Genomic DNA, 227,755 nt, shown 5'->3' with positions numbered 1-227,755 from the left:
GGATTGGATCCCTTCCCAGCTGGGAAGGGGACAAAAGGGGCCCCCAAGGGGTGGGAAGGAACACCCGTCACCCAAAAGGGAAGGGAAACCTGCCCAGGAAGAGGGTAGGAAATCCCCTGATGTGACTAATCAAGATTGGCCCCAGATTCCAATGTGCTACAGCTGTGGTCGGGCTGGGCACTTAAGGTCGGCCTGCCCAGAGCTGCAGCTGAAACCCCCAAACCCACAACAAAAGCACCAGTCACTCCAAAGGTGAAGGAGGAGTATGTGGCCGTGGTAAGCCATGAATGTCTTTTCACCAGAATGGAGCCTGCAGAGGCCTGGAGTGATTTTGTTGAACCAGTAAGGCTTAAGGACCGGTTGGTTTTGGGATATGCTGACACTGCCTCTTCAGTCACTCTTGTGAGGGTAGATCTGGTGTCAGAAGCTGACATTGTCCCTGATATGGCATTCAGAATCAAGGGGGTTTTGGGACCACCCACCAATATTCCTGTGGCCCGGATGCCAGTGGAATGGTGAGGATCAGCAGGTCTTATGGAGGTTGGGGTAATGAAAGAACAGACAGTTCCAGTGTTATTGGGCCGGGATTTGTTGGTTGGCCAGTACTCCAGCAATGCTGTAACCCGCAGCCAAACCCTCAGAGGAAAGTGGGAGGAGGGAGGCAACTTTAGGGAAGCCACCTGACCACCAAACAGAGAGGGGAAAGTAGCCCAGGTTACTGAGGATGAAGAGAGGTCAGCCACCCAGGAGGGGGAGGACCAGCCTGTCCCAAGCCCTAAAGGAGGGTGTGCCCAATGGGAAGAGGGATGCCAATTCACCCAAGGGCAGCAGGATGCTGTGGAGCCTTCCAGGCACTAAGGAGTTCAGTTGGTTGACACTGAAAAACCAACTGAGGGGGCGGAGAACCCAAACCAAACTTTGGCTGAGTGTCCCGGGAATAGTGGGACTATGGGTGGCTTGGAGGAGCTGAGGGCATTGAGTCTGGGGGAACCAGAAACTTTCCTGTCAGAGATACAAAGTGCCCCTAGTCTGGAACCGCTGCGTAAGGTAGCAAGGGACCAGGAAGTGGAGTTCTCAGAAGCTCTGACTGAACAAGTGGTATGGAAGCAGAGTCGCTTATATAGGCTTTGGTGGCCACCTGGTAGACGAGTGACTTGGGAAGCAGTTCAACAGCTTGCGGTTCCCAGGAAATACAGGCTGAAGCTCTTGGAGCTGGCACATGACATACCGTGTGCTGGACAGTTAGGGATTAACAAGACCAGACAGAGGCTTTTGTTAAATTTTTACTGACCGAAGCTGGCTCAGGATGTGAGGGACTACTGCAAGTCATGTCCAACCTGCCAAAAGGTGGGCAAAAGTGGGTGCAAAGCACGAGCTCCTTTGCAGTCCCTTCCTATCATGGGGAGAGGCATTCAAAAGGGTAGAAATCAACATTGTGGGCCCATTCCCAAAACCCACTCAGAGAGGCAAACGGTTTATATTAACTATTGTGGACCACGCAACCAGGTACCCAGAAGCAGTGCCTCTAGTCTTCACGGAGGCTCCAGTGGTAGCAGAAGCCCTGATCAAGGTGTTCTGTCAACTGGGGTTTCCTGCTGAAATTCTGACAGATAGGGGGTGTAACTTTCTGTCAGAACTAATGCAGTGGTTGTGGAAATGCTGTGAAGTGAAACATCTGAAAACCACAGCCTACCATCCTCAGTCAAATGGGTTAACTGAGAGGTTTAATGGGACTTTGAAAGGAATGCTAGGAGCCTATGTTGATACTCATCCCCAAGACTGGGATGAAAAACTGCCACAATTATTATTTGCTTCTAGGGAGGTACCCCAGGAATCCACTGGGTTCTCTCCTTTTGAACTTATGTTTGGCAGAAGGGTCAGGGGACCTCTAGACCTGGTCAAGGAGAGATGGGAGGAGAAAATCCCAAAAGCTAAGATGTCGGTAGTGGACTATGTGTTGTCTTTCAGGGAACGACTGAAAGAGATGATGGATCTGGGGAGGGAGAACCTACTCAAAGCTCCGGACTTTGATAAACGGTTCTTTGTTGCCACCGAGGCCTCAGACCATGGGATTGGGGCTGTTTTGATGCAGGACTGGGATGAGACCAAACATCCTGTAGCTTACCTGAGCAGGAAGCTCATTCCTTGAGAAAAGAACCTGTCCTCAGTACAAAAAGAGTGTCTAGCAGTTGTATGGGCTCTAGACAAATTTTGCCCTTATTTGTGGGGACATGAGTTCACCCTCCTGACTGACCACTCCTCTCTGCAATGGTTACAGACTATGAAGAACACCAACTCTAAATTGCAGAGATGGTCCTGGAGGATTCAGAAGTACAATATGAAGATCGAGCACATTGCTGGACGCCACAATGCGATCGCAGACTTTCTGTCCAGAAAGGATGGTGATGCCTAAGGTGTCAGCCTTCATGTATTGGAGAAATACCTGATTGTTTGTGTAATATTTTGGTTAATGGGTTTCCCCTTGTTTGTTTGGATTCTGCTACGGGGTCACCTCTGTAGGAGGCAACCCCTCCGGCTCAGAATTTAAGGAGGGGGACGTGTGGAGAAACGCCATCTTGGTTAATGTTGGTGCTTGGTGGGAGGGGAACATGAAACTACTAGGCAGGCTGTGTGGCCTAGCCTTCCCTTCACTCCCCCCTCCCTTCCGGAGTTAAACCATCAACTCTAGGGGGAAAGCCTCCTAGAGGGCCAGGAAGTTCTTTTGTTTTTTTAATTTGAGTTAGGCGGGAAAAGGGCAATTTTCGGCTGGCACTCAAGGAGAGAGGTTGCCAGTCCGTGGGCTCCTGCCTGTGGGAGAGGCGGAGTGGCCCCCAGGCAGTAATTCACAAGGTAGGGCTAGTTTACACCAGGGACGAGAGGATGCGTTTAAATCCACCTTTTATTTGTCCTTCTTGTTGCTGTTCAGGTGCTGTGCTAAACTTTTACATATAACTGTTTTTGTTTTTATTTTTTTCTTTCTCTTCTTATTAAACATTTTTACTGTTTTGAATGCTGGCAGTCAAACTCTGTACCACATAGATCCCCAACCGCTTAGACCACGCTGCTTTATGAAGAGGGCCCTGGGGAAGGGGGAAGGCATGCAGTTGGATAAGGTGCCAATCCTCCAGGGGTTCCCCGAAGAAGTGCTGTGGTCTCTGTGATACCCAAGTACATTACAGGAAGTGGCTGGGTGGCTCAGACTGAGCAGGCTGAGGCTAAATCCAGTGAAGACAGAGGTCCTTTGCTTGGGTTGTCGGGGCCCAGGGAGGGAAATCCCCCTACCAGCTTTTGAGGGTGCGCCGCTGATAGCGGCGGACAAGGTCAAAAGCCTGGGGGTACTATTGGAGCCCTCCTTAACGATGGAGGCTCAGATAGCAGCCACTGCCAAGTCCGCATTTTTTCACCTTAGGCGGGCAAGGCAGTTGGCCCCCTTCCTGGAACGTGATGATCTAGCAACAGTGATCCATGCCACAGTCACCTCGAGGTTGGACTACTGCAATGCTCTCTACATGGGGCTGCCTTTGTGCCGAACCCGAAAGCTGCAGCTAGTGCAGAATGCCGCGGCCTGGCTGTTGTTAGGGCTCCCAAGAAGGGAGCACATCCGGCCGGGGCTCCGGGACCTGCACTGGCTGCCGATAGCTTACCGAGTCCGGTACAAGGTGCTGGTTATTACCTTTAAAGCCCTATATGGCCTAGGACCTGCCTACCTGAAGGACCGTCTCTCCCCGCATGTTCTCCAGAGAGTACTGAGATCGGGAACTCAAAATCTCCTAGATATCCCCGGGCCAAAGGAAGCCCGCTTAAAATCGACAAGGGACCGGGCCTTTTCTATTATGGCCCCCTCCTGGTGGAACCAGCTGCCGGAAGAGCTGAGGGCCCTGCAGGACCTCGCCCAGTTCCGCAGGGCCTGTAAGACAACCCTTTTCCGGCTGGCCTATGACTAGCTGGTACAAGAAACTGAGCGTAGTTATACTGGATATCTGCTGCCCCCAATGTTTTAAATGTTTTAAATGGTTCAATGTTTTAAATGGTTTAATGTTTAAATTTAATGCTCTATGTTTAATGCCTATTCATGTCAGATTCCTGTGTTGTAAGCCGCCCTGAGCCACTTGTTGGGAAGGGCGGGATAGAAGTCATAAAATAAATAAATAAATAAATAAATAAATAAATAAATACAGGGTGGCAGAGGACCTCGAGGCCTGGCCTCATAGCTGGAGAGGGGGATTGCGAGTCCTGTTCCTCTCAATCTGAACCCCTAGACTGAGCAGGTGCTGGCAGCGAGCCCAAGTGGCCGGAGGAGAAATAGCTCCCTCCAGAAGTTGGCGACTCAATAGGGAGTCGACGGGACCGGGTCTGAAGGCAGAATCGGGCCGGTTCCGTCACAGGATTATATATGGAAAAATTTCCAAAAGAAGATAGAACTATAATTTGGTACTTGCTCTCAGCTGCTAGGACATTGTATGTGCAGTTGTGGAAGTAAGAAAGAATACCAGAGAAATGGGACTGGATTATAAAAGTTATAACATGGAGTGAAGTGGACAAATTGACAAGAATTTTAAAAGACTATGATCTGGAAACTTTTAAGTTGGAGTGGAAGAAGTTTAGAAGTTATATAGAAAAAGAGTGGAAAACAAAAGGACATTGGACAATTTTTGATAATGATTAAGTCTTAAAAAAAAGAAAAGTAGAAATTTTTGTTTTATTAGTTAAGGGTACCTTTAAATATTAGTATTTTAAGTATACAACACCGGCGGGGGTCAAGTAACGGGGGGAGGAGGGGTTAGAAAAGTAATATATGGGATAGATAAAAAGAAGTAATTAATAATGCAAGAATTGATTGTTACCATGTTACTGGAATAAAATTGTTTTAAACAAGAATGGAAGTTCACCTTGTGAGATAGATCCAGGTGGGCAGCCACGTTGGTCTGAAGTAGTAGAACAAACAGTCCAGAGGCACCTTTAAGACCAACAAAGTTTTATTTAAGGTATGAGCTTTCGTTTGCATACACACTATGTATCTGAGGAAGAGTGTGTGCACACAAAAGCTCAAACCTTGGATAAAACTTCATTGGTCTTAAAAGTGCCACTGGACTCTAACTTTGTTCTACCCTGTGAGACAGTGCTTAAAGAGAGTGATTGGACCAAGGTCACACAATGGGCATCATGACCTGGACTCCCTCGGTCCAAATTCAATATAAATCCATTCCATTCCTTTGTTGTTCAAAATTTTTGCTCTTTAGCCCTCCTAAATTCTGATTTAATTTAGAAAATGTCTAAAATTAAGTACAGACTTGGAGTTTGCACAGTAGTTTTTGGTTTACTTCATTCATTTGTATTTCCCCCTGTACAGTACCAATGTCTATAGTACCTAAAAATGTAGATGCTGTCACACATATAAGGGCATCAACTTGTAGTTCTAATGATGCATGTTTAAGTTCCTCTGCATTCTCAAAATATCTATATCCAAGTTGCTATTTTGCAGTATATTACCAGTGTGCATGCATACAGGAAGAAAATGTCAATGAGTTGACAAATGTGGCAAAAACCATGCATGCTGAATGTTCTGCACTGTCATGACCTCCTCTGACCAGCTCAGAAAATCCAACTCAGAGTCCTTAGAGCCAAGATTTGTGATTGAAGAGGACCTGAAGGACCACGAATGGACAGCACTGCAGAGGTGTCTCCCAAGGGTATACCAGCAACATCAGAAGCCACATTGCCAAAACTTGCAAGGGAAACTTCACCACTGGCTCCTGAGTAAGCCACTAGGCCTCTGCAGGGTGGGACTCAGACCCAGTCCTGTATTCCCTCAAGATCCTCTGCCACTCTGTAAGAAAGACAGCAGTGGTAAACCCAGGTCAAGGTGGCTCAAAGGAGGCAAAGTGCCAGACTGACTGCATACAACTTCCCTGTAGGTCTAGAGAAGAGTGCTGAGGATAGTACTTCTTCAAAGGACCCTGGCCAAAGCACAGCAAAGCCACAGGAACTCAACATCCGCCAGCAGTACAGTGGATCCTGATACTCCCAAAACTATTTAGGCTGAGGGCTGCCTTTCTGTACCACCTGGTCCACATGCTGCAAGCTTATGTTCCAGTACCTTGCTACCAACTCCAATTGATGCTCCAAGCTTTGCTATCCAGGCTGAAGGGTACTGCTCCAGAGGAGACCTGATGGGGTTGCCTGCAGAGTGAAGGTCATGGGCAATATTTGGAGCTAAAAATGAAGGGCTTTTTAAATACTGCAAAACACAGAGGCAAAGTAATAGAGAGGGCTGTGGCGTTGCAGTTGCAGAGTTTTTTGGATGACGCTTCCACCTTAGATCCTTTTCAGTCCGGCTTCCGCCCGGGCCGCAGGACAGAGACGGTGTTGGTCGCCCTCATGGATAATCTCCGGCGACATCTGGATCGAGGCAGTGTTGCGGTATTGTTGTTGCTAGACCTATCGGCGGCGTTCAATATGGTCGATCACCGGCTGCTCACCCGCCGCCTCGCCGATGCAGGGATTCAGGGGTTAGCCTTACAGTGGCTTTCCTCTTTCCTTGAAGGTTGGGGACAAAGGGTGGTGATTGGAGGAGAGCTGTCTCAGAGGCACCCACTTAATTGTGGGGTGCCTCAGGGGGCGGTTCTCTCTCCAATGTTATTTAACATCTATATGTGCCCCCTTGCCCAGATCGCCCGGGGACATGGGCTGGGTTGTCACCAGTATGCTGATGACACCCAGCTCTATCTATTGATGGGTGGCCGGGGCCAGGCCAGGCGAAGTCCAGGGGCAGTCCAAGGTCTGTAGCTGGGTAGCAAGGAGGGTCCAAAGCACCAAAACCGAATCACAGTCCAGGTATCGTAGGTCAGAGGTTCAGAAGCCGAAGTCAGGGGGTCCAGAAGTCAATGCCAGAGTCAGGGGGTCCAGAAGCCGAAGTCAGAAGTCGAAGTGGATGCTAGAACGTCAGGTAAGTGACTAGTTGCTTCCACAAAGCCTTCTCTCAAAGCCCACAGCTATATAGCCCTCTGCTGTCTGTTGCCCATTTGGGCTAATTGCTGACTCAGAAGGCAGCCAGGATCCTGCTGAGACTCAAGCACCCTCACTCCTAGAAGGGCCAGAATCCTTTCAAAACTCAGGGCTCAGGGAGCGTCTTGCTCGTGAGCATGCCGCCCTCCTCCGATCCCTGAGGTCCTAACAAAGGCGGTCACGCACACGAGCCACCCGAGAGGGTGAGGCAGGGGGGCTTGGATCTTCTCCAGCAGGAGGCAGGGGCACTGGTGCAGGTGGCAGCGGCACAGTTTCTTCTGCAGGCTCGGCTTCTTCTGCAGGGCCCCCAGCACCCATGACACTATCCCCCCCCCCCAGGGCCCCCCTCCATCAAAGGGCCTGGGAGGTCGGGGTGGTCGGTGTGGAATTGCTGCACCAAGTCCGGGGCATGAAGGTTGTCCACGGGCTCCCAAGACCGGTCTTCCGGGCCGTATCCCTCCCAGTCCACAAGGTACTGGAGGCCTCCACGATGGTACCGGGAGTCCAGGATTTGGCGCACCTCATATTCTTCTTCATCATCCACCAGCACCGGTGGTGGTGGCGGTGGGGAAGGAGGCCGAGTTGGGTCAGGGGGTGCAGCCGAGACAAGGAGGGAGCGATGGAACACAGGTAGAGCTGGGCCGTCTCCTGAGCTGTGGGAAGTTTCGGGCACGGAATGAAGTGGGCCATCTTTGTAAACAGGTCGAAGACCACTAAGATACAAGTCTGACCCTTGGATCTCGGAAGTTCTGGGATGAAGTCCATCGAGATGATATCCCAGGGTCCTGAGGGTGTGGGCAAGGGCTGTAACAATCCTGGGGGTTTGGCTGGGATGTCTTTGGCCCGTCGGCAGACGTCACAGGAATTGACATAACGGGCAACATCGGAGCGAACTCGTGGCCACCAGAATTCTCGTGTCAGCAAGTGGGTGGTCTTATGCTGTCCAAAATGCCCAGCGGGTAACGCGTCATGGGTCAGGCGTAGCACTTCTGCCCGCAAGGGCCCGGGTGGCACATAGAGGCGTTCGTGGTGTAGCAAGAGGCCGCCTCGAGTCGTGAACTCGCCTGTTGAGCCATCTTGGAGTGCCTGGAGGTGTTGCTGGACCCAGGGATCATTGGCCTGGCTAGCACGAATGTCCTCCACGAGTGCTGGTGAAGTGGAGGTGGCTGCAAACGCTGAGGGTGGCAGGATGGGAGCAGCAGGCGCGGTCTCAGTTGAAGCAGGGGCGTATTCCGGTTTCCGCGAGAGCGCATTGGCTTTCCGGTTCTGGGTATGGGGGATGTAGGTGATCCTGAAGTCGAAGCGGGAGAAGAATAGGGACCACCGGATCTGGCGCTGGTTGAGACGGGTAAGTGACTAGTTGCTTCCATAAAGCCTTCTCTCAAAGCCCACAGCTATATAGCCCTCTGCTGTCTGTTGCCCATTTGGGCTAATTGCTGACTCAGAGGGCAGCCAGGATCCTGCTGAGACTCAAGCACCCTCACTCCTAGAAGGGCCAGAATCCTTTCAAAACTCAGGGCTCAGGGAGCGTCTTGCTCGTGAGCGTGCCGCCCTCCTCCGATCCCTGAGGTCCTGACGAAGGCGGTCACGCACATGAGCCACACGAGAGGGCGAGGCAGGGGGGCTTGGATCTTCTCCAGCAGGAGGCAGGGGCACTGGTGCAGGTGGCAGGGGCACAGTTTCTTCTGCAGGCTCGGCTTCTTCTGCAGGGCCCCCAGCACCCATGACACGGGCATTGCAAACCGTGGTTGATTGGATCAAGCTGAGCGGGTTGAAATTGAATCCAGCGAAGACAGAGGTCCTTTGCCTAGGCCGCAGTGGACCGGAAGGAGGGATCCCCCTTCCAGCTTTTGACGGGGCGCCACTGGTACCAGTGCGTGAAGTCAGGAGCTTGGGAGTACTACTGGAGTCTTCCTTGACAATTGAGGCCCAGATAGCGGCCACTGCCAAATTCGCCTTTTTTCATCTTAGACGGGCGAGGCAGCTGGCCCCCTTCTTGGAATGAGGCAATCTGGCAACAATGATCCATGCGACGGTCACCTCGAGATTGGACTACTATAATGCCCTCTACATGAGGCTGCCCCTGTATCGAACGTGGAAAATGCAGCTAGTGCAGAAAGCAGCCAGGCTACTAGTGGGACTACCTCGGTGGGAACACGTGCAGCCTAGGCTGCGGGAACTGCACTGGCTGCCAATTGTATACCGGGTTCGTTACAAGGTGCTGGTTATCACCTTTAAAGCCCTATATGGCTGAGGACCTGCCTACCTCAGGGACCGCCTCTCTCCATATGTTCCCCAGAGAGCACTGCGTTCCAGCTCACAAAATCTTTTGGAAATCCCTGGGCCTAAGGAGGCCAAACTTAAAACAACTAGGGAGCAGGCCTTCTCTATAAAAGCGCCCCAATGGTGGAATCAGCTGCCAGAAGAGGTGCGGGCCCTTCGGGATCTTAACCAGTTCCGTAGGGCCTGCAAAACTGCCCTCTTCCAAGAAGCCTTTAAGATGTAACCAGAACGAATATTACGCTGCCTGGGTAAGCAGAGACTGTAGCACCACTGTATTGTTTTACCTTATTCTTAAAATTAATTTATATTTTGTATTTATATTGTTGATTGATTTTATCTATTATTGTCGTACCATGATATTGTATCATGCTCTGTAAGCCGCCCTGAGCCTGCCTCAGCGGGGAGGGCAGGGTATAAATAAAAACTTATTATTATTATTATTATTATTATTATTATTACATGGATAAATTTGGCTGATGAGAATTTCAGGAAAATTTCAGGAAAATTCCAGTCAAATGAACACTGGTAAGATTTGTTCTCAAACCACACGGGATATGATGATATCACAATAAGTCAGCCTTATAAAAACATAATAAAGAAGTTCCTCTTAGTGACACTTTTGCAGTGTATTGAAAACCATTGTACTGAACAGCAGGGGTTTTTTTTTGCATGATTTATGACATACTGTTCTTTGGAATATGCCATTTATTAATTCAGGAGGACAGAGATGGAAGTGCTTCAGCAGATGCATGGTGTTCTTAACATAATTTGAATGGCTCTAATGAGGATCTGTAGATGCCTTGGATCACCTTGCTGGATATGTCTCATGAGTGCAAAAGGATGCAACACTGGGTGAAAAGAGCCCCATCTGGAAGACATCTGTATGTGCAACACCTAACATAAGGATCTACAACCTGTGGCTCTACAGCCATATGTGGATTAGTACAGAACTAAATATGGGTCTTTTAAAAATGAAATCTGTATGTAAAGGTCCATTAGTGGGACAGGAAGGATGCTAGAATAACCAGCATGGGAAAGGCAGACAAAGATTTTTCTGAGACTCAAAGACTTCTTAAAGATGCTTTAGAGACAGAGAAATTATAAAGGTGAATACTTGACAGTTATCCAAGTGTGAATCATGCAAAAATTTATGCCAGTGCACTACAATACTGTATTTTTCGGTCCATTAGACGCTCCAGACCATTAGACGCAGGTGCCTGGCTGGGAGACAAGCGGCGAGATTGCTCCCTTCGCCCCCATCACAAACCCAGCACTTCGCAGGGAGCGATCTCGCCGCTTGTCTCCCAGCCAGGCACGCAGGCGCGGGGGAAGCACGCCGGCACCTGCGTGCCTGGCTGGGAGACAAGCAGCGAGATTGCTCCCTGCTAAGTGCTGGATTTGCGATGGGGGCGGAGGGAGCGATCTCGCTGCTTGTCTCCCAGCCAGGCACGCAGGCGCGGGGAAAGCACACCCCCCCTCCACAGCCGGCGCTTGCGAAGTGCTGGGTTTGCGGAGGGGGCGGTGCTTCCTCCGTGCCTGTCTGCCTGGCTTCAGCTGATGCTTACAGCAAGCGCCAGGATCGCTCCCTCCGCCCTCTGATCCCAGCGCTTGCTTTAAGCATCAGCTGAAGCCAGGCAGACAGGCACGGAGGAAGCACCCACCCCCTCTGCAAACCCAGCACTTCGCGAGTGCCGGCTGTGGAGGGGGCGGCGTGCTTTCTCCGTGCCTGTCTGCCTGGCTTCAGCTCTGATGCTTAAAGCAAGCGCTGGGATTGGAGGCCGGAGGGAGCGATCCAGGCACGGGGGAAGCGCCGGGATCAGAGGCGGAGGCAGCGGATCCCCCCCCCCCGGAGGAAGGTATGTACCCTCGCTCCATAAGACGCACACTCTTTCCCCCCACTTTTTGTGGGGGGAAAGTGCGTCTTATGGTGCGAAAAATACGGTAAGCATGCAGGGGGCTCCTGTTGTATATTTATTACTTATTATGAAACATTACTAATAAAAGTTCTCACAGCAGCTAGTATTTGTGCTGCAGAAATGCTGTGGATTATTGAGCAACATGTCAATTATCACTACTGTTAAACCCTATATTTTCAGTTATGCAAATAGGCTTTCTTAGAATGGCTCTTTGTTGATCTCTTGCTCTGAATGTTGACATACTTTAGCTAATTATAAAAGGTCGCTGACCCCTGAGCTAGCACACAGTCAGTGCTCTCAGCTCTTTTAGTCCTGATCTCCAGATAGAAAAGCTGAATTCAAGCCATCCTTCTGCCCTTCCATCCCCAGTAGGTGATCTGTGGATCCGGGCCAGGATATTTAATGTCAGCCAGGTTGTGATCAGATACTTCTGATTTTCCAGTGAAGCAGCCAGCTTTTTTTCCTGGCAGGGCTCCTGTGCATTTAACAGCTTCATGAAGAACAAATATTAACAGAGGAGAGCTATCCCCAGAATGAAGGGAACATAAATGCTTCACTTGATGAGCTGCACAGGAGCTTAGTCAGGAAAAAGGTGAGCAGGCTTAGCTGATGGCAGAAAGTTTAGATAACATGTATGTTTAAAGGTACTTAATTTATTTATTTTTTAATCAACATGACTTAATGGGTTTATGTGGCCAGCAACATTTAAGTTTACGCCACTGTATTTTATGCCAGCCTTGCATTTCATTCTTTTTATAGTTCTGGGTTAAACAGTGTAAAATGAGGTCACTCTGTAGCTTCAGAGATAGAGTTATTGCTTGATTATACCTGGCTGCTGTGTTATATGTATATGAACAGCATGTATGAAAGTCAGATCTCTGTAAGAATTGCTATGACTATAGAAACAGCAATGCACTTAGTTCCTTTGATTCTCTGCTTCTCCCATAAATGCACTGCTCGAGAGGAGACCTGATTGAGTGCCATTCGATACCAAGGGAAAAATAAACCAATAAGAGTTGCTTTCATGTGATCACATTATAATAGAGAGGTAAAATAAGGTAGGAAGCCCTAAAGTGGATGTACTAATTCAGCCCAAGAAGAGTGTAAAGCTTTGGGAAGTCATATGATGCCAAAATATTTGCTGAAGTCTGATGGCTGGACTTTGAACTTCTACACTTGTACCATCTTTACTTCTTGGTCTTTTTTGTGTGAGGGAAGTAGATTTTTGGGTTCATGTTTTTTTTTAATTCATGTAAGGCAGAATCCACTAAGCCTATTAATAGCAATGGGACATGTTTAAGAACAGCTCTTAATGTATTAATCTAACGATCCTATTAGTCTGGTCCAAGGTTTACATTCTCACAAGCTCAGAACATGACAGAATGAGCTACTAATTTGCCTATAGAGTTGGTAAGGTTTACAAATGCAACAGTGAGCAGGAATGAGACATACACTTGAGCACTGTGTGTTATACAACAAAACATCATGGTAGTCACTGTTTCAACACTGTTCCAGATCAAAGACTGTGGTCTAAAGAAACAGGCAGGAACACAGGAAAAGGTCAACCCTGGTTTAAACTTGGGGGACCAGGGGATGGGTTATAAGAGGAGCAGAAGTTGTGAGTAACAGGTATAAAATAAGGGAAGTGGCTAGGTGATCAACAGAAGGTACAAGAGATGGGATCAGTGGCTGAATTATCCTTTCCAGGGCTCAGTCAGATTCAGAGAGGGTTTGGAGTAAAGGTGTGTAAAATATGCATTAAGAAACATCAACATAGACATTTGTTTAACTTATAATAACAAAGCTAAGTGAATGGATTATATTTGAGCAGTTTGGGACAGCCTATTAACTGGGACTCAGTGAAGAGTGAGAGAACCCATACTTCAAGTGCAACGGTTCTGAAAGCAGGCCTTCTAACTTTCAAGTATTATCTTGGCAGATAAAGAAGCATCATTTGCAGTGTTCTAGAAGCTTGAGATTTCTTTGCAAGAGAATGAATAGAGAACGTTTTAGCTCTCCAAGCCAGGTGAGCTTAATCTTAAGCAGTAAAAGCTTCAGTTTTCACTTGCAGGGAGCAATGATCTCTTAAAAAGAAATTGCTGGGCAATGCGCAGAAGTAAACACATGTATTTATTTCATTGTATTTACATCTGCTTTTTCTTCCATCATGGAACTCAAGGCAGCAGGCACTAGGTTCCCAGGAGTTTTCTCTTCAAGCCACTGGCCTGATCCAGGCCAGTTCAGTTTCAAAAAGTTTCAATATTAGTATTTATTAATTTATTAGAAAATGTTTATGCCAACTAGGCAGTTGCCTGGAGCGCTGAGAGGCAGGGAGCGGCAAATTGGGCTCTCACCCCTCCATCCAGTGCCCCAGGCAAGTGTTTAGCTTGCCTCCCTCCCCCCTCCCCACCGCTACCCCTTCTGAGCTGCTGGCGCGGTGTCCCCCCCCCCCGCAGCGTCCCACCCCCACCCCCCAGGCGCTCCGCTCGCTCCCTCCCTCACTTCCCCCTGCTCGCCGGCTAAAAGTAAGCTTAGCCGGCGAGCAGCTCGCGCCTGCACATTTTGTTAAGAGACAAAATGCGCATGCACGAGCTGCTCGCCGGCTAAGCTTATTTTTAGCCGGTGAGCAGGGGGATGGGAGTGAGTGAGTGGAAAGCAGCAGCAGGCAGGCAAGCAGAGCGCGGGGGGGGGGGCAGGGGGGGCCGGGCGAGACACCATGTGGGGGCACAGAGCCACAGGGTGGAAGCCTTGGGGGTGCTTGGGGGGGCGCCAGGCAGCAAGTTTGCCTAGGGCGCCCCAGGGTATCGGGCCGGCCCTGTAACTAGCATAACCTTTGAAAGTATTCTTGACTTGAAACAAGAGCTGGCATGGTGTAGTGGAGGGAGTGTGGGGCTAGGATCCTGGGAGACCTGAGTTTGAATCCCCACTTCTACCATATAAATATGCTGGGTGACCTTTGGCCTATCACCAACTTCAGACTGGCCTACCCCACATTGTTATTGTTGTGAGAAAGTGGAGAAGGGAAAACAATGAAGATACTTTCCCTTTCCTGAATTGATTAATGGTCAGCCTATAGTGGCTATGCCCTTTATAACTGAAATTTAAATATTGCTGTCATTGCATGCCATTGGCCCAGCAATTTGTTGGGACCCAATTCAGTAAGACTATTTCCTGTTTAAGGCTCATTTCTATGAATGGCAGTTTCATAGAACATTGCATAATAAACCATCTGCTGAGGTAAAACATCAGAGTAATTTAAAGGATTAAAAATATCAGAATTTGGAATTAGTACTTTGCCATACAGAATATTTCTGCTTAGGCAAGATGTTGTTATAAATGCACTAAAGAATGCAAATAACATTTATAATATTAGAAACTCCCGAGTATAAACAGATTGTTGTTTTGGTTTTCTTGGGGGAGGCATATTGCTCTTGAAACATACTTTTCTACCTAGACATTAAATAAACATGGACATATGAAGCTGCCTTATACTGAATCAGACCCTTGGTCCATCACAGTCAGTATTGTCTACTCAGACTGGCAGTGGCTCTCCAGGGTCTCAAGCTGAGGTTTTTCACACCTATTTGCCTGGACCCTTTTTTGGAGATGCCAGGGATTGAACCTGGGACCTTCTGCTTACCAAGCAGATGCTTTACCACTGAGCCACCATCCCTCCCCTAACAGGCATCCAAAAGCTAAACAATAAACAGAAATCACATATTTTGAGTTATACTAGTTAGCATTGGATCTTTTACATGAATTTTATCCACATAGAAGAAATATTGCACACATGGGAAATTCTAGTATGGGTATATGCTATGTCCTTTCCCCCACGTTTCCTGTTTACTTATCAAATCATATGGGACATGCAGGTAGTAATGGGAGGAATCAACCCTCATCTGTTCAGTTGCCTGGCCCCACCTCCATCCTAAGGCAGAGCAAGCTGCCCATCTCATTTCTGTGTGTGATGTAGACTGCAAATGACAATGTGTGAGAATGAGAAAGAAAGTGCATTACAGAAAGAAACTTAGAAATATGCGCTCTTGGTTAACGATTCAGGCAAGGGAGCCAATCGCATGTTACCTCTAAAGGCAAACCAAGGGACAAAACCAACCAAGCAGTCACACATCAGCAAATCTGCTTGGGGGGTGAGGTGGGGGTCACGTCCCTAACTAGGCAATGAAGATACGAGTGCCTTTGAGCATATGCAGGTTATTCACCACTGAAGGGTCACAACAACCAGCCACTGAGAATGGGGGGATGGGCTTTCAGGGTTGCCGCCTCCCCCGGCAGAGATCTAACCGTCCGACAGGTCTAGGACTCGAAGGCACAGGAAGCCCTGCAAGAAAAGACAAACGCGTAAGGTGCAGGCTGGCGCCGAGCTCACCTTTGCAGCGGCAGCAATAGGCAAAGCGCTGTGCAGGGAGCCGAGCAGCAAGAGCACGAAGCCCCACCAAGGCATTTCAGCAGCCGCGGCCGGGGCGCGCGGCTCACCTCCTCCAGCGCCTGACCGCCCCTGCTGCCGCGCGCGCTGAAGGGCCCTCGTTCCTCCCGAAACTGTCAGTCACCCTTTCCTTTCGTCGGCTCCTTGTGCTGCTTCTCCTCCCTCGCCAAGTGCCAGAGGCTCTGCCTCCTTTCCCCCCTGTCCTGGGTAAGGAACAGCCGCTCACCCCTCGGAATAGCCCGGGGCGGGGCCAAACGCTGTGGATGTGAGGAAGAGCGGCGGCGAAGGGGGGGGGCGGGGGCGGCAAGCTGAGGGGCGAGGCCTTCAGCCCTGTCGGGAAGCGCCGCCGCAGCGAGGGATCCTAAGGGAGCGCGCGAGACGGGGCGGCTGGCGCCAGGTGCTGCCCGCTTCCCAGTCAGGTGCAGCCGGCTGTGGGGGAAAAGAAGTGCGGCTGCAGTCACGCTGGGGGTGGCGGAGAGGGAGGAGACCCCGGGAGTTCCTCACGCTTTTCTGCCGCGGCGGAGTTGTGGTCCTCAGGCTCTTTCCGGGCTGCCCCTTCGGTGACCTGAGCGGGCTCCGCGGGAGCCGCAGTGGTGAGTGAGTGAGGGAGTGACCCAGCAACGTGCCTGGTGGTGGTGCCTGGAGGGGGGGAGACTAGAAGTACTCCGAGGCGACTCGACTGCCCGAGGACACCTGGCGCTGCTTCCCCCGCCTTCGTGTGTGGCACTGGCATCGCCTTTGGGTACTTGCCTAAAGGGCATGCAAGTGCGGGTGCCCGCTGCGATGTGACTGGCTTCCTCCTAGGGTCATTGCTACGTGGTCTCGCTTGGCAGGGTCTCCGAAGCAGTGACCCCTCGGAGTTAGTGTGAGCTGGCTCACAGTTTTTTAGCCTGTGGCTCACATATTTGTGTCTTCGCTCAGGAGAAATGGCTCCAGAGCGCACTAATCTATGCAGTAGCTCACAACTTTAATGCCAGTAGCTCACAAAGTAGAATTTTTGCTCACCGGACTCCACAGTTTAAAGGGAGTATGCTCTGAAGTCCTTCCACCTTGGCCTTTGTGCCTGCTGGATCTTCTATTTTGGTTAGCAGTATGGGCATGCCAGCCAGTTTTCTGGGTCTGTCATCATGCATGCTGGGCAAATCCCTACAGTAGCCCGGCATAGGGGTCTCAGCCCACCATGTGCTGTCAGCTGACGACATGACTATTAGAGTAACAACAGATGTGATGATGATATGCATGCTAACCATCTTCTGCTATTTGCATGCGTGAAAGAAAGAAGTGCTTACTGTGGGATGGAAGATTTAGTTCTACATTAGCTGCATGGTACTTTCTATGTGAATCCTTGCTGGACATGATTTCCATGTGGAAACTCTGGAGGTCAATTCCTGTTATATCCATTTTGTATTGCATTTATACCCTACTGTTTTTCTAACAGAAAACTCAAACAGGCGTACATGAAATTTACAAGAGATACTGGTCTGTTCTGTACTTAGAGATTGCTGTATTATCTGCCTTCCAATGGTACCCTGAGGTTTCATGGAAAGACATTTGTCTGAAATCATGGCCAGTTATTTCCAGTCAAAGTAGACTGGACTTGGTTAAATCAGCCAGTGGTCTGATGGTAGGTGACAAGCTTTACATTCATAAAACTGGACTAATGTAAAGCATCCTATAGCCTATAGCTTGCCTCTTTCTTGAGCACTGAAACGACAGTTTCTGCACTTCCAGATGTGTGCTACAATTTATTTATATTTATGTAATTAACTATTTGGGTCCCACTGGGAATCCAAAGCAGCTTACAACAATTATCCCATCCTCTATACAGCAACAACTTTTTAAAGTAGGTTAGGTTGAGACAGAATAACTGACCCAAGGTCACTCAGCACATTTCCATGGCAGTCTGGGGAGCTGAACATGTATTTCCCAGACCTAGTCCCTACCCTTAGCTAGGGGAAGACAGTAGTTCTAACAAAGGCACTGTTACTTTTAGCATCTTACATTCTTTAAATACAGAATCACCAAGCCCCACAGAACATAACACTTGCCTTTTTGTGTGTAATAAACAGTGGAAGGTCTACCAATTATGAAAGATCTGAAAATAAATGTCATGCATTTGACAATTATAACAAGTCCTGTATTATACCCTATTTGCTGAATCATGCCCTGTTTGCTAACTATGGAAATCCATGGGGTTTGATTTGAAGCATGCTGAGTCAGTGGTCTTCAATGCATAAGTTAGGACTCTGAAGTGGACTGCAGGCTCAGTTGTAAGCTCCCATAGCCCTGGATGGTTAGACTAGCCCGATCTAGTCAGATCTCCAAACTTAAGCAAGGTCAACTTTGACTACTACTTGGATGGGAGACCACCAAGGAAGCCCAACATTGCTATGCAAAGGTAGACAATGGCAGACCACCTCTGTTTGTCTCTTCCTGTCACACAAGTAGGGTAGCTAACGTCAGTTTAGGAAATTCCTGAAGAACTGTGGGCAGGATCCAGGAAGGGCAGTTTGGGGAGGGGAGGAAGTCAGACAATCACAAGATTGTGAATGATACCAAACAATTTCTTGTCATGTGCTTGGAGCTCATTGTCTCCTGTGCTGCCATCTGGGGGGTTAAAGTTGAGCCTATCACTGGAAATACCTCAGTTCTAAGAGAATATGGTTTTCACAGCCATTCTTATTCAATGCTCAATGGAAATACAGTTTTCCTGGACCATTTGAACACTGATCAAGATGCTATTTAAAGCTGAAACTTACAAGTGCATCATGAATGCACATACCAACTTCTTTTATAATATTTCAGTCCTCCAGAATGATGTCACATTAGAAAAACTGAAGCACATGTAAGGTAATTTTAGTAGATAGTTTTATTATATTTAAATTCACTTTTCAGCCAGAAATTGGTTTCCAAAATGCATCATAGGAATGACAGTACAAATGACAACTAAAATGCAAGTAAAATGTTATTCACAACTGGTTGCACCCTGTCTTTCCTCTTATAGTTCAAGCTAGAGTTCAGCTGGGCCCAGGCATGATGGACACATGCTGGGTGGATTCTTGCTCTCTCTGAAGGAATTCATGAGTTAAAGTTTATACATGGGCCTGATTATAGACAGGAATCTAAAGCCAGGCACAGGAAAAGTCATATGGCTGACCATTATGACAATTCATACAGAACAATGTCATGGTGTCATGCATACTGGTAGTATAGATGTTTTTAGCATGAACTTGTTCTTTAGCGTGAAAACAGTGTAAATTTATGCAAGCATGTATGCCTTTGCATGGTGTGTTAAAATAATATGTCAGATCAGTGATTTTGTAAAAGCATTTTGCCTATGCAGATCAGGGTTACCACCTTTGGATTGGGGAATTCCTGGAGCTTTGTGGGTGGAGTCCTAAAGAGGGAAGGGTTTGGGGGAGGGGAGAGACGTCAGCAGGATATAATACTGTGGAGTCCACCATCCAAAGTAGCCATTTTCTTTGGGAGGACTGATCTCTGTAGGCTGCAGATCAGTTGTAATTCCAGGAGATCTCCAGGCCCTACCAGGAGGCTGGCAGCCCTAATACTGAGCTTTACAGTAGGATGTCACGTGTCTGATTTAACTTGCACAGATTCATGTACAGAATTTTCCCCCAATTAAGGGAGCCTGTTATCCTTTTAGTTCCTTTCTACATCACAGCAAAGTTTCTGAAACAAATTTGAATTTGCTAATAACTTAAGAACATAAAAGAACAAATAGCTTAAGAACACAAAAGATGGGCCAGTGGCCCATCCAGTCCAACACTCTGTTACACAGTGGCAAAAAACCCCACACCAGGTGCTGTCAGGAGGTCCACCAGTGGGGCCAGGGCACTAGAAGTCCTCCCACTGTTGCCCCCCCTCAAGCACCAAGAATACAGAGCATCACTTGCCCCAGACAGAGAGTTAAAGTTTATACTAATAGTGGTGGCTGTTACTTGGTAGCTAGTGTGTATGTTGATTTTTGCCACTGACAGAAGGATTTGGCCTTGAGCTACCCAGCACACAGAGTAATTTTTCCCCTCTCACAACAGACTGAGCTATGACAGCAGGTGCAGTAACTTAATGAAATGTCATGGCGTTTTTGAAAGCTGATCCTGCTGTCTTGTCGGTGGGCATTTTATATTAACTGATCCAGGGAAAGAGGGTGTTACTTCCTGAAAACCAGCCTTGGAGACAAATTTGGAACAGTGCTGCAATTTAGGAATGGGTACTTTAGAAAGCTACCAATATTTTTACCCATTTCATTATTGAAGAAACAAGATTATCTAAACTGAAGAAAGGTTTTCAAAGAAAAAAGGATTACTTTTGAAATTAGTGCCACCCATTAAAATCCAATATATTTAAAATAGATTTCAAAAGTAACACTGAAAACTAATATACTTCATAGAAGTAAAAACAAGGCAGCAAAAGGAAGATACAGTACAACAGAGTGCAATCATGCTTCCTTAATAATATGCTTCCTCTTGAACTATTACATTATATTGCAGCTTTGTTGTATAGTGGTACACTTGAGGGTATTTTAACTGATAATTTGTTTTCACCTTTAATATAGAGAGCCAGTGAATATTTCCAGTCTTTCATGCCCAATGCAATTTTTAAGGTATGCATGTAAATTTAAGTTGCTTGTATACTTTCCTCATCAGCAGGTTCAAGTAGAAGAATGTGGAACATCACTGACAAGTCAGAATGTGCAGCCCAGCCAAGCCCTGTTGATAAAAAATTAAACAGCGAAGGCTTGAAATCAAATGAATTACTACGAACAGTGTCTATCAAATGGATTAAACTTACAAATGGTATTGCATGGTAGGTTTTGAATTACAGCTATATTTCTATTGAGCTCAGAAAAATACGTAAAGAAGCTACTTGCAATAGTCTCCATGTGGTATATGGTCTATGTTGTTGGATAAATGGTTGTAGGCATTAACACATATATTTTTAAAAATCCATAGCTTACTTCTGGGGCCTCTTCTTGAACTTTGGAGCTGGAGCCCTGGAACTCCTCCTCCTGATCTGGTCCTGATGGCACTAGGGTTGCTAACTTTGAATTAGAAAATCCATGGAAACGTGGTGGCAGGGCTTGGGGGGAAAGGAGGGACCTAAGCAAGGCATGATGACACAAAGCCCACCCTACAAATTTCTATTTTCTCCAGGAGAGCTGACTTCTGTATGAAAATCAGTTGTAATTTTAGAAGATCTCTAAACTACACCTGGAGGTTGGCAACCCAAACTGGCAACACTGAACAAGGGAAATTCTGTTTACATATAAACATGACTGGTCTTACAATCTGTGCCACTGGAAGAAGTTTCATACTATGCTTTCTTTTATTGGTGATCCTCTTTTAGCCTGGGAATGCACAAGAAGTTGAAAACAGACTTTTTAATTTACTTTTTAGATTTCTTTATTTTCTGATAATAATCAATTAATCTGCATTTTCCTATCTACCAGGTGGCTAGTAATAATACTTACTTCACTGAAACCAGTTTATGGGGTAAGTGATTTGAATGCAGAGGTTCCCCGCTGCAGTTATCTCACAGTTTCTGTCTCTTGCAGCTATGTGTGTCAATTTTTACAAATAAATATTTTAAAAGAATATTGAGAATGCTGACATTTGTGTTTAGATTTACATCAGCAAACTAACCAAATAACAAAACTGTGTTAATTATTTTATGTCTCTTTTCAGGATATTAACCTTGCAAAAATACTCTGAAATTCCATTAAACTGCACTTGGCCAAAAGGCTGAGAAGAGATGAAACACAGGGCTGTTGGCCTTGGTAAATCTACTAGAATAATTAGTCAATTAAAGCTATAATTACAAGTTAACAATACATACTGATTAATCAGCTGAATGATTAGCCTTGTGGAGCAGACTTTTGTTTATAGTCTGTTCTAAACACTGAATCCCAGCCTATGAAATGGTGTGCCATCTTCTGGTATTAACATGCTTTGCATAATTCTAAAGTTTAGAAAATACCAGCTGATAGGGATAACATGGCACTGTTGGTTTCAAGTGTCTTAACGTCCCTCAGTAAAAATTGAAAAGAATGCCAGTACATTGCCTGCTTCACCAAGTGGATAAAAGTAACATGATACTTCATATTTCTTTCATCCACTAATTGCCAAAACTTCTACTTTCAGGAAATACTTTCACATTGATTGAGTTGTATATTGCTGAGGATTTTGGGTCCCTTTATGGGTCCTGTATATAAAACATACCACTCTTCATACTAGAGAATTAGGCGTACTCAAGCACAAGTACATGAAAGCCTGTGGATGCCTTCTGTTCCTTTCTTGTTGCCTTCCCTGTTGCTCATATATTCCCTCTGTCCTTTCATTTCCAGAGATAATCATAATCATACAAGCTGTGCTATTTTCACTAATCATGTTTAGCTCCAGACTACAATATGCACCCAAGATTAGAAGTAGGCGATATTTACTATCTACACATGGCAACTAGAACCCTAGTAGCACAGCAGTGGAATATAAAGGTGCTTCTGTTGAAGTTAAAAAGCTTGTCATATGTAAAATGAACATACAGCATAGGATTTTATGAAAACAAGATAATAGAGACTAATCCTATTTGATTATTTTTTTTACAAAACTAGGTTAGAAATTATTTATGGTATTAAATAAGGATAACTACAGCAACAAGTAGATATTTAAAATATATATTATTAATCTGTGTTTTGACTGTTTTAACATTTTAATCTTTAAGTCAAGGTTAGACTCTGTGAAATAAATATTTTTCCTGGAAAGAAACATAGTTTTGTTAGAAAAATAAATGAATTGTTTTGGCATTGCCGCAGATGCATGCTTTCAATAACAAGCAAAATACAGATACAAAGTACAGTACAAATATATTTGCATGGGAAACCTGCTGCAAGATATGAAGAAAGCCAGAGGATTCAATTTTTTTGTGCTGAAGGTCAAGGATAAAAAATATTTTAAAATATTTCAGATAACACAAAAATGGTGTATTAGTTCATTTTATCAAAGTACTCTGAGCAGATTCCCCATGAAAAACTAAAATATAAATCTTGTACTAGAGAAACATCAATATAAGGATGAAAAATTCAAATTAAAACAACAGAACGTATTTCTTCAATAATCATGCATTGCAGTGGTTTATATAGGTTGTTGCTTTGTTAGATGTATTACTTCTTTGCAAAGTAGCCTTGTACATAAATAACATAATCTGCCTATAGAACAGGGAGATAGTGGTATCAAACTGTATAGAAAGTTATTTATGAGGACTGATATTGAAACATCAGTGAAAGATGACTCCATCTTTACAGTGTCACTTATGTTGCACAGCAATGATTGCATATGATGTTTGAAACTGTCACTATCCTGGCTTCCTTGCTTGTTAATTCATCATCAGTGTCATACATAAGTTAAACCAAAGATTCATGTAGCTAGGATCCTGTGTCACACAGTGATTGGAGATAATGGCAGCTGCCCTTCCTAGTATTGTGTGTGTGTATTAAGTGCAGTTAAGTTGTTTCTGACTTTCTGTGACCCCCTAAATTAATGACTTCTAAATGACCTTGTTCTGCTTGTTCTGCCATGGCTTCCTTGACTGAGTCAATCCATCTCATGTTGGGTCTTCCTCTTTTTCTGCTGCCTTCAAGTTTTCCTAGCTTTATTGTCTTTTCCAGTGAGTCTTTTCTTATCATAATGTGACCAAATATCATAGTCTCTTTGTGTGGGGTGTTGGCATACAGAGATTCCACAATCATGGTGGCCAAAATATTATTTTCTGGAAGGCTATTCAAAGATTGTATTTTCCTCCAGAAATCTGTGGTATTGCGCACATAACTTAGGGGCATTAATGGCACAGGGTCTTAGAATACAGTTCATGTATCAAGATACCCCCAACATGAGAGTGCCTATGCCTGAGATAATGAGGCATGCTGGGTTGCCAGGTTTGTGTAATTTTGGTAGAAGGTAAAAGGTACCTGGATGAGGTTCCTGTAGTGTGTCTGAAATTATTTTTCCTGTATGTGTAGGGATAATTCTTTCATGCTCTTGTTTAGTTCTTTTTTGTATTCCTGTGTGGGATCTGAGGATATGCTTAAGTAACCAATGCAAATTTACAATATGATCTCTAGTGCTTCTTCTTTTTCTGAATCCAGCTTGAACATCTGACATTTCTCATTCCATATATGGTAACAGTCTTTGTTGTAACATTTTGAACATCATTTTATTCACATGAGAAAATAATTCAGTGGTCTGATAGTTGCTGGAGTCTTTGACATCTCCTTTTTTCAGAAATGGAATATAAATTGAGCATTTCCAGTCTATGGGCCATTGGTTTGTTTTCCATATTTGTTGGCATATTCTTGTTAAGATTTCTGTGGCTTAGAATAGCAATATTGATATTCCATCTACTCCTGGTAATTTGTTTCATCGTAGGGCTTTCAAAGTAATAGAATAATAGGGCTTTTGAAATGATTTACAATTGCCTTCTACTGCCCAGTACTAACTAGAGCTAGCTTAAGTGGCACTGCCATTGTCATCTTCTACTACTGCTGCTGCCATAAAAAAATACCCTTTTATATAATGAAACTAGCTTTTTGATGTTATTTCTTTCCAGGATATCGTGGGTTTTTTTTTTTTTTTTTTACAAATGAAGTTATTCATAGCTTTAATCTATTCATAGCTTTAATCATAGCTTCGACCAATGAAACAAGAGTCAACTGGACTGGGATCAACAGATTTTGGGAAAGTAACAGTTTAAATGAAGAAACTAATTTCTGGCTCTTTTCAGGGTGGATATGCAAATATGGGACCTTGTGGTGGACAAGATTGCTTGGTTTGTCGATGCTTTCCTGAAAAAGGTTCTAGAGTAAGTATTTCATTTCCCCGTGGAAGGGGGAGGGGAAAATGTGCTTGGTGAGCAGGGAACATTACTTCCATGAAAACTGTAGTTGAGATCAAATCCTATTTTTAAAGATGTATTCTAAAACACACTAGTGTATTGAAAAGTTTATCTGGTTTCAGTAGGATTCACAGGTAAGCATTGAAAAGATTGTAATTTGGAACACCTTTCTCATGTGTTAGAGTCCAGGTAGCCTTTTGGTTTACTGAGAGGTTGCAGGTGACACAAATCCAAGGGAGATGGCTAGAATGAGAATAGAGGAAGATTCAGGGTGAATGTGGTAAGAGAGGCTAAAAGTTCATTTTAAAGAGTATTTGGTGGTTATGGCAGCAAAGAAACAGTACTTTTCTACAACCATTGCATCTTCACAGTGTAGGGCAGCAGAGCTGTTCTGGGTGGTCAGAACCTGTTGGAATCTGGCCTGCAGGAAGGATTGGACTGCTTGGTGGCCTCCTTTGACTGTTTTGCTCAACTCTTCTCAGATAAAATCTCTTGAAATAGGCTGTTGCATGCCCATTATAAAAGAAGTCTGCCCTGGAACCACAAGATACCAGTGACTATCAACTATAAGATGTTGTATTTGTGAGCAAGGTGATTGAATGGGTGGTGACTGGACAGCTTCAAGTATTTCTGGACAAAGCAAAAAAAAATCCTTTCCAATCAGGTTTCACGCCTAGTTATGGGACTGAAACAGCCTTGGTTGCTCTAGTGGATGGCATGCAATGGAATATGGACAGAGAGAGTGAGACTGTGTCTTAGTGGCTTTCATTACCATAGTATCCTTCTGGATTGCTTTTTTAGGCTGAGACTGTGATTCTGGTCCTACCTGGAGGACCAGGAGGTGGTGCTGGGGACTACTGCTCAGCACCTTGACCTACAGTCCTTCAAGACTCCATCTTTCATATAAATGTTGAAAAGCATATAGAAAACTGTTGGGTGAGGTCATCTAGAGATTTGGGCTGTGTTGTCACCTATATGCAGGCGACACTCTATGTTGCATACCTGGTTGATCCTAGATAGGGTGTAAAAACCTTGAACCAGTGCCTGGAAGGCAATTTCAAATTGGATGCTGTCTAATAAATTGAAATTTAACCCATTCTGAGTGGGTTTGCATTGCCCTTGAAGGAACATGTGTAGGTTGGGGGTGCTCTTGGACGCAGGCCTTCTGCTGAATAAGCAATGGCAGCTGTGACCAGGAGTGCCTTTTACCACCTTTGGCAGTTTGGTCAGCTGCAATCTTTCCTAGGTAAGCAAAGATCTGGCCACTGTGGTATATGCCCTGGTTACATCAAGATTAGATGACTGCAATACACTGTTCTGAGTCTGTCTTTGAAAAGTGTTTGGCAACCAGGACCCTGACTGGAATGGATCATAGGGACCATTTCACTCCAGTATTGGCCCATCTACATTGGGGCCCATTCTGTTTCTGGGTGCAAATGAAGGTGCTGGTGTTGACCTTTAATCCCACAAGTTTTGGGACCAGCAGACCTGAAGGACTGCCTACCTATCCAACCACTATGGTGCTCCTGCCTTCTGAGAATTAGGTAGATGGCAATCCTGGAGGGGGCCTTCTCAGTCATGGCATTGAACGTCTGGATGCCTCTCCACCAAAGAGTCTCTCCTTTCCCCTTCTGTTACCATCTTCCGAAAACAGGGGAAGAGTTTTTAAAAATTTCATATGGCATTTCCTCAGGTACCCCTCTTTCTGCCCTGTTTTATATTATTTTTATGTATGTGTATTTTGTTATATGTATATTTTAGCTTGATTTTAATTATGTGTTGTGTTAGATTTAATGACTTTTAAGATGTGTTTTATTACTCAAGACATCTATGATTGCAAGCATATGCCTAGTATTATGTCTGACATGATGATGGATATTCTTTTTTGTCCAGTGTTAAGTGACTGATGTTACTAAAAAAACACAACCCAATAGTTTAAGTTGTTCTAAAGAGTAGCTGCTTGAAACTCCAAAGAGCTGTATGTGTTTTTTTAAACTTCAGATTCATTTTCAAAACTTAGTGAACTTTTATAAATTGGTAAAATAAATATGCTGCAATGCACCAGAAATACATGGCTAATAGAATCATAGAGTTTGAAGGTACTTCCAAGATCGTCTAGTCCAACCCCCTGCACAATGCAGGAATTTCACAAATACCTCCCCCCCACACACACATACATCCCCAGTGACCCCTGCTTCATGCCTAGAAGATGGCAAAAACCTCCAGGATCCCTTGCCAAACTGGCCTGGAGAAAAATCGCAGACTGACCTCAAAGTGTCAATCAGCATTTCCCTAAGCATATAAGAAAGAGCTGAGGAAAAGGGCCACAAGAACTAAGCACTGATGCAACCCTTCCTACTTTTTAAAAGTCTTGAGTTCAGTGACACCTTTAAGAGCAACAAAGTTTAATTCTGGGTATAAACTTTGTTGATATTAAAAGTGCCGCTGGACTCCAACTTTGTTCTATTGTTTCAGACCCACATTGCTACCCACCTGAATCTCTTTTAAAAACAGAGTTACTCTGTCTTGTCATTTCAGGCTGGCTTGTGAAAGACAATTTGTTTTGGTATTGTCCCCTGGCAGAGTCCTTATTTTGAGATCTCTGATGCAGCATGGTTTCAAACGGCATAGGAAGCATGTATGTGAAAGTTATATGTCAGTGCAATGTACATCAAAATAGAACAGGTGATGTCAATAGGGTCTGCTTGCATAGGGCTGTAAGTGCTGGCTTGGGACATTTCTTGAAACTGGCTGGTGGTGCCTGGAGAGGGCAGAGGTTGGGGAGGAGAAGGAGCTCAGCAAGGATAAAATGTCAAAAAACAGCTCTCCCAGCTCCTCCCTTTCTTGTAATGTCAAATGCCAGTTCCCCAGCTCTTCCCCTTCCTGTGATGTCACTTCTTTCCACCAAAATTCAAGATTTAAATCCTCCCCCCACTTATAACCTCTCCCACCCTATACCATTCATAGGCTTCTGAACACATGTATACAATATAGCATACTAACCCTGTGATTATAAATATTTGTGCTGGTATAACTGGCTGCTGTCCAGTTATGCTCCATTAAAAAAACAAAAACACCGTAAGATCTCAAATTCATTGCAGGTTTTTCTTGGTGGTGTTGACAGAGTAATTAACACAGTAATAGTACACAACCTGACAAAGTAATGGTGCACAATAAATAAAGGTTTGTTGAGTAACTACCATACTTGAAAGGAAAAACAGAGAGAGGTTCCTAACTACATCTCTAGCTGTGTATGAGAGGATAAGACTAAAGTGTGGAACTTCTAAGAAGGAGAAAATTGCCCTAAGAGTAGAAATCTGGAGAAGGAATGACACGTTACAAAAGAGAAGTGCTGTCTTCACTATCCTATTTAATTGTCTTCTTGCTGCTCCCTTCAGGGTGGTCTTCTCTTCTTATTTTACATCAGCCATTGCCTTTTCCAACAGTGATAAAGACTCATTGAAAGTTATCAGCCATCAGTGACCCTATTCTTCCCTCAGTGCCAGCCAACCTCTGGGCTTTAATGTCTTTACAAATTACAATCAGTGTATCTGTCTGCTGTACTATAGGGAGAAAAGGAAGTCTTATACCCAGAGCATCCATTCTCTGCAGCTACTTTAGGACTTCTGTTTATCCTAGATTTTATGGTATATAGTAATCCTTCCTCCAAAACTGCCATTTTCTTCAGGGGAGATCAGTCTAGAGATCATATGTACATAATTTGCCTTGAGGTTGGTTAGCTCCAAGTAATTTTGACAGTATTACATCCTTAAGCATTTTTCTGAATTGTAGTGTTTGACAGAATTTATATAAAGTCATTTTTCTGCATGTGTAGAGTTCAACACATTACCGCCGCCTTACCATCCCTGGTGGAGGCCGCGGCGGGCTGGGCGTTGGAGTACCCAAGGCTATTGGTCTTGGGTGACTTCAATGTCCACGCCGACGACGCGGCCTCCGACCGGGCGATGGATCTGGTGTCATCCATGGCGACACTAGGACTCTCCCAGGTTGTTACAACGCCCACTCATCAGGCGGGACACATGTTAGACCTGGTCTTCGCGGCGGGAGTACAAGTGAACGATATTGCAATAGAAGCAGTGCCATGGTCGGATCACTTTGCCCTCAAGGCTCGTGTGGATATGTCACCCCAAACCCGTTTGGGCGGAGAGCATATTTTGGCTCGCCCGCGGAGCCTGATGGACCCGGAACGGTTCCTGACGGCTCTACGGGATATCTGGCCCACTGGCGATTCCCTGGAGGCTCTGGTCGAGTCCTGGAACGATGGACTCTCCAGGGCTATCGAGGAGATCGCGCCTAGGCGTCCTCTGCGCCCCCGCCTCAAACCGTCTCCCTGGTTCAACCAGGAATTGCGGCAATTGAAGCGGGACCTCAGACGACTAGAGAGGCAATGGCGGCGTACTCGAGACGAAGCGACCCGAACATCTTATAGAGAGAGTTTGAAGACCTATGAGATGGCAATCAAATCCGCAAAGAAGACATACTTTGCGGCTAAGATTGCGTCCGCAACTTCGCGCCCGGCACAATTGTTCGAAATAATTCGAGACCTGACGACTCTGCCCCAGGGCAGACCAAATTCCGTTGAATTAGAGATAGGCTGTGAGGCTTTTGCGAACTATTTTGCGGACAAGATCGCGTCACTCCGCCACGACCTCCCTGTCAACTTTGAGACAGTTAACGCAACCGAGGCCCCGAGCATGTCTTCGAATTATATCCTGGACGGTTTCAGCCCCCTCAGCCTGGAGGAAGTCGACAGGATTCTCTCATCTGCCCGCCCAACAACTTGCAAATTGGACCCATGCCCTTCCTGGCTTATTAAATCTTGCCAGGGGGATCTCAGATATCCTATACGGGATATCATAAACAGATCCCTAACAGAAGGGCTTTTTCCGGCGCCCCTTAAAGAGGCCGTGGTCCGGCCCCTCTTAAAAAAACCATCTTTAGACCCGGCCCAATTGGCACACTATAGGCCAGTCTCAAACCTGCCCTTTCTGGGCAAACTTATTGAGAGGGCAGTGGCGAGGCAGCTATAGACTTTCCTGGAGGACGCTTCCATCCTTGACCCACTTCAGTCCAGCTTCCGCCCAGGTCACGGGACGGAGACGGTGTTGGTTGCCCTGGTGGATGACCTTCAACGGCATCTGGATCGGGGTGGCTCGGCAGTACTGATGTTGTTGGACCTATCGGCGGCGTTCGATACGGTCGACCATCGGCTGCTGACTTGCCGCCTTGCCGACGCGGGGATTCAGGGGTTGGCCTTGCAGTGGCTTTCCTCCTTCCTTGAAGGTCGGGGACAAAGGGTCGCGATTGGGGGGGGACTGTCCCAGAGGCGCTCACTTAACTGTGGGGTGCCCCAGGGAGCGGTTCTCTCCCCGATGTTGTTTAACATCTATATGCGACCTCTTGCCCAGATTGCCCGAAGGTATGGGCTGGGGTGTCACCAGTATGCTGATGACACCCAGCTCTATCTACTTATGGACGGCCGGCCGACCGGTCTGCACCCCAGAAAACCTGGATCGGGCACTACAGGCCGTGCCTGAGTGGCTCAGACTGAGTGGACTGACACTGAATCCTGCGAAGACAGAGGTCCTTTGTTTGGGCCGTCGGGGACCGGGAGGGGAAATCCCTCTGCCAGCTTTTGACGGTGTACCGCTGAGGCCAGCGGACAGGGTCAGGAGCCTGGGGGTGCTATTGGAGCCGTCCCTAAAGATGGAGGCTCAGATAGCGGCCACTGCCACGTCCGCGTTTTTTCATCTTAGACGGGCAAGGCAGTTGGCCCCCTTCCTGGCCCCCGACGACCTAGCAACAGTGATCCATGCCACGGTCACCTTGAGGTTGGATTACTGCAATGCCCTCTACATGGGGCTGCCCCTGTGCCGGACCCGGAAATTGCAGCTAGTGCAGAATGCCGCGGCCCGGCTGTTACTGGGCCTCCCAAGGTGGGGGCACATCCGGCCGGGCCTTCGGGCTCTGCACTGGCTTCCAATAATATACCGAGTCCGGTACAAGGTGCTGGTCATCACCTTTAAAGCCCTATATGGCCTGGGACCTGCCTACCTGAAGGACCGTCTCTCCCCACACGTTCCCCAGAGAGTACTGAGGTCTGGCACTCAAAATCTGCTCACCATCCCCGGGCCCAAGGAAGTGCGTCTCAAGGCAACTAGAGACAGGGCCTTTTCCACAATGGCCCCTATGTGGTGGAACCAGCTACCGGAAGAGGTGAGGGCCCTGCGGGACCTTGCTCAGTTCGCAGGGCCTGTAAGACAACCCTCTTCCGGTTAGCCTATGCCTGATTAGATAATGTAGCTACCAGATTTTTGTGTTTATACTGTATAGTTTAATGTTTAATTTTAAGGTTTTTAGGTTTTAATTGTCTGATTTTAGAGGTAATAACTTGCTCTGATTTTACTGTTTTATTGTTTTATTGTTGTTGTAAGCCGCCCTGAGCCACTTGTGGGAAGGGCGGGATAGAAGTCACCAAATAAATAAATAAAATAAAAAATTAGCTACTTAAATATCAACACAACTCTTTACATTGTATCTTTGAGGAAAAGAAATCATATAATACCAATAAAAATGGGAAGTATCATATGAGCATACTTAAATGAGTTGGAATTTAAATTTCTAAATATGCTGCCACTAAAATTATAAATTAAAATAAAATAAAATGGAAGCACATGAGTAAACAGTACTTTGAAGCTGGGTTGCCACTTGATATTAGCAGAGGGCATAAAATTGCTAACATGCCTAATTGAAGTGTTTTTGAACAAAAGGAAATTAAAAGTATCTTGTGTAGTAGGGCAAAAAAACTGGAAACAGCACAATTTTATACACTTAGGTACCATTTTTATACACTTATATTGTGTATTTTCAAAGGCAATTCAGACGCACTTCAGGTGATTGGAATATGCCATTCTCAACAGAAGAACATCCTTCTAAACCCTTTGACTTCAAGGGACTTGGAAGGTATGCCACTGTTTATGATGGCACAGTAAGAGTACACGGTAAGATGCATGGTAAGTGCAACTCTGTACTTACCCATACACATTTCCAGTCTAGTTCCTGTTTTTGAAGAGAAGCAAGTGCTACAATTTTGGTTTCATAGAACATTTGTAGTATGATATTGGGATATAGTGTTTCTTTAAGATTTTCATTGAAATTCACATGTTGCCAGGCCTACAGTGTTGTAGAGGGTGACTGAAATGGCCAATAGAGAAATGATCCAAGGAAAAATAATTGTTATATTTGATCCAGGATATTTTTTTTTGTGGGGGCACTTTACCATGATTGCTCATTTTCAGTTAGAATATTACCTGTTTGAGATTCATAATAGTGCGAGTTTTGGGGGCTTCCACCATTTCAGGACCATTATTTAAGGGTATGGGGCAGCTGTTGTTCAATATAATGGCACCAGATTCACACGGAATGTATTCTTCCCCCTAATCCCAAGCACCACTAAGTTTCAAGTGAATTGGACAACAGGAGTCAATGCTACAAGCCCCTGAGAAAGGTTCCCCCTGCCATCTTACTGGGCTGTGAAAAGAGAAATAAAAACAGCCCTACCCTCACAAAAGAGGGAGGAAAGGAGAATGAGGCAGCCAATCCTGTAACTCTGCTGTTATTCCCTAGGGGGAACCTTTTCAGGAGGTTGTAGTGGCTGTTTTTCAACCATATGAAGCCAAAATTACAGGATAGTGCTGCCTGTTCCATAAAGAATCCCCAAGTTTCAAATGAATCAGAACAAGCGGTCCATCTTCTTGCCCCCTGAACAAGGTGTCTCCAGCCATCCTACTTGCAGAGCTGTGCCCCACAAAGGAGGGAGGGAAGGGCAAGAAGCCAACCAGAATAAGAGCTCTGCCAAGCTCTTGCACTGGCTGGGAACTCTCCTTCCTCAGGTCACTGCCTGGGAAATTAGGAGAACCAAGAATAACAAGATGCCAGCTGCTCCTGCTGGAAAGCATCCAAACACACACACACAACCTACACAGATTTTTTTTTAAAGGTGGGGTGTAATGCATTAGAATGCCAGGTTTGTGTTATTATTCCAGAAAATTATGATAACAACCTGAGAAATTATTTTTGTGTGTATTTCCATCTTAGCAATTCCAGAATACACACCGCTAATGGCCAACATTTGTTCCATAAATCAGCTATAGCTCCCTTATGAATGGTCATACAGCAACCATTTATATAATCATAGAATTGGAAGAGACCTCCAGGTCTAGTCCAATCTCCTGCACAATGCAGGAAACTCACAAATACCTCCCCCCAAAGTTCTACCTAAGTTCACAGAATCAGCATTGCTGTCAGATGGCCATCTAGCCCCTGTTTAAAAACCTCCAGAGCTCACCACCTCCTGAGGAAGCCTTTCCACTGAGAAACTGCTCTGTCAGGAGGTTATTCCTAATGCTGAGCTAGAAACTCTTCTGATTTAATTTCAACTTGTTAGTTCTGGTCCAACCTCCTGGGACCATAGAAAACAACTCCACACCATCTTCTATATGACAGCCATTCAAATACTTGGAGATGGTAATCATATCACCTCTCAGTTGTCTCCACTCCAGGCTAAACATACCCAGCTCCTTCAGCCTTTCCTCATAGGACTTGGAATCCAGCCTTCCTCTGGACGAGTTCCAGGTTGTCTATATCCTTCTTAAATTGTGGTGTCCAACCAAATGGTATTTTTATGCTTTTAAATATTTCTGTAATGGTTCTATAAGGTGTGAATTTATTAAAAATCAGTTAAAACAATATAAGCAGAAAATCCCATTAAAACGTGTGACGGACTGCAGGCATATGCATGCTGATAGGCAGTGCATGTGAGTGACAGCTAGTGGAACTGCAAGTGAGTGACAGCTAATGGAACTCACTCTGAATGGAGAAATGTTTCTAACTGTCAAAAGAGGGAGGCAGTTAGACAGCTGGAGAAAGCAGTTACAGAATGGAAACAGTTGAAGAGTGACTGCAAAAGAGAGTGATGGTCTTTGTGATGCTCTCTAGTGTGTGACAAAAGACACAAAGCAGAGTCTGATTTACAACCCATGTGGAGTGGTTTTGAATAGTGGAAACTCTGGTGGGAGGCTGTTCCCAGGAGTTAAGAACAGTATCTGTATTTGTAAAATGAAGTATCACATCTTGAGAAGGAAGACAGTTTCCTGTATTAAGCTTAGTGTCCAAAGGGGGGGGGGGGAAGACTGGAAGTCTGGAAGATCAGGCTTTGGCAAAGTGTGGCAGTGAAAGGCCCTCAAAAAGTACCAAAGGTGCAGGTTATTTATCTTCAAAGGAAGATAGTTACGATCTCATCAGAGAAAGATGTCTAGTGGAGAGACGTTAGTCTTACAACCAAAGGGACCAAAGCAGAGAACAATTAAGACTGTGTGATTAGAATGTGAGAAAGTTAATTGAAAATCTAGAACAGTTATAAAAAGATAAACCTTTAAGATAGAGGATACCTTTAGTGAAAGCTAAATTAACTGAAGGGTAACATTGTACCTCAGACATAGTTCTGTGTTCAGTTTTAACTTTCTACCTACATCTTCTAAGTCCCCAAAACCTATGTAAATATCCCTTCCTTTCCATGCCAGTCTGTTTAAATAAACCAACATTTGTTTAAATCCTTCCCTATGCCTATCATGCCATTTCCTGAATGGTAAATTTTGATAATTGAAGCAACAGTAGGGTGATTGTTTTAGTAGAGTGCTTATTAAAGTAGCCACCACTGTCGCATGAAAATTGCATATATTAACAAGAGTGCTGAGGTGCATAGATCAGTCATTTCATGCCAAATCAACAAAATTCAGCTCATAAGGGTTGTGTCACAATTATGGATTTTGTTGAAATCCTACAGAATTACTATGCATGTTGAAATGGCAATAATACTGATATTAATACTAATAATAATTTCATCATCATCATTGGAGGCAGGTCTCTTATCTTCAGGTTGGCATCCTGCTGAAATTATTTTAAGTTCACATTTCCTATAAAATGTACTCATTCTGGTTTTCAGACTCTACTTGGACTTTTCTTACAGCATTTTGAAGATAAAAGTCTCTTTGAGCAATATATAATGTGGTATAGAAGAACTGTAGTAGTGGTTGATGGTCAAATATTTAGGACATATCTAAATTTCATGGAATTTCCACAAACTATCTCCTGTGTGCAAGTAGGTCTGGTAATAGATTTTGTTGAAGATTCACCTACTAGTGATCAGTTTACTAAGAAATTTCATGACAACATTTTCATGCACAGATGATGTTTCTGGCTGCTATATTTCTGAAAAATGACAAAATCCCTCATGGCCAAAAAGCACTTGTCTGGTAGTTTAGAGTGTTTAGCAACTTCAAAAAGAATGTTTTTATATTCTAATATGTTTTAAAATGATTTTAGTATATATCAACGTAGGTATAGTTTTATACATGTTGAATGGTATCTACAGCATATACATAATATTCTGTACACATTTATGTAATTTTGGGTCCCCACCACCTCCCAGCATTAGCAGGCCAGAGAGAACAATCTTTTTTTTTTTTTTTAATGTAAATCAATTTTATTATTTTTTACAATATACTGAGAAATATACCTCTATCAAACACCAAAAATAATCAGCCAATACATTACAAAATTTCCTCCCCCCACACCTCTAACAATCTTAAAGGGAAAACAATGATCCCAATATTGTACCACAGATTTCCCATGAGAAACCATTTGCTCTTCCACTGCTTATTGTGACATATGAACTAACATAACACACTGTAATCCTGTCTTTGGTCTCTTATTTCCAGAACTGCAATTAATGATTGCCATAATTATTCTGGCTCAGATGTCATGGTATGCAAATAGTAAAAGTTAAACCAGGAAGGAGAAGGACACATTAGCCAAAGGTGGAAGGAGAAGGAGGAGAGAAGATGGAACCCATAAACCATGGCAGGATCTAATAATAAAAAAATAATTTGATAATCATGCCCTGGTGAGGCTTCAGCTGGCAATGGGCTCTTTTTCTAGCAGGAGCTTCTCTGCATATTAGGCCATGCCCACTGATGTAGCCAATCCTTCAAGAGCTTAGAGGGCTCTTAGTACAGGGCCTACTTTAAGCTCCAGAAGGATTGGCTACATCATGGGGGCATGGCCTAATATGCAGAGGAGCTCCTGCTAGAAAAAGAGCCCATTTATATATGGTAAGATATATTCTTGGGTATGTTATTTAGCCTTCTGTACAGAATAATCTCATTTTTCACTTTCTTAAAACAGCAGTCACCAAATTACAGCAGTACTTAGAACTTGCAGTTGCTTCTTCAACTGATTTTATCACCATTGTATTGCTGTCTAGCCAGTGGGATTTTAACACTTTCGTAGGATTTAGAAACATTTACATGGTTGAACATTAGTTTCACTTAATAATTAATTAAAACCCTATAATATATCCTGCTGTGACCTCTGGAGTTTGATCCGATTCACTACTTCAGGCTTTGTGGATAAAGTTAAGTAGAATGTAAAAGCAAGCTCCCATTCATGATTTGACCCAATTTGGCTTCTGCTGAGAGATTATGTCACATGCTAAGAGCAAAGCCAGTAAGTATAACTGCTTGAATCCCAAAATGAATGGTCATCTTTTAATCTCCACGAATTAATGATTTGTTTGTTCCCAGTTTTTAAAATTGTGAGGTGTGTGTTTGGGGGGGGGGGGGAGAATCCAGCACAACAGAAGGTTTCATTTCAAATATATGATGATGATGTGTTGAACATTATCTGATATGCAATGTGAAACTGAACGTTAGATAGTATGTGGTTAATACTGCATCTCTAGATGACTGGATTAAGCAGCAACATTTTCATAATAAGTTATGTTGCTTTATATGTGGCCTCACCTCAAACATCCTCATTCTGCTATGTCTCTTTTTTTCTGTCTGAATATATATTGCTTGGTATTAAAAAACTGTAGAGGTAGTGCCTCATACATGTCCTGTAGGATTTGAAATAGCAGCTCATTGTGTTGAAATATTCATTCTTGTCTGAACACAACAAAGCAGCAAACCTCCTTTTTGCCATTCAGACATATTTCATCTGCTAAATTATGTTTCATTTGGTTTAGCATGCAGAAATAGTGACACCCTGTGGTGACTGGGAAAACTCCTACCTCTACCCACATGTGCACATAGCCCAAATAGCTACTGCACTGTAAAGTAGGGGAAGATTGAAATGGGACTGTGAATCAACCTTCAACCATCAGTTGATTTAGAAAGTTTTTGCAGTTGCATATGAAACTGCCTTTATGCATTTCATATGTGTGCACCAACAGTGTAAGAAGGGCTAAAAATAGTTTAAATAACACATGAATTTGTAAAGGAGTAGCTGCGTTACTCTATTGTAGCAAAATAAAATAAAAGTTCACTTCCACTTTCATTATTAATCAACAAATCAACTAAAACACTGATACCCCACTTTTCCCTTGTGGCTCAAAACGGCTTACAATTCCAAATCTAAAAATGTATGAAGTACTATACAATAAAACCCCAATTAACCCCCTCAGAGAAAATGCTTTCAGATTATTGTCAAAAAACAGCTATGTTTTTCAGTGTGTCAGTAACTGGCCTCTCAAATCTTTCTTTGGTTTTTAATTCATGTCCTGGACAATAGAACGAACCATTGTACCCATCCACCCCATTCGTAACATTCCCAATATTTTATTATTAATAGCATTTAATATATAATAGTATTTTAAATATATAATATTTAAACGTTTATGTTTTAATAATAATTTAATATTACCCCCCTTTTATATATTCTTGAGAATACTGAATTTTGTGAGTTACAGGGCTTTATTCAGACCAATTCCTAAACCTTTGGAACAAAAGACTAGAACAATCCCTGTGCTTCTCTGGACAGTAAAGTTTCATTTATATACTCTTTATATACTCTTTGAGAGTTTGCTTCCTAGCTGCTGTGAATGGAAAGAGTCTATTCTACACCTGCCACCAGCCATATGCTCTGTTGGATCTGGGAGCATCTCCAGGCAAGCATAGGGAATGTACAATCCCCTTACTCCCAGGATTTGGGAGTTTCTGGAGACTTAAAGATCAACTTTTTGGGGTGTGATTAGTGTAGTCCAGACTTCTCAAAAACAGAGAAACCTGTTTAATTACTGCGATACATGTAGTGTGTGATAAAATGTTCTTCTACATACAAATTTGGTCATGAAACTTATGAAAATTCTGCTCAGCTGTATTTATATTGTCTGACAAGTTTTCACAGGATCTTCCAATGTCCTTGCTTCAGCAGCTGATTGCAGAACTAGCTGTTCTGGAAGCAGAATAATATGCATTTCTAGCTGCTGCAAGGCAGATGCACAGCTTCCAGACATGCTTTTGTTAAGTCTTATATGATCATCAAGATGCTGTTGCCAAAAATAGCTAAAGAATAGCTAAATTTCAAAAATTTCAAAATGTGGGCACATTGTTGGCTTATATGTGATCCTCTTGAGCAAGTGTAGTCACAGACACAGCTACATGCAATTGTTTCATATCCAGGTCAAGAAGCCTAAGCTCCAGAATAGCACTGTCCCAAATACATCCTTACCAGTGCTCGCAAGACCAGCAAATAGGATTATTTAAGAACAATATATGGACTCACAATAATGGGTTTTGCTGGGTTAGAGACATTTATTTACTCAGATTGATGATAGTTTGTCAAGAAACTGCAATTCCATTTGAAGACTATTGTTTCATTAAAAATATTTCCAGTACAAATTTATTACAAAGCTCCAGTTTGAATTAAAACAACTAACAAAAAACTGCATTATGGAGAAGCAACATCATTTACATTTATCATTATATATTACTAGAATAGTCACAACACAAATTCCTTCGTTGAACCATGTTAGGGTTTTTTTTAAAAAATAAGAAATCATGTTTGAGTCAATAAGAACCACTGCTCTCATTTTCAAAGTAAGCTGTTTTGTTTGATACAGAGTCAACCTACAGCTGGTCCAATTCAGGATGTGCTAAAACAACCCTGGCTGGTCTAGTGAAAGTGATTGGGAGTTTGTGACCTAGACAATTAGTCAAGCCAGTGGAACTGATGAGCATCAGCTAACAGATGCCAGGCTTAACATTTTGTTTGTTTTAACTGAACAAATTTGTCATTTCCATGTTGAGAATGACTTTCTACACTGATTTTGTTTTAACAGCCGTCCTAATACTACAGCAGTTATATTAGATGGTCAAAGATAATGAATGTCATGGATGGTATCAACCTGATTTTAACAAACCTTCTACTCAGGGCCAGCCCTAGACTATCTGGCACCCTAGCTAAGACTAATTTCTGGCACACACACCCCCCCTGCACTGTTAACCAATTTTCAAAAACAGATGAATTGCAGGGAAAATGAAAAGCACAAAACTTGACATTGCTCCCTGACCAGGATAGCCCAGGCAAGCCTGATCTTGTCAGATCTCAGAAGCTGAGCAGCTTTGGTTACTGCTGATATTGTAAATTAAAAATTAGTCATTATACAGCTCATAAAGTCAGTTGTTGGTCTTAAAGGTGCCAGTGGACTCAAACTATGTTCCTTCATTAATAGTGATATTGTAAATTGAAATTTAGCTTTTATACAGCTCATTTTAAATCTTTCACTTACATTTTCACAGTGACCCCTACAGCAGCTCTGTAAGGAAGGTCAGTATTATTTTAGTTTCACATTGTGGACTGCCTGATCGACTGTCAAAAAATATTTTCAGAGAGTAGCCATGTTGGTCTGCAGTAGGATTCAAGTCCATTAACACCTGGACAAGATTTCCTTGGTATAAGTGTACAAGAGTCTCAAAAGCTCATACCATAAAAATCTTGTTGGTCAGCTGCTCTGAGAGAATTGATGAACAAGCATCTGCTTGGCAACCTTCTCTCATCTATTAGAAGCACACACATATTTGTAATGGCATTAAAACAGTCACCAGCATAGTCCTAAAGAGAAGAAAACTTTGAGTGAAATAAATGCTCCCTCTAAGCTATGGAGTCTTGTGAGCAAAAAATCTTTGTGAGCTACTGCATAAATTAATTTGCTCTGGGGCTATTTTTTCTAAGCTAAGACAAAAATATGTGAGTTGGAAGCTAAAAAACTGTGAGCTAGCTCACACTAACTCAAATTAGAGCAGGGGTGTCAAACTCATTTGTTATGAGGGCCAGATCTGACATAAATAAGACCTTGTCAGGCTGGCCATATTGGGCCAGGCCATATGTGTACCTATTTAAGATTAGATAGCAGAGATACAAACTTTATAAAGACACAAACACAATTAAATATCTTTAAAGAAATTAAAACATGCATAAAACATTAGCACTCATTGGTCTTAAAGGTGCTTTCTTTGTATTTCTCCAATGGGATCCAGGGAACTGGGCAAAAGAAGCTCTGGCTCTTTTCTGCCTTCCCAGGAAAGAGAAGGAAAAGAGGCTTGACTTGGTAGCCCTGTTGTGTGATTGTGGTAGCCTGGCAAAGCAAACTCTTTCTCCCTCCCTTCTTCCCCAAGGGAGGAGCCTCAGTCAATGGAGAAAATGGAGGTTTTGCTCTATAGCGCTTGTTCAATGGAGCAAGCCTTACAAAGCAAGCTGTGATGCAGAAGGAAGCAAGAGAGAGAGAGAAGGAAGCAGACGGCAGCCAGTTGATTGGGGGCCTGATAGGAGCCCTCCAGAGGCCTGATTTGGCCCCCAGGCCAGATGTTTGACACCTCTGAATTAGAGGGAACACTGAATGAAAGTATCCTAAACAAATACTTCTCCAAGTCTCTTTCTCACTGGAAAGGAAGAAGACTCCTGCAAACTCCCTCACTGCACTGTTGCAATTGTTTCAGTTTGGAAAATTATGTTCAACCTAAATCTGAGATGTGATTCTGCACAACTCCCCCCACCCATCCCACATAGAGGCACAGTAAAAAGCACACATCAAGAGACACAGTCTTTAGCATGTTCACTTACTCACTTCAACAGAATTCACTTGCTTGCTCGTACTGTTTATGACTGCAAGCTTAATCTAGAATGACTGGGTACAAATCTATTCCTTTTAAAAACATAAGAACATAAGAGAAGCCATGTTAGATCAGGCCAATGGCCCATCCAGTCCAACACTCTGTGTCACACAGTGGCAAAATTTTTATATATATACATATATATATACACACACACACACTCTGTGGCTAATAGCCACTGATGGACCTCTGCTCCATATTTTTATCTAAACCCCTCTTGAAGGTGGCTATGCTTGTGGCCACCACCACCTCCTGTGGCAGTGAATTCCACATGTTAATCACCCTTTGGGTGAAGAAGTTCTTCCTTTTATCCGTTTTAACCTGTCTGCTCAGCAATTTCATCGAATGCCCATGAGTTCTTGTATTGTGAGAAAGGGAAAAAAGTACTTCTTTCTCTACTTTCTCCATCCCATGCATTATCTTGTAAACCTCTATCATGTCACCCTGCAGTCGACGTTTCTCCAAGCTAAAGAGTTCCAACTTTTCTTCATAGAGAAAGTGTTCCAGCCCTTTAATCATTCTAGTTGCCCTTTTCTGGACTTTCTCTAATGCTATAATATCCTTTTTGAGGTGCGGCGACCAGAACTGCACACAGTACTCCAAATGAGACTGCACCATCGATTTATACAGGGGCATTATGATACTGGCTGATTTGTTTTCAATTCCCTTCCTAATAATTCCCAGCATGGTGTTGGCCTTTTTTATTGCAAACGCACACTGTCTTGACATTTTCAGTGAGTTATCTACCACGACCCCAAGATCTCTCTCTTGTCAGTCTCTGCCAGTTCACATCCCATCAACTTGTATTTGTAGCTGGGATTCTTGGCCCCAATGTGCATTACTTTGCACTTGGCCACATTGAACCGCATCTGCCACGTTGACGCCCACTCACCCAGCCTCAACAGATCCCTTTGGAGTTCCTCACAATCCTCTCTGGTTCTCACCACCCTGAACAATTTAGTGTCATCCGCAAACCTGGCCACTTCACTGCTCACTCCCAACTCTAAATCATTTATGAACAAGTTAAAGAGCATGGGACCCAGTACCGAGCCCTGCGGCACCCCACTGCTTACCATCCTCCACTGTGAAGACTGCCCATTTATACTCACGCTCTGCTTCCTATTACTCAGCCAGTTTTTGATCCACAAGAGGACCTGTCCTTTTACTCCATAACTCTCAAGCTTTCTAAGGAGCCTTTGATGAGGAACTTTATCAAAAGCTTTCTGGAAGTCAAGGTAAACTTTTCTTTGGCCTTGAGCAAGTCACCTGGGTTCTCAGTCTTAGTTCTCTACCTGTACAGTGGGAATGTTAGTGGACTACTTCACAGGGCCTTTAGGAGGACTAACAGAGGTTTGCAGGTTCTAATTCACATCTTTTCAACTAGCTTAGTTTTGGGGGGTCATGGTTCTGTGGGATTACATTTTGTCCTGTTTTAACCCCACAACATCTGCATCAAGCTTTTTGGTGGGTTAAATGCTTAGACTATATGGATTTGTGGCTGTTTCTTGCTGTGAATGCGAATGCTTGTTTAGGAGGGAAATGGAAGTTTTAGATCATAATTTATTCCACAACTACCATCAAGGTACAAACTTATTAAAGGAATCACACTTATGTAGAAGTGCTTATAAATCACCCCATATGGCAGACACTCTTAACACAATTTCCTCCCCCATCTTCTATGTAGGGATAATGAAGGGGTTAAGAGTGGGAGGAAGCAGTTCTGAACAGAGGCTGTTCCCTTTCACAGGGCTTTGTGCCTATACATTTAAACAAATTCACACAGCACATAGCTGTGTATGTTCTAAAGAGGGTAGAATTTCGCCCCCTTCCCCCCCCACACACACACTGAGTTGCTCTCAACTGCATTTTGTTTGACACGGAAGACATAAAGAGCCACATTTGCACTAGGAAAAAAAGAATAACTTTACAGTGGTTTTCTTTGGGGAAAAGATATACACAACTCCCAGGACAAAGCCAGCCGCTTCAGATTGGCTTTTTGGCTCTACCAGATTTCAGAAACATCCTTCTAAAAATACTTGTGGAGGGGGAGGGGGGAACGCAATGGAGATTTCCCACTAGGGCAGTGGCAGACAATCACTTTTTTCATCAACTGGGTCTTTTAGGTTAAAAATGACTTTATACCCAGCTTGCTGGGGGTAAAGTGTAGATGGCTGGGGAAGGCAATGGCAAACCACCCCATAAAAAGTCTGCCGTGAAAACGTTGTGAAAGACATCACCCCAGAGTTGGAAACGACTGGTGCTTGCATAGAGGACTACCTATTTACTATTGTATTGGCGCAAAGAGGGAGTGGGAAAGGTAGCTAAGGACAGTCAAACAGCGGCTGACTCAATTACCTGTTCTTTGAAAATGCAAAGATGAATTTCGGTAACTCCTGCTTTTTCTCTGAACCAGTTATTTTACCTCCATAACTTTCTATCCAAGACACGCCCCGCTCCCCTTCCCTTGCTCTTGTCCTCTTCCCCTACATTCCTTTGCTAGCTTCCCCCCTTTTCTTTTCCTAGGAATGTATGAGAGAGAGAGATGTGGGCAAATATTTAGAAGAACCTCCCGGAGGGATCCTGCTCTGTGCAAACTGGTCATTGCCTCCTGCCCTCTGGTGCTGCTCTTTGCAAACCTGAGGCCGGGGGCAGAGGCAACACAGCTGTGCGAGGTCAGGAGGCTTGAGGCAAACAGGCCATCATTGGCGATAGTGGTGGGGATGGCGGGCCAGGAAAGGAGGCGAGGAGACCAGCGGCAATTGGGGCGGGGAGGGCAGGAAAGGCAGCGAAGAGATGCACGGCGATCCAGGCAGGGAAGGCCGGGAAGGAGGTGGGGAGATGCTGCGACGATCGGGGAGGGGAATGATTTTTTTTTAAACCAAAAGGTGGGGGCAGCCAATTTGGCACCTCTCCAGGGCCGGCGCCCTAGGCAAGCGCCTAGTTTGCCTAGTGGAAGAGCCGGCCCTGCTTCTACTCATAATTGGTCATTAAGCTGAAAGCAGTTGCTTTGAATGGAACACTGACTGTCAAACCTACCTTGAATGATACATTTTATTACTCTGTCTGTAACTTCTCCCACATTTGGTGAAAACCTAAATCAGATGACCAACACGTAGTCTGGAAACTGAACCTGGCTTCTCCTGCAGCTATTATATCTTGTCCATAGTTACTTTAATATATTTTATTGATAATGTAGCAAAAACTTTACTAGTTTTTCCCATCAGACAGCAGAGGAAATTATCAAATGTAAGCTGTATTTGTCCTTTAACATGAAATATTGCAGATGTCTTTGGAATTATATTGAGAGTGCCTTATAGCTAAACCATTTTAAGTATTCTACAATTAACATTAAAAAACTTAAATTTAACTTTAAATGAGTAAAAATGTTTACTCTTTGGTAAACATGCCCTCTATTTAAACTAATAAAGCCAGAATGTTACCTAAATTTATGGCACCTCTATGACAGCAGTCTGCTTTTTATCACCTAGTGTTTTTTCAGCTCTGTTTTGGCCTACAATAACAAACACAGATCCTATTTGTGATTCTTTTAATCTGCTAAAAACATTCCCATGATTCCACACTGCACACTTATATTAAGAATTGCTGCGTCCATTCTCATTTGTCTAATGAAGTCTGCTTAAGAGCATATGAAAGCTTACATTCTGAATAAAACTTAATTGATCTTAAAGGTACACTTGTCTACTGCTTTGTTTTTAAAAAACTGGGGTTTCCTCCCCAATCTGAGTGTTTTAGTCCATTCATCTGAGTTTTGACAAATAGAGCGGTTTTACTCATGGCAACTATTTTGTGGGTTTTTCTTATTTCCACTGTAGCTGTTGATTAAGGACCTTAGCAATGGACTTTCCACCAATGTTCCTTCTAATTTCCTCTCTGCTGATCAGAGCAGAATATAGCTGTGTAATCTTAAAATGAGCAATGGGCAATGAAGGACTTGGGGCAGTAACCAGGGAAAGGCAATATGATGTCACTGTTGATGTATCTTTGGGTCAAAGGTCAAGACATCCAACCCCTTCCTGTGATATCACTTCCAGGCCAGAGGTCAAAAAACCCCTCCTCTTCCTGTGACTTCATAATCAGGATACAGTTCAAAACACACCTATAAAAGACCTCGGTCACTTCCCAACTCACTGGCAGGTTTTCTTGCCAAAACCTTTTCATTCCCCTCGGTGACTGAGCTGTTTTCCAGGGAACATTATTCTTGTGTTATTGCTGAAGTATACTAAGAAAAGTACCTATCACTGAAAAGAATTAGAGACCTCTGAAAAGAAGCTACAGCAACATTCTCTTGTATCTTTTAAGATTTGAGTTCTGTACATGGGAAGAAGTTTTACCTCAGAGTTTCTAATCCTTGACTTCTCCAATATATGTATTTATATTTCCCTTCTAGTTAAATAAAATCTTTATTCTGTATTGAAAGTTACTCTGCCTCAAGTGTAATTTAAAAAGGTTTTAAAAACAAGACAGCTCCCCTAGGTTTCTCTGCTGGGTCATAAGCCTAAACAAATATCTATATAATTGTTAAAATGCTTTTCCTCTTCCATATAAATAAACCAGATAGTCAATGGACTGAACAATACCTAATTCAAAGCTGTTGTATTAATTCTTTTTGCACTGTATCAGTTCCTTAAAGTAATATCAAATTCTACATATAATGAGAAATCCTGGATAGATGAAGCACCAAAAATTCTCTCCATAGAGGAAATAGAAATCTATAATCTATTTGTAGACATCAATGTATACAATACACAGAGAATTCAGCACCCTGTAGTGAAAGATCAACATCAAGCAGTCATAAGAACATAAGAACATAAGAGAAGCCATGTTGGATCAGGCCAATGACCCATCCAGTCCAACACTCTGTGTCACACAGTGGCCAAAATTTTTTTATATATATACACACACACTGTGGCTAATAGCCACTGATGGACCTCTGCTCCATATTTTTATCTAACCCCCTCTTGAAGCTGGCAATGCTTGTAGCCGCCACCACCGTGCATACCAGGACAGTTTTTTAAAAAGGAAAAGGAGATGAGACCAGAATTGCAGTCTAACTAATTTATTTGCAATGAATCCTGGCTGAAAAGCAATTGATTCAACCATTGTTGAATAGCCTGGCTTAACTCAGAGTGCTAAGTATATAACTTGGCAGCATGGAGAAGCTTCAAAGTAGTATTGGTGTGGAGAATTAATAGGATTTGCGGGATCATTAAAATAACCACTTTAGTGAACACATTAGTACACTTTTTAGAACTTTCTATTCCTCTGACAAGCTACGCCCCTCCCCAACTTGATAGGTTTTGCGTAATACTTCTCTAAGGAAAACCTACTGGAAGATATCTAATTTCTGAACAAAGCCTTCACTACAGATGAGGTGGTGGTGGATACAATAGCAAGTTTTAAGAATGGTTGAACCCCATGGCTGGATAGACGCTCTTCAGAGTTGGTATCTTGAAGACAAACTTATGAAGGAATATTAGGGATACAGCTGACGAACAACCCATCAACCACTTTAACAGCTCCATACTTGATAACAGCATTTTTTTTTTCAGAAGAAAAGAAGAAATAAAAAGCAACTACTGCAGGAGACCTTGGAGATGGTGCAACACAGGAAAAGACTTGTCACAAAAGACCACCAGAATGGACTTTCTACATCAAATATGTGGATGTTGAAAAAACATTAGATGGGTGGAAAGCAAATGCACATGCAGAACCCACACATATTATTGTTAGATATGAAAGCTACTTACAGAGAAGAAGCAACTTGGACACTGGATTTCTCCATTGAAAGGAGATTAGTGTAAACCATCAACCTATTCCTTTTACAGGGAAACAGTCTCCCGATTTCCCATCAGTTGTGTAGCTCCTTCTGTGATATTGATAAGGTTTTCATGATTCACCATGGACAAATCAAACAGAACTGTCCCTCTGTGAAATGCAGAGCCATAAATGAACAAACTGTTTTATTTTGTTATGTGTGCAAAATGGCACTTGGAACTTACAAAAAATGTGCTTCTGAAGAACAATGGAAGCAATATAAGGACAAGTATATCTTCAGTAGGCAAGACTAATACCAATTATTCAATTTTTGATGGCAGTCCTTTGCTAAAGCCCACAGGGAGTATGCTTTGTCAAGATCTATCTGTAGCCCTAAATTCTGGTAGGACTTGATCCTTATTAACATCTCTAAGTGGAACACTTCTAGCTGGTTGTGAGTCTTTGTTTTGATATTGTTTATGAGATTGAAACCACATTCACAATCTGAACAGGGTGCAAGAAATGCAGCACAGATACCCAGAAGAATTGTAAATTCACAGAAGTATTCCTCATGGAAAGCAAAATGGTGGTTAGAGTGTTGGATCTGAGAGATCCAAGTTTGAATCCCCACCTTGCCTTAGGAACTTGCTAGGTGACTTTGGGCCAGTCACACACTTTCAGCTTAACCGCATCACACAACCTTAATTGGCTTAACAGCACAAATCCAAATGGATTGCAGTAGAATCTATGGACAAAAGGAACATCTCTTCCTAGAAGCATAGTAAATGAATTTTGCTACAGTTTCAGTAATTTCACATTTATTTGAGGCTAAAAGTAAGAAGGTCTTACAATCTTCAGACTGACCATCTGAAGATTGCAGAAAGGCTTAACAAAATAACACAAAGATCATAATAAAATTTACTATGCAAGAGAACATGATCATTGTCTTCGGTCTCCCTCATCCCACATGGACACAACCTGTCTGAATATGGAATTTTCTTAAATCTCCCATATAACACCATAGATGGGAGAACATTAAAATGGCCCTGCAAAGTTAAGGATCATACAAACAAGATAAATATTCAGGCAGGGTAAAACCAGAAGAAAGCACCCAACATACTGGGGAACATTGGCCAGAGGCAAGGCTTTTCAATTCTTGTAACTCAATATCGATAAGTCTTTACTTGGTCAAAGTAAAAAACTGGCTCTCTGAAAGCAAGACCAAATCATTGATGTTAAATCCAATTACTGAGATTTTTAAGTCAATATAGGCCAAACAATCAGATAGATGAAATTCAGAAAGCATATGTGTAATAAGACTACTGGGATCACATCTAAAATGAAGGCATAGCCAAAATTTAACGGTTATAACCCAAGCCTCTGTAACTAAGCATTTCTGGTTCAACTCCAGACATATGACCACATAAGATACGCATGCTGGGAGCCCTAAATTTTCCTCAAAAACTTAGCTTGGACATGTTCCATCAATTCATTAAAGGCAAGAATCCAGACCTGGAGCACCATATAACAGTTTGGCACAAATTTTATAGTTAAATACTTTAAGGACCACAGGTATGTATTGATTATCTATAGTGAAGAAAAAGCAGGAAATTGCAAGAGTTGTACTATTTAAAGATTTCACCGTTTCCATAGTATGTGTGACCCAGCTAGTATTGTATTAAAAATGAACACCCAGGTATTTGAAGCTTTTGACCTGTCCAGCTTACCGGGTGGTTGTAACAATATATTGGAGAAGAGGGGAATGATGTACTTCCTGTGTTTTAGGTCCCCATTGGGGAGAACAGTGGAGTATAAATGAACTAAATAGAATATATTCTATAATAATATATAATATACTCATAAATGTAGCCACCATACATTTTCTGCCATTGCTTTTGTGAAAGAATTTGCTTTGCTTATACAGTGGGCTAAATCTGTATCCTTTCTTTTGCAGGGTCAGCCTGGACAGCTGGGGGTGCAGGGTCCAATTGGTGCTTTGGGTTCTGTAGGACCCATTGGCTTGCCAGGAGAAAAAGGCCAGAGAGGTGAGATGGGTTTTCCTGGGCCAGCTGGAGAAAGAGGCGACAAGGTTGGTAGTTATAATAGAGAGTGTCTTGAAGTAGACTAGCGCAAGGCAAAACCTGGAGCACTTTTTTCTTGTTATACCGCATTCATTGAAACTGCATTGCTTTGTTATTTATACAGCACTGTAAAATTTGGCTGTATTGTATCAAATATCACACCAAAAGTAAATAAACACATCTTTTCAGTTCCTAAAAAGAAACTCATGATACAAACATCTCAATACATAAATGGCATACATTACCATTTAGGGAGCTGGGTGCACAAGTGAATAATGGGGCCACAATAGGAGTAGGAACTGTAGTTTGGTCTAGAGCAGGGTTTCCCAAACTTCCCTTCCCCGTGGTCCGGGCGGAGGATGCTCAGGGAGCGATACAGAGACTGTGAGCTGGCCAGGAGCTTTCCCCACCCTCTCTGATGTTTCTGAACATCAGAGAGGGATGGGGGAAGGTTTCTGGCCAGTGCACAGTCTCAGTATCACTTGCTGATCATCCTCCAGGCGGAGGACGATCAGGGAGTGATAAAGACACTGCGCACTGGCCAGGAATTTTCCCCATCCTTCCCTGATGTTTCCGAACATCAGAGAGGGACGAGGGAGGGCTTCTGGCCAGCATGAAGTGTCTGTAGTGCTCTCTGAGTGCTACAGGCGGCAGTATGGGGGGCAGGGGCTGGAGCGCGGTGCGGCATGCAGCGCCAGAGATAAATAGAGAGGGAAGGAGGGAGGGGCTGTTGGGCTGCCCCTGGTGACCTGGTATTGAAGCTTGTGTGGACTGGTACCGGGTCATGACCCTGAAAATGGGTCTAGAGAGTTGTGGCTGTATCATTTCAGAGTAAAGAGTCAGAAGATAAAGTTTTTCATAGGGCCAACATCTCTTGAGATAAGAATAAGTTTTATCTTTAGGTTGGATATTCCAATTTTGCTTTTTTTAGTGAAGAATACTGTAGCACTCAAAACATTATAGGCTGGATTCTATGACTTTGTTCTGCTAAATGATTAAGCTTTTCTCTGAAGGTTCCAAATTTCATCAGTTTTCTCACCAAAGCTTATTCTTGACTTATTATGAATGAGCTGTAGGATCCAGCCTATTTATTTGTTTATGTAGGGTACTTCTCTCCACAGTTGTAGACTCAAAGCAGCTTACAAAAGCACAGCCTCTCCCTTACCCCCGACACAATAGAAAACCAAATACATTTAAACCAATGTTAACAAGAAATCTACCACCAATGTACAGGGGGAGAAGGCAGAGTAGGTGCTAGCAGTTCTGCCCTTGATGGCAATAGTCTGTTTCCACATATGACAGTTCTCTTAACCCAACAAAATGTCATCTAATAGACAATATTAGGGTTCCTTTTTTGTGGTCTTTTGCTCAGCCACTAAACTAAGCCTAAGAACATCTCTCCTGCCTTCTTTTCTTGTCAATTTTTAAAATCTAAGCTACTCAGCATTTTTTTCCTGTACTCGGTAAAGCACCATGCATATTGATGATGCTATAGAAATAAATAACATTCTAACAGCTTTTTCATACATATGTGGGCCAATATAAAATGACCGTTGCTTTATACATCTGGTTAAGTAGGTGTAAAACCTATGCTAGCACATGCCTTCTGTGTGCCCCTAGGATTCTTTGTCACAACCATTGTTTAAGAGAAATTTTAGATCACTGTTATCTTTTAATAGTTTTGTGTTTAAAAAATACATCATTTTAAGTGCATAATTTCTTAAATATTTAATTTCTTCAGGGTCCTACTGGAGTTCCGGGATTTTCGGGTTCAGATGGCATGCCTGTAAGTATACTATCAATATCCATGCATTTTATGATTGCAGAGTGGTGCTACTGTCCTAGAAAATTTGACTTTTTAACTCCTGTAGGTTATTTTACTTAAACTCATTTTACATTTCACAGTAAGATCAAAATTACATACCCCATAAGGAAAGTCTTATTTAAATATCAGTTACAATGGCACAAGCAGTAGAAGAGACTGTATTTTAGTCCTGTAGCCAGAATTTTTGTTGTTGATGGTGCATGAGGGGGAAGGGTTGCCAAGTCTTCAGGATCCCAACCTCATTGATATCCATGAGAAGTGGTTTTAACTTAGCAAATGTTTTTAAACCCACATAAGCAGTATACGTTCAAACTCTGGAGGCATATTTTGGACAGTAAACAGTTCATTTCAATTTCTTTTCAAATTCTGTTTTTGAAACTTCATAGGGATTACCAGGACCTGAAGGACCCAGGGGCAAACTTGGCTTTGATGGATGTAATGGTTCACAGGGGAAACCAGGATTTCCTGGAGAGGCTGGTTGTATTGGATCAATAGGTTCATTTGTGAGTTGACCTTTATTACTGTGTCAAAACCATTGTGAAGGCAATATGTGCATGACAATCATATTCCTATATTGAAATATATGAAAAAGATATTCTAAGTATGGAAAGGATGGTTTAGAAGTCCAATTTTTACAGGGCAAACTCCTAATTGCATTTGGACACCATGGACAATAGAGTTTGTTGTCAATTTAAGTTTGTTTTTGTACTCTACACAGTAAGGGAGAGAAGGAAGGAGTGATGCAGGAGACCATGTGGACATGATGAACAAGGCTTTTTGTGCCCATTGTGGCAAACTGGAGTTTTCTTACAGCTTAGAATGATATCTGAATTTAGCCCTTTCTCATTTAATATGCACCATGCAGTAAAGCTCAACTTTGAAGCACTAGAATTTCTTTGTATGCCTTAAATCAGCGGTCTCCAACCTTTTTGGCACCAGGGACTGGTCTTGTGAAAGACATTTTTTCCACAAACCGGGGTGGGGGGTATGATACAGTTGTACACTTTATTTCTATTAGTTTGGTGCAGTGGTTAAGTGTGCAGACTCTTATCTGGGAGAACCGGGTTTGATTCCCCACTCCTTCACTTGCAGCTGCTGGAACGACCTTGGGTCAGCCATAGCTCTTGCAGAGCTGTCCTTGAAAGGGCAGCTGCTGTGAGAACTCTCTCCAGGCCCACCCACCTCACAAGGTGTCTGTTGTGGGGGAGGAAGGTAAAGGAGATTGTGAGCCACTCTGAGGCTCTGAGGCTTGGAGTGGAAGGCAAGATATAAATCCAATGTCATTGTCGTCTTATTATTATTACTACATTGTAATATATAATGAAATAATTATACAACTCCAGGCCCAGTTTCTAACAGACCATGGACCGGTACCAGTCCATGGCCCAGGGGTTGGGGACCCCTGCCTTAAATGATGCTGGAGAAACAAGTGCTGCAGGGAAGGGCTGCTATTGCCCTTTTTTAGTTTCTAAGTTTGTCTCACATTTGAGCATACATTCCAGAAGTCAAAGCTTGCTATTATAAATTAAATTTAAACTCAAAGTGAAAGAGTGTTGGGTTGGATGAAATAGTTTATTTTCAATGAAGAATCTTGCATTTGAGGAAGATGGCTTTCTCCAAAGTGAGGAGTCTTCCTCTAGTGGAAGATACCAGACGTGTTGTAAGGAAACTATTGTACCTAACTCATTACATGAATTAAAAGTCAAAGTTTATTTATTGTATGTGTATCAGTACTTCAGATTGCATAAAGAAAACATAAAATTATTCTAACAAGTATTCACTGGTTAGTCCTAAAATGTCTTTTCAGGGTCTTCCTGGGCAAAAAGGAGAAAAAGGATATCCTATAAATGTTTCCAAGTTCATTAAAGGGGCTTCTGTAAGTCTAATGAATGTGTTCTTATTAAAATAATTTGTTACTGTTTTAATGATTTGGAAAAGTGATTTAAAATTATGTGGCAGTTTAGGGTTGCCAGCTTCCACGGGGAAGTGGGAAATCTCCTGGGATTGCAGCTGATCTCCAGGCAACATAAATTAGTTCATCTGGAGAAAATGGCCATGTTAGAAGGGTTACCCCCCCCCCCCAACATGTTTTAATTGATTAGAGGTGTTTTTACACTGACAGTTTGTGACTATCACATTGGAAACTCAACTTTTACATTACCTAACATACTCACAACTGTTTTGCATCATTGCTACCCGAAGCATCTACATTTGTTTTGGTGAGATGAGTTTTGGAGCTGCTGCTGCAACGTTTTTCTCCACACTAGTTTTGATCTGGTCTTTTCTCTACAGGCGTTTCAAACTTGTATTGTAGAAGTTTTCATGCATTTTAAAAAACTCCTCCAAAAGCCACCGCAAGGTGCAGTAGTTTGCATGAGAACTGACAGCACTTGAAATTTTTACATATCATTGCTTGCCTCATCTAGTAATTTAAATTTGTATTGTTTTTGCAGAGTTGACACGATTTCCAAGCAATCATATACATTTAACTAAGCACTGGTATTTCGGCTGCCCTCTGATCAGAGACACCCCCCCCCCAATTAAAACTTTTAAATGGAAAAGGAAAATAATTAAAGCGGAACAGTAGCAGACGATTTGAAGACTCTAAAACTCTGGATCAAACTGAATGTAAAAACAGCTTTACTCAGTTGAGGGGTAAATCCCACAAAATTCATTAGAGAATACCCTGAGTGAACATGCATAGGACTGAGTAGTTAAACTGTATTTTAAATCACATTTGTTTTGTAAAAGCTGTTGATTACACTAAGTAATTGAAAACTGATGAATAAAAATAGTATGGAATAAAGTTACTAAAGTGTGTTAGTACAGTGATAGGCACTCAGTGGAATGGGAGAGCCGCATTTGGCTCTTTGACATGCTACCTGTGGTGCTCCTGCTTAGCATTCCCCATCCTGGCACCCACACTATGCTTCAACAAAGTGGGCAAGGTCCTTGCCTGGTGGGACCTGTGCTTGGCAGTTGGTTCTAGTTTAAAACAGCTGCTGCCAGAGGAGCAGGACAGTTGTGGATCTCCCTGAGGCCTCATGGTAAGTTTGGCTCTTTTGGTTGATGGTGATTGCAAATGTGGCACTCAGTGACCCACAGAGTGAGTACTACCATTTCAGTACGGATATATGTATGGTTTACTTCTATTATATCCCCTGGATGAATCATGATTGTAAAGTTCAGCATTTCCTATTAAGTAATTGAGATAGTAAGTTATTATAAGAATTTCTGTGCTCTTTTTTATCTAACCATGACTGGTTATGGTTACAGGGAGAAAGAGGGGCTCCAGGGACACATGGAATACCTGTAAGTTCTTTATTTTTTTGGTCTTTTTTTTGGGGGGGGGGAGGGTTAATTAGTTTTTGAAAATACATTCTGAATCATCACAATTATACTGGCATGGATTGTTAGTATCCCATTATTCTTTCCTTCTGATTTTAAGGTCAGTAGCAATACTTAGTGACATTCACATTTAGAAGTTCACCACCATGTCCTTACCCATTGTGTATATTCTAAAACCATCAGCTATGTCCAGTGCTGTTATGGAGACTCATGATGGAACAATTCATTTGATCAGACATGTATGTGGTTACTGCATGAAGATTATTTTAAACAAATTCCACATTGTGATATGTAAATCATCCATGAATCAGTGGATCTGAAGGTAAAAATCCTCAATAGTAAGAAACAAACTTCATGTAAGGAAGGAGATCTGGAATCAGAATATAGTACTTTTTAAATGTTTCAAAACAGCCATGGAGAAGGGGGGAGTTGATTGTAACCATGATACTTGGGAGGAGGATTAAATTTACCACCTGCTCTGTTTCTTCCATTGAAATGGCACACTTGAAGCTGCTATTAGCCATGGTGGGAAAAAAACCAGGGTTCAGTCCAGTTGCAGCTATTAGCATCTTGGTGTGTGTGATTTAACAGCATCTTGGGGTGTGTGGAAACAGCATGAGAAGAAAGGATTAAACTCTACCTTAGTCCCATGACCCCAGTCTGATTCGCTGTACCTCAACAACTAGCATGACTTGGTCCATGGGGTCGCAAAGAGTTGGACTCAACTGTGTGACTGAACAACAAACTGCTTTTTAAATATATATATATTTTTTAAAGTCAGATCAGATCACAGATCTTTTAGAAAGTCTGTATTTTGACTCTGATATTCAGCAGATATTTAGGTCTAGCTTTGAAGTATATTGAGAGAAATCTCTCTGATCTGGTTCAGCTACCCAGTAGCTCCTACATGATCGTCTGTGAGATCTGCAGAGCTTCTCTGGGTTTGTAGCCCAGTGGGAATCACATGGAGGCACTAATTGTATGAAACAATACTTCCACAGTAGTTCTGTACATTTGTTTATTTGTTTGCATACTGTTTGCCAAGACTACTTCCACAGTAGTACTGTACATTTGTTTACTTGTTTGTATACCATGGCCACATAACGTGGAAAATCTACAACAACCAATGGACTCCAGCCGTGAAAGCCTTTGACAACATATGGTTTGCAAACTATGATTAAAGCTTACCATTCTCACTGAGACTCAAAGCAGATTACACGGTGGATATAAAGGCTACACCAATGATGATACACCTAATAAGCAATATTCTAGGATTACAAAAAACTGAATAGCGTATTAGACATCATACAGAGTGCAGAATGTTGCTGGTATAAAGAAGCAATCTGTTTTCAGGGTCCTAGAGGAGAAAGGGGACCAAGAGGTTCACCTGGATATCCAGGCCAACCCGGATCACAGGTATAAATGCTAAATTTTTTTATTTCATCCACTTGTTCTCAGTAACATTCACCTTTCTAGCCATATCAGAGAATTCTTTATGTTCATAGTGTTGTAAGGGAGAATCAGTTGTCTTCCCAACCACATTCAAAGAGAAAGAAAGAGGGAGAGAGAGAGAAACAGAATTCTAATTTAACGTTTTCTTGTAGTTTTGCCTTATTCCAGCTTAAAGCTTTTTTCTCACCAAGTGCTGACCCAACTTACTTATGGGATGCATGTCATTTTAAATAACAACAACAATTACAGAGAATTAGAGAAAGTACAATCTAAATTTCTCAGAGCACTATTTAATGCAGCAAAATGTACATCCAATGTAGTTTTAAAACAAGAGGCTGGGATACCAAGAGTGGAACTGAAAATCTGGATAGTTTCAATTTACTATTGGCTAAGAATCCATCTGAAGCCTACAGGATCAATCCCTTTGTTTTTAGCATCTACCCCTTATCCTGATTGGTCTGTTAGAATAATGGACAAACTGAGATCAATTGGATTATGCTGGGCTAATCTCTTGGGAATAAGTTTATGTAAAGCCAAATCTTTGGTACATCAATGCCTGACTGACATTGAGGTTCAAACGGATGAAGCACTCTTACCTAGCATGTAGAGCAAGTTAAAATCTTGTTGCAGCTTCATATTTATCTAACATCATGTATGAAAAGTATAGATTGGCCTTCTCCAGGGCAGGTTTTGATAATCAGGATAAGGGGTAGATGCTAAAAACAAAGGGATCGATCCTGTAGGCTTCAGATGGATTCTTAGCCAATAGTAAATTGAAACTATCCAGATTTTCAGTTCCACTTTTGGAACTTTGCCCACGCATTTTTAAACTTCTCTAAATCTTGTTCTTTTAAGATTCTTGTAAGCTTGTCCATTTCTCTTCAATGCATAACTTTCAAAATCCACTCCCACATTTCTGGTATTTTGTCTTGTTTCCACCCCCCATCAGCCATTTACTAACCAAAGGAGTTTCAGGGCTGCTTACAATTTCCTTTCCCTTCTCCTCCCCACAACAGACATCCTGTGAGGTAGATGGAGCTGAGAGAGCTCTAACAGAAACTTCTGTAGAGTAGAGCAGCTCTGTGAGAACTTGTGACTGATTCAAGGTCATATCATCAGGTGCATGTAGAGGAGTAGGGAATCAAACCCAGTTCTCCTGGATAAGAGACTGTGCACTTAACCACTACACCAAACTGGCTGTCTTCCGAATCCATTTTTTAAAAACTAAGTGTGATTTTCCTGCTGCTAACAGAGGGCCACATTTCCTTTCCAATGTTTTCTCTAACAAACTAAGTAAAATTAGCATTGGATTTCACACCTTCTTGTACAGCTCGTCATTTAGATCCCTTGTAGCGTATCTATAATTCATTGAATAGGTTTGTCACTTGGGGTATAGCCTAAATAGACACATATGGTAAGAATCAACCCCATCCCCCCAAAACTTAGCATTCCTTACTGGCTGTGGATGATTCTCCTATGGGTATTAATGGTTATGAGATGTTCTAAAAATTCTGCTCAAGTACCCAGGAGAGCTTGGAGAAGGTGAACTTTTCCAGCTGATTGGAGGATGAGTATATGTGTGAAGAAACACAGTTTGTGTTTGGAGCAGACAGAGAAGAAGTTTGGTGTTGGCTGAAGTATGAGGAAATACAGGCTATCCCTTTCTGGGGGGTCTGATATGGAGTGCTGATTAGCTGCCTTATGGGGACTGCCTCTTTTCTTCCATCAGTGCTTTACTTGCAAGTTTGCAAATGAAACAACTATTAGAAAGACACCATAAGTCTTCAGCTCTCTCATTCCAAGGATATCAAATCCGATAGCACTGCCCAATGAAGGAAGTAGAGAGTGCATGACATTTCTCTAATCCCTTTGACTGAGAAATACTGGCTGATTTTGCACTCACCTTACTCCGCCCTCATGTCCGGAGTAAGCGTCCTCCTGTCCTCCCGATTTCCTCATGCAGCGTCCTCCCGATTTCCCACTATTTGTGTTGGGGCTGCAGCAAACATTTTAGTTTTTGCACAGCAAATGGAAACTGGTTTTTAGCGGTTTCTGTTTGCTGCGTGAAAACCACAATGTTTGCTGCAGCCCCGTCGGAAATCGGGAGGACGCCGCGTGGAGAAGATGGACATGAGGGTGGAGTAAGGTGAGTGCAAAATCAGTCACAGTGTAGTTTCAAACAAAGCAACAATGGCAACCATTAAATAGAAATGTAGAAAGCTGTTGTATAAATAAGATGTGATATACAATGTGTTGGTTTCACTTCCCAAGAATATATGTACAAACTGATTTTCTTATAGCTGGTTTAGTAATTTTCTGTGATGTTCCACAGTCCCAGATTGTGGCTCCTAGGGTAAGCCATAGTTTCTGGTGGTTCCTAAAGAGGTCTGACATGAATTCTGGGTTTTACCCAGAAGTGATGTCACTCCATTGATCCAAAGGCCATTTTTTTAGTATTCTTTTCTCCTGCTGTCACTTGGAGCCACAGCAGGAAAGATCTGAAGAAAGGGATTCCCTGCCCCTAGTGGGGGCTTTGCCACCCTAACTGTGACAGCTTCATTGCTTGCTGCCCACAATGCTCATAAGAAGTTAGGAGGGATTGCCACCACCCGATTTCTCCTCGTCTCTGTGACTGCTGCTGTTATGCATGCAGAGCAGCGTCAGCTCCTGTGTTTCCTTGGCCTGCATCATTTAAATAGGACTTGGGAGGCAAAACCCCTGCAGTGACCATTTCTGGCCTTCCATAAGACCTGGAAGAACACATGAGTCCCTGGCAGACTCTGTTGTGCTGCCTTAGCTTCCTCCTCCTGGACTGTTGCCAAACTGGCAACACTCCAGAGTGTCATCTGCTGGGTCACCAGCAAACTGTTAGCGAGCACAGATGCTGAGGTTCAGCCATGCCTCCTCCTCCCTACCCCCCTCTGTATCATTATCTGTACTGGTAGCATTTGGCCAGCCTCAACTGAGATGAGCCATGTGCCAACCTCTTGCTGGGACAGCAGGATTGCTCCTGGGCCCCTGTGCCAGCCACATAAGTCCATGTGAAACCCTGCTACCAGCCACTTGCAAGTTTGAAATTAATCATAATTAGCTCTGCATTTCTAGGACTCCTGGCAGGGGAACTGTTAAGTTTTTAAAAAGTGATAATACCTTGATGCTATTGATTGCAAGTCATATAAATGTATGTTAAAGCAAGACTCTTTTCCCCCTTTCTTCCTATCCTCTTTTGCACTGTTGGTAATTCTTTTTTTCAAATTGTGATAATATGAACATCTGCCAGCTCACCAGTCGTGGACACCTTATTTTCAGTGTGTACCTCGATTTGCACAAACTCCCACTTCTTAGCAATTCGACAGGCATGTCACAAGGCCCTGACCTTGGCTGAAGGAAAAAGAAAGTAAAGATCTGTCACAATCTCACACAACAAAAGGAAAATACAATATGTACAGTAATTACATAAACTACAATTTAGGGGGGAAAGGCAACAAAAATGGTAGGGTATACAATTTAAGAACAGACTGCAATGCTGTATCTTTCTCAGGTTGAGTTGTAGTATTTGATCTCTCCTTCCTTATTTTTCTTAAAGGGTGCTCCTGGTCAACTTGGTTTAGCAGGCAAACAGGTGAGCAATTGGTACTGTATAAACACTTATAAAAACAACCGAACTGTGTTTTAGAATACTACCTTCCATTGCTGTTATCTACTGGGTTTACAGAAACTTGTTTCTAGAAGCTACCTGTTTTAACAACAGATCCGGACATTCAAGCCTTTTAGGATATCTAACCTTATGTTATTTATTTATTACTTTAGTTTTCTATCCTGCCCTCTCTACAAACGAACTCAGGACAGCTAACGGTCAATTCAAAAACAATTTATGAATATAATTTAAAACAATAAAATAGCAATTAAAATACATTTCATGGTGCTGCTCAAAACTTAGATATATATATATATTTTATAGGGAAATCCAGGTGTTGGAGTGGAAGGACAAAAAGGAGAGCCGGTAAGCAAAGACGTTATAACTAGAAATAACAGTGTGAATATGTTAAAAAAACAAACAAATCAATAGCTGAAGAAAGTTTATATATATTTCCTTTACTGAATTTATTGAGGTTGTTAATGAAGAAATAGTAACTTTAAAATATCATTTCTGTTACATATAGGACTTTTATAGATAATTTTTTTAGCCAGGGAATGCATAGTTGTTTCTTAGTGGTTATGGGATTCTTGACATCTTCCCTATAAGCACATCTTCAGTTACAATAGTCCTGCTTAGAAGAGACACAGACAAGAATATTGACAGTTAGGGACACCCTTCCATAGTCCCCTGAAGACAACAGTCTTTAAAAGGTTAACAGTCTGCTTAGAGTGGTACTACACAGGGTTTTTTTGTAGCAGGAACTTATTTGCATATTAGGCCACACACCCTGAGGTAACCAATCCTCCTGGAACTTACAGTAGGCCTATACTAAGAGCCGTGTTAGGTCTTGGAGGATTGGCTACCTCAGGGGTGTGAGGCCTAATATGCAAAGGAGTTCCTGCTACAAAAAAAGCCCTGTGTAGTACCACTCTAAGCAGACTGTTAACCTTTTAAAGACTGTTGACTTCAGGGGACTATGGAAGGGTATAACTCGGTTTAGGGTTTCATTGTAAATCTAGCACTTTCAGTGAAACACTTAATAGTGTTATGCCATTTTAGGAAGAAATCACTGAATGTTTGAAAATAACTTACACTTCTTTCGTGAGCAACCAGCCCTTGTTCTAAGTTTGGAAAATCACCTACAGAAATGCAAGATTGCATTTGGAGAATCACCTACAAAAATGCAAGATTATTGCATTTGGAGAATCACCACGGAAATGCAAGATTATTGCATTTGGAGAATGCTTGGGATTCATATACTGCTATTTGTCTTCAAAGAAAAGTAAAAACTTAAGTTAGTTTAGGTATTTATCCTCCACATTTCTACTCAGTGAAGACCCAAAGTGGTTTATAACGTTCCTCATAGCAGTTGTCCTGTGAGAGATGGATAGATCAGTACTATTTGGCACATGCTCACATGTGTGAAGAAGAATTGAGGAGATGGTAGCATAAGAAAGAATGAGAAGATATCAGCTGAAGGCTCTTCAAGTATAGAATTATAACCCTGCAACTAAATCCGTGGGTCTATTCACTCAGTTTCATGTTTATTTGGATTTTATAGGGTGATGTGGGGCCTCCTGGATCTCCTGGACAGCCATTATTGGTTGGACCTCCAAGTTCTCATCTACTAAAGGGAGAGAAGGTATACAAATAATAGCATCTGTTTGTAATGGTAACATTTGTTGTATGGCAACTAATATCCAATTTACTTGGTAGTCTCCAGGGGTTTATTTGGCAGTTTAAATTATTTTCATCTAAGTAACTGAGATATACTTTAAGACAAATATACACATTATCCTAGTACATATTTGTTCAAAGCAACAGTAGAATGTTCATCTTGCTAAGCTGTGTAGCACTTCCACACCATGGAACCTCGGTATTCTAAGGAGATGTGATGCTACATTACTTAGTACATCTGCAGACATATAATAGTAACAATGTAATTTTACAGGAAAATGGCAAGGGTCCCTATAACAGCGCGCCTCGCGGTCTCACTGGATCGCTACTAGAAGCGGCTTACGGCTACCCCAGCCCCTCTTCAGCCTCAGTTTTTCTTTTAAAGTTTTACCTCATGGCTATTGCACTCAAGGGGTGGGTATGATATGGATTTCTCAACACTAGTCTCTTCGGGGGTTTTGTTTTGCTTTCAGATGGATATAGACCTCAATAGGTAGGGGACCACAGCAGCTTTGATGCTTTCCCCAAAATACAGGCACCAGAGAACTTTAAAGTAAACCACCGAAATTTATTTAACCACACACCGTCTTCAACTGGGGAATGGGAAATATTTACATGGGCTATATTGTATCTCAAGCAGTTAACAGTTTCTTCGTAGTTCAGGCTTTATAATATCAGTTTTTCTTTTAGGTCTCTCAGGTTTCACAGATCATATAGATTTCACTCTCCAACACTATTATAGGCTGGCCTCTTGGGTATAATGTGCCAAGTCTCTCAAGTCGACTGGTGCCTCTACTCCCAGCCCTTCAGACTTCTAGACCCACATATATTCCCTCAACCACCTCTTTAGCTCTTAAGAGACGTGTATATGTGTCTGTGACCTCTCAGGTCTTCACTGTGACTCTCCTTTTGTCACACACAGCCCCTTGGCTGTTTTTATAGAGCGAACAGTGAGCTTTGCTTCTCTCGAAGACTCTCCTCAGCTCCTGTCTCAGCTCCTTCTAAGACCAACTGCTAACTTCAGCAGTCTCCCTCAGACTCTGTTTGTCACTGACTGCCCTCAGCCGTTAGCTGTCAATCACCTCTGAGAGTTCCGAGCACTCTGGCCCCCACCCTCAGGTCATCTGACGCAGGCTCTATGTGTCCTTAGTTTTCTCCTTAACCCATTCATTACCGTCACAGTCCCTTTGATTATTATCCTCTCCAAAATGAAATTACCTGTAAGAAGCTGTGTATTAACTATGGAGAAACAAGACTGTTTAATGAAATATTTTAATTTTTAGGGTGTAAAAGGAATGCCTGGATTTATGGGCTCTAAAGGATTGCCTGGCACCAAAGTAAGTATCAGTGACATAATTCTGCATGCTTAATTAGGCATTTTAGTTCTGACTGCTTAGCTCTTCTATCTCATGACTTATCAAAATGCTGACAAGTAGTTTTCCTGGTTAAAACATGCATTTTCTCTTTTTAAGGGTTTATTTGTTATACAGTTACACAGATACAATTTATGTTAGCAGAAATCCATCTTGCTAATGAATGTATATACAGCTATAGTGTCTTCTTTTTCTGATTTTTGGGAATAAATCACTTGTGTAGTTTAATGAGCTTTTCTGATTATGAATTAGTCATGCACCATGTCCATATGTGTATCTGAACATATCTGAAAGCCTTTACATTGTGGAATCTGTCAAGAGGACTCTTTAGAGGGAACAAATACTGTGTCTACGTGGGAGGTGGTGGCTTCTCTTTGAAGAGCTGTTACAATAGATCCACAAACTACTTTTTAAACTTGAGAGGTTCAGAAAACATTGAACACATCTTCTAATAGGGAATCTGCCAGAAAATCAATATGGATACAAGTATACTGTAAGCCACATCTGTGACTCACTGCTTAAGCGTATATCACTTTATTCAAGCTGTTTAAGTGCTATGATTTGAATAATAACAGGGTGAACTTGGAAATGGAAAGAAGGGTGAAAGGGGGACTATTGGCTTTCCTGGAATACAGGTAAGGATGTTTCAGAATAAATTAATTCAGTTTCCAAACACATCTGACTCTTCTAACTTTCCCTAGCAAAAAAACCTCTTGCATTGAAGGACTAATTTGAGGCCTGAGGAAGGTGCTATTAGTCAAGAAGAGTCATAGGATGTAACCCATTGTCCACTAGGGCTGCCAAGCCCCCAGTCCCACATTGGGCTGGTGGAGGGAATCTCCCCCTACATCGCTGGTGCGATGACATCACCTGGAAGTGACATCATCAAAATGGCGGTGCCCATGCAGGGCCACTCCAGGCGTTTCTGGGAAAACTCTAGGGTTTTCTCGGATGCTCTAGCCATTTGGGAGGGAAAACTCTATGGTACAATAGGTACCATAGAGTTTTTACCTCCCAAATGGCTAGAGCGCCTGGGAAAACCATAGAGTTTTCCCAGAAACGCTTAGAGCGGCCCCACACAGGCGCCACCATTTTGATGACATTGCTTCCTGATGATGTCATCCTGTCGCATGCGCACTTTGCGCACACAAAACTCCCCCCGCTATGGGAAGCTGGGGACCTGCCAACCCTATTGTCCACTCTTTCAAACTGTATTAAATTTAATATTTTAATAGAATTTTTTGCCTAGAATTTTTCTATTATATTTTCTATTATTTAATTTCCTATCTGCTTTTAAGCATTACTGTCACACATCTGCTTTAAGTAACAACTAGAGGATACACAGTAGAGAACAGTACAAAAATGAAGTAATCTGTGTAGCACATACACATTTAGGAAAACTTCATGCTTTATCAGTGTTCATTTAAAGGTACAGTAATGTTAATAGGTTATACAAATTTCACTAATAACAAAAAGCACAATGCAAGTGGTAAAAATCAATTTCACACAATAGTCCTCATATGAATCCTAGGTCATCAGTTTCACAGTTGTCAAAAACAAACTTGTAAAGTAGTCCTCCCAGAGCGTCAGTCACTGGAGGAAAAAAGCCTCAGACGGAACGGAGACGGGTTTCGGCTGCATGCCTTTGTCAATCACACATCTCTTAGCATTTTACTGCTTAACGGCTCCTCCTAAAACATCGTATTTTAATCAATGGGGACTCCAGTCTAATTATTTCTGCTATTGAACTTGCAGTAAAGCAGTAACTGATGTCCTAGGATTCATATGAGGACTATTGTGTGAAATTGATTTTTACCACTTGCATTGTGGTTTTTGTTATCAGTAAAATTTGTATAACCTATTAACATTACTGTACCTTTAAATGAACACTGATAAAGCATGAAGTTTTCCTGAATGTATATGTGCTACACAGATTACTTCATTTTTGTATTACACATCTGCCTTACACATGCCTAGCAGCTTATACATATCTGGTGGGACTTTTGACATTCTTTGAACAAGTGACCTTAGTGCTGTACTCTAATTGCATTTGACACTTCCCTGGGATTCAAATAAGATTTATCATGAATTTTTTTGGGAGGATGGGGAGGTGCTGCTCAAGAAACTCAAGTTAAAAGATTACTGTGCATATGGATTCGATATGTTCTTTTAACATCCTTGGAATAATTAACTTGAGTATATAATGGACATTCTGGCCCTCAGAGCCATTTTTTGTATAGTCTTATTAACTAATTTAAAATTTACGGTGCTTTTAAAATTATGGTGTTTCAGCTATGTAAATTTTAGAATATTTCAGCTGTCTGAAAGAGTAGCATAGGATGGAAACAATTACTTGAAGTAAATCCTGTTGAAATCAGTGGGATCTGTTGTCTCACATAATGACTCTGAGCTATCTAAAGATTTTCATGCCTGTTTACGATTCAGACCATTCTAGAAACTGCTTGAGATGGACACTAAGTCCATGTAACTTGGAGATGTACCAAGGCAACAACATGCCAGTATAAATTTGATTCCAGTGCAGCAGCGCTGTCATAAGATCCAGAAATGGACAGTACCAGAAGTGTACAGAAGGAAGAGCGGGACGTATTTGGTATTCTAAGCCCCTTATTCCAGGTCCCATCCCCAGTGCCAGCATAAAATTATGCCTATGAAAAAGCTGATGCAAGTATGAATGCTCCCTTCAGCTCAGTGGGAGTAACAAATAAATACCCTACATCTGCTTTCACCATGCACATGGATATCCCACAGCCTAGGATACCAACCAAGGCTTCAGTGAATTACAGATCTCCAGCTTTTCTCCAGTTGGGACTTTTCTCTGACCTTGTCTTAGGTACTCTTAGTATATGCACACAAAGAACAGGCATTTGCCTAAATCTAGCACAAACATACAAGGATATAAACACTGTTGCAATATATTGCTAACACCTGTCTTTACATCTCAGGACACAACATTCAGAACACAACATTCTGATCTCCCCTGCCCCATTTTAGTTGGGGAAGTAAGACCTCAAAGCATGCCTCTGTTTCCTTGTTCTTATCTTGCTCTGTTCCATGAGTGGGTGGGTCAAGATGATGTCAAGGAGGCAGACTGGCATCATTCTGCATTGTTTGGTTGCTTTGTCTGGCTGACTTAGGGGGTGTCATCAGCATGCTGCACCATGATTGGTAGATAGGGTTGCCAGGTCCAATACAGGAAATATCTGGGGACCTTGGGGGGTGGAGTAAGGTTGTGACAAGCATGACTGAACTCTCAAGGGAGTTCTGGCCATCATATTAAAAGGGACCATGCTCCTTTTAAATGCCTTCCCTTCATTGGAAATAATGAAGGATAGGGGCATCTTATTTGGGGTTCATAGAACTGAACTCCCTGGTCCAATCTTTTTGAAACTTGGAGGGGTGGGTTGAGGAGAGACACCAGATGCTGTGTTGAAAATTTGGTGCAGAGTGTTAAAGCTGCAGTACTGCTGTCCTAAGCTCTGCTCATGACCTGAGTTTGATCCCTGGTGGAAGCTGGGTTTTCAGGTAGTCAGCTCGAGGTTGACTCAGCCTTCCATCCTTCTGAGGTTGGTAAAATGAGTACCCAGCTTGCTGGGGGGAAAGTGTAGATGACTGGGGAAGGCAATGGCAAACCACCTCGTAAAAAGTCTGCTGTGAAAACGTAAAAGCAGCGTCACCCCAGAGTTGGAAATGACTGGTGCTTGCACAGGGGACCTTTCCTTCCTTTCCTTATTTATATCAAGGTCTTACGTGTTGGTGCATTCCAGTGATTTAAATGGAATTTACTTCCAGTGTGTTTATGTATCAGTGTATTGTAAATAGCTGATGTTTTGTGTGACTCCCTATCTTTTATCTTTACTGTAGGGGACTCCTGGTTCATATGGATCTCCAGGTTTTCCAGGAAACAAGGTAGAATACAAAAAAATAGTACTAGTCATGATTAATTGTTGAAACAAACATGGGAATATATATTATATATGGATGCAATGTTCATAGTACAAATATCTTTCATTGTTATATAAGTTACTGTCACTGCTGGTGAGTTATTTTTGTCTTTTTACAGGGATCTTTTACATTTCTGATAGTGAGAACTGCTTTTATCCATGCAAATAAATTGGGGTACTCGATTTCATATTCATTTATTAAATGAATAATGTAGATTGTCTGAGAAGCTACATTATGGTTATAAACGGGCTCTGAACTAGCAAATCTTGTCAGACAGGACTTGAGTAGAAGCACATGTACAGTCCCTGATTAAATGATTCTCCCTCATTTTTATTATTTTATCTTTTCTAGTATAATGTCCATTAAATTAGGGAGTGACATTATGAAGAAAGAGTCTAATTAATGTCAATGGAACTAATTTGCATGCTAAAAATAATCTAAGAGAATCACAACAAATAGAAAACAATAAAATATGTCTGCTGTAGCAGAGTGTGCATCATTTGCCTGATTATTTTGTTTAAAAAATAAGCATTCGCTTGTATTGAGAGATGTATAACACATAATATATTAAAAATGTTTTTCAGGGTGAACTGGGAGTTCCTGGATTTCCTGGGCAACGTGGCTTTCCAGGTATCAAGGTAAGCTTTTAATATTTACATCAATTTTGTATGGAATCGAAACCATTACTTACTAGCACAGAGCAGTCATTTTAAAATAATCCTGGCACATTTCGTTATCATGCTTTATTATTTTCTTCAGCAACTATGTATGTAATATTACTAATATATTATTATAGGGGGACCCTGGAGAGAGGGGGCAGCCAGGCCCACTGGGACCTCAAACAACACGTGTTGGAATAAAAGGTATAATTAATATTAAACTATTTTATATTCATTTAATAAGATCATAATAAAATTACAGTATTTTAAAAACACAATCTTCTCTATGTTTTTATTTAGGTATTCAAGGAGATCCTGGAGATCCTGGGCCCTTTGGAGATGTGGGTGCCACTGGATTGCCAGGCCCTTCAGGCTTGGATGGAAAGCCTGGTGAAACTGGAGCTAGTAAGAATCTTGCAATAGAATGTATAAGGGTTTAAAAATCATGTCGTATTTGCACACATAAAACATTTGTCTTTATTTATTTAGGACATTTCTATTCTAACCTTTCAAAGTAATTACTGAAAGTGGCTCACAACATCATGCAGCAATAATTGTGAAATAACAAAAGTTCAAAAGCAATTTGCAAAAGGCAGAAAACTGTATATTATTAAGAGCTTACAATTTAAAATCAAGCTTAGAGAAGTTCCAAAATAAAAATATTTTAGCTGCCATCAAGGTCTGCAATGAAGGGGAATTTAATTGATGTTATGTCAGTGAAGTTATGCAGGCCATTGTCCTTAAAACTTGTCCAAGTAGCCCTTGATAGTCATATTAGATCTGTTGAGCTTAGTTAAAACCGTTAATGAAAAGCACAACTCTAACTCTGGTGCATGATAAAGGTTCCTATTAGCCATGGGAGTCATGACTTGGACATCATATTTAAGACATTCTTTTTAAAAGGCTTTTTTCCCCACTCAACATTTAAAAACATAGTGCAGTGAATAGAACTGAGATTTCTCCATGTGTCAGAGAGTGATTGAGGAATAAATAAACATGCTGAAGCTTGAAAACCACATATTGTGCAAGATGATAGGCTCGTAGGTGGTGCTACAAAATATTATGGAGAGCCAGTATGTTGCATAGTGATTAGAGTCTTAAATTAGGATTGGGAAGGCAGAAGTCTCCATTCTGCTAAGAAATTTACCGTTGGCCAATCATACTTTCTCAGATGAACCCACCTCACAGGGTAGAGTGAGATAAAATGAGGAGGGGAGAATTTTAAGCCTTCATGAGCTCCTTGGAGGAAGGGCAGGGTATAAATATGACAGATAGGTAATGAATTGGTCTATGATCATTATGAATGCAAGAATTACAAATGGAGAGGCAGGATATATGTTTTGTTTCCACCATATTTCTAGAAGAAGACATGCTTCAAGAGGCAAAGTCAAGGTATGATTTAGGAAGATTTTGCAGTGCTATAACTAAAACTGGTGAAGATATTTTTCTGCCCATTTCACAGGCATTAAGATTAAGAAATCTGCTCTGTCAGGTAAAATGTGCAAACATGTTAACGTCTTTGAGTCCTTTCACTGAGGTGCTTAGAGAAAGGTTGAAGATTCTGGCCAGTTGGGAAGAACTGGAGACAGTATATTTTAGAGACCTGATTAAGCATTTGGAGGTCGATACAGTTTACTTTCCTGCCCCTTATATGTTCTCTCATAAGGAAATGCTTGTACAAAATGTTCCATAGTTAGTAACATAACATATACGTTGACAGTAAAAACCATTTACCCTCAGCAAACATTAAATACTACAGTAGGTTTTCCTTCATAAATATGCCCCTCTAAACATATTTCTACATATTTGGTAGAGTGATACTAGTGTAGGAGCCTTCCTGACCTCATCAGGTAGGTTATTCCATCAGGTTACAGGCACCAAAGAGAATATCTTGGGTATGAAGTTCCATATTGTTTTCTTTATCTTTTTAATAGGTCTCCCAGGTTCCAAAGGCAGTTTGGGAATACAAGGTCCTCAAGGCTCTCGAGGAGAGCCTGGCCACCCTGCTATATCTGAAACTGCTCCAGGAAGACCAGGATCTCCAGGATTACCAGGTTTACCTGGACCACTAGGAAGCCAGGGCTTGCCTGGTCCACCAGGTAAATTTAAAGAATTACTTCAAAGCATTGCATGAGAATAGCAATGGTTAATAATAACAGGGTATTGATGGAAAAACAGAAGTTATTTCCTCTAATGTTTATTCTGCAACACTACATCTGAATATAATACATGTTGAATAAATAAAAGATACTTGTGCTTATTCTCAATATCGTTCCTGAAGTCTGAATCAGAAGAGTCACTATTTTAAAAATCATTGGTACACATGAAACTGCTTTTAATTTAATAAATTAAATTATGACCAGCAGTGGTTTTCAAAATCTCAGGTAGAGATCTTTTGCATCATCTGCTACTTGATGCTTTCAGCTGGAGATATCAGGGATTGAACCTGAAATCTTTTGCATGCAAAGCAGATGCTGTTCCACTGAGCCATACCCTCTTCCCATTTCAGTAGAAATAGCAAATTTAATCAAATTATTTCTTTTTGAAAATAATAAAAGGACTGAATGAGGCATTCTGTCTCCACCATGTATATAATGCCCAGCTGAACACACATATTGAATCAGGCCATTGATCCATCAAGATCAGTACTGACTGACCATTCAGACTGGCAGTGGGTATCCAGGGTCTCAGGTAGAGGTCTTTCACATCACTTACTGCCTAGTTATTTCAGCTGGAGATGCCTGGATTTGAACCTGGGACCTTCTGCATGCTAAACAAATACTGTAACACTGAGCCATAGCCCCTTCTCCAAGGCATAGTAGGGCCAAAAGGGAATCATTTCCAGCAAAAAAATGAGTAGGCTTTACCCCTTTCTGCCTCCTACTGACTGCAACTTGTTCTCAAGAAAAAGCAGCTGCTCATCACTTCTTTTCTGGACATCATATTTCCCCCCCTGCAGTATGCTTTTGAGAAACAGAGGCCAGGCTTTGAAGAATCAGATGGTGCCTGTGCTGTTTCACTTGAAACCCTGTAATTCTCTTGAGAAACTGAAGAGAATGAAGCAGGGACTTATAGATACCTATCCAAGCAGGAGTTCCAAGCATCTAGACAACCAGTAATCCACAAAATAAATCAGAAGGGAGCAGCAACATGGAAACTTACATGTATCAGGAGGGATACCACATGGCTACACAAAATCTCACAAACATACCAAAGCAAAGCATAAAAAAAAGAAGGTAGTCCCCCTGTGCAAACACCAGTCATTTCCGACTCAGAGTTACATGGCATCACGATGTTTTCACAGCAGACTTTTTATGGGGTGGTTTGCCATTTCCTTCCCCAGTCATCTAAACTTTCCCCCCAGAAAGCTGGGTACTCATTTTACTGACCTCGGAAGGATGGAAGCCTGAGTCAGCCTTGAGCCAGCTACCTGAACCCAACATCCACTGGGATCGAACTCAGGTCGTGAACAGAGCTTAGGACTGTAGTACTGCAGCTTTACCACTCTGCGCCACAGGGCTGCAAAGCAAAGCATGGGAACTTCCAAGTCAAAACTGAGCATGGCGAGGTACAGTTCAGTGCACTCAGTGTACATGGCACGAGTGAGGCACAAATACCCCAGAAGCCAATTATAGTTTGTAGACAAACTCTGGCTCTAGCTACGAAGTCAAAGGCTTGAAAGAAAACATTCCTTTTACCTGAGCCAGAAGAAAGGGTAGGGGGATTCAGGTGGGCTAAGAGCTATATTTCCTAATTGGCTGGAAGGGTAGGTTTGTGGCAGAAAATTCTATAGCCCAAATTAGATCACCCTGGGCTAGGAATCTTTAGTGAGAAATACTAAAGTGCACTTTAGTTCTTGATTGTTAAAGTGGGCCAGATCATTTGCAGAAGAATGCACTATAATTAAATATAGGCTTTAGCTATTGCTGCCATAATAGTCTTTACCTGCTTGACACATTTTTCTATGAATGAGGCTGTTTTAACAATATTTTTTAAAAAATTATAATGAATTTAATTGAAAAACTTTGTAATCTGTTTGTAATCAAGGTGTTGCTTGCAGTGGGATAGGGTCACCTGGACAACCAGGAGCTAAAGGCCAAAGAGGTCCATCAGGGGAAAAAGGTGAAAAAGGAGGAAAAGGCAAGTATGAATCTTTCAGAGAACAGATATCTCACATCTGTGTAATCTAATAATTAACAATGCAATCTTAAAGATATCCTTCTACACCCATTAACTGTAGTGGATATAGAAGGGTGTCACTCCACTTAGGGTAGCATTATAATATCCTTAAACTGGCATTCATTATTATATTGCTTAGTACTTTACATTATAAAACTGGCTCAAAGCTTTATTTTCTTTGTGCTCATATAGGGAGTCCAGGCAACTGTTCATGTGGAGTTGGTCCCTGTGGCCTAGCAGGAAAATCAGGCCTACTTGGTAATCCTGGAAGAAAAGGAGAAGCTGGGTTACCTGGAAAATATGGAGAAAAAGGTGACCAAGGTTTACCTGGCACAACTGGACAACAAGGTTCTATGGTGAGTAACCTCAGCCAATAGGTCATTTTCTGAATTTCCAAGAAGAAAATCACCATGATTTTTTATATTGTTGGTTCTCTTTCTGAGGATATAAGATCTATTTCCTCATGCTTTGAAAAGATAAATCAGAATGTGCTTTGGTATAATGTCAAAAGATCATTTCACTAGGCATGCTTTAATATCTCCATGAATGGGTACTGTGGGAAATTTTCTGGGTCAGTGTTGTCATCAATGAAAGCACAGGTCACCTATTAGCTGAGAAGGGAAAAGACACCAGATATTCTAGTCACTATGTTCCCATATCTTGCCTGCCTAATAGATGCTGTCAGATGCTGTCTCTACTTGTATTCATTAGAGTTATTTGTTATTAATTATGAATATATATCTAATAGTAAACATGCCCCCTTTTGAAGATACTGAAACCATGGATTAGGGCCACATTAAGACTAGGAAGGCTTTTCTCCAAATGTTGGGGACATCCCAGGTTTACAGAAAAATCCCAAAAGAAAAGATGTTGGTTATTTTTTAAAAGAAAAACACCCAAAGCAGAAAACAGTTGAGTGCACATGCGCTGTCAACTGCCCAGAACTTACACTCTCAGTGACTAGGGAAGGAGGAATGGGAGCCTCCTCCTCCACCATCAGATGCTGAGGCTACTGCGTTTGAAGCAGATGGGTCTACCACTCCTGCTCCTTCACTGGGGCTGGGTGAGGAGGTGCAGGAGCTTTCTCTGAACTCCAAGCATCCCCCATCTTCCGCCAACCCATGATGTGAGCCATTGGCAGGTAGGCAGCTTGGCAACACAGTAGTGAAGAGTGGCCAGGTGGGCAAGCACAGCTATGGGGGTGGCCAGCCTGGTTAGGAAGTTGCTGGCTTAACAGCCAGAGAAAGAAACACTGTGAGAGAAGGGGAGAGGGAGGTGAGCAAGAGAACCATACTGAAAAATGGCTAGGGGGAGGGAGAAACAGAGATTATGTGGAAGAAGAGATATGGGAAGATGAAAGAGACAGAAACATTTACTGGGAGAGAAAGGGTGGAGAGGAGAGGGAAGGAAGGAAGCAAAAGGCAGTGGGAATGGAATGTCCTTTATGCGAGTTCTTCGTGTGTCTCTACTTGTAATGTATATATTTTTTAAATTATAAGGGAATGCCAGGTCCCTCTGGATTCACTGGAGAAAAAGGAGAGAAAGGTGACTCGGTTAAGATAACAATGAAAGGTGAATATGTATCTTATTATACCAATGAGGTTTTTTTTTAAAAAGTGGTGGAACTTTGCCTTGATTACTCCACATTTTATATTGGTTCTTGCTTGTGGGAGAGAAGCCACACCACATACAACAAGTGAATCAGCTTGGGAGGAGGAAAGGAATGATAAAGCCAGGCATATGTAATATGGATGACACAGAGAAAGGAAGGAGACACCTGACTGAAAAAGCAGTGATGTAATCCTTTCTTGTGAGTGAGCCCCATTGAATAAAATGCAACTTGTTTCTGTGTAGACCTCCTTAGAATTGCTTACCCATGCACATAGAAGACGGAGACAGACAGTAACAGAGATGGGTGTGTGAGTGTGATGGATAGAGAAACAACATGAGAGAGGTATACATGACACAGACAGTGCTGCTAGTGATGGTGTGTGTGTGTGAGGGGGTATTATCCAAACACAAGGTATATGTAGCACAGCTTTTATAAATGCAGTAGTTTTATCAGCTCACCAGTTTTCAGGACTTTTGTGTCCTTTGTAACAGCATTAAAACCTGTGAACAGAAAATATACCTTGTGGGGGATCTACAATGACTTGCAGGGGACATCTCATTTTCTTGTCCTCACTGTTTCCTCTTTCCCTTCCCTGGTAGCCCCCATAGTCTTTCCCCTTTTCTTGCTTCTTTCAGTCCTTCCAACCCATCATCCAACCAAGGTTTATCTGCCCTCTTGTCTTCAGCTTTCTCCCCCCTGTCCTCAGATTTCCCTCCCTTGGCAGCCTCTTAATAGGAAAACTCTGTCCAAGATATACAGTGCGAGCTGAATTGAGCTCAGTTGTAAGGTGGGGAACCTTCAAGGATACACAGGTGAAGTACCTCACTTTCCCATGCAACCCTTTCCCACAATATTTCCTCTTTCTCTCCTTCTGGCAACCCCTGTATTCTCACCTTTCCTTGTTTTCTTTTTTCTTTCCCATCTACCAATCATCCTTTATCCTTTATCTGCCCCCTTTAGCAATATTTATTATTCACCTCATTTCTATCCCACTTTTCTCTGCAATGGGAATCCAAAGCAGCTCACATCATTCTCCTGTCCTGCTTTTTTATCCTCACAGCAATCTTGTGAGGGTTGGCTGGTGTAGTGGATTTGTGGCTGAGAGTGTTTGACTGGGCCAAAGTCACCCAGTGAGCTTCCATAGAACAGTGGAGATTTGAACCTGACTCTCCCACACTAAACCACATTGGCTGTCATGGGGTGGTTACTGTTGAACAGTAGGAAGCAAGGTGCACCTAGGTGAGTTAAGTTGTGTCACAGCAAGCCATTCAGAAGTTGTTGCCAGGCCTGGCCCCAATAAATCCTCCAATGATCAAAATCCTTGTCTTTTTCTGACATAAACCAAGACTTGATGGCTGCCAATACTGTTGTGGTTGCCTAGCAACCACCACTGAGGACATCTGTTTCTTAAAGCTACAGTGGTCCTTTTTATCATTATGGGGGGTTAGCCTCCTGTGAGGGACCCAGTCAGAGTCTTCTTGGAAGGGTGACCACTATGAATTTTTCCCCAGTCACCTTCCCTCAGTCCCTCAGACACATACACAGAATTCGTGTCAGACCTCAAAATAATAGGCACTAAACGGTTTTAACATTCTCAACCACAAAAATATTTATTAGATAACAAAAATGCAAGGGAGAGGGCTAAAATAATATTGATTATAACAGTTCAATATTAATAAAGCAAATCAGTTGGCAGCAGATGGCTGGCAGAAGATTTTAAATCACTAATGGTCAGGCTTCAGAATCCTACTAAATTCTACTACAGGCAGGGTGGGCCTTCTGGGCACTCAGAATGCTCTTCAGCTCAGTTGTTTAGCCTAGGCTTTGGCTACTTAAAACAACACACTCACTGTCACTCAACACACACACATATAGAGAGAGCTCCTGACTGGTGTCAGCTAATTCTCCCTCACAGACCCTCTCTCACTAGCTTCCTTCCAGGACTCACACCTCACACTGGGTGCATCTCAGCCCTACAGCTAGTCCTCTGGTCTGAGTCTTGGGTAATCCTGCTGACCACCAGAATCCAGTTCTCCCCTTAGTGTGTCTTTGTGAGTTTGTACACAGAGATTGCCTGGTTGTGTAGAGTTTCGTCTACAGAAGGTGCCTGGTGTTTGCCCCCTTCTGCTTTCAAACTCTCTCTTTCAAACAGAGACTACACACAGCCCTGTCCCCCACAAGGAGCTCAGCCTAACTGGCTGTTCTCAGCCACTTGTCCAGTTGCTTTCACAATTGATCGGCCTAAGCCCACAGTTTTCATTTCAGACTTCTTCTCTCTGAAGACTTCTCTTGAAGACGCCCCAGCTAAGACTCAAGTCCAGAGGTGTTCCACTGCTAAGCAAGCATCATTTTGTTACTTTTTTGTTGCTAGGGCAACATTTCAGCCAATAGCTGCAAGCCTGTTCCTCAGCCACTCAGGCTAAGTTCCTGAGTCTGTCACACCTCCCCTTTTAAAGATTTCTTATTTTCCTGCAAACTTGAGGCTTTTCTCAGGTTAGTAGAAAAATCTGTCATGTCTATTCATGGTCCCAGTCTCTGGTTATAAGTATCCACAGAGAGGCCATGTTAAGAATTAGATATATTGATTTTGTTGTTACTAATTGTAATCTCTCAATTGCTTAAAGGGATAAAGGGACAAAGAGGCTCTCAGGGGGACCCTGGGCTTCCAGGACAGAATGGTGTTCCTGGTAAGGATGGAGATCCAGGAGTTCCTGGTGAAAAAGGACCTCAGGTACAATTGATAGTCTTGTTTTATCCTTCATTCAAATCAATTTCCCAGTGCTTCTGGAAAGAGAGAACTAAATTATCAATTTTAGGATTTGGTTCAATTTATCATTTGAATAATATTCTAGAATAGTTATCATTATCCATATCATTATAGTTATCCTTATCATTATCCAATAAGGTAGTAACATCATTTTTCTTTCATCAACTCTTCCTATCAAATGATACAATCTGGTTATATGTGGGAGGGAGAAAGAGGGTGCTTGAGCATTCAACTGGAGATGTTGCAGGAGATAAAGCATGCTGATAAACAACAGTGTACATGTTGGCCTGGTGTGTGCACATTGCTGATTATAACCACAGAGAAGTAATTATGTTTATGTAATATATGTACCTGGATTGAAGAATAGCCATGCTAGATTTCCCCCCCCCCCCCATGTGTACAGTGGGGCATTGTGCAAGGAGAAAAGATTGCTGCTGTGCACAACTCAATAAAAGCATTGGGATTTAGATCTGTCATTGGTATATAGAAGAATTTAGAAGGGTGTGTGTTAAATTTTCCAGGATATCAGAAATCTAGTTTGCAGTGGGAAGAAAGACTTTATTTAAAAGGGGAGAAAGGACTTAAAAGATGCTTTAAAAATTTAAATTTCCAGGCAAAGTTTCCAAACAAAGGAAACATAAGGGCAGAGTTCCAGCACATTTGAGAGACCAAATTCATGTTTCATGGATGGGTCCATATGCAAATGAATACACCAGGAATTCCTGTATTACTGCAATTTATATCTTTCTTTCATCTCTTACCCCTTCCCAAACCTTTGAAAGAGAATGAAAAGGGAGGGTTTTGATGGGATCTATATTCTTGCATTTAGGAAGGGACAACCAGTAAATGGTTAGAGATTTGGAAGAAGGTGGGAGGTGGGGGATTTACACCTTCACAAAGTAGCATCATATTCCATTATAGGCAAAAAGACTGCTTCTTAGTCAAAGTCACTGTAGTGACGCTACAGCCTTTTGGGGAATTGATAACACAAAAAGAAAAGTCATCTAAAGAAGGAAAATTAATTTTAAATAGGGGGGAAATTGTGAGTTCAGTTCTTTCCTATTATAGATTCAAGTGGTTGCCATGTTGGTCTGAAGCGGCAGAACAAAGTTTGAGCCAGTGGCACTTTTAAGACTAAGAAAGTTTTATTCAAACTATAAGATTTTGTGTGCATGCACACTTCTTCAGATCCAGATTATAATCTGTACACATTATATTCACATGGGAGTTGCCCAAAAAGACCGCCACAACCACGTTTAACTTTAAAAGGGGTAAATTCTCTGAGATGAGGAGGCATGTGAGGAGGAAACTGAAAGGAAAGGTAAATACGGTCAAAACCCTTGGGGAAGCTTGGACACTATTTAAAACTATAATCCAAGAAGCTCAGATAAAATACATACCACAAGTTAGGAAAGGCACAAAAAGGTATAAGAAAAGGCCTGCATGGTTAACAAACAAAGTAATGGAAGCTGTTAAAGGTAAGAAAGACTCCTTTAAATGGTGGAAAACCAGTCCAAGTGAGATTAATGAAAGGGAACACAGGCTGTGGCAAATCAAATGCAAGACTGTGATCAGGCAGGCAAAGAAGGACTATGAGGAGCATATTGCAAAAAACATAAAGACCAACAATAAAAATTTCTTCACATATATTAGAAGTAGGAAACCAGCCAGGGAGGCAGTGGGGCCCTTGGATGACCATGGGGTAAAAGGATTACTGAAGGAGGATAGGGAAATGGCTGAGAAGCTGAATGCATTTTTTGCCTCCGTCTTCACTGTGGAAGATGAGAACTTTTTGCCCACCCCTGAACCACTAATGTTGGAAGGGGTGTTGAAAGACCTGAGTCAGATTGAGGTGACAAAAGAGGAGGTCCTACAACTAATAGACAAATAAAAAACTAATAAGTCACCGAACTCAAAGTTGAACTTGTGGATCTTCTAACAAAAATCTGTAATCTTTCATTGAAATCTGCCTCCGTTCCTGAGGACTGGAAGGTAGCAAATGTCACCCCCATCTTTAAAAAGGGTTCCAGAGGAGATCCAGGAAATTACAGGCCAGTCAGTCTGACTTCAATACCGGGGAAGTTGGTAGAAACCATTATCAAGGACAGAATGAGTAGGCACATTGATGAACACGAGTTATTGAGGAAGACTCAGCATGGGTTCTGTAGGGGAAGATCATGCCTCACTAACCTGCTACATTTCTTTGAGGGGGTGAACAAACATGTGGACAAAGGAGACCCGATAGATGTTGTTTACCTTGACTTCCAGAAAGCTTTTGATAAAGTTCCTCATCAAAGGCTCCTTAGAAAGCTTGAGAGTCATGGAGTAAAAGGACAGGTCCTCTTGTGGATCAAAAACTGGCTGAGTAATAGGAAGCAGAGAGTGAGTATAAATGGGCAGTCTTCGCAGTGGAGGACGGTAAGCAGTGGGGTGCCGCAGGGCTCGGTACTGGGTCCCATGCTCTTTAACTTGTTCATAAATGATTTAGAGTTGAGAGTGAGCAGTGAAGTGGCCAAGTTTGCGGATGACACAAAATTGTTCAGGGTGGTGAGAACCAGAGAGGATTGTGAGGAAATCCAAAGGGATCTGTTGAGGCTGGGTGAGTGGGCGTCAACGTGGCAGATGCGGTTCAATGTGGCCAAGTGCAAAGTAATGCACATTGGGGCCAAGAATCCCAGCTACAAATACAAGTTGATGGGGTGTGAACTGGCAGAGACTGACCATGAGAAAGATCTTGGGGTCATGGTAGATAACTCACTGAAAATGTCAAGACAGTGTTCGTTTGCAATAAAAAAGGCCAACGCCATGCTGGGAATTATTAGGAAGGGAATTGAAAACAAATCAGCCAGTATCATATAAAATCGATGCATAAATCGATGGTGCGGTCTCATTTGGAGTACTGTGTGCAGTTCTGGTCGCCGCACCTCAAAAAGGATATTATAGCATTGGAGAAAGTCCAGAAAAGGGCAACTAGAATGATTAAAGGGCTGGAACACTTTCCCTATGAAGAAAGGTTGAAACGCTTAGGGCTCTTTAGCTTGGAGAAACGTCGACTGCGGGGTGACATGATAGAGGTTTACAAGATAATGCATGGGATGGAGAAAGTAGAGAAAGAAATACTTTTCTCCCTTTCTCACAATACAAGAACTCGTGGGCATTCCATGAAATTGCTGAGCAGAAAGGTTAAAACGGATAAAAGGAAGTACTTCTTCACCCAAAGGGTGATTAACATGTGGAATTCACTGCCACAGGAGGTGGTGGCGGCCACAAGCATGGCCACCTTCAAGAGGAGGTTAGATAAAAATATGGAGCAGAGGTCCATCAGTGGCTATTAGCCACAGTGTGTGTGTGTGTGTGTATATATATATATATATATATATATATATATATATATATATATATATATATTTGGCCGCTGTGTGACACAGAATGTTGGACTGGATGGGCCATTGGCCTGATCTTACATGGCTTCTCTTATGTTCTTATGTGGAATTATAATACATTTTGAACGTGTGAAAATATTATAAAATGTAATACTGTCACCTACCTATGGGGTGCTCTTTGTTTCCCATTCTGCAGCCTTTCCTTTCCTTTAATCCATTTAAAGCTCCTTGACTAAAAGTCTGGACTCAGTCAAAACCCCATTTGTTAAGTAGCATCTTCTGGACAAAACATCCATGTTGTAAATATTTTTATAATTTTAAGTCATTGTATGGATTTAAATAGGTGTGCTGATTTTCAGCTGACTAGATTGTATTAGGATCTAGCTCCTACTTGAATGCAATGCTGTAGTGTTTTTCAGATTGTATACATGTATATTCTATAGTGGATATCTGTGTAAATTGTTGACAGGGTGATGATGGGATTGCTGTGTCAGGTGATAAGGGATTTCCTGGCCCTCCAGGACTTCCTGGTGCTACAGGGCCCACAGGACCATCAGGTCTTGGAATCTCAGGTCCACAAGGTATCCGTGGTCTACCAGGAGATCCAGGAAGCCCTGGTATAAGAGGATTGCCTGGCCCCAAGGGGCAGAAAGGTAAATCTTAAAATACACAACTCAGAGAAAAGTAATTGTTGTTGGATATTTTCTTGAAACTTTATCAATGTATTAATTACAGTGCTATAGTGTGAATAAAATATTGATATATTAGCTTGTAGTCCCATTGTCCAACTGCGTGTGTAACTTTGTTCAGTGGCACTTGTTCCAAAGTAAGCATCATTGGGATTGCAGCTTTAGGGGGTTTTTTTCCTGCAATGATAGCAATGAAATACATTTCATCCTTCCCATTATTATTATAGTCTGAATATATGTCTGTCTGACAGACAGACAGACAGACAGACAGACAGACAGACAGACAGACAGACAGACAGACAGACAGACAGACAGACAGACAGACAGACAGACAGACAGATAGATAGATAGATAGATAGATAGATAGATAGATAGATAGATAGATAGATAGATAGATAGATAGATAGATAGATAGATAGATAGAGTTTGTGTTAAGTCATTATAGATATAAGTCTGAATGTTTCTTGAGTGTTGCATTGTTCCTAGATTCTGGAGAGATTGTACGTATTCAACCTGTAATGGACTGTAAAGACTTCCTGGTGGTGGGTCTTTCCCTAGGAAGTATTTTATTTACTTCTAGTTCTGTGGCTGCCTATTGCCCAACCTTGACATTTTCAATCAGACAGCTGAATTTATTCTTGATTGGTTTGTTAGGGAGTATTGAATTTTATAAATAATAATGAAATGTTGACAAATTTTCTGTTTTAGGAAGCATTCTTCGGCATGCAACAGGATATCCTGGGAATCCAGGCCCACCTGGTCCTTTAGGTAAAGCAGGTATGCCTCAAAGACCAAAATATATTATTTTCCCTCTTCATCAGGATCAGTTATCTATCTTTAAATTACAGAGAATAAAACAGGCCACTACAATTAAAATTTATAAAAATAAAGCATAAGGCAATAACCCTCAGCATTAAAAGAGAAATACAAAGCAAGATTATTGCCAGTGATAACAAAATTAAAGGATAATTTAATGTTTTTTCATTATTGAGGAAGGGCCCTTTTTGAACATGAAAAAGTTGAAACTGGGAATTATAGGACAAAACCCGTGTATGATAGAATTGAATTGAGGAGCATAATCAGGTGAGATCAAGCAGAGAAGTTGGTACAATCCATCCCTCTATATTTTAAAAAAGGATCCAACCAACTTTGAATGTATTTTTCAGAAGATTTTAGAAATATTCAACTAAGTCATGATCAGTTTGTGTTCTCTCTGCATATTCAGGCCCAAAAGGATCAAGAGGACCACCTGGTAGACCTGGCCCCAATGGTTTTGATGGCCCAAAAGGTCAGCAGGGTAAACCGGGAACATTAGGCATTCCTGGTCCTGAAGGTAAGTGCAAGAAGGCCGAAGTATTTTTATTTGTTACATGTGGGAATGCACACACTGTGGTACAAACCATTACCTTGAATTGGCTCTGCCTCTTTTCCTTTTACACTGTGCAGACTCCACACAGTAAGCGAGTATTTTAATGTTGGATGGACATTAAATTCTGTTTCGGGAAGGACCTGAGGCTCAGTGATAGATTGTGTGCCTTTTGGATAAAGCATAAAGCTTAATCCAGCTCCTTGCATAACTAGTTAATATAGAGTCAGGTGGGCAGCTGTGTTGGTCTGAAGCAGCAGAACAAAGTTTGAGTCCAGTGGCATCTTTAAGATCAACATAGTTTTATTCAAGGTATAAGGTTTTGCGTGCATGCACACTTCTTCAGATACAATAAAATGGAAATTACCAGTCCATATAAACTAAGCTTGTTCAACCTGTTTGGTCCTTGAATCTGTTAAACATTTTCGTTATGCTGTATGCTAATTTAATAATAATAATAATAAACTTTTATTTATACCCTGCCCTCCCCGCCTAGGCAGGCTCAGGGCAGCTAATTTACTGCTTACCCTCAACATATATGTATGCTATATAATAATAATAGATTTTATTTGTATCCCGCCCTCCCCGCCTAGGTGGCTCAGGGCGGCTAACTTTATTGGTCTTAAAGGTGCCACTGGACTCAAACTTTGTTCTAGGCAAAATAGATTAGATAGCAGTAGAGATTACTTTAAAAAAAAATAGCATATGGGACCCACTGCTAGCCTAGATTGAAAATCCTAGCCTGTTTTTTATTCTAAAATATATGTATGTGAAACACCGACAATTTCAATTTCATATCATTAAAGCAGTTTAAGATTACTGAGATTTCATTGTTCTTTAGGTGTCAGGGGTGAGACTGGTGACTCAGGTGAAGAAGGTAGAAGTGGTTCCAGGGTGGATGGTGCTCCAGGATTGCCAGGTGCTCCTGGGCCTCAAAGTCAGAAGGGTGTTCCAGGTGACATCAGTTATGGCCCTCCAGGAATTGCAGGCAACAGAGGCCTTCCAGGACTACCAGGTTTGTCTGGAATCAGAGGAGACACAGGTCTACCTGGACTTCAAGGTATGAGACACATTTGTACAGATTCATCTTGCATTTTTAAGATTTTGTTTGGGTCCCCAATTCTTGGAGAGGGGGTGGAGTAGAAAGCAGCAAAATATTTATAAATAGTATTTCTCACATAAGAAACTGAAGAACATAAGACCTGTCTCTGTTTGGAAACTATAGTTGAAAAAGTTTAAGAAAGAGGGACGTGTCAGAAAGGGAAACCAGTATGAAGTTCAGCAAACACAATATATGCTGTTAACTTGTAGACCTTTTATATTGCTATAGCACAACCTCTGTGGCAGAGCATCTGCTTGGCATGCAGAAGGTCTACAAAACTGAGTGGAAGTAATATTATTTCACTGAGTGGAAGTAATATTATTCCTGCTTCAAACATTCTGTGCTGACCTTTCTTTATGTAAACCACAAGCCACAGATCCGCTGAAGTAGAGGCATGTCTCTGTGCTACTAGAGTTTTCATGACTCTGAAGATTTCCAGAGTGGTAGTAGATGCAAAATGTAAGGTCAAGCCAAACAGTTAGTTTATGATGTAGTTTGTTTTGCTACTGTACTGTGGAAGGGGATATTAAATGCGTCTTTGAATTCGGGAAATGAGAGGAGAACATCCTGTGAATCTGTACAGTGAACAAGGGACTGGCCTTACCATGGAATACTGTGAAGCAATTGCTTTGGGGAAGCAGCTTTCAGCAGTGATTCTACTTTCCTTCTATCTCATCTTTGTTGTATAGAGTAAAGAAATGAGTACAAGACCAGAGCAGGGAATGTCTTTTTTTTTTTTTGCTTCTAGTATGCAAATGTTTAAGGTTGGGGCAAAGCTAATCTGAACCCATAAAGTCTTCCAAAAGGAAGGCTATTTAGCCACAGCACTGAGTTATACCTTAGTCATGGTACTGATGGGGGAAAGTGCTGGGCAAATGGCAGTCCCAAAATTGCACTTCTGCTCCTAACTTGTTCATAAATGATTTAGAGTTGGGAGTGAGCAGTGAAGTGGCCAAATTTGCGGATGACACTAAATTGTTCAGGGTGGTGAGAACCAGAGAGGATTGTGAGGAACTCCAAAGGGATCTGTTGAGACTGGGTGAGTGGGCGTCAACGTGGCAGATGCGGTTCAATGTGGCCAAGTGCAAAGTAATGCACATTGGGGCCAAGAATCCCAGCTACAAATACAAGTTGATGGGGTGTGAACTGGCAGAGACAGACCAAGAGAGAGATCTTGGGGTCATGGTAGATAATTCACTGAAAATGTCAAGACAGTGTGCGTTTGCAATAAAAAAGGCCAACGCCATGCTGGGAATTATTAGGAAGGGAATTGAAAACAAATCAGCCAGTATCATAATGCCTCTGTATAAATCGATGGTGCGGTCTCATTTGGAGTACTGTGTGCAGTTCTGGTCGCCGCACCTCAAAAAGGATATTATAGCATTGGAGAAAGTTCAGAAAAGGGCAACTAAAATGATTAAAGGGCTGGAACACCTTCCCTATGAAGAAAGGTTGAAACGCTTAGGGCTCTTTAGCTTGGAGAAACGTCGACTGAGGGGTGACATGATAGAAGTTTACAAGATAATGCATGGGATGGAGAAACTAGAGAAAGAAGTACTTTTCTCCCTTTCTCACAATACAAGAACTCGTGGGCATTCGATGAAATTGCTGAGCAGACAGGTTAAAACGGATAAAAGGAAGTACTTCTTCACCCAAAGGGTGATTAACATGTGGAATTCACTGCCACAGGAGGTGGTGGCGTCCACAAGCATAGCCACCTTCAAGAAGGGGTTAGATAAAAATATGGAGCAGAGGTCCATCAGTGGCTATTAGCCACAGTGTGTGTGTGTGTGTGTGTGTGTATATATATATATATATATATATATATATATATATATATATATATATATATGTATATATATATATTTGGCCGCTGTGTGACACAGAATGTTGGACTGGATGGGCCATTGGCCTGATCTAACATGGCTTCTCTTATGTTCTTATGTTCTTATTTCCTTCTCCCATGGAAGTACATGTGCAGAAATTAAAATTCAAACAATTAAAAAAACCCCTATTCTGGTTAAAAACTTCATTAAATGAATCAATACCAGGTTTAAGTAATCTGTGTTGATCTGAATTAAACAGAACTCTTCCCACCTTAATGAGAAAGTTGTAAAGCAAAGTGGTTGTCTTTTTAATGTTTTTTGCTTCTGAGAAATGTAATCTCTTTGCAGGGCAGCCTGGCACACCAGGATTCCCAGGAACTAAAGGTATTAGAGGAAAAAAAGGTTCTACTGGAGTCCCAGGCTACCCTGGCTCACCAGGTCTGACCTGTGACAAAGGCTTGTGGGGGCCACCAGGACCTCCAGGCTACATTGGACCCCCAGGCACTCCAGGTGAGCACGGCACAATGAGGAAAGAAAACATCACATCTTTCAGTGTTACTCAGGGTGGTGCTGTCATTACTGTTGGGAAATGCCATCTCTTGATAACAAGCAGCATCCCTTGATGACTTCGTGTGACCAAGGGAAGGAGCTTTTCTATGATTACTGAGACCAGCCTACCCAGGTAGCAATAGTAGGATTTTTTTTCCTTGCTGCTACTGTTGGAGGGAGCCTGCCATATTTCTTTGATGACTTTTCTTCTCTCCCACTCACACCATCTTAGTATTGGGATTTATTCATTGGTTAGTATAGTAGAGTTGCACAGTTAGCAAAAATGTGAATTCATGCTCAGCGAACATGCACACAGCAAATATATATATATATATTTGGGGGGGGGGGGGGGAGACAAAATATAATTTTACTGAAGTAGATTCACATCAATTGTAGCAGAAGTAGGTAAGATCCCAGTCTAAAGGATACTTTCCCCTAAAACAACCAGCTGTCTTGTCTAGTATTAGGTGAATGTAAAGTCAGCATGGTTGCTTATGGGCGAGAGCCACAGAAAGGTCTTGCTTCTTGGAAGATCATGAGAAGAAGGGGAAAACATCAAGAGACAGGAGGAGGAGGAGGAGAAGCTCCCATTTTAGGCAAGGAGAGACATCCTGTTCAGTAAGAATGAAACATACACACAATCAGGTCCTGATGGAAAGAGAAACAGAATGTCCTCCCCAGATGTCCAGGCATGCTGAGTTGCCTTTACTTGCTTAAGTCTTCAGCTCTGGTTTGGGGCATGGAAAATGTGCCATGAGTGTGGCTTCCTACTGTTAGGATGTCCCCCCTGCACCTCCTTTTTCTAAAACAAAACTCCAATTCACTGCACAGTGGAGGCTTTGACAGCTAGCTTGGCACCCTGTTGCCTAACTGCCAATAGGTCGAGATCTTTCGTGCTCCTGAGTGCAATACTTCCCCTCCTATGAGAAATTGAGAGGTGATAAACCACACATGTAGACAGAGAGATAGATTATATACAAGCAGCCACTTCTATACACAGTGGCTTTTTTCTTTAGTGCTCTTTCCCAACCTTTAGTCCAGGAAAGAAAGCCAACTGGTCAGCTGACATGATGGTTAGCATGATTCTATGCCATGTTGCTTCCATTATGGCAGCAGGAGGCAGAGGGCAAGAAGCAGAGTATCTCTTAGTGGAAATGAAGTATCTCTCAGTGGAAGCAGTATATCTTAGAAGTATCTCTTTGTGGAAGAGTATCTCTTAGTGAAAGCAGGCAGCAGCGGTAGTGCTTGCTCCTTCCCACTTATCATCTGTTTCCCAGGTTGTAGTGAGTAACCTGAGAAAAGGGAGGGACAGATTTGCTGGCAGACCCAGATATTTGAGGGAGGGGGGTTATCTAAATTTAATTACCTAGTTTAGAAAGGCTGTTGCCAAGGAAATCCAGAGGTCTACCTAGCAGGCTGTCTTGAACAGCTTGTTAACATAAGCTTCACCATATGAAGGCCAAGAAACACAAAAGCATAGAGAAATGTTCCAATAGTCATTGTAACTCTTGAAAAGGAATGCATCTAAGTGTGAGTTTCTTTTGATCTGCTGGGGATCAGCTACCACAGTTCAATCTAGCCAATAGCTCCCACCTACAGAACCAGGCCCCAAGGCAGTCTGGGGAACCCAAGTTGCCTAAGCCTACTCACAGGGATGATGAATTGGGGGGCCTCCTAGGACAAAAAGGCATATATACTCTGATGTAAGAAGTCTGTATTTCAGACTATATCTGATGGAGTACTTGGGATCATATCCCTGTAGAATTACCCTCAATTTGATTATGGACTATAAATTAAATAAATAAGTAAATAACCCCCAACAAAAAGGGGAACTTTTAGAACAAGAACTAGGGAGAGAAACAGAGGAAGACTGCTTGTTCCCCTGGGAAATTTTTGCTGAGCTTTTCAAAAGGTGCTTCAGATTCTGGGGCTGAAGAGCAAACAAAAGAGCAAAAGGGTGGCTTCACACAGGGCATATGTAATCAGTAACAGGCATCCACCAGAGGGAATTACAGTCCATTTCTTGTGAGAAGCATCCATGCTACTGCAAGTGAAGTCATTCAGTTGAAAACATCTGTGGTTCTGTTAAATGGAAAGCTATTTGCACACTTACTCTAAGAATTACCATATTTTCATATCTAGACACAGCCTTTGGCATGCAAGTCTTACTTATCCACTCTAGCGGATGAAATGCTGTTTTGATATTTGAAAAGAGTGTCCTACCCTGCTAACACTAGAGAAAGAAGAAATGGTCATTTACCCTGTGTTTTCATTCTCAGGCTGCAATCAGACAAGCTGTTTGATCCAATGTTGTTGCTGTTGCCCTACAGATTTAAAATGCAGGTTCAGACAGCAACATCCGTCTACTGTTCCCCAATCATCAGCACCCTATTCTCATCCATCTTCGAGCTGGAGTTATTTGACATCAGGGAAAGCCTGGTCTTTACAGATTTTAGTAGTTTCACCCTGCATTTCCAGGTGTCTGATCAATCCATCACGGTCTCAAGCTGTTTGGGAAATCTGAATGTTCTGTTCTGGTTTCAGGTGTTTTTTTAAAAAATCAATTAGTAATATGCGCATAACTGCATATTTGTACCACAGCTGTAAAGCTCTGCATGTGAAATACCTTGTTTGGATTGGGAGCCCCCTGGGGTTTTCTTTTTGAGTGACAAATTCAAGGGGAACACTTTCTGCCAATTTTGGGGGTGGTATTACACAGTGCCTTGAATATGTGGTTATGTGCATGCACAAAAGATAGGTTTAAAAAAGCTGCCCAACCACCCGCTCCGTGGTTGCCATGCAGCAGTAATCTGATCTATCAACTATGGAGTGAGCATGTGGTGAAGTGGTTTCAAGGTGGGATGACTGATCAAAACTCTGTTACAAAATAAAATGGAGAAATCAGAGGCAGAGTTAGACCACTCTAAGCCTGTCATCTGACCACAGCCTCAGTGTTACCAGTAGAGCTGCCTACCCACTCTACTTATAACAGAATCTCTTAAGTGGGGGGGGGGATGGAGTGCTTCTTTCTTATATTAGCCCTAATGTGGACCCAGGAAGAACTAGTTATCTTACTGCTAGAACTAGCTATAACCAGCGCGCCTCGCGGTCTCACTGGATCGCTTCTATATGCGGCTTATGGCTACCCCAGTTTCTCTTCCGCCTCAGTTCTTCTTTTAAAATTTTACCTCACGGCTATGGAACTCAAGGGGCGGGTGTAATATGGATTTCTCACTACTAGTCTCTTCGGGGGTTTTGTTTTGCTTTCAGATGGATATAAACTCAGTTTGTAGGGGATCACAGCAGCTTTGATAGTTTTCCCAATATACTGGCACCAGAGAACTTTAAAGTAAACCACAGAAATTTATTAATGTACACACACCGTCTTCAACTGGGGAATGGGAAATATATACATGGGCTATATTGTATCTCAGGCAGTTAACAGTTTCTTCGTAGTTTAGGCTTTATAATATCAAGTTCACTTAGGTCTCTCAGGTTTCACAGATCCTACAGCTTTCACTCTCCAACACTATTCTGGGTTGGCCTCTTGGGTATAATGTGCCAAGTCTCTTAAGTCGACTGGTGTCTCTTCTCCCAGCCCTTCAGATTTCTAGACCCACATCTTTCCCTCAACCACCTCTTTAGCTTTTAAGAGAAGTGTCTCTGTGTCTGTGACCTCTCAGGTCTTTTACTGTGACTCTACTCTAGTCACACAGCCCCGTGGCTGTCTTTATAGAGTGAACAGTGAGCTTTGCTTCTCTCGAAGACTCTCCTCAGCTCCTGTCTCAGCTCCTTCTCAGACCAACTGCTCTCTTCAGCAGTCTCCCTCAGACTCTGTCTGTCACTAACTGCCCTCAGCCGTTAGCTGTCAATCACCTCTGAGAGTTTCGAGCACTCTGGCCCCCACCCTCAGATCACCTGACGCAGGCTCTATGCGTCCTTAGTTTTCTTGTTAACCCGTTCATTACCGTCACACCAGCTTAGTCAGCTAGTCTGGTAGCATGTGTCCTGTTCTTGTTTTCTCTTTCATGTTGATTTATTTCAAAAGTACAGAAAGTTGCATGCTATGAAATGGTGATGTTTGATTAATTTTCAGTTAAGTTTATAGAATGGAGGGGAGCTTTTTGCAGACTATAGGCTCAATCACCCTCCCATTAGTAGTAAAAGATCATCATGAGACCCACTTACCAAGAGGAAGTAACTGCCAGTACTTTCCCACCCTGAAAAGGGAAATTCAGTTAAATGACTAGTTTTTTTCAGTTAATTTTGTTCCCCATTTATGTGTCAATAAAAATAATGACTGTGTTCCACTTTGAACTTTTGTTGTTCTGTATGGTGAGGAGCACCTTAAACTACTCCCCCCCCTAAAGAAATGTATATTTAAAAGAGCAGATGAAAGCTCCACCTAGTGCAGAATGCTGCAGCCAGGTTGTTAACGGGTCTTCCCCTACGGGAACACGTCCAACCTGTGCTGAAAGCGCTGCATTGGTTGCCAATGCATACCGGCTTTGTTTCAAGGTGCTGGTTCTTACCTTCAAAGCCCTATATTTTATTTATTTATTTCCATGGTCAGGGACCTGCATACATTAGGGGCTGCCTTTCCCCACATGTTCCTCGGAGAGCACTTCGGTCTGGGTCTAAAAACCTTATTTCAATCCCCAGCCCTACAGAGGCCAGGCTCATGACAACTAGAGCTAGGGCCTTTCCTGTAGTAGCCCCACACTGGTGGAATGAGCTCCCTAAGGTCAGGACCCTGCGAGAGTGCATTCATTTCCGCAGGTCCTGTAAGACAGCACTCTTCCACCAGGCATTCGCAATTTATTCCGCTGGCTACTACAGTCTCTGAAAATATCTGGACCACCTCTTGCAATCTGCTCTATATAGAACATCTGGACCACTAAGATTTGCTTTGTGGAGAACACCTAGCTGGAATAGCAAGGCAACATAACTTAAGATCATAGCACCTGAAATGTTAATTTCTATGTTTTAAATTACTTTTATTGTCTTTATGTTTTTATTATATGTTTATACTCATGTATACACATGAGCATATGTGAGCTGCCCTGAGCCTGCCTCGGCAGGGAGGGTGGAATACAAATCGAATTAAATAAATAAAAAATAAAAATTTTAAAAAGATTCTTGTGAAGATCAGGAAAAGTGTTAGTGTAAAGGCACCCAGAAATTTTTATTACAGTTGTACTAAGTCAGTAGTTCCAAGCGCTGAGTTTTTAGATTCTAAAAAGTAATGGAGTACCTGAGGATGATTGGGGGGGTGGGGTTGCATCTCATAATAGTAGTTTTGTCTGGAAATGACCATCAGCATCTTTTTCTCTGAGAAATGTTGGAGGGATTTGTATATGTTTCCCTTTTATTATAATCTTAATTTCACTAAAAAAAAACAAGTTCCAAAGAAGGTAAGTGGTAAGAAGACCAGGAGCTATGACAATGGAAGAAGTAACAGGGAAGGAATTTTGACTGCATGGACCAAAGCAGTTCAGAAAAACAAACTGATTGGCATGGGCTTCTGGAAGATGTGCTTTCTGCTCTGAGGTAATATCAATGAAACTATTTCTCAGGTTTCAAGGGCTCCAAAGGCTTACAAGGAGATGTGGGACCACCAGGCCCAGCTGGAATGAAAGGCATGCCAGGAGTTCCTGGAACAACAGGGCCACCTGGACTTCCAGGTTTAAGAGGAAATATAGGTCTTCCAGGAGATAATGGATTGCGGGGCCTCCCGGGACAAAAAGGTACGTAAGCTCTCATCTAAACCATTTATATTCCAGAATCACTCCTCTGTCTATTACATGTATTGTACTTCTAACAACTGAATCTCATATTTCCTTGGCTTTGAAAAGCCAGATGGAAGGCAAGTTCAGACTTGGATTTGTGCCTATAGTCCAGAGATAATGACATATTCAAGTGGGTATGAACAGGAGTATTAAAGTTTCATTCAATGTCATAATAAGTCATTGTATAAATGAGAGTTTAATAAAACTTTAATACAGTGTGACATTTGAATACAGTCCATCTTAGGGTTGCCAGCCCTCTGGTCTGGGCAGGGGTTCCTCCAATTTTGGGGGCTCTAATCCACCTCTCCCCAGCTGGCCAGTGGGGGAGCCTCACCCCTGTACACCCCCCACCTGTGCTGATGTCATTGGTATGATGACATCACACAGATGTAAAGTCATCATAGAATAGAGTTGGAAGGGACCTCTAGGGTCATATAGTCCAACCCCCATGTACAGTGCAGGAAACTCACAAAATACTTCCCCTCTAAGTTCTACCTACATTCACAAAATCAACATTGCTGCCAGATAGCCATCTAGCCTCTGTTTAAAAGCCTCCAAAGGACAGCCCACCACCTCCTGAGGAAGCCTGTTTCACCGAGGAACTGCTCTGTCAGGAAGTTCTTCCTAATGTTTAGCTGGAAACTCTTTTGGTTCTGGTCTGACCTTCTGGGGCATCAGAAAACATCCTCTATATGACACCCTTTTAAGTGCATGAAGATGGTGAGTCATATCACCTCTCAGCCATCTCCTCTCCAGGTGAAACATACAAGCTCCTTCAACTTTTCCTCATAGGACTTGGTCTTCAAAATCCTATCTTCATTGCCCTCCTCTGGTCACTTTCCAGCTTGTCTGTATCCTTCTTAAATTGTGGTGCCCCAAACTGAATACAGTACCCTAGGTGAGACATAACCAGAGCAGAGTAAAGCGATACCATCACTTTGTGTGATCTGGACGCTATACTTCTGTTGATACAGCCCAACATCGAATTTGCCTTTTTAGCTACCGCATCGCACTGCTGACTCATATTCATTGTATGGTCCACTAAGACACCCAGCTCCTTTTCACATATACTACTGCCAGCGATGACTTACCAAGCAAGATTGCAGTTCCAGCCTCTCTCTAGGAGAAATTTCACAGACAGCAGGACAAAATAATTCACTTAATCATATGGAAAGGAAAGGTCCCCTGTGTGAGCACCAGTCGTTTCAGACTCTGGGGTGACATTGCTTTCACAACGTTTTCATGGCAGCCTTTTTTTTTAGGGGGTGGTTTGCCATTGCCTTCCCCAGTCATCTACACTTTCCCCCCAGCAAGCTGGCACTCATTTTACCAACCTTGGAAGGATGGAAGGCTGAGTCAAGCTCAAGCCAGCTACCTGAAAATCCAGCTTCTGCCAGGGATTGAATTCAGGTTGTGAGCAGAGCTTAGGACTGCAATACTGCAGCTTTAACACTCTGAGCCATGGGGCTCTTGAATCATATCTTAATCATATGACTTACTGCCAAATCTCCCCATCCAATAATTATCGTAGAGTTTAATACAAAAAGGCAGACTGATTCACATTTTACAAGGCCCTTGTGGCTAAGTACAGACTTTTTATCAAAAGCACTCATTGTGAAGTCGGAGTTTCCGGTAACGGCACGGTGCTAACAGACGTGTTTGTAGGAGCTCCGGCTCTGCAGCGTCTGTGCTGGTCTTTTTTGGGGGGTTCTTCAGTTGGTAAGAACTCGGTGGTGCCTCTGTTGGAGGGGCACTCGTGCGGAGGAGTGCTGGGTGCTCTGTGCCGGTTTTTCTGAGCATAGAGCCCGTTCAACATATTACTTCAAGCCCGGATAGACCAGACGCCTTAATGGCGAATTAGCTGTGACCACCGGAGAAGGGGAGTAGGCGAAGCGGCATTTGGAGGACAGAATAAATGGTGAAGAAGGGGGGGGAAAGTATATCTGACCCTAAACTGGAGATATAAACGAAGGAAAGAACTTACTAAGTGCGTTGTTTTGCCCCTACTTTCAAGTGGAATCCGACGCTGGGGGGAAAGAGACCTGGTTTGGCGAATGCACAAAGGTAGAAAGCGGAGGAGTGGTGGAGGACTACCTTGGCAGCAACGGCAGAGGTTGGGAGTCGAAGACTGGCTATGATTGTAAAAGTTTGTGAAGAGCACTGAGACAGAGGAGGTGAAGAAGGGGGGAAAAGAGGAAAGAAGCAGGAGATTTCTGACGATTTAAAGGGAGCCTTCACGAACCTCTTTTCCTCTCCCTTTTCCCATATGCTTGTGCATGGCGATTTTCTTAAAGAGACAGGGAGCTAAATAAAGGCTCAACAGTGGTTATAATATACAGGGTGGAAATAAAGTCACTGGACCTTTGAAATGAGTTGAATCTGAAGATGGGAGACTTTTGATGTTAGTATAGAGTTTCCAGGAACGCAAGGGCGGAGGTGAGGTGGAGAAGCTGGAATTCCGTTGGCAGAGATGTGGAAGAACAGGAATGGATTTACTGAACTGGCTTTTTGAACTGGTAGCAGAAGAGAGGAGCAGAGATTGAGATTAAGAAGAGGAAGAGGAAGAAAAAGGAGAAGAAGAAGAGGAAGACAGAAGGATAAGCGGTTGGGGAACATTAAGGATTCAAAAGAGACAGTTAACAAATAATTAATGGATTGAATAATTAACTATTGTTAATTTGATGACTGCTGATTTTCTGTATGATTTTCTATATGTAATGAGTTAATGTGAATGTTCAGGTGAAGGGTGTTTGGTGGTAAAGAATAGTAATTTAAGGATATAAAAACCAACTGGTATGTGAGAGTGTTAAAGGAAGGTGATGTATGAATTTTGAGTGAAGTAAGGCGAAGTAGTAGTATATGAATTGGAATTGGGGTGTCAGTAAGACCTTGGATAATAGAAAAATGAGTATGACATACAAGTAAGACAAAATAGATAGGTTAGTCCCACTATTGGCAACTTTAAAACTGATGGAGATAATGTCCTCACAGGAAGTTATAGAGGAAGTGCAGAATTCTATGCAATTGTATTTTATGAATGCATTGAGTCAGGTGCAGGCAAATCTGACAGAACAATTAGATGGAGTAAATAAGAAATTAGATGGCCTGCAAAAGCAACTGACGGAAGTAAAGGAAGAGATTCATGGCTTGACACAATCTGCAAAATATGTGGAAGGAAAGTTGGAAGTAGTGAATGAAAAGTCTGAGGAGATTGAAAAAGTTCAAAAATACGAAGGGGACAGATTAGTGAGAATAGAAACGGTGCAGGTAGAGCATATTTCAGGAATGCAGAATATTCCAGAGGATAGGTATGACCATATAAAGGAAGTGATAGTAGAGATCTTGACACCAGTTCTTGGTATGAAGAAAAAGGAATTGGAGAAAGATATAGAAAATGGCTATAGAGCTTGCCTTATTTTTTTCAAGGAACACCGCCTGCTGAGAGAGGTTTATATAAGGTGTATTAGGAGGAAAATGAAGGAATTGGTCTGCCAGACGATGAGAGACAAATCATTAAAGTTATATCGTTGGCATATTACACCAATAAAACTGAAGAAAGTGTATTCCGAAATTGCTGGTTGCTTTGTTGCAGGGAAACAAATTGATACCATGCAATTCACAAACAAAGTAAGATGATTTGAAATGCCAATGTTTTTTTTTTCTTCTTTTTGGGACCACAGTGTAGAAGAAAGAAAGTTTTCTTTTTCGTTAGTTCTAGACTTAGCTGAGGTAGATACTCTGATGGAGATACTAAGAGAAGAAATTAACAATTAGATAGAAGGAAAACGGAACTTATTGTATTAAAGTGTATTCCAAACTTGCTGGGGGGTTTTTGTTGTTGTTGTTGCAGGGAATTAAATTGATACTGTGTAATTTATAAATAAAGTAAGATGACTTGAAATGCCAAATGTTCTTTTGGATCACAGTGTAGAAGAAAGAAAGTATTTTTGGTTGGTTCTAGACTGAGCTGAGGTAGATACTCTGATGGAGATATTAAGAGAAGAAATTAGCAAATAGACAAACAGAGGGGAAATGGAACTTATTGTATGAATGGTTATGGGGGAAAGATAATAAGAATATAGTGTAAAAAGGGGTTAACTGTAGTATGTATGATTTGGTTTAGGTTAGAACAAAGGATTTGTATTCTAATGATATAAGTATATAATGCATCCCGCTGTCTACATCCCTAAGTTTATGTTTTGTGTATATATATATATATTGTTATTGTTGTTGTTAAATGTAATAAAAAAGTTAAAAACTAAAAAAAAAAAAAGCACTCATTGTCACCATGTCGGGGTCACAAGGTCTTCCTAAGGACATGTGAATTGGCACTAGTCCACAGTCTAGATGAAAATGCTCTCCTGCTGTATCTGGGAATCAAAATTTAGCAAAATTTGAATTTCCATTTTGTCTTTGCATGTTTATGATACCTAAATTAAGAGTTATGTACACGTTCATGCTGTAATACCTGGCATGACAGGTTATCCAGGGCCATCAACGAAATTGCACCCCGGCGTCCTCTGCGCCCCCGAAGTAGGCTGGCTCCTTGGTATACCTCGGAGCTACGCCAACTGAAACAGGGACTCAGACGACTAGAGAGGCGGTGGCGGCATACTCGTGACGAAGCGACGAGAACATCCTACAGAACATTTATGAAGTCTTATGAGATGGCAGTCAAAGCCGCAAAGAAGGAATACTTTGCAGCTAGGATTGCATCTGCAAATTCGCGCCCAGCACAATTATTTAAGTTAATTGAGAATTTGACCACTCTGCCCCAAGGCAGACCAAATATGAGAGAATTGGAAATAGGCTGTGAGGCTTTTGCGAAATTTTTTGCAGATAAAATCTCGTCGCTCCGCCAGGACTTTCCTGCCACATTGAACGCAGTAGATGAACCCGGGGCTCCGTGCCTGTCTTCTGATGTTATCTTGGATCACTTCGACGCGCTTAGTCTTGGGGAAGTCGACGAAGTCCTCTCAACTGTACGCCCTACAACTTGTGACCTTGACCCATGCCCCTCCTGGCTAATTAAAATCCTGCCAGAGGGAGCTTAGATATCCTATACGGGATATCATAAATAGATCCCTCTTGGAAGGGCAATTTCCAACATCTTTGAAAGAGGCCATGGTCCGCCCTCTCCTAAAAAAGAGTACAGCAGACCCGGCCGAATTGGCAAATTATTGGCCAGTCTCGAACCTACCATTTTTAGGTAAGGTTATAGAGAGGGCAGTGGCGTTACAGTTGCAGAGTTTTTTGGATGACACTTCCGCCTTAGACCCTCACCAGTCCGGCTTCCGTCCGGGTTATGGGACGGAGACAGTGCTGGTCGCCTTGGTGGATGACCTCCAGCGGCATCTGGATCGAGGCGGCGTGGCGGTGCTGATATTGCTGGATCTGTCGGCCGCATTTGATACGGTTGATCATCGGTTACTGGCCCGCCGGCTCGCCGACGCGGGGATTGGGGGATTGGCCTTACAGTGGCTTTCCTCCTTCCTCGAAGGACGGGGACAAAGGGTGGCCATTGGGGGGGAACGGTCCCGGAGGCACCCACTAGCATGCGGGGTGCCACAAGGGGCAGTTCTATCCCCGATGTTGTTTAACATCTATATGCGCCCCCTTGCCCAGATTGCCTGGAGGTTTGGGCTTGGGTGCCATCAATACGCTGATGACACCCAACTCTATCTACTAATGGATGGCCGGCCTGGCTCCGTCCCAGAAAGCCTGGACCTAGCATTGCAAGCCGTGGCAGGCTGGCTCAGACTAAGCAGGCTGAAGCTGAATCCAACGAAGACAGAGGTCCTGTGCTTGGGTCGCGGTGCCCTGGGAGGGGAAATCCCCTTGCCAGTTCTTGACGGTGTGCAGCTTAAAGCGGCACACAAGGTCAAGAGCCTGGGGGTTCTTCTGGAGCCTTCATTATCAATGGAGGCACAGATAGCGGCCGCTGCTAAGTCCGCGTTCTTTCATCTTCGACGGGCGAAGCAGTTGGCCCCCTTCCTGGAGCGCCGCGACCTAGCAACGGTGATCCATGCTACGGTCACCTCGAGACTGGACTACTGCAACGCCCTCTACATGGGGCTGCCCTTGTGCCGAATTCAGCGGCTGCAGCTGGTGCAGAACGCGGCGGCTAGACTGTTGCTGGGGCTCCCAAGGTGGGAGCACATACAGCCGGGGCTGCGCGGGCTGCACTGGTTGCCAGTGGCATACCGAGTTCGCTACAAGGTGCTGGTTATTACCTTTAAAGCCCTATATGGCCGAGGACCTACCTACCTAAGGGACCGTCTCTCCCCATATGAGCCCCAGAGGGCACTGAGGTCATCTGGGAAAAACCAGTTGAATATCCCTGGGCCAAGGGAGGCCAGACTGAAGGCCACCCGGGACTGGGCCTTCTCTATTACCGCTCCATTACTGTGGAATCAACTCCCTGAGGAGGTGAGGGCCCTACGATGTTTAGATGGATTCCGTAGGGCCTGCAAGACCCACCTCTTCAAGATGGCCTTCAACTAGTGGAAAACTAGTGACAAACTAGGTAGGCTGCTGAAAATGCTTTTATTCTTGAAATGCTTTTACTCTCTGAAATTTACTGAAACCTGTTTATAACGCCATATTGTTAAGTTAATTTTAATAATTTGTAATTGTTTTAACCATGTTTTATAAGTATAATTGATGTAATGTGTGTTTTCTGTTGTGAGCCACCCTGAGCCTGCTCCGGCGGGGAGGGCGGGATAGAAATAAAAATTATTATTATTATTATTATTATTATTATTATTATTATTATTATTATTATAATGCACTACACATGAAGTGGCACTTTGCTGGGATTCCTTTTTGTGATCATTCCTTGTCAATGGTTCATTCATTCTTACATGTTTTTCTCTATTTTAAACAGACTGTTGCCAGTGAGACATTTCTTGAGAATTGTTTTTATGTCCTGCATTCTAATCCCTATGTATAGCACAGCGCACGCTACAGAGGCGACCAGTGGAACCCCACTGGTCCCCGGATGTAGCTCGCTAATACGCACCGCCAATCAAGATCTCTGGCGGGAAGTTTAACTGACCAGGATTGGACCTGGCCTCACAGAGGGTTGTTCCAGGGCATGTATATAATCGGGACCTGGCCCGCCATTGTCCCTCTTGTGATGTACCCACTAATAAAGTATGTTGCCTTCAACACGTCTTGTCACTGAGTACATTACAGTGTTAAAATTTCCAGTCCCTTTTGATACCTCAAATTAAGACCATTTCTTTTGTAAAGCCTGTACAATTCATGTGGTCAATTTTTTCTTCACTGTTTTTTCTCGGTTTATGGCTTATGGGCTGTTAAACCTGAATAAAGTTGAAGACTTAGTCATAGCAAGAAAAAAATAGAGTCCTGCAGTGTCCTAAAGCCCTGCTTGGCTTGGGACCAACATATCTGAGGGACTGCCTCTCCCTATATTTGCCCTGAAGGACTTTATTTTCTATTAATCACCATCTGCTGGTTGTCCCCGGCCCTAAGGACATCTGTCTTGCCTCATCTAGAGCCGGGGCATTTTCTGCCCTTGCTCTGGCCTGGTGAAACATGCTTCCGTTAAAGATTAGAGCCCTGATCTGCTAAGTTTTTGTAGGGCTTGTAAAACGGAGCTGTTCCACGAGGCCTTTAAGTGAGGCAACGGATGCCCACAGTACATTGAAACTGATTTTGCACTCACCTTATTTCACCCTCACATCTGTCTTCTCCATGCGATGTCCTCCCGATTTCCCACTATTTGTGTTGGGGCTGCAGCAAACGGTTTCTGGGGCTGCAGCAAACGGAAATTGGTTTTTAGCCGTTTCCATTTGCTGTGCAAAAATTGCGATGTTTGCTGCAGCCCTGGCACAAATAGTGGGAAATCGGGAGGACGCCACACGCAGAAGACAGACGTGAGGGTGGAGTAAGGTGAGTGCGAAATTGGTCTGAGTTTGGCCTTCCTTGCTATGGTATTCCACTTTCTATCAGGCCTACTGAGAAGTCATCAGTTCCAGCTCTGTCTGTATTATGGCTCAATTAATTGTCTTCCAATTGAAATGGAGTAATTTTAATTGTTTTAACTGTTTAAATTCATTCCTAATTTTTATTGTTCATTGTTACTTGTTTAAATTGTTGTAATCCACCCTGAGCCTGCTTGCGGGATAGGGCGGAATAGAAATTAACTAAATAAATAAATTATAGCATGAACTTTCTGTGACATTATAGACTCAGCAGTTCAGTACTATATTATTTAATTTCACTATTATCTAAATATTTCTGTTAAGGAAGCAAAGGATCCCAAGGAATGCAAGGTTTCCTAGGGCTACCAGGAAAACAAGGAGAGAAGGGAGTTCCTGGTATAAACGGTGAACAAGGACAGACAGGTCAGCATGGCCCTCCTGGAGAATGTGGGTCTAAGGGCTCCAAAGGTATGTAGTTGTAAATAACTGTTTCTGCTGCTCATTGAATTTTCTCCAAGCCAAAATTAACTGTTTTACCAAGCCTCTTTGGAAAGAATTTTCAATAAGTAATAATTTAATTGTGTGTATAACTTAACTTAAGTCTGTTAAGACTTAAATGCTAATATAGTTTCAGTTCTCTATTGAAGGAACACAGTACAGCACCCAAGTCTTTTTTTAATGCATCCAATCATATCCTGTGTATTACAAGTAATTAGCTGTCCTGTGTCGTAGTAGCATAGAAGCATAGGATATACACTAAAGAAATTAATAAAATAAAAACACCATATGTCTATTTTAGCATTGTGGTCATGTGCTTGCTGTTGTGATTGTCTTGATAAAACAAGTGGCAGCTCATCCATAGATATAAGAGGTGTGCCATCTGCTCTTTTAGCTGTCCCATCTTATACTTCTCCCATGTTCTAATCCAAGGGTAGCCAAACTTGCTTAATGTAAGAGCCACATAGAATAAACATCAGATGTTTGAGAGCTGCAAGACATGAATGTTAGATGTTTGAGAGCCACAGGAGAGGAAGGAAGGAAGATGGAGGGGAGGTAGGAGGGAGGGAGAGGTGGAAAGAAAACAACTTTAACTTTAAATACAGGTTTACTAGGAACACAGCGTAAGAAGACATTCTATTTTCTAAGCTGCTGGTTGGCTTGGCTTGGAGAAGTGATTTAAGGAGAGAAATTCCTTCTCCAGGCCAGGCAACAGGGCAGTGGGGGCTTTGAGAGCCGCACAATATGTGTGAAAAGGCCACATGTGGCTCCCAAGCCACAGTTTGGCCACCCCTGTTCTAATCTATGCTGTATGTTGCTGCAAGAAAATGTATGTTTCTTCTTTCTTTCCAGTATGCATCTACAGAAAGGCTGTTTTGTTCTGCTTATTGCCTAAATAGCAATCTTTGGGGCATAGAGGAGTGTTTCCGCCCCCCCCCCCCCATTTAAGGGATCTCCTAAACAGGTCCTGCACTTTCTTTTCTCTTTGTTTTCTCCTTTCTTCTGTTCTATTGAACACAGAAGTGAGACAAGGAGCAAGAAGTCTTCAGCCAAACATCGGTGAGGTGGGTAGACAATAATTATATGCCTGCCCTCCTGTCAGCTCCTGCAAGCTCCCTCTGTATTTTAGCTACTCAGTCAGAGTGCTCCCTAAATCAGCAAAGGCAGGCAATTCCCTCTCCTTGAAATAGCTAAATATGCAGAATATGCTATCTGTTCAGAAGTACAAGACAGGCCAGGATCTGGATCCCAACAAAGAGTTTTTATTTATAGTTATAATGAAAAATATTAGCATACATTCTTCTTGCATTCTTCTTGTAAGGCGAAAGAGGAGTTCCAGGTGAAGATGGCTGTGTTGTTCTATTGGCTCAGAAAGGACAAAATGGGGAGCCAGGCCTTCCTGGTGAAGAAGGTTTACTAGGAACACAGGGTAAGAAGACATTCTGTTTTCTAAGCTACACGGGATGAAATATTTAGTTCAGACTCTAATGTCTTCCAGGTGGTACCTGGTTTTGGAAGGTACTCAAAACCCACAGTTAAGCAACTAGGAAATGTACTATTTAGGAATTGTGCAAAGTGTACTAGATCAGTGTTTCCTATTTGCAGGGTCGTGACCCGGTACCGGGCCACGGAAGCCTCACTACTGGGTCATAAGAAAAGCCAAAGCTAGCCCCACCCCCAGCAAAGCTAGCCCCGCCCCATTTCTGTGTTGTGCAGAGAGGAGCTGGGTTGCCTCTCCTTCCTTCTCCCCCACTCCCAGTGTTTGAGAGAAAAGCTAGCATCCACTGGCACTTTAGACCCATGAAGTGTTCTTCAAGGTATGATCTTTCATGTGCCTTGCATTATGTTGTTTTGGGGAGATTTCCCGGGGAGGCCTGGGTGGCAAAGAAGGCTGTGTAAGTTTTTTTTCAGCCGGGAGGGGTGGGGAGTGGGCATTCCAATAGCTATTTTTTTTTTCCAAACAACCCCTGGCAGAATTTTTGCTGGCTGGGGTCATCAGATGGTGAGGAAGGCTTTCTTTCTTTCTTTCTTTCTTTCTTTCTTTCTTTCTTTCTTTCTTTCTTTCTTTCTTTCTTTCTTTCTTTCTTTCTTTCTTTCTTTCTTTCTTTCTTTCCCTGCAAGTGATGCTCTGTCTGTATTCTTGGTGCTGGGAGGGGGGGAGGCAACAGTGGGAGGGCTTCTAGTGCCCTAGCCCCACTGGTGCACATTCTGTTTTTTTTCGGGGGCATTGTTTGAGGGAATTTTGGACTGGATAGTCCACTGATCTGATCCAACATGGTTCCTCTTATGTTTATGTTCTTTCTTTCCATGTCTTTCTTTTCCTTTCCTTTCCTTCCATTTCATTCTTTCCCTTTCTTTCTTTCCTTCCATTTTTACTGGGTGAAACTTTTCTGTTCTTCAAACTGTTGTTGCAGACATAGGAGCTCTGCCAATGAAAAGCTGGCACCCCCAGTTGTAGTCAGGTGGCCTTCTATGAGATTTCTGTGTGAGTGAGTGAGAGAGGTGTGGGGCAGAAAGAGATTATTGGAGATTACTGCGGTATATCACAACAGCACCGGAAGAGATGGTACTATGAACTTGGCACCATTTTACTGGTCTTGCTTTTAACAGCTGTCTGACACCAAAATTAAACTCCTCCTGTAGATATTAAAAAGGATGAAAGTAGTTCACTGGCTAAGTATCTGCACAACAGGTTGCTTTTAAAGGCATGGGAAACACAGCCAGTAAAAAGCTGCAAGCCCCTCATAAATATCCTTTTTGGGATAACTGCGGAAAAGCTTGTATGAACTTCATATAACTTGAAATTAATTCATTAATTGCAATACAATTCTCTGCTACCTTTCACAGCAATTTCCCTGTGTTTCAACCAAAGAAAAGTATGAAAAATAGTTGTCAAAAGATTTTCTTGAAACCAAGCAAGCTTGGTTGTACCTTGAGGCAGGGATCCAGTAGTGGCAGCTGAAGGAAGGGCCTTCTAAATGTGTCAGCATATTTTGAGTTAGAGCAGCTGCCAGGGCCCAGTGTGGGTGGTACACAGTGCTGGCACTCCTGATGGCAATGGCAACAGCGCTCCCAATTGCATACACTGGCCAGTGCTGTTGAGGAAGGGATGTGTAGGTGGTGCAGGCAATTGCACATGGGAATTAGGAGTGCTTGCAAGCTGGAGAAGAATACACAAACAGATAGGTGCATGCAGGTGTGGGGGTGAAAAGAGAGGACCGCCCACTTTCCACCCCCATTTTGGCTCAGCATGAGTTTCAGAGAGATTTTTCTGAAAATGAATTTACTTCTGAAGAAGAGGCAGGTTTGGGGGAGTGCCTTGGAAGTGACATCACAGGAAAAGGTGGAGTTTTGGTTCAGTGTGCCCTGGAAGTGACATCACTGGGTCCTTGACGTCACAGGAAATGACATAATTCCTGTCTCCCGGCTCCACCCCCAAAGTCTCCTGGCTCCACCTCCATGAAGGAGGGCCACGAAGGAGAAGTGTAAAAATAACCGGCCCACGGGAAAGAAAAGTTTGGGAAACCCTGTACTAGATAAAGAATCCTTTCAATTTCAAGTTTTATAGTTTAGATTTTTTTTTGCTATGAGTTATCTACAAAACATAATTTATAACAAATGCTTGGAATAATTTCAGGTGACAAAGGCAGCCCTGGATTCAGAGGAATGCCAGGATTGCCAGGCAGAAGTGGACTTCTGCAAAAGGGTGAACCCGGTGATGCTGGTCAGATTGGTTTGCAAGGGCTGCCAGGCCCACCTGGAATTCCAGGACTGAGAGGAATCATTGGTTTTCAAGGACAGCAGGGTGAGCAGGTATGCTGGAAAAGATAGATAAAGAGCCTGAGATCCCAATGGTTTTATTTTTAAAAATTAATTTTTCAGTTCCAGACAGTCAGTCTGAGGACATGATAGTTAGCTGTTGCTGGTGGTGAGTTCAAAATGAAAAGCTTCCCAGAGAGTATGGGGCATGACATCTTCAAAATTACAGTAAACAATAAATAGATTTGCTAATTCACCTTTTAACATTATCACAACTATTCTGTGGCTTGCTGTATTAGCCGTGTTTCTTTAATGTGCTCTATATCCAGTTTATTTATTTTCTTTCAGGTGGAGATCCAAATCAGCTTTCATTGTTCTCTTCTCCCTATATTTTAGCCTCACAACAACATTGTGTGTTCAGAGTGGTGATGTGCCCAGGGTCACCCAACGAACTTCCATGACAAATTAGGGATTCAAACCTGGGTTCCCAGATCCTAGTCCAACACTTTAATCACTAAACCACACTGGTGTTTAGCTTCTTTATGTAATAAAGAGTAAATGAATGCCGTATAGCAAAAGTCCAGACCATTAACAAATGATGAATGTTCTGTTATTACTTAACTTGTAGTATTCTTTTGATTTCCTTTATGCTTAAGCATTAAAGCCAGCACTGATTTCTGCCCCCTCCCCCCCCAAAAAAATTCTATTTAGGGAAGCTAATCCATTTTCTTTTCTGACCTGTATTTACATCCAGTGAGCTATTCACTGTGTACAGTGTAGAAATTGCATTGATTTGTAGTCTTATTGCCTCCAGAGTCAATGAAATTATACAACAGCATACAAGAACAGAATTTAGACCATGTCGTTTAGAAGACATTTCTACCATTGCTTGTACTTTCCAAGTACTGAAACTGTTCCTCACGACATTTGGACAATGCTTTGGGTTTTTTTAAAAAATAGGTAGCTGGTATACCATGCCAATAAAGTCTGCTGGGGTCATATCATAATTTAGGTGATCTGGGACAGTGCCAACACAATGGCATAAATAGGGTGAGAGCCAGGAAGACTGAGACAGGGGCCTGTCAGGAGGAAGGCTTAAAGCATTTTCACAGTATATTAATAGTATTACAAGGATGTAAAGCCCTGATGAATGCCAGTGAAGTCTGATGCTGTAGTAACTCTTTCCCATCCATATATGCAAGCCTTTCAGGAATTTAAGAGTCAATCAATGAAATCTATTCTCCTGTCACATTTATGCATTGTTCCTCCAGATGGTGCTGCACGAGCAAACATAGAATAAATGTCAGTCAGAATTATCTACATAATTCAGTTGCAAGACCTTTTAGCTCCTCAGACTATCCAGCATATTACTCTAATTATATTATTTGTATTAACTAACAACAATTGTTGTTGCTGCTGCTGTTATTATTATTTCAGGATTTAGCACATAAATATTATTAAACTAGTACAATATACATTTTGTTCACAGGGATTAGAGACAAAACAGATGTTGTTACAGAATGTCCCTATTTTATATAGTATAACTAATGCACACAATTTCTTTTATTAAAATAATCAGGGTGCACAGGGACTACCAGGTATTTTGGGAAAACCAGGATTTGATGGTGCAAGAGGACGTAAAGGTAATGGTACAATGACAAAAGATCTAATGAATACATAGAAATACTTTTTTTGGTACATTTCTGGTACATGCATTAGAAAAGATAAGCATATAACCAGGAATAATTTATTGGAAACAAAAGATTATAATTCTGATCCAAAGCTTATTATTCCCCAAGTTCAACCCCAAAGACATCTCAGGTTGCTCCTTGTGCTGCTGCAGAGTCATAACAGCTGGAGGAGATCAGGCTAAACAACAGCCTGGTGCCAGTATCTACTTCAGGCACCTCTGTAAGCAGCTGTCCATCAGTAGCTTCAAGGAAGCAGGCCTTTTCATTGTACCACCCCAGAGGATGGGGTAGGAGAAGACTGCCTTGCGGCAGTGCTCCACACTGGTCTGGGGAAAGATGCAGTTCTCCCCATTCTCTTTGCTTTACTACACTTCTGCTTAGTCTTCTCCCTGGGCCCCACTGCACTTCCCTCCTATTTGTCATCCTGTCCCCCTGGACTAGTTCACCAAAGTAAGCTAGCTCCATGTGGAACCTGGGGATCCCCTGGAGTGACAGCTGATCTCCAGACTACAGAGATCAATTCCTCTGAAGAAAATGGATGCTTTGGATGGTGTACTCTATGACAGGGGTGGCCAACGGTAGCTCTCCAGATGTTTTTTGCCTACAACTCCCATCAGCCCCAACCCATTGGCCATGCTGGCTGGGTCTGATGGGAGTTGAAGGCAAAAAACATCTGGAGAGCTACCGTTGGCCACCCCTGCTCTATGATATTGTACCTCACTGAGGTTCCTGTCCTCCACAGGCTTCATCCTCAAATCCCTAGGAGTCTCCCAACCTGAATCTGGCCATCCCCTGGTGGCCCAGGAGAACCTGGCAACTTTAACCAGTGCTACACTAGGCTACACTGTACTCTGACTCAGAGCACTAACAAACTTGCTGTTGAAACTGACTTATTAACCTGCTGCCATTGACTTTTCCCACCCGCTGCTAATCTGCAGTTGCCTTTCCCCCCAAATGCACCTGGTTTCAATTGTTTTGAAGCTCAGGCCCAGGACCGAATCTACATGTTGAGGGGAGGCAAAATTAAAAAATGGCACCCCCTTATGGGCCATTCTATCTCATGGTCTCATAGAATACAATGGACTCCATAGTCAATTCGGCGCCCTCCCTCCATCGGTGCCCGGGGCAAGCACCCCCCTCTGCCCCCTCCCTAGATCCGGCCCTGCTCAGGCCAGCCTAATTTTTTTTTCAAATTGGCCCTAAGCTCCAGTTATTATTTTTAAACCACTGACTTATTCTTATTTTAGAAGAAGATATTGGATTTATATCCTGCCCTATATTCTGAATCTCAGAGCGGTCACAGTCTCCTTTACCCTAACCCCCACTACAGACACCCTGTGAGGTAGGTGGGGCTGAGAGCGCTTTTACAGCAGCTGCCCTTTCAAGGACAACTCCTGCAAGAGCTATGGCTGACTCAAGGCCATTCCAGCAGCTACAAGTAGAGGAGTGGGGAATCAAACCCGATTCTCCCAGATAAGAGTCCACACACTTAACCACTATACCAAACTGGCCAACAAAAGCCTCATTTGGGGGAGGGAAAAGAAACACTAAATCCTAAACTGAAATTTGTATTTTTAATCCCTAAATAATCACCTACATTTAACTATTATTAGCACCTAACCAGAAATTTCTTTCAGAACAAATTTTCAAAACTAATAGGAATACCCTAAAAATCACTACCCCAGAAAACACAATGCAAAAAAAAAAAAAACCTTCAAAATAACCACGGAACTGTAAAATCAGAACCAGAAGAATGCCAGGAAATAAACTTAAAACAGGAACAATCTGGAAAGAGCCCCCCCAGGATAAATCCTTTAAAAATCAAAATGCAAAGCAATTAAAAATTCAAAACAATGCACTTTTTGACAAGCTATGTTGGAGGGCCTGATATGAAAGTAATTTTTAAATGGTGTTTGGAGGTCTGAAAAAAACAAAATGTGTTGGATCCAGTAGAAATTTCCATAGAAGGGAAATTTATGATTCCTCCTCCTGTGGCAGGGCTCTGACTGCTTCCTTTATACTGTTCGGGGGGTGGGGGGGGAGCAGTCATCCACAGTTTTGGAGATATTGTGGCCATGTATATATTTTTGTTAACATAAAGTGCGAAACTTGTTCACCTATTGGGTATGGTATATATCTCGCTTATGAGCAGTCTCCATTTTTAACTTGTACAGGTAGCAGAGGTGATCAGTCTCCTCACATTGGCCAGCCTGGGAAGAGAGGTCCTGTAGGAAATCAAGGATTGCCAGGTGACAGTGTTTCTGGTTATTTTGTAATAAAAACAGGTTGACTAAATTACTCACCTGCTTATTTTCCTTTACTGGATTTTCATTTGTTGGCAGATTTTGTGACATATTTATGACGTCACATATTTATGGCTAACAGGCTTTTGATCCTTAAATTGTTAAGGTATGACTGGTTCAGCTTTATGTGGCAGACATATTCACCACATGAATGCTGGATGTCTTCTGTGCATATCATAACATATGAAGGGGTTAGGGTTATTATGTATTTACTCTATGTATACATTTTGTAATGTCTTTTATAGTCTTTTAATTGTCAGTAGTTTTTCTCTTATGGATTCAAAGTTATGTACAGGATAAATATTTTTACTTTTTAAAAAAGCCTTATCTATTCTGTAGTGTGTATCAAGAAGGTTCCCAGTTCAGTCCCTGGCTTCTCCAGTATCAGGGCTGGGAAACACCTATTCCAAAGAATTCAGAGACAGTGCTGGATTAGATGAACCAATTGCCTGACGCAGTATCTGGCAGCTCCACACCTTCACCTCCCCATACTTTAATGGGTCAACATAGGGTTGCCAACTTTCAGGTGGTGGCTGGAGATCTTCCATTATTACAACTGATTTCCAGGTGACCAAGGTCAGTTCACCTGGAGAAAATGGTCACTTTGGGTTGTGGACAATATGGCATCAGACCCCATTGAAGCCCCTCCCCTCCCCAAACCCTGGCTTCCTCAGGCTGTACCCTGAAAATCTCCAGGTATTTCCTAGCCCAGAACTGGCAACCCTACAACCATATTTGTTTTATAAAGTGGCCGTAGGGTCTATGCTACCACCTAATAAAAATGTTATGTTGCTCTCCAGCCTGTGTTGGACAAATACCTGTAATTGTCATAGGAAAGGAGAACAGGAATACTTACAATATGCTTATTCCAGACCACTTAATACATTATATTTGAAATCTATATCTGAGATGGCTTGTGTAATGGGAACTGAAGATGCTCCAAATCCCCAAATGACCTGATCCCAGCCACTTGTGAAGCAACGAAACAGGTTTACGTGAATTTGTTAGGGTTGCCAGGTGCAACTCAGAAAATATCTGGAGCCTTGGGGTGGAGCCAGGAGACGTTGGGAGTAGAGCCAGGAGACTTTCCCGTCCCCTAAAATAAATAAATAAAAATACAGCAGTGCAGTTCTCCTGAATATAGTCTTCATTTCCTCATCCCCCCAGCCAGTGCCAGATTAAATCCCGTGGAGGACCCTAGGCAGTCAAAATCTTGAGGGCCCCCTTACAAACTATCACCTATCCCACTGCCTGTTGCCCTCACTGTAGTCTGCAGACACCTTCTCAAAAGCCCCTTTGAGAAAGCTGCAGGAGAGAGGCAGAGAGGCAAACTTGGTGATGACATTAGCAGCAGCCTCACCAGGCAAAGAGTGACTCAGTTGCTGACTGCGCATGCAGGCTCCAAGGGCTGCAAGCAGGGGGAAAACTGAGGGGGGGAAAGCCAGCCTGGGGCCCCTAAAGGCATCCGGGCCCATAGGCCAGTGCCTACTTGGCCTAATTGTTAATCCAGCCCTGCCCCCAGCAGCTGCACTTCCACTAAATAAAAGTGAATACACAAACACACACTCACAAAGCAGCCAGAATGAACAGCTTTTGTGATCTTACTGGTTATCTACTCACAGGAGTTGCTGAATGTGACCATCTGCTGTATTTCAACCAACTTTTTCAGTCTGACAGGAAAACAAAAGTAGAGCAGCCTAGGGGGTGGAGTTTTCCTCCATTCCATAATCATGTTCTAGTTAATGCCATTTTACTATATACACAACTTCTGGAACCAATGCAAAAAAACCAGAGGGACTTCTGCTTTATTACATGGTTCGCACACAGGGTTCCCAATCCCCAGATGGATCCCCCGGTTTGGAGACCCTCCCCCCGGCTTCAGGGTCATCAGAAAGCGGTGGGGGGGAAATGTCTGCTGGGCACTTCATTATTCCCTATGGAGACCGATTCCCATAGGGTATAATGGAGAATTGATCTGTGGGTATCTGGTGGGGAGAGGCTGTTTTTTGAGATAGAGGCACCGAGTTTCAAAAAGATTGGCCCAGGGAGTCCAATTCTATGAGCCCCAAAAGAAGGTGCCCTGTTGTGTATGCGGACCCAAATGAAGACTCTTGTGTGTGTTCCTGCCTGGCTCATTGGAGCCATAAGGACTGAGCCTGGGGACTCAGGAACAATGGACAGTAGGATCCAAATACTTGTTGCCATGATCCAATCACAAGCCCCTGACCGGCTTGAATGACCCAATGGTGTGCTAGTGCAGGAACCTTGATGTGTATATAGTTGGCCCCGGTGGCCCAGTTCCTCAGGGCCTGTTCAGACGCACAGTTTAATCAGTTGTCGATGCTGTTTCCTACCGGATTAAAAGTGGCTGATCAGACAGCAACATCTGCCTCCTGGTAGTCAATCATTGTCGCCCCCCTCCAATCCTTCTCCAAACCAGATTATTTTGTTACCTGCTCCTTTGTGGTGTTTTTTGAGTTGTCTGGTTTCACCTTGTAGTTTTCTCAGTCTGAATAGTTCTGCTGTGATATTAATCAACTTCCAGATGCCTGAAGGCTGTCCCAGAGCAAAAGGAGCCTCAGACATCCGGTTTATGGTCACCATTTTTTTACTACTTAGCGATATGCGCATAACCGCACAACCACATTTTTAGCCTATGCGCATATGCTCATAATGTGCATGTGTGCATAATGCGCACATGCGCATTATGCTCTTATGCGGCATGGTGGAGGAAACAAAAAAAAGAACTGCATGTGCCGTCGTGTGGATGGCAGAAGACGGTTTCACCGTGGAGTGATTCGAATTGCAGTATGGCAGTCTGATCGATAATATCTGGAGCAAAGATATTTGGAGCAGAACTGGGTCAGTTTAACATGGACTCAACACGCTGTGTGAACAGGGCCTTAGAGTGCATCCCTATACTATGTTGTACCTAATAAAGAGCTATGATCACTACCACCACACCTCTTCATTGCATTGAACCTAGTATATTATATGCCCCTATCCTTCATTATTTCCAATGGAGGGAAGGCATTTAAAAGGTGTGGCCAGAACTCCCTTTGGAGTTCAATTATGCTTGTCACAAGCTTGTTCCTGGCTCCACCCCCAAAGTCTCCTGGCTCCACCCCCAAAGTCTTCAGATATTTCTTGAATTGGACTTGGCAACCCTATTCACACGCTCACCACATAGCTCTGCTTGCTCACCATGCCCATGCAGCTTTCCTCTAGCTGAGATTTAAAAGCACACACACAGTCCAAAATGCAAGCAGTTTGCAAGGTTCTTTTAAGCCCGCAGAGGTTTAAAGGCACATCGTGGCTGCTTGGACAAGCTGGCAGGTGGTGGGGAGGAGCCTGCAAAACCAGGGGATCCCCTGCTTGGACCTGGAGGTTGACAAGCCTACATTTTATACAATTTGGGCCTAGTAGGCCCAAAATGCAACCAATGCAGCAGCCATCTTAACTCCACAATCTTTTTTCAGACACCAGAAAGCAGATAGTATCTCATCCAAACTTTAATTTTTATCAACAGTATCATCCTGTATATGTAGTATTTACTATGCATCTAAAAATGTTAAGTATGAATACAATATACATTTGTTTCCAAATACATATGTTGTATGTATGTTTGGTCACATCGTCTTGTTGAGTATTTACTTAGCGGCAAACTTTATTTAATTTTAATTTTATTTTCATTCAATTTATATCCTGCCCTCCCTGCCGAAGCAGCCTCAGGACGGCTCACAATAAAATCACAATAAACAATTAAAATTTCACAACATTAATACATCATAATTTAAAATTGGGTTTGCTTCTATATGTATAAAATATCTGTCATTTATACAGAGATGAAAATGAAGACGAGCAATATCTTTGCATATGTTCATAAATTATGTATTGCTAAGTAGGTAGAATGACACATTAGTAATATTATTACAGCTATGCTGTAGTTATACAGAACAGTCTTCACTTAGCACTCAATGGTGAACTACAGTCTGAGTGAATCAAATCGAGCAATGGCTAGTGCAAGTTCCTAGAATGTACCAAATCCATCTGCCTGGGTATTGAAAGGAATAATTTGTGCAGCTTTAAAAAAATAGTTCTATATTTTGGGGAAGTGTTGAGTTATCAGTTATGATGCTGTTGTACTGGAGCCAGTATGCATTCCTGTAAGGGTATCCTTGGGCTCTGTACCATTCATGGAGAGGCAATATGTTGGCATGTTATTGAAAAGCTGTCTGCTGCAAAACACAGCAAATCTATGTGCATGGAAATATGCTCTACTGGAAATCTTTTACATGAAGAAACTGTGGTTTGTTTGTTTTTTTGTTTCTTAAAGGTCTTGATGGATTACCTGGTGTTCAAGGCGTACCAGGCATTCAAGGGGAAACAGGAAGACCAGGACCCAAAGGGTTACCTGGATACCCAGGAACTCCTGGTTTCCCAGGTAAAGAAGAAGTGAAAAAGAAAATGTTTAAATCTAATATTACAAATAATCAGCTGTAAGGCGAACAGTGGATAAAATCAGAAAACTTAACAGTAACGGAAAAAGAAAAGAAGACAACTGGCCTTTGACTGTTACAAACATTTGAGAAGTGATAGTTGCTGTAGTATGCCCACAGCCAGGCTGGTCTGAATGCATTGTTGATTTTATGTGAACTTCTGGAGTTCCCCTATACTAGGGTTGCCAATCCCCAGGTGGGGGCAGAGGATCCCCCGGTTTGGAGGCCCTCCCCCTGCTTCAGGGTCGTCAGAAAGTGGGGGGAGGGGAGGGAAATGTCTGCTGGGAACTCTGTTATTTCCTATGGAAATTTAGTCCCATAGAAAATCATAGAGAATTGATCTGCGGGTAGCTGGGGCTCTGGGAGTGCTATTTTTGGGGGCACAGGCACCTAGTGCCTCTCCCCAAAATACCCCCAAGTTTCAAAACGATTGGACCAGGGGGTCCAATTCTATGAGCCCCAAAAGAAGGTGCCCCTATCCTTCATTATTTCCTATGGAAGGAAGGCATTGAAAAGGTGTGCCCTCCCTTTAAATGTGATGGCCAGAACTCCCTTTGGAGTTCAATTATGCTTGTCACAGCCTTGATCTTGGCTCCACCCCTAATGTCTCCTGGCTCCACCCCCAAAGTCCCCAGATATTTCTTGAATTGGACTTGGCAACCCTACCCTATACACCTTGACAAAATATATTCTTTCTGCTGAGGAGGGGCTGAACAGGTGAGAAGAAAGTAGTAAATGCTGTTTGAGGGGCTGCAGTTCAGTAATAGAGTATCTGCCTAGCGTCTTGAAGCTCCTTAATCTCAAGTTAAAAGAACAAGTGATGTAAAAAACCTTCACATAAGACACTGGAGAGCAACTGGAAGTCTGAATAGACTGTATTGGCCTTGATCGTCCAGTGATCTGATTCAGTATAAGGCAGCTTCATATGATTTGACACTCATCTTTTCCACCTGTAGGAGCTCAAGGAGCTGCAGGATTAGCAGGAACTCCAGGTGAACAAGGTAACCCTGGCCTTTTGGGACCTCCAGGTTTTCCAGGATTATCTGGATCCCCAGGTAGAAAAGGTAAATATTGTAAGTGGTAGAGCTTTTACAAGATGTGACCCTGAATGTTGTAATAGCATGGAATGAATGGCAGCAAATATAATTGTAAGTCATAAAATGCAGGGTACTTTGAAAATACACCTCAGGCCTAACTATGTTGACATTGAAGTCAGGGATATGTCTTTTCTTTTGGGGCCAAATTTGATCAACTGAAAGAATTTTTAAAACCCTATTCAAAGGAGGAAGTTTGAGACAGATTGTGGATGCAGATTTTATTTTTGGCCCCAAGCTATGAGCCTCTAAACAGGCAAATAAACAGCTTGGAACAGATCTCTGGAAAAGTAGCATATAACTTTTCAAAATAAATTAATGAAAACATCGATAGGATGGGATACAGTTACTTATGTATTTGCATTGATGGTATGAACTAATGTTGGACATCAAACTTGGCAGTAGAATATGAGTCAGCAGCCATCTTTCTTTTATATATTATCGTGTATGCACAGTTGAGCCAAGAACTGATCCAAATGTAGTTACCTCTTCATGGCATGCTAGCCTGGACTTTTCCTGCAGGAACATTTTAACATGAACTTCAAGAGCTGTGTATCGAAGGTGATATTATTTATTAATTAAAATACTTATACCCCACCTTTTTTCTTGGCTTACGGTGCCTGATACAATTGCTTGGATCATATGCCCTGATGTATATTTAGTTGGCTAACAGAAGCAGAGTTATGAGGACAGAACACACCCATGTGTCATCCTAAAGACATGATTCATTCCTATAAATTTAATGTTGCCAGACAGAAAAATGTCCTGTCCATTTAATTAGGAGCTTAATGGGATGTTATTTACCAGGTGGTGGTACTTACCTTCATGTCATGAAATGTGTCACTTGCCCATTTCTATACAAGAAGCCTCTATTAAAGGACAGGATATTTTTTCCTCCAGGCTGTTGGCAACCCTACATTTAATATTTGGAAGTGATATGTAATTATGGTTATTCAGCTGGCAAGCAAATCTTACTTGCCAGTTAGATACTGCTAGTGTGGTGTAGTGGTTAGAGTGTAGGACTAGGATCTGGGAGATCCAGGTTCGAATCCCCATTGCACCAATAGAAGCCTTGCTGGGTTATTTTGGGCCAGTCACTCAGCTTAAGCTGCCTCATAGGGTTGTTGTGATGATAAAATGGCAGAAAGGAGAATGATGTAGGCTGTTTTGGGTTCCCACTGGGGAGAAAGGAGAGGTAGAAATGAAGTTAATAATAATAATAATAACGTAGTCTGTGCCCCATTCAGATATGTAAAGGATTGGCTTCAATCCCAAATCACTTAATCCAAACCCCAAACAGTTTTCATCAGTGCCCTGCAGGAAAAAATGAGGGACTTCAACTCTTCAATTACAGCTTTATTTAACTGATAAAAACTAGGATTGCCAATTGGCCCGGAGAAGAATATCCTATCCCTCTAATACTGGTTTATTGAGTGGAAATTGGCAGGTGAAACTTTCCATGGCATGGAGGTAACATCTGGCAAACAACATCCCATTAAGCTTCTGTTGAAAGGACATACCATTTTTCTCCAGGCCATTTGATAACCATAATCAAAACTGGGCTCTCTCCCTTTTTATTAGCATTTTAAAGGGGAAAAGATATTTAAAGGACAAGTTTTTCTCTTTAAAGTACTAAAACTTTTCTGTGTTGGGGGGAATTTCAGTTAGTAAAACCAAGATTGAAGGGTTAAACTATTTGTATTTGTTTTTAAATGTATGTGAACTACCTTGTGTCTGATTTATTTAAAAACTGTAAAGTAAATGAAGTCTCTTCCTTCTCTGCATGATCTTGGTACAAACTGGGACGTTGTGAGATACATTTTACAGTTAGAGATCTCATGGTCTCTGTCATGTCTGTTTTCCCCCAATTAGTTTATTGTGTGTTTATATGAAAACTTTTGTTAGTCAAATGAATTCATTATTTTTAGGCACTAAAACAATGGTGCTCATTTACACCATTTTTAAATATAAGGGAATGGTATTATGAGGGATGCCTAACACACCTGTTTTAAAATTGTGTTCCTCATATCTATAATTAATGGTCCAGTCCTGAAACCGTACTTCTTTGAGTTATCCTTGAAGTAAATGGTCACATATATTTAAATAAGGCTAGTTTAAATAAGGCAAGGAAAGGTACATACGGTCAAAACCCTTGAGAAAGCTTGGACGCTATTTAAAACTATAATCCTAGAAGCTCAGATAAAATACATACCACAAGTTAGGAAAGGCACAAACAGGCATAAGAAAAGGCCTGCGTGGTTAACAAATAAAGTAATGGAAGCTGTAAAAGGTAAGAAGGACTCCTTTAAGCGGTGGAAAACCAGTCCAAGTGAGATTAGTAAAAGGGAACACAGGCTGTGGCAAATCAAATGCAAGACTGTGATCAGGCAGGCAAAAAGGGACTATGAGGAGCATATTGCAAAAAACATAAAGACCAACAATAAAACTTTCTTCAAATATATTAGAAGTAGGAAACCAGCCAGGGAGGCAGTGGGGCCCTTGGATGACCATGGGGTAAAAGGATTACTGAAGGAGGATAGGGAAATGGCTGAAAAGCTAAATGAATTTTTTGCCTCCGTCTTCACTGTAGAAGACGAGAACTTTTTGCCCGCCCCAGAACCACTAATTTTGGAAGGGGTGTTGAAAGACCTGAGTCAGATTGAGGTGACAAATGAGGAGGTCCTACAACTGATAGACAAATTAAAAACTAATAAGTCACCGGGTCCGGATGGCATACATCCGAGAGTTCTGAAGGAACTCAAAGTTGAACTTGTGGATCTTCTAACAAAAATCTGTAATCTTTCATTGAAATCTGCCTCCATTCCTGAGGACTGGAAGGTAGCAAATGTCACCCCCATCTTTAAAAAAGGTTCCAGAGGAGATCCGGGAAACTACAGGCCAGTCAGTCTGACTTCAATACCGGGAAAGTTGGTAGAAACCATTATCAAGGACAGAATGAGTAGGCACATTGATGAACACGGGTTATTGAGGAAGACTCAGCATGGGTTCTGCAAGGGAAGATCTTGCCTCACTAACCTGTTGCATTTCTTTGAGGGGGTGAACAAACATGTGGACAAAGGAGACCCGATAGATGTTGTTTACCTTGACTTCCAGAAAGCTTTTGATAAAGTTCCTCATCAAAGGCTCCTTAGAAAGCTTGAGAATCATGGAGTAAAAGGACAGGTCCTCTTGTGGATCAAAAACTGGCTGAGTAATAGGAAGCAGAGAGTGAGTATAAATGGGCAGTCTTCGCAGTGGAGGACGGTAAGCAGTGGGGTGCCGCAGGGCTCGGTACTGGGTCCCATGCTTTTTAACTTGTTCATAAATGATTTAGAGTTCGGAGTGAGCAGTGAAGTGGCCAAGTTTGCGGATGACACTAAATTGTTCAGGGTGGTGAGAACCAGAGAGGATTGTGAGGAACTCCAAAGGGATCTGTTGAGGCTGGGTGAGTGGGCGTCAACGTGGCAGATGCGGTTCAATGTGGCCAAGTGCAAAGTAATGCACATTGGGGCTAAGAATCCCAGCTACAAATACAAGTTGATGGGGTGTGAACTGGCAGAGACTGATCAAGAGAGAGATCTTGGGGTCATGATAGATAACTCACTGAAAGTGTCAAGACAGTGTGCGTTTGCAATAAAAAAGGCCAATGCCATGCTGGGAATTATTAGGAAGGGAATTGAAAACAAATCAGCCAGTATCATAATGCCCCTGTATAAATCGATGGTGCGGTCTCATTTGGAGTACTGTGTGCAGTTCTGGTCGCCGCACCTCAAAAAGGATATTATAGCTTTAGAGAAGGTGCAGAGAAGGGCAACTAGAATGATTAAAGGGCTGGAGCACTTTCCCTATGAAGAAAGGTTGAAACGCTTGGGACTCTTTAGCTTGGAGAAACGTCGACTGCGGGGTGACATGATAGAGGTTTACAAGATAATGCATGGAATGGAGAAAGTAGAGAAAGAAGTACTTTTCTCCCTTTCTCACAATACAAGAACTCGTGGGCATTCGATGAAATTGCTGAGCAGACAGGTTAAGACGGATAAAAGGAAGTACTTCTTCACCCAAAGGGTGATTAACATGTGGAATTCACTGCCACAGGAGGTGGTGGCGGCCACAAGTATAGCCACCTTCAAGAGGGGTTTAGATAAAAATATGGAGCACAGGTCCATCAGTGGCTATTAGCCACAGTGTATGTGTGTATATAACATTTTTTGCCACTGTGTGACACAGAGTGTTGGACTTGATGGGCCGTTGGCCTGATCCAACATGGCTTCTCTTATGTTCTTATGTTCTTAGTTTCAAACAGTACTGTGCTGTAAAATGTAGCAAATAATGGCTGACTTCCATTGCAGCAAATTCAGCTCGTATCTAGCAGCACAGAACTGTGACTGCTTCAATTATAGACTTACAAGTGTTGTCGTTGTAATGGATTGTTGGCAGAAGTTAGAAAGCAAAGTAAACAGAACCATCAATCATGGTTAAATAAGCCAAGAATCAAGAGAGATATCAGCAGCATATTAGATTCCAAAGATTAATCCTTAATATTTACTGATGTTGGAGTCAGCTGCTGCACACTAGCCATATATCTCTTGCCTAACATTTAGCCAAAAAAACCTGCCATAAATACATTTCTGTTTTCACAAATATTGTTACGAATACTATTTTTGGGTCAATAATGATGGTTACTATGGTTCTTTGGGTCATATCAGATGGAACAGAGTAGTTATAGAGAGCCAATCACTTCTGTCTTCAAGTAGGGATGCCATCCTCCAGTGGGACCTGGGGATCCCCTAGAATTATAATTCATCTCCAAACTACAGAGATCACTTCCCTTGGATAGAATGCATGCTTTGGAGGGTGGACTCTATGGTAATCTACCCCACTGAGCTCCCTGTCCTCCCCAGGCGTTTCCCAGCCTAAAGCTGGCAACCCTACACCCTATCCTCTGCTGGTGGCCAGGGGGGACCTGGTAACCCTGCTTCAGTTTTTTTTTAGTGTTTTGACAACTCTGTTCCTGTAATCTGGGCCAATGTTATAGATTGTCCTAGTCTCTCCAAGACTTGGTATGGGCAGGACCAGGGAGAAAACTGTACTCATTATAGCTCCAGATAGGGAAGGAACTAGACTTATTAAACTGTGCTCCTGTTTGAAAAAGGGTTGCCAGGTCTGTGTTGGAAAATACCTGGAGACTTAGGGGGTGGATCCAGGTGAGGGAAGGGTTTGGGGAGGGGAGGGGCCTCAGCAGGGGAGCATGCCATAGAGTCCACCCTTCAAGGCAGCCATTTTCTCCAGGGGAGCTGATCTCTGCCATCTGGAGATCAGTTGTAAAAGCAGATCTCCAGGCCCCACCTTGACCCTGACAACCCTAGCCTGATGTCTCTTTATTTTGATGCCTAGCATTAAGAACACAACAAAGTTGCAGAGAAAAACCTTAAAGATTCCTCTTTTTTGCTTAAAGCAACTGGTAGACCTCTCATCACCTAAACTAAAACTCCTCTATTCATTTTAAGTGCCAAGAGAAGCAGAAATATGACAGTTACTTTTATTTTGGAGTTTGTTGTTTGATTGAAAAAGAGGCTAGTAATACTTAAATAATAAAAGACTAAAGCAGGAATTATTTTAAAGAATTAAATCCTCTCAATTTTTAATGCCAGGAAATCTGTTGTTAATGTACAAAAGGCAGTAAATTATTTTACTTTATTTGCTTCAACTTCCTAAATGTAATTTTTTACTTTAAAAAAGTCCACATCTTCTAATGATGCAGCATATTTTCCACCTGCCAGACATTTTCAGTAAACATCCATGTCAATGTTCAAATTGCAAAAATGTATTCAGCATTTTATTTATATTTTATTGCAATATTTCATAGGCCCTCCAGGATTGCCTGGAATAGATGGCTTGAATGGACTACGGGGTCAAAAAGGTTTACCAGGATCTCCAGGTAAAGAATAAGTGATATACAGACTTCATGTTAAGTATTTTTAGTATGAAAGCAGGGCTTTTTTTGAGTAGGAAAACACAGGAATGCAGTTTGGGCTGGCTTGGCATCAAGGGGTGTGGCCTAATATGCAAATGAGCTCTTGCTGGGCTTTTTCTACAAAACGAACGTAATATGATCACCATTTGACTTTATGAAAATCATGCTATATCTGGAAGTACAATGGTATAAATTTATTATTCAAATATTTGAAGCTTGGATTCAGCTATAATTAATTACTGTCAACATGATGAGAATGAACCAGATCATGAAATCTTATTAATAAAACTGAATTTTAAAATAATTTATGCGAAGAGCAATAGTTATGCAGTTGAAAATCTTTGTAATATTTGCTTCATCTCAGGCTGGCAATCTTGTTGCAACCAAACTCAAAGATCCAGAGAAGCCTATGTGCATGTGTAAAGCAATTCTTGTATTCTTGAGATTTTCTTTTGCCAGTTCTGTGGCTATAGCCATTTATGCTTTTAGGGATGCTGCTCAGGCACACTTATTAAATTTAAGAGGCTTTTTTTGTGGGGGGGATGTTGCTCATGGGGTTCCAGACTTACCTGGAAAAGAAGAATTATTGCTTCAGTTGGGATTTCCATTCTAAAAATCTGTCTTTTCATTCAGATAAAGCTTTACATTGTGCAGTTACTTTTCTATAAAGGTTTAAGTGAAATGGGGCCTCCAGGGTGCACTGGAGAACCTGGATCAAAAGGCAGTAGAGGAGAACCTGGACCCCCAGGAATTTCCCTCCCAGGACCCCCAGGAGATATAGGCTTGTTAGGGCCACCTGGTAAGTATTCCTCCAATAACTAATTAACTAATTATTAACTAACATTTGCTGCGCTATTCATGAGTAGTATATGAAGCACATATGCTTGGGATTTCAGTTAACATAGGGGAGTTAAACATGCTGCCAAGGGGCTGATTCAGGCCCCCGGAGGGCTCCTTACAGGTCCCCAAGCAACTGGCCATCACTTGCTTCCTTCTCCCTATCTCTTGCTTCCTTTTGCATAACAGCTTGCTTTGCAAGGCTTGCTCAATCACACAGGAGCTACAGAGCAAAATTTTTGTTTCCTCAATTGGATGAGGTTCCTCCCTTGTTGAGGAAGGGGAAAGACAGAGCTTGTTCTCTCGGGCTCTCTCAATTGCACAGCAGAGTTACTAAGCCAAGTCTGTCATCTTTTTATTGGCTAAGGCTCCTACCCCCAGTCCTCTGGAGAAGGAAAGAAAGAGTCACAGCTTCCTTTGCCCTGTTCCCTGAATCCCATGGGAGAAATACAAAGAAAGTGCCTTTAAGACCAACAAGTACTAACATTTTAAGCATGTTTTAAGTTTTTTTTAAAATTAACTGTGTTTGTCTGTGTCCTTTATAAAGTTTATATCTCTGTTACTGCCTTATCTTAAATAGGTAGTACACATGGCCTGGCCTGACATGGCCCGGCCCAACAAGGTCTCATTTATGTGAGATCCGGTCCTCATAACAAATAAGTTTGACATCCCTGTGTTAACAGATGGCTGTTATTTAATTGCAAAGTTTGTTATTGCTAACAGTATGCAAGAATGTACCTCTTTGTAAACATTAGTAAGGAACACACTGACTTATGAAATTAATTTTGAATATTGGGAAATCTTAAGTTACTTCAGATTTCATGGAAGAAATTAAAGTTTCTTTCTCATCAAGAGGCATCCTCAGAATGGGGATTTGCCCATCTGGTCCCAGAGGGAGGATTCCTTCCTCATTCCTCCAGGGAAGAGTCTGTGCCAGTTGTAGATCTTTTTTCCATGCAAGAAAGCCGGACTGCCTGATAGTTCCTCAAACCCACAAGAATGTTCTTCCAGAGGCTTCTGTTGGCTCTCATTTCTCCAGTTGGTTTAGTTAATTAGGCTAAGGAAGTACACAAGCACTGCGATCAGAAGCAAGTTTAAACACATTGTGGGCCCCCTGGCAGCTGGGAACCTGCCAGGAATTGCAGAGAGTTAGGTCTACTAGAACTGTTTGTGAGCCAAATTGCTTTGTGTGAGATACTTCTCCCCAGTTTGAATATGCAAGTAATGGCAGCTGTTGCACTCTGTCTTCATTCCAAAGCATTGGAAGGTGTAAGTCACTGGAGAAAAAAAGCTGTCCATGTCAGAAATTTATCCCAGCAGGATGCTTCCTACTCAACAACAGAGAAATAGCAAAAATGGGGCGAGATCCAATTCCCTTGTAGATCAGGCGTAATCTCTACCCTTCACTGTACAGACTCAGTATCCCTCTGAAATTCTTTTCCTGATTATTTTAACAGGACATCTAAATTGAGGAGAGCAAAAAAACAACCCCCCCCCCCAAAGCACATTATACTACCACAAGTGGGAATTCCTAAGGAATGCCAGGAGGCATCTTTCCCTCTCCCCTACTATTTCCTCTTTCCATTTCCCATAACCTCTCCATACAGTCCACCCTGCAAAACAGCAGTGATCTCTGTCGTCTGGAAAGCAGTTGTAATTCCAGGTGATCTCCAGTACCCACCTGGAAGTTGGCACCCCTAGTTCCCCTGGAGGAAATGACTGCTTTGGAGGGAGGAATTTTGCCTCTGGGATCTTTTAGTGCCTCAAACTCCACCTCTCCAAGCTCCACCCAAATTTCTAAGAATTTTCAAATCTGGAGTTGGCAACCCTATCTCCTTCCCGGCCAACCTATCTTTACCTGCCCTTCTGTTTTAAGCTTTCCCTTTAGCAGCTTCTGCCTAGGAAAACTGGCCCAGGTGTGGGGTTGGCCATTGAGCCAAGCCTACTAGCATAATAGGGAACGTTCAAGGACTTGTGGGGTAGCACCTCAGTTTCCTGTGTTCTCCTCCCCGCATTATTTCCTGTTTCCCTCCCATGGGCAACCTCCATATCCTGTCCTCTTTCCTTTCCTCATTCTCTCCTTCCCAGCCATTCACCAACCTACCTTTTATCTGTCTCCCATCTTCAGCTTTATTTATTTCTTATTTACTTCATTTATACCTAACCCTTCTCCACAATGGAGACCAAAGCAGCTAACATTATTCTTCTCTCCTCCTTTTTGTCTTCACAACACTGTGAGGTACATTAGGCTGGAAGTCTGTAATTGGTCCCAAATCACGCAGTGAGCTTCCACAGTGAGATGGGAATTTGAACCTGGGTCTCCCTATACCATACTTGTTTTCATAGAGTGGCTGCTGTTGATCAGTAGCAACAATGAAAAAACAGGGACAGGGAGAAAGACTAAGCAACCAGAAAACACCAGATATCTCCCTTGTTCAATTAAAACAATGTATTTAATTACAGAAAGACATGAAAAATATATAAAACACTAGTAATACATATGACAAAAAAGTCAAAATGTTGTAACACACACACTGTTGCCAACAAATACAATGGTAAAAAATACATAAACCAAACCACCAATACAATTCCAGGCTTCCAAGGAATATGTAAAGAATACTCAACACTGCATAAAGTAGGTTCTCAACGGAATTTTGATTGTTATATTTCCCGTTTCGATAAATATCTTTATTAAGAGATGCACATGTAAACAACTTAAGCCTTTACACTGAGGTTCTCAAAACTATGCATCAAGTTCAAAATATTTATTTTAATTTTTCTAGCTCAGAGATAAGAAAGATGTGCCAGTTAAGTTAGAGGAAGGATTCTTAGACTGGAGTAAGGCTTCAAACTTCGGTTCCGTTGTAGAATAATGGTAGGATCCATACCAGCCCTGATAAATGGGGAGGGACGGTGGCTCAGTGGTAGAGCATCTGCTTGGTAAGCAGAAGGTCCCTGGTTCAATCCCTGGCATCTCCAAAAAGGGTCCAGGCAAGTAGGGGTGAAAATCCTCGGCTTGAGACCCTGGAGAGCCGCTGCCAGTCTGAGAAGATAATACTGACTTTGATGGACCAAGGGTCTGATTCGGTATAAGGCAGCTTCATATGTTCATATGTTGTTCAAATGCACAACATCCTGTTATTAGTTAATTGATGGGATGCAGCCTTGCTGTGGAAGAAGAGTGATTTAAAAAATAAGTCTAAGGCAGAGATGTTGAACTCATTTGTTATGAGGGCTGGGTCTGACATAAATCAGACCTTGTTGAGCTAGGCCATGTTGGGCTGGGCCATGTGTGTACCTATTTAAAATTACATAGCAGTGATATAAACTTTGTAAAGGACACAGACAAACACAACTAGTTTTTTTTTAAAAAAAACTTAAAATAAAACATGCTTAAAACATTAGCACTTGTTGGTCTTAAAGGTGCTTTCTTTGTATTTCTCCCATGGGATCCAGGGAACTGGGCAAAGGAAGCTCTGACTCTTTCCCTCCCTCCTCAGGGGAGCAGGAGGGGGAGGAGCCTCAACCAATGGGGAAAATTGAGGGTTTTACACTGTAGCTCCTGTGCAATTGAGCAAGCCTGCCAAAGCAAGCTGAGAGGCAGAAGGAAGCAAGAGAGAGGGAGAAGGAAGCAGATAACAGTCGGTTATTTGGGGACTTGATAGGAGCCCTCTGGGGGCCTGATTCGGCCCCTGGGCTGCATGTTTGACACCCGTGGTCTAAGGAGTACAGGACAAAACACTAAAATGTAGGATGAGTACCTCAGAAAATTAGCATACTGCCTTCTGTAACTGGGCATGGGTTGGTGTGAAGTATTTCATTTGCCACTAATGAAATTATAGCCAATAGGTTCTTGATACCCTCATAACTACATGTCACATAACAGCCACAGTGCACACACTGCCTAGGGAAGAAATGCATTTTAGGTGATGAAAATCTAATGCACTGTCACAGAAACATAACCTGGAATGTACAAAACATTGGGTAATGACAGGCATATTGACTTAAACATAAACAGTATTAAACATATTTATATCTACTCTGAAATATAAAATGATCAACTTGCTTCTTACAGGCAAGCCAGGGGTCCCTGGGCCTGCAGGACCTATTGGACAGCCATGTGGAGATGCACCACCTGGGCCTCCAGGTGATCAAGGCCCTGCTGGTTTGGATGGCATCAGAGGTACTAATTTTCTATGAAAATATTTAATCAAACAGATCACTAACTTAGGCTCAGGACTAAATTAATAGGATATGCCTGGATCTCATGTCTGTTGATATACCAGGACAAGGAATTGGGGTGTAATTGGACTGGGACTGGACTGCAGTTTAACAAAGGGAAAACATTATTTTCTGTCAGTGCACATACCAGTTTGGAGAGAGGGAACATCAGAAAAACAGTGTGGAAGGAAGAGTTCGACCCCCCCCCCTTCCCAAATGCCACAGTTCCGGTCTTTTCCTTACACACTCCCCATGTGTGTGTATAAAGTATTGCCAAATTGTGGCCAACTTGTGGCAACCCCAGCAAGAAGCTTCAAAACTACTGAAAAGCAGAGGTAGTTTGCTTTCCTTTGCAAAGTCTTCCTTGGTGGTCTCACTTTCAAGTGTCTACCCTGTTTGTCTTTGAGATCTGACAAGATCAGGCTATACCATGCTGCTTTCTCTCCTCACACACATACTTCATACAGAAACAATTAATATGAATAGAAATTTAAACAGATGGAAGACATGGTCAGGGCCCCCAATGTCTGGTCTAGTTATACTCTTATCTGTCAGTGATTCAGTTTTCATGGCACTCACGAGTGCTAGATACAGGAGTTTCAGCCATTTGCATTCACATAGGCAGTAAAATAAAAGTCCATTATAGAAGACCCAAGCTTGCATACAGTCTATATGTGACGGATTAGGGTGACTGAAGATACTAGGAAGAGGAGAACCTTTGATAGGTAATTTATTCTTTTCAGTAGCTTGACATTCTTGTTTTCTAGCTTTGCATGAGAGGTTAGACTGTAAACCTTACCTAATAATGATGATTCAAAGAAGCATTATTTGGGGTGGCTTCAGCCAAGAAAAGCACATGTGTGTGTGAGTGCCATCAAGCTGCAGCTGACATGGTGACCAAATAGGGTTTTCAAGGCAAGAGACATTTAGAGGTGGTTTGCCATTGCCTGCCTCTGCGAAGTTACTCTGGCCTTCCTTGGTGATCTCCCATCCAAATACAGCAGAGGTGACCTTGCTTAGCTTCCAATGTCAGGTCAGCCTGAACCATGTGGGTCAGGACAAGGCAAGTATATATTGATCATGTACTTCTCTTCTACTGCAGATTTGCATTAATTTTTAACATTCTAGTTCTGTATTATGTGTAATTCCATGAACATCAGAAATACAATTTCACCTCTGTAACAGTATAAAACCTACACCACCAACTACTATCTAATAGTGTCTAAAAAAACCTTTACAAAAGCACACCACCTTCCCCAGAATTTGTCAGAAGGCAGATTATGATTGTCATTACCTGTTTGAGCCATATCAAAATATGTTTGGAGGTTTTCCCCTTGTGAATGATTCTGCAGAAGAATCTTTTCGCCTGTTGAGTTCTAGAACAATTTGATGCACTTCTGAAGTCTATGAGTGAAATCAGCAAACCAAAGATGAGGGAAGAATGGCTGTACTGATTTCCCTTCTGCTTAGCACTGTCAAAACTGATCGCACCAAATATATGTTTGCTTTTACTTCCCAATCCAATGGTCCTAGTCCAACTACATATGCATCTCCAACTAGTAGATTCAGAAATCTGTGGCCTCAAGGATCAAAGATCTAGAGTGAAGTTGTCTCTTTTCCCATCCACATTGTAGACTCCAACTCACATGGCTACTAATCATTGCAGGTCCTGACTCAGCAGTTTCCTTGGATTGGATGAGACTGTTGCAGAGAGAGGAATGCAGGAAAAATCTCTGCTCACTGTTAGATCACTAGATGCAACCCAGTGTTTGAAAGAAACATACAGCACTTTAGTATGTATGTTTTGAAATCCAGCAGAACATATTTGCTCATAAATCTGTTTCTACATGCACCATCTGTGGTTGGATCTGGGTTCCTATGGAAATTCCTTTTTCTCTCAGATCTCATAAGATTTTGGAAATTTATTATTAATAGTATCTAGTTTTGTTTCAGGTCTTCCTGGAGAAACTGGACCGCAGGGAAAGACTGTTTTTGTTAAAGGAGATCCAGGTGACTGTGGGATCCCTGGCCTACCTGGGGTTCCTGGTCTACCTGGAAATCCAGGAAATAAAGGTGTTCAAGGAAAGCAAGGGAGACCGGGTTCAAAAGGTACGGCTAGAGATTGCTAGTTTAGTACATGGCAAATTCAAGTAACAAAACATTGTTCATGTTTATGGTGTTTATTCAAATTCATCCTAATTTGTTAAGGTCCAGTGGGAAATCCAGGACCACAGGGGCTCCCGGGTGCCCGAGGGGAACTTGGTGATCAAGGATTTCGAGGATCAACTGGACCTCTGGGTCCCAAAGGTATTTCTTGATAAGTTTGACACTACCTTGTACTTATTTTTATTTATTTGGTTGATTTATATTCCGCCCTTTCCCATACTGGCTCAGGGCGGGTTGCAGTCATAATAAAACAGTTAAAATACAGCAATGACTCAATAATATACAAATAAAACAAAGCTCAAAAAATATACACAGGCGGGCAGGCACATATTTCAGATAAAAAAACAAATATTTTGGCTCATTGTAGTTTTATAGCCCATTGTGGGGGAGGGCAATAGATGGTATAAGCAGTAGAATGAAAGTAGCATTTCTGAGTGCATGTATTCATATTACAATTCCCAAAATATAGATCACTGTATAATATTCACAGTAGCCTTATAAGGCTGTCATGAGAGATGAAAAAGTTGTACAAATCTGCATACATGTAACTGGCACTTAATGTGAACATGCTATGCAAGATGGGTGAGGCAGGTCACTTCTGAAAACTGGGTCAACCGTTGTCTGTCTCTGTCTGTGGCATTTTTAGCCCACCCTTCCTCCAAGTTATTCAAGACAACGTACATAGTTATTCCTTCTTGTTTTATCTTCACAACAAACCTGTGAGATAGGTCAGTCAAACAGATGATGGAGTGAGACTGACATTGCTCAGACAATTCAGAACTTTAAAGTCAAGAATCATCATTTTGAATTGTGCACCCCAAAGAATTGAAAGCCGTTCAAGTTATTTTAGGATTGGCTGCAGGATATCTGTATCTACACTAGTTATCATTCTCACTGCCAGTTTCTGAACCATTTGAAATTTTCAAGCATATATTGATCTGATATTTCCACACCTCACATGGATATTTTATTGGCTAGATATTAAATACTTCATAAAGACATTAGGAACAGATGTAGTATGACAATGAAAAACCTGAACAGTAGTCTGAAGAAAACTGCAACAAGTTATGAATTGCTTGTTTCTGGTATTAACATTTGCTTATTTTTCATTTAACTGATATACTAATTTCTAGCGAAGGCATGCTTAGCTGTTCGTCAGGCTAAGAATTTATATGGCTTTTACACCAGTAATTATGTAATTGAGCTCTCTGCCTTGATAAGCATAGTACAAAGTGAGGAAGAGCAGTAAAAACTAAAATGCATTGAAACCTATGTAAAATTATACTGGGAAATTTAGATGATTATGTAGGCAATGAAGTTCTCCATGTCATTCACTTATTGGAGGTGGATAATCATGTGCTTTGTAACAATCACATTAGGATGAAAAACAATTCCACCAGCAAGCTCTTACAATTCCCATTGCATTCTTGTTCCTAATCTGTATGCATGATACTTGTTTTCATCCTGCATGTGAAATGGCTGTCATGGTCTGGTTCTCGGCATTCAAACCCACCAGGTTGCAGAGGTAAGATAGAGAAGGATGAGTGCCTTTTAAACAATACATTTCTGCATGTGTGCTTCTTTTTCTGTATGCTCAGACCTCTCTGTTAATGCCAACTGTGGTCCTCAGCAGATATAAACAAGGGTTTATTCCCAACACTGGGTTGCAGTGGGAACTCTTAAGATATTAGAACACATGTAGTCCCAGCAGCTTCTAGTGGGTACCACGTGTTAGTAACATTTTCTTGTGCATTCTGCTTCCCATCCCATACATATATGGCAAGTCAAAATTATGTAGTCACATAAAGGGTAGAAAAACCATCCAAAATCAGGTGGAATTTCTGCTAATTATGTGCCTAACATTGTTAGTTGTTTGCTGTCTTGTCTTGTCTCTTGTTTAATGCTGTTGCATATTCCAGGTGACCTAGGTGAACCTGGAAAACTTGATTATTCCTCATGTCCCAAGACTCCAGGGCCTCCCGGAGTATTAGGCCAAAGAGGGTCACCAGGTCCCATAGGAGTTCCAGGACCACCAGGCTTCCCTGGTCCTCAAGGTAAAGCTTTTGTGACTCTGAAGGGTGTGTGGTGAGGAAAAGGGACCAATCTTACAATGGTATATATTTTTGCGTCCAAAAGTCTCAGAAACATACACAATTTCATATTGACTTGTTTGTGCTTAAGTGTTCCTGCATTTCTTATCACATTTAGTTTAACCATTTATTCAATTTTCCTTTGCGCTTTTCACCAAAGAGATCATACCAATTGTAGGACTTTAGCAAAAGTAATGATTTCACTGGCTGATTTTGTATAAGAAAATTTAGCTTAAAACCTTGAATTTGTTTCCTGGAATGTTACTTATTTACTTCATTTATACCCTACCTTTCTTCCCAATGGGGCCCCAGAGCAACTTATATCATTCCCTCCTCCATTATATACTCACAATAATCTTGCAAGGGGGGTTACGATGAGAATGTATGACTGGTGCAAGTCATCCAGCAGGTTTCCATTGGGGATTTGAACCTGGGTATCCCAGATCCTAGAGTGACATTCTATCTACTGCATTCTATTGGTTGAAAAAAAATAGTTTGGTGGCAGTTTTGATTTTTGAGGTTAACTATGTTTTTAATGTACACTGCAGTGCCTATCATGTTCTTGCAGTTAAATCTACTAAAATTAAGAAAATCCGGTGATGGTTTTCTTTAGAACTTAATGCAAAACTATACTTCCTACTATGTTTTCTCATTTTAAGATTATAAGGTTTTTAAATTTAAATAAACAGGCAAATGAAGCAAATGAATGTGAACTGATTTTCAATGTCTGTTTTTGAAAGAAAAATAGTTTCAACTATTTCTAGAAATATATCAAATTATTATATCACAGGGAAGAATTCTGATTTATTTAATGTATACTTTGAGATGTAATAATATAACCTTGTGGTTATGGTAGAAGTGGCTGGTGAGGCAATTTGCTGGTGAGTTGCCACTGTAGAGTAATTAATCAGGAAAAGCAAAGCACAATGGTGGAGGGCAGTAGCTAATGGGACATGGTCAATACCAATCAAGCACATGGTTCTTGTCTGGCTAGTAGCTCCCACCATAGGTTGCTGACATCAGCATGGACTGCTAACCAGACAGTGCCTCAGACCTTCTGATGGTTCTCCTACCAGTTTGACAGGGATGGTCTTGCCCTTCCCCTCCTGACCACTCCCCAGCAGAACCACATAAAGGGAGCCACTTCACACAAGGGAACCATCACAGTGAACTGTTGCTGAGGTACAGAGTTTAATTATTGTGATCTTTGATTATAAATGTTTTGTATTTCAGGAAGAAAAGGAGAGGAAGGGTTGCTAGGTCTGCAAGGTCAGAGTGGCTTGTCTGGGCCACCTGGACCCATTGGTGATCAAGGGGACAAGGGAGAAAAAGGATACCCAGGGCTGCGAGGTAAGCATTCTGCAACCATTCACCACCCTTTGGTAGGATGTGCTACTTTGCAGCCGACTGCATTTAATTTTTGCGCCAGTTATTACAGCCTTGAGATGAAACCATGTGTCTCTAAAACTGTATGTCAAATAATGTAAGGTCTTTTTTCACTTGTTTGAGGGAGTGCCTTGCATTCAAACTAACAATGATCAACACACGATCAAGTATTCTTTCGCTGAAGCCTAACAACTTTCCTTTTATCTGCTCTGAGAAGCTAAAGGTATTAATTTATCAAAGAAACATGTCCTGCTTTAAAATGGGATGTTATGTATCTTATTTTCATTCCATAAGGTCCTCCAGGCCAGACTGGGATACCAGGGCCACCAGGGCCTGAAACAAGAGCTGCTAGTGGATTCTTACTTGTTCTGCACAGTCAATCAGACCAAGAACCACTGTGTCCAGAGGGAATGGCAAAATTATGGACTGGATACAGTCTGCTGTATCTTGAAGGACAGGAGAAGGCCTATAATCAAGATCTTGGTAAGCAGTGAACTTTTTATCTGGGTAGAAATGACATTTCTCCCCATACTTTATTGTATTTCATAGTTCTCTCTAACATGTAAAGGTTTCACACATGTGAAACACTGTATTTTTTCCAACAAACTTAACAATAGATATATGAGACGGTACAGAACTGTGCCACGTCAGAGTCAGTGCTTGAATTTTAACACATCTGTATTTTCATACAAGTGGAATATATAAAATACATCAATAAGGCCTGTTTCAGTTGCCATTATTTCATAATTAGATTTATAGGAAAGTATCAGAGTACAATGAGAAATGGGAGGAAGGCAATATATAGCCTAATCTCATCAGATTTCAAAACAGGGTTGGTTCTTTTAAGGAAGACACCTACAGAGAAAGGGAATGGCAAACCACCTCTGCTTCTCTCTTGCCTTGCTGGGTTGACAGAAGGTAATGAACTGTGATGATAGTTGCTGTGAATTAATGGCACTTTACACACAGGCTCATTCTGCACTCACCTTTCTCTGGGGCAGGCTTCCGTTTCTGGGCGGAGCAAACTGGCGATTTCACACCAGTTGCTCCGTGATGGCATTTTACACAGGGCAAACCTGCGATTTGCCCCGCCACAATGTAAACCTGTTTTTTCAGGTTTACACTGTGGCAGGGCAAATCGTGGGTTTGCCCTGCACAAAATGCCAGCACAGAGCAACTGGAACGAAATTGCCAGTTTGCTCTGCCCAGAAACGGAAGCCTGCCCTGGAGAAAGCTGACTGCGGAATCAGCCAAAGAGTACATAAAGATATAGCACACACACAACCCAAGAAAAACTGATTGTTTGCAGACAATAAAATAAATAAACAATAAACTTACTGTTTTTACACCATATTCAACTAGGCAAAATTACCACCTGCAACAGTATATTTTCTGATTGTTACCTCCAGTAGTAATTTCTTGATCCTCAAGAAATGACTGTGAGATTGTGAGTTTTACTCTCCCGTGTCAAAAATGAAATTTTCCCATAACTGTAAATATCAGATGGGTGTGAATTTTTATTTATTCATTTAGTAAAATGTTTATCCCTCCCTTCCTCCAAGACACTCAGGGTGGCATACATAATTCGTCTCTCCTCCATATTATCCTGATAACAATCCTTTTGGTTTATGAAGTAGTCCAACTTGAAAATTAATAGATGAAGACTACATGCACATTGAACTCCATTACTATGGCAGTTACCTACTATGTAACGAGGCTTTTGTGGCAACAACATACATTGTGAGGAAACCTGCCACTGTGAGTTCCCATTAATAATTAAGTGTTAATCATTACTGGGCAGTATAGTCCAGAGTTGGACAAGACTGACTTTAACTATTCTTCATCTTCATTTAACTTTGCTTTTGTTTTCCTTTGTTCTAGGTTTGGCTGGATCTTGTCTTTCTGTATTCAGCACCATGCCTTTTGCCTATTGCAATATCAATCAGGTCTGCTACTATGCAAGCAGAAATGATAAATCTTACTGGTTGTCAAGTGCTGCTCCTTTACCCATGATGCCCATCTCTGATGAAGAAATACAGCCCTACATTAGCAGATGTGCTGTATGTGAAGCTCCTGCCCAAGCTGTTGCCATTCATAGTCAAGATCAATCCATTCCTCCATGTCCGCTGAACTGGAGAAGTCTTTGGATAGGATATTCATTTTTGATGGTAAGACTGAATGAATACTATTTTGGCCTTGGTTCATTACAGAGGCTTGGTAAAAATCCACACATTGCTTTCATGATAACTGCATTTTATCACTGAAAAACTATACTTTTTTTTCAGATTATCATTCAATAAAATAATTGTGGTTCATTCCCTTATGCCTCATTACACAGTTAGTGGGAACTGTATGAATGAATGAATGTTTGAAATAACCCATGAGTTATCATAACAAACCAAAATAAATTCTCACTCCCTCTCTCACACATATCCATTCAGAATTGTAATAACAAAATCTCAGCCTAAAATTTTAAGCACCAGTATATTTTTTTACCAATTTTATACTGTGAAGGTTTTTTCAGTAATTATAGCAAAACTAGGGACTATCTTAATGATGTCTGGGTTTCTCCCACAGACAATATATAAGAATAGACTTCTGGGAGCAACCCTTCCATTTGTATAACTGAAATAAGCTTTCATCCATCTTGATCCAATAAAAGATATTCAAATGTATTATTTAATAAATTACGGCCCTAGCTAAAGTATGGCAATAAGGAAGTACCACTGAGTTCATTACCATCTAAGTAATGAATTATAGCTTGTGCCTTGACAGGAAGACTAACTCCTGAATAACCATGCATAGGATCAGGTAACAGTTTTGATGCCTTATAGTTCTTTTGCCTGTTTCTTCCAGCACACTGGATCTGGTGACCAAGGAGGTGGACAATCTCTGATGTCAACTGGAAGCTGCCTTGAAGATTTCAGATCAGCACCCTTTATTGAGTGCCAGGGTCAGCGAGGAACATGTCAGTTTTTTGCAAATGAATACAGCTTCTGGTTAATTACTGTAAATCCAGAGTTGCAATTTGCATCAGCTCCTTTCTCAAGGACACTTAAAAATGGGCAAGAACAACGCAGACATATAGGCAGATGCCAGGTCTGCATGAAACATGGATAAAGAAAACCTGTATGTTTATAGAAAATAACTCCAAGAGGAAACACCAGTTAAGTTGCACTATAGTTGTAAATGTGCTAATTTGGGGGGTTTGTTTGATTATGGTGCAACACAAGCAGACTTTAGCCACATCTACTCTGCAAGATTAATCCATTTTCAAATAGTAGGAATTGTAGGTCTTCTATACACCTTCACTGCAGAAATACTTATGAGATTACACTTGCACTAACTGAAAACCTTTGGAAAATGTAACAATTTTATGATCCTGTTTGTATCTGTCATCATAAGTTACCTTGCAATGGCTGACTTGATGGGAGGCGCTTCTACTCAACTATTCAGTTATTTATTCAGCAAAGCCAAAAAAGCATTGTGATACATATTTTTTCATCTCCATTAACATTTAACTTGTAGCTGCAAACTATCAGAGTTTTGATGGCATCAGTCACAAACTCAGTTAAAATTTTTGTTGTTCACATGTTTTCAGTAGATACGATCACAGCTCTGATAGATGAGCATGTTATCAGCTTCAAGCATTGTTGGAAGGATCATGCTCAGGAGTCCATTTTGGAATGCCCATGTGGTGTGTTAGCTTGTTTTAGGAGAAAGCCATTATCTGTAGTTTGTTCTGCTGGTAAACAATTACATCAGAACCATGAAGAAGCCAAAAGAAAACTTTTGTATACATAATGTCCTAAATGCTAAGGTATGTGGTACAAAACCAACAGATAAAGTCACTGACACATCTATAATATCTCCTTAAAAGAAACTAATCACATCAATGCTTGACGTATGCATAAGAGTAACAACACTCAGGGAAAGAATCTATGGAAATAGGAGCATATCTGCCAGTGAAACCTAAATACAACAGTATTTCATCAGAGCAAGGATAAAAAACAGATTATTACAAAGGGAACCCAAAGTTCAGCAGGCAGATCCAAAGGCGGAGAAAACAGGATTTCTCTGTTTATAAAGAACAATTACCTGTAATGATTCAAGCAACTGAAGTGTAAGTGATTAACCAGGCAAGACAGTATTCAAGACTTTGCATGAGACCAAAAGGGTATAGCAGTATATTACTAGGAATGTTAGCCATTGCTAAAGAAGCATGACAAAAAATCCCCACCACCTATTCCAGTGGTGGTTTGCTGACTATAAAACCTGTACAAAGGCAGCAAGAAGTTTAAGTACCAAAGGTCAAACTCTGTTGTATGGGGACTTCTCATGAACACCAGAGGCTATTTCACCTGGCAGCTAATGACTGAAGCCTACAAAATGTTGGTCAAGAATAGAAATGATATCCTTCCATAGCCTTGTTCCTCAAGATTGCCACTTATCGGACTTTATTGGTAATAAGTGATTGTGCTATTACACAGCCCAGATTTCCCCATTTTGTTAAGTTTGGTTCAAATACATTTCAGTACTTTGTCCCTCCCTTCTACCCATGCATTGCACTAGAGATCTTTGTAGAGAACATTGCTAAACAGAAGACTCAATAATGGGTTGGATAAGTTCTTGTTACAATTTTCCAGCAATCCCACTGTTTTCTTGACTACTCTACAGATTGAGTTGCTATCAAACTGTTCTTATTCCAGAGCATTGTCTTTTAGGTGAGAATTAAGGAGTGCAACCTCTCCCATCTAATTTGCTATAGCAATTTAGCTTGGGATGATTGAAGTGAGGCTATGCCAGCGATAAAAATTTTTTCCTGATGTTTCCAGTTATTGCAGGCATGACACCTGAAAGTGTGGCTTCACAGGATGATGCTTGGAAAACAGCGGTTACAATAAATGCAGCTTTTTTTTCTTTCAGAATTCTTTGCTGAAGTTCTGTAGACCTTTTATAAAACTAGTTTCAAGGATATTATAAGTCTGTAGTATGGATATGCTCAACTTCAAGGAAAATGATGGTTATATTCTAGCTTTGGTCTCCTCTCTTACACATAAAGTATTTTAAGTCAGTGTAATTTTGAAGTAACTCATCAAGGAAGTCCTGGGTTGCTGTGCAGAGGAAGGCAAATGGCAAAAGCCAAATTGCAGAACAGTGTACCTATTTATCTGTCAGGTAAAACAGCACTCTTAGGAGCAGTATAATACAATTTAAAACTGCCTTTTTAAAATCAACCCTTTTTTAATAGTTAAGACCATTATACCATTCTTTCATGAAAATGGTGTAAGAGAAGACAAGCATTTTAGATACTTGCTTCCAAACATGGTATTCTCAATCACTGTTGCAAGTCCTACCAATATTCTTGCAAAGCAGTAATACCAATGAAGTGTTTTCCAGGTATATTTTCATTTTGGGTAGACACAAATGCACACCCCTAGACATGAGTCTTTCTCATATACACATCTGATGTCAATGAAGTAATCAGTGCATTAGTACACTTTAGTACATTTTCTCACTGAACTGTATTTCAGTTCCAATCCTATGATGTTCTTTTCCAGTAAGTAGAAGTAGTAAGCAGACATCAAGTACCATAATGGGAGATTATTATACAAATGGGTGCAAATATTCAGGCATCCAGGAATCACTGTCCCATAAAAATTAATCTGGTAAATGGATTGATGAAGATAGTACTTCCATGCTCTCTGCCATGCACATAACCTGAGAGTCTCCATATGCTGTCTTACAATTAGTAGAGTTATACCCAGCCAGTGTGGACTAGGATCTGGGGGACCCAGGTTTGAACCCCTACTCTGCCATGGAAGCTTGCTTGGATGACGTTGGGCCAGTCACACCTTCTCAGCCTAACTTACCTCACAGGATTGTTGTGAGGATAAAATGGAGGAGAGGAGAATGATGTAAGCCACTTTGGGTGCCTACTGGGGAGAAAGGCAGGATATAAATAAAGTTAATGGATTTTTTTTTTAAGTCCATTGAAGTGAGTGGTAATAGAAGGGTGTAACACTGCTGAGTTCCTACTAGGAATTCCGTTATCCCATAGTTCTGTTATGCTTTGGCTACTGCTCCAGTTAGCTTCTTCTAGGAAAGGAGACTTTCAGAAAATGGATGATGTTTGTACTGGTAACAGCTGTTGATTTTATTTTGTTTTGTCTTGGTGACTTTTTATCATTAATTAATGCTACTACTGGAGTGTTAATCATTTTTATGTTGTCATTTTAAAGATGTTTAGTATTATTTATTCTTTTATGATCTTTAAATTGTTTTATGGCTCCAACACTTTATGTTGTTAACTGTTGCTACTTTTTAAATCTCTGCTGTTGTTTAACTTAATATTTTGTTGCTGGTGGTTTTAATTTGTTATTGTTTTATTGTTACCTAAAATGTATAAACTGTCAGTCTGGCTAAGAGTTCAAGATAAAACGGTTAATATAAAACGAATATTTTGTACAAGAAAAAAATGGTTCCTATTAACCTTATAAACCAACAAACACACAAATATATAAAGTTTAATAATTATCTTCCTCAAAATAAAACCAGAACAGCACTCCTATATAACATAAAAACAGTTTGTAAAAACACCTATTCATAATTAATGCTGTATGTGTCTCCAAAAATGTTTTTATGTTATAGAGGAGTGTCATAGTCCCATAGATGTTACAGGTCAGGCATTAGTTCCTTATTTAGTTCTGTGCCCTGGGACAGGGGCCTCCAATTATTTTGACTTTGCAGGCATCTCAGAATTCTGATACAGTGTGGTGGGTATAACTCCAAAATGGCTACTGCAGGAGGTGGAGCCAACCACAAAAAGTCAGGGAGTGAGGTTATGCATATCTCTAATAATAAATCTTCAATATTTAATGCAGCTGTTTGATGGGACACCTTTTAAAATGAACATTTTTTTAAAAAAAAATCTGCATACACACAGCTTACCTTCAGTCACACAGTGAAGATCCTTGTGCTGTGGTGGCCCCTACTGCTGAAGCAACTATTTTAACATCTGCACAGCCAATTATTTCCATTGGCAATCACAAGCCTTGCTAGGCAAAAAGTCTTCACTTGCCCTTGCCCACTTTCTAAAAGTATTTGGCAGGTACCATGGTGCCCTTGGGTTCCACACCGGGGACCCCTGCATTGAGATATTCAAGCTGCTTTATATGGAGCAATGCACAAGTGCTTCATTGAAAGAATTCTCATGAAGTTATAAATTATTTTCTGACAAGGATTTTCCTTATTCATTTCTAGCAGTCTTTTGTGGATTTAGCTTGAAAAGCTGAGTTGGCCTCTCCCTCACTACAACTGGAATATTACTGCAATATACTACACATAGATATCTAAGAGACTTATTCTGAGTCCTATCTTAAGCTGGTGACTGAGCATCTATGCTAGTATATCTAGAGATAGAAGCCCCACCAGCAGCAAGCCAGTGTAACACCATATGCTTAGACATATGCAATGTCAGGGGTGCTCTCAGATAGAGTTGGCTTCAAAGGCTTTTCCAGCCCTGGATACACACATACTGGATACTTTCACAACATTATGCCACCCAAGGCCCTAGTGAAGTTCATATTCACTCCACAGGGACCCATACAAGGGGTGGGGGAAAATCCCTCACAGGTACTGCATCTCAAGGCAGACACCCCCTATTGCTCCAATGGGGGGTGCTAGTACAACACACCTTAAACACCCTGCACCTTATACTCACTTGGCATACTGCTTCAACTATCTTGATCCCCCAGAACAGGTGCTGGCAGTGAGTACAGTGCTGGGAGGGGGGTGAGGCAGATATGCTGCCACTCCAGTACCATGGTGAAGAAGAAGAAGAAGAATGAAGCCAGCTGAATGCCTGACAGCTTTCACCAGGATCCTTGGGTATGCTATCCCAGTTCATTTCCCCTCTGCCATGTATATCTTTACACTTTTCCTGGCCATCCATCATATGCCTATGTGTTAGGAATCTCCAGGAAACTCCTGGAGAGTTCCCAGAATGCCTTCCAGGAAGTCTCCCAGAATACTCCTGGGTGATTCCAGGATGCCTTTGGGACCTGGGCGGACAAGGTAATGGGGTGGAGATTGAGGTAAAAGGGGTGGAGACGGGATTAATAAAAGTGCTTGTTCAGAAGAGCAGGGTCTGTCTGTCGGTCTCTCTCTTGCTCTCTCTCTCTCTCTCTCTCTCTCTCTCTCTCTCTCAGAGCTGGGCCTTGGAAGAGGACAAACTGTTATGCTCTAGCCAGCAGCCATATTTGACCATGTTGTAAACCCCCTAAAAAAATCACCAAAGAGAACGAAGTCCACTATATACTATTTTTCACATAATTCAATAAGATGGAAACACAAACTACTATATCCAAAATAGTGAACAATGTAATAATATAAATTAATTCAATCACAATAATAACACATTCACAATAGCCACTCTTCTGGGATTCCATATAGATACTGTCTCTTTAAATCTATGTACTTCCAATTTTGCTCCAAGAGAGCTGAATGTAAATTTCTTCCTAGCTCTCAATAAGTGCATCAGAATCTAAAGTCTACCATTTATAGAGTATAAACGATGTAACAATACAAAGCACTGTAAAACCAGAGAATCCACAGAGAACCATAAACTGGAGAAAGAGAACTCATCCTTTCTGGAACTCAGTTTCAAAGGCCTTCGTCTGCTCAATCCCTCATAATATAAATGTTCTTCTCTGAGCCACAGAAAAGCATCATCACTCTCGGTTCAACACATTACCTTCAAGAAATCTGCACATGGCAGATGGAAAGGGAGACTAAGAGTCCTGTTTCTCTCAGTCCTGAGCAGGTGATTGCAGCACACCCTAGAGGCAGAAAGCAGAATAGCACCATTCAAAAAGGGGCACAAGCCCAAGAGGCAGGCTGATGGGGCCAGGTCTGAAAGTCAAATCAGGCTGGTTCCATCACAGGAAGGCCAGAGGATCTTGGGATATTTCTGTTGGGTATGGCAAGCCATGCAATAACGTGATTCTGTTGAATTCATATCTGCAGAATGTTAACTTCATTGAAGACAATCTACCTTACGAAGCAATTCCTTTGGATACCAAACCTCTTGATTGTCATGCTGTAGGAGAGGAGTCTGGTTTCCACACCTGGGCAGTTGGTCAGTATTTCCCAAGGATTCTAAAATGCTTAGATAATAGAGCCCTTCAATTGTTACCTGGAGGACCATGAGCTTGGACTGCCTGATTCTTTAATAGAGCTCGGTATAACCCACCTCCACTAGAACCATCTGTTGTAATCAAAAGAAGGTTTGCCAACTTGAGAGTGGCTACCTCATGGAACAATTCTGATCCCTGCATTTTTGCTGAAAGGAGAGCAGCATCTGAGAATTTGGACATTTCCATGAGTCTGTGCAGCGCTGTATCTAAGGCATGAGGAGTTGGACTCTACCTACTTTAGTGATTAGGAGTTAGAGTCAGCTGGAGCCCATGACAATGTTATGACTAAGACCTTCCCCCCCCCATATCTTTTCATGTGATCCTTCCTGAATGCTGTCTAGTTCTAAGTTTGTATTACTACTTTCAGATTTGCTCTGATCTGCATCCTTGCATAGTTTGTTGGTTGCTTTTGTGTGTTGTCCTTGTGTGATTTTTTTTCATGCAAGTAGTATTGCATTTCCCGGTGGAAGAGTGGTTAATAAATTTTAATAACCAAAGCTGCTGCAATGGTATGCACCCCCACAAGTTTAGTCCTTGTCTTATACTAGAAAAAGTAGGGTACTTATGAGGAGACCTCATTGCCCCTCCCCTCCCCTCCCCACCATATTTCCCTAGCAGTTCTTATACCCCTCCCTCCTCTCCACCACCTTGTTCCCTTTCCCATCTCTTTCCCTGGCAGTCTTTGTTTCTTCCCCACCTCCCTGATACTCCCTTCCCTCCTCTACCTTGCTTCCCCCCCCCTTATCTGTTACTCCCTCTCCAGCTTCACTCTTCCAATCCCATCCCATCTTTATTTCCCCCTCCTCCAGTATAGGTACTAACTGAGGCTGAGAAAGTTGGAAAGTAAGATCTTCTTCGTGGTCTCTGTGCAGTCCCACACATGGGTTTTCCCGCTGGGATGAACCCGACCTTGGAGAATTTAAAGCTAGCCTTAGGCGTTATTTTTGGCACGCGTTCCCTCCCGGTCTGGGGAGCAGGCATCCACTGCGCATGCCTGGAGCGAGGGGAAGGCGCTCCACACACCCAGCTTCTTTCTAACCGCCGCCCGGGACGGTCCTTCCTCGCTGCGTCTCCTTCATCAACCTAGCCTACTCAACTTACCTTTTCCGTGACCGATCCTCATCCGATCTCTTCGATTTCCTCTACTACTCGTTTCTTCTACTGGTATCGTAAAAAAAAACACACAAAAAACTTTACTACTTTTCTGTCATCTCGTTTCCCTTCCTACCCCCCCCCCCCGGGCGTATGGAAGGAAAGGACTCTAAGATCACTTTTTAAAAGTGCACTCGCTGCGGAACAAAAATTCCATCGTCCGACGGCCATTCGCTGTGTTTGTTTTGTCTGGGGGAAGCCCACAGAACAGACACTTGCGTCCATTGCACCCAGTTCGGGAAGCAGGCCAGGAAAAACTGCGCCGCGAGACTGAAGAGTCATCTAGAAACCTCTTTGCGACCCACCATGTTGCATTCCTCTGGGCCCCAAAGATCACCGCCTTCCCTAACTCCGCAAAGGGACGCGGCAGAATCAGCAGCTTCAGTGGCCTTGACTCCCAGGAAGCCTAAGTCCGGGAAACATCTGAAAAAATCCCATGAATCCAAGAAAAAGCACTTGGAATCGTTACCCAGGGAGCACCAGGAACCGAGGGGTTCATCGAAACCAACCCCACCGGAACCGAGAACTTCTGATGCTACGGCTTCGACGGCGACTTCTACTATACAAATACTGACGGCACCGAAGCCACCCCCGAACCCGAATGTATCCATGCAAGTGTTGGTACCGACGGACAGGATCGAAGAGGAAGTTATTCGAATTCGGTCCCATTCGCCGTCACCATCAGTCCACGAGTCCTTACCGGAACATCTTTTAACAGAAGAGCCAACTGAATTGTCCACTCAAATGCTTCAATACCAACTGGATCTGCACTCCTTCCATGACATCACTGCCCCACGTAGTTTCAAAGATGCTACCGTATCTCCTCTGCAATTCGAGTCCCCTCGACGTCGGGAACCTTGGAGCTATCGGCACCATGAACGATCCCTCAGCAGAGACAGAGGACTACACCGGGAACTACTGAGCTATCGGTACCGAGAGGGATCCCTTAGCCGAGACAGACGGTGCTACTACAGCAGATCTCGGTCCCCATCCAGATCTCCATATCGACGCCACTACACGCCCTCAAGGTATCCTTCGGCCGACTACCACCGCCATCAGTACCCTCGGTACCGTACCGACTGATACCAAGAGACACGACCTCGGTACCGGGACGACTCATCTCAGCCTCTAGACAAGGAGGCACTTCACCGGCATCGCGATCAGGCATCACCGACGCCTTCAACCCCGAAGCAGCAAACCAGTCAATCTATAGCCAAACCTCTACCATCGGTACCGACACTACCAACACCCGATGTCCCAGAAGAGGAATCGGAAGCTGAAACCTCGGAATCGTTGCGTTCGGTATCCCCTCCAGCATCTGATATAGTAAAACCAGCTGATCTCTCCCCTTCTGAGGGGGCGAAGTCTTATTTGGATTTAATTTCTGACATAGCCACTGCACTGAATATCAAGCTAACAACTGAGCTGCCTAAGATATCTGATGTGGTCCATGACTTGGTCCACGCCGACCTACCTACCGGATCCTCACTACCAATGTTACCAGTTCATCTTGAGGCCCTTAAAGAAGCCTGGGATAAACCAGCCTCTATTCCTCCTACATCAAAACATGTAGAGGCTCTATATAAGATCCACGCACCGGAATCAAAATTCCTTTTTAATCACCCTGCATCGAATTCGATGATCGTACACTCATCATCCAAGTCCAAGCAGACGCGTCACCCTGTGCCACCAGAAAAGGAGGGAAGAAAACTTGACACACGAGGTAGGAAGCTGTACTCCATATCTACAGCCACGGCTAAAATAAATAATTACCTCGCTTACTTCGCTGCCTATTCATATAACATTTCATCCCAGCTGAGTACTCTGGTACCATCTTTTCCAGAAGCCTCCCAGAAGCAAGCTGCCAAGCTCTTACATGAGCTTAACTGTCTGAGTAAACAACAAATCAATACTATACGACACTCTGTAGGTTGCTCCTCTAGGTCTATGGCGGCTGTGGTGGCACTATGCAGACATGCTTGGTTACGCTCACATACAGATATAGCGATGCTAAAGGATCAGAGCCTAAGCAAAACACACATCTGTGCTTTGTGGGAAAACACTGCTGTGATTCTTGGAACAGCAGTAATGTGTTTATTTCAGAAGATTTGAACATAAGAACATAAGAGAAGCCATGTTGGATCAGGCCAACGGCCCATCCAGTCCAACACTCTGTGTCATACAGTGGCAAAAAATCTGGGACACTACTGTCTTGATCAAATCTTAATAAAAAGCGTTCTCTGTATTGGCAGGATGCACTGATGCTCCAGATGGAAAGAGAAGTACAATAAAGGAATTTACTTTGTGCAGTTCTTGGTAAGTATGGGCAGCTGGTCTTGTATGGTTGCAAACCTACCTGCTTTGCTTTCTCACAACTGAAAAAGGCTGTTTTAAAAAAACATTCTATTGCAGGTGGGCTGATGAAATATATTTGCCAAAACATGCTGATGCTTTGGAAGGGACATGTTTTACGTCTTTTATTCTTCCTGTTTGCATTTTGTTTAGTTGCGGTTATTAAGGTGCCATCCTGAGTGTTCTGTTTCAATGCGTACTGAGATATTTTATATTGGTTTTTTTCTTATTACTTACTGTATTGTTTTGCCACCTACCAGCCATGATCCATTCCTTGAATCCTATTTTGAAAACCGGACTCCCCAGCCTATCAGTGTTTTAAAGGAGAAAATAAAGACCATCAAAGGGGTTGAAGAATTATAGCCCTCTCTTCATATGGGCTTGGATCCAGCCAAACATCCCTAAAGCCTGACTTTTTCACCTCTCCACAAATTCAGAGGGGAGAAAACAACCCTTCAGATAATCCTTCAGCTCTTTTAAATGTCCACATTTTCTCATTTAAAATGCTAAAAGCACGGGGAGACCAATTTTCATTATCAAAAATGTTTAAAGTGGGGGTTTAAAGGTTTAGTCCCCCTGCTGTGTCTCTGTGTGGCACTGATCCAAGTTGGGGATGTATGTTCCATTCGCCTTTTACAGAGAGACAGAGATTCATGATCTTCATCACGTTTGTCTGTGACCTAAAGATTCCAGAGAGGAAGACTTCAGAGGCCTTTGGTATTTTGTTTTCATGCAAAATAAAGCGAACATGTATATGTTCATGCATTCCTAGCTAGCTGCGCTTTAACAATTTATTCTGGCTTTATATGACAATTTGCTGTGCTGTCATGACAAATGTGTTGTTACCATGGTAACTTCCAGTCAGCGCTTAGGCTGTCACTGAAATACTATCCCCTTCACTTTAAATGAGCAATAATATTTCATGGCACATTTCTAAAATAGCATTTCACACAGAAAACAGAGTGGTCTGTAGAAAACATTTTGAATGTTTTCCCTGTGATGTCTGTTTCCCTCCAAATTACTGGAATTCCATTCTCCCTAAAATATCAAAGAGGTTTTTCTTTTTTAAAATAACATTTTAAAGTACTCTCTCCAGTGTCAGAAAGTATGCAGACCACAGATGCTAAAAGAAACTGTAAAGAAGTTACTGGAAAAGGCTTTAGTCTATTTTAAAACTTTAGGGAACTGGTGGCAACCACAAATTCTGGGATACATACAGTAAAACCCCAAGTTTTTGTTGCTTCACACAAAAGCAATTGTGTGGTTAACATACTAATTCCAGAAAATTGAACACTCCCACAAAAATTTGGTGCTATTGGAAAGCTCTGAGAACTGTAAATGTATATCTATCTACCTGCTACTACATTTAGCGATCTGACAATCATGAACAGCATGTCAAGAGGATGAGTAGATTATTTGCTTGAACTACAATCCCTGGAATAGTTTGCAAGACATAAACACTGCAATCCTAAAAACACTTTTCTAGGAGTAAGCCCCAATGAACAGACCTGACTAGGATTTCAAACAGACCTGCTTAGGTTTGCTCTCTTAATTATTTTTATGGAGTAAGTTCTGGTTTTCCTGACTAACTTTCTGAGCTCTGCACAAAGGTTATTCCTTGGGAAAACTTCCAAGCATGTGCTACAGCATTAAGACAGGAACGAAGTACCATACAGAGAATGCCATGCACATACTCTCTGTAATGTACTGGGAGACGAGACGTGGTTAAGGCATTGGTCTTTAATCGCTGGTACATTACAGAACTGGGGAACACGCGGCCGGGTCCGCTAATATATACATGCACCCCGGATCAACCCCCCTGCTGGCCAGCCCAATCCTGGCCAGTTAAACTTCCCGCGCTTGGTCTTGATTGGTGGTGACTATTCCTGCGCTGCGCCAGGTAACCCGAGGACGTCCCGGCTTGCGCGGCGCGGGTGCAGAGTCCGATACTCTACACTCCTCCCCCCTTAGTTTAAACCACATAGTCCCGGAGGTACGCAGGTGCTCTCCGTTCCCGTGTCGATCTCCTCGGGGTCGCTCTTGGTGCGGAGGCTGGTTCCGTTGTGGGCGATGCTGCTTCTGGCTGCGGGATGTTGGGGTCTGTTTCAGGCTCCGGCTCTGGTTCGGTGTCTCTGGGGGCGTCATACGTGGGTAGTTCCTGTATTGGCGAGCGCCCCTCCGGACCTTCGGTTGCCCGCGGTTCCCTATTCCCTACCTCCTCTGTTTCTTCAGGTAGGGTGCGGCGGCGCAGCTGATCTATGTGCCGCCTTAGTACCTGGCCCCCTTCGGTGGTCACTTCGTATGACCTGGAACCTGTCACCCTAAGGACTCTCCCCGCGACCCACTCGGGACCGCTTGCGAAGTTCTTCGCGTATACCGGGTCACCCGGAAAGAACCCCCGCACCGCCTCCCGGACCTCTGGGGACCCGCGGACCTCGGGGGCCCGGTCGGGGTGCAGCCTGTCTAGGCGTGTTGTCAGTTTCCTCCCCATAAGCAGTTCTGCGGGGCTGGATCCCGTTATAGGGTTTGGGGTGATCCTGTTGTGGAACAGGAAGGCTGAGAGGCGGTGGTCCCAATCCCCTTGTACTATTCTCCCCAGTGCTTCCTTGGTGGTCCGCACCATCCGCTCCGCCTGGCCGTTGGTGGCCGGATGGAAGGGTGCGGATCTTATGTGTCGTATGAGGTACCTCTCCGTGAACTCCCTGAATTCCCGGGAGGTGAATGCAGTTCCGTTATCCGTCACCAGGGTGTCTGGGATCCCGTGCGTGCATAGGACCCTCCTGAGTGCCCGGACGGCTGCTGCCGTGGAGGTCGAGGCTACTGGAATCACCTCCAGCCATTTCGTGTAGGCATCCACAAGTATAAAAAAGATTTGGCCCTGATACGGGCCTGCAAAATCTAAGTGGAGGCGGGACCATGGTCGCCTGTTAGACTCCCATCTGTGGACCGGGGCTGATGGGGGATCGGGCCGGGATTCTTGGCAGGGTTGGCACCTCCTCACCCATCCCTCTATCTCCTCATCCATGCCCGGCCACCACACATAACTACGGGCCAGGGCTTTCATCCTCACGATGCCCGGGTGGGTCTCGTGGAGGTCTTCCAGTACCTGCTTGCGCAAGGGGGGGGGGACTACCACCCGGCTGCCCCAAAGCACACACCCCTTGTGGGTTGATAGCTCGTCCTTCCTGGACGCGAACGGCCTGAACGCGTCTTCGACTTTGCCTGATGGCCACCCCCTCCCCACCCAGTCCCTGACCCGTGCCAGGATGCGGTCCCTCCCTGTCGCCCGAGCCACCTCCGCCGCGTGCAGGGGGCGCTCGGGGAGCGATTCTATGAGCATTACCCCATGTGCAGGGGCGGGATCCGGTTCTGTCATGGGGAGCGGCAGGCGGCTGAGGGCATCGGCGTGTCCCATGGCTTTACCCGGGCGGTGGACCAGTTCATACGTGTAGGAGTTCAGGAACTGGTTCCACCTCAGGACCCTCTGGGATAGGATTTGGGGGGTCTGACGGTCTGGAGCTAGGAGGCCCAGGAGCGGCTTGTGGTCAGTGGCGATGGTGAAACGCCTACCGTAGAGGTAGTCGTTGAACTTGTGCACCCCCGCCACGATCGCCAAGGCCTCCTTGTCGATTTGAGCGTAGTTCCGCTCCGCTGGGGATAGAGTCCGCGAATAGTACGCGACTGGCACTTCCCTCCCGTCCGGGAGTTGGTGCCCCAAAACCGCTCCTACTCCGTAGGGGGAGGCGTCGCAAGCTAGGATCAGGGGTAGGTTTTCGTCGTAGTGGTGAAGTACCGCGTTAGAGACCAAGAGGTCCTTCACTGCTTGGAACGCCGCGGCTTGGCGTTGGCCCCAGACCCACGGGGCCTGTCTATCCAGCAAACGGTGCAGCGGTTCCGCTACGGCGGCTTTGTGCGGTAGGAACGTGTGATAAAAGTTCAACAATCCTAAAAAACTCTGTAGTTCTGCCTTGCATTTGGGCGCAGGAGCCTGGACTATGGCCCTGGTCTTGTCCGCCGTCGGGTGTATCCCCGCCGCGTCCACGGCGAACCCCAGGAACTCCACTCGCGGGACACCTAACAAACATTTCTCCTTTTTGACTCTCAGCCCCGCCGCTTGGAACCGTCTGAGGACCTCGCGCAGGCGGCAGCAGAACTCTCCTTCATTGGGGGCGGCGATTAAAACGTCGTCAAAGAAGGGTTGAACTCCGGGGATCCCTTTAAGGAGAGAGTCCATTATGCTCTGGAATATCCCCGGAGCCACACTGACCCCGAACTGCAGCCGTTTAACCCTGAACGCGCCCCTGTGGGTCACAATCGTCTGCGCCTCCGCAGTCTTAGCGTCGACCGGCAGTTGCTGGTATGCTTGTGCTAAGTCCAGCTTCCCAAAAACCTTCGCCCCGGCTAGCGCTGCTAGGACGTGGCTGACCACCGGGACTGGGTAGGGGTTGTCTTGTAGCGCCTTATTGATCGTGCACTTGTAGTCAGCGCAGATCCTCACCTCCCCATTGGGTTTGACGGGCGTTACTATGGGGGTTTCCCATTCCGCGTATGTTACCGGTTCTAGGACGCCCTGGGCCGTTAGGCGGTCCAGTTCTGCCTCTATTTTCGGCTTAAGGGCGAACGGGACGCGCCTCGCTTTAAGCCTTATGGGCCTGACCATTGGGTCAATCGGTAGGGTGATGGGCGGACCCTTATAGCTCCCCAACGACCCGTCAAAGACCTCGGGGAACTCCCGGCAGACCCCGTCGAAATTGCTTGCCTGCAAGTGGTCCACCCCCACCAGCTGGATCCCCAGGGGATTGAACCAAGCCAACCCTAGAAGTGTGGTCAGTTGGCGCTTGACCACTAGGATGTCCAGGGGCCCCCTGAAACCCCTTCTTTCCACATGCACCCGGGCCCACCCCACGATGTGTACTGGGTTCTTCTGAAAGTCCCTCAGTACGAAGTCCGCTGGCCTCGTTTGAAGGCGGCGGCGGGGGCATAGTTTCTTGAGGGTTTCCTCCGAAATGATAGAGATGGAGGAACCCGAGTCCACTTCCATGGTGCAGGGGGCGCCCTCGATTAGGACCGACATTTTGACCTTGTCTGGGGCCGAGAGGGGCAAGTTCAATACCTGCAGAGTGGTGGATGCCGTCGTGTGGGTGTCCAGGGAGTCGTGATGCGCTGATGGTTGTCGGCGGCTGTTCTTGGCCCGGCAAGCCCGAGCGATGTGGCCCGTCTTTCCGCAGCTGCGGCAGTCCAGGTTGCGGTACGGGCAGTCCCGGCGCTCGTGGGGGTCGCCGCAGCTGGCGCACCTGGGACCGGTGGTGGCGGTGGCCCTCTCCGTCGCTCGCTGTCTAGCGGGGGCCCTGGTGTCCGTTCTTTGGGGCCGTCGGAGTTGGAACGCTTCTTCCTCTGTTCGGTCTTCTGGCTCCGTTTCTCCTTGGTGGACTGCTTCACCTCGTGGCTGGCCGAACGCCTTGGTGGCCCTCTCGAAGGCCGTCGCCTCGTTGAAGGCTTGTTGTAGCGTTAGCTCCTCCTTCGCGAAGAGTTTCTGCTGCAATCGCTCGTCGCGGAGGCCCCAGACGAAACGGTCCCGCAGGGCTTCGTCCCTTTTATCAAAGTTGCAATTTCCGGCGATCTGCCGAAGGGCCGCCAGGTAGACCGCCGCTGTCTCCCCCGACTTTTGGTCCCTCTTGTGGAAGAGGAATCGGCGGGCGACGATGGACGGTTGGGGTGAGAAGTGGCCCGTGAGGAGCCTCACGACTTCCCGGTAGGTCCTCTCCGTCAGCTTAGCTGGAGCGGAGAGACCTCGTGCGATCTCGAAGGTCTCTTCGCCACAGACGCTCAGCAGGACGTCTCTCTTTCTTTCGTCATCGTCGATCAGGTTCGCCCGCAGGTAGCACTCGACCCTTTCGGTGTAGGTCTCCCATCTCTCGGGGTGCTCCGGGTTGAATTCCGCAAGATGGCCCGTCGTTACACTCGAGTTCGCCATGGTGGCGGCGGGCTGCCCGATCCTGCGGTCTCTCGCCGTCCTCGTCTCCTGCCGGACCTATCTAGATCCCATCCTCGTCGCCAGTGTAATGTACTGGGAGACGAGACGTGGTTAAGGCATTGGTCTTTAATCGCTGGTACATTACAGAACTGGGGAACACGCGGCCGGGTCCGCTAATATATACATGCACCCCGGATCAACCCCCCTGCTGGCCAGCCCAATCCTGGCCAGTTAAACTTCCCGCGCTTGGTCTTGATTGGTGGTGACTATTCCTGCGCTGCGCCAGGTAACCCGAGGACGTCCCGGCTTGCGCGGCGCGGGTGCAGAGTCCGATACTCTACACTCTCTTTAGGAAACGTTGTAGAAAATATGATGTATGAGAACACCAGTGTAACTTGTCGTCAGACCAGGGGAAGGATCTGGCAATCTTTCTCTCGAACTATTTATTTTAAAGTGGGTGTACTTCTAGCGACTTAACAGATGACACTATTTACACAATAACAAGGCATACATGGAAACAAAAGAGAACTCAGTGCAGTTCATGTATTTCCCACCCCACCCCACCCCACAGCCTCTTTCTGAGTTGTTACTTAACAACTGCAGGATTCTTCTATGAGAATGGAAATACATAAATCTGCTTTCAGGCAGTTTGATAATCACTTCTATAGTTTCAAACAGACTGGAATGTAGATTAGATGGTTTATTCCATCATCTCTCCACCCCCTTTATTCTAATCATTTAGGAGAGATATTGTGAAAGCAATCCCTCCCCCCCCCCATCTGACACAAGTATGAAATACATGTACTTTGCCAGCAAAAATTACAAGGCACAAGAAAAGACAAATCACAATGCTAATTAACTTATAGAAACATGATTAATAGCTCTTGCCCCACACAGATCAATTACAATATCCAAAACCAAAAACAATAACCAGACACTAGGCAGTCAACTTTCCAAGAGCTAGAGGAGTTTTTTTTTAAGAGCATGGACATCTTTATCGTAAACATAAGGGGAATTATAACTACTAGAATTCTGAAAACAGCAGTAGATTGCTACATGAAATATTGAAGCCAAAATATAATTGCAAAGTTCATTGAGTATTTACCCACAAAGAATGGAGATTTTAGGAAGAAAAGACACAGGAATTATTCTTTGCTTTTCCACAAGGGCACAGTTATTTTCTAAACAACAAATGCTGTTTACTTTTACAAGTTAAGCTGTTCTAAAAGTGACTAGATATAGTTAATATATAGATCAAAATGCCTTTGTGCTGCCAACGCAATTAATTATGATTGGAATCAGTATTTCCTAGGTGAAGCCCGCAAAATCTGCTGCTGACTAAAATAGAACATCAGATTTAAGGTCCTCAGCATTTGAAAAGCCCCAAACCTCATTTGCATCATTATTTTGTTTCTCTTGAAACAGAACTAAGCAAGGAAATGGCAAATACAAAAATGAAGCAAAGCCAACAATATACTATGTTGAATGTTCAATAGTTGTACTTGATAACCTGCGGATAAAATCCTGAAGACAAAACAGATTATATTAAGTAAATTTCTGCAGAGTTCGCATTCAGCTGTTCTTTTGTGAGGCAGTATTTATATTGATACTAGGAGTAAGGGCTGTTGTGGGGGAAAATACATTGGCTATAGAAAGAGGCTCTGGGGGAATGCCCCCCTTGCTGTCTTCCCATCCACCCAAGATGGCCATTTTCTGTAGGGGAACTGATTTAACTTCAGCTTTCCATCTCATCCCCCTCCCTCCAGCTTCTACCTAGGAAAACTACAGCCTGTGAGGCAGGTTAGGCTGGAAGTCTCTGAGTGGTCTGAAATCACAGTGTGAACCAAAGCAGGAGGGAAGCAACCTCACCAGGGTATAATGACACAGAGTTCACCCTGCAAAGCAGCCATTTTCTCCAGGAGAGCTGATCTCTGCCATGGAGAGCAGATGTAATTCTGAGTGATCTCCAACTCTCATCTGGAGAGTGGCAACAATGGTTCCCCAGGAGAAAGTGGCTGATTTGGAGGGTGGAATCTATGGCACTGTAGTGTCTGAGGTCCCACCCTTCTCAAACCCCACTCTTCTCTAGGCTCCATACCTCAAATTTCCAGGAATTCCCCAACCTGGAGTTGGCAACCCTATCTCCTTCCCAGCCAACTGTCAACCACCTTGATTCATCTGCACAACAACCCTGTGAGGTAGATTAGGCTGAAAGTCTGTCACTGGACAGAAATCACCAAGTCATCTTCTACAGCAAGAACTTGGGCCTGGCAGATCCTGCTCTGCTGCATCACACTGGCTGTCATTTTTTTTGGGGGGGGGGGCTGCTGCTGAACAGTAACAAGCAGCCAGGCCTTGGGTAGCCAACCTGCAGTTGGAGTCTGAAGATCTCCTGGGATCACAACTGAGACAGCAGATCTCTCTCCCCCTGGAGAAAATAACTGCTTTGGAGGGCATTATATTCAGCTGAGGCCTCCACCCTCCCCAAATACTGCCCCCCTCAAACTCCACCACAAAATCTCCAGGAATTTCCCACCAAACTGGAACTGGTAGCCCTAGTCAGGACTTAGTCCAATGTGTTCTCCCTCAAAGGCCAAAATAGGCCTGGAAAGGGCCTCCTCCCCTTGCCTTTTGCTGACAGAACCAAGCTTGATTCTGCCTAGCAGTTTCCTAGTGGCCCAATCCTCATCTGTCCTGAGGCTGGCAGTTGGCAGGGGAGAGAAGCAGAGTCAGCCAATGCCATGCAAGTGCACTTGAGTGATGTTTGCTGAGCCAGTCACTGATGCACACACCACAGACACTGTACCTGTATGGCAGAGCTGGATTGGGTCAATCCCATAGCACTTTTATATATTACAGATATTCTGGATAAAATTCCCTGGAGAGGTATAGATACAGTGAGGTTTCAAAAGTACAGAACCCTAACAAATAAGGCAACTCACATTCCAGTAGCCAACCAAACTGACATATAAATATTTCAAGTAGTTCTGCACAACAGGATAAAATCAAAGTATGCTTTGAATGATAATGATAAAGTCAAATGCAGCTAAATTCCCCTACTTGGGCTTAAATACAAATTTCAAGTCTACTACAGAAATAGGCTAAAGTACTGATGTGAATAAATTTACATATATTGTCTATATTTTATAAACTAAAATATAGTTTTATTAACTAAAAAAGAACATTTGAAAGCATATAGCAATGTTTGAAAACATGAGAGAGCTTTTTTATCTCCTTGAACAATACCTGTGAGATGGTTTGGAAGAAAAAGAATAAGTGGGTTTACCTGCAAGCAGATGGCAGGTCAGAGCCAAATGAAAACTTAACATTAATACATTGCCTACTGTCTTTTAATCTCATAATGTAACTTAATTTAGGTATGTTCATTATTAACATACTTCATTTGCCCTCTCCTTCACTGCTGACATAATTTACACTGCATTAATTCCTTATGACAACCAAGTTTACTGCTGTTGATGCATCATAGAATAATGTAACTTTGATATGCAAATAATTGTCAAAACCCAAATGTACAGCTTTGGAGTTAAGTAAGTAGTGCTTCTATATTTCAGAGCATGTTTGTAATCATGAACCAGAGCAAAAAATAAAATAAAATTTAATGTCTGCAAGTTCCATTGACATCCAAAAGTTCAACAAATCAAAGGCTCCTGCAGCTTCTTCCACCCACTGAGATGAGTAGGAGTTGAACAAGAACACATCAAAACTGCTCCTGGTGAACTGAAATCTTTAACTTACACCTGGCTCTTAGGTACCTTTTCATTTCAAGCCTTACTCTCAAAGATCCTCATACCAAGAAAGTGCCATTTTGACTCAATTTTTTCACACAACTTGGTGTGTATTAAGTACATACCCAACAGGAAACATTCTTTTCTGGAAAACTATTTAGATATGGCAGGAGAAGAATCAGCCAACATTTGGCAGCTACCATATAGACATCTTTATATGTAGTCACTAAGGCACCTGAGAATTTTACTGCCTTTCATATCTGTTAAGCCTGTGTCTTCGGAGCTCTTCTGCTGATAGCTCTCTTGGGGGAAACCAGAAGCCATAGGGTCTCCTTTCATTGTTGTAATTTCTTGAGCTGTGACCTGAAAAAAGAAGTAAATAAAAAGTGCTGTCATCATCTAATGTCTACAAAATGTACTTCTGAGGCCTTTTAAATCAATATATGTTCTAATATCATATCAGGCTCCATGCCTATTTTAGTTGTCAAAACAGTAAGTTGCCTTCTACAGTGAAGTCAACCAGTCTGAGATGAGGCAAAATACTAAGAATAGGTCCTGTAACACTTTCCCACTGGTCCTTAGTTTCTTAGATTGTTCGCTAATGAACTATATCAGCTTCTAAGCCCTGGCTGCAACCCAAAGGGGCTGACCCATACATAATAATAATAAGTTTTTATTTATATCTCGCCCTCCCCGCCGAGGCAGGCTCAGGGCGGCTTACAGAACATGATATGGTATCATGATGTAACAATACAGGTAAAATCAATCAGCAATATAAATACAAATATAAATTAATTTTAAAAAGCTAAAAAACAATACAGTGGTGCTACAGTCTCTATTTATCCAGGCAGCGTAATATTCATTCTGTCAATATACATCACCTCATATTCCATGCTCAAAATTTCATATAAACATAACACTGTGAAGCTGCTTTTATACCATTTGGCCATCTATTTAAATACTGCCTGCCCTGACTGACAGTGGTGCTTCAGGACCTCAGAGGCACCAAACCAACCAAGCCGCCTCCTCCCCGGTAATCTGAAAGCAGGCAAGGGCCCAAAACAAGGCCTTTCCTCTCTTTGATGTGTACTGCCAAGCCATCTTACTTACATATGGCAGGGATTTTACAGTTGTTTCTTTGAATGATTGATATTTTCTCTGGTAGCCCTGCTGCAGCGTAAAAGTGTCTCTGGAAAAATTTCAAAGCCTGGTGATGTTTAAGGCCTCTTTGATGCTTCTTAAATACTTGACTAGGTTCTTTTAAAAAGTGACGCAAATCTAAGAAATCACAACGTTCAGAAACTGATGGGGGAAAATGTTAATCTTCCTAGATGTGCTAATAATTTGTAATTCAGCAATTTATTGCTGAAGAAATTGCTGAATCACAAATTATTATGAAACTTCTCTCCAGGACTGAACAGGGACATTGGCTTTTTATCTCATTACATATGCTAAACCCACTCTGAGTATAGCTATACATCCACAGTATTCCAATGTATTTCTCTTTTATAATAGTGTATCAGAACAATGTTCTATACTGACATACTCAAATAAGGGATATTGGCTATTTATCTCATTACATATACTCAACCCATTTTCATTTTATGTATTCTTGTTTTCTAATGGCAGACTAGAATGATGTTTAATATGTATAGATTGATGTTGATAAGTTGATTGGGTGGACTACAAGTTGGATATACATGTCCTTTTGTGATTCACCTAGATTTTCAAAAACACCATTTGGCAGAGAATTTTATTACCTTTTATGGCTATCCAGACCAAATGGCCTAGCGACATTGTTTTATGTGACCATATGACCAGTTAGTTTGCCAGACTGCTTGTATTTCAGCTCACAGTACCTGATCCCCTCGTCTGATGAAGTGTGCTTAAGAAAGCTTACATTCTGAATAAAAATTGGTTGGACTTAAAGGTACTCTTGATTCCTGGTTTGTTCTATGAACACCTTCAGTTTGTGTTTGAAGTCTTCCAGCAGATGGCACCAGAGGCTCACATGCAACACGCTGAGAAAACTAGGACAAACCCCAGTCAACAAAGCATTCCGCATAGTAAGCAGAATTAGGGTTATTTTGAAACAGATGGGCTCTACAGAAGCTGCAGCACTGAATATTACAGAGTTGTTTATTGTCTGGCTGGTTTGAAACCCAGGGATTATTTGCCAGCAACTAGCACATTCTGTGTCACATCAGGTTTCATCTAAAGCAGAATAAAGTGAAAGCTCATTGGGATATACAGATATACACTTTTTCCCCTACTAATCCACTTAAACTAGCTATTATGCCGTCTATTCAGCTCAGGAATGGATTTTTTTTTTCTGGAAAGATCAGCAGCATAACCAACATCCTAACTCTAATGCAGAATACCTAGTTTACTCCACTGGGCGAAATACTTATTTTATTGTATTTTGAAAAGAAATACATTTTCAACTATTGGTACTTTCTAATTTTTTAATTCAATACAATTTTGGCCAAGAGCATAAACAGTCCTTGAAAATATCAAGGGTTTCATGGTGTAGGCATATTCATTAAACCTGGAAAGCAGTTAGCATTCATCTATACCGTGAATGGAAACAGAAAATAAAGAAGGTCCAGTACAAAAGCTCAGCACATACAGTTATTGTTCACAAGCTGAAACAGTTCACAAAGCAGTCATGAATAGTATTAGCAAACAATAAAAAGCAATATAAACAACAATTAAGATTTCCACACGGAATAAAATGTCCAAGCTCTATTGTAACATTCACAGTGGCCTCAATTCTACAATAAAACCATACTATTCTAAAAATGGAAGACAGTTGGGAACAGTTGTATTGATCATAAACAAGTTCTGAAATATTTGAGAAATAGGAAGATGTTTTACTAAACTAGAAAGAACCCAACCACCCCCCACAGATCAATCACTGCACCAGAAGAAGCAACACTGCAGTGACATACTTGTAATCAAGAGTTTTATGTAAATCTTCATTGCTAAACTTACTTCTGCATAACCCCAAACCCATGCTGAACACTACTGAGACCAGTCCAGTGAAAGGGGCTGCCAAGGCTGAAAAACAGAATTCAAGGAGGGAGGCCAAACTCCATAATGGGGTATCTTTAATTCTCCCATGTTCCAAAGCATGCATGATCAAGTTTATAAGTCTTTAATTGTGTTTCTTGATCACACATCAATGTGGTGCAGTGGCTAGAGTGCTGGACTGAGACCTGGAAGACCCAGATTCACTCTGTAAAGAAAACTCACTTGGGTGACCTTGGGCCAGTCGCACACCTTCAGCTTAAACTATTTCACAGGGCTGTTGTGAGGATGAAATGGAAGAGAGGGGGGGTGATGTCTTCCACTGAGGATAAAGCTAGAAAGTAAATAAAATAAAACAAGGCTACAAAAGGCACATGCAGACTTCTGATTCCTTATAATGGTCTTGTATGAACATCTGTTCAGATATGCCAGTGCCTATTCAATTTCCTTGACAATCAGTGAAAACATAACAGCCACAATAAAAGTTCCAACATACGCAGCACAAGAACAACAATGCAGTACTTGAGTTACACCCTGCTAAGCTTATTGACAACAACAGTCACTGCTCAGGATTGCTTTCTAAGTCTCCAATAACCTCAGCTCAGGATCTGCAATCAAACTCAGGTCAGTCGAAGTAACGCTGCATTTCAAAGGAAGACTTCTAAACTAAACTTTCCTTCTTCCCTTAAGTAATTCACAGCATACTCAAGGGTTAAGTCTTTCTATGACTGTAATACAGTCAAATGGCTATGGTAACTCACTGGGTCCCCTGAAGCTTTCAGACATGTTATCTAAATGCTTTGGCATAGATTCACCTTCATGCAGTTACAACCATTCCTACAAACTGAGATAACTTCTACTGAGTTCGGGGTTTTTTTAACCTACTGAACAGCTCAATCTGGTAAGGGTAACACTAAGGCAGCACGGAACAATCACCTTGCTTTGACTCAAAGCAAACACAATTTGACTTTCCCATGCATGCTAATGTTCTACTACTCTTCCTCAATTAAGACATCTCATCTTGAGAAGCTACCAAGGACACAGTGACCCTTGCTCCCAGGCCCAGGTGACAACTTACCTTTAAGTAACTAAGATCTGATCTCTCTCCCACCCCAAAAAACTGCAACATGGCCTGGAAAATAAAAGAAAATCCCCCCCAACCAACAAAAGTGTCATTATTTTTCTTTTTGTATAGTTTCTTCAGTTGAACCCATAATCTGAAACAATGGTTTTCATGTCATGTGATTATGACATACTACGTTTAAGTGAAATGTTCACAACATTAAGCTTTATAACTTCGAACAAGGAACAAGCACCCCCCCCCCTAAAAAAATAGCAGGGGGGGGGCGACTGGATAGCAGAGGATTGTGAATGGGGTAAAAATGTGCAACCTGTAAGTATACTGCCTTCTATCAAAGATATTTTGCTCCTAGTTGCTAGCAACTTTTAATGCTGGCTTTAACATCTGTTTACTCTGGAAACAGCAAACTGAGCATGTTTCACAGTTCAAGTAAAAACAAACTTTTAAGGTCCATATATGTATATTTGTAAAACTACAACTAATATTTGTATGGAAGTCTTTACAAGTAGAATCTAAAGACTTGTTTAGAAGTTTCCGTTGCAGTGACAAAAAAAAATAGGTCAAAAGTGTTTGTTTGGGGGTTTTTTTAACACAAATCTGGGGCATAAACATTTCATAATTAATATCATTTCATAATCTGCTAAAGATGGTCTTGAGGGGTGGGTTTCTAGTTTATCAAATGGATCAAGGAGCAGTTTTAGTAACATCTGAACAAATGCCAGCATCAAACTTCAGCCTCAAGTTTGGCTCCAATTCACTTCCAGTAGCAGACTTTTTTCTCTCTAACACCACTGTTTGGTCTTGCTAATTATGTTGTAATGCCAGGACATCATTTCATGTGTGTCCAAAGTTCACAAAGTGCTTCTGGGTACCACGTAAAGAATACATAATGTATTACCCAGTGCTCTTTTTACTGGCAGTTCAGTTTGTTTTGCTTTTCCAGCACGAAACTGCAATGCTTCATTGGCAAACCTACAAGAAATCCACATTTGTTACATACAACTTTTTAAAAATGCCTTTTCACAAATAGGCAAACGTGAAATAAAGGCTAAAATGAAAATGAGGTATACAAACCCAATGCAAGTCCCTTGACATTTTTATGGCTCTTCTGTACATTCTCACATAAGCTGCAGCAGCAGCCATTTTAATGCTGAAGAATGACCAAAAAAGTAATGTAAATGAATACCATCCAGAGGATGCATACTGAGATACATGTTTTTATTGAGTTCTACACAAGCCTCTTCCATCAGGAACAGAGGATCAGCATTATGTTTTATGGCATGTTCCAGCACCTTTATAGCAACTGTGCAGCAATGTGAGTCAGCAAAAGACAGGCTGTTTTCATAGAAGGGACACAGGAGGAGCTTGGTTGTTTTATAATCTGTTTGCACAGTTTAAGCTTTCTGCTGGATCTTATGGGTAGTTTTGTAAATAGATCATTCCTAATAGATAGTTCTTTGTTATCTTTGTTGTCATAAGACAATAGATAGAACAAAAACAACTTGACAGGATTCTGAACTCTTTACACATTTTCTTTGAGAATTAAAGAAGGTTCATATTAATGGAGGATTAATATGATTAATAGAAGACAGGTTGATCAGTAAACCAGTGAATCCTGTAAACCAGTGGATCCCAGAGCAGCTTCAGGAGAAGGCCTTGGCCTCTATGCCTTGCTGCTGGCCCTCAACAGGAACTGATTGGTCACCGTGTGAGACAGGATGCTGGACTGTATGGACCACTGGTCTGATCTAGCAGGGCTCTTCTTATGTTCTCTTCTTCTTATGTCTCTCACTCCTACTGGGGATATAGAATTTTTTTTTTTACACAGCAACAAACTGCAGGGAAAAAGCCTTCTGAAGAGGTGTTATATAATTTTCTTAGATAAATAGAATGTTTTGTGATGTCACAGTGAGCCACAGTCCAAGAATAGCTTGTGGTGTGGAGGCGACTGCTATGCCACCCTGAACTGGAAGCCATTTGGTGTCCACTGCCCCTTCATTCCCAAGGGACTATTTAGACATTTTTCACAAGGTTATCTTCCTTCCTTCTAGAAATAAAAATATGTTAGGTAAAAAAGGCAAGATAGTCCACTTTGCACAGTTGTTTCTGTGGGGCTGGGAAGTATCAGTAAAAGTCTGAGTAAAAGTCTACTACAGATCCTGGACCTCTGCCTTGCTAGTTCTAGCACACAACTCAACTGAGTCCACTTGCGGAGAGGGCGGGATAAAAGTCTAATGTAAATAAATAAATAAATGCTCCATAAAACCAATCAGCTGCAATCCTTATAAACCAAAACTCTATCTCACTCATCATACCTCTATCTGGGAATAGCTGTACTAGCTGCCAGTTTGTTTCCATGAAATATGATTTTAAAATATAAAACTCAAAAGTGTCTAAATCTGTATGTTATGCAGTTAAAGGTCTGGATGCAAAATTCAAAAGTAGCATGGATCTTAGGAAATATCTCCTCCTGGATGAATCACTCACTCATACACACAACTTTAATATCAAATGAAATAACTGAAAACATCATCTAATGTAAAGGCCAAGATGAAAAGGTCACTGATGACTGGGGAAAGTGTGTGAACTGAGAAGAATCTCTGTGGACTTATGGAAAGTCTTTGCAGAACTAAGACACTGATCAACATTAATGGTGAATGAAATTCCCTGGTGACATGCACAAAGTTCTGAAAATAAACAACCAGAGAGAGGTGATACTTCTTCCTCTCCAGAACTGCAAGAAGATGATGATGATGATGATGATTTTGGATTTATATCCCACCCTATATGCTGAATCTCAGAGTGGTCACAATCTCCTCTACCTTCAGCACCCCCCCACAACAAACACCCTGTGAGGTAGGTGGGGCTGAGAGTGCTTTTATAGCAGCTGCCCTTTCAAGGACAGCTTCTATGAAAGCTATGGCTGACCCAAGGCCATCTCAGCAGGTGCAAGTGGAGGAGTGGGGAATCAAACCTGGTTCTCCCAGATAAGAGTCCATGCACTTATCCACTACACTGAACTGGCTCTCAAGAAGGAAGTAAGCAACAGCATAAAATGTAGCTTTATAATAAAAACAAATTTAAAAAACACTGTAATGCCTAGGAGAGCCAGATTTTGCTTCCTCTGATGCTACTAAGAGGTCTACCTCTCCAAGCTTCAGATAAACCACCAGTGCTCTTGCCTGTAACCTACTCCCCATTTCGAAGCTGCAGGTTGCTACTATGTCAGAAATAACCTTTTTTGTGACATTATTAGGTGATCCAATAGCATGAAGTTACTTGCAAGCTACTCTACTACTGTAGTGTTATTCCAGAACAGCATTATTTTAAAATTGAATTAAATCAAAATGGGATAACTAACACATACGCCCCATATTGTATAAGGACTTTCCAATCTGTCAGGCACCCTCTCAGTTCATTTAGACATTTCACATTATCTGGTCAAAACAGTCAGATCTCATTATGCTATACATCACTGTTTTCCTAGGAAGCCTGAGCCACAGACATAACTAACTGATTAGTTTATTTTACTTTTAAACATACTGTAATAACAGTGTATCAGTCAGCTTCCTATGGCTGTAGCTGGGCTATCTTAGAAAAACAAGGAAGTCCAGCAGAGTCAAAACATGAGCAAACATGACTGAGTATTTTGCTTGCACCTTTTATGTCTACCAAAAGGTCTAATGAAACAGTAAAAAAGATTATTTCATTGGGACTCTAACTTCTTCACAAAGTACTGAAGCCATCTTGACAAAATGGATTTTGTGGAGTGTGATTTTAATTTTAGTCGTAAATATATATTTTAATATGTAATATTATTTCAAAACTTAACTGTATTAACCTTTTATTGTGCGTCTCTTCTGAGAGTTTATTGTTTTTAATGTGTATTATGGTTTACCCCAACTTTGTGCATGAACAGGTTGGGAAAGTCTAACAAGCTATCATGTTCTGTGAGAATTTTTTTTTTTAAAGAGTACATACCGGTGTGGATCCAGTTTGGGGGAAGGGAGTCTGTCTGCAATTTCTGTAGAATTTACCCTGCAGCTACATATTCCTGCACTATGCCCTACACAGTTCCTGTGAATCCTCCATCAACAGAGTGGAGCTCCAAGTGTGCAGCTTTGGACCTAAGTCATCCCTGAGATTCTATATCTGAGCTATACATTCTATGGAGGGTTTTTTTACATATTATTTTTTGTGTTCGTATTTATTTCAAAGCATTGTTAGAGGAAGTCATCACTTTGACATTTTTGTTAGTGTTTCTAATGGGTTGGATCCAGTGCAAGATTTTCACTTGCACTAGAGCTCTTGCCCAAGTGGAAATGTACAAAAAGATCACAGTATAGCTGCTTGCACTAAGTCAAACTTATTGTATTCCCACTTGCGTTTCCATTTACACAAGACTTTGAGCAATAAATTTCTGGGTGGTATAATATATAAGGAGTAATTTACTAGGTATTGAACAATATCTTGCATAAGATCTTGCGCAAATAGAATGTACTATGTTATGTTTCCACTTGTACATACCTGGATCCAAGTCCATTTGTCTTATTACAAACTCTTTTTTTTTATTTATTTTTTGTAATTGTTAAGTTGGGGGGGGGGGGACTAACATGGGCCTTGACAAATTTTCTTTCTGGGCCTAGGAGCCAGCCCACAAATTTAAGAGCCAGACTGCACATCCTACATATACAGTGAGAGCCTGAGAAAATTGAAACCCTTTCTGTACAAAACCCAGAAAGGGAGGAAAAAGTGAGTTGTTCCCTCTTCTCATAAATTAAGCTCTAGATAGTGGGTAGGATTGCAAGCCTCCAGGTGGGGCCTGGAGATCTCCTGCTTTTACAAATGATCTCCAAGCCAGCAGAGATCAGCTGCCCTGGAGAAAATGGCTGCTTTGACGGGTGGATTCTATGGCATTGTAGCATGCTGAGGCCCCTCCACTCTGCAACCCCTCTCCCAGAACCACCTCCAAAGTCTTCATGATTTTCCAACACTGACCTGGAAACCCTTAGTGGCAGCTAGGTTATCCTCCCTGGAGCTTGAGGGGATAGCAAAAAGTACTTAAAGGTACTGTTGTGTATCAGATTCTGTCCTCTGAGTAGGTTATTATGCAAGCAATGACAAGAACTTCATGTAGGACAACATGGGATAAAGACAGAGAGGTGAAAAAACCTAAAATTTTGCAAACTACCAAAGTTATTGTCATTTGTGCATAAATGTTTCAAAATTAGCAATTCATCCCTGCCTGGGGCTGTGTTACTGACTGAAAATCTAAACTGTCTCAGAAGAAAGAACTGTTTGTGGATGACAAAGAACCAACTTACTAAAAAATGGATAGTAAACAAATAATTTAGTTATACTAATTCTGCATGATGTATTCTAAAGAGGACACTTAGTGCTTTATTTTCCCCAATTACCAACTTTTTAAAAAATAAATGAAGAGTTAGCACTACATACATTGTAAATAATTAAACTGTGATTCTGATATTGTAAAAAGTGCTTGAAGTTCTTTTAAAACAGTAGTTAGCACCGACAAAACAAAGGAACGAAAAACCAAACACAGTTTTCATGGCCTAAGTTGCTCCAATACTTGAATTTTTTAAAAGTATATTTGCAAATTACATGGTAATGGAATCAGCCTTCAGAATTCTAATGCTTAATCCAACAATTTAGTAAATTTCTCACTCAGCTCAGATGTTTATTTTTAACTTGCTTTTGTTATATAACTAACTTTTTATTTGTTTGGAGGATTTTTTAATATTATCATTTTATACTATAATTACTGCATAGCACTTTTTGAGGTTAGACAGGTAGCAATCGAAGTACGGGTTTTCTCATAGCACCAACATTGTAAATTTCCAAGATTTCCCCCTCCCCCCTTATCACTATCTTCCACCAGCAGCTGAAGATTTTTCTGTTTGTTTGGTGTTATCTCACTGGCCCTCCTTCATGTTTATGTGTTTTGTTTAATTATTTTATATATGTATATATGTATGTGTTTGGACTGTTTGCGTCTTGGGAACCCTGAATGGAGTAGAAAGGTAGCATAACAATCTTTTGAATCTTCTATCCTTTAAGCCATAAAACCGAAGCTATGGTGGCAGATTCTGGCATGATTCGTTGCAGGCGCCAGGATTGTACTACACCAAGTATTGGCTGACATTCCATCTGTCACCACTTTCCATTACCATTGGGTAGCCTCTCTGTCACCCACCCACTGCAGCCTTCCCCACATTCTTGCAGGATTGGCTCGCAATCCATCTCTGCCATGCCACTGGCTGATTCTGCTCTGTCCCACCCACCACCGGCTCTGTCAGGCAAGAACACCATCAGATGGCCACTGACCTCAGAGGGAGACAGTTCTCTGCTCAGGGCTTACTGATCACTACTCCCTCACCTCAGAGCCCTATCTTCCTTCTCATTTTTCTTTCTCTCACACCTTTCTCCCCCTCTTTTTTCTACCTCCCCCCTCTGTTCTTTCTCTGCATCTCTGTCTTTCAGTCTTTTTATTTCACTGTCTTTCTACCTTCCTCACTTTAATCCACACAAACAGTAGCAGTTAACATCTCTTCAACTGACAAGGAATGTTTGTTCACAGCAGAGAGGGGCCACTTCAGAGGGAGTGAAAGGGAGGCTTACAATGGCTTTCTTCACAGTGTCAGCTGCTCGATGCTACCAGCCATTTCCTCCCAGAACACCACTGTTGCCAACCTCCAGGAGCTTGGTCCCCCCCCCCCCCGCACTGTGAAGACAGACTGTCCTTTTCCCATATAGAGGCTGCTGGGTTGCCAACTCCAAGTTAGGAAATTCCAGATGGCAGAGATCACCTCACCACAATGTGCCTTATTCCTAGTAAATACATAAAAATCAAACCACCCATGGCAGCTATAATCCTTTCAATTAACACATATAATCTCCTTACCCTAGGAACTGGCTGAAAGTAAACTTACAAATGAGAATGTAAGTACATCTAACCATTTAAAAGAGGAAGTTATTAAATAAAAAAGTAATTTTGAACTGCTTTATGTAAAATGCATCCAACACGATACAGGAGGTAGAGAAAAACCTAGTTCCTGTACTGATTCTAGATTAGGGTTGCCAAGTCCAATTAGAGAAAAATCTGGGGACTTTGGGGGCGGAGCCAGGAGAGTTTGGGGGTGGAGCCAGAAGACATTGGGGGTGGAGCCAGGAACAAGGATGTGACAAGCATAATTGAACTCCAAGGGAGTTCTGGTCATCACATATAAAGGGACAGCACGCCTTTTTAAATGCCTTCCTTCCATAGAAAATAATGAAGGATAGGAGCACCATCTATTGGGGCTCATAGAATTGGACCCCCTGGTCCAATCGTTTTGAAACTTGGGGGGTATTTTGGGGAGAGGCACTAGATGCTATACTAAAAATCTGGTGCCTCTACCTCAAAAAATAGCCCCCCCCAGAGCCCCCAATACCCACGGATCAATTCCCTATTATTCCCTATGGGAATCGTTCTCCATAGGGAATAACAGAGTGCCCAGTAGACATTTCCCTCCCCCGCCACGCTTTCTAAAGGGGAGGGAGGGCCTCCATAAAAGGGAATCCCCCCTCCCTGCCCCCTCCCTCTCTCACACACACACACAAACACTTACCGTACTTGGTCTTCTTCCAGCAGAATGTGCTTGCTGGGAAAATGAAAGGAAGGCTGCACAGGAAAAGAAAGGGAGGAGCCATTCTCCATGGAAACTGTTACTTTCCCATGAAGCCCTTCCTGTTTCCTGTGCAGCCTTAAAGGGACACATTTTAAAACGGATCAGAAGCTCTACAACATGATGCCTAAAGGTATGTTCTCTCCCCCCCCCGCCCCCAGATTTTTTGAGAGCGGGGGAGGAGGATGCAATTTCAGGGGTCCCCTGCCAGGGCGGGGTGGGGTGGGGTGGGAAGCCTATTCTAGATTATATGAGGCTGTCTGAAGTAATTCTCTCAAATGTTTACCAAAGTTCTACATTTTAGATTCCAGTCATATCTCTTGAAGGTATTTTGCAAATTATCTTTACAGTCTGAGGTTAGCCACATTCTAATGACAACATTATAGTGAAATACCATACAGACAACCAGAGCAGGAAGGAATGAAATTCCACACCTACTTCAAGAGAAGGATTGCCCCATAAGTAGGGATGCACAGTTTACAAAATTGTGAAGCCATAGGGAGGCATAATTTTCCCCACCACCCCCCTTCAAAAAACCCAAGAAGTTGTTTTAAAATGAAATATCTGTAATATTTAATTTCTTATCAAACCAATATTTATTTTAAGCTTTGACAACATAAAATGCATCATTTATAGCTTAGTGAAAATGTGATGTTTGGCATTTTTATGAAATCTGAAATAAATAAAATTGCACTATACCCAGTACTACAGAATAAGCTCCAATTACTATACAGTATGCAATTTAAGCATATATACCTTATTTCTGCCATCTGAAGCTTCTTCAGTGCTACTACTACTACAGTGCTACTACTGAAAAGAGGTCTTTTGCAGATTCGGCCCTCAGTCATAGCTGATTTATGGTGCTGTCATAGAGTTTTCAAGACAAGAGACATTCAGAGATGGTTTGCCATTGCCTGCCTCCGCACCAGCCCTACTTAGCTTCTGAGATGACAAGATCAGATGAGGCTGGGGCCATTCAGGTCAGGGCCTCTCCTCTATACAATGACATTATTTCCAGAAATAATCATGAAATAAAATGAATAATAATAATGGCCAGAAAATAGATTCACATGGGGAGGAGGAAGAGGAAGAGATTGGATTTATACCCCACCCTCCACTAATTCAAGGAGTCTCAGAGTGACTTACAATCTCCTTTTCCTTTCCTTCCCCACAACATACATCCTGTGAGGTAGGTGGAACTAAGAGAGCTCTAACAGAAACTGCTCTTGAGAGGAACAGCTCTGAGAGAACTTGTGACTAACTCAAGGTCACATCCGCAGACGCATGTGAAGGAGTGGGGAATTAAACCCAGTTCTCCCAGATCAGAGTCCACGCAATTAACCACTACACCAAACTGGCCATGTTGGTCTGAAGCAGCTAAACAAAGTTTGCTGTTAATGGTACATGCCTGTCTGCCTGCTCAGGTCCTCTTCTGGGCAGGAAGTCAGGTGAGAGGGAGAGCCAAGTGCTGGAGGCTGCCGCCACCTCTTCTCCTGCTCCCAGGACCACCAACAGGCCCAGCAGCTGCCACCGGCCACTCTTCCTTCCATATGCAGTTAATGAACGCAAACATGAGGGCATAGAAGGATGTAGGGTTAAGGTGGGGAGGGATTCACCACAGTTAGCAGCTCCAGGCCTGCCAAACCTAGAAAATGGGCATTTGCAGCAGACATAGAATCACAGAATCATAGAGTTGGAAGAGACCTTCAGGGTCATCTAGTACAACCCCCTGCACAATGCAGGAAATTCACAAATACCGCCCTCTAAATTCACAGGATCCTCATTGCTATCAGATGGCTACCTAGCCTCTGTTTAAAAACCTTCAAGGAAGGAGAGACACAACAAGCAAGTGCATACCAGGCCTGCCCAGCCCCAAAAACATCTCCATGGAACCCCTCCTAAAAAATGTCCTGGCTACAAGGCTGCTTTAGTCAGATCAAAGACAATAAGCAGGATCAATGTGGAGGCAGGAAATGGCAAATCACCTCCTTGAAAACCTTGCCTTGAAAACCCTTGAAAACCTTGCCTTGAAAACCCTACAGAGTCGCCATGTAACAGCTGTGATTTGACGGCAAAAAACAAAAACAAAAATGCCCCCCCTTGTGTTATGAGCAGGCCCTCAGAAGGGTTTCTGTTTTCCATTTTGAAGCCAAAGAACTGACCATCCCAAACATCTAGAGGCATTATTGACAGCCTTTATAGTAACTTTTACTAATTAACACTAGCCAATGCATCACAAAATAGTGATCACAAGAGGGGAGAGAGAGCAAATGAGAACATTTCCTCATCTCCTATTTTGAAAATAATATGACAGATCTATTGTCTAATTGCAATCATGGCTAACCCCGTCCCCCCAGCTTCTCACTTCTCCTACAGAAAGGGGCATGTATTTCTGAAGAACCACAGATCTAGATACAGAGTCTAGATAATTCAATTAGGCCAAGTTGTTAACTTTATACTTCTATAATTCTGTATCTTTATATTCCATGGGCCATTTCTGCTTTTACTTAATCATTATACTCATTATAAGTTCACTCGACCCTCCTTAGTTCTTTACATGTTTCCTCAGTGGGGCCATAACAACAACAAGCTTTACTGACATAGCAACCATATCAATAACAGAAAAAGAAGGGACAATTCAGTCATGGCACTGTCTGTTAATACATTACTCACCTCATAGATGCAAGTAGAAGAATTAGTCAGTCTCAATCACCATTTGATTTCGAGAAGATAACAGAAAAAGGATTTTGCATTCATCAAATGTTCCCTGCTTGCTCTCTCAACAAGGGTTCAATAAGTATGGAGTGTAAATTAAGATAGGAAATGAAATGTAAAAAAAAAATGTTCAAGGCTTTCTATGTCCTGCCGACTACAGGTGCATAACCTATTAGAATATGGTATTTTATGAAATCTTCTGTAGAGCACTGCAGAAGGTAACACATTAAAGTGAGCTAGCTAATAGGCTTTACGATAGTGTGGGACAATTAAAAAGGTAAAATACTCTGCCATATACGCCATAGAGTAAAATCCTCAGGCCCACCGGTGAACATCCCCTTTAGCAAGGCTCCTAAGATCTTGCATCTCGATGTCAAGGAGTCTTTGTTTGATCAGTGCACAAGCTGATCTCTCTGTAAGGGCAGATAGATCATTAATACTGATCCCTATTGAATTAATTTTCTCTTCTATGTGATTTAACTACATTGATGACTGAGACTCTATCAACACATGAAAAATGAGGCTATTGTCATTACTCTTAAAAAATGCAGATTAACCAAATTTTAATAGTATTGATCCATACTTTACTCTCCAGGAGTCTTTGATTAGTTTCCAAACAGATACAGCAATTCTGCACTAATCTTACGATTAAATACTCTAATGGCTGCAGGGACATATTGGTTACCCTTGGTAAAATAAAAACGAATAAGCGCAAGTACATTACAATTCACAGTTTTTATTGTTTCCTGTCTATGAGAAACCCATCTGGTTCTATGATGGAAATGTATTCTTAAGTATCTAAAACTTAATCTGTACAATCCAGTTGCCTCTTACATTCCATGTTTCCATATTTCTCCAAAAAAATATGATTTTTGATTTCTCAAAATTCAAGGTCAATTTGCATGTATTTCTTAAGAACCACAAATCTAGATACAGAGCCTAGATAATTCCATTAGGCCAAGTATACTTCTATACTTCTGTATCTTTATATTCCCTGGGCCATTTCTGCTCTCACTTAATCATTATAAGTTCACTCAACCCTCCTTAGATTCCAGTTCTTAACATGTTTCCTCAGATGGACCATGATACATCTGATGAATCTTGTTGAGTTTTCCCTGACATACTTGCGGCGGGAGTTACAGTGGACCGGATCACTACTGAGGCAGTGCCATGGTCAGATCACTACACCCTGAAGGCCTGTATAGTTGTGCCACCACAACTTTGTTTAGGCGGCGAGTGTATTTTGGCTCGCCCACGGAGCCAGATGGACTCTATGCGACTTCAGATGGCTCTGCGGGATCCTTGGCCCCCTGGCGACTCATTGGATGAACTAGCGGCAATGTGGCATCAACTCTCCGCAGCCATTGACGAGATTGCACCCCAGTGCCCTTTTCACTGCCACTCACAGCTTGCGCCATGGTGTACCCCAGAATTGCGGCTGATGAAACAGCAACTTAGACGGCTAGAGAGGCGATGGCGGCGTGCCTGTGACAAGGCAACAAGAACATCTTATAGGCTGTTTATGAAGTCCTATGAGATGGCAACCAAGGCCGCAAAGAAGACTTACTTTGCAACCCAGATTGTGTCTGTGAATTCCCACCCAGCCCAATTATTTAGCACAATTTGGATGCTTACAAATTTGCCACAGAGCAAACTAAATGATAAGGGATTGGAAATCAGCTGTGAGGCTCCACTGCAACCTCTCCGCCAATCTGGATACAGTAAGTGAACTCAAGGCGCTGAATATGCCTTCGGATTTGACCCTGGATTATTTCCCTCCACTCAGCTTGGGGGAAGTTGACAAGGTTCTCTGTACTGTACGTCCCACCATTTGCAACTTGGACCCGTGTCCGTCCTGGCTGATATGTGCTTGCCGGACGGAACTACGAGCCCCGTTGCACGAGATTATCAACAGGTCCTTGACTGAAGGAACCTTTCCCACACCTCTTGAGGCGGTGGTTCACCCTCTCCTCAAAAAAACATCCTTGGACCCAACTACATTGGCAAAATATCAGCCAGTGTCAAACTTGCCCTTTTTGAATAAAGTTATTGAGAGGGCAGTGGCAATACAGTTACAGGGGTTTATGGATGATGCTTCCGTACTGGACCCATTTTAGTCTGGTCACCCTCATGGATGATCTCTTGAGACATCTGGATCGGGGCGGCTCAGCAGTGCTGTTGTTATTAGACCTGTTGGCTACGTTTGACACAGTCAACCACCAGCTACTGTTTCGCCACCTTGCCGACGTGGGGACTCGGGGGGGTCTGCCCTCCGATGGCTTACCTCCTTTCTCCAAGGCCAGGGACAAAGGGTAGGTATAGGGGAGCAGCTGACCCAGAGACACCCACTTGTATGTGGTGTGCCTCATGGGGCAGTTCTCTCCTCAATGTTATTTAACATCTACATGCGTCCCCTTGCCCAGATTGTCTGGAGATATGGGCTGGGTTGCCACCAATATGCAGATACCCAGCTGTATTGATGGGGGGCCAGTCCAGCTGCGCCCTGGGAGATCGGGACCTGGCATTGCAAGCCATAGTGAAATGGCTCAGGCAGAGCAGACTGAAGTTGAATCCAGTGAAGACAGAGGTCCTGGCAGCCTGGGTAGAGAGATCCCTTTGCCGGCCTTTGATGGGGTGCCATTGGAGGCCCAGAGAGCAGCCACTGTCAAGTCCGCATTTTTCCATCTTAGGCGGGCCAGGCAGTTGGCTCCCTTCCTGGAGCGCGATGATCTAGCAACAGTGATCCATGCTACGGTCACCTCGAGGCTGGACTACTGCAATGCCCTCTACATGGGGCTGCCCCTGTGCCGAACCCGGAAATTGCAGCTGGTGCAGAACGCCGCCGCCCGGTTGTTATTGGGGCTCCCAAGGTGGGAGCACATTCAGCCGGGACTTCGGGCTCTGCACTGGCTACCAATACCTTACCGAGTTCGGTACAAGGTGCTGGTTATTACCTTTAAAGCCCTATATGGCCTAGGACCTGCCTACCTGAGGGACCGTCTCTTCCCACACGTTCCCCAGCGAGCACGGAGATCGGGAACTCAAAACCTCCTGGTTGTCTCCGGGCCAAAGGAAGCCCGTTTGAAAGCTACAAGGGACAGGGCCTTCTCCGTAATGGCTCCATCTTGGTGGAACCAGCTGCCGGAAGAGGTAAGGGCCCTGTGGGACCTTACCCAATTCCGCAGGGCCTGTAAGACAGCCCTCTTCCGGCTGGCCCACAGCTAACCGGCATCGAACATCAAACACTGAACACCGAAATACTGAATCTGAAATCGAACTTGAATCGAGTGTAGCTTTAAGACCACTGTATGATTTTAATGTTTATGTATATAATAATTGTTTAGATTTTTAACTATAAATTATGAAATGTTAATTTTAATGCTTAATTTTATATTTTATGTTAGTTTTACATGTTGTAAGCCGCCCTGAGCCACCTAGTGGGAAGGGCGGGATATAAATCTCAGATAAATAAAAAATAAATAAATAAAACACATTGGTGCCAGCTTCAAAGGTCAAGAGCTTAGGGGTGCTCCTGGAGCCATTGCTGGTAATGGAGGCCCAGGTAACAGCCACTGCCAAATCTGCATTTTATCATCTTAGACGGATAAGACAGCTGGCTCCATACCTAGAGAGCAATGACTTGGCAACAGTGATCCATGCGACGATCACTTCAAGAATTGACTACTGTAATGCCCTCTACATGAGGCTGCCCTTGACTCAAATTTGAAGGCTGAAACTGGTGCAAAATGCAACAGCCAGGTTGTTAATGGAGCTGCTTGTATGGGTGCACATTCAACCTGTGCTGGAAACATTGCACTGATTGCCTGTGGCCTTCCGGATTCACTTCAAGGTGCTGGTCATAACCTTTAAAGCCCTATATGGCCTGGGACCTGCCTACCTTCAGGACCATGTGCCCCAGAGAGCACTCCATTCAGGGTCTCAAAATCTCCCTAAGATCCCTGGACTGAAAGAGGTTCAACTGTGCAGCACTAGAGCCGGAGCGTTCTCAGTAATAGCTCCTGCTTTGTGGAATGCCCTCCCTGAATACATCAGGGCCCTGTGGAACCTGCCACAGTTCCGCAGGACCTGTAAGACCGAATTATTTAAACTTGCTTTTAATGGTTGAAGGGAGGTAGCTATTACTCCATAGCACCGACAACCCCACTGAATTTTATAACTGAAACAAGAACATCAGAGCAATTAGAAATGCACATCTTGGTTTTAGGATTGTAAATTGTATGAATGATTTTATTGTATATTTTGTTTTTAATGTTTATGTGGTTTAATTTGTTGTTAGCTGTCCTAAGCCCATCAGGGGAGGGCAGGATATAAATTTGATAAAATAAAATAAATATTGAAGAAAACCTCTCCAACATCTCCCTGAGCTTCTTTCTCTGCTTTCCTCCCAGCCTTCAATTTGCTCTTACTCCATTATGCCAGAGCTTTCTGGACTCAGCTGTTTCTCTGGGACTTCCACAGGGATGCTCTGGTCTTTACTTTGTATAACAGGAGGCTCCTGTGAGGGCTTGCTGGTCCTTACCTGAGATGTTCTGCTGCCGACCGCAGGTTCCCCCTTTGATGCATCTACTTTATAGGCAGTTGGTAAAATTGGAGTTAGCCCTTTTGATGTGCTAGAGATGGATATTGACTCATCAAGGTCATGAGAGAACTGCAAACTATTATCAGAGTCCGAGATAGGGGAGGTCAAATCAGAACTATAGGCTCAAGTCTTTGGCTTATAATTGGATGGTTGTCTCACAGGGAGAAATAAATTAAGAGGCCTGACTGAAGTACGAAGGAGCTGCAGTGAGTTTTTCAATTTCTCCAGTGTAGAAAAAATGTTTGTTTGTTCCCACAAAAGAAATATTCTCAGAGAGTTTGCAGGATACAGCTGTTCTATTTCATGCATATCTTGAGGTGTTCTTTTTGGAAATTTTCATTCCTTATAATGGGAAGCTCATACAAACTCAGATCTTGGAAGGAACCAGGCTAGGATCATCCTAGTCCCAACCAAGAAGAAATTTTAATGCTACATAACTTGTGGGAAGGGGGGGGAGGGGAAATAAAATGCAAACTCATGAGGCTCTGCTTCATATTGTTTTTAAGACAGTAAACCTTTCCTAATGAAACATGAAAAATTATTCATGTATTCTCAGTAAGGCTGCAACAGGAAGATTCTTACCTCTGTCATTCAGACTGTTTCTCATTGCCCTTTCAAACTGTTCCTCTTCGCTCAATCCATCAGTGTACGTATTATAGTCTCTCGGTGTGTAGGATGGATAACCAGAATAACTAAAATCTCCTATAGAGATAAAAGAATATAAAAATTAATCTATGATTTTGGTAGAGAATAATATATTCAACAAACAACTTTTAAAATCCCATTAGAAGGAAATGTGTTTTAAGCAAACAATGAAGAGAGAGATGCAGAGATGAAGAGAGAATGACAGATTAGGAGGTGGGACAGAGCCCTAGTTTATGGATAATATGGCACTTTGTTTAGATGGGTAGCCATGTTGGTCTGAAGCAACACAACGAAGTTTGAGTTCAGTGATGCCTTTAAGACCAACAAAGTTTCATTCTGTGTATAAGCTTTCGTGTGCATGTACACTTCTTCAGATAATAGTAAATTTTTCAATTAAGAGTAAATAAATAAAACAACTACATATTATAAATTACTACAAAACAACTACATATTACAAATAACTACAAATCAGTAAAATAATCACATACTCAAGAACTTGACCCAGAAATTGCAGTTGGTACAAAAATGCAGCCTGCTGACTGGGGTGTCTATGCAGGTGCACATTTAGCGAGTGCTGCACCAGCTGCATTGGCTTCCAGTTGGGTACCAGATCAGGTTCAAGGTTATGGTATTAACCTTCAAGGTCTATGCGGTCAGGAGCTAACATACCTGCAGGACCACCTCTCCCCATATGTCCCCTGGAGAGTGTTATGCTCATCAGAACACCATTTTCTGGCTGTCCCTGGCCCAAAAGACATCTGCTTAGCTGTGTTGACCAGAGCCAGGTCTTTTTTTGCCCTGGTTCCAGCCTGGTGAAACATGCTTCCAAATCAGATCAGGGCCCAGCATGACCTACTACAATTTTGCAGAGCTTGCAAAATGGAGTTGTTCAAGCAGGCCCTTGGTGGAGGTGGCGGGTGTCTGATTACATTGGCCTCCCCTGCTCTATCCAGCTTATACTAGGGACTACACTAACATCCTATAAATGTTAGCCTGGGCCTCCCATTCAATATGCAGGCTTCCTGCATACATCTATACCACACTCCCAGGATGCTGCTGACTTTGTTAAATTTTAGCTTGCCATCGCTTGCTTTTTAACTTGGAGTATGTGGATTGTTTTTATCTGTTTAACAGTCTGATATAATCCACCCTGAGCCCGCTTGTAGGGGAGGACGGAATAGAAATCCCAACAAATAAATATGAAATTATGAATTGAATTTGTGAAATACATACTTTCTATGGGTTACAGTGCAAAGAAGGCCAACATTAGGGAACACTATTCCATCTTTTAGATTAAAACATTAATTTTTGCACAAGTGTAGGCTAAAATCCGTAAGGGAAAAATACTTGTGCACATACCCTTTTTCTTTTTAAATACCCTATTTGCACTTATACTGCTAATCCAAGCATGAGAAGGTACAGTCAGGTATAGCTACTTTCTGGTAAATGTTGTGACAGCAAGGAGATAGGGACAATTGTGGGATGAGGAAGAACCTGAGAGCAGGCAGACCAGAACTTTCCTTTAGGGGCCATGCAGAGATAGACTGACAGGAAGCAGCAGCAAGGAACAAAAAGGCCTGGAGGCCAGGAGAGCTGTTGGGACTAAGGACAGGGTAAACCAAGAACAAAGCGAGGAGGGCTTGACAAAGGGATCACTGTGTGAATGCACACACAGAAAAAGGTCCAGTGAAACTCCTACAAAAGCAAGGATGATACCAGAAGAGGATGAAAAGACTGAGCCTTCAGGAGGACCAATGGTAAGGTAAGTTGTAGCAAAGAATTTCACTGCATATTGATGATCACCCAGCCTTTTAAATACACTGAATTTTTTCCACACATTTTCAAGCCAGGGATGTAGGTTTTTTGAGCTCAGGCAGGGTTCTTCTTGATCTCATCAAGGAGTCAAGATGATTCAACCTACTTGGGAAGGATTCATATTCCTAAAAAGAGAAAGATCTGCCAGTATGAGACAAAGAACCCCCAATCCCTCTGCTCTTCTGTAACATGCAAAAGTATCAAAACAGTAATGGGTGGGTAGCAGTCAGAAGCCAGAGAAATGGGGCAGGGGGGAGGAGAGAAGATCAATTTCTGTACAAATTTCTCCCTGGCTTTCTCTGTGTATATACAAATGGCTGTTTTACAGATGTGTGTATATTTTATAGAAGAAATTCTGCATGAGAGAAACAAAAATTGTAGAAAAATAAAGACTTGCAGGACTCTATTTGCAGAAGAAGGAAGCAAAACTGAAAGGTGGATATTCAAATTCAATCTTGCAAAGTTTGATAGAATCCTTATTTCAGGAACCTCTCACTGCCTTCATTTATACTTTTGCTTATTTATTTTCTCCTTTTCCCTCTGCTGTTCTCTCTCAGTTATAACAGAGTAATAATATACTAACAGATAAAACAAAAAAGTCTTCGGGGTTTTTTCGGTATGAGGGAAAATATTTTACATCAAGCAGGGAGATACCCTTCGCTTAGCAAATAAATTATTTGGGATTAAAGAAACTTAACATTGCAACTGAAATTTTTATGTGATGTTATGTTTCTGCAATCAGCACAAAAGAGTACCCATAAACTAGCATTTCTTTTTAGCAGCAGATATATGACCTGGAGAAACTGAAGGAAGGAGAGGTATGAGGAGAAGACTTTTAGGAACCTATTAGTTCCCACTTCTGCACTGACAACTTTTCTGCTGTCATGGAAATTGAACGTCTTGAAGTTGGATGGCATCAGGCTAACGAGGAAAGATATGATCCTTTAGATGAAATTTTGTCCTTAAATGACAGATCAACATCCTCTTGTACCAAGTATATCTCTCTGGGGCGGAGGTAGGCATTTGGTATTGGGTGATTCATCCATCAAGTGCTAAAATGTACAGCTTTCCTTCTATCTTGTAGTTTCTATAAAAGAGTAGCTGAAAACATATAGCCATGAAGGAAGCTGGGACAAGTGGTTGCTGCCTCATGAGTCTCTACGCTCTATGTCAATTTTGCTTTAAGGGCTACTGGCAGCAGCATGGATCTCTCTTTCACCAGACTCCTAGGTTGGGGGGGAGGGGGACACAGTTCATGTAATCACACTCCTATTATGCAGTGAAAAGAGAACCAGCACAAGAATCCTGCCAAGCAAAAGAAGCCAAAAGAAGCAGTGCTGTTTTTATGAGAAGGAGAAGAGCAAGGGTAAGCCAACAAAACAGACACTAATTCCATTGATCATTATCTGCCATGTTGGTATATGGGAGCCCAGGCTTTCACATGTATGTTAATATGGCTTTTAAATTGAGATATGAAAAGCAACAGAACTCACAAAGAGCTGTGCTTATAATTCAGTTTTGTTTTAGCCATAAGCTACAACAAAGCTTATAATTCACACTTGAGTCACAATCGCCCAGCTGATTCACGTGCTGTTTGTGCAGGGGTGTTTGGTTTTCTTCCGTACAATTGACAAATTCCAAATGCAAGAGTACATCCCCCACAAAGAAGATCACTTTAAATGAAACCATGTAATAAAAACCCAGAGTTCCACTAGCTCTGCTTTCTAAAGACAAAGCAATCGTTTATTTTGTGATGGATATAGGAGCACTGACAATGCTTTATTCCAAAGGCAATGCCCTCACAAAGAAAGAGTTCAAGAACTAAACTGCATGCAGTTTTGAAGGATTGTTTCCTGTCTTTAAAAGAGAGTTATTATATAAGGGTTTCATGGGAAAACATTGGTAGAAAAAAAGGGAAGACACTCATTGGGTGGAACATTATACAAACACTGGAAAGTTGGCAGTACAAATTAAGAAATGATGTTAAACTCAAAATCAAACTGTAATGTGAATTCTTCCTTACTATCAGGATAATCATTCTGTACCTGCACATGCTTCCATGATCATCTTCAGAGGTCCTTTGGTATACATCAGCCCAACAAGAATACCTGCCAGGTGTCCTGCAAAAGAGCTCCTAAGAGGATATAAATCTTTGTGAGATGCAATGCTCCTGATTAAATACATTCTGTACCCTCCTTATTCCAATGCACACCAATTAGTTACAGTTTGCAGCCTCTTTTCCACTGGATGCATCAAACTGTGAAGAGTTTACTATAACCAAAGGAACAACAAGTACTCCAGTGCCCGAAAACCATTTGGGAAATAACAATGGTTTATAAAAGCACAATGTATAAGGATTACTTATGATCCAGCAGGTCTCATGTGGCTTATTAACTTGCATGGTCATATCTGAAAACTAAATCCATTCTCCCACTGCTGGTACAGAGAAATCAGACTGATCATTTGCTTCTGTTTAAGGACATCTAGACCACAGGGTCTTTCATCAGCAATTCAGGACTCTCAGGCAACTCATGAAGACCTACCTTCTGGTTCATGAGCCCTTATAGAGCTGCTATATTTCTGCTGCTTTTGAAAGGCCTGTTGCAAATGTAATGTGTACAAAGTGCAGATGTCATATTTCCTCTATCTACCCCATTCTACTACAGGGCCATCTAGTGGAAAGCCCCTGCACAATGCAGGAAATTCACAAATACCTCCCCCAAACTTGAGGAAGATGACAGAGTTATAAAAGACAATGGAAAAAACAGCACACTAAGTATGATGGACAAGGCAATAGAACTGGATTACACAAATTTATTTGTTTCACATTTCTATCCTGCCCTTCCAAAGAACTATGAAATTGAACAGTATAAACTGCTGCACAAACTGGATTTCGCCGTTAGACAAATGTCTATTCTGCCCTTTGTCCAAGCAGCTCAGGGTGATGTACATGGTTTTCCCTTCCCCATTTTGTCCTCATAACAGTTCTGTGAAGTAGGTTGGGCAGAGTGAGTGTGATTGGCCCAAAGTTACTTTGAAAGGTTCACAGCAGAGTGGAGATCTGAAACTGCAACTCCCAGATCCTAGTTCAACACTGTCAACCATTACCCTGCACTGGCTCTCTCTTTGAATGAACACGGAGAGGAGCAGCATGATTGCAAATAAAGGTCACTTAAAGAGCAATCTTAAGAAGTCTATTCATAAGGCTCCAATTTTATTCTGTTGGGTGTCAGAACTTGTAACTTTCCTATATGCTGTTAGCCTAACCGACTCCATATTGAAAGCAAATACTAACCCAAGCAGCTTGCCCAAAATACTAACCAGACCCCATGTTATGTGTGCCTGTGCATTTCAAACAAACTGTGATCACTGAAGTGTAACAGATAGCCCAGGGTCAACATCTGCAGATGGCCTTTGAAGCCAGGCCGGCTCGCACTTTCCCAGCGGGACTCCATCCTCCCTACCTGATAACAGACCCTGAGAAACAGACTGTTGTCTCCACCCGTGTGAACCATCGTTTTATTGTTGTCAACAGAATCACATAAAGTGTATCGAATACTAGCTGTTGTTATCAGTGTTATTCTGCACCTCAAGCTCTGGAGTTCTCTAATAAATGCCTATACTTGCAACTAAGTCTTGGGCTTTTCTTGAAGTTCTGCCAGTTCTGACATGGGGTTTGCTCCCAGGAAGTGTTTTTAGGATTGTAGCTTAAATAGCAGGCAGAAGTTCCCTTCAGCACAGGCATGTTCAGATACTCCCCCTGGCATCTGCAAAAGCCGCCCTGGTCTTCTCTCTTTTTCTCTCTCTTGCAAGACGAAGTCCCCCCTCCTTGTAAATCTTCTTCCTACCCTCTTCCCCCTCCCTCACATTCTACTCAGCTGCCACTCTCTGTACCTACCAGGCCTCCAACATTCTATCACAAATAAATTCCACCAAGTTCAGTGGGTTGATGTACCTATCACCACCAAAGCTGGCAACTTAAAATCAGAAGAGTCAGGGGGGGAGTGTATGTACATGGATAGGCCACCCCCCCCCCAGCTTCACCACTGGTGCCCTTCTCAGCACAACCCTTGACTCCTTGTGGCTTCAGGTTAAAAGGAGAGATGACTTTAAACTACCTGAGTCCTACTCCTTTTACCAATCCTGTCCTGTGCAGCCTAGAGCAGATCTTGTAGCTACTAGTCTGACACTCTTAGCACTCCACTACACAGACTCACGTTGTCTTCAAGAAAACAGTTGTGATTAGTAATCATTGTAGCATTTTTGTTTCTGATATTGAAAATGGTTTGCATTTGCCTGTTATTTATTTATTCACTTATTAGAAAGAGTATAAAACATGTAACAAAACTGTAATGCAATGTAAGGAAGGAAAAAACAATGCAATAAAAGTATCAGACATAATATAAAAATGCAAAAAAAAACAGATTACAGAAATTAGAAAACAATGCTGTAAAATGAAACATGCACAAAGTAAATAGTGCAATTACGTACAATCCTCATCACTGAAAAGTGTCCTCTTGAACCATTTCATTTTACTACAGGTCTATTACCTTTATAGAACAATTCCATTTTATACATTCTGAAATGTGAGAGTCTTCCTGATCTCCTCAGGTAATCCATTCCACAGTCAGATTTGTTTCTTTTACAATTTTGCTTAAGATTTTAATGTATACTATAATGCATGCCCTACATATGTATAACGGTAGGTATAACACCAATCTATTGATGAACAAATAATGTTTGTTGAAAAATGTGTAGATTTTAGAGGAAAATCCAACTCCTTGATTTAATTCATACAAGATAAAAGTATAATCAAACAGGGAATGCACACTAACTCAGCAAGTTTGCAGCCTTTGATAGCTCCCCTAGCTCTAAGTGGGTAAGATAACCCACCTAAACAGTACATTCTATTTTTTTCTTCCAGATTACTGAGTAAAATATACTCCTAAAATCACTTATGAATACACCGGTAGTCAGTCCTCCCTAAGAAAGTCTACTATCAGGAGAAACACTGACTCTTTCCTGAACATTCCCAGTGTATTCTTTTATTGGGCTTAAAGGAGATATTGCTGCATGCCATGAATCCATCTTGCTCTGTTTCTTCACTTTTTTTTAATGTACTTGTTGAAAGATGGACAGTGAAAGTGTACATTCTCAGACTACATACCTATTTTCTATGAGTTATATCTGGCAAGGTTCCAATAGTTCTGATTATGATGGAGTCTTACAATGATATAGTCTGAAAGACTCTTGCTTAACATTGACTATGCTGAAGTTTACACATTGCTGTTTTACTTTCTCTGAAAAGGCCACACTAGGTAAAGTGTATTTTAAAAAGAGAGAGTAATAAAAGAATAAGACAGGACACTCAAAGTAAAAGGATGAAGAAATTGAAACAGAATGCAGAGCTAAACTTTTGCATGAAGGTTTCTTTGGAAATAAACCCATAGTAGTTACAGCTGATTTCACAACGCATTTTCTTTATTACTAAAGTAAAGCTTCAGAAAGAAGAAGAAGATGAAGAAGATGATATTGGATTTATATCCCGCCCTCCACTCCGAAGAGTCTCAGAGCGGCTCACAATCTCCTTTACCTTCCTCCCCCACAACAGACACCCTGTGAGGTAGGTGGGGCTGGAGAAGGCTCTCACAGCAGCTGCCCTTTCAAGGACAACCTCTGCCAGAGCTATGGCTGACCCAAGGCCATTCCAGCAGGTGCAAGTGGAGGAGTGGGGAATCAAACCCGGTTCTCCCAGATAAGAGTCCGCACACTTAACCACTACACCAAACTGGCTCTCCAAGTTGGCTGTGTAATAAATATAATATGTAGAAGACAATATTTCAGTGAAAATTAGAATCACACAAGATTGATTTAAGACTGTAATGTATATAAAACTCTGTTGTGTCTTTTTTTAAAAAATGCAGTGCTATTTCTAGGCTATTTTTAAATAAATCTCAAACACTGAATAAGAATTTGCCAGCCAAGTTGAGCTACAAGTATTGCACCATTCGAGCTTTTCTTCAATTACAACTGGGAGCATCGGAAGGGAGGAACAAGCCACCAAGAAAATAGCTATTTGGTGCACCATATCTCATATCTCAAAAAATGAATTAAAACATTCCAGTCCTTCAGCAGTCATGAAACTATTTTCAAAACAACCCTTTCTCAAAAGCACTGCTATGCTATAGAAAAATGATACTAGCTGCATTCCTTAATTTATTCAAGCAGCAACTACAATGACCACTTGATATTCTTATATTACAATATTAAAACAAAACAATATGGAATGTCGGTACTAGTAAATTACAATATCCAAAGCCAAAAACAATAACCAGACACTAGGCAGTCAAAAAGGAAATAATTTGTTAATATTAATTTATTTAGCCTAACCACTGTGGAAGATTTGTAATAAGAAATTGAAACGGAAAAATTAAAACACCTGGGTCTTCATATGGAGAACTTAGGCTAAGAAACTATCTACGTGGGACTTGATTTCCTTTTTGACTGCCTAGTGTCTGGTTATTGGTTTTGGATATTGTAATTCACTTGATATCCTTATCAGCAGTTGTTACATTTAAGGCCGTTTAAGACCCTTTATGACCAGGGGCCTGCATATCTTCGGGACCGCCTCTCCTCATATGAACCCCCGCTGGATTCTGAGGTCTGCTGCTCAACATCTTCTCATAGTCCCTGGTCCTAAGGACGCCCAGCTGGCTTCAATGAGGGCCAGGGCCTTTTCGGTCTGGGCCCCTACCTGGTGGAATGAGCTCCTGCTGGAGATCTGGGCCCTGTGGGACCTATCAAGGTTTCACAGGGCCTGTAAGACAGAGCTCTTCCACCAGGCTTTTAATTAATCCAGTGGGCGTCCTTTGAAAGTCATCACTTCCCCCAGCATTTCACCATTATGGTGTTATGTTATGCTGCTAGCCGTCAGCCACATGCCGTTTATGTCTGTAAGATTGTTTACTGTGCTGCTCCTGTTTTGTAATGTGATTCCAATCAGTAAACTATATAGTATTAAAATCCAAGCAAGCATTCTTATAATAGTGCACCAGTTAGAGCACTGGACTAGAACATGCCATGGTGCCTACTGCCCCCTCTTCTGGTGACTGCCAAGTGTTTTTAGGAAGTGGGTGGGACCAGGTAGAGTTTATGCCCAGATTGGCTGTGCAGATTTTTTAAAATGTTGCTTGACAGCAGCTGCTACCACAACACAAAGTTCTACACTGGGTTACTGAATCAATCATTTTGTGGTTGGTTCCACCTCCTGTAACAGCCATTCTGTAGCAGCTGCTTTGTTACCGCACCCACCATGTGTCAGAATTCCAAATGTGCCAGCAGGCTCATAAAGGTTGGGGACCTTTGACCTAGAAACTGGGAGACCTAGGTTTGAATCTCCACTCTGCAAGGTAAGTCTGTTGAGTGATCCTGGGTCAGTCTCATATGCTCAGCCTAACACCTCAGAGGACTGTTGTGAGGATAAAACAGAGAATAGGAGAACAATGTAAGCTACTTTGGGTTCCCACTGAGTGGAGTACAAATGGAATCAATACTAGCTTAGTTATGGCCTAAAAAGTTTGTAATGCTTCTTGAAGATGTTCAGTATCAAAAGTTAAACCATGACTTCAAGAATAAGAGCACAGTTCATAAACTACCAAGAATGCTTTCTACAAGGCTTGAACTACTGGATTGGGAATACAGATGAGGTAGACCAGGGTGTCAAACATGCCAAATCAAACCCCTGGAAGGCTCCTATCAAGCCCCCAAGCAACTGGGTGTCATCTGCTTCATTCTCCATATATCTTGCTTCCTTCTGCATAACTGCTTGCTTTGCAAGGCTTGCTCAATTGCACAGGAGCTACAGAGCAAAACCTCTTTTTTTTCCATTGGCTAATGCTCCTCTTGGGGCAGAAGAGGGGAGGAATAGCTTGCTTTGCCAGGCTCTCTCAATTGTACAGCACAGCTACTGAGCCAAGCCTCTCTTCCTTCTGTTGGCTGAGGCTCCCCCCCCCCCAGTCCCCTGAGGAAGAAAGGAAAGAGACAGAGCTTCCTTTGCCCAGTTCCCTGGATTCCACGGGAAAGATACAAAGAAAGCATCTTTAAGACCAATGAGTGCTAATGTTTTAAACATTTTAAGTTTTTAAAAATATATATTTGGGTTTGTCTGCTTTCTTTATAAAATTTATATCTATGCTACCTAATCTTAAATCAGTATACACATGGCCCAGCCTGGCATGGCTCAGCCCAACCTGACATGGCCCGGCCCAACAAGGTCTCATTTATGTCAGATCTGGCCCTTATAACACATGAGTTCGACACCCCTGAGGTAGACAGAAGAGATTTTGTGAAAAACCTTAGAAACTGTGGCAGAACTTGGATGACATGGTAATCTTTCAGGTATTGAAGGTTCAGTCCATTTAGAGACCCTATACTGCACACTATACTGCACTATCCCAAAGTACACTGCAGTTACTCTCAGTAATACACTCTCTGCACAAGCTGAGGTCTCCACACAATAACCAAGGGCAGCTCTGCCTAGTTCATAATACAGCAGTCCAACATATAAGTACAAAGGCATGGATAACTGTCAAAGTATCTAAGTCAAAAAGTAAGGGTTTTAGCTTTCTTGCTGCACAGGAATATGGCCACTGCATGATTTTTATGACACACTATGGATACAAGATAAGAAATACAGAAACACATGAAGAGTCAGGACTCAGAACTTGAAATAACTAGGGATGTATAAACCTCAATAATAAATTATTCCTGAGGTATTATAAACATATTTCAGATGATGTCCTTTTTTGTGTGACCCTGATCTAAACTGGACACTATTTTTGATAGACAATGAAGGTCACAAATCTCAGGTCTTCAGCAGATATTTTTGATAAAACAGCACATCAAACATTATACCTGCTAAATGTAGGTAATACAGCACATAACAGAACTTCAGTTGAGCTCTAAAATTTAGCAGGCTACATTTCAAAGGCTACACAGTGCAAGAGATTGTCATCTGACTGGTCAAAGGTGATGGTCAAATAAATGGTCTAGTATTTTTTAAAACATTAATCTCATTTAATCTTTTTAAAAAGTCATCAACATGGGTGATGGTAATTATAAAAGCATATCAGTAACTATTACTGAAAGTACTTTGTAACTTAACAATGTTTAATAAGGTTTCTGTTAATGAATTAAATTCTCCCTTCCTTGTCCCACGCCACAGACCAGAATTAGGGGAACCTGAGTTATTTTTAACATTAAAAATTAGGGGAATCTATGGTTTTTTAACATTAAAAATACATTGATAGTTCACACACTTTCTCTCTATAAATACTCACAACCAAACACAGAAGCACAGTAATTTAACATTAGTTGTACATGATTCAGCACACTTACCCCGGGTTGAATAACTGAATTGCTAGAAGTTCCAACCAACATGCATATTTGTTTACCACATGTATTCCCATGATGTTGGTGGTCCCTCCAGGGTGATAATAGTTGTTAAGAACTTTCAAGGCAAATAACACTCCTAAATCAAAATAAAAGGAATGAAATCACACCAAAGAGACGAATTTGCAGATAAAAGCAAAAACAACGAAGAGATACAAACAGAAGCTTTCCTCAATATGCTACTGAGATTTATTATTATCTTTGTTCTTCTTCCAAACGTAGGTTTAGAGGAACCTACAACCTATTTGGTTTGGTGCGGCTTTGGGGGGGGAAAGATATTCTTACTCACTAATTCAGTTTTACAATGTATTTACCTGTGGGAGGAATCATATCAGCATTTACATATCTAGAGATAACACCTTGTTTCTCAATGAAAATAATTCCACCCATCCCAAAAAAACCTAGTGCTAAAAATATACCTGCATGCTCTAATAAATACTGACTTCTTTATTGTAAACTTTTCTTTTGTTGTACTTGTTGTTCTACTGGAGCTACTTTCCTCCATTACTTCAGGGACTATTTTCACCCCTCACAGCCAGCAAATAGACAGAGGTACTAATTAAGGAAATTCCTTTTTTAGGCACCAGTGAACTGCTGTATGTGTCCAGCATTTCCTTCTGATTTAAGGAAGGATGTCAGATGTTACCTATCTTTAAATGCAGTAAGACAAATAAAACAGTAGATTGCATTGATATAATTTGGTTTGCTGAAATTCCACTACAATAGTAGTCTCGCATGTATAAATGCTGAGAAAGAGAGCATACCTTTGAAGAATTTCAAATCAGCTGAGATTCCTAGCGCAACTAATAAACAGTTGCTTCAGATTACTTCTTAAGAGAATAGGACAGTCCTATTAGAAAGGGATTTCCCAGTCTGTAATCACTGAGCTGTATAAATTAAATGATTTTACAACAATCCTTTACTCATAATGTGAAATAGAGATATTTGGTGGAATGATAACTGAACTCTAATTTAGGCTATATTGACCCTTTAAGTGACAACCTTTGTAGACACAAAACTGCCATCTTTCAGTCTGAAAAGAATTTGTTCCATAGCAAGTACATTTCTGTAATCCCTATTCTCACTATAACATTTGAAAAAATGGAAGGGAGATGGAATGTTTTAAAAAAAACATTCTGGTAGTATTTCTTTCATGAAATACTTGCTATGGGGAGTCCAGCTGTAAGGGATACAATATTTTTATTAAGAGTTTTATAGATGTATTTGTACAACATTCAACTTTCAAAGTCTCCCGCATTAAAGATTTCTGAAGACAAATGCAACAATCACAGACACTAAAAGCACTGCCACACACAAAACTGCAGTTAAACCTCTTCACTAAAAGTCAGTGGCCCATTGAAAATATAAATGATATAACAAAATTAGGGTGTCTTACCTGAAAAGCCTACAGCACAATTTAGCTTGTACATAGGATCATCCATAAGCTCTGCAAACACAGTTTCCAAAATCATATATACAACTCCAACTAGCAGAGAAAATAACGCAATTATATATCCAAACCACGGACTTCCAAGCCTTCTTTCCAATTTAATTCCCTTCCAAAGCAGAGAGACCATATTAAAATATAAATGCCAGTCGTCTGCATGATGAAGCGGTGAAAGATACAAACGATGCCAATCTTTCATGAAAAGACACTTTTCAACACTAATGCATGTTTGATCGAGTCGTTTCAGAGGTTGTAAAAAGAGAAAAATGTTTACTGCCAAAGTCACCAGTGTGACAGGTGGAATTCTGAAAAATCCAACTTGATGGATCTGAGAAAGTAGCAAAAGCAATCCAACATTTGTTGCTTTGTTTCTCCGCTGCATAACTTTTTTTACTCAAAGACACTGCAAATCCTGGAATAGCGCTGAAATCTGGAAATAGACAGATTTACAAAACTGAAAAACACTTGGAATCGTAATGTCAATACCAGCAACAAAACATAAAACAGACAGTGTTGAATGCTAATAAATTTTATTTTATAGAAGTTATAGAAAAGCAGGAAGAATTCTTATATCCAGTATAAATACCCTGGCTGAAGAGGGGCCTCATAGTGACCCATTTTATTTGTTAAAAAAAATAGTCCAACTAAAACATCTTCTAAGTAGAAGGAATGAAGAATGCAACAACAGAGTCTGCACAAATCAATTAAGAGAGTATATTTTAGCCAAGAAAACAAGTGCTTGAAAATTAAGAGTTCTCTGTGGGCAGTTAGGTGTGAGTCCAGTAGAATTTTAGGGACCAACAAGAGTTTCAGGGTATAAATGGTCAAGACTTCACCAGACAAGAGTAGAACTGCATATTATAAGTAATTAGTTTGATTAAAGCATGGTGCCTTTGCATCCTTTACAACATTCTGTACAACATCTCTCCCACCATCCGACTAGAATAAAAATACTGAGATCTCCATTTTGACTGGAGCTTTGACTCTCAAAAGATTATATATCCAAAACCTCTTGCTGGTCTCTAAGGTGCTACTGGACTTGAATGTAATTGTTATACTGCAAGCCAACACAACTACCCTCTGAAACCATCTCTTGAAAGTGTATTACAGAGGTGTCAAACTCCTTTGACACAAGGGCAGGATCTTACCACTTTGCTGGGTCATGCCATGCATGCCATAAAATCTAACATGAGGTACCAGAGGTATAAACTTTATAAAGGTGATATCAGATGTCAAATGGCAATAGCAGCTGAATGACAATAGCAAGCTTGATTGGATTATGTGCAAAATGCAGACAGATAATAGGTATGGAGGTACCAGTGTTGGTAATGAGACAGGAAACCTAGGTCTCAATTCCATCCAAGAGGATTCAGTCCAGGAGGATGCAAATAATAAATGGACAAGTCTGATCTTAGAAACCACAACATTCAGTTGCTGAGCTAAGAGTAGCAGTGCTCTTGCAAAGGAATTTCAAAGGGAGATTAGAAAGAGAGACTGCTGAATTGCAACTGATAATGAAGCTCAAGACAATGCATCCTCCTGGACTCAATTGAGAGCTAGTCTTCCTATCTAATTACCAATATGTGCTATTATCACTTGGATTTGAAATCACTCCACTCTCTAAGATATAAGGACTAATCCAAGTGTTCTAATTCATAACCAGCGTCTTTTTAAAAGCAAATAAATCCAGATAGGAACAGAGAAATCCATTTAACACACACACACACACACAATAGGCCAAAATAATTTTCTTAATGTACATTGTACTTGTCAGAAGAATCCATTCTTCCACCCACCCACCTTGCTTCCCTTCCTCCAAAAAAGTGTGCTTGCATACAAAAGTTTATACCTAGAATAAAACATTGGTCTTAAATCTGCCATGGGAATCTAACATAGTTCTCTTTCCTCCTCCTTTGTCCACAAAAGAGGAGAGGCAGCCCTGGAGAAGCAAGCAGAAGAGGTGCGGGATTTGTGTGAGAAGCAGAGAGAGAGGCAGACTTGTCTTTGTATCCCTCCTGCAAATGAAGCAGCCACAGAGCTCTCCATGTGCTTGTGTGTGTGTGTGAGAGAGAGAGAGAGAGAGGGGGGGGTGGGTGGGTGGGGAGGTAAGAAGCAGGAAGTGAAGAGCCACTGAGGGAGCTGGGGGGGAAGCAAGGTAAAGCGTACCTGCAGCAGCAGCCCTGGAAAGGAAGCAAGAGGAGGTTGCCTGGGGGCATGGATTTGAGCCCTGCGGGAACCAGATACAGCCCACAGACCACACATTTGACACCCCTGGTAGAAAGTCTGTCACTGTTTCTTTTCTGAATGACATGATGTGCTGACTATAAAAGACAAACAATGGTAGGTCACCACACACAAAAAAAAGCAGGAACACTACGAACAATGAAATGGGATGTACTTTGAATATTGGGACTTACATATAAGTTAACATACACAGAACTGAGCAGCACATTATTTTAGAAACCTGATTAACTCTCCCACTGAAATCAATGTGAACTGCCGTAACCTGGATAGCTCAGGCAAGCCCAATCTTGTCAGATCTCAGAAGCTAAGAAAGGTCAACTGTGGTTAGTATTTGGATGGGAGACTTCCTTGAAATATCCTGTCAGGAGGCAGGGGCAGGCTCAATTCAGCAGCCACCTCGCTGAAAAGAAAGAAAGAAAGAAAGAAAGAAAGAAAGAAAGAAAGAAAGAAAGAAAGAAAGAAAGAAAGAAAGAAAGAAAGAAAGAAAGAAAGAAAGAAAGAAAGAAAGAAAGAAAGAAAGAAAGAAAGAAAGAAAGAAAGAAAGAGGGAATTAGAAGTGTTCACTAGGGGTCCAATATTCTAAGCATCACTAATTTCACACCTAGATACTAGCTGTTATACATATAAATGATGGTGTGTAATTTTGGGGGTATGTGTTTTTAAGAAAAGCAGCTTCAAAGACTGGGGATACTAGTCCTGCTTACTGTTTCTTCATTTCAAACCTGCTTCCTTCCCCACTCCCAAAGAATGTGAGCAAACTTGTTTTGAATCACACAGTGTAAAAGAAATCCAGGGAATGATTTGGAGCAAGTCACACTACAAGTGGGAAAAGAGGTAAGCACATAGTGCTACATCCCTGTTTCAAACTCCCCCATCTTAAAGCTGCTTTTCTAAAAACTCCAGGCATCTGGGTTCTAATATGCACATTTGCATGTGAGGTGCAGTTGGCCCTTATGTTTTGTAATGAAACATGACCCAGAAAGAAAGCAATGTATTTATTCAAACACCTCTCTGGTGCTTTTGGAATGCAATGCATTTTCAACACAGTATTTTCTACAGCTTAAAACATTCTTCCTCCAACCTCTGCTGTGTGTATTAAAAGACTAATGGCATTTTAGACAATGAAAGATTTATTTTGTTTTCTCCAGTGATTTCCATTGTACATATTTACAGAATAATCTTGAAGTGGATGCTTGTCTTAACTTAAGTCTGCCATGTGCACCCACATTTTTTGTCACCTACACAAGACCAGTGCCTGAAAGTATGTATTCTAGGAATGTGATTGTTTGTATCAAACTAGTGAATAGTGTTTAAGGACGTATGTAAGCTGAACAGTGGTGCTTCTTATTCTTTGCTAAAACACAACCTATCTGTGAACTGAAGACTGTGTTGGAGCAAGAATCTACATAAACCCAGTCTGACAGCTACAGTATGACAGCTGGTGATCTAGCTGCCAGGCTAGGTCACAGTGACCTGATCAGCAGACCGGCTTGAGCCGGCAGAAGCCAAGTGATGCAATCTGCTGAGTCAGCACGGCCAGGATTGGCTGCTTGGACTATATATGATCTGTGTGTGCATCACACAGGTCTCTCCCTGTGAGATGGTGGTTAGGCGAAGCACTTTGTCCGTGGAGGTGATATTGTATAGACTGCACAAGAGAGCACTTGTTGTGTATATATGTTAATACACCTTTTGGCACTAGTTGCACGTGTCTGCCTGATTTTCTTTCCTGAAGCCCTGTGTCGGGCAAGTCATCTCCCTCACTCTGCTACTCCCGCTCCGACAGGGTTATGGGCCCAGCACGCTTCCGCTGCGCGGAGGAGAGAGTTGAGAGTTGAGCTGACTGTGAGTTTGGAAAGAGCCGGAGGCGAGGAACGCCGGTGAAGGACACAGAAGCACCACCGTTCTCTGTTTGAGAGCCAGAGGGACGTCGGCAGCCAGCTGTGAGGAGGAGTCGGCACGATGGCTCAGCAACAGCTTGGAGTAGCCGTTGAGAAGCTCACCTCAGCCAACTACGCGGTGTGGAGCCTGAGAATGCAACACTACCTCAAGCGTGAAGGGCAATGGCTGTTCGTGAGTAACCCCCCTGCTGACTTATCTCCTGCCGAGACTGTGTTATCGGATAAGGCACTGGCCAACATAGTGCTGTCTATAGGAGATGACCAGCTGGTTTATGTGCGAGGGAAGGACACTCCCAAGGCTGCCTGGGACGCGTTGAGTGCGGTGCATGTTAGCACCACTGCTGGTTCCCTCATGGCCTTGACAAGGAGGATGTTCCGCACCGTTATGCCGGCTGGAGGGTGTGTGAAAGATCACATCAAACGGCTAACGGACTGTTTCGTTGAGCTGGAGGCAAGAGGCAAGACTGTAGCTCCAGACGACAGAGTGTACATTTTGCTGTCGTCGTTGCCACCTGAGTACACTCCCCTGATAACTTCTCTGGAGACGGTGGACGTAGCGACCCTGACCATGGAATACGTCTGTGCCCACCTGCTTGACTTCCAAGAGAGAATTGCGGCCGTGAGCTGTCCGGGGGTGTCGGCCGGGCAGCGTGCTGTTATCGGTGTGTCCGGGAAGACAGCCAAGAATGAGCCAGCTTTTGCTGCTGGCAGGCGTCCGAAGGTGGAGGAAGTGGAGCCGACTGCGTTTGCAGTCCGTCGCTGCTATGGATGCGGGTCGTCGCAGCACCTGCTCCGAGCTTGCCCTGAGAGGGAGAAGAGGCGGGGGCGTGTGCGGCGAGAGCGGAGGACCGCCAGCCCGTGTGAGGAAGCAACCCGGCTGGTCACGTCTGCAGTAGAGAGCACAGGGTCTGCTTGGATTTTAGACTCCGGGGCAACGAGCCATCTCTGCTGCGAGAAGGAGTTGTTGAAAAACATTGACAGTCCTGAGCATAAGTATGTGAGATTGGCTGATGGGACCACTGCCAATTCTGTTTGCTCAGGCAATGTGGAATTTCCTGCACTGAAATGTATGTTGCAAAATGTGTTGTATGTACCCTCACTGCAGTCTAACCTGTTGAGTGTTAGCACACTGTTTGACCAGGGATACCAGGTGAGATTTGAGAAAACCTGCTGCAAAATCCTGGGAGGTGGGGGAAAGTTGCTTGTGACAGGAAAGAGGGAAGGTAAACTGTATGTGGTCCAGAGTGATTGTGCCCAGGTGGCTCAGGTGTCGAATGAGCCTGTGCACAATAATTGTATACATTTGCTCCATAGGAGACTTGGGCACTGCGGATTTAGGGCGTTAAAGAAAACCCTGGAGCTTGTGCCTAGTTTGAAAGTAAATCCTTGCAAATGTTACTTGGATTGCCAGGTCTGCAAGAAGACCAAAAGCAAGGCGTGTGCTGTTGCTAAAGAAAGCTCAAGGGAAAGCACACGAGCCCTGGAACTAGTCCATTTAGACGTTATTGGCCCATTGCCAAAGAGTCTGTCGGGGAGGAGATACTGCTTGGTGGCCACCGACGACCACACGAGGTACGCGTGGGTTTTCACCATGGTGCATAAGTCTGAGGTGTATAAGACATTCACCAAGTGGGTCAAAGCAGTGGAGAGACAATTAGGGGTTAATCTCCTAGCTGTACAAACCGACAGAGGGGGGGAATTCTTATCTAACCAGATGAAACGTTGGCTGGAGAACAAGGGCATCGCCCACCGTCTGACGAACCCGGCAACGCCCCGAGAAAATGGGCATGGGGCTGTATTGCAGAATGTGATGTATTGCATGTTAGAGGATGCACAACTGCCAATGACCTATTGGGCAGAAACCATACATGCAGCTGTTTTTTTGCAAAATAGGGTTTGGTGTAATACTGTGAAAAATGTGCCTTACAGGTTACTGTTGAACAAGACCCCAGATTTGAGTTCTTTAAAAGTCTTTGGGTCACGGGCTCGGGTTGGCATCCACTCCACGAGTAGCGGGGAGGGGGATGTCCGGGCAGAGAGCCTAATTTTTCTGGGCTACAAGCCAAGGGCCAGGTGTTATCGTTTCTGCAATAGCAAAAGCAAGATAACACTTAGTAAGAGTGCCCAGTTCAATGAAAAAAGCAGCTGGCCAAGGTTGCACTCCTTGCAGAAACAATTTGTCCTGCTGCCAAGTAGCGATAACGATGTTGGAGCGCAGCCCAGAACTCCAGCCCAGGAGGTGGCACCCAGCGGGGCTGGAGAAGGTGAGCCGAATGCTGGCACAGAGCCTGACGAGCAGAGTCAGGAGGCAGAGCCTCAAATGCAGGAACTGGAGGTAAAGTGTGAGAGTCAGGAGGTTCAACACCCAATTACAGGGGCAGAGCAACCAGCCCAGGAGGTGGGAACAGAGCAACCCGAAGAAGACAAAGCTGGTCCAAGCGCAGGGCCACGGGTGTCTGCCAGGTCCACCAAAGGCCAACGTCCCGCTAGGTACAAGTGTCCCTATGTCACTCTGACTGTCAATCCAGACCCACCCGGATTTGAGGAAATGTTAAAAGAAAAGGCTAAGAAATGGAAAGCCTGGGTGGCAGAGTGCGAGGCAAGGGAGAAGGAGGCTGAAGCCAAGCGTCTGAAAGAGCTGGCTGAACAGGAACACGATGATGTGTTTTACAATCATGATGAGTTCCTGAACGAATTCCGGAAAGGGTTCCGAGCTACGTAAATATGAACTGTAATGTTGCTGGTGGACATGTATGTAAACTGTGTAAAGTGTTTTGGTGCACTGGGTTTAAATAGATTAGGAGGTGTGTTGGAGCAAGAATCTACATAAACCCAGTCTGACAGCTACAGTATGACAGCTGGTGATCTAGCTGCCAGGCTAGGTCACAGTGACCTGATCAGCAGACCGGCTTGAGCCGGCAGAAGCCAAGTGATGCAATCTGCTGAGTCAGCACGGCCAGGATTGGCTGCTTGGACTATATATGATCTGTGTGTGCATCACACAGGTCTCTCCCTGTGAGATGGTGGTTAGGCGAAGCACTTTGTCCGTGGAGGTGATATTGTATAGACTGCACAAGAGAGCACTTGTTGTGTATATATGTTAATACACCTTTTGGCACTAGTTGCACGTGTCTGCCTGATTTTCTTTCCTGAAGCCCTGTGTCGGGCAAGTCATCTCCCTCACTCTGCTACTCCCGCTCCGACAGACTGGTGTATAAAATAATTATGAAAGTCATAATGTAGCGAAAGAAAACAACTTAACCTTAGAAAGGAAACACAAAATATGCAGCAAGCCCTATCCTATTCATTAAAATATTGCTGACTTTGCAGCCCTAACCTAAAACATCTACTTGAAATTAATTAAAATAAACATGTTTAAAAGATCACAGCCTTCTACATCAATAGTTTACACACTTTTCAAACCATGGTTTCCCCTTAAAGTGCAATACGGGACATGCTTTTCTTTTTTAACCATTTATCTGTTTTATTATTTCATTCACTGGCATAACATATCTGAAGCAAGGGTTGTCCAAGTGGTATTGTCCAAGTGACCAATTTTATTATGTTTTTATTCTACTTTTCAATGGAAATATGTATCATTATTCTGAAACTCCATCTAACATTTTAGTCCCCAAGAGCTCTGGCAAATGGTTTACCACATTTAAACACACAACAATACAAAACAGCTGCTAAAAATATCAGGGTATAGTCAAAGCACTAGAGATTAACCAGCAAAAAGTAATGATCCCTGCTTATAAGATTGCCAAACTCCAGGTGGTGCCTGTTTATCTCCTGGAATTATAACCGATTTCCAGCTAACACAGATCAGTTTCTCTAGAGAAAATGGTTACTTTAGAAGGAGAACTCTATGGCATTATACCCCACTGAGGTCCCTCCCCAGCTTCCTCTCCAAAATCTCCAGGAATTTTCCAGCTTGGAGCTGGCAACCTTATCTCTGGATACTCCTAATGGTATCACTGAAGTACTAACATACTGTGCTTGAAATTAAACCATCCCACAAAAACTATGCACCAGTTAGGTCCAGGTGGGCAGCCATGGTTGACCTGAAGCAGCAGAACAAAGTTTTAATTAAATGGCATCAAGATTTAATTCAGTGGCATAAAGTGAATTCAAACTTCGTTCTATGTCATGCAGTATCCTGAATGGGGGGGGGGGGGCAAAGTGCAGCTTGGGAGTCACATTTGCCTCTTTCACACATATTGTGTGACTCTTGAAGCCCCCACCACCCTGTCGGCCAGCTTTTTTCCACATCTCCCTCTATCACCATCTATTATCCTTCCTTCCTTCTCTCAAACATCTGATGTTCACATCTCGCAGCTCTCAAAAATGACATTTATTCTACGTGGCTCTTATGTTAAGCAAGTTTGGCCACCCCTGCGGTATCCCTTCAGCAATTCCTATTCTGAATGCTATATAATTAGACATGCAGACAAGTTCAATGCTTTTTGACTTGGAATCTTACTCCCAAATAAGTGTATGGGGCTGCTGGCTTAATCTAAAATTCTGAACACATGAACATGGAATTAGAAAGAAAACAAAATGTGTCTAAGACTGGATATTGACAGCACAGTATTGATCACTACTCTAACAGCTCAGACCTCAAAATGCTTTGTTGTTGTGACCATTCTTAATAAATAGGGAGAAATGTGATTCATTTGAAATCAACTGTTTTTAAAGTAATAAAATATAAATTTATATCAGATCATATCATCTTGATTCATACTCTTTAAGTTTTTTTAAAAAGGAAAACTTAAAATGCCTACCCACGTTGGCTATTTGGAAAGGCAACAAGATCTGATTCTAAATACACGTAATTGTGATTATGGAATCAAACACTATCCATTTAGAATCTGTGGCGTAGTTTAACACTTTTCCCAATTTTTTATCTTAGATTTTTCATGAATGCTACATAATAGACTCACTTTTCAAAATTATGCATATCATAACTTGCAGTAGAAAAGAAATGAGGTAGTTCAAAAGAAATCTTCTAAGGCAAATTATGTAAATAATTTGTAAGCATATTTTAGCTTCAAGCTGAATCACACGGCATGAACTTCATTTCAGCAGAATACTGAATATTAAACATGCAACAGGAGTCATTTTCTAAAGCAAGACCTTGCAATTTACTAAGCACATGAGGGTTCACTTTTGGAAGAGAAATATGCTTATATGAAAAGCATAGCCATTAAGAGATTTGCTTTAATTATCTCTGTGCCTAGACCCATTAAAATAAAATGTTATACCTTATAACACCTGCCTGTATAAACTCTTGGCATAAGACCAACAAACTCAAGGTATTTAAATAAAAAGTATCATTCACATTACATATGACACATGAACTATACCCCAAAGTCTTATGCAGTAACAAAATATTGCCTACTCCCAATGCCAGTCCTTAGTTTCCTGAACATGTCAAGCTCAGCATAGCTATAAAATCACTACAGAAAATAATTCTACAACAATAGTCATGGAGTTAAACTTCTAAATAGTTGTGGAGCTTTCATATTCTAAATTAGAGAGTCAAATTAAGAGAAGAAAATTCTTCTACTCTCAGCTAAACTTGATGTGAAGAATGTGAGCTGAATGAATATTATATTAGAAACAGGAAGATCAATAGAAAGGCAATTTGCATTCAGCAAGTATGCCATTAGACCTGGGAAATAAACAAAGCAAATGCTTAGTGGCTTGATTAAGATATACTTGCAAATCCACCCCTGTAGGAGCAATTCAGTTCATATTCCTGAATCAATGGGGTATCAGAGTCATTTCACCTGTGACAAAGTCCTGGTGTTCCCAATGTGTCTGGTCCACAAATGTGCATTAGGAGTTGTATGCTGGGCACTTAATTCCCAAGTGGGATGACAAGACAACTTTGGAATGTGTGATTTGGCCCTGAGAAAGGAGAAAGTTGGGTGAAAAAGAAAACACTTTTAGAATAACTGCAGTCTTTTAGGTCAATTTGTAAGTTAGTTTCTGCATAAACGTAACTGTAACATCTGTCACTGAGTGATTTTATTCATAGTGTTCTGAGTTATTTACATCCAATAAGACTGAATCAGCCATATGCAACTCAGCCGCCCTGAGTCCGCTTGCGGAGAGGGCGGGATATAAGCTTAATGTAATAAATAAATAAATTATAAATAAATTATAAAATTTCAGAGGGACACAGGAAATGATGATGACAACGACGATGGATGGATAGATATTCACATGCAGCTTTTTGACACACTTCATCTGGCTCTTCTGAGCATTGTTCTCCAAAGCTTGCATCCACTCCATAGTTCAGGAAAGTGGAAAAATCTATTGCATGCTAGGGCTTGTGGATAATACCACAAGGGTTCCCACCTTGAAACAGTCACCATTGCAGGGACTGGAAGATGAATAAGCTGCAAGTCTCAGAACAGCAAGCCAGGGATATAAGTATAGAGCTTGTCCTCTCCATGATCCCCATCCTTCTCCACAGGCTCTGAGTTCTCATCCCAGCACCCAAGCAACCACTAGGAGGAGAACAAAGTTAAAGTCCAGTAGCACATTTAAGACCAATGAAGTTTTATTCAGAATGAAAGCTTTCATATGCATGCATACTTCATCAGACAATGAAATGGGGTACAGTGAGCACTGCTATATATAGCTGTTGGGCAGTGGTTAAGAATGCATACAAAGCTAGAATCCAATGACAAAACAGTAAAATTAACAATTTCAAGAATGCAAAGTAGTACAAAGTTAGAATCTAATGGCAAAACAGTGAAATAAACAATTTCAGTGTTTTGCCATTGGATTCTAACTTTGCACTATTTTGCATTCTTAACCACTGCCTACCAGCTATATGTAGCACTGCTCACTGTAGCCCATTTCATTGTCTGATGAAGCATGCATGCATATGAAAGCTTACATTCTGAATGAAGCTTTGTTGGTCTTAAAGTTGCTACTGGACTCCAACTTTGTTCTACGTATTGTTTCAGATCAATATGGCTGCTCACCTGGATCTACCTGCTAGGAGGAGAGCTAGCTGGCTACAGAGAATACAATCACCACCACAGCAGCCACCCAGAAAAAGAACAAGCTGGCCACAATGAGATGCGGAAAGTTTTAGTCTGGTACATCTGAAGAAGTGTGCATGCACACAAAAGCTTATACTCAGAATAAAACCCTGTTGGTCTCAAAGATGCCAGTGGACTCAAGCTTTGTTCTGCTGCTTCAGACCAACGCAACTACCACCCCTGAATCTAGATTTATACATGTTATTACAAGATGCTTCCAGATGTACAAGAATGGTTGTAACCAAACAAGAAAATTTTTAAAAATGCATATTATTTGTAAAAGTGAACAGTTCTGAAGAAAAGAGTGAGGAAACTATGTAAAATGAAACAGCGACAGGATACTCCTTCCCATGCAAAAGCTCAGGCGGGGCTTCATTACTCAAAACTCTTTCTCAAGAAGATAAGATTCATGTGAGTAGTCAAGTTGGCCTGAAGCAGCAGAACAAAATCGGAGTCTAGTGGCACCTTCTTCAGATGCAATGAAGTGAAAATTACCAGTCCATACATATCGGTTGAGGGTGAGCAATAAATCAGTACCTCTGAAACATCTTCAGTATACTGTATGCTAATTTACTGTCCACCCTCTGGTAACTTCCATTTCATTGCATCTGAAGAAGCAGGGGGTTTTTTTAGCAGGAACGCAGTTCCAGCTAGCTCGGCATCAGGCGGTGTAGCCTAATATACAAATGATTCCAGTTGGGATCTTCTACCAAAAAAAAGCCCTGTGAAGTGTGCGTGCACGCGAAAGGTAGCACCTTGAATAACACTTCGTTAATTTGAAAGGTGGCACTGGTCTCGAACTTTGTTCTTTCCCCAAGAGACTGTTTCCCGCGGAGCTACAGGAAGACCTGGAGCGCGTCGCCCACCTCCTCATCCGCCGCTCTCAGACTCCTGGAGGGCGAGGGGGAAGGTGACGGTGAAAGCGACCCTTTCGCGCGGCACAAAGCCCCACTCCAAGCCCTGAAAAGCTCCTGCTCCATTCTCCGTCATCAAACTTACGTGGGGCGGGGCGGGCAGCTGCGTACGCGGCGCTCGGAGGGGACCAAACAACGCCCCCACGTGACCCAATCACAGCTGGGGAAAGACGGCAGGGAAGAAAGATGACGTCTCTCCTCCTCCGCCAGGCACTGTGACGGCACAGAGTGCGCGACATGCCGTCGGGCGAGGAGCTTTTTCGCCGCCTTAGTAATAAATGGGCGCAAAGTGGTAAAGCAGCAGTACTGCAGTACTGTGATCTGAACTCTCTGCTCACGACCTGAGTTTGATTCCGGCAGAAGCTGGATTCAGTTAGCCGATCCAAGGTTGACTCAGTCTTCCATCCTTCTGAGGTCGGTGAAATGAGTACCCAGCTTGCTGGGGGGAAAGTGTAAAAGACTGGGGAAGGCAATGGCAAACCACCCCATAAAAAGTCTGCCGTGAAAACACTGTGAAAGCAACGTCACCCCAGAGTGGGAAATGACTGGTGCTTGCACAGGGGACCTTTCCTTTCTTAATAATAACGCTGAAGCAAATGTAGTCGTCGCTGGCGACTGGCTACTATGGCGCACACGCAGCCCATTTGTGTCCCCCCCCCCCCCCCCAGTCTTCTAGGGTGAAAGACAAAACTGGAGAATTCAGCAGGTCTTGCTCTCAAGGAGGCGCACAAAACCTGCAGAAGGTGTCATGCGGCCGGAAGGGACCAAGAACGCCATTTGAAAGCTGTTAGGGCAGGTCGATGACTAACTGAAGATAGCAAGAGTGTGTCTTTATGTTGGTCCAGTACAGGGGTGGCCAAACTGTGGCTCGGTAGCCACATCCACATCTTTTACACAAATGTGGCTCTCAAAGAGAGCCAGTTTGGTGTAGTGGTTAAGTGTGCGGACTCTTATCTGGGAGAACCGGGTTTGATTCCCCACTCCTCCACTTGCACCTGCTGGAATGGCCTTGGGTCAGCCATAGCTCTGGCAGAGGCTGTCCTTGAAAGGGCAGCTGCTGTGAGAGCCCTCTCCAGCCCCACCCACCTCACAGGGTGTCTGTTGTGGGGGAGGGAGATAAAGGAGATTGTGAGCCGCTCTGAGACTCTTCGGAGTGGAGGGCGGGATATAAATCCAATATCTTCTTCTTCTTCTTCTAAAGCCTGGCTTAAAGAAGGTATTTGTCTCTTTAAATAATTTCGTCAAGCCAGCTGGCAGCTTGGAGAATGTATTTAAAGTTGCTTTCTTTCCTCCTTCCCCATCTATTTGGCTTCCTTCCTTGCAGCTCCCAAACATCTGACGTTCATGTCTTGTGGCTCTCAGACATCTAACATTTATTCTATGTGGCTCTTATGATAAGCAAGTCTGACCACCCCTGGTCCAGTAACTTCGCTTCGGCAAGGTTGAGAAGAGATGTAGGAATGCCTTGTTTATTTATTTATAGTCTACCTTTGTGACTTGGAATCAAAGTGAATTGCGTGGTGTAAATTAAATTATTCAATAAGATGAGACCTAGTGAGCAATGTAATAGGACTGGGGTTACAGCAATCTGAAACAACGCCTAGATAAATTGAACAATATAGAAAATTTACATGATGGAATGAGGGTAAGATTGTAACCTGCATTGAACAGATCATATATACTGAGGTGACCAAACTTGCTTACCATGAGAGCCTCATAGAATGAAGTCAGGTTTGAGAGCCGCGAGACAGGAATATCAGATGTTTGAGAGCAGCAAGGAAGGCAGATAGATGGGAGGGAGGAAGAGGTGAAAAGAAAGCAACAAGCCGCCATCTGGCTGGCGATTAGATTTAACGAGGAAATGCCCTTCTCCAGACTGGCTAATGGGGCAGTGGGGGCTTCAAGAGTCACACGATATGTGTGAAAGAGCCACATGTGATTCCCGAGCCACAGTTTAGCCACTCCTCATATACGTCATACATAGTGATGTAGTTCACAGTCCTTTCTACAAATGTGTGATTCATTATATGAATAAATAACCCCTAGATGGAACACTGCCCAGTGTTGTTGATTTTGAAATTGTTTTGCTTTTAATAGCTGCCTGACCTACCTGGCATTTGGCAGTCTAAATGATTCTCAAGCTAGAAACATTAATTAACATAAAACATAGAAAATAATTTAAAAGATCAAATACCTAGTTGGAAGTCTGAGTAAAATGTTTTGGTCTGGTGTGTAAAAAAGAGTAGGGTAGATGCCAGGTCAGTCAAGGGTAGTACAGGCATTTCACAGGTAAGATACAAGTACTGAAAAGCAATGTGTCTGGTCAACACCCTCCACCTCTGCACAAAGAAGTGGAGTTTGTAAGGAGGGCACCTGGATAGTGTGTGAGGAGAGGGTCCTTCAGGTACCCTGTCTTCAAATCATCAGATAGGAGAAAATTTACATAGCGTTTAAAACAAGCCTTTGTTGAGAGTAGTGATAGAAGAGTATGCATTTGATTTTTAAAAATCAAGGACAAAAAGCCGTGGCAAAAGTGGAGAAGGGAAGGTGGCATGGTATAACCCAATGTTGTTGGATCTCAGAAACTAAGGGTCAGTACGTAGAAGGGAGACCACCAATGAAGACTCTGCAGAGGAAGGCAATGGCAAAATACCCCTGGCTACTCACTTGCCTTGAAAACTCCTTGCTGGGGTTTCCTTGGCTACAACTGGACAGCACTTTACACACACAGAAGTGGAGAAGGGGCAGGACAGTTACTTTACTTAAAAAAAAAAAAGTACCCAATGAATTATGTTCAGCCATCGCCAAGATTATCACAGTTCAGTGTAGTTCATATATAGCATTTCTTGGCTGAAATATTTCTGTTCATTTTCCCCCCAAGTACGAGTTAATGCAAGCATTAAAGAAAGTTGATGTACTGGGAAACAATCCGTTTTCTAAGATTAACTGATTAGTTTTAGACATTTTCAAAGCAATTATCTTGTGAAATTGTATACAAGAACTTATGTGGGTCATCCTTTGCAAGTTATATAATCTAAAGCCCAGTTCTCAATAAGCAGAGTAACAGTGAAATTTCTCAGTGATTTAGTTATGTGTGCGGTAAATATCGGTGAAAAAAGTAACAAGCTATTTTTAAAATAATGGGTTGGATCAAGCACAGTGTTTCTGCAGATGTATGGCCCACAGAGCATGAATCTTTGTGCCTTCCACTCTCCATGGAAGCCTGAAATTTCCCCTGAAATCCTGCTCCTGTGTGAGAGGAGACCCCAGGAATGCTATTTTGGAAGGCATTTCAGACTGCCGGAGGAGGAGGACGGGACAAGTTGCGTTCCATGGGTGGAAGGCACCGTGCTGCTTCTGACGTTATTTTTAAAGGAGCTGTTAGTTACTTTTATTACTATTTAACACATATATAGCTAACAACTCTTGAGCAATTTAATTGTTATAGTGCTGGTTCCAACTTAATATGTAAATAGTGGTATTGTCAGATAAAATCTAGTTAAAAGGAAAGATGACCCATCTTCCAATATCATGCTTTAATGTGACTGATCAGGAATCAGATGATGCAGAGCCAGAATCGTGTGACACATAATTTGGTCCTTTCTTTGAAAAGGTTAGTAATATATAAAAGCATGTAATGGAATTTTTTTTATGAAAAATGTATTCTACATTTCCAGAAATATCATACAACTCAGAATACAAGGGACTTTATTCCTAGAATCAGGGTGGGGAGAGAATGAAAAAGGGTGAATTTGCCAAAACAAGCAACTTTGGCATAGCATCCTCATTTGAAAACAAGTGCTTGCCAAAAGTTGAGAATAGCTTCAATATATATTTTCAGGTAAGCACATTATCTTTGAAATGTTTCATTCAAAACAATTCCTAGCTACTGCATCAATTAATGGAGATTATATTAGTTCCAAAAATAAAAGTATGAGGAAAGTACACATGGCTAGACAGAGAACAGTTTCTATATGATTATAACGTTTGCAACTCTTTCACATAATTACATCATTCAACTTCTGGCTATCCTACATTGAATGGGAAGTTTTCTTCACCACAATCCAATTACTCCTGATTTTACATTTTAAACTGTAGATCAGCATGCCCAAATCATAACCGTGCTCTTTGATGTTCAAGTTGCAGTCAGGAAAAAGAGAACTTGTGGTTCAGGCACTGACTCAGAAAACTGGGTTCTTGTTTTGGATTTTCTAAAAACTTGTTGCATGCATCTGGCCAAATGACCTAATCTCTGTGTCTGAATCTGCTTGTTTTCAAAAAGTGAATAATACTTATGTAGCACAAAGGGAAAGACAATGGATTAGTGTTCTGTTCAGTTACTATGACAGTAGTATGTAGAATTACAGAAAATATTTCTGCTGAACACAAGCGAGTCTCCTGTTGCCGTTTAGTGCTTTTAAAACAGTGAGGTCCCCTAAGGGGAACATAACTAGTTGCCAGCAAGAGACATACAGTCCTTCGTAACTCTTCCCAGTGTGAAGTTTTCATTGTGCCAGAAGGCAAAGCATTAACACATCCCACTCCTTCTTAGTGCCCCACCCTTTCTCCTTTAGATACACTGTCGTTTCATTCCAAGCAGCTTCAGAAGTATAATACTTTTAAATGAACGTTGATTTCGAAGCAGTTGTATAGAATTTAATACATGGTCATATATTTGCCTGCTTAAAAGAAGACAGGTTTCTCTTGGGGGTGGATTCAGGATCACAGCCAACTTTATGATTATAAAAGCTATTACTATGTTCCACTGGTGATGAGATTCTCTCTCTCTGTTGTTTGTTGAACTAAACAGCCTTTATGTACTTTCCAGCCTTAACATGTTATTACCTAATAACATGATGGCTTCATATAACATAATCAGTCAAAAAATTTATTTATAATCTGCCAACCCAATGGCTCAGTGCAAGTTATATACATTTCAGCAGCTGTATGTACTGTAAAGAAAAACTGATACATCATTTTCTCAACAATTTTCAGTCAAATGCCTTTGACAAGTTACCTCACTAAAGATTCCTAAGTACGTTTTGTGCTCATGGGATAAAATAATGAGTCCTCCTAATGACATGAATGGTTAAATAGACAGTCCTGGCAATAGGAAGAAGTAAGCAGTGGAGTCCCACAAGGGGGCCAGTGCTATTTAATTTGCTTGTAAATTATCTGGAACCAGGGGTGAGCATCATAGTGGCCAAGTTTGCAGATGATTGTGAAGAGGTTTAGGAGGATCTCTACAAACTGGGTGAGTGGACAATATGGCAAATGAAGTTGAATGTAGGTAAGTGTAAGGTTGTACGTACTAAAACAGAAAATCCCAATTTCAAGCATATGTTAATAGGGTCTGAACTTTATAACTTTATAAGAGTGAAAGAGTGCATCATAGTGGATAGCTCACTGAAAATGTCAACCCAGTATGCTTCAGCAGGGAAAACTGCAAACTCTATGCTTGGGATTACTAAGGAAAGGATTGAACATAAAACAGTGAATATTATGATGCTCCTGTATAGATCTGTTGTGTGGCCTCATTTGGAATACTGTGTGCTGTTCTGGTCACTATGTCTGTTGTGATCCTAGGCCTAGTGAGGCCTACAGGCTCCAGGGAAGCCTGTATTAGAGTAACTACAGAGCCTACATTTCCCAGGATCCCTTCTGTATCTCTGATTGGGTGGGAAGAATTTTAGGAGGGAAAACTTGCCCAGTGAAGAACAGAGAGGTGGGACCTGGAAGGAAATAATAAAAGGGCTAGCTAGAAAGGGAGGGTTGTTCTCTCTGGAGAGGCTGCAGTGAGGAGAGTTCTTTCTGGAAAGGCTGGGACTGGAGCAAAGGGTGCAGAAGGGTTCCCTCATTTAGGGAAGGGTGAGTGACTTGGAATTAGCAGAGGGGGATGTGTAGCTAGTTGCATAAGGGTTTTTGTTTCTTTGCACCACTTTACTGTTGTTTTTTCACTTTCACTGTTGCATTAATTAAAACCACTTGTTTTGAGCACTTGCAATAAACTTATTGTTGTTACACTGCCTAATTCTGCATGCCTCTTCAATCACAGATGAAAGGTGCTTGCTGAGAAGGAAGACAGTTTGGGTGGGTGCTGAGGGCTCTCCCAGACAGACCCTTGCCGGAGTGGTGGCAACCAGTAGAAGGACCTTCCTGGTCCCCTGTTTGTAACAGTATTGCAGAAAGAACATTTTAGAGATGGAAAAAAAATACAGAACAGGGAAACCTAGATGATTAAGTGAATGAAAAACCTTTCCCTTGGAGGAAAGGCTACAGAGTTTGAACTATTTCAGCTTAGAATATTAGAAAAGCACAGAGTAGAGGAGTGAACAGAATTTTTTCTCCCTCTCCCAAAATACTAGCACTTCAGGACATCCAGTGAAGCTGATGGACAGAAGATTCAGGATGGACAAAAAATACTTCTTTACTTAACAAATGATTAAAATGTTCAATTTGCTGCTAGCAGATATAGTGATAGCCACAGGCACAAATGGATTTAAAAGATTAGGTTCATGGCAGATAGGTCTATCAGTGGCTACTAGCCATGATGATTAAAAAGAACCTTCAGATTCTGAGGCAGTAAACCTCTGAATCTCAGTGCCACAAGGCAACATCAGGGGAAGGCCTGGGCTTCTATGCCTTGTTATTGGCTGCCCAGAGTAACTGGTTAGCCACTGTTCGAGACAAGATACTGAACTAGATGGATCACTGGTCTGATCCAGCAGGGCTTTGTGTGTGTTCTTATGAATCAATCCAAATTCAGAATTCAAAAATCTCAAAACATGAAATATTGATCAATGAGGTATAATAAAATTAGAAACACTCTAAATATATTGTGTTTATGAAGATAACATGGAAGAAAGAACTCAGTATTGAACAGAAGACAGATCTGGTCATTTTATGTCTCTCTTCTGCCAGTTGGGGAACCGAATACATAGTTGCTGGACTAGTTTTGGTCTCTTTGCTGGTGAAAATTGACATGGCTTAGATTAGTACTAGAAAGATCAGAGTAAGGTGAATGTGCTCCATACACTTTGATTACGGTAGCACAGAGTTACTTTATGGAAGTGTTGAAATACACCTCTACCACAGAACAACAGCTTTAGGCAATCCACATTAATTAATGTTGCCATTTAAAAAGTACAGCATGTATACCTCCAAGAGCTCCGGAACATGAGGAAGGGGTGTGTGCTTGCCTCACAGGGAGTACAAATATCTGTTGTAGCCTGCCACTTTTGCCCTAAGAAATATCAATTGCCAGCATATAAGCTTCTTTCCATCCACATTCTTTGGTGTACTCATATAAAATAACAGCCTTGCTCTTAGTAAGTCTGGCCATTATTATCCTTAGGCATTTATAACAGTTGACTTTGCGTCCATCACTCTCTCACCTTAATTTACCTTACAGAGATGTGAGGAAAAAGAAGAGAGGCATGTATGTTCTCCTGACCAACAAATATGGAAAACAAAACAATGGCCCATAGACTGAAACGCTCAGTCTACATTCTAGTTCTGAAAAAAGAAAATGTCAAAGAATGCAGCAGCTACCAGACCATTGCATTAATTTCTCAAAATCGTATAACAAGGACTGTTACCATATATAGAATAAAACATGCTAGATATTCAAGCTGGATTCAGAAAAGGAAACATACAAGAGAATTTCAGAACAGCGAGACTTGCCCTGATGACACACTGGAAAAATGATACACTACCATCAGTAAATGATTGCAGAACTAGGAATACTTCATCCTTAGGAAAATTAATATTATGATTAAAATAATAATTCCTTCAAGTCACAGGAGACCTTCATGGAATTGTGGTTTTCAATTGTCACCTACTTAACAGACCTTAATAGTCTACCTAAAAATAAATATTACCACAATCTAATATATTTTTAGATATACTGTAACTAAGAGAAGATTACCCATCTACTAGTTGACTACATTAATCTGGTTAGATTTCTTCATAGTGAAGAATATTGAGCCCTCATGGTGTATCAGCATCACAATGTCCCTTAATTGGTTATAATAACTTGAATTCAAAGTAAGATACCGGTACATGTTTTTAAGCTTTGATAGTACTTAATGTATGTAATATAGTTTCTGATAATAGATATAAGGTTTCTTGATCCTAGGAATGTTTAGTCTCATTGTTTACTTAGGGGGGAAGGTTGATTATTTCTTTGATTGAAGGGAGTGGGTTGGGTTTGGGGAATATGCACTATTTGATATTATATAAGTGTCATTGATATTATATAAGTGAAATATAATGTCACAAATATTAAACCTTTGTATAATTATATGGATATGTTGTTATCAAACCCTAATGATATGTTGTTAGCCGCCCTGAGCCTGCTTCGGCGGGGAGGGCGGGATATAAATAAAATTTTATTATATTATTATTATTATAATGCATTGATATTTGTTGTGAATTTAAAATGAAAATAAAAACAATTGCAAAAAAAGAAAGAAAGAATTTCAGAAGAAAATCAGCTTGTGTTTCATAGATTATACCAAGGCCTTTGACTGTGTGGAGCATGAAAAGCTATGGTTGGTTTTAAAAGAAATTGTTTCTCCATATTCTGTCCTAACAATAGCATTGTGTCCATAGTACAGGACAGAGTACTGCCACAAATCTGACTGTTTTGATGGACTAGAGCAGGGGTGGGGAACCTTTTTTCTGCCAAGGGCCATATGGATATTTATAACATCATTCGCGGGCCATAAAAAAAATATCAACTTAAAAAACAGTGCTCCGCTGAGGGAGAATGATTCAGGCCAGCAAAATTAATGCAAATAATTGTTTTTCTATTTGAAGTCATGTGGGAAGAGCCTAATCTGGCACACACACACACACCTGGCCAGCCACCCTAGGTCCAGGGCTTTTTTGTAGACAAAGTCCAACAGGAGCTCAATAGCATATAAAACCACATCCCCTAATATTAGCATATTAGGTCACACACTTATTAGCATATTAGGGCACACCATCTGGGATAATCAAGTGCAAACTGAACTGTGACAGTAACTTTTCCAGGCCCTGCAGTAATTCTGACTGGCCGGCCAGGCCCCAGGGAGGCTGCCATACAGTACATCTGGGCCCTGTGATCCCTGCATACCCCTGGAGAGGCTGCTGCACAGCGTGGCTGGGCCGCACGATCCTCGCTGGCCAGCCAGGCCAAAGGGAGGCTGCACATGGCTCGGTTTGGTCCATCAATCCCTGAGGGCCACACCAAGTGACCTTGAGGGCCGTATACGGCCCTCGGGACAGAGGTTCCTCACCCCTGGACTAGAGGTTACTGTACTCTGTCCTGTACTTTGGACGCAAGGCTATTGTTAGGACAGAATATGGAGAAACAATTATTTTCATCTGGCAAAAGTGTCAGACAAGGATGTATTTTATGTCTCAGTCTGTTCAATCTGTATGCAGAACATTTAAACTGGATTGGCTTTAGATTAAGGAAGAGTGGAAACTGGTGAAAGAAACATTAATTTGAGATATGCAGATAACACTGTTAGTAGCAGAAAATAGTGAAGACTTGAAACAACTGATGAAGGTTAAGAAGTGACTTGAGGGCACTTAACACATTAGCTTCCCAATCCCCAGCGGGGGATCCCCCGGTTTTACAAGCTTCTCCCCGCCCCCAGCCAGCTGGCCGGTGGGGGAAAGCCCCGCCTCCACAGCCACCATGTACCTTTAGAGCTCTGGCAGGTTTAGAAACCTGCAAAGTGGTCCTGTTTTAGAATGTGTGTGTGTCTTTAAAGTTGAGCAGGAAGTAGGAAACAGGAAGCACTTCATGGGAAAGGGTCAGCAGCACAGTTCCTCCGTTTGCTCTGCTTTCGTTTTGAAAGCAAGTAAGACAGCAGCTTGTAACCCCTGTTCTTTTCAGATGTCATTGTGGAGGAGCCAGACCCAGTAAACGTGCGTGTGAGTGTGTGAGAGAGGGAGGGTTACCAATCCCCAGGTGGGGGCAGGGGATTCCCCGGTTTGGAGATCCTCCCCCCGCTTTAGAAAGTGGGGGGGGGAGGGAAATGTCTACTGGGCACTCTATTATTCCCTATGGAGATGATTCCCATAGGGAATAATGGGGAATTGATCTGCGGGTATTTGGGGCTCTGGGGGGAGTGTTCTTTGAGGTAGAGGCACCAAATTTGCAGCATAGCATCTGATGCGTTTCCTCAAAACACCCTCCAAGTTTCAAAAGGATTGGGCCAGGGGGGCCAATTCTATGAGCCCCCAAAGAAGGTGCCTCTATCCTTCATTATTTCTAATGGAGGGAAGGCATTGAAAAGGTGTGCAGTCCCTTTCAATGTGATGGCCAGAGCTCCCTTTGGAGTTCAATTGTACTTGTTCCAACCTTGCTCATGGCTCCACCCCCAATGTCTCCTGGCCCTGCCCCCAAAGTCTCCTGGCTCCACCTCCAAAGTCCCCAGATATTTCTTGAATTGGACTTGGCAACCCTATAACACAGACACAATTAGAGGATAGTTAAAATGGTGAAAACAAAATTGATGTAATACCCTTTATTGACGTCAAATGACATAAAATATTGTGTAAGCTTTTCGTTTCTTTAGAGTCCTTCATCAGGCAGATGTTAGAAAAAGTTTTATAAAAGGGAGGGGGAAAAGCAGAGTTTCCAGGTCCATATCCTGTCATACTATCCTTTGATGTTGCACGCTGACAGATTCACAGTCTCTAGCTCAGAAATGTCAAACATGTGGCCCACCCCCAGAGGGCTCTTATCAGGCCTGCAAGCATCTCATTGTCATCTGCTTCCTTCTCTCTCTCTGCTTCCTTCTGCATCACAGCTTGCTTTCCCAGGTTTGCTCAGTTGCACAGGAGCTACAGAGCAAAGTCTTTATTTTCTCCATTGGCATACCAGCAACTTACGAACAAAAGCTCGCAATGCCCAGCAACTTCATGTTTTCCCCAGGTCAGGCTCAAAGCATTGACCACAAGATTTCTGTAATCAAAAGTAGGTTTGTAACTTACAGACACACATCTGAACAACACCTGAACAGCATACTCAAGATTGCTACAGCACAGACACTGTCTTCAGATTTTGATCCAATAATTCAGAGTAAGAGGTGTCAGTTATCAGAAACTATTAAATAAACAAAATATTTCAAAAGTGCTAATGTTGTAAGCATATTTTAAGAATTTTTTTAAACTTTGTGTTTGTTTGTGTCCTTTATAAAGTTTATATCTCTGCTACCTGGCATTACATTTTATGACACTCATGGCCAGCCTGACAAAGTCTCATTTATGTCAGATTTGGCCCTCATAACAAATGAGTTTAACACCCCTGCTCTAGCTTGACTACTGTAGGTGTTAGATTATAGCATTTGCATTCTTGGAAGAAGAAACAAACAAGGAGGGACATCTCATTTGAAAAAAAGTGCTGCAATGTCCAAAGCTGTTTACAACTTTTAGTGAAAATGGTGGTGCATCGTTAGCCAACATTCAGTTGCAGACAAACATTACTTGGTTACATGTGATCACTCATTATTCATTTCTTATCCATATGAAGCCCTGGGGCGACTGAATGTTCCTGATAGGCTCAAGTCCACTGAGATTCTTCAGCAGCTTTTTCATATGGGAAAAGGAAGAATCTTTCTTTTCTGCAAGTCGAGATATTTCTCTAGTTCTTTGCCAGACTGGTTTGAGCCTCTTGTTGACTCATCCAGTCCTGGCTCATTTTTTTTCATTAATGCTTTACCAGCCATTTTAAAAGTGCATGGAATATGTCAGAGAAGGCATCACACTCTGAATAAGATTATCTTTGTTCCTTTAGGCAATGCTTAACACCTGTATTTTTTCACCATATGTAAACATTCTGACAGTCTGAGTGAATTCTTTGTGGTTCATCTGACCTTAATGATCTGGTTTTGTTCTTTTGTGTTGCCAAGCATTATTTATTTACCATATTTATATCCCTGTTTTCTGCGTAGTCAGGGCCACAAAGATGATAAACAATTTTTAAAGCATCATTAAATACATCATAAATCCAATTTTAAAATCAAAGCTAAAAATACATATATAAAGCACAAGACAGAAAGTTAACACAAAAGCCAGGACAGAGGGATCATTGAGGGAAAACAAAACATAACAAAATAGAAAAAATCTTCACCCACTGGTAGAAGAGAAAGATAGAAGAGGACAGATTAATATCACTGGGAAGTGAGTTCTATAATATTGGTGCCATAACCAAGAAGGCCCTTTCTTGGATTGCTACCTGTCTACCCCCAGAAACCTGGGACACCCAAACCAGGGCCTCAGAAAATGACTGTAGCAGTAATGTAAGTTTGGTATTATCTCAGCCCCTTTTTTCCTCCATATTTGCAATGCCCCAGATAGAGAGGAAAGGGTACATTGCTTGCCCAATTGCTTCTCATAATTAGGTTTGTTCAACAGAAGGCTGTCCTGGCCCTGAACAGGAAAACAGCCACTCACTTAAGCTTATGGGAGTGCTGCTGCAGCATCCAATCACCTTTGGGAAGGGGGATAGAATACTGGAGGGAAAACACTGGAAGAATTCAGTTCTGCCTCAGGGAGAGAGCCCCTAGCCGGAGACTGTTCCTAGGTAACTTATGTTAGTAAAGGGAGTGGCTTCAGGGGAATAGAATTGGATACAGTCCACCCTCCAAAGCAGTTATTTTCTCCAGGATTGGGAGAGAGATCTATTGTTTGTAGTTCAGTTGTGATCCCAGGAGATCTTTAGGCTCCACCTGGAGGTCAGCTGCCCTAGGCCTGGCAGCACACTCTGGGTGACTTGATGTCACCTGACATCATGACTTAACTAGGCCTGGCTGTTTGCTCCTGTTCAGCAGCAGCCCCCCCCCCCCAGTGAGATTTAGCAGCTGCCAACTCCAGGTTGGCAAATTCCTGGAGATTTGAGGGGTGGAGTCTGGAGAGGGTGGGTTTGAGGAGGGGTGGGAACTCAGACAGGTATAATGCTATAGACTCCACTCTTCAAACAAGCCATTTCCTCCTGGTGAACCACTGTTGCCAATCTCCAAGTGAGGGTTGGAGATCATTCAGAATTACAGCTGCTCTCCAGATGGCAGAGATCTGCTTTCCTGGAAGTGGGGTGGGGAGGGAGTGAATGCTTTCACTTGGGTGGTTAGGAAGATAGCAAGGGTAGGTGGATACTCTTCTAGAGCCTGTTGTATTTTCCCTCACAACAGGCCTTATTCCTAGTTTGTGTGTGTGTGTGTGTATATATATATATATATATATATATATATATATATATATATACACACCAACTATTATTTTCATTTCATCCAGACCACACCTTTGAGTTTACAACTTCCTGTACAAAGCATCAGCTACCACGTTTTCATGCCCACAGACATGAATATGTCAAAATTAAAGTCCTGTAAAAGCAGACTCGGAGAAGATCCTGATGCTGGAAAAGGCAGAAGAAGAAGGGGACGGCAAAAGATGAGATGGTTAGACAGCGTCACTGATGTAACAGACACAAATTTGAGCAGACTTCAGAGGATGGTGGAAGACAGGAGGGCCTGGCATGACTTTGTCCATTGGGTCACAAAGAGTCTGACTCGACTGTCTGATTGAACAACAACAAAAAAGCAAACTCCACAGAAGCAATTTGCCATGAGCAGTATTCCCTCTAAACTGAGTTAGCATGAGCTAGCTCACAGATTTTTAGCCTCTAGCTCACACATTTTTGTCCTAGCTCAGGAAGGATGACTCCCGAGCACAATAATTTATTCAGCAGCTCACAACTATAATGCCAGTAGCTCACAAAGTAGAATTTTTGCTCACAAGACTTGGCAGCTTAGATGGAACATTGGCCATGATTGCCCTTAGGGTTATGAAGCCAGCACAGTGGAGAATGATCTGTTCCTTGAAACCTACTTGTAAATAAATTAATTAATTTTGTTGTTGATATATAATTCCTGCATCAATTATCTCCATATTCTAATTGTGCACCACAAAACTTACCTCAGAGCAGCAAACCCAAAGCCTAGACACTCACTACCTTCAGAACACCTGATATCTAAGGGGAAGGTTTATAGTTTAAAAAATAAACCTGGTTTCCCCAAAAACATAGGATGCTGTTTGGGTCCCCTCAGCTGATAAAAATGGCCTGTCACAAATATTTGCTATACAGACAAAAAGTTTCACAAACTATTACCTAAGGTAAAAATATAAATATTTAAGAAATTTTGTGAGGTAAAACAGGCAGGTGAATCAAGGCAGGTCAGCACTGCTGATATTGCTTGACTTTCCAGCAGTGTTTGACATGATTGCCCATGATTTTTTGACCTGCCTCACTGATGTGGGGATCCAGGGAATGGCCTTTCAGTGGTTTGCCTCCTTTCTCTGAAGTTGGGGTCAAGGATGGCGCTCGGGGAGAGATTTTACCATGATAAGCATTGGTATGCAGAGTTCCACAGGGGACTATCCTCGGAAGGTGCCTTCATGGTCCTTTTAAATGCCTTCTCCAAGCCACAACTTAGCAAGTGAACTCGGAAGGTGTTTAAAGGGCTCACAGTCCCCTTAAACACCTTCCCCAAGCAGTAAGTTCACCCAGAAGGCACATAAAGGGACTGTGATCCCTTTAAACACCCTTTAACCTCAACCTCAACTTTAAACACCCTTTAACCTCCCCCCTCAAAAAAAAAATCCTGAATATTTTCAGAGACTGGCCATTTTGAATAACCAAATGGCAACTGAGCTTTGGGCTGGTTGCATCCCTTCTACATTCCTGCTATTCCTGCAGAAGATTAATGACTTCTCCCAGAAAACAGCCAATTTTGGAAAGAACATCAAAGTCAAGTATGGGAAGGACTAGAGCAAAGAAAGGTACTAAAAATCCTCCCTATAGACCTCCTAGAAAGGATAATATTAGAAGAAACTGGAGATTCTGACTTGGAAACTTCTCTGCTAGAGGAAATGGCAGCAGGAGGGAGTAACCCTCCCCAAAGTGAACAGACTGAGATACTGCATGCCCTAATGGAGATAAAGATGAAATTAAGAATGATATAAGGTCTCTTAGTAGAGAGGTTGGACAATTAAAAAGGGAACTTGGATTTCTTAAACAGTCAGTCCAACCAATTAACAAGAAATTGGAGGAACTCACTGCAGCGTTGAAAACTACTGATAAGAAAGCTGAGGCTGCATATCAGACAGCAAAAAAGACAGCAGAGGATTTGAAAGATTTTGAGTGCTGGGCCAAAAATAAGATCATACTTCAGGAGTTAAAAACTGAGAGAAAGCTTCGTGGAATATCTGTAAATTTTGGAGAGACGGAAAACCTTACTACAACTTTAAACAGATGGCTGAGTCAGATTCTTCTCACAGAAGGAGAAGCAGAGCCTTCCCAAGAGATTGTCATCTCTGCCTTCCAATTAAACATTTCCAAAAAGGCTCCTGATAACGTTTCCCCGAACATTGTTGTGAATTTAAACAACTACAGATGAAGAACAAACTTTTTAAAAATCTCCAGAGAAAAATAGGGGCTGTGCCTTGATGACACAATAGTTTTTTTTTATTTCCTGATATTCCAGTTGAAGTAATTAATACAAGGAGGAGACTGAGAGAAACAACGAAGATTTTATGTGGTAAAGGAATTCAGTATAGATGGTTACTGCTACGCCATCTAGTGGTCAATATGGAAAATCAAACATTTACTGCATATAATGAGGCATCAGGCAAGGAGCTAATAGTGTAATTAAACAAAAGACTGGAAGTGTTTGAATTGGGAGGTTATGTTTTTTTTGAAGAGTAGTTGAGTAATTAATAGGAGAATATGTATATAGTTAGAAGATAGGATAAAGATATGATAAATGGGAATGGAAAATGGAAATTGAACTATTAAAGTCAATGGATTAGCAAGGAGGTAGTGAGTGTGCCCGCCCAAGACCTCCGACTGTAAAGATTTTTCTGCAGCACTCAGTTCTGGAGGTAACCCTGTCCAGCTTTCTTTTGCAGGCACAAGAGAAGATAGTTAAAGTTTCAAAAAATTAAGTGTGTAAAGATGGAAGTCCATGAAAGAAGTAAAGAAGTTTTGGAAACAAAAAGAAAGAATATAATTATGATTAGAATAAGAATTAGGAAAAGTGGTACGGGAATCGGATGAAATTGGATAAAGAAAGGAAAAAAGATAAAGAGGAAGAAGTTTATTTCTTTGCTGTTAATATTCAGTTTGATTTGTAGAAGACAACAAGCAAAAAATGGTGTATTTATATGAGATGTATAACTATGTTGATATAAAAAGGGTCCAGGCAAATAGGTGTGAAAAACCTCGGCTTGGGACCCTGGAGAGCAGCCTCCAGTCAGAGTAGACAATACTAACTTTGATGGACCAAGGGTCTGATTCAGTATAAGGCAGCTTCATAAATATGCACTCTTAATAAATATTAATTCCAAGGGGGGAAAAGGAATAGCCAAAAAATCTGGCTGAAAGAATGTCCTGAAAATTCCAAAAAGGATTTAGCTGAATGCACACCCTTAGTAGTTACACAAGTAGGATAGTTCAAAACACCCAGACAGCAGAAACAGCAATTCCTCTTGAAGCAGAAACTTCTCATATATCTAGTGCATGGAAGGTACCTGAAGAAATTACAAATGAATATATGGAATCAGTTGTAATGAACACTATTCAAGTTTTTGGCTGAAGAGATTCAGGAGCTCAAATGCCCCTAATAAAGACAGAACTAATGAGACCTGAGCAGTATTTACGTGGGAAGGAAATGGCTATACAAAGACTGGGAGGGCCTCATTTAATGTGCTCCTAGCTAACATACAGATCACATACAAAAACTGGTCAGGAGTAGGGTTGCCAGTCCCCAGGTGGCAGCAGGGGGTTCCCTGATTTTGTGGGCTCTTGCCAGCCGCTAGCCAGCTGGCTAGTTCTGGGAAGCCCTGCCCTTATCTGCCATGACCCCACACAATATTCCCAATATGATGACATGCAGAAGTGACATAATTATGCTAGGGATGTCACGCTGTGACGCTCTGGGTTTTGGACAAAACTCTATGGCTTGAGTCCAATTTTACCATGGCGCAGAGTGGTAAAGCAGCAGTACTGAGGTCTGAACTCTGCTCATGACCTGAGTTTGATTCCAGCGGAAGCTGGATTCATGTAGCTGCCTGAGGTTGATTCAGGCTTCCATCTTTCTTAGGTCAGTAAAATGAGTACCCAGCTTGCTGGGGGGAAAGTGTAAAATACTGGGGAAGGCAGTGGCAAACCACTCCGTAAAAAGTCTGCCGTGAAAACATGAAAGCAACATCACCCCAGAGTTGGAAACGACTGGTGTTTGCACAGGGGACCTTTCCTTTCCTTCCCCCCAAAACCAGAGCTTTGCCGTGCAATGTCCCCAATGTGATGACATTTTGCATTCAACCTATATCATCCAGAGATGAATGGCTTAGCAGAGAGGTTCAATGGAACACTGAGGAGCATGATCAGATCTTACACTGAAACACCCTCAAATGACTGGAACAAGCACCTGCAACCCCTGTTTTTTGCCCACAGAGAAATCCCACAGGAGAGTTTGGGGTTCACTCCTTTCATAGAATCATAGAGATGGAAGGGTCCTCCAGGGTCATCTAGTCCAACCCCCTGCACAATGCAGGAAACACTTGCCCTTTCCTCTTTGAAGGCCCCCTGATTATTTAAACGTATCCCCTCCTGCTTCAGCATTTCACTGACACTGGGTAAATTGGTGACTAGCTTGCCTGTTGATATGCTGAAGAGGGTTGGCAAAATGTGGCAATTCTAGAGCCAAGATGATGGGGAGGGTGAGACTCATACATGTTGCTCACGAGAGCTAGTTTGGTGTAGTGGTTAAGTGTGCGGACTCTTATCTGGGAGAACCGGGTTTGATTCCCCACTCCTCCACTTGCACCTGCTAGCATGGCCTTGGGTCAGCCATAGCTCTGGCAGAGGTTGTCCTTGAAAGGGCAGCTGCTGTGAGAGCCCTCTCCAGCCCCACCCACCTCACAGGGTGTCTGTTGTGGGGGAGGAAGGTAAAGGAGATTGTGAGCCGCTCTGAGACTCTTCGGAGTGGAGGGCGGAATATAAATCCAATATCATCTTCTTCTTCTTCTATAAGTTACATGTGCTATCCTTAGTTAGATGATGTTCTGGCCACTACGTATAAAGGAGTAACATAATAAGCTAATTTTTCCTGGCCCTGCCTGAATGCTCTTCAATCAGCATGATACAATCAGTATGATCTATTTGCTTGCTTAAGAGTTATAATCTATATGCATATTAGGCCACACATCCCTGACATCACCATTGTTTCACACACAGCTTTTTTTGTAGAAAAATCCTGGCAGGATCTCATTTGCATATTAGGCAAAACTCCTGACACCAAGCCAGCCGGAACTGCGTTCCTGCTCAAAAAAAGCTCTGTTGTTACCTGATGGTGCTTCCCATGTCCCCACCCCACTGAAATCCCACCAGTTCACAGCAACTGGCGGGCAAACCTACCTGTGGTGTGTTACATCAAAAAAAGGTTGAAATTACAAAATGGTGCATAGAAGTGTAACAGAAAACTATAAAGAAAAATCAAAAAGAAATCCTTTGTTTGAAAGAGGAAAAAAAGAATAAAAGGAATTAATGGCCATATCTTTAAAAGTGAATTTTGGGAAAAGAAATTCCACTCTCCATAACGACGCTACTTTCAGGGATCTGGCCCTGAAGCATTTTGTACTTCCTTAGGGGAACTGTTTCAAGGAACAGGACACAGTAGGGATGTGGAACAGGATATTCCTGGTAGTTGTGTTGACTCTTTAGAATGCCCTACCTTAAGATTTTTAATAGTCTTTCAATCAGGGCGTTTATTTTACAGCTTTTAATTTTGATCATATTGTCTTGCATCTACTTCTTGAACTTCGCCTGTCTGAATCTGATCCTAGGATAATGGTATAGATGTGTTGTTATAGGTTTTTGTCTGGGGGGGTTAAGATTTTGTGAATATTTGACTGCACTTGATGTATCTCATTTTTAAAAGTTTAATTTTTAAAAAGAGAATGGAAAAAAATATACAAATAAAGATTGAGAATCTGTGGGCTTTTCCTTGGTTTGCTTATCTACTTTTGTGTTTATACTACTGCTGCTGCTTAATTACAATGTTTCTTGTTACCTTTGGGCTGTTGGAATTATTTTGTGTTGCACTGTAGTTTGGCATAGGAAAATATTTCATATTATTATGGTAATGAAGCATTTACATCAGGACTGGCATCAGCATAACCTGAGCTGGGGCAGCTGCCAAGGCCCAAGACTTCTGATGGGCTCCACTGCCACCTGCTCCCCACCAAATGCATCTCCTGGTGCCCAACCATGCATCACCTACTTGTGAATTTATTTATTTATTTCATTTTTATACCACTTCTCCTTGGCTATGAGCTTGAAGAAGTTTGCAACAATGAATAACGACATCAATTAAAACAGGTACATCAATTTCATCAACTAAAATGGGTACAAAATAATATAATAACTATCCAATACTGTTCTGTATAATCGTGTAAAACAATACAAATGCATAAAACCAAATCTAATCCCATCCCTAAAATTGTAGGAACCCCTGAAAGCAGTCACAATAGAGAGATACTCCACTGCCTGTGCTTCCAGCTGAATGTGATGCTAAGCATTGGAGGGGAAGACGGTGCAGGTGATGCACAGCAGCAATGTTGTGACAACCAGGATGCAGGACCCCCAACCGCATGCACTGCCTAGTGTTCTCAGGCAAAGAGCATGCAGACAGTGTGAGCAGCTGTCATTGTGGGTGATGGGAAGGCTCAGAAGGGGGAGGGGAGATGCACAGGCACATTAGGGGAGGGAGTGGGCAATAGTGTGCGATCAGGGGTCCTGGCTGCTGTCTACCCACGATCCCCCCCCCGAAAAAAACCCCTGGAACTATCCTTGATTTACATATTATGGGACATAGCTTTAGCTGGGAAGGCACAAGCATGCTTAAGTAACAGCCTTAGGATTAACACACAGCTAGGCCTGACAGAGAAGAAGTAAAGACAGAAGAGTAACAACAGTCCAGTCTTATCTATAACAGAAACATAACTTGCACTATGCCTTACTGCATTTCTACTGTGTTTCTAAGTAACAGTAGAAGTAAAGGATTCTTAGAACCCAAACTGGATTTATCTGGTCAAGGTACATGCGAAGTAGAATTTCTTTCTGCAACATAAGTCCTGACGAGTGAAGTGATGCCAACCTGGCAAAATGTATTAGTACTGTGTAGTTGGCTCTCGCAATGAAGACTTTGGCTTAGCTCTGTTCTCCATTTATCGCAGTGATTTTTTTTCCTTCTTCCTCCATTGGACTTCATTAAGTCTTTCTATTGGTCAAGAACACTTAGAATACAGATTTGTGTAACAATATAAAGAATAGCACATGGAGAGGTGTACCAGTATCTTTCTATTTCACTCAAGGTTTGCAATACAAATTACGATACAGTGGGAAAGTTGCTCTTTAACAACTTGACGTAAATTAAAGATACCATTTCGAGGACAAAGTTTTATTTTAAAATCTGCCTTTCAAATTGTGTTCCCCAAGAGTGTTTTTACAATAATAAGTGAAAAGTATAAAACAAAACCCCAACAAAATAACAGTACAAAACCATATTAAATCAGGAAGTAGAAGTCTGAGACTCCTTTCACCCTAGAGCTCCAGCTATTAACCTTTGTGTTCATAAGGGCAAATCACTTTCTTGGGAGATGCTTCCAAAAAAAGTGATTGGCCCAGTTAAGCATGTTCCAGCCTAGTAACAAATGGAATGGTAATATTTTAGATCAGTGTCGTGGGAGCTGGCTCATCCTGTAGAACATTTTCTCAGGAATCATGTCCCTTACTTGTTTCTGGCCATTGAACTAGTCAGACATCAGACTCCATTTCTCTTGTGTGTTTTCTTCTAGGGTGCATTAGTGATCAAAGAGATTTATACCCCAGGTTCAGTCCAACAATTTGTTTAATTCTTTCGTTAACCCAGTGCAGAATTGATTTGAAAATCAGGGTACATCTGCTTGTTCCCTTGATGTGCCAAAGTCCACAGTTTTCTCCTCTTCTTTGTATGCATTATACTCCCTGCTGCATATATAAGCACATGTGTAAATGAACTGATTGAAATTGTTTCTGGCAATGTATCTTTGTATACCAGACCAATCAAAACATTCTTGTGGCTGCTTCTCAGTGGCCTAAAACCTGCCCCGTTATCTATTGCAACAGTAATGAAATAAATAATAAAAATGAAAAATAAAATTATTGCCACAATTGTTTGAAATAACTGAAATTAACTCTGTTATGTTGCATAGAAGAGAAGTGTGCATGAACATGTTCCATGCATGAAAATATGATGAATAAAATACATTTGTAAATCCTCCAAAATGAATAGTTTTATGATAATCTCCAGCTTGAAGGTTGCTTGCCTCTTTTGCTATAAACTCTGATTAGCCAAACTTTTTCTCTAAGCTCCCTAACCTGCCAAACTGAGAAGAGACTTGAAAAAATGGAAATAGAGCATCTTTTCCAAAGGATCCTTGAGATAGGCTTGCCAATCCCCAGGTCCCAGTGGGGGTTCTTCCGCTTTCCCAGGCTACTTCCCGCCTCCAGTCACCTGGCCGGCAGGGGGAAGCCCCGCCCCCCAGAGGGCCATGTGCGTTTCCAGCTCTGGAGGCTTCAGTCTCCGATTGAAAGGCTTCCTCTTGGGATGGGGTGTCTGTGTTACTGTGATGGAATCAAAGAGTTAATGGAGAAGCTGAGGAATCAGAGAGCCCTGAATCATGTGACCCGAAGGTGGGGGCCAGGGGTGCTCAGAACTCTCAAGTCCTGAGTGACAGCTAACGGCTCAGAGGTTAACTGTCAGGAAGGAAAAAACGGTCAGAAAGGGAGAGTTGGACTCAGAGTGTGGTGAGAGAGGCTTGGTGTGAAGTGAAGCTCTACCTACACTCTGTGAAATCAGCCAGGTGGCTGTGAGGCATATCTCTAGATCACGAGTGCCCTCTAAGGAAGAGGAAGGTGAAAGAGAGTGTCTAAGTGGAAGACCTTAGTGGTCACAGACATATGATACACTGCTCCTAGGAGTTTATAAGGTGGCTGAGGGAGAGCCGTGGGTCTGAGGGAGTCAGGAGAGCTGGGGCTTGTCAAACCAGACGACTTGAGGGACCAGGCACTCAAAGACCAAGAGGCCAGCCTGATTCAAGTTTAGGAGAGTGGATTAATAGAAGAACTATTTTTGACTTAAATATACCCTGAAATACCTCAGAGCATTGCTGGAGGGTCTAGCCGACATACTGTACAGCAAATGTTATTCTTACAAGATACAAACTAGCCTCTGTATATACTTCCCATCCCCCAGTTAAAGCCTATTTTGTAAATAAAGAACTATAGTTTGCTGTTACTTTCTCGGGTGCCTATGTGATTGGGAAAGACTTCAAATCTGCAGTGGTCCCCTGTTCATCTGCCGTATCAGAACCCCGAAGAGACTAACGTATATTTAGCTGCCCTCGCTGAGGCGTCGCCATAGCAGAGGGTGTGATAGTTACTTTGAAGAAGTTTGCAGCAACTCATGAGTAGAGAGGCCAATCCCTCCTTCAGTCACCAGAAACGGGGGAGGGAGGGAGAGGGAGGGAAACGTCTGCTGAGCACTTCATTATTCCCTATGTGGAGATCGATTCTCATAGGGTATAATTGGGAATTAATCTGGATGTTTTGGGGGCTCTGGGGAAGCTGTTTTTTGAGGTAGAGGCACCAAATTTTCAGTATAGTATCTAGTGCCTCTCCCCAAAGTACCCCCTAAGTTTCAAAATGATTGGACCAGGGGGTCCAATTCTATGAGCCCCAAAATAAGGTGGCCCTATCCATTATTCCCTATGGAAGGAAGATATTTAAAAAGGTGTGCTGTCCCTTTAAATGTGATGGCCAGAACTCCCTTGGAGTTCAATTATGCTTGTCACACCCTTGTTCCTGGCTCTGCCCCCCAATGTCTCCTGGCTCCACCCCCAAAGTCCCCAGATAGTTCTTGAATTGGACTTGGCAACCCTACCTTGAGAAGTATGTTACCACCTGTTTCCTTCTAATCCCTATATAATAATCTGTCTTCTTACACTGTAGTACATTTAATCTTAGCTCAGCTGGTTGAGCTGCTCTAGAGTAGGAAGCAACAATTAAGTCGCACCATCTTTTTAAAAAAAATCTGTTAGCTGGATCCCTTCTTTCTTTTGTCTCTTGAAACTTCAGTTTCAAACTATAAGCCTCTTGTGTCAGGGACATTTTTCTTGTCTGTTTATGTGATAAATGTTTATAATAAATCAACAATGCTGTATATATTTATTTGGTGCATTTTCATCTGCTGTTCCTCCAAGGGCAGTGTATATAATTCTGTCTTCCATTTCACCCTAAAAACAACCCTGTGAGGAAAGTTAGAGACATGGGGTGTTTTCGCACTCACGTTTTACTGGCGCCACGACCCTCCTCACGCCGGCGGATCTGCATTGATTTCGCACTAGAAGTGCCGGCACAGCCCATTGCGCCGGCTACTTCCGTCGCTAAGCCAGCGCAAACGTTTTCCTGCTTCTTGGCGGTTTCCGTTTGCGCTGGCTTAGCGACGGAAGTAGCCGGCGCAATGGGCTGCGCCGGCGCTTCTAGTGCGAAATCAATGCAGATCCGCCGGCGTGAGGAGGGTCGTGGCGCCAGTAAAACGTGAGTGCGAAAACACCCAAAGTGAGAGAGAGATTGGCAGAATGGGTATTCGAACCTGGGTCTCTCAGATCCTAATATGACACCTTATACTACACTCCTGACATCATATAACTAACAAAGTATGGAATTCTGTGCTTAAAAGCTCAAAATGTACAACCAGAGTTGTATGATACTCTGAACCTAAGGACTACAGAGCATTGTAAAATCACATAATATCAATGCAGTTCCAGGAATTGTTCAGAACTTCAAATCAAAGGCAGCAGTACTCAGGTTGAGGATCCCTGTCCATGTTCATGTGAACCATGTTCTTTTGCTGATTATAAATGCCAATGGGTCATTGTTAGAACCAGGGCTTTTTTGTAGCAGGAACTCCTTTGCATATTACGCCACATACCCCTGATGTAGCCAATCCTCCTGGTGTTTACAATAGGCCCTGTACTTAGAGCCCAGTAAGCTCTTAGAGGATTGGCTACATCAGGGGTGTGTGGCCTAATATGCAAAGGAGTTCCTGCTACAAAAAAAGCTGTGCTTAGAACTATTTTAACAACATCACTGGCACAATAATTGAACCTTTACCTTACTCCTAAATCAAATATATGCACTTTATCCTGGAATAAGAAATATTTAGGGGGGGGGGGGGACTTCTGAAGTTTGTTGCAGTTTTACAGAGGTTTTCACCACTGAATAAGATAATTTATCCAGAGGTAACTAGGTGCAAAAAGCATAATGTGCAATGATGGCAAGGAAACCTATTGATTTTATGTTGCCTGGGTTTCTAACCTGGTTATATAAAATAAGACCACAAGTTCCTCAGATGTAGGCATCTGTTCTTCTGCTGCTTTGCTGTGCTAGATGTATGTCAAACTGATATCTGCAGAGAAATTGAGAGAATTGTCCTTATTGGCCTTACTTCTATAGTCCGTCATGCTCTGGGTCCTGAAGATTGAACTTGGAAATTGTGTTTGATTATCTTTGCCTGCTGCCATGCCCTAATATGTACAATAAACAAACATGAACATGAACACAGTGTGATGAATACTACAAATAGTAGATCCCTTAGGAAGAAAAGCTTGTGGGAGCCAGTCCTTTGTATAAGTACTGTGGATGCACATTTTCCCCTACAGCTCTCAGTCTCTTCAGTTACTTTATAGCTTTTTTTCTTTTCTCCATATTAATGTTCTGTATTAACAACACGTTGCAAAAAAGCAATATTGAGTATGATTGTATCAAGATTATTCCTGTTTGGAATTTCAGTAATATGCAAATATAGATGTGTAAAACTTGTACTGTTTTTATCAATGCACACATTTACACTGATAATGTGGGTGTGTGAGGGGTGAACAGAAGGAAATGAAAGCTGCTAGAAACCATGCATATTCCAATTCTGAAACTGATTTTTGAAATTCTAGTTAAAATCTAGGAGGAGTGGAAGACACAGAAATTATGGAACAATAAAGAAATCTTGACTGCTTGATGCCTAAAATTTTACTGACTTCTTAAAGTTTACCAGTGCAGCAACCTGAAAATGACAGCATAACTGTAGAAGTGCCTCTTTTTCTTTATACTTCACTTCAGTCTTTTAAAACTTATTGTCTGTTTCTAAAGTTATTCACTGTACAATCACATCCATGCAATGGTTTTGAAATATTCGTATCTATATAAAACATATGTGATATTCAAATAAATTATTCTTTTCTCAATTGTATAACTTTGTTTCTCGCCGTAGTTATTACAGCAACCCTAAAAAGCACCCCCCCTTGGATTATTACAGCCGCCTGATATCTGAAATAAATCCCTTCCTAGCATTATCCAGCCCTTGGGGCAGGCTTCTGTGGTGCTTTCGTTTTCATCACTGTCTGTACACTATTCTGTTTTTATTAGGAAAACACCAAGTTCATACATTGACCCCTCCTTGTTAAAAGACTGCTGGTAGCCATCGATTTCTGCAACCCCAAATTAGTGCCGCTTAATAAATTGGACAGATGATTCTGCAAAGAAATACATGTAATTGGGCATTTTATTACAAAAGCGATTGTTTCGGTACAAATAAGACACAAGAAAGTGCTTATCTTTCATGAGCTGATTGTAACAGAGAGTGATAAAGGTAATTGCTGAAGAAGTTCAGGAGTCATCAGTTGGGTTTTTATCTAACAATCATTTTCAGCATTAGTGTTGTCAGCTTCCAGGTGGGGCCTGAAGTTCTCCTAGAATTACAATTCATCTCCATACTGCAGAAATCAGTTCCACTGAAAAATTGGAGGATGGACTTTATGGCATCACATTCCTCACAGGGTTGTTGTCAGGAGAAGAGAATGATGTAGGATGCTTTGGGACACTACTGAGGAGAAATGCAGGATATATATAAAGTAAATAATAATCCTGAGAATTGGGTATGTCATACAATCCTAATCCTATTGCATTGTTTACTGGTTGTATGGACTTAATCTGTGTAATCCACCTTGAGTCCAAGTGAGAAAGACAGACTATAAATAACATAAATAAAATAAATCCAGGTAGGTAGCCATGTTGGTGTGAAGTAATAGGACAAAGTTAGAGTCCAATGGTACCTTTAAGACCAATAAAGGTTTAATCAGGGTGTGAGCTCTCATGTGCACACACACTTCCTCAGACAGAATGAAATGGAAACAGAAAAAACAATCTCACATATAGAAGTTGGGCAGTAAATTAGCATACAGAATCATGAAGATGTTTTTAACAGATTAAAATAATAATAAGCTTAGTTATGTGCAGGGCTTTTTTTGAGCAGGAACGCAGTTCCGGCTGGCTTGGTGCCAGGGGGTGTGGCCTAATATGCAAATGACATCCTGCTGAGCTTTTTCTACAAAAAGCCCTATGTGAAACAATGGTGATGTCAGGGGTGTGGCCTAATATGCAAATGAGTTCCTGCTGGGTTTTTTCTACAAAGAAAGCCCTGATTATATGGCTGTCACCTGGCTGTTATGGTCACCCTGAACATAAATAAAATAAAAGTAAAGTCAAACACTGTAGTCTACATTGTCAGGGACTTGGATCCCCATCTGCACTAATGACAAAAGCCATTTCCAGATGTTCTAACAGGAAAGGTAGGGAAACTGGAATCAAGGTGATAGGCTCTGTCTTTGACCTATGTACCTTATTTGAAACATATGTATAGAGCCTACACATGAACAAGTGAAAAAAAACCAGGGTTTCCAGTCACATGGCAAGATCCAGTAAGTCTGAGCCATTGTTTGCCACTGCAATTCCAGTCCTCTTGTGCATATTCTCTTAGAATGTCTGCAAAGTAGCTAAAGCTGATCTCAGGATTATTGAGTGGTCATCAGTCTTGGAGCTATTGGTCAGCTGGGGGGAAAATATCCTAATTTTAAGGCAGAAATCCTTTTTGATTCCATTCATTCTTAATTGGAATGAATCAGTGTTTATGATACTGTGCTGCTAAATGTGGGCAGACATTATGAGTATTGTTGTTATGAATAAATGTATCTTTGGTTGGAAAGACACTAAAGTAGTTTTAAGAAATATCTGGTCTACAGATGGCAGCATTGAGCAATGTATTTTCCACAGATGTTTCTAAAGCTGCTGCTTCTTTTTAAAATACTTGGATTGGAATAAAAGTTATGTATTCAGTCCATTCAGTACTGTAAACTGTGAAGTATGTTTAATGTTTAGTTTAATTTTGCGTATAATTGTGTAGGAGAAAGGTAGTTGATATTAAATTAGAGATGTAGTTAGGGCTCAGATAAAAGATTATTGTGGGTTTTGTGAATAGTTATGTTCGCCCTTCTGGCAGTTTTTCAGAGGGAATTGCAATAAAGGGGCAAAATGTCCATAGTGCAGTCTTTCATTCCATCTAGCCATTCCAGCTAAAGCAATTCTTCTCCCTCTCCCCCAATAGACACCTTTTGTCAATTTGCCGAAAAAGGCCACCTTGCCAAAAGATAGGAATGGTGCTACAGATCATTGTCTTTACATTGGCAAAGTATTCACAAATTGACAGTTTGGTCCACAATGACCCTCCCACATAATACTAATGCACTTATAATTTTTCTAGATTGTGTTGCAGTGTTGTGTTGTGTTGCAGTTATCTCTCTTAAACCGGCCAAGAGACTGGAAACTGACAGCTTAAAGGAGGCAAACCACAGCAGGCTCTCTCCCCTCTCTTGGCAAAAGAGTCCGCAAGTTGATGAGTAAGGGGGAAGGGTTCATGCTGTGCATCATGCTGAGAACTGTCTCCTTTAAAGTGACAACTTACAAATGTTTTGCCTACCTAGAAGAGAGGCAATGTACTCCTAATTGGCTATGATCACCCATATGACCAGTGCAGGAAGCATTGTTCATACTCTGATTCATGCCCCCCCACCCCATCCTTTGTTCTTAGTGATTTCACTCTGCTTATTACATAGTCCTTATTGGGTAAGATCACTCGAGGATGGAGAGATCAGAGAGAGAAAAGGGGGCACTGAATCAGCTACTGCATGGGGAAATGAGGCACCATGCCCCCCACCAACAGGTTAAAAGGACAGGGGTTGTCAGGAACCATTTTGGCTTCCTCAGCTGTACAATTCTCACCTTAAACAAGTAAATATTTTGGTGCAGACTACAAATAATAGAGGGAACATCCATTCTGCTATAAGACTGTATTATGGACCCATTGTATAGAATGCCACCTTAGAAAATGATAAATCTTCACTCATCAATCATACCCATACCGTACCTCAACCACTACCATGTGGTAAACAGAGAAGATAGTAAACTGCTATTTCTGATTGGGTATTACTATGAAAAAGGTTGTAAGGTCAGGGATAAATCTACAATACAAATAGATCACAGAAATGCTCAAAGGACAATTCTCACTGTACTTCCATTAATGAAGCCTACTAGCAGAATAAATGGATGATAAACTGGGCACAGAGGCATCAGTGTTTAGTTTAATTTCTGCAACCAAAGTTTGTATTGAAAATCTATTTAAGGACTCCAGTCTAGCTAAAGTTAGTTAATAATTTCCATTGAAACCCTTGAAACAAGTTAAGTGCAACTAACGGCAGCTCCATTGGTTTCAGTGAGATGTACATCACAATCCTATGCCTATTTTCTTGGAAAGAAATTCTACTGAATAAGATGAGACATTCCCATTAATGTGCATAGGTTGCAGTCAATGATGACTCAGGTGGCCGCTCAATGTGTACTTAATTGGAAATAAACCCAACCAAGCTCAAAGAGAATGGCATCCATGGAAGCATGCATTGGATTGGTATGCAACTGTTGTTGGATTGGAGCTACTACCCGTTTTCACAGTATTACCAAAAGCACATCTCATTCCATTTCTTTCTGTTGCTGTTCACCTTGATATTTCTCAAAATAGATGTATAAAATATTACATAATTTATCCAAAGAAGAGAAGTTGTATTATATATGGCAGTATATTTAGTCCTTCATTTGGATTTTTGGGGTGGTGATGGAGTACCCTTATTAGTATTCTTGCAGAGTCAGTGAAACTGAGAATTCTCTAATGTGAATTTTAGTTTTAAAATGTATTTCAAAATTTGGGGTGGTGATGGAGTGCTCTTATTTAGTGGTACCCTTATTACTGGTAGCCATGAAAATAAATATTACTGTGTGATCATCTGTAAACATACACAGAGGAGCTCAAACCTATTTATGAAATATATAAATAATATATAACATTGTATTTGTTTCAGTAGGTCTTGTTTCCATTGAAGTGTGCATAGGACTGGAGTCTAGTGCAAACCACTGAAATAAATAAAATTTACTTTCAGGTAATCCTGAATAAGATCTTATGATTGGCCGCAAAGCCACAATGTTAGACATCTCAATTGGCAGTTGAACTCAGAAGGACATCTGAGTAAATGTACTTGAAGATCATGCAGCATATGTGCTTGGTTTTATTTCTGAAAGATTAGTATTTTTCAGGCCTTTTTTTCTGGGGAAATGCTGGGGAATGGAGTTCCGGAACCTCTTTGTGGAAACAAAATTCTCAAAAAAAAAATGTTTAAAAGTTCATGAGGGGGCACTCATATGTTTCTTTTTCATTTCCCTCTTGCGAGTTCCAGCACCTCTTTTCCATAAAAAAAGAAAAGCCCAGGAATTTTTTATTTATATCCTGCCTTTTTACTGGCTTCCAAAATCATAAATTTAGGTACAGAACTAGGAAGGGATTTTTATATACTGTGACCAATTTCCTACTAAACTTATGGTGTTTTCACTCTCCTCTTCTCTGCGGGGCTGCTGCTGGATTTCACACAAACTGCCCCGGACCAGCGAGTTGCTCTGCCTCTCTTCAAGTTCTCTCTGCAGCAGGCAGGATCCTCTGAAAACCAGTTTCTGTCTGCCACGGAAGAAACTTAAAAAGGGGCGGGGCAACTTGCCAGCTTGGGGCGGTTTGTGCAAAATCCAGCAGCAGCCCCACAGGGAAAAGGAGCAACGAGACCGAAACAAGGCGAGTGGGAAATTGGTCTGTGTTTCTAACTGGAAGCTCTTCTGCTTAGTTAAATTATTGTTTGGGCTTTTTTTGTAACAGGAACTCCGTAGTATTTTTGGCCACACACTCCTGATGTAGCCAATCCTCCAAAAGCATACAGGGCTCTTATTACAGGGCCTACTGTAAGTTCTTGGAGGGTTGGCTATATCAGGGGTGTGTGGCCTAATAGGCAAAGGAGTTCCTGCTACAAAAAAGCCCTGATTATTGTAGAAAAATACTGTTCAGGATACATACTCTTTCTAATAAAATGATCTATAGAATCTATAGAAGATACAATCTACCAACCAACCAATCTATAGAAGATACAATCTAAAACCAACCAACCTTCCTTCCTTCCTTGAGAGCCAGTTTGGTGTAATGGTTAAGTGCACGAACTCTTATCTGGGAGAATCAGGTTTGCTTCCCCACTCCTTCACATGCACCTGCTGATGTGACTGAGTCAGTTACAAGTTCTCACAGAGCTGTTCTTCTCAAGAGCAGTTTCTGTCAGAGCAATCTGAGCTCCACTTACATCACAGGGTGGGGGGGGGAGGGAAAGGAGATTGTAAGCCGCTCTGAGATTCTCTCAGGTAGTGAAGGGTGAGGTATAAATCCAATCTCTTCTTCTTCTCTTCTTACTTCCTTGACTGGCTGGAATGCCAGAAGGGTGTGTTAGAAAGACTGACTGAATACATCAATAAATTGTAATGATCTGAGACATACAGTTAGAAGTATGTTAGAACTTTATCTGTTTATATGGGGTTGTACTAGAAGGAGTTCATTATAAAAATGTATATGTTGTAACTGTTGCCCAAATCCTAAAACTCATTTATTTAGCAGCAAATCCTGTTGATTTCTAAGGACCTATTGCTATGTAAATGTACTTAGGATCATACCTTTAGATCTAGTACTGTTTTGAGGTCTTTTTTTAAAAAATAATGTCAGTTAGTATTACCATGGTTAATATACAGTGAGATTGTAGTGGGGAAAATATGGATGCTCACGACACAATGTCTATTATTATTAAAGCAACTCAGCTAAACAATTATTTACAATTGATTTTGCGACCAAATTTTCAATTTAGTTGGGAAAAAATGGTGAGTAGACTTCTGAACTCAACCAGGAGACTTAAGGATAATGATACCCATCACCAAACCATTACTTCAGCAGCAGGTTGAGTTCCTGTGGCTCATGACATAGAAACATTAATGTTTTTGTTTTGCACTAGAAGTGTAATTGGTTTCATGCTCATGGTTCAGTACTGGGAGGGTTTCAAATGATGATCATAGTAAGAAGAAGAAGAAACAAGCACCTTACCTGTAGTTTTCAAATGAAGATAATTTCTACCGTTTAGTGGTACCCTTATTCGCCGTCTCATCGCCATCATAGATCCACCACTGTCTGGGAGCATAAAGACCACACCTTTTTATTCTAGACATGGTTAACCACAATGTGTGTTAATGGATAACGTAAGTGCTTCTTCTATGTTCTTGCTTGAGTCACACCAGGAAGTGATTCCAAAGAAAGGTAAATCTTGTTTGAATGCATATAGATCCATTATGCGGAAGCTCAGGGTCAGTTTTAATGTTATGTTTTGAACACATCCACACTCATAAATAAGGGAGTGTATATGTTTTGTTAACACAAGGGGAAAATGTGCATGTCTTCCTCTCATGTGGGAGGTAGCTGATCCCTGCATGCACTTCCCAGCATGATGCAAAAAATACATACACAGTCATTCTCACATTACAAAACTGATGTCTCTGTAATTGGTAGAAAAGAGGAAATCACCCCTACCCCAAATACTGTTGTCTTTTGTCATTACAGCCCATTGCATGCTGTTTAATGTAGTGTTGCACCATGACAGTGCCACAAAGATGAGGATCTGTGGCTTTTGTGATTCATTCTGTGGGCATGGACATGATGCATGATTTCCTAATGAGTTTTGTGTGAGCCTACACAACATTCATGAAGCTCCAATGCTTTGGATCTATGTTTCTGAGCCATGGTGATGCCACAAAGAGATGGACTCAAGCTTTTTGTGGTGCAATCTGTCACCATGGATGGTAAATGTAGTCCCTGTGCAAGCACCAGTCGTTTCCGACTCTGGGGTGACATAAAAATTCTCAGAATTCCAGCTTTTGATTCATGTTTTGCTTTTGCACCATGGCATCTCCATGCAGTTGTGAACCCACAATTTTGTAGTGTAATCCGTGGCCATGGATGTGATAAGGGATTTGATGGTGAGTTTTGTGTGACCTAACTTGAACATCTTGTGTGGAAATATTAGGATCCAAGCACTGGATCCAGGTTTATGTGCAATGTGCAGAAGAGCCATGATTTCTGTGGTGCCGTCTGTGATCACAGATATGGTGAATGGTTTGATGCTGTGTTTGGGGTGACTTCACATAAAAATCCTTGAGAATCCATGTTTTGGGTCCATGTTTTTGTACCATAGTGGCACTATA

The 227,755-nt window shown here is 42.2% G+C and overlaps 2 protein-coding genes across 2 annotated transcripts; one reads left to right on the top strand and one right to left on the bottom strand.

Moving 5' to 3' along the window:
- Nucleotides 1-20,324: 20,324 nt before the first annotated feature.
- COL4A4 (collagen type IV alpha 4 chain) lies at nucleotides 20,325-132,238 on the top strand. Its single transcript, XM_060242221.1, has 46 exons — nucleotides 20,325-20,475; nucleotides 21,119-21,161; nucleotides 24,442-24,519; nucleotides 48,313-48,447; nucleotides 50,181-50,225; nucleotides 50,651-50,767; nucleotides 52,072-52,140; nucleotides 53,541-53,576; nucleotides 54,966-55,028; nucleotides 58,651-58,686; nucleotides 59,026-59,067; nucleotides 60,266-60,346; nucleotides 61,665-61,718; nucleotides 62,330-62,389; nucleotides 65,637-65,681; nucleotides 66,302-66,355; nucleotides 66,514-66,580; nucleotides 66,677-66,781; nucleotides 68,311-68,475; nucleotides 70,424-70,520; nucleotides 70,752-70,911; nucleotides 72,055-72,127; nucleotides 74,792-74,898; nucleotides 78,787-78,970; nucleotides 79,715-79,783; nucleotides 80,232-80,339; nucleotides 81,214-81,432; nucleotides 83,649-83,810; nucleotides 89,426-89,596; nucleotides 97,912-98,055; nucleotides 99,407-99,514; nucleotides 101,723-101,898; nucleotides 103,424-103,487; nucleotides 105,710-105,784; nucleotides 110,175-110,282; nucleotides 111,294-111,401; nucleotides 117,298-117,369; nucleotides 118,076-118,204; nucleotides 122,318-122,425; nucleotides 124,417-124,572; nucleotides 124,672-124,770; nucleotides 126,549-126,683; nucleotides 127,953-128,069; nucleotides 128,400-128,588; nucleotides 129,987-130,273; nucleotides 130,962-132,238. The coding sequence occupies exons 1-46, from the start codon at nucleotides 20,333-20,335 to the stop codon at nucleotides 131,223-131,225; spliced, it is 5,127 nt and encodes a 1,708-aa protein (XP_060098204.1). The 5' UTR covers nucleotides 20,325-20,332; the 3' UTR covers nucleotides 131,226-132,238.
- A 17,684-nt stretch (nucleotides 132,239-149,922) lies between these two features.
- On the bottom strand, nucleotides 149,923-195,199 carry RHBDD1 (rhomboid domain containing 1). Its single transcript, XM_060242697.1, has 7 exons — nucleotides 195,067-195,199; nucleotides 192,932-193,052; nucleotides 182,944-183,424; nucleotides 181,494-181,626; nucleotides 174,143-174,231; nucleotides 170,220-170,351; nucleotides 149,923-150,889 (listed from the first exon to the last, which is right to left on the bottom strand). Exons 3-7 carry the CDS (start codon nucleotides 183,374-183,376, stop codon nucleotides 150,771-150,773), a joined length of 906 nt encoding a protein of 301 aa, XP_060098680.1. The 5' UTR covers nucleotides 183,377-183,424; nucleotides 192,932-193,052; nucleotides 195,067-195,199; the 3' UTR covers nucleotides 149,923-150,770.
- Nucleotides 195,200-227,755: the final 32,556 nt, after the last annotated feature.

Source organism: Heteronotia binoei, chromosome 6, assembly GCF_032191835.1.
Source record: "Heteronotia binoei isolate CCM8104 ecotype False Entrance Well chromosome 6, APGP_CSIRO_Hbin_v1, whole genome shotgun sequence".
NCBI lineage: Eukaryota > Metazoa > Chordata > Lepidosauria > Squamata > Gekkonidae > Heteronotia > Heteronotia binoei.
This window is presented reverse-complemented; position numbering and strand designations above follow the sequence as displayed.

Bases quoted from the DNA above. Each gene is read 5' to 3' on its own strand.
- COL4A4 (XM_060242221.1), top strand. From the start codon at position 20,333: ATGTGGAACATCACTGACAAGTCAGAATGTGCAGCCCAGCCAAGCCCT. The intron at 52,141-53,540 runs GTAAGTCTAATG...TTATGGTTACAG, and splicing joins AGTTCATTAAAGGGGCTTCT to GGAGAAAGAGGGGCTCCAGG. The intron at 105,785-110,174 runs GTGACAGTGTTT...TGTTTCTTAAAG, and splicing joins AGGAAATCAAGGATTGCCAG to GTCTTGATGGATTACCTGGT.
- RHBDD1 (XM_060242697.1), bottom strand. From the start codon at position 183,376: ATGCAGCGGAGAAACAAAGCAACAAATGTTGGATTGCTTTTGCTACTT. The intron at 170,352-174,142 runs GTACAGAATGAT...TTTTATATTCTT, and splicing joins GATCATGGAAGCATGTGCAG to TTATCTCTATAGGAGATTTT. The intron at 150,890-170,219 runs GTAAGAATCTTC...TTCTTTTTTCAG, and splicing joins AAACAGTCTGAATGACAGAG to GTCACAGCTCAAGAAATTAC.